This window comes from Lagenorhynchus albirostris, chromosome 4 (assembly GCF_949774975.1).
Source record: "Lagenorhynchus albirostris chromosome 4, mLagAlb1.1, whole genome shotgun sequence".
Classification (NCBI taxonomy): Eukaryota; Metazoa; Chordata; class Mammalia; order Artiodactyla; family Delphinidae; genus Lagenorhynchus; species Lagenorhynchus albirostris.
This window is the reverse complement of record NC_083098.1, coordinates 98992717-99281074: the sequence shown is the minus strand read 5'-3', so window position 1 is coordinate 99281074 and position 288358 is coordinate 98992717. Positions and strand designations below refer to the sequence as shown.

The 288358-nt window shown below is 38.9% G+C and overlaps 2 pseudogenes; both read left to right on the top strand.

Annotated features, from left to right (window-relative positions):
* The first annotated feature begins 94749 nt into the window (after positions 1-94749).
* On the top strand, positions 94750-244414 carry LOC132519110 (cytosolic beta-glucosidase-like; annotated as a pseudogene).
* LOC132520133 (U4 spliceosomal RNA) lies at positions 138349-138465 on the top strand (annotated as a pseudogene).
* Positions 244415-288358: the final 43944 nt, after the last annotated feature.

Sequence of the window (288358 nt, the reverse complement as noted above, 5' to 3'; positions counted from 1 at the left end):
TTTTCCTGAGGCTCTTCTCCTTGGCTTGCAGGCAAATGCCTTCTCATCGTGTCCTCCCATGGCCTTTCTTCTGTGCACACATATCCCTGATGTCTCTTGTGTGTGTCTAAATTTCTTCTTCTGATAGGAACATCATTTAGATTGGATTAAGGCCCACCTATGTGACCTCCTTTAACATTCATTACCTCTTTAAAGGCACTGTCTCTAAATACAGTCACATTCTGAGGAACTGGGGGTTAAGGCTTCAACTTATGAATTTTGATGGGACATAGTGCAGGCCAACAGTGTGGTATAATAGTATAATATCTCACATAATTTCCAGATTTTACAAGTTTAATTGTAGTTTATTTTGATGTATTCTTTTGTAACACTCTTAATTGGCAAATTTGAATGTATATAACATTAAAATAATAGATATTTGTATATATCTATTAATATATATAATATATCTATTTTTATTATGTATATCTCTTTGTGGCTTCTGAGTTCTACATTTGGTTTATTTGTAATTGAAATAAAAATACATATATATGTATATAATATAAGTAATATATATGTATATAATATATAATATTAAATTACACATGTATATAAATTAATTCTTACATCTTGAACTTAAGGCAAACAATATCCTGGGCAAAGTCTCAACACTCCATATTTACATGAATTAGCCTCTGTTAATCATATGCAATTCTAAGATGCAAGGTATATCCTTGAGTCTCCACCAGGAAAATTTGAAGATTTTTTTCAGGTTATATTAGTTATTTATTGTTGCATAACAAATTACCCCAAATCTTAGGGCTAAAGATGATAAACGTTTGTTATCTCCCACCTTAGCCGGGTAGTTTTGGCTCAGAGTCTTATGAGATTGCGGGAGAGATGTCAGCCAGATCTGCAGTCATCTGCATATCTGACAGGCTGGAGGATCCACTTCCATAACAGCTTTCTCAAGGAGCTCTTGGCTGGATGCCTCATCCTTTGCTAGCTGATGGCGGGAGGCCTAAGTTCCTGCCATGTGAACCCCTCTGTAGCTTGAGTGTCATCTCAGCATGTCAGTTAAAATACCCCAGAGAGAATGATTCAAGACAGAGAAGGTAGAAAGCCACATGCCTTTTACGACCTCGTCTTGGGAGTCACACAATATCACTTCCATCATGTTCTATTTGTTAGAAGTGAGTCACTAAGTCCAGCATTACTCAAGAGGAAGGGAATTAAGCTTCAAATTTTAAAGGAAGGAAAATCAAAGGATTTATGGACATATTTTAAAACTACTGCATGGTTACTGGGTCAAGATAGTACTAATTTGAAGGATCATCGGATTTATATACTGCAAACTTTGGTATGATAATCCAGAACATGAGGTATTAACATGGTTAAGAAATGTTATACATTATAAAATGAAAAAATATATATAGCCCCCGGAAAAGAGCACCAAGTCATGTTAGAAACAACATCAATTAACTAGGATGGTTGCTCTCAACCTTAAAATTTGAAATTTTAAGGCTGGAAAGATTTAAAAGTAAGTATAAAGCATATAAGAGAATCAGAGCAGGGCTTCCCTGGTGGTGCAGTGGTTGAGAGTCCGCCTGCCGATGCAGGGGACACGGGTTCGTGCCCCGGTCCGGGAAGATCCCACATGCCGCGGAGCGGTTGGGCCCGTGAGCCATGGCCGCTGAGCCTGCGCGTCCGGAGCCTGTGCTCCGCAGCTGGAGAGGCCACAACAGTGAGAGGCCCGCGTACCACAAAAAAAAAAAAAGAATCAGAGCAATGTGTTAATATTTTTCATTAAGAAAATAGCTGTGTATATTTGAAATTTCATACACTGTAATGTGTAGTAGTGGCCTATTATAGTCACAACACTTTATAATTTGAAATGTGTATTTAAGAACTAGATTTAGACATAATTTTTAGGTGAAATCTTACAGATAATTCTCAGCAATAAAACAGCTAAGAGAACTTAGGTTTATTGTATTTAAAAATTTAGTTCATTGGGTTTAGAAGAGCTTTTAGAATTGAATTCTTTTCCCTTAAATCAGGCAATTGAAGTTTTTAAAGAGCAGATGCTCAGGTGCCTTGATCTTGGACTTCACTGCCTAGAGAATTGTGAGAAATAAATGTTGTCTAAAGCCCCCAGCCTATAATATTTTTGTTTGAGCAGCCCAAACAGACTGACACTGAACAACCTGTAAAACAGACGCTGATATGTAAAATGCTTTCTGGATGTCTGAGGACAGCTTCCTCTACCTTTCAGACCTCTGGCTATTCCCACATAGTTTTTCCATGGCCTCCCAAACCTTCATTCATGTCCTAGTCCAGGCATTCAAGTCAGTGGCACCCACAGGCAGAAGTAAGACAATAGAAGAAGGAGAAAATGATTGGCCCAGGCCTGGCTTTTCTGATATAGCAGCTTCTCGCTGTGCATGCTACCCCACTTATACTGCATGTAATTCAGAGAAGCCAGACCAAGTATCATGCATGCAGAAGCCATTGGGAAGGTAGGATTCCTTATCTACCTGCAGACTGACTTGACTGACATATCCAGGTAGATCGGATACTCCTGTGTCCTAGTTATCATGTGCCTGTTCTCTGCATGGCCCCAAGCTTTTTCCTGTCAAAAGGCAAATGCCTTACTCTAGGGGAAAAGCTCCAAGAATACTTGCTGGAGAGTTTCTCCTAACATAGTCTAAAACCAAGATTCTCATTTTAAGGGCAAGTTTCCTGTAACTATGTACATAGGCCTAAAAGATCGTTTAAATGCTGTACCTCATACCATCCCAAGAACTCTGAAAAAGTAGAATTGAAAAACTATGATATTAAGAAATAATTGTCATTGGTTAAAAAATGGTTCCCCCAAAGATAGCAGGTCCTGATTCCTGGAACCCATAAATGTTACTTTATATGGCAAAGTCTTTGCAGATGTGACTATATGAAGAATGTTGAGGTGGGGAAAGAATCCTGGATTTTATAGGTGCACCCTAAATGCAATTACATGTATCCTTGGAAGAGGGAGGCAGAGGCAGATTTTACTACACACAGAGGAGAAAGCTGTGTGAGGACAGAGCAGAGAGGGAATTGAAGATGCTGGCCTTGAAAATTGGAGTCGTGTGATTCAAGACAAGGCGTACTGGCAGGTACCAGAAATTGAAAAGAGGCAAGAACAGATTCTCCCCTCTAGTTTTGGAGGGAGGAGGGCCCTGCAGACACTTTGGTTTTGGTCCAGTGAAACTGATTTCCGACTGCTGGCCTCCAGAACTGTGAGAGAATAAGTTCCTGCTGTAAGCCATTGTTTGTTGCAAATTTATGATAGCAACCATAAGAAACAAATAAAGTAACTTTGCAACAAAACAGGCTGTAGGAGGCCTGAAGTACTTCCAACTAACATGGTGAACATGGGAGATGTAATTCAAAGGACTATGTGGCTCAGAACATATAAAATTATCACCAGATGGGCCTCAGTACATATTCCCACTGTTTCCTTCCAATGCCCGATGGACAGGTTGTGGCCCCTGTCAAATATGCATTACCATTTCAAGTTTGTTTTCAGCATGAGAGTAGGTGGGGCAATACTGGACTCCATACTCACACATCTCTGCAGCCAAGGTCTATGTAAAGAAATTCCAGAGATACACCTGCCTTGCCCTGGGCCGGCGAGGCCCTATGAACCCTCAGAACTGGGTGGTGTAGCAGACCATGTTTCTGCACACATCAATCTCGTTGAAAGTCTGCTCTGTGTAATAAGCAAGAAAGCCATAGAAAATGAGGCAAATTATATTACAACCACCACCAAAACAGGGTGCAAATAAAAAAATAACTTCTACAATCTCCAAAGTTTAGGACAGAATAATCTTGCCCCTAACATTTTGGGACCCTGGACCTTTTCAGTCTAGATTATTTAAAACCAAAATACAAATAATAATAAGCATCAACATTTTAACTCAAAATTATTAAAGTTGAAATATATTCATTTTTGAAAATATAATTGTCATATTAAATACATTTACAAAAATAAAACTTCACATACCTTGTGTTCACTGTCCATCAAATTGCTATTGTAAAGGTTGTCAAGCTTCACACATTTGTGTCTCAAATTACATAATGCAATTTTGAGAGCACTTACTCAAAATTTTAATTACTATTACAAAATGTCCATCAGCTGTCATGTCCAATGTTGCAAATACTATGCTAATTAATTCCTAAGTACTTCCTGAAGCACATATTGGAACACTGATTGGAAATGGTACTTCGTTATGGGAGTTATTTATGGCATTCACGCTGAAAGCAAGGATCTGATAGATTATTTTGACTCCCTGAGTGGAAATCCTTCCTGCACACTGAAGCATTGTCTGTCTTCAACATCAGCGGTTTTACAACACAAATTTTCATCCCTATCCCTACCAGCAAGGACACAAAGGAAGAGGAATGGAAAAGTGTTTCCCTGGACCCTGAACAGTGTTATTCACAAGAGGGACTGTTTAGCATTTAGCAGCAGTAAGACTCTGGTCCTAAGTGATGCAGGAGCCCAAGTTCTCTTTCATTGTTTTAGGGGGTTAGAGTGTTTTGTGATTTAGAGCCATCTAAGCCATGAGAAGTAGGGCAAGAGTCCTTACTGCCCAGGCCTCAGGGCAATATGGGAAGGGAATTCCCAAAGTTTTCACTTCTTTGTTGCACACAGCTCTAACCTAGGAGAAAAAGAGGATGCCATGTGGTTACCCCAAATTTCAAAGACCTGCCTTTTGATGCAGCACCATTAACCTCAGAGCTACTTTATGAACTAGAAAACCACTGGAGACTTCATAACTTGTCTTTACCTTGCTTGCATTGGTAGTTTGCTGCTCCATACAGAAACCTTCCCTCCTACTGCATCTGACCACCCAGTTTCCTCAAGTTACATTTAAAATGATAGTGAGAAATGACAGTCCTTGGAAAGACATATTTACAGGTAAATAACTTATAGGAAAAAAAGAATATGTGGTAAAATATGCGGGTTTATACACTTCCAGAGTGGAGACTGACAGGGTTATCAGAACTCTCAGGCTCCGGACGCGCAGGCTCAGCGGCCATGGCTCACGGGCCCACCCACTCCGCGGCATGTGGGATCTTCCCGGACCGTGGCACGAACCCGTGTCCCCTGCATCGGCAGGCGGACTCTCAACCACTGCGCCACCAGGGAAGCCCCCAAAGAGATTCTTAATATTTTTCTCCCCTGGAAAAATCCTGTGACTTCTTTCAAATCTGTTAAAATAGTCCTTTTGAAGTCTGTTAATTTTTGAGGGTATGATTAACTTTCCCCTCTCCCGATAAGCATCAGTGTGTCTTAGGGACCCTCTCTCTTGCAGATCACAAGACAAATCCTGAAGAGGGTCTTGGACATACTCAAGTATAAAAAAGTTTATAATTTTAGTGTGTTAAAAGCTGGGAGGTGGTCCTGGATGAGCGCTTTCCTTCTTTTCTGCAATGCAGTTCTTGGAAATGGAACAAGTCAGTTGCATTTGTCTTAAAAGTTTACTTTATTTTACTTTAATTTTTAACAGCTTTATTGAGATATAATTCACAAATCATACAATTCATTCATTTAATGTGCAAAATTAAATGGTTTTTAGTATGCTCACAGAGTTGTGAAACCATCACCAGAATCAACTTTGGAACATTTTCATCTTCCCCAAAAGAAATCCCTTGCCCAATAGCAATCACTCCCCATTCCCTCCCAACCCACCTCCATCTCTACTTTCTGTCTATAGATTTTCCTATTCTAACATCTCATATAAATGGTATCATGCAATATGTGTCTTTGAGACTGATTCCTTTCACTTAATATGTTTTCAAGATTCCTCTGTGTTGTAGCATGAGTCAGTGTTCTATTTTTATTGCTGAATAGTATTCTGTTGTATAGATACATTTATTTCATTTATCCATTCATCAGTTGATGTAAATTTGCATTGTTTCCTTTTTTTTGCTCTTATGAATAATGCTGCCATAAACATTTGTGTACAGTTTTTGTATGGATATATTTAGGAATAGAATTTCTGGGTCAGATGGTATAACTCTTTGTTTAAGTTTTGAGGAAGGCCAAACCGCCACATTTTGAATTCCCATCAGCCATGTATGCAGGTTCCAAATTCTTCACCTCCTCTCCAACTCTTGTTATTGTCTTTCTTTTTTTATTATAGCCCTCCTAGTGGATATAAAATATCTCATTGTGGTTTTGATTTGCATTTTTCCTAATGGCCAATGATGTTGATTATCTTTTCATGTGCTAACTGGCCACTTGTATATCATATTTGGAAAAATATCTGTTCAGATCATTTGCCCATTTTTAATTTAGGTTTTTATTACTGCATTATTAGAGTCCTTTACTGCATGTAAGTCCTTTATCAGATATATGATTTGTAAATATTTCCTCTCATTTTGTAGGGTTATCTTTCACTTTCTTAATTTAACACTTACAGCACAAAATTTTACAATTTTAATAAAGTTTGTGTGATGGTTAATACTGTATCAACTTAACTGGGCCATGGTGGAGGGGTTGCCCAGATATTTGGTCAAACATTATTTTGGTGTATCTGTGAGAGTATTTTTGGACGACGTTAACATTAGCATTAGTAGACTGAGCAAAGCAGATTACCCTCTCTACTGTGAGTGGGCCACATCTATTCAGCTGAAGGCCTAAATAGAACGAAAAGGCTGACCCTCCTTTGAGTAAGAAGAACCCTTCTTGCCTGACCATTGGTGTTGGCACATTCATCTTTCCCTGTCTTTGGACTCAAACTGAAACATCATTGGTCTGGGGTCTCAGACCTACAAGCTGCTGGACTTGAACTTAAATCACCTCTTCTCCCGGCTGTCCAGTTTGCTGACTGTAGATCTTGGGATTTCTCAGTCTTCATAATTGCATGAGCCAATTCCTTTCTCTTTCTATATATGTATAGAAATCTCTTTCTATATGTATATGCATCCTGTTGGTTCTGTTTCTCCAGAGAACACAGTCTAATTTCTTTCTTTTTTCATTGCTTATGATTTTGATGTCATATCTAAGAAGGCTTTTCCTAACCCAAGCTCATGAAGATTTACTCCTACATTACATTCTAAGACTTTTATAGTTTTAGCTCTTACATTTAGGACTGTGCTCCATTTTGAATTAATTTTTGTGTATGGTGTGAGGAAGGGTTCCAACCTCATTCACTTATATGTGGATATCCAATTCATTGCCCATTGAATTGTCTTGGCACCCTTGTTAAAAATCAATTGACCATAAATATAGGTGTTTATTTATTTTGACTTTCTATTCAATTCCAAGAACATGTACATCCACTGTGACAGTATCACATTTTTTTTCTTTTTTTTTTGTGGTACGCGGGCCTCTCACTGTTGTGGCCTCTCCCGTTGCGGAGCACAGGCTCCGGACGCGCAGGCTAGCGGCCATGGCTCATGGGCCCAGCCACTCCGCGGCATGTGGGATCTTCCTGGACCAGGGCATGAACCTGTGTCCCCTGCATCGGCAGGCGGACTCTCAACCACTGCGCCATCAGGGAAGCCCTACATCTTCTTGATCACTATAGTTTTATAATAAGTTTTGAAAATGGGAATTGTGAGTGTGATCATTTAATCTTCCACCATTAAGTATGATGTTAGTTGTGATTTTATAGTAGGTGCCCATTATTTAGTTAAGGAAGTTACCTCCTATTCCTAGTTTGATTGTTCTTATTATGAGAAATTGTTGGTTTTTGTCAAATGACTTTTCTAGGTCTATGGAGATGATCATGTGGCTTTTGCCCTTTATTCTATTGATATGCTGTATTACATTAACTAATTTTTTAGATGTTACATCAAACTTGCATCCTGGGGCAAGTCTTGTTTCAAACTTCTGAGCCTGTGTTTTTTGACACTAAAATGCTGAAACCTATCAGGAATACCAATTACTGTAATAATGTGGTAGAACTTGTTCTATAATGCATTGATTGTTGAGGTTTTCCAGTCTGAAGGTAGGATATACTTTGATAATCCAACTGTGAATAAAGATTCACTTTCCTACTTCTGCTCTCATTCTGATTTTTTCATCCCTGGTATCAATGAGTCTTCAACCCAAATAAAAATATGATCAAAATTAGAAGTCCCAAAGTTAACAAGTGGAAATAACATAAAAGTTAGATATTGTAGTATAGTTTTCTAGGGCTATCATAACAAAATACCGCAAACCAAGGCTTAAATAACAGAAATTTATTGTCTCACAGTTCTGGAGGCTAGAATATTGAGATCAAGGTGTTGGCAGGGTTTGTTCCTTCTGCAGGCTTCGAGGAAGAATCTGTTCCATATCTGTCCTCTAGCTTCTGGTGGTTTGCTTGTCAATCAGGGTTCTTTAGCTTATAGGTACATCACTCTGATCTTTGTGTTGATGTTCATAGGGGTTCCTTGTGTGTGTGGTGTCTGTCTCCAAATTACCCCTTTTTATAAGGACACCAGTTATATTAGAATAGGGCTCATCCTAATGCCTTCATTTTACTTGATCACCTCTGTAAAGACCCCATCTTCAAATAAGGTTACATTCTGAGGATCTGTGCATTAGAACTTCAACATATAAATTTGGGGGGGGACACAATTGAATCCATAACAACTACCTTCTGAGAAGTGAATAAAATTGTTTTCTAAAGCTTTCATGTAGAGCCTTAAAATAGGTCCTAAAATAATAAATTTGAAAGTGACATCTCCATATTTTCAGTAGTTAATTCTTATTCATGGAATAAAGTTGAAATATGACTAATTCTTGTTATTTGAATTTTCTTGTTTGATGCTAGAAACATTCTAGATTAAAACTATCATATATTCTAAAACCCATTATTTTTATGAAGGTAAAGACTTTAATTATGGAATTCTAGGAGGTCAGGCATAGTAGCTGTGGCTTAATTAAATAAGCTTTTTTGGCATTAGGAAAGAAAAGGATGAAAAGAAAGTGGAAAAGTAGGAGAGAAGGAGAAGGAATAATAGCAGCAGATAGAGGAGAGAAAGAAGAGGAAGAGACAGCAACTCTGATATATTAATTCTTCCCTGGTGATATGACTGTCAGAGACAAATGGTATAGAATTACCATAGATTTTAAAGTTGGATTCAAAGAAAACTCTATTATTAAAGTCTGTGTTCTGCATGGATAAGGCTTTTAAAATGATATATATATTTTTTCTTTTTTAGATTTTAGGGTGCTGTCAGAAAGGAGTCAAATCTTTTGCATCTATTTCCAAGATTTACATATTCAGCTACATTGACATTTACCTAAATGTTTTATCTTCTTCACCCCATTAAACAAATTATATTTGAGCTTGCAAAGTAGAAATCCAAGTTTAGCAATAAAAGCATAAGCTAAGTAAATACCAAATAATGATGAGACAATTTGTTTGGGAATTTAAAAACTAGGACAATAGCTTAATATTCTAATTATGAACAATTATATAACTCAGAACATTTTATTGTTTCAATCATGTGTATGTAACCTAATTATATGAACTAATATGCTAAATAAGATTAATTGTGATTTATGGAACATTAATTTAAATGATTGTCCAAAGCATGACATTTTCCAAAGAGTCAATTTCTTTGTATAACTCTTTTAGGAAGGGAAAATGTGTTAGACTATGTAAATTTACTTAATTTTAGAATTGTATTTACTTGAAATGACTTTGAAATAATATATTCCCAAGCTTTGCTTTAAATAGATGCACTGAGGTTTGTGTGTTGTTGTTTTTTTTTTTCTTGTCATTTTTGGGCACTGGCATTACTTGTTCATAATAGAAAATCATACATTTATTTAGAAGAAAATCTCTATTGACAATGACATACTCAGAGGTTCACAAGGATCAGACTGTTAAGGTCAGCCCTTAGGGCATGCACATTTTGGAATGTATTAATGACTAATTTACAAATCAATGGGTAAAGTTAGGATATGTACAATACATATATTTAAAAATTATAAACAAAGTAAGATTGTTCCTGAAGATATTCCCCATACTTCTCAGATTTTTAGAAAATAAAATCTGAGGCTTCAGGGCAATAACTCAGGATAATAATAGGGTTATAAACCTTATTATAATTTTTTAAGCTTACAATTTGACTCAGATTTTCAGTGCAATAAATCTTGTAGACCATGAAATTAATTTTTCTTTCTTTCTTTTTTTTTTTCCTTCTTGTAGGCATGGAAGAGTGTCCACTTAGAAATTAGTGCTTCTTGCTAAAGAATGGAGGATGAAGGAAGACATAATGTTAGATGCGTATTAGTTAATTATTTTTTATTTTCACAAAAACATGTTGATGTAAATAGAGCAAGGATGCTTTTCTAGGTTATAGATTCTGAAGGATCCCCAATCCACTTTTAAGTTATTAGTGCATATATACTGCATGCTTATTGTCTTACATTTTATATGACTAAAATCAGCTACTCTAACATTGACATCTGAATTAGGGTACTTGTGTGTGTTTTCTATTAATTTCTGCTTTTTTTTTGAGAGTTATGTTTTATTCGACAGACATACTGAGGACTTCAAGCCCAGGAAGCAGCATCTCAAGTAACCCTGAGGAAACTGCTCCGAGGAGGCAAGGGGGGTGATCTAGGATATACAGGAGTTTTGCAACAAAGGGCAGGTAGTAGGACCAAAAGATTCCTGTTAATAAAAGAAAACTAGATATCACAAGTTTAGGAATTTAGTGCTTTTCTTTGTAGGGGAAGTTGCAAGAGTCTGGGCTCACTGAAATAATTCCTTTGATATATACCTCAGCTATCTGGGGCCAGTATCCTGTGTTTTCACATCCTGAGTTTCCTCAGGGCTCACCATTGGGAGTGGCTGCAGTCTGATGGTTGCCAGATGGCAGGTATTCTTTGTTTCCTTCCTGAGTTCCCTCAGGGCTCACCAGCTCACCAGCTCACCATTGGAGGGCTGCAATCACTGATGACTGTGACATCATTTGTTTACTGATATGGCAGGCAATATTTTATTTCTCAGTTCCTCCTCTTGGTCCAAAATTTGACCAATGTTTGGGAGATATTTCATGACCAAGTTTTGTCCCAGGGTGCAGGGAGGCTCTTCCCAGATCAGGCGAAAATTTTTGTTGATATCCCCACTCCAGGCGCTAGTTTCTGGATTAGACCCTTCTGATAATTAAGGATTCTCTGGATCCTCTGTCTTACTAGTCAATTATGATCCAGGAGATATTTTCTCTCGTTGCTTCTTCTCATACCTAGAATCACACTCTTACAATTATTCTATAAAAGTCATAAATGTGACCTATTTCCTCAAGATGTTTAGCCATCATCAATTTTGTTGGAGGTCTGGTTACACACTGGGTGCTGTAAGAGACAAGAGTCTTATAAAATAGGACGTAAGTAGTACCGCTAGTAACATTGACCTAGTAGTCATAGGGCAGTAGGGGGACACAAAGCATAAACAATTTGGAAACAAAGAACAAATTAAAACAATGATTAGTATAACTAGTTGTAATCTGGTTGCAATAAACCATCAAGTCCACAGGAGAGCCAGGTGCATTTGTTTTACCAAAGTGATTTACTCTGGCATCATGAACATGGCTTTCTAAGGTTCGATTTCCATCTGAAGATTTAGGGACTGTTATGGACTGTGTTGTGTCCATAAATCTGTAACCTTCAATGTGACTATATTTGGAGATAGAGACTTTAAAGAGATAATAAAGGTCAAATGAGTTCAAAAGAATGGGGCCCTAATTCAATATGACTTCTCTCTCTATAAGAAGAGAAAGAGACACCAGGTATACATGGGCACAGAATAAAAGCTATGTGAGAACATAGTAAGGAGATGGCCATCTGCAAGGCAAGGAGAGGTCTCAGAAGAAACCAAATCTGCTGACACTTTGTTCTTGAACTTCTAGCCTCCCTCAGAATGGTGAGGAATAAACTTCTGTTGTTTAAGCCACCTGGTCTGTAATGTTTTGTTATGGCAGCCTTAGCAAATGAATACCAGGATATTTGCAGAATGTGACCATAATGTGATTAGAAACATAGACTCCAGATGACTTATTGCCTGGGTTAAAATTACCACTTCAGTTCTTACTAACTATGTGAACTTAGGCAAGTTACTTAACCTGTCTATGCTGCTCCTTCATGTTCTGAAAAGTAAATGCAATGGTAATATCTATCTCATGTGGAGTTGTTTAAGAATATGAATGTTATTATAGAGAGAGAGATCAGAGTAATGCCTGGCACATAGTAAGCCCCATGCAAGCGTTCACTATTTTTTCTCTCCTTCTTTTCCTTCTCCTCTTCCTCTTCTTGTTCCCTTTCCTTCTTTGTTGTAAGGAACACAAATGTCCACAAATAAACTCAAGTAAAGGTGGGAGTTATTGTAAAAGCACAAATCCTATGGACACACACAAAAAAGTTTGATCAGTGTAGTAGGGAGAGACTCTAAGGAAAATTGCCATTCACCAAAGGCTTTCCCCAGTCTGTAAATTAACCTAGAATTCTCCTATCAGAGCGTAAAAACAAGCATTGAAAGGCCAAAATGAAGCACAACTCTTGTCAAAGAAGACAACAGAGTTCGCCCACTCAAAAATGTAACATTCAAAAGGTCCAGTATACAATAAAAAATCCCTAGGCATTCCAAGAAGCAAGAAAATGTAATTCATAAAAGTCAAAAAGTCAGTCAACAGCAATAAAAGCAGATATGACAGGATGGAGTTAGCAGACAACATTAAAACACTAATGTGATTAAGTTCAAGTATTTAAAGGAAAACATCAACATGAGAAAAGAAATAAAAGATTTAAAAATGAAAAATTTACACAGATGTAGGGAACAAATGTATGGACAACAAAGGAGGAGAGCGGGGAGGGGGGTCCTGGTGGTGGTGACATGAGGAATTGAGAGATTGGGATTGAAATATATACACTAATATGTATAAAATAGATAACTAATAAGAACTTGCTGTATAAAAAAATAAACAAAATTCAGAAATCAAACAAAAAATAAAATAAAAATGAAAAATTTAGAGACGAAAAGTAAAAATCTCTGAAATGAAAATCTCATTTGCCAATTTCTGTGGTATGAATACTCCCAGCCTAGCTAATTTCAAACTATCAACTTGGTGCTGCTGAATGCAGATTTGGGAAGAAATGCACACACTTGGCTCCTGCAAGCTGGCATAAGTCAGCTCCAAGCCCACTACTCTCCTTATCTGTAGAAATTCAAAGTAGATCGTGACAGGAATCTATTTTTTAGAGGAGACTGGCTCGTATTTTTGTTAGGTACCTGGGAATGTTCCCAGTTTCAGACCACTTTAATTTCTTAGCTTTTTTGGAACATGCAGGTAGTTTTGAATTGTAATCCCAAATCCATTTGAGGTCTGCTTCTGTTTACAGATTCTCAGAAGAAATATCTTCTTAGTATTTTCCTTCCTTCTCCTGGAGAATCGATGTTCTCGATCACCAATTTCCATTGTCATACCATGGCATTGTTGCTTCTTTTACCTGGAAAATATATTCAGTTTGTGAAATGGTTCACCTAATTTACGTGGAAATGATAGGCTGTAAAGGTTTTCTAAACAATTGACATTATACTACCCACATAAAGCCAATTAAAAGAAATTATTGTTTTAACCAACATGAACTTTTTTTTTTTTTTTTTTTTTTTGTGATACGCGGGCCTCTCACTGTTGTGGCCTCTCCCGTTGCGGAGCACAGGCTCCGGGCGCGCAGACTCAGTGGCCATGGCTCATGGGCCTAGCCGCTCTGCGGCATGTGGGATCTTCCCAGACCGGGGCACGAACCCGTGTCCCCTGCATCGGCAGGCGGGCTTTCAACCACTGCGCCACCAGGGAAACCCCCAACATGAATTTTTATTATTTTTTAGTTTTGCTGGTTTCAGTAAGCATAAAAACAGTCCATTCTGTAACAAATCTCCACAGTTGATATTTAATTTCCACCACATTGAAAAAGTTTGAACATTATGGGATGTTCCAATAAACATTTCAGAAAGATAGATTGTGCTTTAGTAAAAGAAATATAAATTAAGTCATTTCAGGAATAATTACTTATCTTTATTTTCATACAATTAGAACAACATTTGAGTACAGTGTTTCCCCACTTAAAGAATCATTTATTTTATTTTATTTTTAAATAATTAATTATTTTTAACATCTTTATTGGAGTATAACTGCTTTACAATGGTGTGTTAGTATCTGCTTTATAACATAGTGAATCAGCTATACCTATACATATATCTCCATATCTCCTCCCGCTGGCATCTCCCTCCCACCGTCACTATCCCACCCCTCTAGGTGGTCACAAAGCACCAAGCTGATCTCCCTGTGCAATGCGACTGCTTCCCACTAGCTATCTATTTTACATTTGGTAGTGTATATATGTGCATGCCACTCTCTCACTTCGTCCCAGGTTACCCTTCCCACTCCCTGTGTCCTCAAGTCCATACTCTATGTCTGCGTATTTATTCCGGTCCTGCCGAACCTTTTCTTTTTTTTTTTAGATCCCATATACATGTGTTAGCATACAGTATTTGTTTTTCTCTTTCTGACTTACTTCACCGTGTATGACAGACTCTAGGTCCATCCACCTGACTACAAATAACTCAGTTGTGTTTCTTTTTATGGCTGAGTAATATTCCATTCTACATATGTGCCACATCTTCTTTGCCCATTCATCTGTTGATGGACACTTAGGTTGCTTCCATGTCATGGCTATTGTAAATAGAGCTGCACTGAACATTGTGATACATGACTTCTTTTGAATTATGGTTTTCTCAGGGTGTATACCCAGTAGTGGGATTGCTGGGTCGTATGTTAGCTCTATTTTTAGTTTTTTAAGGAACCTCCATACTGTTCTCCATAGTGACTGTATCAATTTACATTCCCATCAACAGTGCAGGAGGGTTCCCTTCTCTCCACACCCTCTCCAGCATTTATTGTTTGTAGATTTTTTGATGATGGCCATTCTGACTGGTATGAGGTGATACCTCATTGTAGTTTTGATTTGCATTTCTCTAATGATTAGTGATGTTGAGCAACCTTTCATGTGTTTGTTGGCAATCTGTATATCTTCTTTGGAGAAATGTCTATTTAGGTCTTCTGCCCAATTTTGGATTGGGTTGTTTGTTTTTTTGATATTGAGCAGCGTGATCTGCTTGTAAATTTTGGAGACTAATTCTTTGTCAGTTGCTTCATTTGCAAATATTTTCTCCCAATCTGATGGTTGTCTTTTCATTTTGTTTATGTTTTCCTTTGCTGTGCAAAAGCTTTTAAGTTTCATTAGGTCCCATTTGTTTATTTTTGTTTTTACATCCATTTCTCTAGGAGGTGGGTCAAAAAGGATCTTCCTGTGATTTATGTCATAGAGTGTTCTGCTTGTGTTTTCCTCTAAGAGTTTTATAGTGTCTGGCCTTACATTTTGGTCTTTAATCCATTTTGAGTTTATTTTTGTGTATGGTGTTAGGGAGTGTTCTAACTTAATTCTTTTCCATGTAGCTGTCCAGTTTTCCCAGCACCACTTATTGAAGAGACTGTCTTTTCTCCATTGTATATTCTTGTCTCCTTTATCAAAAATAAGGTGACCATAGGTGCGTGGGTTTATCTCTGGGCTTTCTCTCTTGTTCCATTGACCTATGTTTCTGTTTTTGGGCCAATACCATATTGTCTTGATTACTGCAACTTTGTAGTATAGTTAGAAGTCAGGAGCCTGATTTCTCCAGCTGCGTTTTTCTTTCTCAATATTGCTTAACTCTTTGGGGTCTTTTGTATTTCCATACAAATTGTGAAATTTTTTGTTCTAGTTCTGTGAAAAATGCCATTTGTAGTTTGATAAGGATTGCACTGAATCTGTAGATTGCTTTGGGTAGTATAGTCATTTTCACAATGTTGATTCTTCCAATCCAAGAACGTGATATATCTCTCCAGCTGTGTGTATCATCTTTAATTTCTTTCATCAGTTTCTTATAGTTTTCTACATACAGGTCTTTTGTCTGCTTCAGTAGGTTTATTCCTAGGTATTTTATTCTTTTTGTTGCAATGGAAAATGGGTGTGTTTCCTTAATTTCTCTTTCAGATTTTTCATCATTAGTGTATAGGAATGCAAGAGATTTCTGTGCATTAATTTTGTATTCTTCTACTTTACCAAATTCATTGATTAGCTCTAGTAGTTTTCTGGTAGCATCTTTAGGATTCTCTATGTATAGTCATCTACGGTGACAATTTTACTTCTTCTTTTCTGATTTGGATCCCTTTTATTTCTTTTTCTTCTCTGATTACTGTGGCTAAAACTTTCAAAACTATATTGAATAATAGTGGTGAGAGTGGACATCCTTGTCTTCTTACTGACCTTAGAGGAAATGGTTTCAGTTTTTCACCATTGAGAATGATGTTGGCTCTGGGTTTGTCATATATGGCCTTGATTATGTTGAGGTAATTTCTCTCTATGCCTACTTTCTGGAGGGTTTTTTATCATAAATGGGTGTTGAATTTTGTTGAAAGCTTTTTCTGCATTTATTGAGATGATCAAATGGTTTTTCTCCTTCAACTTGTTAATATGCTGTATCACATTGATTGGTTTGCATATATTGAAGAATCCTTGCAGTTCTGGAATAAGCCTCACTTGATCATGATGTATGATCCTTTTAATGTGCTGTTGTATTGACTGCTAGTATTTTGTTCAGGGTTTTTGCATCTATGTTCATCAGTGATATTAGCCTGTACTTTTCTTTCTTTGTGACATCTTTGTCTGGTTTTGGTATCAGGGTGATTGTGGCCTCGTAGAATGAATTTGTCAGTGTTCCTAACTGTGCTATATTTTGGAAGAGTTTGAGAAGGATAGCTGTTAGCTATTCTCTAAATGTTTGATAGAATTCACCTGTGAAGCCATCTGGTCCTGGGCTTTTGTTTGTTGGAAGATTTTTAATCACAGTCTCAATTTCAGTGCTTGTGATTGGTCTGTTTATATTTTCTATTTTTCCTGGTTCAGTCTCAGAAGGTTGTGCTTTTCTAAGAATTTGTCCATTTCTTCCAGGTTGTCCATTTTATTGGCATGCTGTTGCTTGTAGTAATCTCTCATGATCCTTTGTATTTCTGCAGTGTCAGTTGTTACTTCTCCTTTTTAATTTCTAATTCTATTGATTTGAGTCTTCTCCCTTTTTTTCTTGATGAGTCTGGCTAATGGTTTATCAATTTTGTTTATCTTCTCAAAAAACAACCTTTTAATTTTACTGGTCTTTGTTATTGTTTCCTTCATTTCTTTTTCATTTATTTCTGGTCTGATCCTTATGATTTCTTTCCTTCTGCTAACTTTGGGGTTTTTTTGTTCTTCTTTCTCTAATTGCTTTAGGTGTAAGGTTAGGTTGTTTATTTGAGATGTTTCTTGTCTCTTGAGGTAGGATTGTATTGCTATAAACTTCCCTCTTAGAACTGCTTTTGCTGCAGCCCATAGTTTTTGGGTCATCGTGTTTTCATTGTCATTTGTTTCTAGGTATTTCTTGATTTCCTCTTTGAATTCTTCAGTGATCTCTTCGTTATTTAGTAATGTATTATTTAGCCTCCATGTATTTGTATTTTTTACAGATTTTTCCTGTAATTCATATCTAGTCTCATAGGGTTGTGGTCAAGAAAGATACTTGATACAATTTCAATTTTCTTAAATTTTCCAAGGCTTGATTTGTGACCCAAGATATGATCTATCCTGGAGAATGTTCCATGAACACTTGTGAAGAATGTATATTCTGTTGTTTTTGGATGGAATGTCCTATAAATATTAATTAAGTCCATCTTGTTTAATGTATCATTTAAAGCTTGTGTTTCAGTATTTATTTTCATTTTGGATGATCTGTCCATTGGTGAAAGTGGGGTGTGAAATTCCCCTACTATGAATGTGTTACTGTCGATTTCCCCTTTTATGGCTGTTAGCATTTGCCTTATGTATTGAGGTGCTCCTATGTTGGGTGCATAAATATTTACAATTGTTGTAATTTCTTCTTGGATTGATCCCTTGATCATTATGTAGTGTCCGTCTTTGTCTCTTGTAATAGTCTTTATTTTAAAGTCTATTTTGTTTGATATAAGAATTGCTACTCCAGCTTTCTTTTGATTTCCATTTGCATGGAATATCTTTTTCCATCCCCTCACTTTCAGTCTGTATGTGTCCCTAGGTCTGAAGTGGGTCTCTTGTAGACGGCATATGTACAGGTCTTGTTTCTGTATACATTCAGCCAGTCTATATCTTTTGGTTGGAGCATTTAATCCATTTACATTTAAGATAGTTATTGATATGTATGTTCCTATTACCATTTTCTTAATTGTTTTGGGTTTTTTATTGTAGGTCTTTTCCTTCTCTTGTGTTTCCCACCTAGAGAAGTGTCTTTAGCATTTCTTGTAAAGCTGGTTTGGTGGTGCTGAATTCTCTTAGCTTTTGCTTATCTGTAAAGGTTTTAATTTTTTGGTGGAATCTGAATGAGATTCTTGCTGGGTAGAGTAATCTTGGTCGTAGGTTTTTCCCTTTCATCACTTTAAATATGTCCTGCCACTTCCTTCTGCCTTGCAGAGTTTCTGCTGAATGATCAGCTGTTAACCTTATGGGGATTCCCTTTTATGTTACTTGTTGTTTTTCCCTTGCTGCTTTTAATATTTTTTCTTTGTACTTAATTTTTGATAATTTTATTAATATGTGTCTTGGCGTGTCTCTCCTTGGGTTTATCCTGTATGGGAGTCTCTGCACTTCTTGGACTTGATTATTTCCTTTCCCATATTAAGTAAGTTGTCGACTATAATCTCTTCAAATGTTTTTCAATGCCTTTCTTTTTCTCTTCTTCTTCTGGGACCCCTATAATTTGAATGTTGGTGTGTTTAATGTTGTCCCAGAGGTCCCTGAGACTGTCCTCAGTTCTTTTCATTTTTTTTTCTTTATCCTGGTCTGTGCTAGTTATTTCCCATATATTATCTTCCAGGTCACGTATCCGTTCTTCTGCCTCATTTATTCTGCTATTGATCCCTTCTAGAGGATTTTTAATTTCATTTATTATGTTTTCATCACTGTTTGTTTGCTCTTTGTTTCTTCTAGGTCCTTGTTAAACATTTCGTGTATTTTCTCCATTCTATTTCCAAGATCTTGGATCATGTTTACTATCACTACTCTGAATTGTTTTTCAGGTAGACTGTCTATTTCCTCTTTATTTGTTTGGTCTGATGGGTTTTAACCTTGCTCCTTCATCTTCTGTGTGTTTCTCTGTCTTCTCATTTTGCTTAACATACTGTGTTTGGGGTCTCTTTTTCACAGGCTGCAGGATCGTAGTTCCCATTGTTTTTGGTGTCTGCTTCCAGTGGGCAAGCTTGGTTCAGTGAGTGTTTTAAGCTTCCTGGTGGATGGGACTGGTGCCTGTGTCCTGGTGGATGAGGCTGGATCTTGTCTTTCTGGGCTGCAGGACCATGTCCAGTGGCATGTTTCAGGGTGTCTGTGACCTTATTATGATTTTAGGCAGCCTCTCTGCTAATGGGTGGGGTTGTGTTCCTGTCTTGCTACTTCTTTGTCATAGGGTGTCCAGCACTGTAGCTTGCTGGTCATTGAGTGGAGTTGGGTCTTAGTGTTGAGATGGAGATCTCTGGGAGAGCTTTTGCTGTTTGATATTACATGGAGCTGGGAGGTCTCTGGTGGACCAATGTCCTGAACTCAGCTCTCCCACCTCAGAGACAGAGGCCCAACACCTGGCCGGAGCACCAAGACCCTGTCAGCCACACTTTTGGGAAGTCTGAGGTCTTCTGCCATTGTTCAGTAGATGTTCTGTAGTTGTTCCACATGTAGATGTATTTCTGATGTATTTGTGGGGAGGAAGGTGATCTCCACGTCTTACTCCTCTGCCATCTTGAAGGTCTCTCCCCATCATTTACTTTAAAACTTAAGCAAGTTTACATAGTAGCTCTGAGTTCACTCATAGTTGTTCAGATGCTTGGACTGTTGCAGAGATTGTTAGCTGCCCACAAAAATCTGTCCCTCTCTTCATCCATAGTGGAAAGGCATGAATTTGTATTAATCTTTCTAATGGCATACCATTACTATTTGTTTTTTTATTCTTTTTTTTTTTTTTTTTTGCGGCACGCGGGCCTCTCACTGTTGTGGCCTCTCCCGTTGCGGAGCACAGGCTCTGGACATGCAGGCTCAGCGGCCATGGCTCACGGGCCCAGCCGCTGCGCAGAACGTGGGATCTTCCCGGACTAGGGGACGATCCCGTGTCCCCTGCATCGGCAGGCGGACTGCCAACCACACCATTACTATTTAAACTATTCATTTTCTTTATGCATTCACCTATCAGTGGACACTTAGGTTGTTTCTATATCTTGGCTATTGTGAGTCATGAGGCAATGAACATAGGAGTGCAGATATCTATATATCAGTGTATGTCTATCTATATACAACGGAATATTATTCAGCCTTAAAATAGAAGGAAATCCTGACAACTGCATCAACATGGATGAACCTGGAGAACATTACACTAACTGAAATGAGCCCAACACAGAAAGACAGGTACTTGCATAATCAGAGTTATATGTGACACCTAACATAGTCAGTTTCATGGAAGCAGAAAGTAGAATGGTGTTGGCTGGGAGTTAGGTGAAAGGGAAAATGGGGAGAAGTTGGTCAATGGTTACAAATTTTCATTATTTCAGGATGAATAAATTCTGGAGGTCTAATGTGTACAGCATGGTGAGAACAGTTATAGATACAGTTAACAGTACTGCATTGTGAACTTGAAGTTTCCTAACAGGTAGATGTTTCATATACTCACCACACCAAAAAAAAAAAAAAAAAAAAAAAAAAAAAAGAGAGAGAGAGAAAGTGAGAGAGAGAAAGAAAGACAAAGTAATGGTGAGGTGATGAATATTTTAATTGGTTTGGTTGTGATGAGTGTTTCACAATGTATACAGATCTCAAAACATTAAGTTGTACACCTAATTATATACAATCTCTATTTGTCAGTTTTACCTCCATAAAGATGAAAAAAAGAACTCATGCTGTTCTGTGGGGGAAATATGTCATTTTTAGTCCTGTGTACTGACATGACCCAGGAGCAAGGTCATTTTGTGATGTGCTCTAGTGCCAAGGAGCATGGGGCCTATTGGAAAAAAAGGTTGATTCCATGTCTGCACTGGAAGGTTTTGTGAGAGACTGGAGCATTTTGTTGTGCCAGAATGCTAGGAAGCCTTCGAAGATTAATGCTGTTATGTCAGAAGACCACAGGAACCAATTTAAAGTGTACTTGAGACAATTTGAGCATCAAAAGGAGGATAATGGCTGTGGTCAATTGACACACATTAAATCTGAAAAAAATGTTAATATATAATTTTGTACAAAGGAGAAAAGCTAACAAAATGTCGAGGCGTATTATGCAATCATGTTGCCATTGTTGACTAATTTATTATATTGTTAAAGAGGATAGGGACAAAAAATGTAATCGCTTCTGGTAAATGTATTTTCTGACTCAAAGGGAAGATGAGTAGAATGATACCATAAGTTGTGACCTTAAAGCAGACGTGAAATATTCAAATTAAATTGTGTATGTATACACTTATATTAGTAATACATAATACATAATTATGTAATATATGTTTTATATATATATATATTAGTATTTTAAAAAATTTTATGGTTCTAAGAATGAAAAAAATGCAAGAGCCGTCAGATCTAAAGGATTTAAAGTTCTGCTTCTCAGGATCACATCAAGTGCAAAGTCTCTAAGGTTAGAAGGAGAAAGACATTTACTTACTTTGAAGTTTACCAACTTGTGTGAAGGAACTGATGGTAGACTGAAGAATTAGGTCTTGTACATAACTTGAATCCCAGAGAGTGAGCTAACTGATCATCTTAGAATTATGAAATCACTGATGTAGCAAACAAAAATTGTATTCAGCAAATCACGTCAGAGTAGCAAATAACATCCTTCTAGCTTAAATCTCTTTTAGTAATGTCAGTGGTGGGGTATGATCACTGTTTTCCTTAGTGAAATAATGTTTTTTCAACTTGAGAAAATTTGGAATTAAGTGCAGAAATGTTTAAGAAAATCAGACTTTTAGGATTAGTATTTTCATGTTGAGACAGAAGCTGTGCCTATCTGATATTGCACATGCTAATAAAAAATGGGAGAATTTGGCCTAATGGAGTGACAATCTTTTAACTAATTTGAAATGGCTATTTAAATACTACAGTTTTATGATTTTAAGAAATAATCATGTACAGTAATATCTCATCTAAGATATTAGGTTCACTTTATAAGCTTTTAAAATTTAATAATAAGAATTATTTAACACTCAGGAAGTTTCGCTACCAGGGAAGCCCAGAAGTTTCTTCTTCTTGAATGAGCCAGTGTAGTATTTAAAAGGGGGAAGCTTGAGGTGATCCAGGTGAAAATGTTCTATCACAGAATATCATCCCTCTACATTGTCACCCATAGTGTCTTCCTTGACACCTAACTGCCTAACCTACAAATTGGAACCCTGAGTCTTAAAAGGCTACCTACACGCAACAGGTTACTTAGTCCTCCCTGTTCACAAGCTCTGGCTATACCCAGAGAAGCTTCCCAAGGTCTTATTCCCCACTCCTGTTCTCGTCCAGTTATTCCACTAAGGGACACACTTGGGCATAATAGAATAACAACAACAACAGACTGATCTGTTTTCTCAGAGTCCTACCTCATTGTGTGCTCTGCCCCATTTTTGCCTCTTATAATACCGATAAAACAAGGAAGCCAGTACACGTGCAACAAAGCATCCCATTGGGTGGGTGGGGGGGAGGTCCCTTACTTACTTAGAAAATGACTATGATTTTTCTATCCTGGGAGTTACAACCATGTCCTGCTTGTTCTATACATGCTCTTTGGAGGGACCAAAACTTTCCAAATAATATTAATATCAAAAATAGGGCTTCCCTGGTGGCGCAGTGGTTGAGAGTCCGCCTGCCGATGCAGGGGACGCAGGTTCGTGCCCCGGTCCGGGAAGATCCCACATGCCGCGGAGCGGCTGGGCCCGTGAGCCATGGCCGCTGAGCCTGCGCGTCTGGAGCCTGTGCTCAGCAACGGGAGAGACCACAACAGCGAGAGGCCCGCGTACTGCAAAAAAAAAAAAAAAATCTTGGGAGATTGGGATTGACATATATACACTAATAGGTATAAAATGGGTATCGAATAAGAACCTGCTATATAAAAAAAAATACAATTCTAAAATTCAAAAATAAAATAAAATAAAATAACTTGCTCTACAACATGGATGGACCTAGAGATCATCATACTGAGTGAAGTAAGTCAGACAGAAAAAGACAAATATCATATAATATCACTTACACATGGAACCTAAAAAATGGTAGAAATGAACTTACTGACAAAATAAAAATAGAGTCACAAATGTAGAAAACAAACTATGGTTACCAGGGGTGAAAGGGGGGAGGGATAAATTGGGAGATTGGGATTGACATATACACACTACTATATATAAAGTAGATAACTAATAAGGACCTACTGTATACCACAGAAAACTCTACTCAGTACTCTGTAATGGCCTATGTGGGAAAAGAATCTAAAAAAGAGTGGCTCTATGTATATGTATAACTGATTCACTTTTCTGTATACCTGAAACTAACACAACATTGTAAATCAACTATGCTTCAGTAATAATGAAAAGAAATAACTTGCTTTAGAAGTAGGTTTCTTGCTGGGGATTGTAGACTTAGATCGAGGTTCTCATCTTATAGGATACGATTTCCATATGTATGTGAAATCCTAAATACATCAATTATCAACATAATTTTCCCCTACCCTCAGTGCTCTGACAAAGTAGAGAAAGGAAACTGTCATGTTAAGGAAAGACCAAGTAACTTCTCAGTGAATGTGGGTGAAAGTGGCCTGCGAACTTCTAGTGATCAGGATGGAGGTGTGAGCTGCAATTCTGCCCTCTGGTGAACTCAGGTCACTGAAATCATCGGGAATGATGCATAAAGGTTCCAGCTCACATTCTGACTGTTTTTCTCTGAAGTGGAGATCGTTGAAGTGTCATTTACAAAGCCTTGTTCTGACTGTAATCCTGTTCTGCTTGTATGTGTGCTACCAGGTCAATCGTGTTCCACAGCAACACGGTCTTTCCAGTTGGAGACTGGATCTGTGCAAAGGAATTCTGGACTAAAAGTACCTTGCGCCTGGGTGGACTGTGCCCTGTGAAATTCTCCTGACCACCCCTATGGCTGAACCGTTCTTGGAATAACCCTTATGTATCCACACATCTCGCAAATCTCTCCAACACTGTAAACCAGAGAACTGTGAACTTGAAATCTTTGCTATGTCAGAATGACCACAAAAAACGAGGTGGGTTTCTTTAAATCACAGATACCACTTAAATTTGGAAAGTCCAGAAAAGGACTCCGAGTTTTTACCACTTTGTGTCGGCCTCAGACTTCAAATGGGAAAAGGCAAACATCTTGGAGCATTTGTCTCTGGCTGAGGGGAGTCCACAACAAATTCTCAACGATTTGGGAGATGATGGGCAAATAACCTCAGGACCACTGCTGTGAACTAGAAATCCACTTGGTTATTTTGTGGCCGCCAGTAGGAAAGCCCTCCTTCCCTGGCTCTACTGTGTTCACCATCCTCAAGGGGAATTTAGAGATAATGAACAATTACAAGCTTTGGAAAGGCAGATTTATAGCCTGATAAATGTCCAAGTAAAAACTGGCAGGTTTGTTTATCCCGAGAGGGGCATTTGATGTGGAACTCACCCCCTCCACAATCAACAGAAGTTCTTGCCACATGTTCTAAAAGTTAAAAACAACATCTCAGTTATCAAAGAAATCCTTGAGTTTATACATCTCTGCACAAATACTATAATCCCTAGAAAGCCTAAATATTTACCAGATGAATACTGTAAACACCTCTCAAAGTCCATCTTTTTCTCCCCTGCTGAATGTCAAAGTGTTTCATCTTCCCTGTCTGACTGGCAAGAGACCTTTCCTTTCCCTGCTGACCACAAGGCAATGTTCAAGGGGGTCTTCAGGCATAAGTGGAAACCTTTTTTATGCATTGAGCTATAGGCACGTGGTAGTCTTCAGCCACAGGGTGATGAGACCTCTTCTGCCTTCCAGTAATGTAATTCTTATAAGTAGCCACATCTTGTATTCAAATTCTGAGTCTGTGGTTTTCTTTTTAATAGCACTTGTCTACAACAATAGTTAATATCCCCTGTTTTCCATCTTCCCTCTATCGCCATCACACTTCCCTCTTGCTTATAGATTTCACCGCTCAAACTCTCCCTTTCCAACTCCTTCTCTTGTTATCTCTGGCTCACATAACATTTTTCTTCAACTTCCAGATTTCCCTCCTAGCCTTTGGTTATGGAAATCACCATGAAGTCCTTTCTATCTAACACCATGTCATCCCTTTCCCAGGTTGGTTTTAAACAAAATTCTCTGCTAAAGGGGCACACTTCTGACAGGTAAGTTTCCTTGTAGATCCCTGAGGATATGGAATGAAAGTTTTACTTCTAGTTTATCCTTATTTTAAGGATTTGGGATTCCAGCTTTGGGAGAGAGTATTTCCTATTATCTTCCTTACTTTGGGTGGTCCTGGGCCTAGTTTCCTATACCTGTAAGGCTGTGAAAAATGAAGAATTCATTTTCTAGGATTCAGTGAATGCTCTCCCATGTAAGGCTGGCTCAAGTTCCATTGCTCTCTGGGTGTCCACCTCTTTTTAGTTTTTGGTCGATGTGTTACTTACTTTCCATCTAGCCCTTTAATGCTTAGAAGATGATTTTAAAACCTGTTATCTTGAATTTTCAGCTGGTTTCAGAGGAAGCGTCAGTTAGTGACCCTTATTACTTACCTGACTGCCCAACCTGCCATATTACCAGAAAGAGTTCATGACAAGATTTTCTGAAGTTCAGCCAGACTCCTGTCCTCTAAGAAACCCACCTTGGTCATGATGTCTTTTTTTATTCATTGCTGCATTTGGTTTGCCATTGTTTGGTTTGGGGGTTTTGCATATGTGTTCATATGTCAGATTTTTCTATAATTTACTTTACTTGAATCATCCTTGCCTAGTATTTGTGTCAAGTATTTAGCCTCACAAAATGATTTGGGAATTGTTCCTACTTCTTCAATTCTTTCATAGAATTTGTGTAAGATTGAAATAAAAATTAGGTAGATGATTACTGTAAAACTGACATAGAGCTTCTTTGTGGACAGATCTTAAATGAGTGATTTTATTTATTGGTTTTAGGATCATTTAGGTTTTCTATTTCTTTTTCAGTCAGCTCTGGTAATTCAATATTTTCTAAAAGTTTGTCTTCTCGCTTAAGTTTTAAAATTTGTTGGTTAAGAGTTTTTACAACCTCATGATGTTTTCATCCATAATGCATCTGTGGTTGTTTTAAATTTCTAAAGTTATTTATTTGTCCTTTCTTTTTTTTTTTTTGTGGTACGTGGGCCTCTCACTGTTGTGGCCTCTCCCGTTGCAGAGCACAGGCTCCAGACGCGCAGGCTCAGCGGCCATGGCTCACGGGTCCAGCCGCTCCGTGGCATGTGGGATCTTCCTGTACCGGGGCACGAACCTGCATCCCCTGCATCGGCAGGTGGACTCTCAACCACTGCGCCACCAGGGAAGCCCTTTTTTGGTCTTCTTGTATCTTGTTTTCCAGAATTTGCCCCAACCAGTGGAATATTAGGCAGCTTTAAAAAAAGTGATGAGCACTTTATCCAGTAGGATACCCCTATCATTGATGCTGGAGGTGTGGAGACAGTGAAAGACCAGTGTTGGTTCCAGAACATCTTGTGGATTCCTCTCAGCCTCAAAGGTTCTTATATGTACTTATTTCCTGATTTCATGCTTATCTCCTCTTCTAGACTGCTGAACTTGCTGACTTTGGGCTATAACAACAGACACAGAAGGAACAGCCTCACTTAGATGGTCTAATCAGCTCCTTCAACTGTATAAGATAAAATCTCTGGAATAAATCATCTATCCATATACCTATATCTGTATCTGTATCTCTGTCTCTAACTCTATCTCTATCTCCCTCTAGTAATTCTGCTTCTTTGAACAAAACCTGAATGATACAGGCTGAAGTGTGTTTATATACATTTTTATATGAAGACACTGGATCTTAAGATGTTAAGTACCTTGTTCAAGGTTATATAAATAGTGAGTGGCAGAAAGAAGCAATATTTGATTTTGGTCTCTCTACCTCTGAAAACCACCGTCAGACTAATCTGTCTTAGGAAATACAGTGGGGCAATCACACATATGTGGAATATTAATTGATTGATGAATGTCACATTCCAAACAAGCAAGGTAATTAATCTAATTCAGCACTAGTGATTAGGTCTCATTAATACTATATTTAGTAAGTGAGCATCTAATTTCTTCTAAGAGACATAGATAAATGGGAGAAATTTTTAGAAGACCAACCAGAGAGGGATTTAGACGGAGGAAATGTTAATGAAATAATGCAGGCAATGAAGTAGACAGCAAAGAAGAGAAGTCCTGGTTGGAGCATAAGGGATAATAACACAGTTCGTAGAACTGGGCAGAGAAAAAATTTAAATCCCAGAACACTAACGAAGGATTTTTAAGAGGAGCAGGTTCCTTACACATCATCTGCCACTCTAGAGAGCTGCAAGATGTGCTACCATTCGCAAACTAGCAGTTGAACACTCAAGTGCCTTAAATTATTTCAAATAAGTAAAATGACCAGCCCAAAGACCTGGCCCCATCACTCCCTCATTTCATCAATTCTAAGATGCATTTTGTGTTTTTCATGTTTTTTATTATTTATTTATTTATTTTTGCGGTACGCGGGCCTCTCCCTGTTGTGGCCTCTCCCGTTGCGGAGCACAGGCTCCGGACGCGCAGACTCAGTGGCCATGGCTCACGGGCCCAGCCGCTCCGCGGCATGTGGGATCTTCCCGGACCGGGGCACGAACCCGCGTCCCCTGCATCGGCAGGCGGACTCTCAACCACTGCGCCACCAGGGAAGCCCGGTGCTGTACATTTTATAGAATAATTTCACTGCCCTAAACTCCTCTGTACTTCATCTGTTCATTCCTCTTTAACCCCTGGCAACCACTGAAACAGGAAACCATGAAATTCTTCCTTATGTTTTGACATCTCAGAAATTAGGACGTGTCTTATTTTAAATTGCACTCTACCTTTCTCAGTGGAATATAAAATAATGGTGCCTCTTGCAATTGGTGATCTCTTATAATATGTAAAGTATAGTAGTTTTGTGATTTGGGGCAAATTAAACTCTCTATGCCTCAACTTCCTTATCGCTCTTGTATAAGGCTGTTGTGAGGAGTAAAGGAGAAAACCATATGTGCTTAGAGCGGATTAATTATCTACTGTCACAATGATGCTGTGTACCAGACCAAACCAAAATTTGGTGGCTTAAAGCAATATCCCTTTATTATTTCGGCATGGTGGTTCTGTTGAGCTGGGCGCCTGGGGTCTCACTCCTGCGTCTGTGGCGAGCTGTAGGTGTGTTAGGAAATGTGCTGATCTTGGCTGGGCTCTCTCACATGTCTGGAGTGTTGACTAGGAGAACTCTCTGCATCATGTGTTCATTCATCTCCTGGCAGCTAACCTGGGCTTGTTCTGGTGGCGGCAGAGTTCCCAGAGCTAGCACAGAATGACGTCTGTCGCATTCTGTGGGACAAAGCATGTCACAAAACAAACCCAGATTCAGAGGCGGAGGAGATTGGTTCCACCTTGTGACAAGAAGAGCTGCAAAGTCATGTCACAGCGAGCATGGATATGCGGTGGGACTGGGAAATTGGGGCTGTTCTTGGAATCAATCTACGATAATCAGTGCCTGGCACACAGTGAGTGCTCAATAAATCTTACTTGCTACTATTCTTATCATCATTAATTAATGAGTTGAACTGGTTTAGTCCAACTTGGTTGAAAGAAAGAGCATGGGTCTACCTTGCAATGAGTGCTTAGATGCAGCCCAGTCTGCTGACATGCCCATTAGTTTCTCAAGAGCATGAGGTCTTAGAATATAAAAGATGGAAAGATATTCAAGTCCAATTACTCTCACTTCTTTATTTTATTGTGGAGAAAGATGAGCTCAAAGGAGGTGAAATTGTTCAAGAAGGCAGAGCAGAAGAGCTTGGACATCCAATTCCCATGTCAATGCTCTTTATCATAAAATGCTTCTTCCCTTCCAAGTATAATGGTGTGAAACTAAAAGTTCTATTTCTTTTAAAATCTACAGCAAATAAAACTTGAGATAAATATAAACTGTAATAAAATAAGCTTTTAAACATACAATCACAGATATATATTTGTTCTTTTTACCATTTTAAATGTAAGCTTTTAGTCTGTTAGAACTTGTAAGTTCTTTTTAATGATGTCTAAATATTGTATAAACATTAAAATAATTCTCAATTTTAAGACAGCTATGTATTTTGTATTTCAAATACATGCAATAAGTAGATTTTTTATTGGACTTCAATAAAAATGGCAGTATATGAAATTCAGATACACTTTTTTTTTTTTTTTTTTTTTTTTGCGGTACGTGGGCCTCTCACTGTTGTGGCCTCTCCCGCTGCGGAGCACAGGTTCCAGATGCGCAGGCTCAGTAGCCATGGCTCATGGGCCCAGCCGCTCCGCGGCATGTGGGATCTTCTTGGACCGGGGCACGAACCTGTGTCCCCTGCATCGGCAGGCGGACTCTCAACCACTGCGCCACCAGGGAAGCCCTCATATACACTTTTAATGGAGCAGGCAAGGATAAATTTTTGTTGGTTTAGAGTTAGAAACAATGAAATTAGCCATTTAGTATTTTAGTACTTAGTAAACCTGATTTACCATTTCAAAGAACAAAGTCTGTAAGTACACTTAAAATTATTGGACCTCAAAAACACCTTGAAAATACTTTTTGTTTAAAAATATATTGGTTTGAAATTCGCAAATCCAAGGTAACATGAAAATGCTCAGCAAAATGCATTTATTACTTTGTCTCCTAATAAAAACCACACACACTATACTTGTATTTGTGTGACTGTGTATATGTTATTTGCTCACATATACTCAAGTGTACATTTATTAGAGTTAATAGGAGAGCATTGGATTTGAATTCAGGAGACTTCTATGTGAAATTGGCAGTTATAAAGCCCTGGGTAGTCACATAAATTCCTTGTAGGGAGGAGCATATATTTTAAAGATTTCTGTGAAGGAGCTGTGTGGATACAGACAATCAGAAGTTCTTGTCTTTCTACAAGATGTGTTTTTTTTTTTGTCTTAATCTTAAAAAAAGTTTTAATTGTAGTAAAATACATATAATACAAAATTTATTATCTTAACTATTTTTAAATGCACTGCTCAGTGACATTAAGTGCATTCACTTTGCTGGGCTACCATCACCATGATCCATCCACAGAACTCCTGTCATCTTGCAAAACTGGGATTCTGTATCTATTAAACAATAATTCCTCATTCCCCTTTCCCGCGGGTCCTGACAACTACCATTTTGCCATCTCTATGAATCTGACTATTCTAGACTCCTCATAGAAATGGAGTCATACGGTATTTGTCCTTTTGTGACTGGATTATTTCTTTCAGCATAGTGTCCTCAGGTTCATCCATGTAGCATGTGCCAAAAATTCCATATTTCAAAGGGTGAATAATATTCTATTGCATGTATATATACTACATCTTGTTTATCTATCTGTGGACTCTTGGGTTGTCTCCACCTTTTGGCTGTTGAGAATAATGCTGCTCTAAACATGAGTGTACTCTACAAAATACTTTTGTCTGTGGCATATTAAAATTATTCAAGCTGATATTACTCTTAGTCAACATACCCATTTTTCAATTCATTATGATGAAACTTCCAATCCATTTTAGCGAATCTAGAAAGGCTTAGACATCTCTCCAAAACAACTGATTCCCCTGTAGGGAGGGCATAATAGTTTATAGAGCACAAATGCAGGCATTAAAAGAATACACTTTTAAAGAAAGAGATAACTATGTGTAAATGTTATCCTGAATGGTCACACTTGATGAAGAAAACTTCATGTAGTTCCTCCTCATTGTTGCTAGTATCAGGTTAATGCACTCATTCAAGATCTGTCCTGTCCTGATGAAAGTTCTCTTCCATTTGCTGTCCCTTCCCACACACTTCTCTTATCCTCTCAAGAACATGAGACACTTCTGGATGCTTTTTCATGCTCCCCAGAGCTGAAGAAATCTCAGTGGGTTGACTCAGGTCCTGTCTGCCCAGAAACAGCCTGCCATTGTTTCCAATGCTGCTTCCGATGCAGTCGCACACTGGTGCTGCCACTGGTTGTGGTGGTGACGTCTTTGTGTCACCACCAAAGTGTGCTGCACAGGCTGAGGTCCCTTTGTCCCGGGGTTCTCCCTAAACCCACCTGTGCTTTCTATCATGCTTCCTTTCTACCTCCCCAGCCTTGCTTGCCTCACTTCCTCAGAGACCAGCAGTTGACATTATTTTCTTCTCTCAGAAGGACACCCTCATCTACTTATCCAGATTGGATTCTGGTTCCTCCACTACCTATTTTCCAATCTAGTGTTAGACATATAGTTTATGACTCAGTTTCTTTGGAGTGCAACTTTCCATATGTAAAACCCAATTTTTGCAGGTATTTTGAGAGAGAGAGAGAGAAGAAAAAATCCTGGCACTCATAAATTAAAAGAATGTAATTTCAAGTGTATTGTTTAAACTATGAGGTTCAGGAGTGAATTCCGGAACTCCAAAGGCAGGATAACTCTTAGTTCCCTATATTCCAGGTAATTCCCACCCTCAGACAATGCATATGGTTGACTGAGCAGGGGCAGGGTCAAAGGGAAAAAGGAAAATGAACCCTAGGTTTTCACTAAGGCCAGGAAGACCCACAGACAGCCACATACAGGGAGGAGCAGAGATGGTGAGAAAGTGTGCAGCTTGGGGGATTTGAACTGGCTGACTGGGACTGGAGGCTGGAAGGCTGACTAATCCAACACTTGGACACAGCTCTTGTTTCTTCAGTGCAGTGAGGAAGGAAGAGGGAAGGAGAGCTGATGGGTGTGGGTGTAGAGGCGGAGGGAGGTTGACTAACATGCGTGCTAGCCTATGTCGACACACACTGGATAAGTTATCTGATTAATCCTCAGAACTCCACAAAGCAGTATGAAAGCTGATGTCCAATTTCAAAATAAGGAAAGAAAGGATCTTGGGTTAGAATCTTAAATCCCTAATTAAGGATTCTTATCTTGAAGCAACCTAAGTGTCCACTGACAGATGAATGGATAAAGATGATGTGATATATATATATATATGTGTGTGTGTATATATACACACACACACACACACACACACACACACAATGGAATATTACTCAGCCGTAAAAAAGAATGAAATAATGCCATCTGCAGCAACATGGGTGGACCTAGAGATTATCATACTAAGTGAAATAAGTCAGACAGAGAAAGTCAAATATCATATTATATGGCTTATATGTAGAATCTAAAAGAATGATACTAATGACTTTATTTACAAAACAGAAATAGACTCTCAGACGTAGAAAACAAACTTAATGGTTACCAAAGGGGAAGTGGGGGTGGAGGGATAAATTAGGAATTTGTGATTAACAGATACTCACTACTATATATAAAATAACCAACAAGGACCTACTGTATAGGACAGGGAACTATACTCAATATCTTGTAATAACTTATAATGGAAAAGAATCTGAAAGAGAATATATACATATACACATATATCTGAATTACTTTGCTGTACACCTGAAACTAACACAACATTGTAAATCAACTATATTTCAATAAAAATTAAAAAATAAAAGAAAAAAAGAATTCTTATCTTTTATACATAACAGGCAGTTCTAACACAGGGTTATTCAGGATCAAACCAAGAAGAAATTTGGATGCTCCTGATTCTTTAAAATGTATTTATGGCTTCATTCTATTTGCATCTCTATTTACCTACAGGATAAACCAAAAGATAGGAAGTGCTGGAGGAAAAGACTTGCAACCTTTATTTGGGGCCAGCTGGTGATCATCTGGTGTTACCTCATGGAGCTACAGCTCACCATGTGTTTCTGTGAAGCTGGAGACCAAAGTCTGGACTCTGGGTCCCAGCTCCTGCCCCTGTAGTCAGGGTGGACTCCCATCTGCCTCCTTCCTCCAGCTTCCTGGTCCACTGCAACCCTGCCTTGACAGAGGGTTTTAAGGATGGAATTGTTTTCTGGCCATTAGTTCAACAACCAACGTATGTTTGATATTTTAAGCTAATGTTTTTTATGGCTATCATATAAGGCAATTAACAGTAATGAAGTTAGAATATTTGTACACATAAACCTGTATATTCATACTCGTGCAAATATCTTTCTACTTTATAATTTTTACACATAATTTGTACTTGTTAAAAATATTTTCACAGTACCCTGGAAAAAGAAGTCGAGTCAGATGGTTGTATTAAAGTTGTGGGAGGAGTGACAGAGGGAAGAACAGTAAGGAATTTGAATCAAACCCCTCAGTTAAAAATCTAAGGTCACCAGCTTGGTGTGTTTGTCCACACTGGTGCCCAAAGACCATGTGTTCTGCTATTAGTCCTGTAATTTCCTAAGATACTATATATTGGCCCAGTGCTCCTTGAGCAAATTACTTAACCAGACTTTCTAAGTGGGTAAAATATAGATAAAATAGTCCCTAACAGGTAGGGTTGTTTGGAGCTTAAACAAGAAAATCTACATCAGTTGTTAAAATAGTACATGGTTTCATAAAATATGGGACATGAAGGGTGTGGATCCTGAGACTAGGATCCTGAGACTAGACTGTCTTCAAATTCTGCCCTCTGGAAAGACAATTTCTCATAGGAATTTACAATGATTAAATTAGCCAGTCTATGCAAAATGCTTAGAAAATGGCTAACCCATAGTAAATATTTAATAAATGTTAGCTACTACTATTCATACTATTAGCATTGTAATCTACCCCCAGGATGCTTTTGGATTGTTTTTGATACCTATAATCTCTATTATACCATCTACATACTGTTCATAAGGTTCCATTACCAGAAAGTCTTGTAACCTGCCCTGTACAGTGAAAAGATACAATTAGAGAATAAAAAATAATTAGAAGAATTCTTAGTACGCTCATATGTTAATTTCTCTTTATTTAGTTCATTACCTGCAATTAAAAGCATTTTAATCACGTCTCTCAGTTTCAAACTTCTCCTTTTGCATTTATGCAAATGCATAATGTCTGTTATTTCTAATAGATATTTGCATTATTTCATTATTTTTCCCTATTTAATTTATTAATGTTCTTCATGAAATTGGTTCATTTCATAGAAGGCTCCCCAGACTTTTATTAGTTGATGATTTCTTTGTTTTTGATAGTTGCTTTTTCATCCTTGGAGAAAGTTTCCTACACTATTAATGGGAGTCTAAACTGATCTTCTAACCTTCCTAGATGCCTAGAAACAAGCTTTTTGTAGAAGGATAGTGATTATAGAATCTTTCTCAATTTTGCTAGTCAGACACCTTGAAGAAATCAATTAGTAGGCAAATTATTAACTAATTGAGCATTTAGAATGTTCTTACTTTGGAAAAATCAATTAGGCCTTTGCCCTTAGTTTTCCAGCATTACTTCATTATTAATTGTTTTAAACAGCAGTTCATCAGCAATGGACCCAGATCAGCTGACAGTTGTTTTTTGTTTATATTCTGTGCTTAATTGATTAATACAACAAGCTGAAAACCTTTAACATCATTGATCATGTCACAGAAAGCTGAGTAATTGGCTGGCAAAATGCGATTTTTTAAAATTAATGATTCAATGGTTCAAAGGTTCAATTCAGCGGCAGATTGCAGTCAGCAAAAAGAGAAGATTTTCAGTATTTCTTCAAAATGGATGAGCTGAATGATAGGCCCACCTCATTCTCGGAACCAATACTATTTTTCTGTCTTTGTTAGTGATAATTTCTTGTTCTATATAAAGCCCAGGAGGTCACATTTATTATCTTAATGACATTATTTTATTACCACTGGGTAAACAGAGTTTTCAATTCAAATTTTGAAGAGATTGCCATTGTTGTCAGAGGTACAAAAAGAAGATAAATTTATAGAATGCAATTCCATGCTTTATAATCTTCAGGTGGGGGCAGTGTTGGGAAGCGGGTCTCAGTTCAGTAACCTACTCTTCTAGAAACACTTTCCTGAAACAAATCTCTGCAAACCTCTGGGTCTCTTTCTTCTGCTCCCATGGCTGCCTAGACATAGCTTTGTCCCTACAGTTATCATCATACTGGGTTTATTTGTATGGCTGCCTCACCAAAGAGACTACAAACCTTAAAGGTCATTGACTCAACTAAGTGTCTTTGTATCCTTAGTACTACAGTACTTCTGTTTTGGGTATAGAATTGGCACAGAATTGGTTGACCAAATGAAAGGAAAACACACACACACACACACACACACACACACACACATTCTTTCATTCAGTTAGAGAAATATATTTTGGTTATGTATATAAAATTCATTGTCATCATCATGAAATATCTTTCCTTGACATATAAAACCAAAGTCCCTGCATTTGCAAATTGTCCCCAACAATTCTCAGAGCTCAGCCAGGGTTTTAGGTCAAATGCTGAAAAACATTTTAATCCCCACCCTCTCTGTGTCTCCAAGCACTTGCTGAGCTAAAATTTGAAACCAGTATTCTCCAAAGTGTATTTGGTAGAAAAATACCCCTCAAGATATTTCTAACAAAAAGAAGACCTATGGTCAAATAAATTTGGTGAAACATAGCAAATTCATCTCTTTTGGAAATGTACAATAGGCATTAGAATGTGAAAGGTTCTGAGAAGCCCAATTACAACTTCGTAGAATCCAAGTTTTTTTGACTTTGAAACTTTTTTTTTGGAACATTCATTAACATCTCTGGGAACTAATAGTCTATAGAGTATGCTTTGAGAAATGCCACTCTAAACAATAACCTGAGTCAGAGAACGTGATTTTGGCTGTGCTTTATATGTGGGAAAAATGTGAGGAAAGTCAGGATCTCAGTGACAGCTCACAGGCATTGTACTGTGCTAGTGTGGCAACTTAAACAACTTTGTTTCACTTTCCATACATTTGTTGCTTTCCTTTCTAGTAATGGTTTTTCATTGCAGAAAACTCAGAAAACAGATAAAAGTAAAAAGGGGAAAGTCTTTATAGCTGTTTTGTTTAAAGGATTTCATGCTCAAGTAAATTTGGAAAACAGTATGGAGTTTCCTCAAAAAAACTAAAAATAGAACTACCATATGATCCAGCAATTCAACTTCTAGGTATTTATCTGAAAAAAATGAAAACACTAATTTGAAAAGAAATATGTAACCCTATGTTCATTGCAACCCTATTTATAATAGCCAAGCTATGGAAGCAACCTATATGAATATCTCACATATATATCTATATATATGTCTCATACATATAATGGAATATTACTCAACCATAAAAAAGAATGGAATTTTGCCATTTGCAGCAACATGGATGAAGCTGGAGGGTATTATGCTGAGTGAAATAAGTCAGAAACAGAAAAAGAAATACCATACAATTTCACTTATATATGGAAACTAAACAACAGAACAAAGGAACAAACAAAACAAAACAGAAACAGAGTCAGATACAGAGAACAAACTGGTGGTCAGCAGAGGGTCTGGAATGGGGGTGGGCAGACGAAATAGGTGAAGGGGATTATGAGGTATAAACTTCCAGCTATAAAATAAGTCATGGACTCCCCTGGTGGTGCAGTGGTTAAGAATCAACCTGCCAATGCAGGGGACATGGGTTCGAGCCCTGGTTTGGGAAGATCCCACATGCAGCAGAACAGCTAAGCCCATGCGACACAGGTACTGGGGCTGTGCTCTAGAGCCTGCAAGCCATAACTACTGAGCCCACATGCCACAACTACTGAAGCCCGTGCACCTAGAGCCCACGCTCCACAACAAGAGAAGCCACTGCAATGAGAAGCCTGTGCACCACAAAGAAGAGTAGCCCCCGCTCGCCACAACTAGAGAAAGCCCACGCACATCAACAAAGACCCAACAAATAAGTCTGAGGGGTGTAATGCACACTTAGGGAATACAGTCAATAACACTGTAACAACTTTGTATGGTGACAGATGGTAACTAGACTTTTTGTGGTGATCATTTCACAATGTATAAAAATATCAATTCACTATGTTGTACACCTGAAACTAATATAATATTGTATGTTAATCATAATTCAATAAAAACTATACTATACCTGAAAAAAATTTGGGAAACTTTGGCTTAAACAAAGTTGGACAGACTTTTCCTGCCTTCTCCGAGCCTTACTATGATCAGTAATATAAAAGTTGAACCTATTTACAGAATGGAAATAGGGTCACAGATGTAGAAAACAAACTTACGGTTACCTGGGGGAAGGGGGAGAGGGATAAATTGGGAGATTGGGATTGACATATACTTACTACTATAGGTAAAATGGATAACTAGTAAGAACCTACTGTATAGCACAGGGAATTCTACTCAATACTCTGTAATGACCTATATGGTAAAAGAATCTTAAAAAGAGTGGATATATGTATAACTTGTACACCTGAAACTAATACAACATTGTAAATAACTATACTCCAATAAAAATTAATTTTAAAAAAAGCTGGCTCTCCACTGGGGTTGTAGTGTACAGATCTTCCCAATTTGGACCACTAATTTTTAGGCATTTGCGGGGCTAGTGGTGGTTGGGATTCACTATAGATTATGAGGAGACATTTAGAAGGCCTTCAGTGATTGCTGCCTAGTGTCCCTCACTGGACGGAAGAGCATGCGCTCAGGAAGGTCATGGTCTCCAAGAGTTCCACAGTTACACTTGGAATCCATTTCTCAGATCCCCATAACAGCTGTCTTTATCCAAGGGCTCAGGGCACAAGGACCTAGAGAGATTAGAGCTAAAAAATAACAAAAATACAATTAATATGCATTTGGAAAACAATTGCTCAGGCAAACCAACACACACAGATCATGGATTCTGTCCAAAGCTTCATTTTCCAAACTGAGGAACAATAATATGCAGATTAACCCAGGTGAATTTCTAAACAGATTTTTGGCAGCCTATGATTAGATAAAGGAGCTCATGCATCCTGAATGCAATTTATGTAGTTAAAATTAAGCACCATCACAAAGGGAAGCACTTAACTTCAACCAGAACAAATTGTTACATTCATGGTATATTTTTCTCCATCCTTTTACTTTTAATCTGTATGCATCTCTATATTTTAAAGTGGGTTTCTTGTGGACAACGCAGAGTTGGGAAGTGTACAAATTGTTACTTAGCATTTTTCCTACTCACTTTTGTAATTCCAACTAACTTTCAAGTTTAAACATAATTTCATTCCAAACTGTTTATTAAATCTGAGTTTTAACTTAATTGTTGATTGTTCAGGAGGCTGGGGTTGTGGGAGTTTTTAATTTCTTAGAAACAAAATTGAGGAACCTATAAAGAAAATTAAATTACATAACCTTCTTATGTTCTCATGAATTCACAGTTAAGGAAAAATGCTGGTTTACATGTTACTGCAGTTTGTAGACGCAACAATTGCTGGTAAAATAAAATACAAAGAGATTCCTTAAACAAAAAAATTGTGCACATGATGAAAATATTTCATATTTAGAGGAGAGGAACTTTGTTTCAAAACACATTTAGTGAATAAATAAAAATCTGAACATACGATTTTGGAATGGAAAGAAAAGAGTGCCTCTTAAAATTACAAATTTAAAAGCAAATGAGTAGTAAAATTAAAAGGAATTATGGGAAAATGATAATAAATATTTTATTAAGATAATGCTGTTGTACATTGTAAGCATGGTAGTAAGGTATAAGTTTTCAAGAGAAAGGACATCTACGGTGAGAGATGGTAAAGAGGTTATTTTTTAAAACCTGATTTTGAAATAGGAATTATCATTTGCTAAGCACTCACTATACATAAGGCATTAGCTAAATATTTTATGTGAATTTTTCCACCGAGGACTGTCATCAACACGGAAAAAAAAATTTTCTTCGTTTTAGTTTAAACCTGAAACATGAAGTAAGAAGAAACAGCACAGTAAGGGGAATTAGGATTTAGCACAGTTAGTGACTGGCTCTCATCCATTTTGCCGCAAAATGATCACAGCATTACCATATCATACTGTATTTTTCCTTTTGCCATCAAAGAGAGAATCAGAATGCTGCATGTGATTCTCCTCAAGGAAGAATTTTCCTTGCCACTGTCATTCAAGACCTTTAATTCTTCATTTCTTAAAAAAGACACTTCATCACTTAGAGTTCCTTTCTTTATATCATCAATAAAGAACTGGAGAGATAAAGGCTTTTTTATCATGTGAAATTATAATAATTAAAATCATAATAATTCTTTCCATTCTCTACCTAATGCAGCCTGTATAAATGAAATTGGAAAGCATTTTGTGTATAAAATCCGTGTGAAGAATGCTACCTTCTGAGGACATAAATCCATACCCGGAGGGTGAAAAGGTCCAGGTGCAGTAGCTTCCAGTGAATGTAGTGGGCACGTGGGGAAGAGTATGTATATTTTGTGTTCTCTTTCTCGTTCTTAAATAAGGAAACAAAGAATTATAAAATTAAAAAAAGAAACTAACTCAAGTACAAAAAACAGCGACACTTTTATGCAGTTGTGTTTAATATATTATCTCTCAATATCATTGTAGTTTAGGGGGGTTCTTGCTCCATAGAACAAGAACCCAAAACTTGTGTATGTACATAAGCACACAGAGACAGGAAACTAAGTACACAAAAGAACCAGAATATAATTATAGATGCCCTTCATTTAAAACTCACATTTTATATTCATGTTTATGCAGGTGAGGTTCAAAAACACAAAAAAAGCCATTCAATTCAGAATTATGGTTTCCCCAGAAATTGCAGCATAATTCTAGCTCACATTTATTCATATTTTGATAAAACATATTACCATTTCCAAAACCTCTGGGTACCATAACATATTTAAAAATACCAGCATAATTACCAGGCTGAAAAAGAGTACTAACTAGGTATTTTCCCCATAGAAAACCATTTCATATACCTATTCAGAATTATATATGTAGTCAAGAATTTAATATTGTAAGTCTATAAAAGAATGAGTTATCCTTTCTTTGGGAGTCATAACTTTGGGTTTTAGACTCCTATCTAGTGAATATTTCAAACATGTCACCTCATTTATGTAATTTTGGTGTGGGTACTGAATATATAAGCTTTGACAATAAACTGACTCACCTTCATTTCCTTGAAACCAACACAGAAGTGTGTACCCATTTTAATATGTGTTGTGCTTTCTGCATACAAACGAAGCATTACTAAACAATTCCAACTGAATTTAAAAAAGAAATCAGCACAGTTCAATGTTTCCCTAATTCTCTGAGTCTGGGGAATATAAATAATCATTTTAATTTTCAGGTAGACACTGAGTTACACGGTAAATTATATCAAGACTAAGAAAATTCCATTTTTTAAAACTCACATATTTCTTTTATATGAAGAACCTGAGATATGAATGAACTCAAAATGGTATTTAAAGTTATGACTAAAATTAGCTGTAGCACCTAAAATAATTCTTACTATTTTAAGGAAAAAGCTCTTGAGGCCATTTGAAAAAAAAGTGTTATATTGAATAAGAGAAAGGCAGAGAGAAAAAGAGAGATAATTAATAGGATATATGAGAGTTGAATACCTAAATGAGAATATACAGATCTGCCAGAACCCTGTGCAGTCAGAATAATATTAATCAAATCTTACTGACTCTTAATTCGAATAATGAGGAAACATTCTTAGCCTGCTTGATCATGTTGGCATTTTAATTAAACTTTCTTGGATCCCAGAGAAAACAATAGTTTTTTTGTTGGAACTCTTTTAGTCTAACTGTTAATAAAAATACTTTTGAAGGCAGTAGCCAAGTAGTATAATTGGGGTCTTTATGTATAATAACAAGGCAGAAGGTGACGCCATTGATTCAAAACTTTTTTTTTTTTAAATTGTCTATAAATCTGTAACTACAAGAAACCTGAACAAAGAAACGTAGATTTAATTAGAACAAACTTCTCCCATTTTCAGAGATAATGTTATGGTTATTCTGCTATAGCGTGTACCTAATAGAACAGTTCTAGTTTAGAGGAATAAAGATTTTCAATAAATAAATAGTTGATAATTTAATATACTTATATAGCATACCTTGTGCCAAAGGCACCATTCTGAGTGCTTTAGAAATATTACCTCATTTAATCTTCATAACTACCTTATAATATAGGTACCATTTTTATTCCCATTTTAATGATGAGGACACAGAGGCACAGAAAGGTAAAGCACTTTGTCCCAGATTATATAGGTAACTAGCTGGAGAACTAGGATTTAAATTAGGCAATCTGACTTCAGAGTCTGTGTGCTCAACCCTTACACCTACATGCCTCTAACACTTTTCTAGATCCCTTTTGCAGGCTCTGTGATTCAGAGCTAGATAAATCTCATTTCATTTCATCCTCAGAGTAATTCTGTAAAGTAAGTATTATTATCCTCATATTACAGATGGGGAAAATGAGGTCCAAGAAAATTAAATAACTTGATCAAGTTTAAATTACTAAGAGGAAGGATATAAACTCATTTCTATCTGACTCAGAAGTATATGCTTTTCCCCAACGTTTTCTGATATCCTGAAGTGGTATTTAAAGATTCAGGAATTTAATTTACCCCCTTAAATTTTTAATTTTTTAATAAAATTAAACACTAAACATTTACTGAATCTCTATTAGGGACATATCTGGGTTTTATGGGGCCAGAACCTAATATAATTTTGGAGATCTGCTTTAGGATAAAGAATACAAATTCATACATGTAAAACTTAGATATGTAAGTAACTACTTATCATGAATGAGAAAAAAACCATCGCAAATGATTACACCATCATTCCTTCACGCAGTCTCTTACTCTGACCTTTGTACTGTCATGCTGGGTGAGTTTGCACAGTGGGTGAAAGGAGAATTTCTTCACTGGAAAGTTAGCAATAGCTTGATTGTAGATGATTGCAAATCATGTAATTATATCTCCCTAAATACAAACGAAAAGGATCCCAAGTCAGCTTTCCCTTAGCTAGATTAAAAAAAAATGCCCATAGCCATTTCAACATTATTTTGTGTTAACAAGTATATGTGCAACGGGAGAAGTCAAATTAGAGAGGTGGGACCCCACTTTTGCAAATTTCATGAAAGCACATGACCATGAGAATATGTTGCTAGGGCCTCTTCTAGGGCTTTGGAATGTACGTGTGCAAGTGAGAACTTCTGAAGCAAGCCTCCTAGGGGGGCCAGTGGCGCAATGGATAATGCGTCTAACTATAGAGCAGAAGCTTCTGAAGGAAGCTTGCTTAGTTTCACAGTAAATCCAGCATCTTCTGACATCACTCTGTTCTGGGCAACGTTCTGCCTCTCAAGAAGTGATGTCCTTGCCGGTGTAAAACAATACTATTAAGCCATCAGCATGAAAGTGTGGGCACAGTGGAGTAGGCATGTACATAGCAAGAGAGAGAAAACCGTTCCTCATTCTGTCAGATTATACAGTTCTGCAAAATTGGAGAAAATTCATAATGAGTTACACCTAAAATTGAGAAAGTAAGTCTTTGTTCTGTGCCTTTTCTCCCCTGTTCACAAAGAACATTAGTAGTTAGAATTTGATCTAGATTAAGACAGAAGAAAACAATATTCCAAGATTCTCTTGAAGCCTTCTAGAATTAAGAATGGTGAGCAAGGGTAGAGTGGAAGTTATTGTAAAGGTCCTAATTTCTATGCATAGGAAAAGTGTTGTGGAACAGAAATGCTCTGCATAATGGTGGAAAACATTATCTCCACTGTGGGCTGGCAAGGCTGTGGAGGTTCACTGACTCTGTAAGTAATTATTTTCCTTTATATATAATGATTTGTTGACTTGCTTTGGGGAATACAGAAAGCCATAAAGTGAAAAAAAAGTCCCCTTTTTCCCAGCCGCATTTCCTTCTTCCCTCAATATACGTTAGCACTGGTCAACCGTTACCCAGAAGACGGTAGGAAGAACCAAGAGGTATTATCTCCTGTCTAGAGTCATCAAAGAGAGCAAGACCTATCCTGTTAAAGCAAACATGAGGTTGTTGCACCAAGTGATTCTTGCAGTAGAGGACAGGTTTCTGGGCTCCAGGCATATGGGAACATTTATCTTTTCTCTCCTTACATGTACAGAACCCTGGGCATGAGTAAAAATGGAGACCAAAATACCATTATCTAGTTATTTGAAAGATATAAATCAAATAACAAATCATTAAATAAAATACATAGTATTTCCTACCTTGGAAAAATGGGCCTTCATGATGACAAAATGGAAAAAAATGTATGTAAAACTAGGAATTTCAGATGACTGAAAATTGGCAAACTGTATTAAAAATGACTGATTTTATTATTTTTGCAAGTGGCTGGACGTTCTGTTGATGGATCAAAGATTTAAGATTAAATAATGACATATAATTTGTAAAATATATTTATCTTATAAAATGTATTTTTCTTGTCTGCATTTCACTAATTATATTGTTGTAATCAAAATTATACATAATTTGTGTTCTCTTGGCAGTAATGGTCTAAAGTAACTTTCTCTTACTAAGTTAAGTATATAAGCCTCTAAAAAACTTCAGTCATATAATGAAACAGCTACTTCTTTTGTTGGCTTCTGTGTGTACATGAAAAAAAATTTTTCCTCTTAATCTATCTTTTGTCAGTTTAATTTGCAGTCCTCATACGCAGACCTAAGAGGGTTGAGGTAGAGTTTTTCCTCCTAGGTATGTGTTGCACCTTGTCAGTGCTAAGCACCAGTACCTGAATGACAGAGACACTTATTGTTTTAAATGAAGTAAAATTTGGATAATTTTTTTCTTAAAGTTAATATTTTTTTAATCCAAAACTCATTTTTTATTGTGCACATCTTAGTATAATAAAATGTAAGGTTTAGGTGTAAAATTAGATGACTTTTGACAAATGTGTACACTTATTTAACCACCATCTCATTCAAGATATTGAACATTCCACCACCACAGAATGTCTTTTCTGTCTCTTTTCTAGTCAATCCTTAGAAAAACCAGAGGCACCACTGTTCCAAATTCTAATGCTGTTGATTCGTTTTCTGTCTTTTAGTGCTTCATAAAAATGAAATCATATGGTGTGTGCTATTTTGTGTCTGACTTTTTTTGCTCGATGTAATATTTGTGAGGTTAAATCATTTTATTTTGTGTAGTTTGTAGTTGTTTTAATTGCTGAAAAAAATATTTAACATACATTTATTGTATTTATTTAACCTTTCTCTTGTTAATAAACATCTGGTTGTTTCAAGTTTGGGGTTATTGTGAATAAAGCTGCTGTAAACATTCCTATACTATTCATTGTATGGACATGTGATTTCATTTTTCTATGATAAATACCTAGGAGTGGAATTATTTGGTCGTAGGGTAGGAGTATAACTAACTTTATAAGAAACTTCCAAACTGTTTCCCAAAGTGATATCATTTTGGATGAGAGTTCCAATTGTTCCTCATCTTTGCTGACATTTGGAATTTTTATCTGTTTTATTTGGCCATTCTCTTGAGTGTAAATCAGTATTTTATTTTGTTTTTTTAATTAATTAATTTATTTTGTGGTACGAGGGCCTCTCACTGTTGTGGCCTCTCCCCTTGCGGAGCACAGGCTCCGGACGCGCAGACTCAGCGGCCATGGCTCACGGGCTCAGCCGCTCCGCGGCATGTGGGATCCTCCCGGACTGGGGCACGAACCTGTGTCGCCTGCATCGGCAGGCGGACTCTCAACCACTGTGCCACCAGGGAAGCCCTTTATTTCGGTTTTAATGTTTATTTCCTTGATGATAAATGACATTGAGTACTTTATCATGTGCTAACTGGCCATTTGTATGTCTTCTTTTGTGATGTGTTTGTTTAGGTTCTTGGCCCACTTAAGAACAACTGACTTAGGGACTTCCCTGGTGGTCCAGAGGTTAAGACTCTGAGCTTCCAGTGCAGTGGGTGCGGGTTCAATCCCTAGTTGGGCAACTATGATCCCTTGTGCCGTGCGGCCAAAAAATTAAAAAACAACAACAATTGAGTTAATTGTCTTTTATTCAATAATAATCTGTAGGAATTCTTAATACATTTTTTGTACACCAGGCCTTTGTCTGATACAGGTATTGTTCATATTTTCTCCCAGTCTCTGACTTGTCTTTTCATTTTAATGACATTTTATAATAAAGAGAACTTTTACATTCCACTTGACCCATGAGTTCTTTTAGGCATTGTTGTAAGGATGAGTTTATGCTGTGAAGGGCCCTTGAAAGCAGAGAGTCAGGTCAGCCATCCCTTTTGTCCAGGTCTAAGCCTGAACCGGCTCCCTTATTTATTGACAATTCACAAAAGAGACTCATCCTGCTGTTGGAGCGTCTCTAAACCCTATTCTTGCTGATAATGTGTTTTTCATACTAATAAAGGGCCACATATAATTTGTTTGGCCAGAATACGGCAGAGGAAGAAGGAAGGGTCTTTCTTGCTGTGGTAGTTCCATCTGGATATCCCATATACAGGCAGCCAAGGTATTTCAGCTCTGGTACCTGGAGTATCGTTTCTTTACAAAGACCTGCAGTATGTTTGGGGACCCCACACCTGAGTCCTTTTAATAAATAATTTCTTAGTTTCCTCTGGAGCTGTCCTCCCAGAAGGCTCAAGCCTGAGTAATCTGAGGGAGGCCTTGTTCTGTCCTCTCTAGCACCTTTTATTCTGAGCACATGAGCCAAATCCTCTGGTATGTCCTTCTTTAGTCAAAAAAGTTTCATGTAAATCACCTCCTGGAGACATGGCCACAGGTCCTTTGAAGCCTTTGGGCTTCTTTTATATTGATATCTGAGGTCAGAAGGTATGAGTTATGAAAATAAAGAGATAAGGATTAAAACAACAAAAACAACAAAATCCATGAACCATTCTACTTGCTTTCACACCAACCTCATTGCATTTTTTCTCATTTCTACACAGGTCATCATTTCTCCTGTCTCAAGACATTTGAACAATTCTTACTCCTGTTCTAAAAACTGCTCTCTCTTCTCTTTACTTGGCTATTCCAAACAAGCATCTTTAGTTTTTATTTTAATATATGTAACATTGACATCAATGCTGAGACATGGGCATAGAGCTTATAAGAAGTGGCATTTGTTTGGGGGGGACTTAATTATACTGTCTGTAATTGGCTCTTTACTTGTCTAGCAGTCTGACAAATCACTTGAGTCCAGATACTGATTTATGTTCATGAATAAACTTCCAAGCTAGCACCCTGTCGTGACTGAGCAAAGTCCCTGAATCAAGCTTCCACCATGGCAAAGGCACTCCTCTCTAATGGGCCCCAGGAAAATCCAGCTCCGCACCCTTTGCTATCACTTGTCTGGCTGTTGTGTGCACCTCTCCATGGAAACCCATAACTAGGACTATTCTAAGGTTTCTTCCATCTCCGAGGATGCCTGAAAGTCTCTGTATCTTTTTCATTCCTTAGAGGTTTAGGGTACTGTTATTTTCAGGTGCACAGTTAGCAGTTGAACAACTTATCTGGGCTGGTTCATGTTAAAATTTACCATTGTGAATAGAAAGGGACAACTGATATTAATAGAGCGCCTAATATAGGCATCCGCTCTCCAGGAGCTTTAGTTTCATTCACGGTAATGCTGATAGGACATTAAGTTTTGATGAGGAGAAAAGGGGTAGGAACATTGATAGTTTAAGTAGTGATTAAAAGTGTGAACTCTGGAGTCAGAAGATCAAGGTTCAAACCTTCGTCCCAAACATATAAGCTGCCTGATCATTGGCAAGCTGCTTCAAAACTCTAAGCCTCAGTTTTCTCAGCTCTAAAATGGGGATGATAATAGTATGTACATCTCAGGGTTGTTAGGTGATGTATGACTTAAAAGGTGAAAGGGCCCTAAGAATCATGCCTGACACATAATAAATATTAGCTATCATTATTATCGTTGATCTGCAGGCTAAGACCTTTGGGGCATGAAAGCTCTAGATTAGATGAGGGGAGGGCTGGAAAGTGGAAGGATGAGTTGGCAAGGTGAGACTCTATTGAATAATTTTGTATACCTGAAACGCTATCAGTTTGTGTGTGTGTGTGTGCATGTGCGTGTTTTGATGGGAGCTGAAGAGAGCAGAGAGGAAAGAAGGTGATCTGAAGTTTGGAGAAGGAAGGGAACAGTAAAGGAAGTCACCTATTTCCCTCCTATTATGTCTGGTTCTTTGATCCCTAATCCCTTTCTGGGGTTTTCTTAGGCAAAGATTCAGAAATTAACAAGCAGGAAGGATTGCAGACACCCATCTTTCTTTTTCTTTTCTTTTCCTTTCATTTCTTTTTTTTTTTGGCTGTGTCGTGCAGCTTGTGGGATCTTAGTTCCCTGACCAGAGATTGAACCTGGGCCCTCTGCAGTGAGAGCACGGAGTCCTAACCACTGGGCCGCCAGGGAATTCCCCGACACATCTCTCTGCTCCGCTTTCCTGAGAACTTCCAACACGCTGTCGCCCGGCCAGTCTGCACACACCTCCCCCACCCTCACTCTGACTTGGGTGCTGAGAATTCGAATATCTTGGATTGGGCCTTGGAAACCCTGCTGAAACAGCTCCCTAATTCTACCAGGATACTGTGGTCTCTGGGTGGACAAGAAGTAGCCTTCTTGCTTTTTGCTTCTCTTTACTGCATCTTAGCCCTGATCACAGGTAGGGGTGTACTTCCTCTGTATCCCCAACTTACAGTCATCAGAGCAGGAGTGGTTGTGTGGGCAGTTTGCAACACAGAGCAGAATTACAACCCTTTGACAGGAGAATAAGGTGGGAACATGCCTCATATCACAAACCAGAAGAGGCAAAGGGAAAACTCGCTGGGCAAAGCTAATGGCATGTTGTTGCTCATCTAAGCATCTCAGATATTTGGGAGAAAAGAACACATGTATGCAAGCTCCAACGTGCATAAAAGGAGATTCCATTCCTCATTAGCGATGTTTTCTAGCTTTAATCTCTCATTTCACCCTAGATTCCTTTATTCTTATAGTTCTTTCTAGCAACCAATTAATACTTTTTTCTGATAAATGTTCCTTTTTAAGAATAATCTGTCTTTGATGTTTAAGCTCAACATTCTTCTAACTTCTAAAAGAATAGAAGCTGTGTACGACTAAAGAGCTGGGGAGAAAAATACAACGTGTTTCCTACCTGGATCTTGAAATATCAGCTCCAACTAGTTGGATTTAAACACTTCTAATTTTTTCTTTTATTCATGACAGTCCCTCACAAAGTTAATCAGAATTTTAATGTATGTCCATACAGGGTAAAACAGAAAGGACAAAATTTGGAATCCACTTTCATACATGGTTTTGCCTAGAGAATGATGAACGTTTAGCTATACTCAGTGTTCTCCAGGAAAATTTAAATAGAAATATGAAAAGAGATCTGAGAGGACACAGAATAAATTTTTGTGTTGTGCTGATTAAAATTAGAGCATGTTGCCGGGCAAACAGTGGGCTATAATACGTCTAGAATTTAAACTAACTTATGGTTTTGTTAATTTTTGGAGACAGAGCTTGGTCTCACCATATTTCAGCCTAGAATTCAGAAAAGAATTGTTAAAATCGTTCCCAAATTAATTGTGAGATTTTCTGTCCTTTTCATGTTGAAGGAGTGTGCATTGCTTTGTTTGATTTTCTCTGCAGAGCATACACTGGCAGTCACTGAACTAGCCTGTATATTGAAGATGTTGGGTAAGATGCATAACTTCATTCTGTTCTCATTATGAGAATTTTAGTGGGTTTCATCATTAGAGATAATGATGACTCTGCCTAATTCACTACGGTATAGATTACAGAACAGGGTGGCATTCATTGTTTCATTTAATGATATGCTGCAGGAGTTATATCATAACTACTTTGTAAAAACCTGTGCTCCTACTTGCTTTTCATTAATATGCTTCTGGAATTAATTTTTGCAGTTTATACACACAGTCTAGACTTAGAAAATTGGAGTGAGACACGTTTGCTAGGCTGTGAGACAATCAGGATATGTCCCAGTGATCTTGGTACCGATGTGTTTAGTTTTTCCAGGACACTTGATCATTTGCATTTCATCAGAGACTTTGGATACGTACTTACAGGCGTTCTCTATGGACTCAAGAATAAAATCCTCCAATATTGGCTTGTTTAAGATGAGTCCCCTCTATGATCTGGCAGCTGTGAAGCTATTCACACATTTTAAAAACCTGATGCACATTTTAAAAACGTCACACATTTTAAAAACTTTATATATTTCAGAGTTAAAAAGGAAAAAAAACTAGACCTTATCTTCTCTTTCATTCCTTTGACTTTCCATTCTGTGGGCACAAATTAAATTCTGTTTTTACATCTTTAATGATACAAGCATTCAGGGCACTATGAAAAATAAAGGCCTTATTACTTCATAATATGTTTGGAATTGTGCATAACTACTTTGAGTTGATTAGATGGCTATAATAATTGCAGGACCATAGAGTAACTGAAATTAGAAATGGAAAATACCCATTGGGTATCATTATCCTTCTTCCTGTCGAGGCAAGACTGTTTTCTGACATGCTGTGTGTGTGTGTGTGTGTGTGTGTGCTTGAAAATTCTCTCTTAGCTACATAAATACACAATTTGATACACTTGTTTAGCAAAATTGTGACAGGAACTGAGCATCAAACCAAATAAGATAGAACTAATACAGTGTTGAATAAAAGGATAGAAAATAACCACAAAAGTAGCAGTAGCAGCAGGAGGGGTAGTAGTAAATATTTATAGAACACCAACTATAAGCCATCTCTAATATAAATATCAATCATTCCAATCAGATATTATCATTCCCATTTTATACATGAGGAGGTGGTATAAATAATACATGGGAGGGGTGCTGGTGGTGGTGTGATGAATTGGGCGATTGGGATTGACATGTATACACTGATGTGTATAAAATGGATGACTAATAAGAACCTGCTGTATAAAAAAAATAAATAAAATTAAATTAAAAAAAGAATTTACTGTATAACACGGGGAACAATATTTGATATTTTGTAATAACATATAGTGGAAAATAACCTGAAAAAAAATAGATATATATACCTGAATCACTTTACTGTACACCTAAAACTAACACAATATTGCAAATCATCTATACTTCAATAAAAATGTTCTTAAATTAAAAAAAACAACAAGAATACGTGATTTAAACAAGGTCAGATGATTTGCAAAAGATCTTACAGCTATAGGTAATGGAGCCCAGATTCAAACTCTGGTGACCCAGCCTGCAAGCTCTGTTCCTTCCCCCAACTATGGAAGTGAGGGGACAAGGGATGACTTTGGCAGCAATAGGCCTCCTGGGTAGGCCCACAACCTAACGCAGAACAGAAGGTGAGAAAAGAGTGTTGTCAGATGATGTCACCAAGATGGTGGAGTACGAGACCCCAGCCTTTGTCTTCCCACAAAGAACAATAATTAGACAGCTACCCATGAATGAAAGAGCTCTAGGAGAACTCTGGAGTCCACTTAAGAAACTTCAGTGTCACAATGGAGCAAAAAACCTGGGAATAGCCACACAAAAAGGGTAGGAAGAACAGTTTCATTTTGCCTGCATCATCCCATCCCCCAGATGGCACTGTCCAGTGCCAAGAGGGAACTTCCTGGACCAGGAGACTTCCCCTCATCAGGATGAGCTCCCACCTTCCCCAGTGTTTTGGGCACTGCCTGAAGGACCCACTTTTGTTTCACCTTCCTCAAAGACTGGCAGAGTGAGACATCTAGAGATGGTTAGGATCAAGGAAGAAGGTCAGAGGTTACCAGTATCAGTCACAGGGTTTGAGAAACTGCAGCTCCCAGTGGACTGCCCTGCAGAGGACTCCAGCAACCTTCACCACTGAGGACCTCAATAGCCCTTGTGGATCCTCTGCAAATTTCATCCCTGAGGACTCCATCATGGACTCCAGGGAACTGCTCCACAGAGGACTCCAGCAGCTTTACGCCACTGAGGAGAGCAATGGCCAGCAAAGCCACTGTGGATCCCCTGCAGATTTCATCCCCAAGGGCTGCATGGGTTTTTGCATTTGTGGACTTCAGCTACCTGAGTCCCTCCCTTTCCCCACCTCCCGCCAGAGCCCCCCCACAGCCAGCGCTGCCAGAGATGCCCTGGGCTCTGGGTCCTGGTATTCACTCTGCTGCGGGCAGCCAGCCTCCGCTCTGTAGCTGTGTGTGTGCACGATGCCAGTCCAGGTCCCCACAGCCAACCCTCACTGCCACTCGTGTGCCCGTGGCTAACCCTACAGCCACACAAGTGCACATCGGCAGCTCAGATCCCCACAACTGCTCATGAATCAGACTCTGGTCCTGACTCCTGACACAAGCCTTCACTGCCACATGCCTGCAGCCAGAGACTGGCATGCTATCGGCCCTGACTCCTGTCATGGGTACTCACCACTGTGCATGAGCTCAGATCTTGCCCCAAAGCTGCTTCTGAGCCCAGATCTGGCCCTGATTCTAGCCACTGACCTGCACTACCAGTAAAATTGTCTGTTTGCAGATGACATGACAAATGGCCATTAGGTATATGAAAAGATGCTCAACATGACTAATCGTCAGGGAGTAAAATATTAATAAACAGAAACTTCAGTTAAATAGAGTTAGAAGACCTGCAATAGGAAGAAGTAGAGCCCAATAGGAAAAAGAAATTCTCCTCTTCTTTCCTGGCAAGAACTCAGACGCTAAAAAGCCATGAACTCTATTTACTATAATAGTAATAGTAAATAGAGTATAGTATGCTATAGACTCCCAACTTCCTTTTCCTTTCTATAAAGTGTTCTCCTTCCCTTGCCATGTGGGAACTTGCATATGGCTTGCCATTGTTGCAGACCTCGAATTGCCATTCTCTGCTGATCTTGAATAAACCCATCTTTGCTGGAGAAATACCTGGTGGTCTATTTCTTTTAGGTCAACAAGGGACACGCAAATCAGAAGCATACTGAGACATCACCTCATACTTGTTAGGATGGCTATTAACAAAAAGTCAAAAGATAACAAGTGTTGGTGTGGACGTGAAGGAAAGGGAATCCTTGCGCATTGCTAGTGGGGATGTAAATTGGTACAGCCAATGGAAATTAGTATGGAGGTCCTGTAGAAAATTAAAAATAAGACTACCATATGATCCAGCAATCCCATTTCTGGGTGTATATCCAAAGGAAATAAAATCACAAAAAGATACTTGTCCTCCCATGTTCGTTGCAGCATCATTCATGGTAGACAAGAAACAGAAACAATCTAAGTGTCCATCCACAGATGAATGGATAAAGAAAATATCATGTGTATTTTGGTATTATTATTAAGGCATTATGCTAACTAAAGCAAGTCAGGCACAGAAAGAAAAATATTGCACGATTTCACTTATATGTGTAATCAAAAAAATGTTGAACTCACAGTAACAGAGAGTAGAACAGTGGTTATCAGAGGCTGGGTGGGAGGTGAAGGAAATGGGGGGTGGGGATGTTGGTCAAAGGCTACAAACTTTCAGTTATAAGTTAAATAAGTTCTGGAGACCTAATGTACAGCATGGTGATTATAGAGTTAATAATAATGCATAGTATACTTGAATTTGCTAAGAGTAGGTTTCAGGTCTTCACCCCTCACCCCTGCACACACACACAATGGTAACTACGGGAGGTGATGGATCTGTTAATTAGTTTGACTGTGGTAATTATTTCACAATGTATACCTATACCAAACATCACATCGTATACCGTAAATATATATACTTTTTATATGTCAAAAATAAATAAATAGAAATTAAAAAAATAAAGTGTATAGAGTGTAGTCTACTTAACAAAGACTTGTTCCTTGACCAAAGTTGAGTCGGGTTCCTCTGAGTCCTCTTTTGACTTGACTCTGACCTGGGGAATCTGTCCTGGGCCTGCTTAGTCCAGTTTTAGCAAGAATTCTCCTGGGTCAGTTTAGCAAAAGTCCTCTACCTTTGATAACTGATCAAATTTCTTATCCCCCATCCTCAATATCTTATTACCGTGGCTTGCCTTCCCCAAGGATCCTGTCAAGTTGGACTAGCCTTGATGTATCCGTCCACTGCCCTCCACCCTGCATATTGGGCTCTCTCTGCCTGGTCCTAGGTTGGAAGTAGGGGAAAAAGTAGGGAAGCTGTCAGTTATTATTCGAATCCTGACCACTTGGGGCTGACCATTACAGGTTTTTATTTTAGCTTCCTGGATTGTCACTGGAGATAACAATCTGACTTTCTGCAAGTCTGACTTACAGCAGGCTGGCTTCCTGGGCTGTTTATTGTAGATAAGGGGATTGATCTCCTGGGCAGGTTGCTGAAGGGTGTGGGTCAGAGTTCTATTTTTATACCTGGCCTGGCCATTATCTGTTGGTATATTCAGTCTCTCAGTGTTTAGGATTAAGGGAAAGGGAAGCAAAGGGTGGCTGTGAGGTGTAGACAGAGCTTGAATGTGTGGGCTGTGGAGTCTACACACACTAGCATGAAACCCTCTGGGTCTGGGATGAAGATAGGGGTGGAAAGAAAATGGGATCACACCACAGCTGGGAACTGGGAGCCAGGGTCAACAATCCCTACGGAACAGAATTTTAAGTCTTAGACTCGCCTTCCAGTAGTTACAAAGGAATATTTTTTTCATGGTGAGAGGGCAGAACATGTTTTATTTTCTTTAAGACTTTGTTAACGTTTCTTACAACTTCTAATATTCAGCCATGTCATATGTGGCCCTCCAATTTTACTCTTGTCCTTCACTCTGCAAATATAAGGAGTAGAACTGTGCACAAGTCCCAGGGTCTTTGGTAAAAATCCTGATATGGGGGCAGCCTCCCAGGTTACCAGTATCTGATCTCTTTTGTCATACCAGAGCACCATCGTCTGAATCAAAATGGTACCTTTAGGTCAGGGCCAGGTCCATAACTTGTGGGGGTCAAGTGCAAATGAAAATACAAGGTCTGTTTGAAAAAGCTAGAAAAAAATGTTAAAGGTGATAAAATAGGAAGTTTTTTCCTTTCTTCCACAGGCTTTCTCTTAAACCTTCATGGTGTTTTTTATTTTCCATATTTCATGTCTTCCTAAGTGAAGAAAAATCGAAATTTTAAATGATTAGCATAGATTTTGCCATTCATCTTTATAGTGTACAATATCAGTTTTAAATGTGACTTTAAGAGCAATTATCTAAGGTGTAGAATCACTAAAATGACATAACTTTTAAAAATTGAAGTATAGTTGCTTTATAATTTTGTGTTGGTTTCAGGTGAACAGCAAAGTGATTCAGTTATATATGTATATATATATATATATATATATATATATTCAGATTCTTTTCCATTGTAGGTTATTACTAGGTTTTGAATACAGTTCCCTGTGCCATACAGTAAATCCTTGTTGTTCATCTATTTTATATGTAATAGTGTGTATTTGTTAATCTCATACTCCTAATTTATCCCTCTCCCCGCCCTTTCCCCTTCGGTAATCATAAGTTTGTTTTCTATGTCTGTGAGTCTGTTTATGTTTTATAAATATGTTCATTTGTATTATTTTTTTTAGATTTTTTAGTGATATATAATATTTGTCTTTCTTTGTCTGACTTGCTTCACTTAGTATGATAATCTCTAGGTCCATCCATGTTGCTGCAAATGGCAATATTTCATTTTTTTATGGCTGAATAATATTCCATTGTTTATATATATCGCATCTTTTTTTATCCATTCATCTGTTGATAAACACGTAGGTTGCTTCCATGTCTCATAATTTATTTTATAGCTTGTACATGGATATTAACAAGGGAGGTGGACAATGAGAGGAAGAATATTGTTGATACCATGAGGTACTGTGTTGGCCAAAAAGTTCATTTGGGTTTTTCCGTAACATTTTATGGAAAACCCGAACGAACTTTTTGGCCAACCCAATAATTCGGTTTGAGAGTTCAGTTTATGAGTTCAGTGAAATACATACATGGGCTTTGAGTTAATTATGGAAGACTTTGCAGAAATCAGGGAATCCAGTAGGAACAGATAGTTCTAAATTTAGAAAATTTGGGCCATCAGTTAGTATGATGTCTTTTTTACCCAGTGGGATATGAACAGTAAGGGAATTTTAGTGAAATTAAATGTAAAATGAAAAAGTGGAATAATAATCACTTCTTTATATTTCTTTATAGATTCATCTCTAAAAACTTCATGCTAGGTATCACAGTTCGTTCTTGCTCACTTATTTAATATGTTTTGTGTGTGTGTGTGGCACGCGGGCCTCTCACTATTGTGGCCTCTCCTGTTGTGCAGCACAGGCTCCGGACACGCAGACTCAGCAGCCATGGCTCACAGTCGCTCCGCGGCATGTGGGATCTTCCCGGACCGGGGCACAAACCCGTGTCCCCTGCATCGGCAGGAGGACTCTCAACCACTGCGCCACCAGGGAAGCCCTAATATGCTTTTTTAATCTCTCTCTTTATGTTTTAACAGCTTTATCAAAGTACAATTTACATACCATAAAATTCACCCATTATAACTACAATTCCATAATTTTTAATAAATTTACAGAATTGTGCAACCATCAACACAATCTCACTTTTGAACATGTTCAGCAACACAAAGAGTTCCCCTCAATCTATTTGCACTGTCCAATTCAGTCCCAGGGAGCCATTGATCTGCTTTCTGTCTCTATGAATTTGCTTTTCTGGAAGTTCGATCGACATCATACAATATTCTAAGTCATTTGTGTCTGACATTTCACTAAGCATAATGTTTCTGAAGATCATTCATGTAGTATTATGTAAAAGTAATCCATTCCTTTTTGTTAGTGACTAGTGTTCCATTGTATGGCTATACCACATTTTGTTTATTTACCAGTTGATAGATATTTGGATTGTTTCCAGTTCTGGGCTATTATGAGTAATGCTACTATGGTCATTTACATCTTTGGGTGGACGTAAGTTTTCATTTCTCTCAAGTACGTACCTAGGGATGGAATTACTGGGTTGTATGGTAAGTCTATGTTTAACTTTTTAAAACACAGCCACGTTGGTTCCCAGAGTTTCCAGACTATTTTTCCACCAGCAAAGCACAGGAGATCCAGTTTTTTTCATATTCCGGCTAATATTTGGTACAGTCTTTTTTTATTATAGCCATTCTAGTTGCTATGTAGTAATAGTTCATGTAGTTTTAATTTCTCTTTCCCTGATGACTGCTGATGTTGAACATCTTTTCATGTGTTTATCAATCATGTGTATAGTCTTCTTTGTGTCTATTCAAATCTTTTGTCTATTTTTTTTTAGTTGGGTTACTTGGCACCTTATTGAGTTTCAAGAATCCGTTTTACATCCTGAATAAAAGCCCTTTGTCAGTTATGTGTTATGGATATTCTATCCCAGTCTGTGTGCTCCCTTTTCATTATCTAGCTGTATATTTTGAAGACCAAAATGTTTTAATTTTGGTGAAATTTGTGAAAAATATCCAGTGTATCAATTCTTTATTTTATAGATTCTACTTTTGGTGTCATATCTAAGAAATATATGTCTAGTCCAAAATCTCAAAGATTACCTTCTATGATTTCTCTAGAAGTTTTGTAGCTTTAACTCTGACATTTATGTCCATGATCGATTTTGAATTAATTTTTATATATAGTGTGAATATGAACCAAACTTTATATTGTTGGCATATGAGTATCCAGTTGTCTTGGCACTGTCCTTTCTCCATTGATTTGCCCTGAAATCTTTGTCCCCAGATCTCTTGACCATTAATGCGAGGGTTCAACTTCTTCTATATTACATTTAATCTCCTTTCTCCTACATTAGGAATTCTAGTTCTCAAGGACACAGAGGATGGCTGAATATCCCACAGTACACTTGTGTGTTATCCCCTATTATACGCAGTAGTTTCATAATAGCAATATTTTTCATTGAAATATAGTTGATGTACAATGTTATATAAGTTACAGATGTACCATATAGTGATTCACAATTTTTAAATGTTATACTCCATTTATAGTTATTACAAAATTTTGGCTATATTCCCTGTGTTGTACAATATATCCTTGTAGCTTATTTCATACATAATAGATTTTATTTCTTACATCCCTACCCCTCTATCGCCCCTACACTCTTCCCTCTCCCTACTGGTGACCACTAGTTTGTTCTTTATATCTGTGAGTCTGTTTCCTTCTTGTTATATTCACAAATAAGTTTGTTGTATTTTAGATTCCACATATAAGCAATATCATACCTCATTTATCTTCTCTGTCTGACTTATTTCACTTACCATAATAATATTAATAATAGCAATATTAATGCTACCAATGCCAGTATGATTTTCCATTCATTTGTTTTTTCAGATTTTAAAGTTATGTTTTTTCTTTTTTTAACATTTTTATTGGAGTATAATTGCTTTACAATGGTGTGTTAGTTTCTGCTTTATAACAAAGTGAATCAGTTATACATATATATATGTCCCCATATCTCTTCCCTCTTGCGTCTCCCTCCCTCCCACCCTCCCTATCCCACCCCTCTAGGTGGTCACAAAGCATCGAGCTGATCTCCCTGTGCTATGCAGCTGCTTCCCACTAGCTATCTACTTTACGTTTGGTAGTGTATATATGTCCATGCCACTCTCTCACTTTGTCACAGCTTACCCTTCCCCCGCCCCATATCCTCAAGTCCTTTCTCTGGTAGGTCTGTGTCTTTATTCTCGTCTTACCCCTAGGTTCTTCATGACATTTTTTTTCTTAGATTCCATAGATATGTGTTAGCATACGGTATTTGTCTTTCTCTTTCTGACTTACTTCACACTGTATGACAGACTCTAGGTCCATCCACCTCACTACAAATAACTCAATTTCATTTCTTTTTATGGCTGAGTAATATTCCATTGTATATATGTGCCACATCTTCTTTATCCATTCATCTGATGATGGGCACTTAGGTTGCTTCCATTCATTTTTAAAAGTGATGCACTGAAACACTGACTGGAAGCTCTGGAGCAAGGGTGGAGCATTCCAGTTATAGGCTCCACTTTGGTGTGATGTGGCTGCTCTGTTTCATTGAGAAACTCCACAAATTCCCTGTCTATTGATCTTTCTTCTTGGGTTTCAGTTTGCTCATAAAGGATTCTCCAATCTCCAGCCAAGAGGAAAAAGGGGCTGTACCATAAATACATTTCCATGTAGTCCTCCTTTTCAGTGCTGTGCCTCCTCCCTAATAAAGCCTCAGTTCTCCGAGTGTTATGTCTCTCTGGAATGTTTTCATAGAATAGCTGCAGAAAAAGAAGGATAAATCCTCTGCTGCTTAATTGGGTCTAACCGGAGGTGTGCTGGAGCCAGCGTGAATCAGCTCTCTAGAGGTGGTGTGCTCATCCCTTCCCAAGTCTGAGCTCGGTAACATTATATTAGTAGCTTGAAATTACCCATCATGGGAGTATTTACACCATGAAAATTGGTAAACAGGGCTTTGTGTGTGTGTGTGTGGTGGTGGGAGTGAACAGGGGCAAGTAGAGAGCTGGGTACTGCACACTGTTTGCTCTTGCTTCTTATTAGAAAACCTTTCAATAAACTCTCCAGTTTTCAGCCCTATCTGTAACGTCACTTTTAGATTTTGGAATTCCAAGGACTAAATCAGCTTGCTTCTGGGCTGGCTTCCACGTCTCTTGTTTTGTTAAGTCTGTTACAACTTGTCCATTTGCTTTCTATCTTCTTAAACTTTGTTGCTACTATCTCTTTTTCCATTCCTTTTGACCTTGTGAGTTTATCCCTACATTGTTATTTCATAGGATATTGAAAAGAAGCATGCATTGAGCACAAAGTAAATAAGTATTCACTTCACCATATTTAATTTTAAGTCCCCTTTAGTTTTAAATGTTCTCTTTGACTCTACACACATGCAAATACAAATGGGTACTGGGTCCCATCTTCTTTGCTCCCTCGGATCTACTCTGTAGATATTAGAAGTGGGTTTTAAAAAAGTCATTTTGTGTTTTACGGAAGGATACTGTGAAGAAAGATGTAATGAAATGGGCTTCTTATGTTTAAATGAACAAAACATAACACACTAAGGGACAGGATGTATTCCAAGATGTTAAATGTTAACTACCTCCGGGAGTGGGATTTTCTCTTCTTATTTTTGTTTCTCTATTCTTTCTCATGTATCTACAATAATTTTTCATTTATTTTAGAAATAAGAAAAAAAAAGTTATTTTAAGTTGACTAAAACCCACACACACATGCACGTAGACACACATTCAGAAGAAACTGACAAGTGTTAAGGTAGAATTATTGGGGGGTTTACTGAGCTCAGAAAGGCAGATGTAACATTAGAACATAATGTTATTCTAAGGTCTAATTCCAAGACATGTTGTGTATTTCTGGCCTGACCCTCATTCCTCACGCATACATACTTTTCGGGGTTTCTAAAAGTACAATATTATTACCTGAGTTGTGGTGGTAAGTGACAAGTTGCAAACTGTTGTCACTTTGAGTTTCACATTTCTCAGAGTAAATGGAGGAAACCATTATTTCTCTTCCTCATCAGGTGAAAATTCCATAAACATTGAGCACACATGTAATGTAACACAAAACCTTTCCATGTGTCAGTATAAACTCCTAGGGTGGCAATATCATTATCCCTTTTTCTGTAAAAGGGTGGGATTTTGAAACTCAGGACTTTGCTTTTTACTCTGAGGAAAATCAGGAAGAAAAAACCTGAAAGGGACCCTCTAGTTTCCTGCCAATTCCAATTTTCTAGTCTCTGTCCCTCCCAGGGATGCCCAGTGTTTTAATTGTAGTAGAATTTTCTAGGCATTTCCTACTGGCTGCAGCTCTGCTAGTGACCAACCTGACAGCTTTATTCTTACTTGTTAATGTTAAAAGCACATTTAGATTACATTTGGACTGACCAAGAATGAATAGCCACAGTCCATTTTGAGTGACAGTTTTCAAATGCTGCCAAAGATATAAAACCCAGACATGAAAACAGGTAGAATTTGCAGAGGTCAAGGAGTTTGGACCGATATGTCAGTTGTCCACAGAGGACCTGTCTCTGAGATCCCCCCAGGGCATCAGTCATTGACATCCTTTCTTGGCTACACTCCTGAGGCCAGAAATCAGACCATCAGCTACTGGGCAGCGCTGGCAGGAGGAAAAGTGTGTTTAGAGGAATCAGGACAGTTGGCCAAGGACTCCGCCATCCAGGAGTTTGACATATGGTAGGTTAAGAGTAATAAATCTCTTGTTTAAGTGAGAGGTGGTTAGAGTGTCTACTTTGTTCTCAGCAAATCTCTAAGGAGAGAAAAAATTATTTCACAGGATCAAAGGAATGGGACTAGATGCTACAATTAGGCTCCAAGTCCTGCGTGGGCCATCAAGGGACGAGGTAAGCAGGGAGCCTGTGTGATTCAAATGAGGACCTCCAGGCTCTGAAGAGACTCCAGATTTATTAGAATCGGAGCTGATATGGGCGTGCTTGGCCTTGGGCAGGCTGACAGTGCACACTTGTGTTGTGCTTGCTATGATTAAAGGTGATGTTAGTGTAAAGGCTCTGTGCTCTGTGCCAATGGGCAGCAGCCCTCTGCCATTCTGGTTTCTGAGGGTTCCCTTTAATGGCTCCCAACCTTAATCTTTTCTTTTTCCTCTGAGCTTTTAATTTTTCTCAAAAGTCAACATATATATTTATTTTATTTTATTTTTTTAATTTATTTTTTGCGGTACATGGGCCTCTCACTGCCGTGGCCTCTCCCGTTGCGGAGCACAGGCTCTGGACGCGCAGGCTCAGCGGCCATGGCTCACAGGTCCAGCCGCTCCGTGGCATGTGGGATCTTCCCGGACTGGGGCATGAATCCGTGTCCCCTGCATCGGCAGGCGGACTCTCAACCACTGCGCCACCAGGGAAGCCCCCTATATATATTTTTTAACATCTTTATTGGAGTATAATTGCTTTACAATGGTGTGTTAGTTTCTGCTTTATAACAAAGTGAATCAGCTATACATATACATATATCCTCATATCTCCTCCCTCTTGTGTCTCCCTCTCACCCTCCCTATCCCACCCCTCTAGGTGGGCACAAAGCACCCAGCTGATCTCCCTGTGCTATGCGGCTGCTTCCCACTAGCTATCTATTTTACATTTGGTAGTGTATATACGTCCATGCCACTCTCTCACTCTGTCCCAGCTTACACTTCCCCCTCCCCGTGTACTTAAGTCCATTCTCTACATCTGTGTCTTTATTCCTGTCCTGCCCCCACATTCACCAGAAGCATTTTTTTTTTAGATTCCATATATATGTGTTAACATATGGCATTTGTTTTTCTCTTTCTGACTTATTTCACTCTGTATGACAGACTCTAGGTCCATTCACCTCACTACAAATAACTCAATTTTGTTTCTTTTTATGGCTGAGTAATATTCCATTGTATATATGTGCTACATCTTCTTTATCCATTCATCTGTCGATGGACAGTTAGGTTGCTTCCATGTTCTGGCTATTGTAAATAGAGCTGCAATGAATATTGTGGTACATGACTCTTTTTGAATTATGGTTTTCTCAGGGTATATGCCCAGTAGTGGAATTGCTGGGTCGTATGGTAGTTCTAGTTTTAGTTTTTTAAGGAACCTCCATACTGTTCTCCATAGTGGCTGTAGCAATTTACATTCCCACCAACATTGCAAGAGGGTTCCCTTTTCTCCACATTCTCTCCAGCATTTACTGTTTGTAGATTTTTTGATGATGGCCATTCTGACCCATGGCCAGAGTGTGGGTGTGAGGTGATACCTCACTGTAGTATTTGATTTGCATTTATGTAATGATTAGTGATGTTGAGCAACCTTTCATGTGTTTCTTGGCAATCTGTATATCTTCTTTGGAGAAATGTCTATTTAGGTCTTCTGCCCATTTTTGGATTGGGTTGTTTGTGTTTGATATTGAGCTGCATGAGATGCTTGTAAATTTTGGAGATTAATCCTTTGTCAGTTGTTTCATTTGCAAATATTTTCTCCCATTCTGAGCGTTGTCTTTTAGTCTTGTTTATGGTTTCCTTTGCTGTGCAAAAGCTTTTAAGTTTCATTAGGTCCCATTTGTTTATTATTGTTTTTATTTCCATTTCTCTAGGAGGTGGGTCAAAAAGGATCTTGCTGTGATTTATGCCATAGAGTGTTCTGCCTATGTTTTCCTCTAAGAGTTTTGTAGTGTCTGTCCTTACATTTAGGTCTTTAATCATTTTGAGTTTATTTCAAAAGTCAATCTTGATCGAACTTCTTAATCAGGCTAGCTTCTCTTCTTTGAAATTACTTCCCTTTGACAATCTCTTAATAGTAACTAAGGCATCTATGCAGAAAATTAGAAATGTGTTGCCCATCCCATGCTCATCCCCCATTCAGTGAATGGGCACTGTTGGCTGGACCCCAAGGTTTTGAGAGAAGCAGAGGGATGCCTTCAAGAAAGAAGAAACCATATTATGTCACTATACCATTCTTGGAATCCATGTCTCCCTCCCCCTCCCTCCCACCACCATTTCTTCTTCTTCTTCTTCCTCTTCTTCTTCTTCTCCTTCTCCTTCTCCTCCTCCTCCTCCTCCTCTTCCCCCTCCCCCTCCTCCTCCTCCTCCTTCTTCTTCTTCTTCTTCTTCTTCTTCCTCTGCCTCCTCCTCTTTCTCTTCCCCTCCTTCTCCTTCTTCTTCTGAATTTATTAGCTGTTAGGCAAGGGGTTCTGTACTAGGCATTAGAAAGAGATAAAGAAATCAGAGAAATTTATTGTTTCTGTTCTAAAGAAATATTCAACCTGGTAGGAAAGCTACTAAGATATAGTAATGAAAGATTAAGGATTTGGAGTCAGAGGAGCTGAGTTCCAATCTTGCTCTTCTACTTCCTGGCTATAGGTCCTAGGGCAAATTATGTACCCTTAATAAACCTATGTTTCCTCAGCTGTGGGATGGAGTTAATAATAATAACACCTTTCTTATATGGTTGTTGTGTGAGGATTAAATGATAGAGAGTGGTGTCTGATACATATTAAGCACTTAAAAATGTTGGCTGTTTTTAGGGGAGGTAGGATGAATATACACATCATTTAAATAGTATAAAATTAACATTATATAAGTGAAAAATAATGAAAATGAAATAGCTACAAAGAATCAGTTATTTAAGAACATTTTCAGGAAGGCACCCAGTAGCGTACATTTTACGAAATAGGTAATTTACAGTTCAAAAATTCAAAACTAAATTGTGTCCTAAAAGCTCTTCTAGCAAGAGTCAAAAATAATAATATGGTGCTTCATTTGCTTGTTAACACTAAAACTCACTGTTACGTTTAATGCAGCAATATTTGAAGTGAGTGAAGAGACAAGTGTCCAAGATAATGTGGACTGGGAAAGACGTTAGAATCTACAGAAAGTGAAACATGTCAGAAGGTGACACCCTCTGTTAGCTGTCAGGACCATAAGCAAGATGCAGTCAGGAGATGATCCCATTGAAAATGTCTTTCCTATAAAACTTGGTGTTGAAATTGAATATGTGATATTGTAATACATAGAATACTGGGGAATAATGAAAAACAGTGGCTCAGAGTAAGAATATGCCATGTTTTCAGGCTTAAACTGAGAACCAATGGACTCTAATTCTAATGAGCAGCTCCTCTTTATTTCCTATTTAATTTAAAAATATAGTTCTGAATATTATGTACTCTTTGAAGGAAAGGAACATGCCTCGTACTTTGTCGTCTCTCCATGGAACCCAGCAAGGTGCTGAACACTTTGAAGTCCCAGAAGGACTCTTAGAAAAGAGTTAGGTAAAAAGGTCTTGCTTTACAAATGCCAAACTTGAGACCCTCAACAAATATCTTGGTTGACTGTAGAGACTGAGAAGGGTTTTTAGGGGGAAAAATATCCACAAGAATATATGAGGCAATATTTTTTGTTTTGACTCATAGGGAGATTGCTGATAGAGAATTTGATAGATTATTTCATTGCGTACAAAGAAATTTTGACTATTGGTCCAGATACATTTTTCAGCACATTTTGAAAAAAGATGGAATCTCTTTTATCTGCATTCTGGAGCTCAGTTCACAGGGACTGGAGTGAATGATGGAATCAAATTTCCTGCCCAAGCAAGGCTGAGAACAGGCTCTTGCAGCTGAAGTAATCTCATCAGGTCAATAGAATAATCATTAATATCTGTAGAGTATTTTACAGACTACTCATTTCTTCATTTAAGAAATGTTTATTTAGCATCTTCTATGTTCTGTATTTAGCTACTATATACTATATTTATTTGTAACAAGGAAATAATAACTGCATATGTTGAGAAGTCTCTATGTCCTATACTTTTTTCCCCAAGCTTCTTATTTATACTCATTGGATCCTTGCAACAGCCTTCCCACATAGGTAGTATTACCTGCATATTACAAGTAGTAAAATTGAGGCATAAAGAGATGAGGCATCTTGCTCTGTGACGCACAGCTCATAAGTAACAGAGCTGATATTTAAACCCAGGTGTGTGTTTGTCAGGCTCTAAGACACTTATGCTCCATGATAGCTACCTTCCTGGGGCTCGTGATACAGAAGGAACACCAATAAAAAAGCAATTGTGATGTATGATAGGAACTAACACAGAGTTATGTGAAAATATGTATGATTTATTTATTCTTTAAATGTGCATGTGCTTTATTCACAATGCTGCAAATTCTCATGACTTTGTAAGTTATTGTAGTAGTCGCTTCTGAACATTAATATTCTCTGTTTCAATCTCTTGCTCTATTTTTGGTGGAGGAAATGACTTTAGAGTAGGTTTAACTGACAATTAAAATTATCAGAGTAATAAGTGAGTGAGCTAGGATTCAAACACAGGGTTTTCCAGTGTCAAAAACTACCTTCTAGGGCTTCCCTGGTGGCGCAGTGGTTGAGAGTCCGCCTGCCGATGCAGGGGACGCGGGTTCGTGCCCCGGTCCGGGAAGATCCCACATGCCGCGGAGCGGCTGAGCCCGTGAGCCATGGCCGCTGAGTCTGCGCGTCCGGAGCCTGTGCTCCGCAAGGGGAGAGGCCACAACAGTGAGAGGCCCTTGTACCGCAAAAAAACAAACAAACAAACTACCTTCTACTGCTTTTTGAAGGGCTCGGAGTCTTTGGTGCTATGAGATGATAGGAAGGGTTTACTCAACCCTTCCTGGGGGAGTCCTGGCTGACAAAGTAGCTCTTGGACTAAGGTTTGCAGGATTAGAAGCCCAGTAAGTGAATGAGAGGGTGGAGGGCATCTCAGATTGTAGAGTCAGCATGTGCAAACTCTCCCAGGAGAGAAAACTAGAGCTGATTTGGGGAAGAGCCTGTCATTTGCTACAGCTGTTGACATGCAGTAGCTTTGATTTCCCACGACATCATAAATAAAGCACTAGCACAGTTCAGAGAAGCTAAGAAAGTAAGGTTGACTCTAGGAGAATTAGATAAGATCTCATAGGCGTGACATTTGAGCCTTGGAGGATGAGTAAGAATTGGACAGATGGAGATGGAGAGGAAAAAGCATTCCACGTGTCAGGAATAATATTAGAAAGGGAATAAATAAATATTCATTCTGTGAGCAGAAGTCATGACTAATCACTCAGTTTGACCAGACTTGGGGAAATAAGACTGAGAAGGATACTTTTCCAGATCCGGGAAAGCCTTGACTATGGGCACAGGAATTTTATTTTACTTGTAGAAATCACCAGAGGAGAGACATGAACACAACTGTGCTTTAAGATGTTGGAAGTTGATATAGAATTAATTTATAACACCCTTTAATAAAAGCCATTGTTGGAATAACTTGGTAAAAATTAACACTAAGACAAATAACCGAACTGAATTTTGTATCACCTGTTTTAGTTTATGACCTGTTTCAGCTAAGGATTCATTTGATCCTTAAGCAATTTTGGATGCAGGCAGATGAGGAACCTTGAAAAACAGAGATTTTAGGAGATGTTCCAAAACTCACCCTGTTCTTACAGAGTGCATTCAGATCTTCTGACACCAAGTTCCCTATCTTCTGAGTATTGTCATGGTAGGCATTGGCATTTTACATTTCTTTCTTTTCTTCTTTAGATCATCTTGTTCTTCCCACAAAGAAATTGATAAAAGTCTGCAATGTCTATTTCAGCATAAATGATAAAAGCTAATATTAATGATTATTTTATATATCAGGCACAATGATAAATGTTCTCTGTGAATGAGATAAATTAATCGTAACAACTATCCAAAGTAGGTAACTTTTCCATTCTATAGTTTGCCCCAAGTACTTGAAGCTATTAAGTGACAGAGTCTGGGTTTGAACTCATCGAGTAGGGCTTCTGTGTGTATTTTATCACTGTGCCTTACTATTTTTCCAAGGGCAAGAGTTTTTTGAGGGCTTGGTTAATATAAATGCAAAATAAGCAACACTTTAAAGACAACAGAATTATTTCCGGGCTTGACAGGATATATATAACAATACTTCGCAATAATAATCATAATATAAATCTATACAGTGATTTATTTGAAAGTAACAGTTCAGATTTATAGGTTTTCCAGGGGCTGTTGAGATGATCTTTGTAGCATTTTGATCCCTTTATGAGTACCTTCTAGCCAACCTAGAGTTGTGCACTGGTGAGAGTGAGAAGAAGGCAATGCTTTATAGGATCTATTCCGATTGGTCTTAGTGGTTGGTAGCAAGTGTCTTAAATTCATTCTTTATAAAATAAAGAAAGCAGAAATAATCCCTAAGAAACTTTCTGATTGTAGATAAAAGCATCCAGTATTCTCTCTTTATCTGCTTTCTCTTTACATCATTATATCAATAGGTACATCCACCCACTGATGTGATACCTGCCACGGGCATCAGATCCAGCTTGTTGAACTATTTTCCCAGAGTGACTTATATAATCATGAACAGGTCACAAATCATGAGATCTTAGGGTCTGGGCTTGTCTACTAATAGAAAATTAAATTTTGCTGATGGAATAATTTGAGCCACATCTGAGTAATCGTCTATCTAATTTACGGTTTTAAAAAGATAAAAGGAGGCATCAAGATGAGAAAGGGAATAACCAAGATGATTCATGGAAAATGAATTTGAAAATGTGTGGCAGAGCTTAGAAAGCTTGGAAAAGCAGTAGCTTTTTTTCCCCCTTTTCTTTTCTTTTTTTCTTCTTCTTCTTTTTTTTTTTCCTGCGGTACGCGTGCCTCTCAGTGTTGTGGCCTCTCCCGTTGCGGAGCACAGGCTCCGGACGCGCAGGCTCAGTGGCCATGGCTCACGGGCCCAACAGCTCCGCGGCATGTGGGATCTTCCCGGACCGGGGCACGAACCCGTATCCCCTGCATCGGCAGGCGGACTCTCAACCACTGTGCCACCAGGGAAGCCCTCTTTTCTTTTTTGTTAGCCAAAACTTGTCTCTTTCCTTCTAATCCTCCCTCCCCTACTTGCCTGCCTTATTCAAGAGAACTATCAACGTGCAAGTTCAGGTTCTTTGTAGATGTCAAGTCAGTGTGGACAGGGCCCAAGTACTCAATGAGCTTAAAATCTGCCTTTGGAAAGAGACTGCAAGCCTCTGTTATACATAGGAAGCAGTCTCTGGGAGGTAGAGTTTTTTATTTTTATTTATTTATTATTTTTTTTAGGAGATTTTATTTATATTTATTTATTTATTTTAAGCAGAGGTCTTCTTAGAAGCCCATATGATTTAAATTTATTTATTTATTTATTTATGGCTGTGTTGGGTCTTCGTTTCTGTGCGAGGGCGTTCTCTAGTTGCTGCAAGCAGGGGCCACTCTTCATCGCGGTGCGCGGGCCTCTCACTACCGCGGAGCACAGGCTCCAGAAGCGCAGGCTCAGTAGTTGTGGCTCACGAGCCCAGCTGCTCTGCGGCATGTGGGATCTTCCCAGACCAGGGCTCGAACCCATGTCCCCTGCATTGGCAGGCAGATTCTCAACCACTGTGCCACCAGGGAAGCCCTATTTATTTATTTTTATTGGCGTATAGTTGTTTTACAATGTTGTGTTAGTTTCTACTGTTCATCGAAGTGAAGCAGAGTTCCCTGTGCTTTACAGCAGGTTCTCATTATTTATCTATTTTATACATATTATTGTATACATGTTAGTCCCAATCTCCCAATTCATCCCACCCTGCCTTTCCCCCTTGGTGTCCATATGTTTATTCTTTACATCTGTATCTCTATTTCTGCCTTGCAAACCAGTTCATCTGTACCATTTTTCTAGATTCCACAAATATTTGTTAATATGCAGTATTTGTTTTTCCCTTTCTGGCTTACTTCACTTTGTATGACAGTCTCTAGGTCCATCCACATCTCTACAAATGACCCAATTTTGTTCCTTTTTATGGCTGAGTAATAAAAATAATAATTTTTTGGGCTGCGTTGGGTCTTCGTTGCTGTGCGTGGGCTTTCTCTAGTTGCGGCAAGCGGGGGTTACTCTTTGTTGTGGTGCTTGGGCTTCTCATTGTGGTGGCTTCTCTTGTTGCGGAACACGGGCTCCAGGTGCGCAGGCTTCAGTAGTTGCAGCATGCAGGCTCAGTAGTTGTGGTGCACGGGTTTAGTTGCTCTGTGGCATGTGGGACCTTCCTGGACCAGGGATTGAACCCGTGTCCCTTGCATTGGCAGGTGGATTCTTCTTTTTTGGCAAATGATTGCTGTCTCTTTTATTTTATTTTATTTTATTTAACTTCTTTATTGGAGTGCAATTGCTTTACAATGGTGTGTTAGTTTCTGCTTTATAACAAAGTGAATCAGTTATACATATACATATGTTCCCATATCTCTTCCCCCTTGCGTCTCCCTCCTTCCCACCCTCCCTATCCCACCCCTCTAGGTGGTCATAAAGCACCGAGCTGATCTCCCTGTGCTATGCGGTTGCTTCCCACTAGCTATCTATTTTATGTTTGGTAGTGTATATATGTCCATGCCACTCTCTCACTTTGTCACAGCTTGCCCTTCTTCCTCCCCATATCCTCAAGTCCATTCTCTAGTAGGTCTGCATCTTTATTCCCATCTTGCCCCTAGGTTCTTCATGACCTTTTTTTTTCTTAGATTCCATATATATGTGTTAGCATATGGTATTTGTTTTTCTCTTTCTAACTTACTTCACTCTGTATGACAGACTCTAGGTCCATCCACCTCACTACAAATAACTCAATTTCATTTCTTTTTATGGCTAATATTCCATTGTATATATGTGCCACATCTTCTTTAACCATTCATCTATTGATGGACACTTAGGTTGCTTCCATGTCCTGGCTACTGTAAATAGAGCTGCAATGAACATTTTGGTACATGACTCTTTTTGAATTATGGTTTCCTCAGGGTATATGCCCAGTAGTGGAATTGCTGGGTCATATGGTAGTTCTATTTTTAGTTTTTTAAGGAACCTCCATACTGTTCTCCATAGCGACTGTATCAGTTTACATTCCTACCAACAGTGCAAGAGTGTTCCCTTTTCTCCACACCCTCTCTAGCATTTATCTAGATTTTTTGATGATAGCCATTCTGACCGGTGTGGGATGATATCTCATTGTAGTTTTGATTTACATTTCTCTAATGATTAATGATGTTGAGCATTCTTTCATGTGTTTGTTGGCAGTCTGTATATCTTCTTTGGAGAAATGTCTGTTTAGGTCTTCTGCCAATTTTTGGATTGGGTTGTTTGTTTTTTTGATATTGAGCTGCATGAGCTGCTTGTAAATTTTGGAGATTAATCCTTTGTCAGTTGCTTCCTTTGCAAATATTTTCTCCCATTCTGAGGGTTGTCTTTTCGTCTTGTTTATGGTTTCCTTTGCTGTGCAAAAACTTTTAAGTTTCATTAGGTCCCATTTGTTTATTTTTGTTTTTATTTCCATTTCTCTAGGAGGTGGGTCAAAAAGGATCTTGCTGTGACTTATGTCATAGAGTGTTCTGCCTATGTTTTCCTCTAAGAGTTTGATAGGGTCTGGCCTTACATTTAGGTCTTTAATCCATTTTGAGTTTATTTTTGTATATGGTATTAGGGAGTGTTCTAATTTCATACTTTCACATGTAGGCAGGTAGGTTCTTAACCACTGCGCCACCAGGGAAGTCCCTGGGAGGTAGAGTTTTTTAAAATGAAGGTGTTAATAGTCCAGGAAGTCCGAAGCTCTAAAGGAAATGATCTCTGCAACAGCTGATATCTAATAAAAAGGGAGGATGGAAAATGTCACTGGAATTTTGATAAGAATTGCACTGAATCTGTAGATTGCTTTGGGTAATATGGACATTTTAATGATGTTAATTTTCCCAATCCATGAGCATCAAATATCATCTATTTGTGTCTTCTTCAGTTTCTTTTATTACTGTTGATGGGCATGTAAATTGGTGCAGCCACTATGGAAAACAGTACGGAGGTTCCTCACAAAGTTAAAAATAGGTCTACCATATGATCCAGCGATTCCTCTCCTGGGTATCAATCTGAAGAAAATAAAAACACTAATTTGAAAAGATATTTGCACTCCTATGTTTATTGCAGCATTATTTACAGTAGTCAAAATATGGAAACAACCTAAGTGTCCATTGATGAGTAAATGGATAAAGAAGATGTGATATTTATAAACAGTAGAATACTACTAGGTTATAAAAAAGACTGAAATCTTGCCATTTACTTCAACATGGATGGAGCTTGAGGGTATTATGCTCAGTGAAATAAGTCCGACAGAGAAAGAAAAATACCACATGATTTTACTTATATGTGGAATCTAAAAAACAAAAAAAACAAACAAAACCCAGACTCATAGATATAGAAAACAAATTGGTAGCTGCCAGAGGGAAGGGAATGGGGGTGGGGTGAAATGGGTAAAGGGGGTAGGTACAAGCTTCCAATTATAAAATAAATGTTGTGGGGATGTAAAGTGTAGCATGAGGAATATAGTCAATAATATTGTAATCACTTTGTATGGTGACAGATGGTAGGTAGACTTATTTGGTAATCATTTCACAATATCTACAAGTATTGGATCACTATGTTTACACCTGAAACTAATATAATATTGAATGTCAAATACATAAATATATACATACATATATAAGTGTATGTGTGTGTGTATATGTGTATATATATATACATATATAGATGTATATATGTATATAGATGGCTTTCTTGGGCTTTTGTCTCAGTGACTACTACACTGGAGATCAGGTAGAGTCCCCCCACTCCACATGGCTCTTTTTTTTCACCCATCAATATGAATTCACAATCCCACCCCAGGGGCTAAGCCTACTCCTTCCCAGCCACCATTTGCTTAGAAGAGACTGGATTTTCCCAAAATGAAAAATACTGAAATTTTAAGAATTCAGGTTCACAGAAAGAACAGGTATAGGCCTGAGGCTTGTCCTCTTGCCTAGGGGTGAAGAGCTAAAATCTTCACACATTCTTCACACATTGAAGATTAGCTTTGAGTGTCATGATTTGGGGCAAAGCCAATAGGTCTTACTGTCAAGGAAATCCACATGCCACTCTTCTTCAACTTTGAACTGAGCAAGTTGGGCAAGTTGCCAAGCCTTGATAAGCCTCCATTTCTTAATCTTTAGAAAGAGAATAAGACTTCTTGGTCTTCAGGATTGTTGTGAAGAGGAACTAAGTTTGCTTGGCAAAGTAGGTATAAGATGATGCCTGGTCTACACCTGTTGGTTTTCTTTACCCTTCCTCATAAATACCTCATTTCACTGTGAAGAATGGGAAGAGCTTTAAGACAGAGTGAAGTGGTTAAAGTTGCCATAGGTCTGGCATTGTGAACCCAAGTCCCATACATATTGCCAATAGTCATTGAAAGAATATCTCTGTTTTTCCAACCTCTCCTCCTTCCTCCAAACATCCGTAGTTTATTTGTGAACTTCTTGCACTTGTGTTAGGTGTTTGTGGAGAGAGAAACGAGGAGAAAGGTAAATGGTCAGTTCTTGGCTTGGAAAACCTACTGTACTCTCGTATCCAAAACTGACCTTGTAGTACAGCTTCTAGAATCAGGCTGTGTTTTGGAACATGAGTCCAAGCTGAAGGGGGAAACTCAAGTGCTAGAACCAATCAGATCTGACTGAGGGAACCATGACTTTTTCCCTCTCTGTCGAAGGCAAGCTATCTGGCTATCTTCAAACAAGTATTATTCTAGGGGCTTCCCTGGTGGCGCAGTGGTTGAGAGTCCGCCTGCTGTTGCAGGGAACACGGGTTCGTGCCCCGGTCCGGGAAGATCCCACATGCCGCGGAGCGGCTGGGCCCGCGAGCCATGGCGGCTGAGCCTGGCGTCCAGAGCCTGTTCTCCGCAACGGGAGAAGCCACAACAGTGAGAGGACTGCATACAGCAAAAAAAAAAAAAAAAAGAAAAAAAAAGTATTATTCTAATCTGCATAAATTTACCCAAGTATAGATTATTTTTTTCTCTTTATAGAATCATTTAAATCATGGAAAAAAAATTTTACGCATTATTTTTTTTTAAGCATAATGTTGGTCCAACAAAATGGAGTGCCAGAATTCTGGTTGCATGTTGACCCTGGCAAGAGCTATTTGTCCAAAATGTGCTGATCACTTGAAATCTCCCTCCTGGTTTGGAGACCCGGTTCCCCGTTTTCCAGTCAGGGTGCTACCACTTCATTTTGGGTGTGCTGAGATCTCATGAGTTTCCTTTATTCAGTGTGTGAAACGCAGTGCCAGGTATATATCAACACATATTTTCAGATTTGTTTCTCCCTTTGCCATTTTTACTTTTATACAAGGGAGAGAGAGGGAAATAGTAGAGGAGATGATTAAAAAAAAAATGCATGGAGTGAAGAAACTTTGGCCAGGAGTGGAATTTTCATGATCCTTTCAGTTATGGTTAGCTCTATGCCTTTTAGAAAGTGAAAAGACCAAGTAAAAAAAAATGCCTGTAAAAAGCTAAAAAAAAAAAAAAAAATTAAAGAAATTTTGGGAGAAGCTCCTCTAGTACAAGGGCTTTATGGTAGAAATGAGTTGTGCTTTCTAGAATAGTAATAAAACTGTATTTCCAAATGGAATGGAACTGCTGGAATGAGACAGGACTTGGAATGGAAACACCTGGACCCAAGTTCTTGCTTTGCTGATTTATAACAGTGCTTTTCCAGGCGAGTCTCTGGCCATCTTCTTCATTTATAAATGATTGCATCTACCTAAATGACCTTTAATATGATTTCCAACTCAGAAGACTCCATGATCCTAACTGAGGCTTCCTGTCCAAACTCCATGTATAGGGCCTTTTCAGTTCTCTGCTTTATGATTCTGAATGAAGGTCTCACTTCCACTTCACCACTTTCACCACTGTGTGGAAAGGGAGGAGAAAGGTCTGGAAAGGGACTCTGGGTTGTTAACTGCCATCTGGCACAAAGGACAGCTGTGCTACCAGAATTTCTTATTCCTAAAAAAATACTGATGTGTGGAAGTGGACAGAGAAAGACCACGGAGTAGAAGGACTGGAGCCTCTGGAATGTTTGCTTTATTTAGCCCCCAACTATTGGCAGCCAGCTGTGACATTATTACTCAGCGCATCTATGTTGCCATTCAAAACATTTGTTGCAAGTGCTCAAAAGCGAACAGAGGGCCTGTGTAGCTCTGTTTTCTCTCTCTCCTAAGGGGTGGGGAGGGATGCTTACACAACTTGCTTTGAAGAATATTAGTGGTTCGAGTCAGGGTCTGGTGATGGTCGGTAGAATTTCTCTAACTCCTCACGTGGTCTCATTTTAAGAAAAATGCTTTCCTCCTTCTGATATAGCGTATACCTATTGTCCATCAGAATCATAACTTCAACACCAAGACATAACTACATTTCGGAAAAAGATTTCGTAAGAAATAGATCAGTAAGAAGCCAAAGGGGGCTGGGGGGTAGGAGACACATACATCCACAAAGGAAAACAGACCTGGAGAAGTTAAGCAACCTTTGCGACATGTACAGATTCTTTATACTACACCACACTTCCTCCGGGGCTCAGTTAAATCTTTCAGAAGAGTGAAAGCACTGTTGACGCTCAAAAGCTAAAGTCAGGACTTGGGATAAGGCAGTGTTGTTCTCTAGTTCTGAGAGAAAAAAAGAATCACAGTGCACACCAGGAAAATAATTTTGGAAACTTAGTTAATTGCGAAGGTGATGCTGAGCCAGCTTGTGGCTGGGGACAAAGGAAATATTGTTCACTTCCCATAAATGATTTCCCATATGTAAAGTGAGGCTGGTCCTAGCAGGTGACTTCAGAGATGTGGAAACATTTAATCACATATGAATAAATCTTGCAAACACTTAAAAAAATGCAAACTGTAACCTTTAAAATAAAATCATGGCTGTCACATTTTGAGACTGAAAGCTCTAAAAGCAGAGCTTGTTTATAGCAACCACAAAGGCCAGGGACCTGTGGCTTTATTGGATTTCTCATCCCAAGAAAATATTTACACTTGGAGGAGATGATGTGTTTTTAACTATAAAAGCCATACGTAGAATATTTGTGGAAAATGTTGAAAATAAAAATGTTTTTTCCCTTCAGGCTGGCAAAATTGATAGTTCTGCTTAAGGCATTAAAAAGTAGGTAAAATAAAGAATTGTGTTCCTTTTATTTTTTTTATTTTTTATTTTTTTTCTGTACGCGGGCCTCTCACTGTTATGGCCTCTCCCGTGGCGGAGCACAGGCTCTGGACGCGCAGGCTCAGCGGCCATGGCTCACGGGCCCAGCTGCTCCGCGGCACCAGGGCACGAACCCGTGTCCCCTGCATCGGCAGGCGGACTCTCAACCACTGCGCCACCAGGGAAGCCCTGTGTTCCTTTTAAATGGGTGAAGTTTTAAAAGTCTTAGTGGGGAGGTGTTTGGCTGATTGCCATGAAGGAAAAAAGATCTCTGGGGAGCCTCCTTCTTTCTATTGCCACAAAATTCCAGTCACTAGAGTTATTGGAAGCTCAGATGCATGAGAGGGAGAGAAAAGAAAACCACAAGACAGAATGAGAAAAAAATAGCGTAGATATAGCTCAACAGACCATAGGCGAAATGGAATAAATGAACATTGTAGGGAAATAAAGGCAATTTGGGGGAATTTAACAATGTTTGCCATTCAATCATTGACAATCCAATTAAAAAAAAAACTACGGATTTAGGGATCCATTGGTTTGTGGAAAGAAAAACACCCCAGACAAAATATTTGTCTTTTGTATTAGCCATTATGCCATAAAATAAAGTTTTTATTTTAAGCGGAAGCCTCCAGGCTTCTAAATAACAGAGGCAGAAATAAAACAAAAGCTGCAAGCTGGAAAAAGTGATCCAGAAAAGGATGTGGCCACACAAGCTGGTATTTTGTCCTAACAAAAGTAATATCCAAATGCACTAAAATGGAGGGAACCAGACCTCTGCCTTAATATTCCCTATTGCTTCTCTCACTTTTATAATTTCTGAATGCCTCTCTAAAGAATATAAGGCCAACCCATGACAAAACTATATAAAGAACTTCTCAAACTGTATTGCTGGACTGACATTTAATTGTAGCAAATGTAGCAAATATTGCTTGGAATATAGACATGAATGATCCCAAGAATTCAGTGTTTTTTTGATTATACTGTTGTGAATTTAAAAAAATCACTGATATGATTATATATTTGCTTCTTTCTCTCCAGTTCCTGACACAGGGCTCCTAAAATCCTTGTAGTTTCCTATTCTAACGGGGTGACTCTTGGCGGGCTCCTGGGTGGGGTCTGGTCATGAGAAAGACGAAGCCATGATTAAAAGTTTGGAATTTTCACACACACACATCCCCCAACCCCTGGAGAGGGGAGAGGGCCTGGAAGTGGAGATAATAATCGATCATGCCGGTGTGATGAAGCCTCCATAAAAATCTCTACAGTATGGTGTTTGGAGAGCTTCCAGGTTGGTGAACATGTCCAAGCTGGGATGATGACACATCCAATTCCATGGGGACAAAAGGTCCTGCAATTGGAACCCTTCTGGACCTCACTCTATATATCTCTTCGTCTGGTGGTTCATCTCTATCCTTGATCATAGCCTTTATTATAGAGTACACTGATAAACATAAGTATTGTCTCTCTGAGTCTGTGAGCTGTTCTAACAAGCTATAGAACCCAAGAAGGCGGGTGTGGGAACCCCAATTTATAGCTGGTTGGTCAGAAGTACAGGTGACTATCTGGGATTTTTGACTGGCCTCTGAAATGTGGACCGCCTGTGGGACTGAGCATGTAACTCGTGGGGTCTGATGCCAAGTCTAGGTAGACTGTGTCAGGACTGGGTCAAATTGCCCGTTACCCAGCTGGCATCAGATGCTTGGTGGGTGTGGGAAAACCCTCACATCTGATGTCAGAAGTCTTGTGAGTGTGAGAGTAAAGGAAAACAGTGAGTTTTTCCTAGACAAATGAGATATTTATTTTCACAGTGTTTGTTGGACCACACTGGGACTTGATTGGAATAACAAATGGCAAAAGGCCACAAGTCCAGCAAAAGAGGGGGCACCTAAAGCTTCACGCTAATTGGAACGAGTTAGCGGGGGACATTTTTCCATATGCCCACGTGACTTCTGTTCCGGCTCAATTCCTTGGCCAAATGTGTGTAAACTAGAGCAGGTACTTGTAAAAGTGGGGGAATCCACTTCAGAGAGGTTGTGCTAATGAGAGAAGACATTCATTTACCTGTGTGAGCTGTGGAAAAATATTGCTCCTCTATACCTCATAATTGTACATTTTAACACTTTCTTTAAGTCTGGAGATGGGCCCCTCCCACCAGCCCCCCTCCTACTGCCAAGTTAAATGGACTGAGGAAATTAGCTTCCTTTAGCTGTTATATCTAAAAGAATCCCTGCCCAACCCAGTTTATGGCTGTCTTTATAGCTCTCTGAATGGCAAACTGCTACCTTTTTTTTTTTTTAACATTTTATTTTGAAATAGTTGTAGATCCATAGGCAGTTGCACAGAAATGTACAAGGAGGTCTTGTGCGCCCTTCACCAAGCATCCTGCAATGTTAATGTCTTACATAAGACATTATAGTACAATATTAAAACTAGGAAATTGATATTGTACAATTCCATTATCACCAGTGATACATATCTCATTGTGTGTATGTGTGCGTGTGACTCTATGCAGTAACCACCACCATTATTAGCTACTTTACCATCACCATAAGGGTCCCATCTATCTGCTGTCCCTTTATAGCCAGCATCTATCCCTAACCCCAGGCAGCCCCTAATCGGTTCTTCATTTTATAATTATGTTATTTCACAGAAGTGAACTAAGAGTGGAATTACATGCTATTCAGACTTCTACCTTGCATATATAACAATGTCTTACCCATGACAGTTTTTGATGGAGTGTCAGCTGCGGGCCTAGCACTTTTCTTATTGCTTCACATATATTGTCTCATTTAATGCTCACAATAGGGTTAAACTAAGAATGCTCACTCGTTTACAGATGGGAAAACTGTGTTCAGAGAGGTAAGTGCATCCAAGCTTACACACCTAGCAAACACTGTGCCGTACTCACATGGGGCCCACGGGTAGACACCCAAGCCCACATACCTCTGCTACTCACTGTTTTAAAAAAGAGAGATCACCTGTAGTTTTAAATACTCAATATTCCAATTTCCTTCCCAATAAAAATCATCAAAGGGAAAGATAATCAACATCTTCTTTATTGTCAAAGTACATGTCAGATAGAGGGAAAATTATTGTCTGGGCATGGGTTGAAAATGGATGAAAATAATGGCCTAAGAGCTACACAAATTTCGGGCCTTTGGATGCCACCTATAACATTTTTTCTGTAGCTTTGTAATACCTGCATTACTACTTACTTTACATGGACTTATCTTCTTTTTTTTTTTAAGTTAAAAATGTAGTTATAAAGAAAAACTTATATCATGGTGCTGTATGGAAAACTAGCATCATGTATTGTAAGTAAAATGTAACCAAAAAAATATATAATGAAAACATGGCAACTTTATTAAGTTTTAGCTCCCTCCATTTTTGGATTTCCTCCCTCAGTTTCTAGCCCCTCTTCTCCCTCAAGCTCCTTTCTCTCTGTCCCACTACACAGGAAGGACAGAGGTTTTCTGTTTGAATTCTCTTAAGCGTATCCTCAGGGTAAACATCTTGAAAAATGAATGGCACTCTGGTTCACTTCCCTTCTTTCATGTTTTGACTCTTTCCCAGTTGCTACCCACTCTTGCATCATCTTCAGTGCCTTTAAAAAGTTGTATTTGGTGTTAAGAGTTTGCGACTGAAATTTGCAAAAGGATAATTCTGACGCAAGCTACTCTGTCATGATCAGAAGCTAGAACTGTTTTATTATAGTTAGAAATAGATTTCTGTGTTTTTGTTTGTTTGCTGGTTTGTGTGCATAGTATCTATCTCTTCCATGAAACTCTAAGCACAGGAAATGAATGTTATAAAAAGAGGTCCTCAGGAAAAATTCTCATTTGTCACAAGCTCCTTCTTACTGACCTTAACTGTCTTGGCCTATTTTAATGGCTTCACCTTGATTTCAGGAGTAATATTAATAAATTGCTCATTCTTTATATCCATTTTGATTATTATATATGAAGGTTATAATGCAAGAAATCTTTAATCAGAATGCAACAACAGAGACTTCCCTGGTGGTCCAGTGGTAAAGAATCCACCTTCCAATGCACGGGACATGGGTTCTATCCCTCGTCAGGGAACTAAGATCCTACATGCCACAGGGCAACTAAGCTCTTGCACCACAACTACTGAGCTTGCGTGCCTCAAACTAGAGCCCACGCGCCCTAGAGCTCGTGCGCCGAAACTAGAGAGGGAAAGCCCACACGCCATGGTTAGAGAGAAGCCCGAGCGCCGCAACGAAATATCCTGCATGCCTCAACAAAGATCCCACATGCTGCAACTAAGACCCGACGCAGCCAAAAATAAATAAATAAATCTTAAAAAAAAAGAATGCAACAACATAAAACACCCATGAAATGAGGCTAGAATAGTAATCTTTTATAATCACTTAAAGTGAGCAAAGTATATTTGAGCTCTAAATGTTATGAACAGAAACATGAGTTGAAGGCTGGTGTTGTCCAAGGAAAGGGGATCCCAAATAGAAGGACTGTGGGTCCAGTATGGTGTTACTTTCTGGAAGACAGGGAGAAGGGCTTCCTGGTCAGAGGCTGAGATGCCCCACACCGTTAGTACTTCACAACGGCCGGGTGGATCTTTGCGCAAGCTACTCTAAGACCCAGAAGTTTCACAGACAACTTTTCAGGTGGAGTTCTCTGAGGAACAGCCTTACTGTCTGCTCCCTGAGCCTAAATCCTAAATCCACTTCAGCCAGTGGTCTCAGAGGGTTCCTTTCTCCCTTGGTGAGCTCACAGGCAAACAGAGCAGAAGTAGTATTGGTTATATTCTTTCTCCCTTCCTAACCATCTCCTTTCTCTACTCTGAATCTATAAGGAATTGAGGGGTGGGAAGGGGTGGCAATAATACGTTTAGGAAAACTACAGGTAACTCTCTACTTACTCTTTGATTCTTCCCTGAGTAACTCGGAGTAAAAATGGGATGCTTTTAAAACAAAGTTGGGGCGCTTTAATTAGTAGATTGGAAAATGATTCAAACCCTGACAGTATGTTCAGGGACTGACTTGTTGGGTTGGTTCACTTGTTTCCTCATAGGGTTTAGCATGGTGGCTGACTCATTGTAAATGCTGACTATTATTCATTTGGTAAATGAATCAATGAATTTAGGGACAAAATATACCAAATGAGCTTTGGTATATTATCTTAGCTTGCATGGTTAAGGCAACCCCTGTTCTCAGAAAAGTTATAAATCGATGGGGAAGTCAGGCAGCTAATAAAATACCATGAGTGTTATGATAAGAGGTACATAAGGTACAAGGGAACATGGGGCAGGGGGACCTAGCTTGTTTGGGGGAACGTGTCCTTAAAAAAGTAACTTTCAGCTGGCCAATCAAAGAGGAGTAAGAGTTAGCCCAGATAAAATGAGAAAAAGTTCCCAGCAGAGAAGGCACCATTTGCCAAGAATGAGCGTGGAGAAAGAGCTTGAAGCATGGTAGACTTGGAAAGCTGAAAAAGGCTAAAAGAGCTTATGTGAGGAACACTGGTGTGAATGTGCAGGGAAGGGAGGCGGCAACCAGGTCACACAGGCTTTGTATAGATCAACAAGTTTGAACTTCCGGGCAGAGGACAATCTCCGAACAATGTGTATTTTATTTATTTATTTATTTATTTATTTATTTATTTATTTATTTATTTATTTATTTATTTTGCGGTACGCGGGCCTCTCACTGTGGTGGCCTCTCCCGTTGCAGAGCACAGGCTCCGGACGCGCAGGCTCAGCGGCCATGGCTCACGGGCCCAGCTGCTCCGCGGCATGTGGGATCTTCCCGGACCGGGGCACGAACCTGTGTCCCCTGCATCGGCAGGCGGACTCTCAACCACTGCGCCACCAGGGAAGCCCAAATGTGTATTTTAGAAAGATGGCTCAGGCTGCAGTAGAATCTGTTGGTTGGGAGTCCATTTGGACGTTTCCAGACTTAAGAGGATTTCCACTGCCTTTGCATAGAGAAGAGGCCGCAGGGATTAAGGGAAATTGACATATGTAAGACATATCAATGAGTTAGAGTCAACAGTGTTTGGACGTGGGCTGCACGTGGCAGGAAGGAGAGGAAGACAAGAGAAAGGCTCAGGATGGTATCTAGGCCGTGCAGTGGTCTTGGATTGAGGATCTAAGAGAGAGGTCTGTGCAGGTTCTTCTAGACCGTCCATCCCATGCCACACAAAAGGCTGTGCTTGCTCTCCAACGTAGCTCATCTAAAATAATTTGATGATCACCAAAATTGTTCTCTTTCAATCTGATTTTCCATTTTATTTGGCTCAATTCCACTCTTTGATGCTTCCTTTCCAGATTGCGGGTCTCCAATGCATTGCTTTTTTCACTGTGGGAAGAAAATGCTTCTGAAGTCCCAAACCAATCCCCGAAGCAAGATGAACAATCAAAGACACTCTCAAATGCACAAACCCTCACGGGATTTAGGTGGATTAGCTACAGTTTAGTCCTGAGGCATATGACACACCTGTGCATTGCCACAAACAGTTTAGAAATAAAACCCATTCGTGACCTGCAGCAAGGCCTTCGAACCTGAATGTTCTCTTTCTGGTATTTAACACCTGGGCCAAAGCTGAGAGCACACACCTCCTTGAATTTTGCATCCTGGGCCCCTCACTTGCTTCATCCTAATTCCAGTTTTGTTTAACACGTCTCCAAATAGTTCATAGGAATGTAAGTGGAGTTTAGATCGTTTTGATGGAGGGGTGTTTTTAGGAGGATGATCTGAGTGGCTAAATCCATGTTGGTGGGATAACAATTCTGGTGAATTTAAATCATGTCAATGAGGTAGACAGAATCCCTGGCAGCTGCGCTATGAATATTGTCCCGAGAAGCGCTGCTATTAGAATCTGATACCACAGCTGTGAGCGTGAGCTGGAAGGCTCCCAAAAGGCTTTCTAAGGGCTCTGCCTCTACTGAGTGCTTTTTGTTCTTAGTGCTCTGAACTCAACGGTTGAGCTTTGAGTAGAGTATTGAGAGGTTCTTGTGATTACTTGTATGCCATTGTTAGTACTGGCCTGTCAGCACCTTGAAGGGCAGAGCATTTTCTGTTTGTTCTGAAAATTACTCAATAATAAATCCTTAATTATATAGCAGTATGGCTTTTTGAAATGTTGAGTGATGCACTGCTGTTGTTTTATGTTGCTTTCATGCTAAATCTTATGGTGTGTATGGCCTTCAATCAATAAATGCAAATGATGTAATGGAATCCCACTTGAGTCTGCCATTAGTTATCTCACAGATTGCAGGGCTGGTGATATGGACCAACATTCAAGACAGCTAGAAAAAAATATCCAAAAGTTTCTTTATTTGGAGGGGATTTATGATCTGTAGAGACACATGAATCATGTATGTATACACACATCCACTTTCATGTACCTAGGTCTATACTCACTCATACATATTTACATAAAACCACATGTGTGGATAAATAGACATAAACGTGCAAATATATATTATAGATATGGACACATATGCATATATATATCTCTATAGATACAGGTACACACACCTCAAATATATATGTGTACTGTATACGAATCTTTTGGTTGCAAGTAGCAGGAAACTTGACCCAAATAGACCTAAACCATAAAAGGAATTTATTTGTTCTCAAAGTTTTGGTTTCTTCCATCTTTCCTCCAGATCCTAAAGCTAGTCCTCTTCATATTTATGAAATGGCTGCCCAAACCTTCCACATTAGCAGGAAGAGCATGACTTTTTAGACAGTTTCTATGAAAGAGTGAGAAGCTTCTTTCTCAGAAACCCTAACATACATTTTCTCATGTCTCATTGGGTTTCAAGCCCAGCTCTGATCTAATCCCAGTAACTAATGAGATGAGATGTGAAAATGGCCTTAAATTAATCCCTGGAGCTTGTGGGTTATTGGGTGGGGTGCAGTGTCAGCATGTCCAGAAGCACAGAGTCTGCAGAGGGGAGAGGCAGATACCCAAAGGAAAGTCAGATTCGGTTACTAAGAGAATCCTGAGAGTTGACTGCATTCTAGATGGCCCAGATTAAGAAAGGCCTCAGCTGCTGGCTTCCACACATACATCACAGTTGTCAGAATCTTCACAGTTGAAGATTTCTTTTATAACTGATTTACTTTCTGGACTTCATGTTTTGACAGATTCTATCTGCTAAGAAACTGAGAGCATTGTTATAACTAACTCATTGTTGCATTTTCATGCATGAGAAACTGGTATTATTACCACAATGAGTTTACATAATTCAGCCTAAAGCAATAAAATGGATGTTTTAGATAGCCTGGGAGACCTGATAGGAAGTAAATATACAATTGCAATTAGAAATACTGAAATATTAAAAATAGCTTGATGAGTCTCAGGAGTCCAGGGCCTTGTTTGGGGTCACTTTTGTAAAATATACATCCTTAGGTCAGGGTTTGAGCAGATATTTCTTGGCAAAGGTAGAAAATCAAGATGAATAATTCTCTGCACACACAACTGAGGGTAGAATTGCCCTTTGGTGTGCCTCACCCGACCTGGCCCTCCTTCATTTCCTGTTTCACTTCCTTTTTCCTCTAGTGATAGGATATCACCAAGAGGCTCCCCTGCTGGAAAAGAGTATTTGGAAGTCACCAAACTTCTTCCTCTGGCTTTTTTGGTTTAAAGCATAGTCATTATTCGGTATTCAGAGAGTGTATTTATCAGCCAGTCCCCGATCTCAGTGATTTAGCAAAGTAAACATTTATTTCTCATTCACACCACAGTGCAAAGTGGGCTGCTTGTGGGGTAGGTACTGGGGTCTGCTCTACGCGTTGATATAGGGAACCAGGCCTCTTCTATCTAAGGAGTTCCTAGGACATCGGAGTTCTCCAGTGGCACCTTTAAATCCGATCTGTGGATGAAGGGCAATGATGACATATGGACAAAACACGGATGATTGTGTGGGCAGATTTCAGTGATCTAGCTTGGAAATGGTGCATATTCTTTCTGCCCACATTCCATTAACTGCAAAAGAGGTGACACATGTGGTCTAATTGTGTGCCCAGATGGAAAAGGAACCAGGATTTGGCTAACCCATGGCCATCTTTGCTGCAGATAGAAAAATGCTTATTTAGAACCTTACTTTTCTCCTGATACAGGTACACAGGAACATTGTGAATGCCAGGAGTTTTGAATCTTGGCATTTCAAATTGGGAGGGTCAAAGTCTTGACTGATGGAGCTGAATCCCTATTGAGTAACAGCTTGTATTGCAGTTAACAAAGAGTTTCTGCGAGATATATTTTTACCCCAGAGGGCACTGCATTTATAGTCTCTGTGCACTCCAGGACTTCTAGAGAGAGCGCACTAGTAGCCAAACCCATAAGGCAAGTAACATATCCATTTCCCTCCAGCTTGGAATGTGGTGGCTGTCCTGAATAGCAGGATTTGGTGTGCTGTTCTGAGGCAGCACCCTGGGAAGGTGGCAGGATCTCAAAGGGATTACTGTGTGGTTTTGAAAGGGAGTTGAACCTAAGGGCTCAGATTTATACCCTTAAAGTATTCCCATGCCTCAAAAGCAGAGAGTCAGTGGACTGGAAGGGACAATGGCAGGCGTGGAGACTGGATAGTGGACATGTTGGTATTAACCAGTAGGGACCAAAATTGGGAGGTGAGAGAATGGGGCCACTAGGCATTAAAAAAAATTTTGCTCTTCACAAGACCTTAATTATCTTGTATGGCCCTAAAATGGAGTGGAGGGGACTCAGTGACAAATAAAATTACCAGCCAGTTTTGCTAGATGAGGCCATGAAATCAGACTTCGTCTTCTTTTTTTTTTTTTTTTTTTTTTTTTGCGGTACGCGGGCCTCTCACTGTTGTGGCCTCTCCCGTTGCGGAGCACAGGCTCCGGATGCGCAGGCTCAGTGGCCATGGCTCACGGGCCCAGCCGCTCTGTGGCACGTGGGATCTTCCCGGACCGGGGCACGAACCCGTGTCCCCTGCATTGGCAGGCGGACTCTCAACCACTGTGCCGCCAGGGAAGCCCCAGACTTCTTTTTGTATAAAGAAAACAAAGAAATAATTTTTTTTTTCTTACTCAAGATGGGGGCTGCGAATTCATAGGTCTTACAGTCAGAAGGGCTTTAATGCAGGAGTGTTAGTGGAATGAGCTCTCTGTAAGGTGAGAATACAGAGAGACTGTGGGCAGCAACGGAAGCTACTAGAGAGAGTGTTGGGAGAGCTAGGGTTTCTTTGGGCCCCTCAAGACCCTTTTGGGGGCCCACACTTATACTAAGACAAGATTTGCCTTTTTCACTCTCATCTTTCTTTCCTCTATGAGTGTACAGTAGAGTTCTCCAGAGGCAATGAATCGAATGAAAAGTCGATACAAACATCCAGCTGTCTTCTCTTAAGCCAGGCATAAAAGAGATTTGCAAAAATGCAAAACACTCTACTCACTAAATATTCTTTGTTTATGATTATATGATTACTTTTCATAAAATATTTATGCTCACATGCTTTTTATTGCTGTTTTAAATGAAGTCATAAGTAAATATTCTTAAAATTTCAGTTTTAACTTCAAATAGAGTAAATAGTGATAAATACAACCTACTTTTTAAAAAGCTCTTTAGGGGTTTCAATTCTTTTTAAGAATGTAAAGAGGTCCTGACACCCAAATTCTTGAGAGTGCTAGACTGGAGAATTCCATCAGAGCTGAGAAAAATTAAATTCAGCCATTTGTGGTCTAATAATTTCAGAGAATGTGGAGAACTGAGAAAGTATAGTTTTTCTTTCTAGAGAAAAATCATTAGAAGAGCAGTTAGCTAGGGGTTATGGTGTAGATGGCCATTGGTGGGATAACTAAATTTTAATAACACTTCATCCAGCAATTTGTAAACCTAAAAAATTACAATACTGCCATCTAGTGTTCCATAATGAAAATATTTTAATATTTATTTATTTTTCATTCAACATATGATTGCTTCACAACTGAAAGACTATAAGGACTTTAATTTAATACCATGCCCTGTACTTTTTTAAACATCTTTATTGGAGTATAATTGCTTTACAATGGTGTGTTAGTTTCTGCTTTACAACAAGTGAATCAGTTATACCTATACATTAGTCTCCATATCTCTTCCCTCTTGCATCTCTCTCCCTCCCACCCTCCCTATTCCACCCATCTAGGCAGTCACAAAGCACCGAGCTGATCTCCCTGTGCTATGCGGCTGCTTCCCACTAGCTATCTATTTTACATTTGGTAGTGTATATATGACCATGCCACTCTCTCACTTTGTCCCAGCTTACCCTTCCCCCTCCCCATGTTCTCTAGTCCATTCTCTAGTAGGTCTGCGTCTTTTTTCCCATCTTGCCCCTAGGTTCTCCATGACCATTTATTTTTTTTAGATTCCATATATATGTGTTAGCATACGGTATTTGTTTTTCTCTTTCTGACTTACTTCACTCTGCATGACAGTCTCTAGGTCCATCCACCTCACTACAAACAACTCAGTTTCGTTCCTTTTTATGGCTGAGTAATATTCCATTGTATATATGTGCCACATCTTCTTTATCCATTCATCTGTTGGGGGACACTTAGGTTGCTTCCATGTCCTGGCTATTGTAAATAGAGCGGCAATGAAGATTTTGGTACATGACTCCTTTTGAATTATGGTTTTCTCAGGATATATGCCCAGTAGTGGGATTGCTGGGTTGTATGGTAGTTCTATTTTTAGTTTTTTAAGGAACGTCCATACTGTTCTCCTAGTGGCTGTATCAATTTATATTCCCACCAACAGTGCAAGACGGTTTCCTTTTCTCCACACCCTCTCCAGCATTTATTGTTTCTAGATTTTTTTGATGATGGCCATTCTGAGCAGTGTGAGATGATACCTCATTGTAGTTTTGATTTGCATTTCTCTAATGATTAATGATGGTGAGCATTCTTTCATGTGTGTGTTGGCAATCTGTATACCTTCCTTGGAGAAATTTCTATTTAGGTCTTCTGCCCATTTTTGGATTGGGTTGTTTGTTTTTTTAATATTGAGCTGCATAAGCTGCTTGTAAATTTTGGAGATTAATCCTTTGTCAGTTGCTTCATTTGCAAATATGTTTTCCCATTCTGAGGGTTGTGTTTTAGTCTTGTTTATGGATTCCTTTGCTGTGCAAAAGTTTAAATTTCATTAGGTCCCATTTGTTTATTTTTGTTTTTATTTCCATTTCTCTAGGAGGTGGGTCAAAAAGGATCTTGCTGTGACTTATGTCATAGAGTGTTCTGCCTATGTTTTCCTCTAAGAGTTTGTTGGTGTCTGGCCTTACATTTAGGTCTTTAATCCATTTTGAGTTTATTTTTGTGTATGGTGTTAGGGAGTGTTCTAATTTCATTCTTTTACATGTAGCTGTCTAGTTTTCCCAGCACCACTTATTGAAGAGGCTGTCTTTTCTCCACTGTATATTCTTACCACCTTTATCAAAAATAAGGTGACCATATGTGCATGGGTTTACCTCTGGGCTTTCTATCCTGTTCCATTGATCTATCTTTCTGTTTCTGTGCCAGTACCATACTGTCTTGATTACTGTAGCACTGTAGTATCGTCTGAAGTCAGGGAGCCTGACTTCTCCTGCTCCGTTTTTCTTTGTCAAGATTGCTTTGGCTATTCGGGGTCTTTTGTGTTTCCATACAGATTATGAAATTTTTTGTTCTAGTTCTGTGAAAAATGCCAGTGGTAGTCTGACAGGGATTGCACTGAATCTGTAGATTGCTTTGGGTTGTAGAGTCACTTTCACAATGTTGATTCTTCCAATCCAAGAACATGGTATATCTCTCCATCTATTTGTATAATCTTTTTTTTTTTTTTGCGTTACGTGGGCCTCTCACTGTTGTGGCCTCTCCCGTTTCAGAGCAACAGGCTCCGGACGTGCAGGCTCAGTGGCCATGGCTCACGGGTCCAGCTGCTCTGCGGCATGTGGGATCTTCCCGGACCAGGGCACGAACCCACGTCACCTGCATCGGCAGGCTGACTCTCAACCACTGCGCCATCAGGGAAGCCCTATTTGTATCATCTTTAATTTCTTTAATCAGTGTCATAATTTTCTGCACACAGGTCTTCTGTCTCCTTAGGTAGGTTTATTCCTAGATATTTTATTTTTTGTTGCAATGGTAAATGGGAGTGTTTTCTTAACTTCACTTTCAGATTTTTCATCATTAGTGTATAGGAATGCAAGAGATTTCTGTGCATTAATTATGTATCCTACTACTTTATCAAATTCATTGATTAGCTCTAGTAGGTTTCTGGTAGCATCTCTAGGATTCTCTGTGTATAGTATCATGTCATCTGCAAACAGTGACAGCTTTACTTTGTTTTTTTCCAATTTGGATTCCTGTTATTTCTTTTTCTTCTCTGATTGCTCTGGCCAAAACTTCCAAAACTATGTTGAATAATAGTGGTGAGAGTGTGCAACCTTGTCTTATTCCTGATCTTAGAGGAAATGGTTTCAGTTTTTCACCATTGAGCATGATGTTGGCTGTGGGTTTGTCATATATGGCCTTTATTATGATGAGGAAATTTCCCTCTATGCCTACTTTCTGAAGGGATTGTATCATAAATCGGTGTTGAATTTTGTTGAAAGCTTTTTCTGCATCTATTGAGATGATCATATAGTTTTTCTCCTTCAATTTGTTAATATGGCGTATCACGTTGATTGATTTGCGTATATTGAAGAATCCTTGCATTCCTGGGATAAACTCCACTTGATCATAGTGTATGATCCTTTTAATGTGCTGTTGGATTCTGTTTGCTAGTATTTTGTGGAGGACTTTTGCATCTATGTTCATCAGTGATATTGGCCTGTAGTTTTCTTTCTTTGGGACATCTTTGTCTGGTTTTGGTATCAGAGTGATGGTGGCCTCGTAGAATGTGTTTGGGAGTGTTCCTCCCTCTGTTATATTTTGGAAGAGTTTGAGAAGGATAGGTGTTAGTTATTCTCTAGATGTTTGATAGAATTCGCCTCTGAAGCCATCTGGTCCTGGGATTTTGTTTGTTGGAAGATTTTTTATCACAGTTTTAATTTCAATGCTTGTGATTGGTCTGTTCATATTTTCTATTTCTTCCTGGTTCAGTCTCAGAAGTTGTGCATTTCTAAGAATTTGTCCATTTCTTCCTGGTTGTCCATTTTATTGGCATAGAGTTGCTTGTAGTAATCTCTCATGATCCTTTCTATTTCCGGAGTGTCAGTTGTTACTTCTCCTTTTTCATTTCTATTTCTATTGATTTGAGTCTTCTCCCTTTTTTTCTCGATAAGTCTGGCTAATGGTTTATCAATTTTGCTTATCTTCTCAAAGAACTAGTTTTTAGTTTTATTGATCTTTGTTATCATTTCCTTCATTTCTTTTTCATTTATTTCTGATCTGATCTTTATGATTTCTTTCCTTCTGCTAACTTTGGGGATTTTTGGTTCTTCTTTCTCTAATTGCTTTAGGTGTAAGGTTAGGTTGTTTATTTGACATGTTTCTTGTCTCTTAAGGTAGGATTGTATTGCTATAAACTGCCTTCTTAGAACTGCTTTTGCTGCATCCCATATGTTTTGGGTGGTCGTGTTTTCATTGTCATTTGTTTCTAGGTGTTTTTTGATTTCCTCTTTGATTTCTTCAGTGATCTCTTGGTTATTAAGCAGTGTGTTGTTTAGACTCCATGTGTTTGTATTTCTTACAGATTTTTTCCTGTAATTGATATCTAGACTCATAGCGTTGTGGTCAGAAAAGATACTTGATATGATTTCAGTTTTCTTAAATTTACCAATGCTTGATTTGTGACCCAAGATATGATCTATCCTGGAGAATGTTCCATGAGCACTTGCGAAGAATGTGTATTCTGTTGCTTTTGGATGGAATGTCCTATAAATATCAATTAAGTCCATCTTGTTTAATGTATCATTTAAAGCTTGTGTTTCCTTATTTATTTTCAGTTTGGATGATCTGTCCATTGGTGACATTGGGGTGTTAAAGTCCCCTACTATGATTGTGTTACTGTCGATTTCCCCTTTTATGGCTGTTAGCATTTGCCTTATGTATTGAGGTACTCCTATGTTGGGTGCATAAACATTTACAATTGTTATATCTTCTTCCTGGATTGATCCCTTGATCATTATGTAGTGTCCTTCTTTGTCTCTTCTAATAGTCTTTATTTTAAAGTCTATTTTGTCTGATATGAAATTGCTACTCCAGCTTTTTTTTGATTTCCATTTGCATGGAGTATCTTTTTCCATCCCCTCACTTTCAGTCTGTATGTGTCCCTAGGTCTGAAGTGGGTCTCTTGTAGACAGCATATATGTTGGTCTTGTTTTTGTATCCATTCAGCCAATCTATGTCTTGTTTGGAGCATTTATTCCATTTACATTTAAGGTAATTATTGATCTGTATGTTCCTATTACCATTTTCTTAATTGTTTTGGGTTTGTTATTGGAGGTCTTTTCCTTCTCTTGTGTTTCCTGCCTAGAGAAGTTCCTTTAGCATTTGTTGTAAAGCTGGTTTGGTGGTGCTGAATTCTCTCAGCTTTTGCTTGTCTGTAAAGATTTTAATCTTTCTGTCAAATCTGAATGAGATCCTTGCTGGGTAGAGTAATCTTGGTTGTAGGTTTTTCTCCTTCATCACTTTAAATATGTCCTGCCAGTCCCTTCTGGCTTGCAGAGTTTCTACTGAAAGATCAGCTGTTAACCTTATGGGGATTCCCTGATGTGTTATTTGTTGTTTTTCCCTTGCTGCTTTTAGTATTTGTTCTTTGTATTTAATTTTTGATAGTTTGATTAATATGTGTCTTGGCATGTTTCTCCCTGGATTTATCCTGTAAGGGACTCTCTGTGCTTCCTGGACCTGATTAACTATTTCCTTTCCCATATTAGGGAAATTTTCAATTATAACCTCTTCAAATATTTTCTCAGTCCCTTTCTTTTTCTCTTCTTCTTCTGGGACCCCTATAATTTGAATGTTGGTGCGCTTAATGTTGTCCCAGAGGTCTCTGAGACTGTCCTCAATTATTTTGATTCTTTTTTCTTTATTTTGCTCTGCAGTAGTTATTTCCACTATTTTATCTTCCAGGTCACTTATCCATTCTTCTGCCTCAGTTATTCTGCTATTGATCCCTTCTAGAGAATTTTTAATTTCATTTATTGTGTTGTTCATCACTGTTTGTTTGCTCTTTGGTTCTTCTAGGTCCTTGTTAAACGTTTCTTGTATTTTCTCCATTCTTTTTCCAAGATTTTGGATCATTCTTACTGTCATTATTCTGAATTCATTTTCAGGTGGACTGCCTATTTCCTCTTCATTTGTTAGGTCTGGTGGGTTTTTGCCTTTCTCCTTCATCTGCTGTGTGTTTCTCTGTCTTCTCATTTTGCTTAACTTACTGTGTTTGGGGTCTCCTTTTCATAGGCTGCAGGTTCGTAGTTCCTGTTGTTTTTGGTGTTTGTCACCAGTGGCTAAGCTTGGTTCAGTGGGTTGTGTAGGCTTCCTGGTGGAGGGGACTAGTGCCTGTGTTTTGGTGGATGAGGCTGGATCTTGTCTTTCTGGTGGGCAGGTCCACGTTTGGTGGTGTGTTTTTGGGTGTCTGTGGCCTTATGATTTTAGGCAGCCTCTGTGCTTATGGATGGGGCTGTGTTCCTGTCTTGCTAGTTGTTTGGCATGGGGTGTCCAGCACTGTAGCTTGCTGGTCATTGAGTGGAGCTGGGTCTTGGCTTTGAGATGGAGATCTCTGGGAGATTTTTGCCGTTTGATATTACGTGGAGCTGGGAGGTCTCTTGCGGACCAGTGTCCTGAACTTTGCTCTCCCACCTCAGTGGTACAGCCCGGATGCCTGGCTGGAGCACCAACAGCCCGTCCTCCATACGGCTCAGAAGAAAAGGAAGGAAAAAAAGAAAGAAAGAAAGAGGAAGATAAAGTAAAATCAAATAAAGTTATTAAAATAAAAAATAATTATTAAGAAAAAATTGTTTTTAAGTAATAAACAAACAAAGAAAAAATCAGACAGAACCTTAGGACAAATGGTAAAAACAAAGCTATACAGACAAAATCACACACAGAAACATACACATACACACTCACAAAAAGAGAAAAAGGGGAAAAAAAATATATATCATTGCTCCCAAAGTCCACCTCCTCAATTTGGGATGATTCGTTGTCTATTCAGGAATTTCACAGACGCAGTTGATTGCGGAGATTTAATCTGCTGCTTCTGAGGCTGCTGGGAGAGATTTCCCTTTCTCTTCTTTGTTCGCACAGCTCCCGGGGTTCAGTTTGGGATTTGGCCCCGCCTCTGCGTGTAGGTTGCCTGAGGGCGTCTGTTCTTCGCTCAGGCAGGACGGGGTTAAAGGAGCCGCTGATTCAGGGCCTCCGGCTCACTGAGGCCGGGGCGGGGGGCGGGGCATGGAGGGCGGGGGGGCGGGGCATGGAGGGCGGGGGGGCGGGGCACGGAGGGCGGGGGGGCGGGGCACGGAGGGCGGGGCGGGCCTGCGGCAGCAGACGCCGCCATGACGTTGCAGCCGCCATGACGTTGCAGCAGCCTGAGGCGCGCTGTGCGTTCTCCCGGGGAAGTTCTCCCTGGATCCCGGGACCCTGGCAGTGGCGGGCTGCACAGGCACCCCTGAAGGGAGGTGTGGATAGTGACCTGTGCTCGCACACAGACTTCTTGGTGGCAGCGGCAGCAGCAGCAGCCTTAGCGTCTCATGCCCGTCTCTGGTGTCCGCGCTGATAGCCGCGGCTCTCGCCCGTCTCTGGAGCTCCTTTAAGCAGCGCTCTTAATCCCCTCTCCTCGTGCGCCAGGAAACAAAGAGGTAAGAAAAAGTCTCTTGCCTCTTCAGCAGCTCCAGACTTTTTCCCTGACTCCCTCCCGGCTAGCCGTGGTGCACTAACCCCTTCAGGCTGTGTTCACGCGCCAACCCCAGTCCGCTCCCTGCGCTCCGACCGAAGCCTGAGCCTCAGCTCCCAGCCCCGGCCCACCCCGGCGGGTGAGCAGAGAGGCCTCTCCGGCTGGTGAGTGCTGGTCGGCCCTGATCCTCTGTGCGGGAATCTCTCCGCTTTGCCCTCTGCACCCTGTTGCTGTGCTCTCCTCCGTGACTCTGAAACTTCTCCCCTCTGCCACCTGCAGTCTCCACCAGTGAAGGGTCTTCCTAGTGTGTGGAAACTTTTCCTCCTTCACAGCTCCCTCCCACTGGTACAGGTCGCGTCCCTATTCTTTTATCTCTGTTTTTTCTTTTGCCCTAGCCAGGGACGTGGGGAGTTTCTTGCCTTTTGGGAGGTCTGAGGTCTTCTGCCAGCGTTCAGTAGGTGTTCTGTAGGAGTTGTTCCACATGTAGATGTATTGCTGATGTATTTGTGGGGAGGAAGGTGATCTCCACGTCTTACTCTTCCGCCATCTTGAAGCTCCTCCGCCCTGTATTTTTAATGTTTATTTCACCAAACACATACCCTTTAAATATCTTCCCTCATTTCCTTTGATAGTTAACCTCTTCTTTCTTCTTAGGATTAGGATAACTGGAGAGGGTAGGATTTCAACCTAGTTATACCTCATTCCAATCTTGTGTTCCTGTCATTACACAGTGTAGGATGAATTACTGCTGTCTTAGGGGAACTGAATCAGTAACTCTCCTCACTTTGATTTTTCCTAACTCCTCTTTTCACAGGCATTAAAAAAAAACCTTAATTTTGGATCAATTTTAGATGTACAGAAACGTTGCAAAGATAGTACAGAGTATTCCCGTGTGTCCCTCTCCCAGCTTCCCCTATTGTCAACATCCTGCATGACTACAGTCCGCAGGCTGTGTGTCTGGCACAGTGGATGAGAAATTCCACATCAAGCATGTGACTGTGAAATTTCAGAAACAGAAGCTTGGGGAGCAGGGAGGGTGGGCTGGGGCACAAAACAGGTGACATATGAAAGAATAGGACTTGGATTGTCATCAGACTTCTCAGTTGCCACACTGGAAGCTAGAAAACCGTAAACCGATGCTTTCAAAATTCTGAATGAAAATTATTTCTGCCATAAAATCCCATAGTAGCCAAACTACATATCAAGTGTGACATTAGAATAAAGTTAATTGCAGAACTACAGGTTTCAAAAAACGTGCCTCCCATGCCCATTTTATCAGAAAGTTATTCAAGGATTTGTTTCTCTGAAAAGGGAAAGGAAAAAAGAGGGAGAAAGCCCAGGAGACTGGTGAGGGAAGTTAAAGACTACATAGCTCTGTGGCTGCCTAAGAAACAAACAGTGCAGAGTGGAGCAAGCAAACAGAGGTGTTTAAACATAGATTCATAGTCCTGTCAGACTGTCTGGGGATAAATTAGTGATAAGAATAGAGGAATTTAAATATAAAATCCAGACAGTTGAACCCTGGAGAAAATGAAAAGTTGCCTGTAAGCATGGTATACTACACAGCTCAGCTTTGAGCCATATGCAGTCAAATTCATGTAAATATCGAATATTTATTTAAACAGAAGAGGTAATCCAACCACATCGGGTCGATGGAGGAAGGGGAGAGAGAGAGAGCACACATGCTAGGATCTTCCACCCTTATATCCAGAAGTCAATAGTTATTATCTAAAATTGAAAAACAAATTAAGAGGCACCAATCTCAGCCTATTATTTGACAACAGGGGAATAAATAGCAGAAGAAACACTTGAAAATGGTGGCCTCTAGGGAGTGGGGATAAGGAATTGGGAGGAATTCACCAAGGGAAAGTTCTAGTAGGATCATGTGACTTTTAAAACAATGTCCATGTGTTTCATTAAAAGGGAAAAGATTAGATGAATGGGTACCCTGCCAAAGCAGGGACCTGGTCTGTCCCCAGGCTGGCCCAACTCTGTTAAAAATCGGGGAGTGTCTGGAGAAGAACAGTATAAATGGTCCCCCTGAACCAAGTGTCTTGGTTTCAAATCAAGGCTGTGGCCAGTCAAGTGGGATGCTTTAATCAGGTTCCCTTCTTGTTTGCATACTCGTTTGCATTCTGAGACTTCGGTCAGGGTGAGAGTTCACTTATGTTTGCACAGCTGCTGGGCTCCCCTGCCTGAAGGGTGCAGCTCTGTTGCCTGAATGTTCCGGTCGGCCGTCTTCTGAAAGCATGGATTTTCCTGCAGGATTTGGATGGGGGGCAGTCACCTCAGCTTATCAAGTGGAAGGTAGGAGAAGCTTCTTCCCCTTCTCCAGAGCTGGAATGGCTTACTTCTCATGGATTCTGTATGTCTGGGGAAGAAGGTTGGGTGAGGGGGCAAAAAGAAGAGAAGCAAAAGGACTGAAGAGCCCATAACTGCATAAATGAAACTATCCCTTTTCACATAGAAGACACTTGCTTCCCATGTCCCTTTCCTTAGGCACAAGGGTGGTGGTGACGAGGGGCTGAAGACCCCACTGCGGCTGTAATTTTGGTCTGTTCCAGCTCATCTGAGACATCTGTGTACACTGGACCAGCTGCTTTCATCACTGGTTTCTTGAACACATTTCCCATAACCTCCCTAAAAATGATAACAATTTCTCCTATTGGTTAGAAAAATATTGACTAAATACCTTCAAGGAGTCCAAGAGACATCACTGAAGGATGTTCTTCAGTTGGGAGAGGTTCCCTGTTCTATTTCAAGGCACCCCCATTTCCTGGGTGGCTGAGAATTAACTGTGAGATGGCAAAGTGCACTCAGAGTGGAGTTGGAGGTCTGAGTTCTGGTCTCCATCCTGCCAGGCATGAGCTTGTGAATCTGGTCTCCTCCTCTAGTCTCAGTTTCTTCCTATGAAAAATAGGAAGATTAGATTAGCTTTTTCCTATATATATTTTCCACCTAAGGAATTAGGGATTGTTAATAGCTATCATGGGAAAATATTTATTTGGTCAAATAAATGTGGAAACCCAGGGATAAATAAAGCTAAGAGAATTTCTGGCAGCATTTTCCTAGAACTGCTGTAGCAAATGACCATAAACTGGGAGGCTTAAACACAGAAATGTATTCTCTCGCACTTCGGGGGGCAAGAACTAGCCATCTGAAGATGTCATTAGCTAAGATAAGCTAAGCTCATACTGGAGTAGAGTGGGGCTTTAATCCAATATGACTGGTGTCCATATAAGAAGAGGGAAATTTGGACACAGCAACACTTGTGGAGAATGTCATGTGACAATAGAGGCAGAGACTCAAGTGATGCAGCTGTAAACCAAAGAACACCAAGGGCCGATGGCCACTCCCGCAAGCTAGAAGAGGCAAGGAAGGGTTCTAGCAAGAGTCTCAGAGGGAATATGACCCCGCTGAAACCTTGATTTTGGACTTCTAGGCTCTAGAAATGAGAGAGAATAAGTTTCTGTTGTTTAGGCCACCTCTTTTGTGGTACTTTATTATGGCAGCCCTAGAAAACAAATACATCAACAAAAACAAGTAAATTAATAAAAGATATAATTACTGCTTATGGTGAGTGCTAGGGTGATACCAGGTTTTGATTTAGGAGGATCTCTGTGAATTACTGTCATTTAATCTGAAACTTTAAGGACGAGAAGGAGGGAGCCATTTGAAGATGGTGAAAGGTTTTCTAGACAGAGTGCAGGTTGATCCTGGCATAATCCATGCTGCTTATGATGCTTATGATTCCCAGCCTCAGTTGCCATTTCCCAGACCTCCAGAAATGAGAATGAGGAATCTCTGCTATGATAATTGCAACAGCTGCCATGTGGAAGACATCTTCCACGGGGACTATGTATGTTATGACACATATGCTCTGTGATACAAAGCACTTTCAAAAGAATGTCTGGGGATGTACAGATTAATAGGGATTCCATGTCACTTTTTTTCTCTATGGTATCTTCTACATTTGTTCCCAGGTAATTTTCACTTGGTCAGGGTGGGTGACTTGATGAAGCTGGCCTTCTAGTAGTGAAAACAAGAAACAGGACGTTGGCTAGTTTCCTTCTCAGAAGAGAGGTCAGACAGAGCTGAGAGGGGGTTGCAGTGCACAGAATCAGGTTCTAGAAGGTCACAGCATGGAGACTAGGAAGCTGAGTTCTGGAGCCAGACTCGCTAGACTGGGGGTCCATCTCTACCTTTTTCTAACTCTGTATGACTTTGAGCAATTTACTCAACTTCTCTGTGCCTCCTTGTTGGTAGGATGGGGGTGATTATGGTATCTATAGTGCTGCTGTGAGGTTTAAATAAGATGACGTGTGTTAAACGCTTGATGCTCAGTAAGTGCTGAATGCATCGTATTTATCTTTAGGTGGGGGAGGGTCACAGATGGGCTACTGAGAATGAATCACTTTAGAACTCCACAGTGAACTTGGCTGAAGCACACAGTCAGTTATACAAGACAACACAGTGGGTTTCAGTTCCCAGCTCCCAGATCCTGCTCACTCAGCCCTGGGGATAAGATTACTGGTCCTTTCTGAGCTCCTCTCATCACAGGGTCTCCGCATTGCTGTACCTCTTCTGTCTGCACTGGGCTTGCTGCTGCCTTATCGCAAGGTCTTTATTTGTTGTCCCGAACCTGCTATTGTGCTGCTAGCTCTCTAACAACAGCTTTCAGAAGGGAAATTGATCTTCCCTTCTCTTTTTGTCAATGCACAGATGCCTTTTATATGTTTCCTTGGTTTTCTTACCTATCCTTTTGTGCTGGGTTTGAATCCTAGCTCAAGCACTTACTAGCTGAGTGACTTTGGGCAAATAACTTATTTAAGTCTCAGGTTCCTTATTTGTAAAACTAGGAAAACGGTCATGCCCACTCTGTAGGTTTGTTCTGGGGATTAAAGAGGTCAGCATATATGACTCGAGCACAAGAGTGCCTGGGTCATAATATCCACGAAATAACAATAACAACAACACTCCCGCTACTACTACTAGTAATAATAATAAGGATGATGATGTTATTCTTTCTCCTGGCTGGATTCTCTCCCACTGTCTGTACTGATAGGAGAGCTACATCATCTGCTCCATTTACTGGGAATGGTCCTTTCTTCTTTGCACCACAAGTAAGAATATACTCCCTTCTTGCTCATTCTTGTCCTGATCTTCCAGCAGCGCCTGGGAGAGTTACTGTTTAGCTACCCCTTCCACCACTGCGAGGATCACATATGCAGGACGTCAACATGTGGCTTTGTCAAATCAATGTGGCCCGGAATTTAAAAGCTGAAGTCACCTTGTCGCTTTTCGATTTTGAGAATCTTTGCACATTTGAGCTTCCCTGGCCTTTGAACGTCTACAGAGCCTTTGGAAGTCATGGACACTCAGCAGAACTGAGGATTGAGCGTGAATTGTATTTATACAGAAGAAATCTATCTCGGTGATTTGTTATAAAACATCACTATGTATCTTTCTCCAGAGATTTTCAAAACACATTGTCTGTGTAGGTATCTTTGTTTTCAGACATCCTCTCTGGAGCCCAGAGATATAGCTATAATACTCCACCCCCTCCCCACTCCCCTACAGACCCACGCCCACTCCCACACAGAAATAGAGATACTTGGGCTCTGTCACTTTTAATCAAAGGCACTCTCAGGGTCTTTTGCAGGTAGAGTGACCAGAAAATGCAGGACAGGCCTTCCGGTCACTGGGCCTCCTAATATACTGACTACTTGCTTGCATATTTCACCAGACCCATGGCTCTTCGTTCTTCCTGTGCATGTCTCTTGGGCCTTCATGCTGGCCACTTCCCTGACTGTGGTTTTTAAGAAGAGTTTAATGTAATGTTTATTACATTGGAGTTGGCTGTGTAGTGCCTTTTGGAGGAAAGCGCCGTATAAATCTAATAAATAAATAATAAACAAGTGATATAAACAGGAGGAAAATTATATGTTTTACGTGAGCTGTAAAGAATATTGTAAAACCTGTAAAAATGTATTTTAGATGAAGAGGCAGGGAAGAAAATGCAGATGATCATTATTCGTACAGAAGTGAGTTTCATGCAATATTTTAAAGTGCAGAAAAATTCCCATGATTTTTAACCCTTTATGAAACTGACTCTGCCTATGCTTTTGGCTGCAGGGAATGTGAGGCCCAAAACAGCAGGTAGCTCAGTGGCATTTTGTTTACTTCCTCAGTAGGCCACGGAGGGGCCATGAAAATAACATTTAGGACCTGATTCTATAGCTCTTATGAGCTTGTACCTCCCAGTGATTTCACGGAGGATCTCTTAAGGGGTGAATGTGCTCTACAAAATCCCACGAACCATCAGCAAAGTCCAGACTACTCTGTTAAGGCCTCCTGGTGTGATCTGAGTTTGTGGGTTTCTTTGTTTTCTTTGTCTTTTACTTTTTAAATTAAATTAAATTAATTTATTTTTTATGCAGCAGGTTCTTATTAGTTATCTATTTTACACATATTAGTGTATATATGTCAATCCGAATGTCCCAATTCATTCCTCCCCGCCCTTGGTGTCCATACATTTGTTCTCTACATCTTGTCTCTATTCCTGCCTTGCAAACTGGTTCATCTGTACCATTTTTCTAGATTCCACATATATGCGATAATATACGTTATTTGTTTTTCTCTTTCTGACTTACTTCATTCTGTATGACAGTCTCTAGGTCCATCCACATCTCTACAAATTACCCAATTTCGTTCCTTTTTATGGCTGAGTAATACTCCATTGTATATATGTACCACTTCTTCTTTATCCATTCGTCTGTTGATGGACACTTAGATTGCTATGACCTGGCTGTTGTAAATAGAGCTGCAATGAACATTGGGATGTATGTGCCTTTTGTTTTTTTTTTTTTACGGTATGCAGGCCTCTCACTGTTGTGGCCTCTCCCGTTGCGGAGCACAGGCTCTGGACACGCAGGCTCAGTGGCCATGGCTCATGGGCCTAGCCGCTCCGCGGCATGTGGGATCTTCCCGGACCGGGGCACAAACCCGTGTCCCCTGCATTGGCAGGCAGACTCTCAACCACTGCGCCACCAGGGAAGCCCCGTATGTGCCTTTTTTAATTATGGTTTTCTCAGGGTATATGCCCAGTAGTGAGATTGCTGGGTCATATGGTAATTCTATTTTTAGTTTTTTAAGGAACCTTCAGACTGTTCTCTATAGTGGCTGTATCAATTTACATTCCCACCAACAGTGCAAGAGGGTTCTCTTTGCTCCACACCCTCTCAGCATTTATTGTTTGTAGATTTTCTGATGATGCCCATTCTAACCTGTGTGAGGTGATTCCTCATTGTAGTTTTGATTTGTGTTTCTCTAATAAGTAGTGATGTTGAGCAGTAGTGATGTTGGCCTCTTGGCCATCTGTATGTCTTCTTTGGAGAAATGTCTGTTTAGATCTTCTGCCCATTTTTTGATTGGGTTGTTTGTTCCTTTAATATCGAGCTGCATGAACTGTTTATATATTTTGGAGATTAATATTTTGTCCCTTGATTCGTTTGCAAATATTTTCTCCCATTCTGGGGGTTGTCTTTTCATCTCGGTTATAGTTTCCTTTGCTATGCAAAAGCTTTTAAGTTTCATTAGGTCCCATCTGTTTATTTTTGTTGATATTTCCATTACTCTAGGAGGTGGGTCAAAAACGATCTTGCTGTGATTTATGTCAAAGAGTGTTCTTCCTATGTTTTCCTCTAAGAGTTTTATAGTGTCTGGCCTTACATTTAGGTCTTTAATCCATTTTGAGTTTATTTTTGTGTATGGTGTTAGGGAGTGTTCTAATTTCATTCTTTTACATGTAACTGTCCAGTTTTCCCAGCACCACTTATTGAAGAAACTGTCTTTTCTCCATTGTATATCCTTGCCTCCTTTGTCATAGATTAGTTGACCATAGGTGTGTGAGTTTATCTCTGGGCTTTCTAACCCGTTCCATTGATCAGTATGTTTGTTTTTGTGCCAGTACCATATTGTCTTAATTACTGTACCTTTGTAGTATATTCTGAAGTCAGGGAGTCTGATTCCTCCACCTCCATTTCTTTCCATCAAGGTTGCTTTGGCTATTTGGGGTCTTTTGTGTCTCCATACATATTTTAAGATATTTTGTTCTAGTTCTATAAAAAATGCCATTAGTAATTTGATAGGACTTGCATTGAATCTGTAGATTGCTTTGGGTATAGTCATTTTCAGAATATTGATTCTTCCAATCCTAGAACATGGTTTATCTCTGCATCTGTTTGTGTTGTCTTTGATTTCTTTCATCAGTGTCTTATAATTTTCTGAGTACAGGTCTTTTACCTCCTTAGGTAGGTTTATTCCTAGGTATTTTATTCTTTTTGTTGCAGTGGTGAATGGGATTGTTTCCTTAATTTCTCTTTCTGATCTTTCATTGTTAGTGTATAGGAATACAAGAGATTTGGGGGCATTAATTTGGTATCCTGTAACTTTACCAACTTCATTGATTAGGTCTAGTAGTTTTCTGGTGGCATCTTTAGGATTCTCTATTTATAGTATCATGTCATCTGCAAACAGTGACAGTTTTACTTCTTCTTTTCCAATTTGGCTTCCTTTTATTTCTTTTTCTTCTCTGATCGCCATGGCTAGGACTTCCAAAACTAGTTTGAATAATAGTGGTGAGAGTGGACACCCTTGTCTTGTTCCTGATCTTAGAGGAAATGATTTCAGTTTTTCACCATTGAGAATGATGTTTGCTGTGGGTTTGTCATATATGGCCTTTATTATGTTGAGGTAGGTTCCCTCTATGCCCACTTTCTGCAGAGTTTTTATCATAAATGGGTGTTGAATTTTGTCAAAAGTTTTTTCTGCATCTATTGAGATGATCATGTGGTTTTTTTTTTTTTTTTTTTGGCGGTACGCGGGCCTCTCACTGTTGTGGCCACTCCCTTTGCGGAGCACAGGCTCCAGACGCGCAGGCTCATTGGCCATGGCTCACGGGCCTAGCCGCTCCACAGCATGTGGGATCTTCTCAGACCGGGGCACGAACCCGTGTCCCCTGCATCGGCAGGCGGACTCTCAACCACTGTGCCACCAGGGAAGCCCCGATCATGTGGTTTTTATTCTTCAATTTGTTAATATGGTGTATCACATTGATTGATTGGCAGATATTGAAAAATCCTTGCATCCCTGGGATAAATTCAACTTGATCATGGTTTATGATCCTTTTAATGTGTTGTTGGATTCTGTTTGCTAGTATTCTATTGAGAATTTTTGCATCTGTATTCAGCAATGACATTCGTTGGTAATTTTCTTTATTTGTAGTATCTCTGTCTGATTTTGGTGTCAGGGTGATGGTGGTTTCATAGAATGAGTTTGGGAATGTTCCTCCCTCTGCAATTTTTTGGAGGAGTTTGAGAAGGATGAGTGTTAGCTCTTCTCTAAATGTTTGGTAGAATTCGCCTGTGAAGCCATCTGGTCCTGGACTTCTGTTTGTTGGAAGATTTTTAATCACAGTTTCAATTTCATTAACCTGTAATTTATCTGTTCATATTTTCTGTTTCTTCCTGGTTCAGTCTTGGAAGGTTATACCTTTCTAAAAATTTGTCCATTTCTTCCAGGTTGTCTATTTTATTGGCATAGAGTTGCTTGTAGTAGTCTCTTAGGATGCTTTTTATTTCTGCAGTGTCCATTGTAACTTCTCCTTTTTCATTTCTCATTTTATTGATTTGAGTCCTCTCCCTCTTTTTCTTGATGAGTCTGGCTACAGGTTTATCAATTTTTTTATCTTCTCAAAGAACCAGCTTTTAGTTTTATTGATCTTTGCTACTGTTTTCTTTCTTTCTATTTCATTTATTTCTGCTCTGATCTCTATGATTTCTTTCCTTCTGCTAACTTTGGGTTTTGTATGTTCTTCTTTCTCTAGTTCCTTTAGTTGTAAGGTTGGATAGTTTTTTTTTTTTAATATCTTTATAGGAGTATAATTGCTTTACATTGTTGTGTTAGTTTCTGCTGTATAACAAAGTGAATCAGCTATACGTATACATATATCCGCATATCCCCTCCCTTTTGTATCTCCCTCCCATCCTCCCTATCCCACCCTTCTAGGTGGTTACAAAGCACTGAGCTGATCTCCCTGTGCTATACGGCTGCTTCCCACTAGCTATTTTACATTTGGTAGTGTATATATGTCCATGCCACTCTCTCACTTCATCCCAGCTTACCCTGCCCCCTCCCCGTGTCCTCAAATCCATTCTCTACATCTGTGTCTTTATTCCTGTCCTGCCCCTAGGTTCATAAGAACCTTTTTTTTCTTAGATTCCATATATATGTCTTAGCATATTGTATTTGTATTTCTCTTTCTGACTTACTTCACTCTGTATGACAGATTCTACGTCCATCTACCTCACTACAAACAACTCAATTTTGTTTCTTTTTATGGCTGAGTAATATTCCATTGTATATATGTGCCACATCTTCTTTATCCATTCATCTGTTGATGGACACTTAGGTTGCTTCCATGTCCTGGTTATTGTAAATAGTGCTGCAATGTGTACATGACTCTTTTTGAATTATGGTTTTCTCAGGGTATATGCCCAGTAGTGGGATTGCTGGGTCATATGGTAGTTCTATTTTTAGGTTTTTAAGGAACCTCCATATTGTTCTCCATAGTGACTGTATCAATTTACATTCCCACCAACAGTGCAAGAGGGCTCCCTTTTCTCCATACCCTCTCCAGCATTTATTGTTTGTAGATTTTTTGATGATGGCCATTCTGACCAGTGTGAGGTGATACCTCATTGTAGTTTTGATTTGCGTTTCTCTAATGATTAGTGATGTTGAGCATCCTTTCATGCTTTTGTTGGCAATCTGTATATGTTCTTTGGAGAAATGTCTATTTGGGTCTTCTGCCCATTTTTGGGTTGGGTTTTTTTTTTTTTTGATATTGAGGTGCATGAGCTGCTTGTATATTTTGGAGATAAATCCTTTGTCAGTTGCTTCGTTTGCAAATATTTTCTCCCGTTCTGAAGTTTGTCTTTGACTTGTTTATGGTTACCTTTGCTGGGCAAAAGATTTTAAGTTTCATTAGGTCCTATTTGTTTATTTTTGTTTTTATTTCCATTTCTCTAGGAGGTGGGTCAAAAAGGATCTTGCTGTGATTCATGTCACAGAGTGTTCTGCCTATGTTTTCCTCTAACAGTTTTATAGCGTCTGCCTTACATTTAGGTCTTTAATCCATTTGGAGTTTATTTTTATGTATGGTGTTACGGAGTGTTCTAATTTCATTCTTTTACATGTAGCTGACCAGTATTCCCAGCACCACTTATTGAAGAGGCTGTCTTTTCTCCATTGTATATTCTTGCCTCCTTTATCAAAGATATGGTGACCATATGTGTTTTTCTCTGGGGTTTCTATTCTGTTCCACTGATCTATATTTCTGTTTTTGTGCCAGTACCGTTACTGTAGCTCTGTAGTGTAATCTGAAGTTAGGAGCCTGGTTCCTCCAACTTCATTTTACTTCCTCAATATTGCTTTGCCTACTTGGGGTCTTTTGTGTTTTCATACAAATTGTAAAATTTTTTGTTCTAGTTCTGTGAAAAAATGCCATTGTTAGTTTGATAGGGATTGCATTGAATCTGTAGATTGCTTTGGATAGTATAGTCATTTTCACAACGTTGATTCTTCCAACCCAGGAACATGGTATATCTCTCCATCTGTTTGTTTCATCTTTAATTTCTTTCATCAGTGTTTTATAGTTTCTGCATACAGGTCTTTTTTCTCCTTAGGTAGGTTTATTCCTAGGTATTTTAGTCTTTTTTTGCAATGATAAATGGAGTGTTTCTTTAATTTCTGTTTTAGATTTTTCATCATTAGTTTATAGGAATGCAAGAGTTTTCTGTGCCTTAACTTTGTATCTTGCTACTTTACCAAATTCATTGATTAGCTTTAGTAGTTTTCTGCTAGCATCTTTAGGATTCTCTATGTAGATTATCATGCCATCTGCAAACAGTCACAGTTTTACCTCTTTTCCGATTTGGTGATTCCTTTTATTTCTTTTTCTTCTCTTGTTTCTGTGGCCAAAACTTACAAAACTATGTTGAATAATACTGGTGAGAGTGGGAAACCCTGTGTTGTTCCTGATCTTAGTGGAAATGGTTTCAGTTTTTCACCATTGAGAATGGTGTTGGCTGTGGGTTTGTCATATATGGCCTTTTTATGTTGAGGTAAATTCCCTCTATGCCCACTTTCTGGAGAGTTTTTATCATAAATGGGTGGTGAATTTTGTCAAAAGCTTTTTCTGTGTGTATTGAGATTATCATATGGTTTTTATCCTTGAATTTGTTAATATGGTGTATCACAATGATTGATTTGCGTATATTGAAGAATCCTTGCATTCCTGGGATAAACCCCACTTGATCATGGTGTGTGATCCTTTTTATGTACTGCTGGATTCTATTTGCTAGTATTTTGTTGAGGATTTTTGCACCTATGTTCATCAGTGATATTGGTCTGTAGTTTTCCTTTTTCGTGACATCTTTTTCTGGTTTCGGTATCAGAGTGATGGTGGCCTCGTAGAATGAGTTTGGGAGTGTTCCTCCCTCTGCTCTATTTTGGAAGAGTTTGAGAAGGAATGGTGTTAGCTCTTCACTAAATGTTTGATAGATTTGGCCAGGGAATCCATTTGGCCCAGGGCTTTTATTTGTTGGAAGATTTTTAATCACAGTTTCACTTTCAGTGCTTGTGACTGGTCTTTTCATATTTTCTATTTCTTCCTTGTTCAGTCTTGGAAGGCTGTGCTTTTCTAAGAATTCGTCCATTTCTTCCAGGTTGTCCATTTTATTGGCATAGAGTTGCTTGTAGTAGTCTCTCGTGACCCTTTGTGGTTCTGAATTGTCAGTTTTTACTTCTCCTTTTTCATTTCTATATCTGTTGATTTGAGTTCTCTCCCTTTTTTTCTTGAGGAGTCTGGCTAATGGTTTATCAATTTTCTTTATCTTCTAAAGAGCCACCTTTTAGTTTTATTGATCTTTGCTCTCATTTCCTTCATTTCTTTTTCATTTATTTCTCATCTGATCTTTATGATTTCTTTCCTTCTGCTAACTTCGGGGTTTTTTGTTCTTCTTTCTCTAATTGGTTTAGATGTATGGTTAGGTTGTTTATTGGAGATTTTTCTTGTATCTTGAGGTAGGATTGTATTGTTATATACTCCCCTCTTAGAACTAGTTTTGCGGCATCCCATGGTTCTTGGGTCGTCATGTTTTCATTGTCAATTGTTTCTAGGTATTTTTGTATTTCCTCTTTGATTTCTTCAGTGATCTGTTGGTTTTTTAATAAGGTATTGTTTAGCCTCCATGTGTTTGTGTTTTTTACGTTTTTTCCCCTGTAATTCGTTTCTAATCTCATAGCCTTGTGGTTGGAAAAGATGCTTGATATGATTTCAATTTTCTTAAATTTACCAAGGCTTGGTTTTTGACCCAAGATGCGATCTATCCTGGGGAATGTTCCATGTGCACTTGAGAAGAAAGTGTAATCTGCTGTTTTTGGATGGAATGTCCTATAAATATCAATTAAATCTATCAGGTCTACTGTGTTATTTAAAGCTTGTGTTTCCTTATTAATTTTCTGTCTGGATGATCTGTCCATTGTTGTAAGTGAGGTGTTAAAGTCCCCACTATTATTGTGCTACTGGCGATTTCCTGTTTTATAGCTGTTAGCATTGGCCCTATGTATTGAGGTGCTCCTATTTTAGGTGCATATATATTTATAATTGTTATATCTTCTTCTTAGATTGATCCCTTTATCATTATGTAGTGTTTTTCCTTGTCTCTTGTAACATTTTTAATTTTAAAGTCTATTTTATCCGATATGACTGTTGCTACTCCAGCTTTCTTTTGATTTCCATTTGGATGGAATATATTTTTCCATCCTGTCACTTTCAGTCTGAATGTGTCCCTAGGTCTGAAGTGGGTCCTTGTAGACAGCATATATATGGATCTTGTTTTTATATCCATTCAGCAAGCTTGTGTCTTTTGGTTGGAGCATTTAATTCATTCACATTTAAGGTAATTATCAATATGTATGTTCCTATTACCATTTTCTTAATTGTTTTGGTAGTTCCTTTTCTTCTCTTGTGTTTCCCACTTAGAGAAGTTCCTTTAACATTTATTGTAGAGCTGGTTTGGTGGTGCTGAATTCTCTTAGCTTTTGCTTGTCTGTAGAACTTTTTTTTTCTCTGTCAAATCTGAATGAGATTCTTGCAGGGTAGATTAATCTTGGTTGTAGGTTTTTCCCTTTCATCACTTTAAATATGTCCTGCCACTCCCTTCTGTCTTCTATAGTTTCTGCTGAGAAATCAGCTGTTAACCTTATGGGAGTTCCCTTGTGTGTTATTTGTCATTTTTCCCCTGTTGCTGTTAATAATTTTTCTTTGTCTTTAATTTTTGTCAATTTGATTACTATTTGTCTCGGTATGCTTCTCCTTGAGTTTATCCTGCCTCGGACTCTGTGCTTCCTGGGTGGCTATTTCCTTTTCCCATGTGAGGGAAGTTTTTGACTATTGTCTCTTGAAATATTTTCTTGTGTCCTCTCTCTCTCTCTTCTACTTCTTTGACCCCCCCAATAATGCGAATGTTGGTGCATTTAATGTTGTCCCAGAGGTCTCTTAGGCTGTTTTCATTTCTTTTCCTTCTTTTAGATTTGGCTGGGGAATCCAGCCAAAAAGAATCCTTCTTTTTCCTTCTTTTTTCTTTATTCTGCTCCACGGCTGTGAATTCCACCATTCTGTCTTCCAGGTCACTTATCTGTTCTTCTGCCTCAGTAATTCTGCTATTGATTACTTCAAGGGCATTTTTCATTTCAGTCATTGTATTGTTCATCTCTGTTTTTTTGTTCTTTAATTCTTGTAGGTCTTTGTTAAACATTTCTTGCATTTTCTCAGTCTTTGCCTTGATTCTTTTTCCGAGGTCCTGGATCATCTTCACTATCATTATTCTGAATTCTTTTTCTGGAAGGTTGCCTATCTCCACTTCATTTAGTTGGTTTTGTGGGGTTTTATCTTGTTCCTTCATGTGGTACGTAGTCCTCTGCCTTTTCATTTTGTCTGTCTTTCTGTGAATGTGGTTTTCGTCCCACAGGCTGAAGGATTGTAGTTCTTCTTGCTTCTGCTGTCTGTGCTCTGGTGGATGAGGCTATCTAAGAGGCTTGTGCAAGCTTCCTGATGGGAGGGAATTGTGGTGGGTAGAACTGGGTGGTGCTCTTCTGGGCAGAACTCAGTAAAACTTTAATCTGCTTGTCTGCTGATGAGTGGGACTGGGTTCCCTCCCTGTTGGTTGTTTGGCCTGAGGTGACCCAGCACTGGAGCCTACCCAGCTCTTTGGTGGGGCTAATGACAGACTCTGGGAAGGCCCACACCAAGGAGTATTTCCCAGAACTTCTGCTGCCAGTGTCCTTGTCCCCACCATGAGCCACAGCTGCCCCCCGCCTCTGCAGGAGACCCTTCAACACTAGCAGGTAGGTCTGGTTCAGTCTCTCATGGGTTCACCGCTCCCTCCCCTGTGTCCTGATGTGCACACTACTTCGTGCGTGCCCTCCAAGAGTGGAGTCACCGCTTCCCCCTGTCCTGTTGAAGTCCCGCAGTCAAACCCCACTGGCCTTCAAAGTCTGATTCTCTAGGAATTCCTCCTCACTTTGCCGGACCCCCAGCTTGGGCAGCCTGACGTGGGGCTCAGAACTTTCACTCCAGTGGGTGGACCTCTGTGGTGTAATTGTCCTGCAGTTTGTGAGTCACACGTCCATCGGCCATGGGATTTGATTTTATTGTGATTGTGCCCCTCCTACTGTCTCACTGCAGCTTCTCCCTTGTCACTGGATGTGGAGCATCTTTTTTGGTGAGTTCCAGTGTCTTCCTGTCAATGATTGTTCAGCAGTTAGTTGTGTTTCCAGTGCTCTTACAAGAGGGAGTGAACGCATGTCCTTCTACTCTGCCATCTTGAACCCTAAGTTTGTGGTTTTTAAGGAGGCAAAGGCCTCAGTTTTATGAATGCTATTATCACCCCTGCATGCTGAGCTTTGATTTAACTTGGACTTTGACTTTATGTTGGCAGATATTGAGGCTGGCCTCAAACTTTAGCCATTTGTTTGTCTTGGTGTGTCAAAGATGGCATGCTATAGTTGAGAAGCTTGGGCTTACCTTTGCACTTACAAAAGTGGGAGAATAAACAAAGCAGCTGAATTCCTTCGTTTTAGGTACGGTTTGTAGTGATTCTATCCAGGCTGTTTCTTCCTGTACCTTTTAAAAACTGAACTGGTCCATTCAAACCTGAGCTAGAGACACTTTTTATCTACCTGCTATAGATGTCAGCACAAGCCCCATATTTCTTTAGATCACTTCCTGTTTGCTTTCTCTACTCAACCAATTTTGGCAGTGTGTCTTGGTTCCTAGTTCCTACTAAACTCTTTGGAGGAAACATTCCAGTCTGGGACTTAATCTCTTGGCTGCCCTTGGTAGTTTTCTAGAACGGAGCTCACCAGATTGGTCTGCCCTTTGTGTGGACCACCTAAGAAAGGAGTGGGAGCAGGCTTAAAAGCATGGTCATTTATTTCTTGATGTGTAAGGAAAACGGAAGAAGAAAGGTGAGACTTTATTCATGAAATTTCTCACAGATTAAAGTTGAGATGACAGAAAGGACCCTTATTTCTTTCCCCCAGTTTCAAATTTGAGATTCACAAAAACTCAAAGTTGCCCCCTTTTTTGAATGTACCATGAAATTATGTAGTCATCATTGAACGAGTATGGGCTTTGGCAGGGATGATATTCAGATATTCATCAGCTGATACACTGGCCAATCCAATGTTAACTGTAAACAATAGGTGTAGACTGGACTGGCATCTGCCTTACCTGAGAGTAGATGCCAGCCTTAAACAACTGGTATGGAACAGACCAGCATCAGCATCTTCATTGACCATTAAGAGTAGTAGCCAGCTGTCAACAACTGATTTGACTAGCCTGGCACCCACATTAACTAATCAGAGTGGGTGCCAGCTGTAATCAACCACTGGGGACACACTTCCATGAACTGACTGAATTTTAGCTTTAGGCTTATGAGTGGGACACAGCTGGAATATATCAGACTCTATTTGTGAACTACTAGAGAGTCAAATCACTTAATTTCTTCTAGCCTCAGATTTCTCACCTGCAAAATTCCTAATGCTCACCTCTTTTTTTGAAATTTCATTGGATAAGTGTTGGAGAGCTTTTTCTTATGTTTTGTACTTCTTTGGATCTGAGGTGATTTCCTCAACTTTTTCTTCCAGATTATTAATTTGGATGTTAGCTTTGTTCATTCTATTTTTCAGTCCCTCTATGGAATATTTAATTATGGCGATCATATTTTTAAGTTTTAGGAACACATTCTTATTCTTTGATTGCCTAATTTCCAGGAAGTCAATTTGATTTTTTGGATATAGTCACCCTCGAATCTTTTTAAGAATGCTAGTTAAAAAAATTAAGTCTTTTTTTTCTTTTTCTTTCTTTTTATATCAATTTGAAATCTTTGGATTATTTGTTTATTTGGATCCATATCTTTTATGCTATCTGTTTTTGTCAAATGGCTGGTGATCCTTGAATACCCGTTTATGTTTTTGAATGAAAGAATATGTTGATAGTAGTAACTGAGTTAGGCTTCCTTTGAAGTTAAGTAACTCTGTTGAACTGAAACAGTGCTGACCCTATAAGAAGCAGGGTTCTGTGTAAGTGGGTGGGGCCTGTTGACAGGCTTCTCATAATGGACTATGTGTATGAAGGAAGGGAGCCAAGATTTAGATCTCAATAATTGCCAGATAATGGGGTCTTTAAGAAGGAATGTTTTGTTTGCTTTTTATTTATTAATTTTTTAAACAACCTTTGAGAGACTACCACTTGTGTAGTTTAAAAAAAATTATTTATTTATTTATACTTATTTTTTCCAACATTTTACTTAGCATTTCTTTCTTTCTTATTTAAAAAAATTTGTTTTGTTTTGTTTTGGTTTTGTTTTTGTTTTTGTTTTTTTTTTTTTTGAGGTACACGGGCCTCTCACTGTTGTGGCCTCTCCTGTTGCGGAACACAGGCTCCGGACGCGCAGGCTCAACGGCCATGGCTCATGGGCCCAGCCGCTCCGCGGCATATGGGATCTTCCCGGACCGGGGCACGAACCCGTGTCCCCTGCATCAGCAGGTGGACTCTCAACCACTGTGCCACCAGGGAAGCCCTTTTAAAATTTTTATTGGAGTTTAGTTGCTTTACAATATTGTGTTAGTTTCTACTGCACAGTAAAGTGAATCAGCAGTATGTATATACATATCCCTCTCTTTTGGACTTCCTTCGCACTTAGGTCACCACAGAGCACTGAGTAGAGTTCCCTGTGCTATACAGTAGGTTCTCATTAGTTACCTATTTTATACCTAGTATCAATAGTGAGTGTATATATGTTAATCCCAATCTCCCAATTCGTGCCTGGTCTTAGTTGTGGCACGAGGGATCTTAGTTGTGGCATGTGGATTCTTAGTTGCAGCATGTGGGCTTCTCAGTTGTGGCATGCGGACTCTTTAGTTGTGGCATGTGAACTCTTAGTTGTGGCATGCATGTGGGATCTAGTTGCCTGACCAGGGATCGAACTCAGGCCCTCTGCATTGGGAACATGGAGTCTTATCCACTGGACCACCAGGGAAGTCCCTTGCTTTTTTTTTTTTTTTTTTTGCGGTACGCGGGCCTCTCACCGCTGTGGCCTCTCCCGCCGCAGAGCACAGGCTCCGGACGCGCAGGCTCAGCGGCCATGGCTCACGGGCCCAGCCGCTCCGCGGCATGCGGGACCCTCCCGGACCGGGGCACGAACCCGCGTCCCCTGCATCGGCAGGTGGACTCTCAACCACCGCGCCAGCAGGGAAGCCCGTCCCTTGCTTTTTAAAAGTGTTTTTGTTAAGTCTATTTCTTTTTCTTCAGTTTAATTGAGATATAATTGACATATAGCACCTTATAAGTTTAAAGTGTATAGCATAATGACTTGACATATATATTGTCAGTTGATTACCACAATAAGCTTAGTTAACATCCATTATCTCCTTTAGATACAAAAAGAAAAAAAGAAAACAGTTTTTTACTTTTGATGCAAAATGTTAGGATCTACTCTGTCAGCAACTTTCAAATATAGCATGCAACAGCTTTCGCTATAGTCATCATGTTTAATATTACATCCTCAGTACTTATTTATCTTATAAACTAAAAGTTTAAACCTTCTGACCACCTTCATTCAATTCCCCCTCCCCCCACCTCCCATCTCTGGAAGGCACAAATCTGATGTCTTTTTCTACGAATTCGGTTTTTCTGTTTTCTTAGATTCCATATGTGAGATCATACAGTATTTGTCTTTCTCTGTCTGTTTGCTTTTGACTTTTGTTTCCCATCTACACTACCCTTCAAGTTCACGTTTAGTTCTAGAGCTTATTCTACTTTTCTTCACTGTCTCAGTGCCCTTGATAGCAAGGGCTATCTTGTCCCGTCACATCTCTCACTTTTATTAATCATTTCTTGGAACTTCCACCTGGGGTGAAGGCAGCACTAACTGCTCTGTTTATCGGGGAGAGGAACCAGTCAGGCCAATAGTACATTAGATAATCCTTTAATTAATTACTGTGATGACTGCTCTGAGCCTGCTGTGCTCTCTGCAGTGGCTGACCTGCAGATTCTCTAGGGCAACCCCTCTGAATCCTTACCAGCCGTCTTCAGTGTGTGAGTATATGTTGCAAATCCTTTGCTTTAGTTTCTCAGGCAATTCAGCCCTAGTTTCTTTCCATTTGCCAGAAATACTTTAGTCAATGTGATATTCTTTGGGGGCTTTTTTGTTTTCAGCTCTGTTGTGGAACTTATTTTTAAAAAAATTTTTACTGTCATTTCAGTGGGGTTGTGAGAGGGAGAGGAATTAAGTATGTCCACTGTACTCCCCATCTTGAACTGGAAGTGCTTATTAATATGTGTTTATAAGTGCCTTATAAACCATGCAGTTTTATTCAAAGTTAACAAGTGAATTTCCCTGTCTTCTTCTTACCCTTATCCTCCTCTATCACTAACACATCCAACCTCTGGAAATTTTCTAGTCCTATGCTTTTTAGAAAGAGGATGAGATAACATGGAATTGATGGCATTTTAGACAATGTAACGAGAGAAAGTGAAATATTGAGACAGGGTGAGGAAAGCCATAGCGGAGGAGGGGTACTATGACCAAGAAAGGCCATATGTCGAGGTGCCTGCCTCTGGGGTCAGCTGCTCTAAGCCATTTGCACTTTTCATCATTTCTTACCTCCCTTTATCCTGGACACACAGATTCTCCATGTACCAAGTTTCCGGGTACCTCCACTGGCTTCGTGGGCAGTGCTGAAATGTATCTGCTGCCATCACTGTTGGTACCTGTGGATTATTTATTGATAACAGTCTGCCTGCTTGTGTATTCTTTTCTATAGGCCAAGTTCTAGGTACAGAATGGATACTTATCACATATGTTTAGGAAAAATATTTTTATTTGTACTATGGATGTATTAAAAAATAAGTGTAGAATATTTAAAATATACAAACAAGAAAAAAAAAAGCAAAATAAAAAATCAGCCAGAGAGGTATTTTCAGATTTTGAGTATGTACTTTTTCTATACATTCACAGACTTTCATGCACTTCTGTTCATCCTAATAGGTACGTTCTGTAAATGGTTTTGGTTCCTGTTATACCCTTACAAATATCCTGATAGGCTATAACACATCTGCCTCTTTTCTCCTCTTCTGGTGCCCTTTCTTCCTTCTCTATCTTTCTGTACACATGGATGTTACATAGAAAGCTAAATGTGAGTAAATATATGTATCTTTGAAAAATAAGAGATAATTTGCTGCATTTCAAACATTTGTTTGGAGTAGCGTTCTATATATTGTCCTACAAATCTGTACATAAATTATTTTGTCACCACTAAATTCATCAGTTAGGATGGAACATTTGTTTATTTGGATGAATGTGTGCCAACATTGTACTGAAAAAAAGGCATTATTTATGCTGTTCCTTCCTGGGCCTGCCCATCTGGTAGGGGTTGCTTTCCAGGTAAATTCACTGGTGCAAAGCTTAAGCGATTCTTCAGTAATTATTAGGTCATCACACAGTGTCCCAGACAGTATGGGACTCATGCTAGACCCTTCTTCTTAATCTCTCCTTTATTTAATCAATTATTTTTTGTTCTGTCTCCTCTGTACCTCTTGGTTACACCCCTCTTCCCCATTACTACTTCCTTTCTTTTAGTTCCAGAACTCACCGCCTCTTAAATTCTCCTTCCCTCCCCTCCCCTCTCCTCCAATCTCTTTGGCACACTGCTCCAGCATGGTCTTTTAAAATTCCGACCACACCATTCAATTTCTTGAGAGATAGCATGAGCTCTGAAATCAAACAGACTAGGTTTGAACCCCGACTCCACTGCTTACCAGTTGTGTGACCTTGGGAGATAGCTAAGCTTTGCATACCTTTTTTCATCATTTGTAAAATGGGAACAGTAAGGGTGTCTATCTCAGGGTTGGTGTAAATATTAAATGTGTTTATGAACATCGAATGCTTAGAACATTTGTACTGGGCACACTGTGTTCAATAAATTTTAACAATTATTTAAAATTTTTTATTATCCTCTTACCTTCTACAGAATTATTTCTGAACATCCTGCATGGCATAAAAAAAACCTTTTGTAATTTTACCTCTGACTACTTCCCCAGTTTTATCCCTTGTTTCTTCTTCATTTGTATCTTATTCTTTGACCAAAATGAAGCACAAGTAATTCTTTAAATGTGCCATGACCTTCATGTACTGTTGCACGCACTGTTCCCTCTGCTTGAGTGCATACCTGACTGCTGGCATGAGCAGAGACCAACAGAGGACACCGATCCAGGCTTCCTAACTTTCAGGCTGGATCTCTTCCTACTGCAGCATACTGCCTCTTTTATCATCATCCTTTATGCTACTCTTCTAAGTGTGTTATGTAAGCACGGTAGAGATAGTAAGGGGCTGGAAGTGGGGTGTGGCAAAGGAAACCCCCCAAAGAAGTTTTTAATACCTATGAACAATCTATTCTCTTATTAACTATTTGGAACAACATGGATAATATGTCTTTTACCTGGGGGCATTTGGACATAGCTCCATGCTTTTAAGGATGACTAATATCATGAGAGGTATTGATATGGATTGATATGGTATTAAGATGGATATTATAGGGCTTCCCTGGTGGCGCAGTGTTTGAGAGTCCGCCTGCCGATGCAGGGGACACGGGTTCGTGCCCCGGTCCGGGAGGATCCCGCATGCCGCGGAGCGGCTGGGCCCGTGAGCCATGGCCGCTGAGCCTGTGCGTCCAGAGACTGTGCTCTGCAACTGGAGAGGCCACAGCAGTGAAAGGCCTGCATATCGCAAAAAAAAAAAAAAAAAGTTTTAAAAAAGATGGATATTATAGCTAAGTGTTTGTATTTCAGATGGCAAGGGAGCAGCTGGGCCCCTGTTATTTTCCTTCGATTCTGCTATGTGGGCCTCTGCCTTGAGGTGCCCTAAACCAGCTGAGCAGTTCTGTATTGGCTTTGGATCTTTCTCAAGGTGCCTGCTCTTCCTTTCATTAGTGTGGATAAGCAGAGTTTGATTGTAAGGTATGCCCAGGCCAAAAAAAGGGCTTTTAAAATTGTCTGCTGTTTTATATTATCCAGGCCACTGATCCCCCTTCCTTACCATGGATAATTGAGAATGGACCAAGCTGAAGAGTGCCAAGCAGAACCAATTGACAAAATAAATGAGATTTTAAAAATCCTTTATGTTTTGATAATAGAAAAAAAAAACCAAGCTAGATATTCTTCTTTTTTAATCTAAAAGAGCCTATTTTATATTTTGTAACAGTAAATATATTTGGTTTAAAATTGATTCAAAATAGGAGAGTATTTCCTAGGATGCACTAGTTTAAAATGTATACTGACCACAGCATGTACTTAATGGAGGTAGGGGAAAAATTGAAAATATAGGCAAGAGGTTGGACAGTTCCAGATTCAATGTCAAATTCTCTTATAACCATGTTTATGTTTCAACTAGGTAGCAAGGAGTGGGTGGGAGTTACTTCAAATTCTGAAAATCTCTCTCTTGAAAGTGGAGGCTATAATTCTTTGACCCTAGTGAGCAATAACCATGTGGAGAAGGGCATTTCTTGAATGTTTGTGTAAGATTAACAGGATTCTGATTTCTGGAAATATATAATCTCACCTCCTTCTCATTTTCATCCTTTCCTTTTTCCCAGTGCATCCCTGCATACAGGGAGAAATGCATCTACATGTTACTTGACTGGGAATTTAGAGGACATGTTCTCAAAGGAACAATGTTGTAAATAGGGATTGGTGTCACTGAATGACTTTCAGGTGTACAATGAGATAAATAGGTTTGGGGAGTTGGCCTGGGAATTTGGAACATAATGTAAGAGGCAATGGTGAGTTTCTGGGCAGGTGACTCATAAACAAGATTTTTGAAACATTATCCATTTTTATGTTGGGAATTGCCTAGCTAAGGCTTAAAGTCTCCCACAGCTCCCGTGACTAATCATTTAAATACAGGCTTTGAGACTTGGGGAAAAGAGTGCATTATTTAAAGACAATAATCTTCCTTTGGAGTCATTGTAGTCCTTCATACAGACGCATACTTGGGGATCTTTGAAAGAGCAACATTTTCTCTTGATGGTCCATTCCTTCATATATCTTATAAATTATCATCCAGGTCTAGGTGGCAGGCGCAGGTTAAGGATGCATGACAGCCACTCTGCACCAGAGTGTACTAAGGCTAAGAGACTAAGGCTCTTTCGAAAGGTGAAATATTACAAAGTGGCTTTGGCCATTGCTTATTGTGCTTGTGTGAAGAACAAGACATGGGGATGGAGATGGTAAGGGCTCTAGTGTATCCTCTGGTTCTTTGTAGTGCCAAGAACTTGGCAAACGTAGGCACATAATACTTTCTTGTTGCCCAGTTGATTTGATGAAGGGAAAATGGAAGAGTTCTCAGCATAGAAACTATATAGCTGGGCCAAACATCCTCCAGGGTCATCTCAATACACTCTCCGTGGCTCAAAGAAAGACCAGGTACAACTATACTAAACCTATGATACAGTTGGCTTGTTGTTAGATGATGACTTTTCTCTTGTTAGAGATTTCTTTTCTCCAAGAAATAATTGGAGAGAAATTATGCAAGAACATTCAGAAAAGTTCTGTCTCCATGTTGTACCTGGAGACCTGGGTCCCCTGGCATGAATTAGTAATTAAAGTTAAATTGAATAGATATTTATTTGAATTATTACTATGTAGTTCTTCCCAATTAGATATTTGTTTACTGTGGGTACTAGAGTCTGGAGGTGTAAAAGGTAAATAGAATGATCATTTGAATCCAACATTCTAGTGAGATCGAGCATCATATAAATGACTATGATATCATGTGACAACTCTAGCAGTAGAAGAAACAAAATGATGTTGGAGCATAGGTGGGAAGAGTGGGGATTCAAGAATAAAACTGGGGAAGATGGTATGCCATCTAAATTGAGCTTTTAAGGGAAAGTTTGTTTTGTTTTGTTTTTCAGGGAAAGACATAAGGAAGGGCATATTAGCAGAGAAAACATTTTGAGTCAAGGATCAGAAGTATGAATGCTTATGTTATATTTGGGGAATAATATAGTCACATTTAGCAAAGTAGGTAAGGGGTTTAGAATTCTAATACTTTAGAATGTATTAGAATCACGTGGAGTTCTTGTTACAGTGTAGCTTTGGGGGCCTAGTACCAGGTTATATAATAGTGGTATTTACAGATGGGGCCCAGGAATTTACAGTTTTTAGTGAGTTCTCTGTGTGATAATGTTGTTCATGGCTCATGCCTTGAGAAATTCTGCCACAGGCTCTGTTTTCTGATAACAGGGTGAATGGTAGGACCTGAAGCCAGAGAGGTAGATAGGTCCATGTCTTGATGCACATAAAGTACCAGGCTAAGGAGTTGATGTTAGGATCATGTGCTCTAGGTTCTTGGGACCTACAAAATATTCTTAAGCACAGGGAGTATTATGATCAAGTCTGTATATTAGAAGAGTTTTGACTGCAGTGTGGAGGATGAACTGAAGGAAGGAGGCGTGGAATCAAAGGAATAGTTGTTAGGCTATTGCAAGAGATGAGGTAGATGATGATGAAGTCCTGAATTTGGATGGAGGGGACAGAATGGAGAAAAAGCAGAAAGAGACATCACTGAGGGACAACCAAAAGCATACGTTCATAAGTACAATGTAGGGCATGAAGGAAGTAGGAGGAAGACTAAAGTGACTCTTGTGATAACAGTTTAGGTAACTTTCTGGCTGATGATGCTGTGAATAGAAATAAAATACACTGGAGAAGGCTCAGGTTTGGAATTTGTCTGGAAGATATATAATAGGTTCAATTTGGATTTGAGAGTCCCTTAGTGTATTTAAAGGGAAATGCCTGGGAAGTCACTGGAGATTCATACTTCCATTTCAGATTCGATTTGCTCTTAGTTATCAGTGTGTAGCTGATAGTTCAAATCATAAAGGAAGAGAATTCTTGAAATAGGGTTATAGAGGGAAACAGAAAAGGAGCAGATTGCAAAGTCTGGATTATGTGCTGTAGAAGAATTTAAAAGACTCAGAAGAGCCCATAAGAATGTGACATTCTTCCAGAATATGAGGATGACTAGAGAGAACTTGAGGAAACTTCCAGTCCAGTGGTGTTAAAACATTTTTTTAATGCAGCAGAACTCGGTTTTCAAGGAAACTCTAGCTCAGGACTTTAATAAAGCAGATACAGATGGAGCATCTCTGGTTGAAGAGAAGAGTGGGAGAACATGTGCCTATCCACCCAGTGTTCCCTTCTTTACTGCTTCTTCCCCTCCTGTCAACTCCTGACTCCTCTCCAGGGAACATGGTTTTTAAAACATAGGTGTGCATCCTTTATTTTATAGAGGCTGGATGATGGATTACATGATCAATGTCATGAAACTCATTAGTGACTGAGGGGGAACACAATGTGATAAAACCCACAAGAAACACAGCAACAAAAGGGAACCAGCCCAGTGGTGAAGACAGTACATTGTTTCAAGGAATGGGGGGTTAACATTCTGAGTTATAATATTATGGGAAGGAGTTGCAGAGGTGGTAGATTTTAAGAGGCTAAGAAAACATTGAGGGGACTTCCCTGGTGGCACAGTGGTTAAGAATCCGCCTGTCAATGCAGGGGACACGGGTTCAAGCCCTGGTCCGGGAAGATCCCACATGCCTTGGAGCAACTAAGCCCATGTGCCACAACTACTGATCCTGCGGTCTAGAGCCCACGAGCCACAACCACTGAGCCCGCGTGCCACAACTGCTGAAGCCTGCATGCCTAGAGCCCGTGCTCCACAAGAGAAACCCCTGCTAGCCTCAACTAGAGAAAGCCCGTGTGCAGCAACGAAGACCCAATGCAGCCACAAATAAATAAATAAGTAAATATATTTTTTAAAAAAAGAAAGCATTCAGGGATTCAGTTTCTTTAGCTCTGCCCATTTAAGAGTCAGAGCTAAAGGTTTGTGCTGGGTTGGAGAAAGTTAGAAAGTGGGTCTTTCCAACTTCTACAAAACTGAGGAAGTTATCATAGACATTGCATTGCACTTATAGCCCAGACCCCATCCAAATTCCAGTAGAAGTGAAACTTTAATGATGGGATGAGAAGTGAAGGGCAGTAGTAGCTTTCCTTTCATGGAGGAGGGTCTTTGGGAGGACAACCTAGTTGGGGGGCGAAATCTTGATAACTTGCCTTAAAGTTCCATTTGCAAGGCAAGTATGCTTTTCTTATTAGAATGCATGTTTATTTAAGAAGACTCTTTTGGAAGGTTGCTGATGGAACACCCCTTTATACTGCCAACTGGCATATAGTAGAAACTATTTGTAGCAACTACAATCATTCTTTCACATGAAAACTCTAGAATACTCTGTATTCAGGGAGTTGTTTTGCAGTATCAGCTGAAATCTGCCAAGACTGAAGACTGACCCAGTGTTTCCTGGGGGACCTTGAGGAAAGTCAATTTGTTTATGAGTCAAAGGAAGCTCAAATTATTCTAAATGACACTTGCTGCTATCGGAAATTTCTGTTCTGGAATTAGCAAGCTGCTGCAAGTTCCAAGCTGCAGTCTTTTCTTAGAAAGACGCTTATGGGATATAAATCCTTGTAAGTGCATTTTATTGTACCAATTGTTTTGTTTAGAAAAAGCCTATTAGTTTGTTATTTAAAGCGGTCTATTTAATACTGTTAATAAATTCTAAAGTTGGAGACTGAGTATTGTTATTTTGGATGTTTTTATAGTTCTGATTGTCTAAGCTACTTGGCCTTGGCTCATTTGCTTGGCCTTTGTTTGTTTTAATGGCTTGGGAAAAATTCCCCACTACACAGAGTTGATACAGTGGCGCTACATATATGTGGTACAAATATGGAAAATATTTGAATATGTTAACTAACAGTATTTGAATGATTGGATCAGGTCTGTGTAACCAAAGTGAAGCAGACTAACTGAAAATTTTAGAGGAATCAGAAAGTTCAAGTAAAAATACAATTTCTTACAAAAAAAAGTTTAACTTATTACATTTATTATTTTGAGTATAATTATAACTGTGTAATAACTATCCAGAAAAAGGACTAGAAGATTGTACTGCAAAATAGTAATACAGAGAAGTGATATAATGTGCTAGTTACTGGCACCAGTGCTTCTACACTTCACTGGCTTAGGAAAAACAAGCATTCAAATTAGACTTTCACAAGCAATGTAGTCTTGTTTTTGTTACTTAACCTTTTAAGACTTACTTCCCTCAGGTGAGTAATATCTACCTTTTGGAGGTTATCGGGAAGAGTACATGAAATAATTCAGGCAATCTCTTAACACAGGGCCTGACTTTTTTTTTTTCTTTTTTTTTTTTTTTTGCGGTACGCGGGCCTCTAGCTGTTGTGGCCTCTCCTGTTGCGGAGCACAGGCTCCGGACACGCAGGCTCAGTGACCTTGGCTCACGGGCCCAGCCGCTCCGCGGCATGTGGGATCTTCCCGGACCGGGGCACGAACCCGTGTCCCCTGCATCGGCAGGCGGACTCTCAACCACTGCGCCACCAGGGAAGCCCAGGGCCTGACATTTTTTAAAGAACTCATTAAATGTTAGTCCTTATCATCATTGTTAGTCCTTATCATCATTCATCACCATCACCATCACCATCAGATGATGTGTTAGTCTGGGTCCTCCAAGAAGCAGATGCCAGGATGGTATCGAACATGCAAGAAATTTATGAGGGGAAACACCCATGAGAGAAACTGGAGTGGGAGCCAGGAGAGGCTGGGATGCAGGTCTGATGAGTGAAGGAGTAAGGGAAGGAAGAAAGAAGTTTGAGTGAAGCATTTAGACGTAAGTGAAGTTCAAAGAAATTTCACCAGGTCTTTGGGGAGTCCTTGATGCAAAGTCTCCTGTCAGAAGAGTCCCACATCTTCCAGGTCCAGGATTGTCATAACCTTGCCATGCTCATCATTGGCAGGGACCAACCCTGGGAAGTGGGCCTCAGTGCCAACTCCAGCACACGTGATGGATTTCAGGGCTCAGTAGCTGGGGCCCTCAGTCAATTACACTCCTTGGAGTTGCGGGTTTTCAAAACGTGCTATTATGGCAGTCACAGTTTTGAGTGATTTAAACAGTCTTCCCATTTTGGGGGTATTTTATTAATATTTTATATTTAACCTGCATTACTGTAACATTTGGTAGAAGAGGTAAAATAAAGAATTTAAAATATTTCCTTTTGCTTGGGTAACCTGAACTCTTTTAGACTTGCCCAAATCTCACAGTAATTCCAAGCTTTGACTTTGCTTGAATATTTTGGTACAGTTATGTTATTACTTCACCTGGATCTTTCCATGAAAAGTTTTATTTTTCTGCTTCAACTTTAATTTCTATTTAGAAAACTGATTTGATTAAAGAGTGAAAGTTGAAGTGTTTGTAACAGGATTCAATTAAAATAGGTCATTCTTGGGGCTCTGAAAATGGTAACTGGCCTTGAGCAAATTGGAAGAAAAGTTGTAAAATTCAATTGGATGCGTCACAACATTTAACATCTTTAAGGAGGACGTTTTGCCTAATAGATTCAATTTAGAAATATTTAGTGTAGGTCATCAGCTTAAGCACCTAAAAAAAATGTGTTTGTGTTTTTCTCCCTTTAGTTATAGCTAGACTCAGGACACCTGGACTCTATTAAATAAACAATTTGTGATGGGACCTTGAAGAAAGTCAATTAGTTTCTGTGACTTTACCGGTAGGTTAAAAAGGAGATTGTAATATTGGTGAATAATGTGCTTAGAGATGTTTGCCTAAAAGATGCTTTGTCATTGTAAAGTATTATTGAATATTTATGGTCTACCAGACTGAGCCAAATGGCCCAGAGGAAAAAGCAGTCAGATTTATGTAAACCTTGTTCAGTGTCCCAGATACTCCAGGATGGGTGCTCTATATATGAATGAATAAATAAATGGTATAAACATTATTTTAAATTTTGAAAGTACATCAGTAGTATCTGGGGTGTTAGTCAGTGTGCCTGACCTGTGACATTGAATGAAATGTCTTCCTCCAGGTAACTATTTCAATTTCATAACTATTTTTAAAGCCAGAGGAATTGATGCCAGTTACGTTTTCTCAGAATTTTGTGTCTGCAAATAAAGGTAAATTATATCTTTACCTAAAACCTACAAGCAACGATTGTCTCTCACCCACGGAGTTGCTCTGAGAATTCACAGACTGAAATTGCATATCTTATACTTCTTTTCTTTCCTTTCTTTTAAAAAGGGTTTGACTCACTGTCTGCACAGTATTGTCACTTTATTGTGATAAATCTGAGCCTTAAAGAAAAAAAAAAATTAGCCGTAAACACTGCCCAGGGACTTAATGGATCTTACTGAGCCACGCAATGCAGATGTATTGGGACATAAATAGGTAATAGGAGGTAATAGAGGCACAGAAGCAATTTATTTGGATTGGGTCACTGCTTAATCCAAATGGGTTCAGCACAGGAATTCATGAAGCGTGGCAGTGGGCCAAGAGGAACTTGCTGTGACATTTCAGACTCCCCTACCTCTTTTAATTAACCATTTCCAGTATAACAAAACTTAGATTACGTAAAGATTCAGTAAGACCCGTCAGTACCAAGTGTTGACCTATCTGTGGGGGATGGATGGTTCTGCTCGCCTAAGGCAACGGACTATGACTCAATTTTACCTCAAGTTGGGCTTTTAATTTCTATGATACATTGATTCTGAACCGCAGTTTTCTAAAAGACAAAAACCACAGCAGAGTTCCCTTATGACACAGCCTGTCATTAAATGCACTTGGAAATATTGCATGGATCTAAATATACGTTTGCAAGTTTAATGAGATATTTGAAAACATAAAAATCACATAGAAAGAGCTTGCTATCATGGGAATGACGGGAATAACAGCAATAGCAATAATAATGTGCCTTTTTAAAACAAATACTGCTTGCCACCATGCCAGATATTTAACACGTTTCCTATATAATCTTTCCCTTTTAAAAAATAAGGACAGAGTACAGCCCCAGCAGGCTTGGCCCCGGGCCGGGAGACCAGAGACCCGAGACCCGGCTTGAGCCAGGAACAAGCCATGCTGGTAGGAAAGAAGACCGCAACTCCTCAGGCAGCTGGACCCCATCTTGAGAGGATACACCTGTGACCTGAGGCTTCCTGCCAAAACTACTAGCCAAGACCGGGGTCTGGAGGAGGAAGTGGTTCTGGAGCTCTTGGGGCTGTGGACGTTCCTCAGCAAGGCTCGGCTTTGCCCCCTTAACTCCTTGACCTTGCTGAGGAAGAAAAGATGACCAGTTCCCAGGAACCTGTTACGTTCAAGGATGTGGCCGTGGACTTCACCAAGGAGGAGTGGGGGCAGCTGGACCCCGCACAAAGGGCCCTGTACAAAGAGGTGATGCTGGAGATCTATGGCAACCTGGTCTTAGTGGGAAAGAAACTTTATGACTGTGCCGAGTGTGGCAAGAGCTTCCGTCAGAGCACAGACCTTCACATCCACCAGAGAGTCCACACGAGAAAGAAACCTTTTGTGTGCGATACATGCGGCAAAGGCTTCAGTTATAACACGAATCTTTGTGTGCATCAGAGGGTCCACACAGGAGAGAAACCTTTTAAGTGCGAGGAGTGTGGCAAGGGCTTCCATCAGAGCCCCAACCTTCGCATCCACTGGAGAGTCCACACTGGAGCAAAACCGTACAGATGTGAGGAGTGTTGTGAGAGCTCCAGACAGAACGTAGACCTCCAAGAGCATCAGAGGGTCCACACAAGAGAAACCATTTCAATGTGAAACCCTTAAAGTACAAGCTTCCGTGCTCATCAGAAAGTCCACACAGGAGAGAAACCTGTAGGTGTGAGGAGTGTGGGAAGGATTTCGATCACAGTGAATCTTCACATTCTCCAGAGAATGAAACTGCAAACGTGATGGGTGTGTGATAAGGGTTTCTTCAGTTAGAGCTTAGATCTTCGAGTTTTATCTAAGAATTAATACAGGAGAAAACCCATTTATATGTGCTGAGTGTAGTAAGGGCTTTGGAAAGAGCACTAACCTTGAGTTCCATAAGTCCCCACAGGAGAGCAATGTTACAAATGTGCAAGTGTGGTAAAGGGTTTCTTTAGAACACAGAGCTTCTCTGCAGAGCGTCTATGCAGGGGAGAAACCATTGCTTTCAGTGTCTGTGGTTGGGGCTTCCGTTACAGCACAAACCTTCATGCACATCAGAGTCCATGCGCGGTAGAGACCCTGTGCGTGTGAGAAGCGAGTCAGGCCTTCACATCCATCTGACTCCACGTGGGAGAAAACCATGCAGGTGTAGGTGTGTGCATATCTCCCCCTTCCCCGGAGAGCCTGTTTCTACCACGATTCTGGCAGCTCCAAGAGAGGGCAGCTGCGTGTGCTTTGCTCGCCGTTGTGTCCCCAGCTCCTAGCACAGTGCCTGGCAGGAGTAGCCACCTAGTAAATATTTGTTGAATGAGAATCCATGTGGGAGAGAACCCCTGTTTGTGTGATAGTGGGGTAAGGACTTCAAGGTCAGCATGTTGAAGCCTTTTTAGAAAGTGTGTTCACAGTCAGATCATGGGTTTTGTCATGAGTTAATCCCTGCAGGAGAGAAATCCTGTGAGCCTGATGATTATACTAATGGACTTAGAGATAAATGATCAAATTATTAAATCGGTGTAGTAAATTTAAAAATACATGTCTTCAGAATCCACATCCCCAAAACTGTATCAGCTGTGAAAATACTTTAGTCAAAACTCATACATTAAAATGTGTATCTAGTCGGGAAAAAAAAATCCTGTGTATACCCTAATGAAGTTATGTGTCAGGCTCTGGACTGACCACCTCTGCATAAGGTGGACTCCACCAGAATCTGGTAGCAGTAGCTCTTCTTTTGTTTTATATTTCATCTCAAAGAGGTTTGTGTTAGACATAACCAAAGAGTTATCCAGGGCCAAGGATTAACAAGGTCTTCCTTTTGGGAGAGACGCCCCTTACCTGGCAAAGTGCCCTTCTAGGCTGGAAGCCTCCTGACTGAGTATCTCCCTGCCCATCGTATCATCAGGCTGCTGGGAGCTTTGCACCATGGATTGTAGAAATTCCCAGGTGAGGCATCTTCAGGGTAAGTGTCTATAGAAGAGATAGCTTAATAAAAAGGGGACTGGGTCAGGGTTTACAGAGGGGAGTTAGAGGAGAGGAAAGCAAGTCTGAAGTGGTAGGGAATGGTTAGAAGAAAAAGGAAAAGAACAGTGCTTGGGAGGTAGTTGGGGGGGGGTTCATGGGGGTGGGAAGCCCCAAGGCTTCTCCTAAGTCTCCAGCAAGTGTCTCGACCTCCAATACAGGGCTCTCCTTGGAGATCTATGCTAACCAGAGTGTGGTCTGTAGTGGGTAGAGATGGACCCCAGTGGCATCAGGGCCAGTTGGGGCCAGAGGTGGAAGAGCTGCTGTGAGGGGCCTTGGAAGGCAACTCTATGCCCCATCATTTCCCCACGTGGCCCAAGTCAGGCGGGACCATTATCCCTCCAATAGAAGGAAGGATCATATATGCAGGCAATAATAAGCTTGACCCCCTTCAGGAGGCATAAATTAACTAGAGAACAGCCTGGGGGTCTGGCAATGAAAAGGGAAGACCTGGACCAGTGGAGGTTATGAAAAGGTCAGTGACCCAGTGTCATCTCTAAATCTGGGTAGGGAACAGAGAAAGTTGGTCAACATTTCCACTGAGTCCTTCACCTAAGAGCAATGTGTTTTTCTGCATCCCCGCTAAACAGCCAAATATTTGGGGGTTAGAAAGGCTTTGGGGCTCTTTAGGAGGACTGCCAGTTGAGCTGTCCAGGGACCACTGGCCTAAGTTGGGAAAGGGGATGGTATCCCTGAGGACTGTGATGGCACCCAAATACCACTGAATGCAGGTATTAATAAAATTCTCGCAACACTGAGGTTTTATATTAGTTTCTTTTCCTTCTTCCTCCTTCTTTTTCCTCTCTGTCTCTTCCCTTTTATTTTCTTTCTCTGTGTTTTTAGATTTAAAAAATATTTTAAGTACAAAATATTTCAGACATACAGAAAAGTTCAGAAAATGTAACAGCTATTTTCTCAACTGAGGTTAAGTAGATGTTAAATTTTTTGCCATAAGAGCTTCAGGTTTTTGTTTTTTTTTTTTGGTATGGAAAAAAAATGCAACAGATACAACTAAAGCCTCATGCTCTATTCTCTCAACTCTGCTCAGAGGTAACCATTATGCTTTAGTTACTATGTGTTGTTCCTCTGTATGTTTTTGGTTTTTTTATTACCTGTATGTCCATGGTATCTTAAATTTTTACATAGGTAACATCATCTTGTATATTATCTTTTTGCAATTTGCTTGATTCACCAAACATTACAGTTTTGATATTTTTTTATGCTGATGTTTTAGAACAAAGTCATGGATTTTAACTTCTATCATGTTCTAAGCTATCAGACAGGTATTCTTTTCAATAGATTATTTGTATATCCCTGTGCCAGTAACACATTTTTGAGTAATCTAGCTTTATAGTAACTGTCCTAGCTATTTAAAACCCTTTATTCTTTCATATAAATTGTAGGATCAGCTTGCTAAAATTTTTGAAAAAATCTGTTGGATTGGGATTTTGGGAGTTTTGTTTCTTTTTCTCTCATTTCGTTCTTTCCATTGGATTATGTTCTCTTTATTCTCCCTTTATTTTCCTCTACAAGATTAGTATTTACATTTTATCTCCTTTTGTTTTATGTTAACTTGCATAACTGTTAAATTAAGCCCCTCCTTAACAAGATAGAACAGAACACTAACTCTACTCCTCCTCTCATGTTACATGTTATTGTTGTATCAATACATGGTTTTAATTTCATCATGTTTTTAACACACCCCAGATTTATCACTATTATTATATGTTGTAAATAGCCAACACAAGTTTGGATTAACTGAGACATTTACCAGTTTCCTACCACTGGTTCTTGCATTTCCTCCTTCCTTCTGAGTTCCATTTCCTCAGCCTCCCAGAGCAGTTGCAGCTTGTATCGTGGTTAAAAGCACCAACTCTGCAGTCAGCCTCCTGGGTTTGATATCTGGCTCTGTAGATCTCTAGCTCTGTGACCCTGGGCAGAGTACTTAATTTCTCTGTGCTTCAATTTCTCCATCTGTAAAAGAGAGATGATAGTATTATTTGCTTCATGGGGTTGTTATTAGGATCAAATGAATTAATATTTGTAGAATGATTAAAATAGTGCCAGGCACATACTAAGCCTTATAAAAGTATTTCTTATGTAAATAAAATAAATGAATCCTTCAGTAGTTTTTCAGCCAAAAAAAAAAAAATAAGGACAGAGATTCAAAGAAGTTAAGTTGTCCAGGGTGAACTAGTATGTAGGAGTTCTAGAATTTTTTTTTTAATTAGAGACAAAAAAATAAACCCACATTCCTGCTTAGGCAGATTGTAAGGAATTCTTGCCCATTAACTTGTGGGTTTGACATTCTATAGGTACTAATATCTGGATATGACCCACCTCTCTTCAGGTCTAGCTCTCTAAGTCTACCTATCCCCAGCTCTTCTCTCTTCTCCTGGGAAATGGGAACTAAGAAAGAAAGCCCAGAGTTGTGCCTCATTATCTGAAGCATTGTATGATTCATAAATATTTGCTGATATGGTCAAAAAAAGATGCAGCTGACTCTGAAGTTTGTGATTTTTTTACTCGTTACAAAAGGATGCCAAGAGAGACCTTCAAGATGGTGGAGGAGTAAGACGTGGAGATCACCTTCCTCCCCACAAATACATCAGAAATACATCTACATGTGGAACAGGAATGCAAAGTTTCTTCAATATACGCAAATCAATCACTGTGATACACCATTTTAACATATTGAAGGAGAAAAACCATATGATCATCTCAATAGATGCAGAAAAAGCTTTTGACAAAATTCAACACCCATTTATGATAAAAACCCTCCAGGAAGTAGGCATAGAGGGAATTTACCTCAACATAATAAAGGCCATATATGACAAACCCACAGCCAACATTGTTCTCAGTGGTGAAAAACAAACCATTTCCTCTAAGATCAGGAACAAGACAAGGTTGTCACTCTCACCACTATTATTCAACATAGTTTTGGAAGTTTTAGCCATAGCAATGAAAGAACAAGAAATAAAAGGAATCCAAATTGGAAAAGAAGAAGTCAAGCTGTCATTGTTTGTAGATGACGTGATACTATACATAGGATATCCTAAAGATGCTACCAGAAAAGTACTCAAGCTAATCAATGAATTTGGTAAAGTAGTGAGATACAAAATTAATGCACAGAAATCTCTTGCATTCCTATACACTAATGATGAAAAATCTGAAACAGAAATTAAGGAAACAATCCCATTTACCATTGCAACAAAAAGAATAAAATACCAAGGAATAAACCTACCTAAGGAGACAAAAGTCGTGTATGCAGAAAACTATAAGACACTGGTGAAAGAAATTAAAGATGATACAAACAGATGGAGAGATATACCATGTTCTTCAATTGGAAGAATCAACATTGTGAAAATGATTATACTACCTGAAGCCATCTACAGATTCATTGCAATCCTGATCAAACTACCAATGGCGTTTTTCACAGAACTAGAACAAAAAATTTCATAATTTGTATGGAAGCACAAAAGACCCCAAATAGCCAAAGCAATCTTGAGAAAGAAAAACGGAGCTGGAGGAATCAGGCTTCCTGACTTCAGACTATACTAGAAAGCTACAGTAATCAAGACAGTATGTTACTGGCACCAAAACAGAGGTATAGGTCAATGGAGCAGGATAGAAAACCCAGAGATAAACCCACACACATATGGTGACCTTATTTTTGATAAAGGAGGCAAGAATATACAATGGAGAAAAGGCAGCCTCTTCAATAAGTGGTGCTGGGAAAACTAGACAGCTACATGTAAAAGAATGAAATTAGATCACTCCCTAACACCATACACAAATATAAACTCAAAATGGATTAAGGACCTAAATGTAAGACCAGACACTATCAAACTCTTAGAGGTAAACATAGGCAGAACACTCTGTGACATAAATCACAGCAAGATCCTTTTTGACCCACCTCCTAGAGAAATGGAAATAAAAACAAAAGTAAACAAATGGGACCTAATGAATCTTAAAAGCTTTTGTGCAGCAAAGGAAACTATAAACAAAACGAAAAGACAACCATCAGATTGGGAGAAAATATTTGCAAATGAATCAACTGACAAAGGATTAATCTCCAAAATTTACAAGCAGCTCATGCAGCTCAATATCAAAAAAACAAACAGCCCAATCAAAAAATGGGCAGAAGACCTAAATAGACATTTCTCCATAGAAGATATATAGATTGCCAACAAACACAAGAAAGGATGCTCAACATCACTAATTATTAGATAAATGCAAATCAAAACTACAATGGGGTATCACCTCACACTGGTCAGAATGGCCATCATCAAAAAATCTACAAACAATAAATGCTGGAGAGGGTGTGGAGAAAAGGTAACCCTCTTGCACTGTTGGTGGGAATGTAAATTGATACAGTCACTATGGAGAACAGTATGGAGGTTCTTTAAAAACCTAAATATAGAACTACCATATGATCCAGCCATCCCTCTATTGGGCATATACCCTGAGGAAACCATAATTCAAAAAGAGTCATGTACCACAATGTTCACTGCAGCACTATTTACAATAGCCAGGACACTGAAGCAACCTAAGTGTCCATCGACAGATGAATGGATAAAGAAGATGTGGCACATATATAGAATGGAATATTACTCCACCATAAAAAGAAGCGAAACTGAGTTATTTGCAGTGAGGTGGGTGGACCTAGAGTCTGTCATACAGAGTGAAGTAAGTCAGAAAGAGAAAAACAAATACCGTATGCTAATATATATATATATGGAATCTAAAAAAAAAAAGCTTCTGAAGAAGCTAGGGCAGGACAGGAGTAAAGACGCAGACATAGAGAATGGACTTGAGGACATGTGGAGTGGGAAGGGTAAGCTGGGACGAAGTGAGAGAGTGGCATTGACATATATACACTACCAAATGTAAAATAGATAGCTAGTGGGAAGCAGCCGCATAGCACAGGGAGATCAGCTCTGTGCTTTGTGACCACCTAGAGGGGTGGGATAGGGAGGGTGGGAGGGAGGGAGACGCCAGAGGGAAGAGATATGGGGATATGTGTGTATGTATAGCTGATTCACTTTGTTGTAAAGCAGAAACTAACACACCATTGTAAAGCAATTATACTCCCATAAAATTTAAAAAAGAAAAAGAATATATATATATTTATATATATGTATAACCGAATCATTTTGCTGTATACCTGAAACTTACACAACATCATAAATCAACTATATTTCAATAAAAATTAAAAAAAAAAGATGCCATTAGCCCATTTTCATGAGTGCCAGGTTTAAATAGGTATTTAATAGCATATATCAAAATGGAATTAATTAAAATAAGACATTTGAATTTAACTGACATAATTGATTTACTAGGCCTAATTCTCGGAATATATTTAGGGAGCCCATTATTTTGCTTAGTTATGTTGGGCAATGAAAATCTGTAATTTGTGTTTGATAAGAAAATAATGAAAATCAAATGAGTGTTTATAAAATTCTTGGGTTGATTTGTTTCTAGAATTAGGCCAGAATTCCAGGAGTTGGGGTATTTTGCTTATCACATGATGCCACTGGGAAATAACAGATAAAGGCATGGTGCTCTTTGTAATTTTCATGCATCAGAGGCAGGTAAGAGTTAAAGGGTTTATTTAAGTCTTGCAAAGGGTGTTTCTTCTGGGCAACAGCAGTTGGAATGTAGGGCACTTTTTGCATTTTAAGCACTGTTTGATCCCTTGTCCCATAGTTATGTAATAAGAGAACTTTATTATTATTATTTTTGAAAGGGAAACAGAAAAAAGCCCGGTGGAAAAAAATGCTTGACTCTAGGGGAAGAGCTTTCATAGTGCCTTTTGTCCAGGAGCCATTGCCCCCTGCCCCAAAGTTCTGGAACAGGATGAATGTCCTTCTTACAGTACTGAGAGGCTAGATGATGCTGAAATACATCTCCGGAAAAGAGAACCAGCCCTGTAGTCATCAAGGAGGGCAGGGAGTCAAGGTGGGTTCCTAAAAGGACTATTTACTTTGAGATCTCTTCTTAGGAGAGAGTGTAGCCTGGAGTCATAGGTACAAATACTGTTTATCAACAACAACAATGAAACACTGCCTCCCAGCAAGTCAGTTTTAAATGCCTCAACTCCCATAAACATCCAAGAAATTTTCTCAACAACACTGCCAAAGAGGAAGACCCAGGTTTATTATCATCCTCATTTTGCAGATAAGGAAACTGAGGCACAGAAAGGTTGAGTGAATTCTCTAAGGTCACAAAGGTAGCGAGGTGTAGAGATAAAGTAACATAAAGAAAATATGAATGGAGAGACCATTGAGCGTAGTCAGAGCACAGTCTTGGATCAGTTACACCAGCTTACAATTTTAGGTTCACTACTTACCAGCTCTGTGATCTTCTTAAACTCAAGGAAACCTCAGATTCTTCATGGCTAAAAGGGGTAGAATCAGAAGGCAGAAAGCATGTGATGGGGTTCAGGACAAGTTCTCGCTCTCCCAAAACATGGCACTTTGGAAACTGAAGGAGTTTGAGAAAGTGGCAGAAACAGGAAGGTCTCTCTGATCCTCAGCCCCTGAAACAGGTCATAAAACATTCATGTGAGAGGTGTTCTCCCTATACCTGGAGGAAAGGCGCATTCTTATCTCAGAAGACAGAGGGACATTGAGAAGAATCTGAATAAGCAGGCCTTGCTAAGTTTCCCCCAAGTTAGCACATACTCCTTGACCTATCATATTCCTCCACAACTGTCTACTCTTCATCAAACCCAGCATAAAAGTACTCAGGTTTAACTATTTTGTCTGGTCTTCATTTCCTTGCGAAGTCTCCCATGTCATGTAAAACTTATATCACATAAAGTTTGCATGCTTTTCTCTTGTTAATCTGTCTTTGTCAGTTTAATTTTCAGGCCCAGCCAGGGACCCTTAGAGGGTCAAGGAAAATTTTTTACCCTACACATGTAAAGTGCTTAGCAAAGTGCCTACCCCCTGCTGAGGGCTTAATACATAATAGCTATTATCATCATCATGATGCTTTTTCCAGTATACCATTCCGTCCTCCCAAATGGGGCTCAGATTAGCATAGTGACAATCAGAGGCTGAAGCCAGCCTAGATGAATGCAATGCTCTGATGGATGAAAAGAAGAGGAGAGGTTTTCTTTCAAAGGCGAGAAAAGTGTCTTTCAGTAGATGGAGGAATTCTGTGCATAAGTGCCTGAATGCAAAGAGACTTAACTGAAAGATAAAAGAATAATTGCAGTAGAATAGTAGAGGCAAAAGTAGTTAAGACAAAAAGGACAAGTGTTAAACAGGACTACAGTAAATGAAGAGGGAGTCAGGAGTCTTTGTAGCTGAAGACATTATGATTATCAGAAAACAAAAAACACAAGTACAGGGTTGGAGCCCAGAAAGTCAAGTCCCAGAACCAGGATTAAATTTCCTCTCACTATTTATTCCTAGAAGAATTTATCACTTCCCTGAATTATTAAGTCAGTAATTAACTTATAATCATGTTCTGTTATACATTATATTTGTACAGTCCACGAGTACAACACTCAGGGCACGCTCATAAAAGTAACTTCCTAATTTTCCCCACTGTACCTTTACATTTACCTAGTGGGGGTAGTTCTTCCCTTCTCTTTAGAAGAAAACACAGGTAGGCTCTGTTTGTCTGGTGGCCTTAAGTCTTATTGTGTACTGGATATATTCTTTTTAAATTGAAGTATAGTTAATTTACAGTGTTGTGTTAGTTTCTGGTGTACAGTGAAGTGATTCAGTTCTACATATATATACATACTTTCTTTTTCATATTCTTTTCCATTACAGTTTACTACAAGATATTGAATATAGTTCCCTGTGCTCTACAGCAGGACCTTGTTGCTTATCTATTGTACTGGATATTTTCTATGTGTCCATTGGGATCCACTCTCCACCTTTCCCTGCTCTTGGCCCTGGGAGAAGACCTATATGGATGGCATTGTCCTTTGGCTTCAGTTTGGACTTGATCATCAGGAAGCATTAGCAGGAGATGGTAGAGTCTGGGTAGGAGGAGGGAGAAGACAAAGTATTTATTCTTCCTGTCCCCCCATCTACTGGATTGCAGTGGGTTGGCTCTGCTAAAGAACTCCTCTCCTGCCAGGCAGCCCTCAGCAAGCCACTACTCTCTGCAGGCTTTGGAAGCCCCTTCTGCCCCAGCACCTTCTGTGGTGCTGTTGACTTCCTGCTGCTGCAGGCCCGGAGGTTCTGCGCCATCCTTGTTGCTTTCCTCAGACGCTGCTCACACCATAGTAAAATGTCCCTGTATAAAACTCTCCTCAATTACCCAGTTTGAGTGCCATCTGTTTCCTGCTGGGACCCCGGCTGATACATATGGCCACTTCAGTTGCAACACATAGTCTCATTTTGGTATTTAGAATAATTAATCTATGAAACAGTTAAAACTCCAAATCGGATTTAAGGTTAAGTTCCTTTCTTAGCTCTATTGGAGGAGGGGGTGTGTTCATCTTCATTTTTTCCCTGCTTCTCTGATTTCCGATTGTTCATCAAAGCTTCTGACCTAGTTAAACCTGGTTGACCTGGTTGAAGGCAAGGTAATGAAAAGGAAAGTTCTTAGGTTGGCTTCACAACATCCGATTTTGACAGATATTTCGATGATTCTTTTTCTCGTGGACACATCTGTGGCTTCCAGAGACCTCCCCAGTATCTGAGTACCGGGCAGTATCTGAGTACCACAAATGCATATCTCCCCCAGCCCATCACTTTCTCTATTCAGCCTCAGCTCCCATCTGTTGAGGAAAAGTCTGTTCTATAGAAGCATTTAGCTGCATTAAAGATGTTTGTTTTCAGGTTTTTTCCGTTTCTTAAGATAATTTTAATAACACATTTTTCCTCAAAAACCATTCTGCTTTATTTTCTGTTTACTCCAAGATTTAGTTAGAATTTTAAATAAAATCCAAGTGGATAGATTGGCTTATTCTTTGGTTGTTAAAAATCTTCCTCCCTTCCTCACTTCCTTCCTTCTTTTCTTCTTTTTTGTTTAATTGTCAGAGAATGTAGCCTGCATGAGTTCTAATATTTGTGAATACTTCAAGCGTGTTTGAAAATAATTTTCTATTGCTGATTACCAATCTTTGTTTCTCTCGTTCATGTGTGTGTTTCATATGTATATATACACACACATACATATTTATCTATATGTGTAAAGTCATACATAGACTTCTATCCATAAGAGAATAAGCTTATAAACTATATTAACCAAATTCTTTCTTTCTTTTTCAATTTCTGAGAGAATTTCTCACTGTCTTAATTAAGTTTTCAATATATCCCAGCATTTGTAGCAGATTTTTTCTTGTATATTTCAAAACTCTGTTGTTAGATGCACAAAAGTTCATGATTACTCTATAGTTTTGGTGGGCTATAAGCTTTATTAATATGAGCTTATTATTCTTTGTTTTATTTGATGCTTTTTCCTTGTATTCATTTTTATATCATATTAATATTACTAAATCTACTTTATTTTTATCAGTACTTACATGTAAATTTTTTTTTCCTCTTAATCTTTACCTTTGGTGAAACAGGACTGTTTAATGGATTTATAATTTTTATGATTACCAATATGGTTCAACTTTTTTCTGCCATTTTATTATTTTATATCTTCTAATGTGATAGTTTCCTTTTGCTTTGTGCTCCCTCTCTTCTGTCCGTTTCCCCTTCTCATTGTATGTTTCTTTACTCTTTTTCCCATCTCCTGCAGTGTTTTCCAGTGGAGGTGCCACTGGCAGTTGTTCTGGCCATTCCTTGGTGTGTGTGGCTGTCCTGTACTTAGCAGGACCTCTTATTGGCCCCGCCACTAAATAGCAGCAGCATCCCAGTCACTGGCACAGTCAAAAGCACACGTGCATGTTTCCACATGCCTCCTTCCGTGGCATGCCCTCCTACCTGCAAACAGGTGCTGACTAGTTTGGGACCTAGGTCTACCATTTTCCTTCTCTTTATTATCTTTATTTTTCTAACTTAACTTTTAGTTTTATCTTAGTAACATACGTGCATAGTTTAAAAACTCAGATAGTACTGTGAGAGTTATAATACCCAACAACAATATGTCACTCCTCTCTGCTTCTTATTTATTTTCCTCAAAGCCAATGCTTTTGAGTCTTTTCACTTTTACTAGGATTTACTTTATGTTTCTAAAGAGCATGCCTATACAGCTATTATTTGATGTTCTAGTTGAAAATATAACATTGACTTCCTATTATGTCAGATTAGATTTTTTTTTTAGGCCTGCTTACAGTATCTGCTCATAAAGCGAACTTTCTCTTCTCCATTTTCTAATGTGAGTATTTGGGAATTAAACAAATTTTGTTTAAATTATCATTTAGTTTTTGCATCACAGTTTTGTGTAAATATTGTGTGCAAGTGAGCCTAACATCCTATGACTTTCTTTTCTTGTACGGTTTTTATTTTGGCCTGAGAGTCAATACTTTGTTGTTGTTGGCTTCCTGTTCTGTGATTCTTTCACTAATTCACCCCGACACTGTCTGCCAGAAATGTAAATTACTTCTTAACATGTTCAAACGTATCACATACTTCATCCGTTTCTTTTGTTTTTATTTTCTTGGAGACATCCTTCTGGAACCCTCCATCCTCCTGTGTTGTGATAGTGAAATGCGTTTCTACTTGGTATGGTGGTTTTTCTTATCACTTTTGGGGCCCTCATCCCTTCTGAATTAGGCACAGGGCACTGTTTCTAGATCAGGGAATCTTTGCTCTCCACAACCTCAAAGTTTCACATAGAATAGTTACGTCTAATATTCTTAATGAATGTTAGTTGTAAAAATATATAAATGTTTTCATTTGAAAATACATCAGGTCACAATTTTTGAATGGCAATTACTTGAATTTTTAACTGTCTCCTCTTTTTAAAAAAAATTAATTTATTTTCAGCTGCGTTGGGTCTTTGCTGCTGCGCGCAGGCGTTCTGTAGTTGCGGCGAGCGGGGGCTACTCTTCGTTGCCGTGCGTGGGCTTCTCATTGTGGTGGCTTCTCTTGTTGTGGAGCACGGGCTCTATGAGCGCGGACTTCAGTAGTTGTGGCACGTGGGCTCAGTAGTTGTGGCTTGCAGGCTCTGGAGCACAGGCCCAGTAGTTGTGGCTCACGGGCTTAGTTGCTCTGCGGCATGTGGGATCTTCCCGGACCAGGGCTAGAACCCATGTCCCCTGCACTGACAGGTGGATTCTTAGCCACTGTGCCACCAGGGAAGTCCTATATTTCCTCTTTCAAGTAAAGAATTTGCAATCACTTACAAACACGGAGACAGCTTTTCCACATTTCTGTGAAGCAATGACATAGCAAGCATCAATATTCCTATTTTATGTTAAGCATGCCACACAAAAAGCATTTTCCTAAGCACACACTGTTCCCATATGCCATTCTTGCTACTGGAGAAACAAAAATAAGTGAGTGACACCTAGACCCTGCCTTGACAGAGCTCAAAGTGCAAAGGAGGCAAAAGATGTTTTTAATGTTGACTCGACACTATGTGTTATTTGTCCAGTGTGTACCCTGAGGAGGGTGTGATCGTGAAGAGTTAGAGAATGCTCTTGAGAAGAGGTTGTAAAGTAATGTCATTTTGGGGTTTTGAAGGAAAAGTATATATACACACACACACACGTCAGACACTTATTTAGTTTTTGCTTGACGTGATTTCCTTTGTGCAGAGGACTGAGGTCTGTGTAGATCTATGTCCTCACAAACGGCATTGTCATGGAAAAAGTGAAAGTGACATGACACCATTTGTAATGACGGCTTCTAAACCAGGTAGCTGAGGACCCCGCAGACCCAATCATGCAGGTCCAGACACTGAATCTTCATCACAGGCAAGTTTGCAAATATGAGTTACAGTGCTTCCTACCTGTGTATTCTGGCCTCAAGAGCTGGCCACAGAAAGAAGAAAAAAGAGCAAATGGTCACTTTTTGTGTAAATTTTTAGTTAGTATTTATTGCATTGAGTCTAGAAGACTAGAAAACTAACACTTGCTGGACACATACTATCTGCCACACGCCCTGTAGACACTTTGGCTTTGGCTCAGTTGATCTTTATGAGAACCCTACAAAGTGGATATTATCCTCTCACTTCATATACAGAGAAGACAAGTAGAGATGGAGCTGAAACTCCTCTATGTCAGCTTTAGAGCCTGTGCTCTTTCCATAATCCTTTGCAGCCTTGGAAGTTTTTGATATTTTGATTTGTAGGTAATGTCAATAGTTTACATTTTTTTGTGGGAATCCTTTCTATGTCCTCATATGGTAAGAATTTCAGAGACAATTTTATTTTCTTCCAAATTACTAAAAAAGCAAAATACAGGAATTTGTCATTTTTGCCAAAAATATTGCAACAACCTGCTAACTGGTCTTTGGGCTTCTAGTGCCTTCTTTCTGCAATTCACCCCCACCATGGCCACCGAATTACACGTTTGCTTTTCTCTTATCAGAGCCACTGGTATAACTCCTACTCATCTTTCAGCACCTGCCTTAAAATGTTTTCTCGTGGGCAAGTCTACCTGCCTCCCAATGACGGAAGTAACTCGTGAGTGCTTGCTTCTTGGTTCTCCCGTAGTGCTTTTACATGATTTTAATATAGCTCTTATCTTAATGTAGTCTAAGACTTTATTTGTCTGATATCAACTAGACTGTGAGATCCTCAAAGGAAGGTAGATATTGCAGTTATTATCTGGGAAATGTGTAGAGGTGGAACGAAACATTAATTCACAAAGAAAGATTTCATTTTGTCTAAGACTCACCTAAGTTGTAAGTAATGAAGGAGTTTAAACTGTTGATGTCAGTAAGGGTAGGACTGGGGTATCATGTTTTGATAGTCCCAGTTATTAGCTATATGATATTGGAAAGTTACTCAATCTTTATACTTTTGTTCTTATTAGTAATAGTAGTACATCTTCTAAGGGTTGTCATGGGGGAAGCATGAGATGGCCGATGTAAGTTTTTGATATAGGAGTGATAGAAAGCCAAGGCTCAGTAAATGGCCCTTATTATGAACAATGAAATGTATTATAAGATTTGTTTGTTCAAAAAACAATAGCAGGCTTTGTGCAGTGGCAGTATCGTAGCCAATGATGTTTATCCGAGGCACGATTATTGCTAATTGAAAACTTTTCCCAAAAAACAATAGCAAAAAACATTTATAATTTCTGTGTAGAGAATCAAAAATAAAACTGATATCCACATACTCACCATATTTCTAGGACCCCCTCTTCAGTACTTTCTCCTACCCCTTTTCCCAGAGGTACCCACTAAGATGAGTTTTGCATTTATTCATTCCTTGCTTTTCTTTATGATTTTATCATGGGAGACTATATAGCTGAACAATTTCTTGTTTAGCTTTACATGTTTTGGACATTGCATAAATGGAAATACATTGTGTGTATTTTTTGCTTCTTCCCTCTCAATATTATATTTGGGAAATTTATGCATGGTGATACAGATGTGGTTCATTCATTCTTACCCCTGTATAGTCTTTCATTGTATGACTATTCCATAGTTTATTCATTCATTCATTGATTTGTTGTCCTGACAAAGGAAATTTGGGCTGTTTCCAGTGATGGTTTTTGTTGCTGCTTTGCAATCATGGTTATATATGTCTCCTGGTCTACATTTGTAGAAACAGGATATATGGTGGTATGTGAATTATGGGGTTTTGATATATGTGCTTCTTCAACTCTACTAGGTATTTCTGTATTGTTCTCCTACCAGGATTGTATAAACATTCTTGCTTTGCAACAATCTCTCTAATGCTTGATATTGCCCAACTTTTAAATTTGTGCCAACTGTGTGGTTGTAGAATAGTATCTCATTGTGGTTTTCATTTGCATTTCCCTGTTTTTTAATGATCTCCTATGTGTTTTTAAATGTTTACTAGCCATGTGTTTCTCATTCTGTGAAGGAACTATTCACATCTTTTGTCCATTTTTTTATAATCTTATTGGTCTTTTTAATTGAACTATCCAAATACAAATGTGGATCTGTCTTTGCAGTTCAATCAGTATTTGCTTCATGTATTCTGAATCTCTGTTATTAGGTGAATAAACATTTAGGAATGTAAATCCCCTGAATATATTGACCCCTTTTAATATTATTAAATGGCTTTCCTTATACCTGGTAATATTCTTGCTCTGAAATCTACCCTGGTATTAATATAGCTACTCCAGTTTTCTTTGATTAGTGTTAGCATGGTATATCTTTTTAATCCTGTCACTTTTAACCTTCTTTTGTCTTTATATTTAAAGTGGGTTTCTTATAGGCAGTATATAGCTGAGTTTGGTGTTTTAACCGATCTGATAATCTCTGCCTTTCAGTTGGGTTGTTTAGATTCATTCATCTTCAGTGATATTATTTATATGGTTGGGTTTAAATCTACCATCTTGCTATCTGTTATCTATTTGTTTCATCTGTCTTTATTCTCTTCCCCTCTTTTTATCTCTTTTTCAGATTATTTTTTATAATTCCATTATATATTCTTTTGGCTTTTAGCTATAACTCTTTTAATAATTTTTTAGCTATAAGTCTTGTTTGTTTTCTAATGCATGCATTAACTAGATATCACAATGTTTTACTATTGTTTGTGATTTAGTTTTTTCTGTTGACCACTATTATGCCTTCTTTACTTTTTAATTAATTAATTTTTTATTATTTTAGCCCTAGCATTTTTTTACATTTTTATTTATTTATTTTAACATCTTTATTGGAGTATAATTGCTTTACAATGTTGTGTTAGCTTCTGCTGTATAACAAAGTGAATCAGCTATACGTATACATATATCCCCATGTCCCCTCCCTCTTGCGTCTCCCTCCCACCCTCCCTATTCCACCCCTCTAGGTGGTCACAAAGCACTGAGCTGATCTCCCTGTGCTATGCAGCTGCTTCCCACTAGCTATCTGTTTCACATTTGGTAGTGTATATATGTCAGTGCTACTCTCTCACTTCGTCCCAGCTTACCTTTCCCCCTCCCCGTGTCCTCAAGTCCATTCTCTATGTCTGCGTCTTTATTCCTGTCCTGCCCCTAGGTTCATCAGAACCATTTCTTTTTTTTTTTAGATTTCATATACGTGTGTTAGCATGCCCTAGCATTTAAGAAAAAAATTTTTTTGGCTTTGTCACACAGCACGCGGGATCTTAGTTCCTGGACCAGGGATTGAATACATGCCCCTTGTAGTGGAAGTGTGAAGTCTTAACCACCGGACCACCAGGGAAGTCCCTATTATGCCGTCTTTGCTTTTAAGCTATTCTGATGTTCCTTTTCAGATTTTTGAAAGAAAAAGCTAATGTTCTTTAGTTATTGAATTCTAACATTATTGGTCAGAGATTGCCATCTCTATTTCTCCAGCTTTTTGAAATTTATGGCGACTTTATTTATGGACCAATTTGTGCTCAGCTTTCATGATGTTTTTGTTTGAATGAAAACAACGTATATTTTTCAATTGTAGCATTCATTATTGTGCAATGTCATATATATCAATTAGGTCAAGTTTGTTAATAAATGCTATACTTATTCTCTCTTGTTTCAGCTGCTGAGAGAGGTTTTAGTATCAAGGTTATTCTAACCATGTGAAATGAGTTGAGGAATTCTTTCTTTCTTACTTTTTGGAATAATTCATGAAAGAGTAGAGTTTATTGGTTTTGTTCTTTAAATGTTTGCTAGAACTTTGGTTGATTAAAACCCAAGGTGGAGTTTGGGGTTATGGAGATGGATTTGTCAACTTTACATTTCAGTTGTGTCAATTTTGCTTCACATGTTTTGAAACCAGATTCTTAGATGCATACATATTTAAAACAGCATTGTTACTATGTGGTGACCCACCTTATCTCTAGTGCTTTTTTTTCCCTCCTTGAAGTCCTTTGCTTTTTTGGGGGGTGGATATCTTTCTCTATATTTTGACTTTCAATATTTTTATATTCTTATGTCTTAGGTGTGTTGGTTAACAGTATATCACTGAATTTAAAAAATATACATAGTCTGACAATCTCTGTCTTCTATCTGGGGAGTATAGCCCATTGACATATTGTTATAAGTGATTATATATCTTGTCATACCATCTTATTTTATGCTTTTATTTTTCTTATTTCTTTGTTTACTTTTTATTGTTTTCCTGCCCTCTTTTAAATGTATTTAGTTTTCCTCATTTAGCATAATGGTTAAGAGCATGGGCTCTGGAATTCAACTGTCTGAGTTAGAATCTCAGCTTTAGTACAAACTGATCTAGGCAAATTAATTTAACCTCTTCATTTCTCAATTTCCTTACCCAAAAATGGGGATAATAATTGCAGTTACTCATAATATTGTTGCAAAGCATCAATATAAAATGCTTAGAACAGAGCCTGGCACAGACTTGCTATATATGTGTTGGACTTGTCTTTAAAAAGAAATTACATTTTTTTCTTTAAGTGCTTACCCTAGAAATTTTAACCTGAGTATAAAATATAACAAAGTAAAATGTTAATCAATATCGTTAGTCCCCTTCTAGACAGTATATGAATCTGAGAACACTTTAACTCTGATTTCTTACCTTGGTGCTTTCATATATATATATATATATTTTTTTTTGGGTGGGGGGCCCAGCATTTTAGTTCTATCTAGTTATTCTTTTTAATTCTCACAAAACAGACATTTTATTATTGTTTTATACTTTAATAGCTTGTTTAGATTATCCACATATTTAATGTCTATTTTCTATGCCATCTTTTCTAATGTTTAATATAATTTCTTAAGTTCATCTTCATGCTAACTAAAGTTAATATAGCAAAATAATTTAAAGTGTCAAAACAAGACTTTCAGAAACCATCAATCCCTTGTTCTCTTCCATGTTCCTCTCTCTAGAGGAAGTCCCTTTTAATTCTTTTGGTTAATCCTTTTGGCATTGACTTCTATATCTTAAATATCATGCTTATATTACTAGTTTTTGAGTTTTTTTTCCTGTTGTAGGCATAATCTATTGACTTCTCCCTGTGAAAGATGAAGATTTACCCATTTGTCCACTTTTTCTCCCTCTCCCTTCCCACTTTCACCACCCCCATGCACAATTAGAATGGGAATAATTGCTAAGTTGTTACAAAGTTTCAGTTTTGCACAATGAAAAGAGTTCTGGAGATAGATGGTGATGATCGCCCAGCAATGTGAATGCACTTAATGCCACATAACTGTACCCTTAAACATGGTTGAGGTGGTAAGCTTTGTGTGATGTGTATTTTACCCCAATTAGAAATATTCTTGTCAGCTAGAGGGTATACTGAAATGTGTGTAGATTAAATGAAGAAGCGTGGGTGGGATAAAGATGAAACAAGGTTGGCAAAAGTTGGAAACTGCTGAAGCTGAACCAGGGGTACATGGGGCTTCACTGTACTATTGTGCATGTTGACAATTCTCTAGTAAATTTTTAAAATTTGAAAAAAATCAAACTAAATATTCTAGTAGCATAATATTCTTGAAGAAATATTTCCCATAGCTATGGGAAATAGGCTGGTTTCCCATGGACTGGTTACTCCTTGGGTTTGCTGCACAGCTACATCATTCCACAGACTTCTTCTGCTAGATTCCTCATTTCCTGGATCCTGGATCTTTCTCTTTCTTGTTTTACATCATTGTTTTGGAGAAATTTATCCTCCAGTAATATCCAATGAGAGGAAAAAGTTCTCCCAGTATCCTGTGAGAGCTCGTATGTCTGCTAAAATCTTTTTCCATTCTCACACTTAATTATTGGTTTGAGAGCTGAGTTGTGGTTACAAATATCGAGGAGTAATTTCTCTCCCACAGGCTAGCTGCTTTGTTGTCTCTTTCTTAGGCAGAGCCTGTTGTTTATTCTGGCACTGTATGTGAATTCCTTGCATCATCAGACTTATGTGAGCATCTTACCACAGGCTTCCCATTTTGGTGAGTGTTAGACTTTGTCTCTTTTCTCCCTTGTCCCACAGGCCATTAAAATGCAAGCTCACATCATCTGGGCTTCTCAGATGCTCTCAGGACAAAAGCCTATATCGCTACTCACTTATGCTTCTGAATTACCTCTCACTTTGATTTTGGGTTCCCTAACATCCTGCCAGATCGATGGCACATTTAACAATACATTTCTCATATTCCATCCGGCAATCGTAGTTGTTTGAAGGATAGCTCAGGGTATGTAGTCTGCCTGGAAACGGTAGTCTTGTTCCTCATAAAGAACAATGAACTTTTAATAAGTGGACATAATTACATCTTGAGAAGATCCCTAATGAGAAAATGAGTTATTAATATCATTCATTCAGGAAAATTTACATTCAAGTACTAATGAGTACTGGCCACTATATACATTTTTTTATTTTTTTAAAGGCCACTGTATATTTTTAAATCAAAATTTCACTTATAATGGTTACTTTGCAATTCATATTCTAGTTCTCATAGAAACAATGTTGTTTACATATGCTTCATCTAGTATACATCTAGAATGTATACTACTACTACTCTACATAAGTACGTTTTCCTGCTAAATGACATTTACCTCTTGAAATTGTCAAAACTTGTTTTAAGCACTTCAGATGGACTGTTTTCCAAAATGTGTAGGTCATGTTATGCATTTCTTAGGCTTCATAAATTGAGTAGCACGGGCATCAGTTGACTCTTCCTTCATTAGTCAGTCATTATTACTAAAAGCAGTGTGGTCCAATGGAAGGATTTGGACTTCAACATCAGACAGATCTGGAGACGCATCTTGGTTCTACGTCTTACTAAGAGTGTGATCTTAGGCAAGTCACAATCAGTGATGTGGCGAAGCCAGCTTGTACTGGCTCACCAGTGCCTACTGTTAAGTTTTCAGCAATTTTATGAGCTGATTCTTAAACACAGCCAGCATTAAAAATTCAATTACATAAACTTATAAGTAAATAATTTATATTAAAAAGGGGTAATAAATACTCAAAATCCTTACTTCCTCAATATTTTACTACGTTTATTATTAGCTATGCCCTTGAAGCTGTTTAGATTTCTTGTATCTGTGTAGAAGAAATACTATATAATGATGTGCCACTGCTCATCTTTTTGCAACTCTGCCTTCAGTGCTGTCACATTGGTTGCTTGAAATTGGGCATGTGTAAGTATTTATACCACAGATATTGGCAAGTGCTACAAGTCAACATTTGATGTATTGTTTTGTTGGTTGTCTGGACCTAAGAAAGTTATAGAAAAAATATTAATAATACAGAGTAAATGATTGTGTGTCATGTCTGTAACTGTTACATTGTGAGTAGGACAAAAAATTCAAGGAAATAGTCTTCCGCTGTTTGAAAACTATTATCCAATTCAGCAAAGAAGCTGCGCATGTCACTAATGAACAAGTGAAATTCTGGTACATCTTTGTTATTTTCCTTTCATTGTGCTTGTTAATTTAAGCAAAGATATCAGTCAACAGTCTGATACAGGACTACTCACACTTGTCAGATTGTACGTTGCGGTTTGGCTCCCGATATAAGAGTTTGGCAAAAATCTAAACAAGCATAGTATGAGAATCAATTGGCTATAAGGAATTTCCAGTAAAGAGCATTGCATATTATTGCTTGGAGATGGTGTATTACACATCCTTTATATCAGTAAAATTTATAATAAACATATATACATATAGGTACATACATTTTTAACATATAGCCACTTGTTGATATTTACCAATACACTATGCCTAAACTCTCTGAGATTAAGATTCTTCATTTATTGTAAATCTATTAACCCAAACTATAAGCACCATGCGTGGCCAAAATTGCATTTTAATATTCATACCTATTTCATTCTAAGATTGAACACCAGTATTCTTTTTCTTCCTCCCTCTAAACCTTATATACAGACATAACTTGAGAGCCATTGGGATGTATAAAACTTTTTGCCTCTATTTGACATGGCTCCAGAGTACAATTTATTTATTTATTTATTTATTTATTTATTTATTTGAGGTACACGGGCCTCTCACTGCTGTGGCCGCTCCCGTCGCAGAGCACAGGCTCCAGACGCGCAGGCTCAGCAGCCATGGCTCACGGGCCCAGGCGCTCCGTGGCATGTGGGATCCTCCCGGACCGGGGCACGAACCCGCGTCCCCTGCATCGGCAGGCGGACTCTCAACCACTGCACCACCAGGGAAGCCCCCAGAGTACAATTTTTAATATTCATGATTTCTTTGTATAGATCTTTAGTACCCTACCTTGATATCAACTGTCGTTTTTGCTTTTGTCAGAGCTCCTTCTTTTAGCAGCCTCTCCTGTCTCCTCATGGTTCTCTCCCATAAATTATAGCCCAGGTTGTCTTTTTGTTGATCTGGAGACTACATCTAATCCTATTAGAATCGTGCAAAAAATATGAGTAAGTAAATGCTAAATGAGGATCTACCAAACTTTTCTATAATTGCTTTAGTCTATTTACTCTAGCTGTGACTTCCTTTCTTACATGAAAGTCATTATGAACTATTTTAGGTATATAAAAAGGATTGTGGATAATGTAATCAACAGCCTCTCATATACCTGTTAGCCAGCTTAAGGAGTGAAACATAAGAGATGCAAAGGGCCCTCAGGCTCCTCCTTGTTTCCGTTTCCCTCCGTTTTCTACCCAAAGGCAGCCACCAGCCTGAATTGATCATCCCCAGGCATGCTGTTGTATGTTTACCTCATAGGTGTATGTTCAGAAAATCCATGATTTGTTTTACATATTTTGCATAAAACATGATAAAAGTACTGCATATATTCTTTTTAAAATTAATAACCTTTATATTTTAGAGCAATTTTAGATTTATAGAAAAATTGAGCAGAAAGTACAGAGTTCTCATATATCCCATTCCTCCAATTTCCCCTACCGTTAACATCTAGCATTAGTGTGGGACGTTGGTTACAAATGATGGGCGAATATTGATGCATTAGTATTAAATAAAGTTCATAGTTTATGGGTTTTGACAAATGTGTAATGTCATGTATCCACTATTACAGTATCATACAGAATACAGTCCACCCATGAACAAGTCAGGGTTAGGGGAGCAGACCCACAGCACAGTGGAAAATCCATATACAGTTTTAGTAGTTTCACTTCCTTAAAAATCTCCTGTGCTCCCCGTATTCATTCCTGTGTACATTCTTTTGAATCTTGATTTGTTGTTGTTTAATATTATAGTTTTGAGGATGTCTTAGTCCATTTGGACTGATCTAACAAAATACCATAAACTAGGGGCTTTATAAGCAACAAACGTTTATTCTTCACAGTTCTGGATGCTGGATGTTGGGGATTAGGGTGCCAGCATGGCCGGGTGAGGGCCCTCTTCCACGTTACGGACTTCTTGTATCCTCACGGGGCAGAAGGAGCTAGGGAACATGGTGGGGTCTCCTTTTAGGAGCACTAATCTCATTCAGGAGGGCTCCACTCTCATGACTTAAGCACCTCCCAAAGGCCGCACTTCCTAATACCATCACATTGGGTGTTAGGATTTCAGCCTCTGGATTTGAGGGGACACAGACATTCAGACCAGAGAAGAGGGGTATCCATGCTCTGATTCATTCACTTTAATAGCTGATTAGTGTTTCCTCTCTATGGATATACCCAAAATTAATGATCTGTTCTACTGTTGATAGGAAATAGGTTGTTTCCAGGATTTTGTTATTACAGAAAACTCTGCCTCAATAATCTCATATAATCTCTTTGTGAAAAGACATGAGCGTTCCTCTAACGTATGCCCTTAGAAGTAGAATTAGGGAGTCATGAGATTTTTAACATTACCCCTTTATACCATAAAATGGATTCTAACTACCATTTTAAACAAAATTTCTATGTGAATAGGGATTTCAAATCTAGTGTAATTTTTTACCTTCTGTCCCTTTAATATGTGACACTCTCTCTTACCTCTGGGCTTATTCTGACCCTGGCTCCTCTTTTTTTAAATTTTCCCCCCACTCCCACCTCTGAGAAATTCACCTTGATGAGTCAACATTTCCTTTAGATTTCAGCCTAGAAGCCATTTCTCTAAGAGACTTCGGACTCCTGCCCACATCTGGATAAACGCCCCTCCCTGGATTTCATGCAATGGTCCTTCCGTTAGCTGTTTTATAATTGCGTGTAAGTTCTCCAAGGACCCGAAGCACAGCAGAGTTCACCATGATAGCCACTGTGCTTAGCACAGAGCCTGACACATTGCATTTGCTGAATTAAGGGAGGTATGAAGGAATGAACGTAGGATACCAATATCATCCCAACAATGGCAAAAACTAACCTCCTCTCCACAGTAGTTGACTAGACCATCTCAGGCTCCATGGTCAGATGACAGGAGGATAGGGTTCAGGTGTCAGGAGTCAAAGATAAGGTCCCGAGACTGCTTTGTGCACAACAAGGACAAGGCATGTCAGTCATGGCCAGGAGAAATGTTCACAAGGAGGAGATGTTTTCAATTCAGACACTCATAAGCTGAGCCCTGCCTCTGTCTACCAGCTGGGAGATCTTCAGATAATGAACCGTGAAAGCCTGCTATGCCACAGCATTATGCAACAATTTTTCATTTGCCACCAGTCAGCTTCAGGGATCAAGGACAGCTGAACACATAACCCACTCATGCATGTTATTTTAAAGGCATATTTTAAAGTTACCAATATGATACATTGAGTTAATGAGGGATGTTCTTTGGGTGACAAATATTTACATTCCACATATGCCTCTTGATGTCAAGAGTGTAACTGTTTCATTTTCTTCTTTTTCTCAGGAGGCTGGGATACAGATGGAAAAGGCCCTTGTGTCTGGGACACATTCACCCATCAGGGAAGAGACGGAGTTTTCAAGAACCAGACTGGCGATGTAGCTTGTGGCAGCTACACTCTGTGGGAGGAAGATTTGAAATGTATCAAACAGCTTGGATTGACTCATTACTGCTTCTCTCTTTCCTGGTCACGTCTGTTACCTGATGGGACGACAGGTTTCATCAACCAGAAAGGCAAGTGTTTCTTAAAAATAGAAGGTTGCAGCTTTAATTCAAGGTTATTGCTACAGCCTGGCATAATTAATCCAGGATTCTATTCTGCAGTGTTGCTTTGAAATTGCAAGTTTTTAGAGTGATTATAGGATAAATTTTTTGAAATGGGTTTGCATTAGCTTTCTCAGGACTATTATGGCTTCCCTCAACTGGAGATCTTTGTTGGGAGGGGTGGAAATAGATGGGCAGGAAGGGGGTTGGAATAAGTGTTTTATTTATGCAAGAGGTTATTTGGCTGTTGACCTGAAGGTGAATTTCCAGAAGTTGTGTATAAACAATTTTCAGTTGTGTTATGCTGTGATGAGTCATGAAGAGCCCTGCGGAACTTGAGAAGATTCTGAGCATTTCAATTGAAGCTGAATTAGTGGAGCTAATTAACTAACACAGAGGTTAGCACCGGAGCCCCTGGAATCTGTTTACTTGGGATGAAGTGCCAGCGACGTCACACTATCTATGTAAGCATCTCCTGGGCATGGCTTGGTGCCTCAGTTTCCCCATGAGTAGAAAGGGATACTGTAATAGCTCCTACTTTAGAGTGTTGTTGGAAGATTAAATGAAATAATCTTTTAAAGTGCTTTACACAGTAGTAGCTGGTATAGCGTAAAAGCATTCAGTGTTAGTTATTATTCATATTATGCCTTGTAATGAAAAAGACTACTGTCCTTATTTATAAGGCATTTTACATACATTTTCTCTAAACCCCACAAATCAGTGAGGAAGATATAAGTATCACATTTTACAGAGGTGCATGTTCAAATCCAGATATTTTGTAAATTTGTATTTTTTGGTGGATCTGGAATTTAAGCCTAAGGTCTGGCTAGCTCCTTCCACACAACAGGGCTGGCAGACTATGACCTGAGGCCAAACTTGGCCTGATTCCTATTTTGTTTAAATAAAGTTTTATTGCAATACAACTGTGCCCGTTCATTACGTATAGTTGGTTGCTTTCCCAATGTAATGGTAGAATTGAATAGTTGGGGCAAAGACCGTACAGCATGCAAAGCCTGAAATGTTTACTATGTGGTCCTTTATAGGAAAAGCTTTGTAACCCCTGCATCACAATTTAAAGACTTCTTAATAAAGAACTGTTATGGCTCCTTTGTTCTGGAAAAGATTTCACATTACTCCCAGGGTTGGGACTAGGTGAGGCAAGGAGGGACCTAACGTGGAAAATTTGAGAGGCATGTATTTTCAGCATCTCACAGCTGCAAGGTTGTGCATGAAGTCACCTGCTTGCCTTGCTACACCTCCAGCCCAAAGGGCCGGCATAGATATTGAGGGGTTCTTTTTGAGTAAGTTATCTGATATCCTACGTAGTAAGAACAACCTGTGATAACAGTTCCTAGGTGGACTTGTGCACTTGCACTGTAAGGTGGGGAAATCTCTGCATTGTGAAATGGAACCACAATTTATGCACTCACCCGTAGCACATGGCCTTAAAGTAGCCTCCCCCAGATAAGGACAATGCGAGATTAGCAGGTTCATGACTTGATTCTAAAGACATTAGCCTCTTTTTTTAACCACTCTTCTTCGAAGGTCTACTTTCTTGGCATCACCTGCCAGTTTTATTTTTTGACTTTTAACAGTAGGTAATTTGTTATTCAGTTTAAAAGTTAACTCATAATTTCCCACCATTCTAATCCATCATCTGTACCCTCTCTTTTCTCTGGCACCATCATAACCCTCAAGGATTAAAAACTAAGAGTAATCTCTGAATCTTCTCATTTCTTTGCTTCTTACATCTAATTGGTTGCCAAATATCCATTCTTCTTATGCCTTTTTAACTTCTCCCCTTCTTGCCTTCTTCTCTGTCCCTGCCCTGGTTTAGATGTTTTTGATATACCCTTGATGGTTATACCTACTTTCACTCTCTTTCTTTGTCCTTTAATCCTTCATACAAAATGCCACCACAGCAATTTTCTGAAAGCTTGGCCCAAGTCATGGTGGCTTGCATCATCTCCTGCTAAAGCAAAGCAAGATAAAAAATTCTTTTTTGTCATTTAAACTCCTTCATATATCATTCCAGTTTTTGACTTAGTCTTAATTCACCTCTGAAGCATTCTAGGCTGAATCACCCATGCATGTGGTCCATGCAATTCCTCCACGCAAGGCCCTAAGCACATAACCCATTACTTACTAAACATGCTATGTGATTTTCCACCTTTGTAGAAATTTTCCTAAGCTCTTCCTCCTGCCTGGATTGGCCTTTTACAAAAACTCCCGACTATACCCGCTGAATGTTTATTCTACTGTTAAGGGCTAGCACAAATGTTTCCTCTTCTTTAGAGTCTTTCCCTATTCCAAGACAAAAGAAATCTTAAAAAAAAAATTCCCATAGCACATTGAAAAACTCTTAGGGTCTTTCTTCCACTCTTTGCTCTTGGCATTATTAATTCCCCTGCTAGACTGTGAGCACTTTGAGTTTAATTCAACCCAACAAACATATATTAAGTGTCTACTGTGTGTCAGGGACTCTGTCTACATACTCATAATGAAGAAAAGAGAATCCCTGGAATTTTTTACAGGATAAAAAGGAGATGATTCTGCCTTGTTCACCCCTGTGGCCTAGAACAGTGTCTTGCAGGGATGAATTCAGTAAACACTTAACTGAATTTAATTAAATTAGTTCAATAATAACCATACAGATCACTCTAAGGGCAGTAATGGTTGCCTTTTATTGAGCATGTAGTATGTGCAACTCACTATGCCAAGCACTGCACCTGCTTTTGCAAATTTAATGCTCCGAACAGCCCTGTGAAAGAGGGCCCTCCCTAAACAGAGGGAATCATGGTAATCTGGGGTGTAAGGCTGGGCATAAATTTGCCAAGATGACAAATTTAGTTAGAGCCTAGGTCTGTCTGAGGTCAAAAAGTAGGATCCAGAGACATTTACAACCTTACCAAACCACTAGTATTCTTTGTGCTACAATTTCCCTGTTGGTAACATGAGGTGGAAGCACTGAATTACTAAAACTCCTTCCACTGTTCTAGCCTATGATTCTAGCAGTTTGGAGTTTTTAACTGAGCTTCCATTTGGATGGTAAACAACATAAAAATTAAAAAAGAAAACACCACCAACTTGTAATATAGGTCCGTAATCCCTTATGTGAAGTTCTAAAATCCAAAAGGTTCTGAATATTGAATCCATTTTAGTAAGTTTAGGTTTAGTAAGTTAGTAAGCTTTCTAAAACAGATTTAGCAGCAAAAGCTGACCTGAGTTGATGGGAAAGTTTTTTATCATCTCAGTTCATTTTGCTTGGTGAGATTATTTATCTATTTTACTGCAGAAATATTAAGGGATACTGACCCACACCCACTGGGGGTGTTAAACTTAATACGTAATATGGACTCTTGTTTCTTTTCTAAAAATCCTCAAATTCTGAACACATGGCTGCCAAGATTTTCATATAAAGGATTGTGGACCTGTACCAATATGCCAACATATCCAGTTATTTAACACCAACTTAAGATACACAGGAGTTCCTGGAGCTCACTGTAGATCAGGAATGCAAGAGCAGGGCAGCAGAAAAGCTAGAGGGTAGTGGTGGTGGTGGCTGGAGTCACTGGGGTCACCTGGACAACGTGAAGGATTCACTTGTGCAATTCTCACGTGGGGATCACGTGCTCCCAGCACTAAGCTTTTCATGTTTGGCACCAGCTTTTGTAAAGCCCATAGCTGATTAACATTACAGACTTTTCTGTGAACAAAAGGGCAATGGAAGTGCTTCCAGTAGGCAGAATTTCAATAAGTGGTTGCTCATTCTTGTGCAGTGATCTGTTGAAGCAATTGGAACTGTTTTAGATCAGAAAGGCCATCATTTGTTTTCTCTGTTTAAACATTTTCTCAAAGAGCATGTAAAGAATTAGAGAACCCTTGTCACTATCTTTTCCAAGAAACTCCTGTTTTTGTATTTGACTCCCTATTTTAAAGCTTGATGAGAGGACATTTAGAAACTTGTAAGTAAAATCCTGTGTTCCCAAGCTGGAAGAATATTTTACAAAATGTCACTGTTACACCGTCTTTCTCTTTCAAATGTCAAGGTTTTGAGGTTTAACAAGAAGAGATTGAGCTGGCAACTGAAATCACATTTTTCTATATTTCTCAACTGTTCAAGTGCATTTTCATATCTGCTGCAAATGTAAGTTTCAGGTGATTAGCAAAAGACCCAAGTATTGGAAATAAAAAGGAAAAGGAATGGTTATGCAGAATTTCTTTTGCACTTTAAGATTTAAAATATGAGCACAGTTAGCAGGAATGGTAGTTAAGTAAATAACTAAAGAAACATTTATTAATCTCCTACTCTAAGGTGGGCAGTGAGGTAGGCTGAATAATGGCCCCTCAAAGTGTCCATGTCTTAATTCTTAGAAACTGTGAATATATTATCTTACATGGTAAAAGGGACTTTACAGATGTGATTAAGTTAAGGATCTTTAGATGGGAAGATTATCCTGGATTATCTGGATGGTACCACTGTAATCACACAGATGCTTAAAAAAGGGAGGAAAGAGGATCAGAGCCAGAGAGAGAAGATATAAGGACTGAAGCAGAGGTCAGACAGGAGACAAGGTGTTTCAGTGCTGGCTTTGATGATGGAAGAAGGGGCCACGAGCCTCTAGAAGCTGGAAAAGGCAAGGAAATGGATTCTTCTTGAGAGCCTTCAGGAGGAATACAGCTCTGCTGACATCTTGATTTTAGCTCAGTGAGAACCATTTTGGACATCTGATGCCCAGAACTGTAAGATAATAACTCGGTGTTGGTTTAGGCCATTACATTTGTGGTAATTTATTACCGCAGCAATAGGAAACTAACACAATCAGTTTGTCAAGAGAAGATAGGTCAGTGAAAGAAATGGGTGGTGTGGGTCTAGCAAGGAGTGAACCTAGAGAGTTATGTGTTTGACACATGGTGGGCACTTGGTCAAAATTAATTCTATGTTAAGACATTTACAGTTTGACTAGAAGAGTTCCAGTGTAGTTATTTTCTGGACTGAGACATCATCTTTGCAAGTTTCAGCCACATCCTCTTCTAAGCAAATTTCCCCATTTCTTTGTTCTACATAATCCTGCTCTGCTCTTGGCCGCAGCTGACTGGATGAGGGAAAGACTTATTTTCCTGTGACATATAATTTGTTTAACTTCATTAAAAAAGATAATCCTGCTCAACTGCCTTCCTCTCTCAGGGATGTTTGGAATTGAGGAGCTGAGAGGCTGAGTTGGTGGGTGGTAGGCACTAGGGTTATGAGGTGTCATTGGCAGATGGGATGGCCATTTTGAGACCATAGCAAATTGGATGCACAAAGGAAGCTGGTTCTTTGAGCAGGAAGTTGGGATGGGAGACATCAGTCTTTCCTGAGAGGCAAGATTTTTCTCAGCTCCCAGCTTTAATTCCTTTAAGTTCCAGTGTGATTTTTTTCCTGTCATTGGGTATCTGACATCACTCATTTCAAATAATGCCCACTGCATCACATACTAACCAGCCTTCTACCTCCAATGTCACCTTTACATTTGAGTTAATGTGAGTGGGCTTCTTTTCCCTATTTCCAAAAGACCTTTAACTTAAATATGCTTCATATTTTCAAAGATCAAATAAGAAGTGGGTTTAATTAAAACAGAGACAATGATAGTAACTATGAAAGAAGGCTGTGGAGATTTTAATACTGAAAATAACCCGGCCCTAAATATCCAGATGCAGAACAGGGTCCAAATGACCTCTCAGGGTTTCATGCTCCCTAGATTAGTAACAGATGATCATTTAAAAATACATGTTTGTGCATAGAATTAGTTACCCTGAATTGTGTGAGTCTGATAAAGCTAAAGCACTCTCTATTGTTCTCATTTAAAGCTTAAACACTCCTGAGGTGGCACTATTAATATTCCTCTTTTACAGATGAGGAAACGTGGGTGTAGGGAGGCCACATGATTTGTCCACAATCCCTTGACTGAATTGTCTGACTCCAGAGCTCTGCTCTTAAAAGCCTCACTCCACTGCCTCATGGGAAAGTTTCATTACAACACCGAATAAACTGTACAAACCAGAAGTAAAGTGCTCGGTTCCGGGATGATAAATATTAAGTATGCAATGCTTTGTTGCTCTGCCATGTTGACGAGTAAAACAAAGTTTTACTTAAAAACTTTTAACTTCAATTCAATTGCAGATCATCATGTTGTTTGAATTACATTGATTGCCATCATTAATGATAGTGCCGTATCTAATGATACTTATAAATCATTGATTATTCCAGAAATTAAAAATAAAAAACCCTGATATTATGAATCAGCTCCAAAGTGGTGATTATTAAGGCTAGGGAAACAGTATCACCATGTTTCTGGATCTGAAACATTTGTGTGAGAAGGGGAATGTTGTAGTGGGAACAGCTCAGTCTTTGTAGTGAGACAGACTGGCTTCAAATGTTGGCTGTGTCATCTGACAACATTGTCGCTTTATGTCCGGTACTCACTCTCTGAATCTCAGTTTTTTCATATGTTTATTGAGACTAAAAATGCCCACCTCTTGTGCTTAGTGCGGGGATTAAACGAAATATGTGATGTTATGTACATATAGTATGAATGCAAAACATTAAAGCTGATATTATTTTTATATTCAAAGCCAGTGGAAGGCGTTGGCTATAAAAACCTTATTTAACACAGTCCAGTACCAAGATGGTCCCATCATACAAATCTTTGGATATTCCATTTTACAAGTGAGGAAATGTGGGCTTGCAGAGGCCCAGAGATGGGATGGCAGAGTGCTCTTTTAGTGAGAGAGGAAAGAAAAGCTTTATAAACTTTGGTGGGTATACTAGTTTTCCTTGGCTGCTGCAACAAATTATTACAAGCTTACTTGCTTAAAACAATACAAACTTATCACCTTAGAGTTATGTAGGTCAGAAGTCTGACACAGGTCTCTCCTGGATGAAACCACAGTGCTTAACAGGGCTGCAATTCTTTTTCAAAGATCTAAGGGAGAGTCTGCTTCTTGGCTCATTTAGTTTGTTGGTAGAATTCAGTTTCTTGTGGTTGTAGGACTGAAGTCTCCATTTCTCTGATGACTGTGAGCTGAGGATCATTTTCAGCTTCTAGAGGCTACCTGCATTCTTGGCTGGTAGCTCCCTTCTTCCATCTTCAAAGCCATCAATAGTAGGTTGAGTCCCTCTCATGCTGCCATCTCTTGTGCCTCTTCTTCTGTTGCTGCATCTCTTCGATCCACTCTTCTGCCATCCTCTTTCACTTCTAAGGACTCATGCAGCTAGATTAGGCCCACTTGAACAATCTAGAGAAATCTTCCCATCTCAAGATCCTTAACCTGAATTACATCTGCAAAGTCCCTTTGCAGTAACATAAAAAGTAAAGTAACATATTCACATATTCTATGGATTACTGCATGGACATCTGGTGGGGCTGGGGTGGGGGTGGTAGCTTATTATGTCCACCCAGAGAGTAATGGCATACAAAAGGGGCTTCCAAGTATGGAGTTGTTATGCACGATTCACATTATGTTCATGCTTGCAAAATAAGTGAGCTGTTGTTAAAAATTACCCGCTCTTACAGACAGATAGGCAGACAACACATGACCTTGCATAATTTGGCTTCTGCTTACCCTGCTTACCTCTCACTATTCTTATTGCTCTTCTGCTGAGCTATACACCCTCCTTATGGTGAACTTGCAGTTCCCAGAAGAGAATGAATGCACAAACAAACAAAAACCAGGCCATACATGACAATAGAACTCTGATCCACAAGAGAAGCTCAGGAAGCCAAACGACACCCACTGCAGCAGTTGGCCTAGAATAGTCAGAATGTGGTCAACAACTGCCAGCTTCTCTATTTTTTGCTCCTCTGTCCCCTACTTTGAACTTAGAACCAACCGGAAAAAGCCAAATATGCTTCCCAAACCAATTGCCTGGGATGCCCTTGTTCTAGTTAGCCTACCTCCAGCCTCCCTGTGCCAACAACCTTCAATCAAAAGTACCTGAATCCTCCCCCCATTTTTTTTTTTTTTAATAATAAAGCTTTCCTGCTTCCCTGATAGCCTTTAATTATCTGCCAAATGCAGGTGATAATGGCTGACTCCTTGCTACAGCAAGCTTGGAATAAGTAAGCTGCTCACATTTGGGTGGGCTTTGTTTATTTCCATTCCTCCTTTGGACTTTTGCACATTTGTTTCCCTTTCTTCTCTTCCTGGATCACTCCTCCTTGCCTTATGTGGGTCATTTATTTTCATCTTTTGAAAATCAGCTTAGATGTCACTCATGACAATAATAATCATTATTAGGATGATAGCTAACTATGCCAAGAACTGTTCTAAGCATATTCGGTTTATCAACTCATTAAATTCTCACAACAATTATTGAAATACATTTCTATTATTGTCCACATTTTACAGACAAGGAAAGATAATTCAGAGAGATAAAGTAACTTGCCCGAGGTCACCAAACTAGTGGGTGAAGGCCTTGGGATAGAACTTAGGTAGCCTGTCACCATAGTTCACTTTTTAAACCATTATGCTACATTGCTTTCAGAATGTATTTCCAGATGCCCTCAGTTTGGGATAAGGACTCCTTATCATATGTTTAAATAGCATTCTGTACTTTATTTTTAATAATAACATTGTATGATAATTGCTTATGAATTTGTCTGTAGTCCCGACTAAAATTTAAGTTTTCTTTGGACAAGGACAATGTTTATCTTACGTTTGTAAGTCCAGCATATAGTAGTTTCTCTATAAATATGTATTTGAGGAATGAATAAATTAATGATTGAATGAGTGAAACACATGCAAAAATCTAAATTATTATATTTAAAATTGGTAGATAATAAGTTAAAAAAAAGAGAGATAAAGGGACCCTGCTTCTTTGCAAACTTTGAATGCAATACAGTTCTACATATGAATTTAGTTATATTCACAACCTCTCAAAACAGGACAGCTTCTCTTTTCTTTGCTTAGTTTCCCTCCATACTCTTAGACATACAGTCACATGAAGAACTAATATCAGCCTTTCCTCAGAAAGTCTCTTCCAAGTTGACAGTCATTGTTAGGTTAGACCCAACATCTTCTTGGCATTGGTTTCTAAGGCAGAACATGTCCAACTTAATAACATTCTTCTGAATTCTGCCACATCCAAAAACTCTCTCTCTCACACAGGCAGTGCTGGGAGAATCAGCTGAGAGCCAAGGGTAGCTGTGTATTCCCATGGACTATGTCAGAAATTTAGAGCAAACTCCCCAACTGAGCATTTCTTAATGTGCCACGTCCCTGGCTCACTGCCCTTGTAACCCACACTCTGGGACCGATGCTGAGCCCTTGTGCATGATCAGTGGGTCTCTCTTCCTAGACTTGTGAGACTGATGGGTCTGGAGAAGCACTAAGGCAGCCATTGGCTCCAATTTCTTTACTTATATTGAATACTTTTGAAATCTGTTCATTCATTCAACAACTATTTATTGAATCTCTACTAAATTTATTGAATCTCTACTAAATGTCCCAGGATTTGGGGGATCCAGAGATAAATTAGATAGATAAGGCCCTTATTATCAGGGGGCTTGTATTCAAGTGGAGTTGATCTATATACAAACAAGCAAATAAAATAATTTCTTTTGTTTTAATATGAACATATAAATTTATAATTTTTAATTGAAGTAGATTTACAGTGTTTTGTTAGGTACACAGCAAAGTGATTCAGTTATACATATATATCTATTTTTTCAGATTAATTTCCCTTATAGGTTAGGATAAAATATTGAGTATAGTTCTCTGTGCTTCACGGTAGGTCTTTGTTGGTTATCTGTTTTATATATAGTAGTGTGTATATGTTAATCCCAAACTCCTAATTTATCCTTCCCCCTACAAATAAAATAATATTAATAAGCATGCCAATAACACAAAGTTAAGTGCTACCGACTTGCCCAAGTGAATCCCTTTCAAAACATACATCTTCCACAATCGTGTTGCCCCATCACATTTCCCTCTCTGATCAGCCAGTCTTCCTTGGACTTCTTCATGTTTCCTCCCAGCCTTTAATTGATTATAGGTAGAAAGTAATGAACCTTATTTTGGTTTAAAGTTATTTAGGATATTATTATTCCTGATCCTCTCCCAATCCTTATTTACTGTCAATGTACTAAAAATAACTTTTCTTATGCTTTTATTTTTCTCCTAGGAATTGACTATTACAACAAGATCATTGATGATTTGTTAACAAATGGGGTCACACCCATAGTGACCCTCTATCACTTTGATTTGCCTCAGGCCTTGGAAGACCAAGGAGGTTGGTTGTCAGAGGCAATCGTTGAACCCTTCGACAAATATGCCCGGTTTTGCTTCAGTACATTTGGGGATCGAGTCAAGCAGTGGATCACTATAAATGAGCCTAATATTTTTGCCCTGCTGGCATATGAGTTTGGTGCATTTCCTCTTGGTGTGCCTTACGTTGGAACTAAAGTTTTATCAGGCAGCTCATAATTTGATTAAAGCTCATGCCAGATCCTGGCACAGCTATGAATCCTTATTCTGATAAGAGCAGAAAGGTATGGTGTCTCTCTCAATTTTTGCTGGCTGGGTGGAACCAGCAGATCCCAACTCAGTGTCTGACCAGGAAGCAGCTAAAAGAGCCATGGCTTTCCAGTTGGATTTCTTTGCTAAGCCCATATTTACTGACGGCGATTATCCTGAAGTTGTCAAGTCACAGGTTGCCCTCATGAGTAAAAAGCAAGTTTATCCATCGTCCAGGCTTCCAGAATTTACAGAAGAGAATAAAGTGATCAAAGGCACTGCTGATTTCTTTGCTGTGCAGAATTATACGACTTGCTGAGTCAGGTACCAGGAGAATAAGAAAGGAGAACTGGGTTTACTCCAGGATGCAGAAGTTGAAGTTTTTCCAGACCCATCTTGTACGAGTTTGGATTGGGTCTATGTGGTGCCATGGGGAATACGTAAACTACTGAAATACATTAAGGTAAATGCACCTTTTGTTTGCGTCCATGTGTATTCAAACATGGGAAGATGGGCAGACGGGCATATTTCTGTGTGTATAAGAACCCGAACAAAGAATGATTTAGGCAATAGCATATACATTTGTTGGCCGGGGAAGAGATGATTAGGATTTAAGTCGATGGAGGTTAACTAGCTGATAAAGGGCTTCAAAGCTACTATTAAACTTAGGATTAAATTAAATCCTAAATTAAATTAAATTCAGTTGTGGCTACAGTAGCTTGGACATATTTTTCAGGCTGGGGTCACAACTGGAATTACTAAAAGGGATAATAAGGGTTGAAATAGCTGGATCCTTCTTGGGTCTCTGTTACACTGGATGGCATCCAGGTAGCTGAAATTAAAAATTTTAAGTTATCAGTTTTTAGGATCCCTGCTGTGTGGGGGGATAGAGGCTGTAGCTGCTGGGAGGGACCAAGGGGTTAAGGAGAAATGACAATCAGCAGATGCTGATGGAAGAAAGATACTTCTGTCTTCTCATTATAACAAAAGTCATTTGACTGTCTTCATGGATATTTGCACAGTTTTTCTTTTCCATTGTTAGTTATAAAAGGTCAGCACGCAGAACATTAAGTTAATAGGGTCAGTGCAATTTGATGAAAACTAGTTTTGGGGTTGTAGTTTAGAGAAGGTAGAGGGGAATGCACCTGATATAATGAGCTTTTTTTTTTTTTTTAAACATCTGTTTGGAATAAAACTTCTGCTTTCTTGTTCCAGGATATGTATAATAACCCTGTAATTTACATCACAGAGAATGGGTTTCCCCAGGGTGACCCGACATCTTTTGATGATGCTCAACGCTAGGAGTATTTCAGACAGACGTTTCAGGAACTGTTCAAAGGTACCATTTGAAATGATGAAAGATCAATTGTGCAAGCTTAATATAATTTTCCCATGTGCCTATTTGCATTCAGGAAAGACCAATGATTTTGAAAGCTGAAATTCATGTAAATCAGTGTAAAGCCATGTAATTAAGAGAGAGGGGAGAAAAAAAAAAGTATTTAGGAAAGAGGAAGGTGAGGATTTTGGTCTAGCTTCAACCTGCTGAAATTTAAGCAAGTAAAAAGCGACTGTCTTCAGCATTTTGTGACCCCTGGGTGAAGGTGACATGAAGAGAAGGAGTGGTGACTGTTGGGAGAGAACCTTAGTTATTACAAAAAGATCAGCTGTGACCAACTAGAGCATGTTTATTTGCATATTTTAATATCCTAACTACCAAGAAATGAATTGACAGAATTCTTAAAGGACCAAAATTAAGTATTTGTTCAATAAACTTTAAAGTGGTATGCATCTTCTATCAATGCATGTTTCATTTAAACTCTTACCAAGCAGCAGGAACAGTTTTTTTTTGTCATATAGAATCTGTGAATTTTGTTTCAAGACAATATTATTATTCTGGTATCTCCTTTTCCCTGATGGGATTCCTTTCATATTTGAAAACAAATGTGAAGGAATAATCTTTAACTGGTAGCACACATTTCTACCCCAGTTAATTTCTCCCTTTTAGCTACCACTTGGAACACTGTTGCTTCGTAAATTTAATTTCTCCTCCCTATAAAGGAATAATATCATAGCAACAAAATTCAATGCAAAATTAGATTTTCAATTTCCTTTTTTTAACCATGATAGGCACAGTTATTTCTCATCATTCTGTTTGAGAGGTCCTGGAATGATTCTTTCCAAAATAAATCAGTAACATACTGGAATCAGCCAGAAGGAATTCTGGAAAGTGACATAAAGTGGTTTCTTCCCCAAACCTAAAATATATTGACTCAGTTCCTCACCTGGGCCTGGAGTTTATTGACAGAGGGCAATTGGACTCCTACAGATTGATCCAAGCAAAATCATTCTTTTGTGTTACAGACAAAACGGATTCATCCTCTGTGTGGGAATTCCCCATCTGATAAGAAAAGGAAATCTCTCGGTTTCTGAGATTCTCCCCACTTCTCCCTATAAATGACCCTATTCATAGTTAATACACTGATGTTCCCAGCTTCACCCCACCAGACAAGTAGGCTAGTTACCATCATCAGATTTATGCATGCCATAGGGAACACAAACGACTTGTCCAAGATTGTTCTGTGCATGTTAGGGAAAAGAGAGAAAAAATTGAAATTGGCTTTCTTTATTCCCAGCTCTGTTTAGTGCTAACATAAGGACATTTCATTGCTCTCTGAAATTGTTTCAAGTACTTTATACAGTCCCTTAGATCTTTAAGACCCTCAAACTAAGATAACTTAAAGATAGAAAAGTTACTGAAGGCAAGAGTAGAAAATGTGAGAAGATTTGGTTTGTGAACGACAGGAGAGAATAATAGGGTTAGGAACAAAATCCTGTTTTTGAACTTGTTGAATTTCTATTGTACTTTTGAATTGATGTAAAAAGTATCACGTACTTAAACCATTAATTTTTCATAGCATCTACAATCTCTTCTGATTCTTAACATTAGATAATTTATATTCATTGTAATTAACACAAAATATTGTATTTATTTTGATTTTTAAAAAATATGTAGCCTTTCAAAATGTGCAGAAATGTACACATTGACCAAAAACCCTATATTAAGTGTATATTCTGGACTGGGTATAGCGATAGCTATTTTTCGTATGTTGTTGTAGTGGACAACAGTTTTTTCATCTGCAGTGAAACTCTCTTTTCTAGTAATGAATCTGTTTTTTTCTATGAAATACCCACCTCCCCGCATCCTTAGACTCACCATACCAAGGGCCATGGAAGTAGAATAAAATACTGCTGTTTGTCAATAGATAATTGATTGGTCTAGATATAGGCACATGACATGAGCTGGGCCAATCCCAGTTCTGCCCTAGGATTTAAAACTTGGCCCAATCAGTTTGTCTGTCTCAGCTTGGATTGACCTTGGCAGGCCATTGGTGGCTATGCCTTGCCATGTAAAGCTTAGGGGTAGTGAGAAGGTGAGCTGCAGGTGCCCCAAGGGAAATGGAGACAAGAAACGGGGAGAGATTCAGGAGGGCACTTGCACCTCTAATTCCACTTTTTCTTCAGAGCCAGTTGCATGCGTGTTCTTGAGAAACATTACTTTTACTTACAACTAAGTGCTCTTTCTGCTTCATCTGCTTCTGACTGGATTTCTATCACTTGGAACAAAGAAAGTCTTAATTGATGCCATCATCTCATTTTATTTTCAAAACAGTGAGATGAGGTCATTGCTCCTAATTTACAGATGAGCAAACTGAGTTTCAAAGAAGCTAAGTCATTTGCTCAAGATCACAAAGTTACTAAGTAGTATTTACTAGAACAAGGCAGAATGTGTATATTATTATTACTACTACTGTTGGTGTTGGGCTTTCTGACTCAGAGTGCTTGCTTGTCCCACCACACTTCTCCAAACTTTTCCTCACCTTTGGTGCCCTGGGCTTGCACAGATTCTTTGAAAGTGCTTCATGCTGCTTCTGCAACAGCCAACAGGTCCTACGACCTTGGACAAAACTCAGACACCCTGTATCCTGCCTGTTGTCAGAGGCACAGAGCTGAAGTTACTGATCGATTTCCTGAGACTCTTCCAAGGTAGCGCTGATGATCTTGGTTAGTGAGAACCTTACTAGTAAGAAGCACCTTGTGTGCAATTAAAAATAATAACGGACCGAGGAAGACATTTGTGCGAAGCGCTGCAGGTGGGAGCCCTCCAGAACCCAGGGAGTCCATAGATGGACTATGGCTTTGTGATTCCCATGAAAAAAGCCCTCCCTCCAACATCACCCATCAAGACAGGCACATAATGACACCATAGTTGGATCAATGGCAGTCTTACTAATCTCTTCAGGTAAAATCCCACAACAATTAATTGAGCAGTAAAAAGAAAGCTAATGTTTCTGTTTCCTTTTGGGAAAGAAAAAAAAAAAAGAGGAAAAATGTCATTTCAAGAAAAAAAAATCAGCTAACACCTTTTTAATCATTGCATTATTCAAATGCCTTTAAATAGATTGTGTTTTAATTAATGCAGATATAGATGAGAGAAAAGCAACACAGTGGAGACAAAAACACTGTAAATAACATAGAACTAGGCTTGCATTCCAGTTCCAGTTATTCAAGGACGGGCAAAAGGTTCAAACTCCCAAACTCTCAGTTTGTTCAGCAATAAAAATGGGATAACACTTTCCCTGGCAGAGTTGTTGAAAAGATTTTATTTAATAAGCTATTGTGTTAAAAACCCCAAGCAATTGTCTGGCACATGGTAGGCCCTCAACAGATGGTATAATTATTATTATTACAAAATGTGCATTTTTAAGAACATATTTATCACCCCAAGTTATTTTCCTTATTATTTAAAAAATAGAATACCAAGACATTAAAAAAAAATTCCATCCTCCCTCAAGTCTCTAAGTTATGGCAGAACATTCCCCCATGTCTGCAATTTTCTCCATCATTCTTTTTGGGAAACCTCTGAATGAGTGTTGTAACATTGGCCCTCTGGCTATTTATGATTGAACCCTGTGGAGAACAAAGCAGCCAGGACCTCCCTCCATTTGTTATTCCTTTGGAGAGGTTGCCAGATTAGGTGAAAAATCAAACCATTGTAGCAGAAACAACTGTCAATCAACTGGGTACCTGGAATTGTTCTGCCACAGGAAGTTTTGGAAAAGCTCAGGGAGCAGTGATCTTCAAAGAGTTAGGCTTTTCTCACATGATATGAATCTTTATTATATACATAAAATTTACACCAGTCCTTGCTGCTCTGGAGCCAGCAGGCAAGTTTAAGTTCATATGTAATCACACACAAAGGGATACCTCAATAATCTGAATGTTGATGAGCAGGTGAGAAAGTGTGAGAAATCAGGGGAAGTTATTCTCAATGGGCGATACTTGACCCATGACCTAAACTCTCCTAAAAGGGGATTCCAGTTGGGTTCAACCTGCTCCTCACACCTACCGAATATATGCCTGTTCTTGGCTTGGTTCCCAATCTTTCCTCAACTGGAATGTCATGGTCTTTGCCTTCTTCCTGGCCCAGTCCTGTTTGCGGTAGATCGACTAGCTTGAAGTCAGGCAAGACATGGGTTTGAAATTTAGTTCTTCCACTTACAAGTTCAGGAATTTGGGGAAAAGTCTTAAGCAAACAATACTTCAGCCATCTAATTTTTAAAATGGGGATAATAAGAACATCTATCTTCTAAAACATGGTGAAAAATGAACAAGATAATGCATATCAAGCCTACATACAGAGTCTGGTACATTAAGAAAGATTCCATAATGATGGTTAATTTTGGGGGGCATCTCTGAGCCCTCTGAGAGTTGGAGCTGTGTCTTTTTTATAGTTATATCTTCAGCCCAGAGTACCGTTTCTGTCATGTAGTAGCTTTCTACACGTGTTTGTTGAATTTGGTTGTGTCTATCAGAGAAGAGTTAGTCAATGGATAATGAGAAATAAATGATGAAATGATTGGGAACTGTATTTTCTTTCCCTAAAGAAATATACCCCACACAGGAAAAAAAATGCAGCCTTCTGGAAAGTTTCTGAGCCAGCCCAACTTTCCAGTGAGATCCATGCCTGAGTTAGCACAGTAGTAGATGATTGCAGAGAAGATTTGTTAATGACCAGCTTTAGGCTTTTAATGACAAAACCCCTCAGCAAGATGTCATCAAATTTATTGAAGACTTCACTGAAAGTGTTGAAGCTGATGCATTGTAACAAGAAGGTTATAAATCTTGCAGCTTGGGTATACCACCAAGACAGGATGCTGAGCGCAGAATCACCCTGCTGTTGTCTGTCAGCATTCTCCCTCCCTCACTTCCCATGGAGAACCAGGAAAGGAGAAATACATCCATTTCCAAAAGTGGTGCAGACCTGGCAGCCACCTGCCTATGCCAGTTTCAGACCACAGAGGCCCATTTAACTGGATAAAATGTGTTAAGCACCTGTGTTTTTCTAAATGTGCATTAAAAAAGTCCTAAGAATTAGGGGAAGATCTCAAAGTTTGACTCATTGACCTTTTGGAAAAATGAACGTATTAAAAATCCATTGCAAGCTCAGAATAGAGACTCAGTTACTTGAATATAGAGTGTCACTCCATGTCTATTGTTTTATTGCTTCTCAAAGTAAACCTTTGTCAACCTAGCCCTATGGAGCAGTTCATCTCATAGCTCACAGAGAATTCACAGCTTTGGGAATGTGTGGGGTGGAATGTTGGATGCACTTAATACTTTTGCTCCTGGCTGGACTGGATGGAGCTAGCGAAGAGGAGTCAAGATCGGAATAGAGAAGGAAGAATGAGATTCGAAGGCCGTGCACAAGAATTGTTTGTGTGTGCTAGTGTACGGACTTGTAGCATTTGAAAAGTCATAAAGAAAACAATTTCCAATATATCTGTATCCCACCAACCTACATACTCGGACCACACATAAACTCAGGCAGCCAAAGATTACAGAGTAAACCTTAAGCAGAGATATGCCAGATGACCTTCCCCTATTGCTTCTCCCCTACTTCTCCCCAAAGTTCAGTAGCATACTTACCTTTGTCTTCCATTCTCCCGTATGAAGGGTGGCAGAGTAGAAAGTCTGAAGGGTCTGAAGAGTGAAGACTAAGTCCTGGGTTCTGGTGGTGTGCACTTGGGGAAGTTCTCATTGGGACTCTGAATGTCAACCTCCTCACCTGTTAAATGGGACAGATGCTAATTGCCATCCTGCCTAACCCAAAGTCAGTTGTGAAAATAAAGTAATTTATGTGTATGTATGTCCTGAGCACCTTAAAATGTTAGATATTATTCTCATATTTGATATAGTTACTTTACACCTTTAAGGACATCATCACTCTGGCCAAAAATACATAATCTGGACCTTAGTGTTCTCCACTGCAAAGGAAAGTGTTCGGTGCCCATTATCCAGATCCTGTCAACATTTACAATTCTCATATTCTATGGTTTTTATTTTCCTGCACGTTTCTGAAGGGCTATGACAGTGGGATCAGATTAGGGGTTTGAGAGAACGTGTTCTATGACCAAGTGACTGGTGTGGTGCTTGGCAAAGCTCAGAATCAAACACACACACACACACACACACACACACACACACTGCTGTTGTTGAACTACTTCGCCAGACTTATCCAGGTGAGGCCCATACTGATGTGATCAGGAACATACACCATTTATCAGGCACACCCTCTTAGAAACACAGAACCTGGTGCATCTGCTTCCTGGGAACAGGTTTCATGGAGTTGCCCATTTGACAAGCAGCTCAATCACACATCTGCCCTTGTGCTTCCTGATTAGAAACCATTCTTTATCTTATATTTCCATAGCATTCTAATACATATGCTCTGCCCCCACAGATGGACATTCCCTTGGGCTTCTTTTTAATTCAGTTCCAACTGTTTTGAGGGGATAATTACTTAAGGTTCTCCACCACATCAGACCCAGTGAATTTTAATACTACTATACAGCCTTTAAAAAATTTATTTAGATGATTCCAAACTCATCCTCCATTTTTAGAACAATCTGTCCAGTAGTTTTTGTGTTGATGTAGCAGCAAACAGAAGTGCAGTTGTATTTTTATAACTGTAAAAGAGACCTGTAAAATAATCAAAGTATAATTTATCTGAAGAAAATCTATTTTTCCAGTATAAAGAGTAGACTCAATAGAATCTTGAAAAAGGGGCAAAAATAAGGATTTGATAATGCTTTTTCAAATGAAGTATAATTGAGATATAACATTGTATAAGTTTAAGGTGTACAACATGTTGATTTGATACATCTATATATTATGATATATATTATAATATCACCATCTTAGTGTTAGCTAAAACCTCTAATACGTTACAGAGTTATTATTTCCTTTTTTTTTTTGGCAGTAGGAACAATTAAGATCTAGTCTCTTACAACTTTGCAGTTTATAATACAGTATTGCTGACTATAATCACTATACTGTGCATTAGCTCTCCAGAACTTACCTATTTATCTATTAGTTCATAGTTTGTACCCTTAAACAATGTCTCCCTCCACCCCCAGCCTCTGGTAACCACCATTATACTCTCTGTTTTTACAAGTTTGGCTTTTTTAGATTCCACATATAAGTGATTTTATACAATATTTGTATTTTTCTGTCTGACTTTTCACTTTGCGTTATGCCCTCAAGTTCCATCCATGTTGTTGCAAATGGCAGGATTACTTTTCCTTCTTCTCATGGCAGAATAATAGTCCACTGTGTGTTTGTGTGTGTGTGTGTGTGTGTGTGTGTGTGTGTGTGTGTATGTATGTATATATCAAAACTTCATTATTATACATTCATCTGTAGATCTGTTGATCATTTGTTGATGGACACTTAGGTTGTTTCCATATCTTGGTTATTGTCAATAATGCTGCAATAAACATAGGAGTTCATATATCTCTTGTCTATCATCAAGAAGACTAGAGATAATTATTGGCAAGGATGTGGGGATAAAAGAACTCTTGTACACTGTTGGTAGGAATGTAAATTGATTCAGCCACCAGGGAAAACAGTATGGAGGTTCCTGAAAAAATTAAAAATAGAACTACTATATGATACAGCAAAATCCACTTCTGGGTATATATCCAAAGGAAATGGAAACAGGAGTTTGAAGAGTTGATGACTTTTTTCACCTGTTTGGGGAGAGAGCAATACTGGAATATTCAGGTGTTGAGAGGGCTATTGGAATTGAGAGAAGGTGAACATCTCAGGTTTTCCCCAGGTGAAGTTGTCCTCAATTGTCTGTCTACATAAGCTCTTATTTTCTGATCTCCAAAATAACCTGATTACCACCTGGCCTCTCAGTTATCTAAGAACCTGCTTTGGAACAAGGCTAGTAGAATTTCTCTTAGTGTGATTGGCAGGGATTGCCTGGATAACTGTGTTAAGATGGATTCTGTTGGACAGCTGTGGGCTCTTGGAAAGAAGAGGGAGAAGTGGATGGCCAGGTGTTAGTCATTCCTACTCAGGAAACTTTTGGAGTTTTCCAAATCTTGGAAAAGATATTCCCCACTATAAATTATTACATTGACATTATGTCTTATAAATCAAAGTGTTGTGAGTTCATCAGTGGAGATTAGCTCTGGGTGCACTAAGAAAATGAGTGTCTGGATTTGCAGTGTTGCTAATTAGACCTTAAGCAGTGTTAATCTCACCAGTTCTATGGCCTTCCCCTCTGTGGTCTTATCTTACCTATTTATAACTTTGATATTACTTATGCTGGACAATTGCTCTACAGTGACATAAATATTGTTTCTGCCAGCTTTCCCAAGCTTGTCATTGAGTAAATTCCTGGTTAACTACACCCTATATTGTTTTTTCAATATTGAGCCTGACACTGTATACAAGAAAATCAACAATATTATGAATAAAACATTAAACATTGGTGCCATAAACTGATTCATGAGACCCTCGTACAACTGCAGCCCTGTCACAATTGAATACTTGTTGAATAAGCCAACTGAATAGATGGAACTTGGGAAACACTTTGGTTTTTGAAGACAATGCCCATTATAATCCTTGAAAGGAAGGGAAAAAACCATTTTTAGGAGAAAATGGAAGTTATTAAAAGGTATAAGCATTCACAGACAAAAGCAGTGTGTAGTAAGATTTTATGCACCATTTTTTTACAGACAAAATTCTAACCAGGATACAGTTTTGGGGTTTTTAGTTCTATACTCAGCATTCAGTAAGTGCTAAGTAAATGTTTAATGAGTGACTAGGAGATTGAATCTACATTAGCAGGAAAACTGAATTACTCTCCAGAATTTCAATGAATATTAGATTTATACCATCATTTTGCTTTTTAAAAGAATTTAAATAAATGATAGATTGTTTTTACTATTATGAGAACAATTTACATGCATCAAGATTAGGCATGAGTGCTAATTGTACCCTTTTGACATTAAACTTGGGTGTGTTGTGACAATAATTGAAATCTATGCTAAAGTTTTTTAACCTTTCTATAAATGCACTTAACCTCTCTGTGCCTCAGTTTCTTCATTTGAAGAATAAAAGGCTTAAACTAGCTATTCTTTTGGGATCCTTCCAGTTTAAGAATTATGTGACCCTCTAGATATTCTTTCTTGGCAGGTATGTCAAGGATCATATTTTATTAGAACTCTTGGTAATTTCTTAGGCTATTTAAAAAAAATTAAGTCTAAGGAATTATAATTAATAGTCTTTTTAAAAGAACTTTCTTCATTCTTCTCATCCAGCTACTTAATTTGAAATGTGAACACTTTTTTTATCTGGGCATAAAATTAGACCTTGCTCTCCAATGAACTGATTCTATTGATATTGATTCAGTTTCCAGGTAACATTTTCTTGACCTTCAGTCTGGGTGTTTCCTCCTTTATTCATTTGTATTGAAAATGAACCTCACTTTTCTTCCCCTGAGAAAGTTATCCCTTGAGTTCAGAAACAGAAGGGTCACCTCAGCTTCAAGTTTTACAAAGTTACTGTGGAGAGTGTAAAATCTCAGAGAGGAAATTGAATGAACAAATCAGTTCAAAGCATTAGAGGAAAATTCTCAATTGAACAACTCCACGGCAGTTACAATCATGAGCAGTGAAATCACCTTTCAAAACAGGATCATGGCAAGCACCACCTAATCTATCAAGTTTTAAGACAGTTAAGTATGATTTTCAAGCTTTGCCATAAATGCATAATTTAATTCAGTTAGGCAGTGCAGTAATTTTAACTTTCTTTAAATTTAACTTGAGCATGAAACTTTTGTCTCTGGGCAAGATCCTGAATTAGAAGGGAGGATCAGATTTCAGAATTACCTTCCCGCAATAATTCTGGGGAGAGACTTCATATATGGGAAGTCTGTTTTTTTATTCTGAATTTTTGAGCAGAGAGATAACTCTAATCAGGGCTCCTTTGACCCCAAGTTACTGTTTAGGTAGCATTTTCTTCAATACAATGAAAATATCAGCATGGTGCTAGAGATGAAAATAGTTCCTTTTAAGGCTTCTTAAGGCTTATCTGGAAATGCTACATGCAGCAAGAAGGCCAGTCTCTTTGATGAGGGTCATCTCAGAAGTGCAGCATCTTCTTGGTGTGAATGAGATTAGCTAATGAAACAGTATCATGGCCGGAGATGATTCCATGCCTTTCTAAAGTTTAGCCACTTTCCCTCCTTGTTTGTGATATTCCATTATAGGAATCACTGTCTGCTTTGAGATAAGTGAAACCATTATGTGTGGGGGAAGAAGAGGCATTGGAGCCTTGAAGAATGTTAATTGGTGCTTGTGAATACAGGTGAACAAGAAGCCATAAATGTCTCAGGTGAAATTGTGACTGAGCTTGGGACTAAAAAGTAGATGATGGGAGAAGGAATGTACCACACCTGTTTATGAAATAACTTTTTTTCTCCCCTAACAAGTTGAATTCATTTCTTCTATAGATGTAAATCCAGCCTAAAGTCTTAAATAATTTTAAATGACCATGTTCTTTTACAAGGCAATTCAAATATTGGGTTGGCCAAAAAGCTCGTTTGTGTTTTTTTGTAAGATGTTATGGAAAAACCTAACAAACTTTTTGGCCAACCCAATGTATTTTATAGTTAAAGATAAGTGTATTAACACAAAAATTAGATCACTGAATAAAATATGAGTAAATGAATGTATATTAAGTATATACATTTATTGGTAAATCATTTTGTTATGTGGCTGAGGCTGTGCTAATTTAGTCTCTTAAAATATTTTCTTCCGAAGATGTTCAGGCTATATTCTTCATCCTTTGAATGAGCAGTTGGCCTTTTATTAAAAAAAAAAAAAAAAAAAAACTTGCAAAAATATTTCATGCCCAGAGTTTGCTGCCCTCGTGAATACATGGTAGCAATCTCAAGAATGGCTGAGAAAAATTCTTCAGCGTGTCTGGAAAAACAGAGTATGGGGCTTCCCTGGTGGCGCAGTGGTTGAGAGTCTGCCTGCCGATGCAGGGGACACGGGTTCGTGCCCCGGTCCGGGAGGATACCACATGCTGTGGAGCGGCTGGGCCCGTGAGCCATGGCCGCTGAGCCTGCGTGTCTGGAGCCTGTGCTCCGCAACGGGAGAGGCCACAATAGTGAGAGACCCATGTACCGCAAAAAAGAAAAGAAAAGAAAAAAAAACAAAGAGTATGACCCACTGATTGTGCTTAAGTTTTATACAGACAGGCAGAAAATTTTATGAATACTTTTATATAACAAGAATTTGCTTGTTTGACATAGTGAAAAAACATATTCCTTAAAGACACAGTTCTGCCCTCAAAATCTGGCTCTGACACCCTGTCTTGTTTTGTAACCTTGGACAAGTTATCCTAACTTTATGAGTCTCAGTTCATCATCTGTGAAATGTTATTTTTGGTGGGGATTAATGATATACTTCATATCCTAGAAAAATGCTTGGCACGTAAGTCCCCCAAATGATAACAAATGCAGTGAATTCTTTGTTACCCAGCATCTGTTACCCAGGATTTTAGAAAAACTGTGACTTCCTGCACAGTCATCAAGCACTGATAATTTATATTTCTCTTGATGACCCTGAAATTCATTCTGAATAATTAGAGAAAGATTAAATTATAATCAGTTTAGTTTCAGTGTTAAGTGTATTTTAATATTCTCATTCTTTAAAAATTTGTAATCCTTCTGCATGTGGTAAAAATTAACAGAAAATATTTGATTAGCTGGAGCACTCCATTTCCTGACTATCTGACTAATAAAGAGTTTATTGTGTATTGCTGGAACCCAAACTCTGCCCTGTGGATCAACTGGGCATTTGCTGTGTGGGTTCACTTCACACAGCCTTATATCCATTCTCAGAGTCAATGTGTTGACTTTATTGCCTGGTGGAAATTCTAGAATTAACCATTAAATATTCTCAAACAATAGTCTGAGTCTACACAAGGCCCTTTGCGTATTTTTGATCACAAGGTCATAATACTGGTCATCCTGTCTGATGTTGTGCAGATGAGTAACTAAATCTTCTAGCCCTGATCCTTGTCCGTTCTTTTCCTATGGATTTCTAGAGATGGACATCTCAACCGACATTAGTACCCAATCTATCTTGGTGTTTCATCAACCTTTAGTTTTATCCAATCGTGTTTTAGACATTTTCACCAGGCTTTTTAGGCTACATAACCTTCTAGATGAAAACTTCACTGTGCACTTAATCATTTTTGTGGTTCTTCTTTGAATTATCCACGTTTCTCCCATTTGTCTGGTCCCCCACATAGTGTCACATTCTGCTTTAAAAGATGGCTTAACAACTGACTTGTGTTAGAAATAGTCTTTAAAAATGTATCGATGTATAGTTTCTTTGTGATCTCAGTAAGATGGATTTTCAGGCAAGCAGATTGATTTTGGAAGTTTAATTGATCACCGTAAGACATAGTATTCATCCGTCCTTCTCTGTCTGGCCTCATGCTGCCTTCCTTTAACTCTCTGCCTTGCCCTGAAATCCCCCTTCCAACCAACAGTCTTCTCTTCCGTAATATCCGTCACGTCCCAGCTGACATTCCCAGTACTTAGGGAATACAGTGGTGGCTGCAGAAGGAGGGTGATGGTTTCCTTTAAATGGGGAGCAAGGACAGGTAGCTGGTGAAGAGTTAATTTTGCTTTCCGAGATCAGGTGACTGTTGGTCCTGGTACGAAGCCAGGATTTGTGAGGATACTCCTGTCAAAATACGGGGTCTTCCTTGGCAATGTCTGGGTGCGTGCTAGGTGAAGACAGGAGCCTGGGTGACTAGCCAGAAAGCAATAGTTAGCACTCTAACCCTGTGCTGTCTCTGAGACTAAACACACTAGGTAACCATAGATCAGTTGATAAGGTAAGCTACCTATTACTACTACTGTGTGTAATTTCACCCCAAAGTGATTTTTTTTCCTCCTTATATAGACATATATTAAAACCAATAACTCAACGGTAATGTTATCACTGTTTCTCTAGGCACAACAAACCTATATTTGTTTGACTATTGCAAACATGTTTCATGTTTGACAAACCATACTTACATTATAGGCCTATGCAGAATCTTCTGAGAACCATAATTTTGAACTTTGGTATATTAGAATTGTCAATTGCAGTCAATTGACCATTGTCCAAAAAAATGGTCAATTTTTACTGAGGAGGCTTCTTTAAGAAAATGTGACATTTTCCTAGTTATGGAATCAGAGCTCCTTGGCAGAACAAATGAATTTATGTTAACATAAAATGTTAAAACTTAAGAATGTTCACAAAATTGAAGTTAAAATCTCTTCACTGGTTTTTTGTACCAATACATGCCAGAAATGTCATATTGAATATTTGTATTGGCCAGTCGTTGAGGAAGGTTTATATGAAGTTTCTTATTCTTTAACTTAAATTTTTTTGTTGAGATATAATTGACATATAACATTATATTAGTTTCAAGTGTACAATATAATAATTCAATATTTGTATATATGTTGTGAAATGATTCCCCAAATAAGTCTAAGTTGTGTTTTAACTCTTGATATTCCTAATGCTGGATTCTCTTATAAATTTGGGTAATTGCATTCAATCTAAGTCATTTATTGCTTTCCTTTTATTTAAGAGAGATCTGCTTCTTTGAAAAATCATCTTCTTTTTGTATTTCTAGTTTTAAAAATATTTTTTGAATAATACAAACACTGTTAAATCTCTCTTATTCAGAATAATGGTAGGGAGAACAGTTAAATGCCAGTTTAACTTGTTGAGAGGTATTAATTTTTGTCAGTTATCGAAGATGGGCCATTTGATTATATATTCAGGTTCCTGATGGAAAGAAATACAAGCTAGTAAGCCAGAACCAGGAGGGAAAGGGAGAATACAAATGTTCTGACAATAGATGTTGACAGAAAACTTGAAAACTGGCACGTAGCTTCCTGGCAAAGGGATTCATCATTCATTACAGCAGTAGTATTCAGACTGTGTGCTGTGGAGCCTTGGGTTCCATGGAGATATCTCTGGGGACTCTGTTAGATTGTATCGAGAGAAAGTGAGAAATTAGGGCTCTGGGGCACATCAGTTTTCATTGGTTGTATATATCAGAAATCCATAAAAATTTTCATTTGAAAAGAAGACTCTGTTGCTAAAAAAGGAAAAATTGGATACCCACTGACTAATAGGGAACTAATTATCAGAGGGGAAAAAACATAGTAGTAGATTGGTTAAAGAGGGTGGAGTAGAAGGTCATGTGCTCACTCCCTCCTGCGAGAGCACCGGAATCACAGCTACCTGCTTAGCAATCATCTATAGGAAGACACTGGAACTCACTAGGAAAGATACCCCACATCTAAAGACAAAAGAGAAGCTGCAATGAGATGGTAGGAGGGGCGCAATCACAATAAAATCAAATCCCGTAACCACTGGGTGGGTGACTCACAAACTGGAGGACAATTATACCACAGAAGTCCACCCACTGGAGTGAAGGTTCTGAGCCCCACATAAGGCTTCCCAACCTGGGGGTCTGGCAATGGGAGGAGGAATTCCCAGAGAATCAGACCTTGAAGCCTAGCAGGATTTGATTGCAGGACTTTGACAGGACTGGGGGAAGCGGAGACTCCACTCTTGGAGGGCACACACAAAGTAGTGTGTGCATCGGGACCCAGGGGAAGGACCAGTGACCCCATGGGAAACTGAACCAGACCTACCTGCTAGTGTTGGAGGGTCTCCTGCAGAGGCAGGGGGTGGCTGTGGCCCACTGTGGGGACAAGGACACTGGCAGCAGGAGATCTGGGAAGTACTCCTTGGCATGAGCCCTCCCAGAAGCTGCCATTACCCCACGAAAGACCCTGCAGCCTCCAGTGCTGGCTCACCTCAGGCCAGACAACCAACAGGGAGGGAACTCAGACCCATCCATTAGCAGACAAGTGGATTAAAGTTTTACTGAGCTCTGCCCACCAGAGCAACACCCAGCTCTACCCACCACCAGTCCCTCCCATCAAGACGCTTGCACAAACCTCTTAGATAGCCTCACCCACCAGAGGACAGACAGCAGAAGCAAGAAGAACTACAATCCTGCAGCTGGTGGAACGAAGACCATATTCACAGAAAGACAGACAAAATGAAAAGGCAGAGGACTATGTACATGATGAAGGAACAGCATAAAACCCCTGAAAAACAATTAAATGAAGTGGAGACAGGCAACCTTCCAGAAAAAGAATTCAGAATAATGATAGTGAAGATGATCCAGGACCTCGGAAAAGAATGGAGGCAAAGATCAAGAAGATGCAAGAAATGTTTAACAAAGACCTAGAAGAATTAAAGAACAAACACCAAGAAGAATTAAAGAACGAGCAAACAGAGATGAACAATACAATGACTGAAATGAAAAATACACTAGAAGGAATCAATAGCAGAATAACTGAGGCAGAAGAATGGATAAGTGACCTGGAAGACAGAATGGTGGAATTCACTGCTGCAGAACAGAATAAAGAAAAAAGAATGAAAAGAAATGCAGACAGCCTAAGAGACCTCTGGGACAACATTGAATGCAACAACATTCGCATTATAGGGGTCCCAGAAGGAGACAAGAGAAAGGACCCAAGAAAATATTTGAAGAGATTATAGTTGAAAACTTCCCTAACATGGGAAAGGAAACAGCTACCCAAGTCCAGGAAGTGCAGAGAGTCCCAGGCAGGATAAACCCAAGGAGAAACACGCTGAGACAGATAGTAATCAAATTGACAAAAATTAAAGACAAAGAAAAATTATTAAAAGCAACAAGGGAAAAATGAAAACATACAAGGGAACTCCCATAAGGTTCTCAGCAGAAACTCTACAAGCCAGAAGAGAGTGGCATGATATATTTAAAGTGATGAAAGAGAAGAACCTACAACCAAGATTACCCGACAAGAATCTCATTCAGATTCAATGGAGAAATCAAAAGCTTTACAGACAAGCAAAAGCTAAGAGAATTCACCACCACCAAACCAGCTCTACAACAAATGCTAAAGGAACTTCTCTAAATGGAAAACACAAGAGAAGAAAAGGAGCTACAAAAACAAACCCAAAACAATTAAGAAAATGGTAATAGGAACATACATATCAATAATTACCTTATATGTGAATGGACTAAATGCTCCAAGCAAAAGACACAGGCTTACTGAATGGATACAAAACAAGACCTATATATATGCTGTGTACAAGAGACCAACTTCAGACCAAGGGACACATACAGACTGAAAATGAGGGGATGGAAAAAGATATTCCATGCAAATGGAAATAAAAAAAAAGCTGGAGTAGCAATACTCATATCAAATAAAATAGACTTTAAAATAAAAACGTTACAAGAGACAAGGAAGGACACTACGTAATAACCAAGAAGAAGATATAACAATTATGAATATATATGTACCCAACATAGTTGCACTTCAATACATAAGGCAAATGCTAACAGCTGTACAAAAGGAAATCAACAGTAACACAGTAATAGTGGGGGACTTTAACACCTCAGTTACACCAATGAACAGATCATCCAGACAGAAAATGAATAAGGAAATACAAGCCTTAAATGACACAATAGACCAGATAGATTTAATTGATATTTATAGGACATTCCATCTGAAAACAGCAGATTACACTTTCTTCTTAAGTGTGCATGAAACATTCTCCAGGATAGCTCACATCTGGGGTCACAAGTCAAGCCTCAGTAAATTTAAGAAGACTGAAATCGTATCAAGCATCTTTTCCAACCACAAAGCTATGAGATTAGAAATCAATTACAGGGCAAAAATGTAAACAGCACAAACACATGGAGGCTTAACAATACGTTACTAAATAGCCAGGAGATCCCTGAAGAAATCAAAGAGGAAATCAGAAAATACCTAGAGACAAATGACAATGAAAACAGGATGATCCAAAACCTATGGGATGCAGCAAAAGCAGTTCTATAAAGGAAGTTTATAGCAGTACAATCCTACCTCAAGAAACAAGAAAAATCCCAAATAAACAATCTGACCTTACACCCTTAGGGAACTAGAGAAAGAAGAATAAACAAACCCCAAAATTAGTAGAAGGAAGGAAATCATAGAGATCAGAGCAGAAATAAATAGAAACACAGAAAACAATAGCAAAGATCAATAAAACTAAAAGCTGGTTCTTTGAGAAGATAAACAAAATTGATAAACCTGTAGCCAGACTCATCAAGAAAAAGAGGGAGAGGACTCAAATCAATAATTTTAGAAATGAAAAGGAAATTACAACGGACACCACAAAAAATACAAAGAATCCAAAGAGACTACTATAAGCAACTCTATGCCAATAAAATGGACAACCTGGAAGAAATGGACAAATTCTTAGAAAGGTATAACCTTCCAAGACTGAACCAGGAAGAAATAGAAAATATGAAATGACAAATCACAAGTCATGGAATTGAAACTGTGATGAAAAATCTTCCAACAAACAAAATTCCAGGACCAGATGGCTTCACAGGTGAATTCTATCAAACATTTAGAGAAGAGCTAACAACCATCCTTCTCTTCCAAAAACTGCAGAGGAAGGAACACTCCCAAACTCATTCTACAAGGCCACCATCACCCTGAGACCAAAACCAGACAGAGATATTACAAAAAAAGAAAACTACAGGCCAATATCACTGATGAATATAGATGCAAAAATCCTCAACAAAATGCTAGCAAACAGAATCCAACAACACATTAAAAGCATCATACACTATGATCAAGTGAGATTTATCCCAGGCATGCAAGGATTCTTCAATATATGCAAATCAATCAGTGTGATGCACCATGTTTACAAACTGAAGAATACAAACCATATGATAATCTCAATAGATGCAGAAAAAGCTTTTGACAAAATTCAACACCGATTTATGACAACAACTCTCCAGAAAGTGGGCATAAGGGTAACCTGTCTCAACGTAATAAAGGCCATATATGACAAACCCACAGCAAACATCAGTCTCAATGGTGAAAAACGGAAAGCATTTTCTCTAAGATCAGGAACAAGACAAGGATGTCCACTCTTATCACTATTATTCAACATAGTTTTGGAAGTCCTAGCCACGGTAATCAGAGAAGAAAAAGAAATAAAATTAATACAAATTGGAAAGGAAGAAGTAAAACTGTCACTGTTTGCAGATGACATGATACTATACATAGGGAATCCTAAAGATGCCACCAGAAAACCACTAGAGTTAATCAATGAATTTGGTAAAGTTACAGGATACCAAATTAATGCACAGAAACCTCTTGCATTCCTATACACTAGCAATGAAAGATCAGAAAGAGAAATTAAGGAAACAATCCCATTCACCACTGCAACAAAAAGAATAAAATACCCAGGAATAAACCTACCTAAGGAGGTAAAAGACCTGTACTCAGAAAGCTATAAGACACTGATGAAAGAAATCAAAGATGACAAAAACAGATGGAGAGATATACCATGTTCTTGGATTGGAAGAATCAATACTCTGAAAACGACTGTACTACCCAAAGTAATCTACAGATTGAATGCAACCCCTATTAAATTACCAATGGCATTTTTTTACAGGCACAAAGGAGCCCAAATAGCCAAAGCAATCTTGAGGGGAAAAAATGGAGGTGGCGGAATCAGAGTCCCTGCTTTCAGATTATAGTACAAAGCTATAGTAATCAAAACAGTATGGTACTGGCACAAAAACAGAAACATAGATCAATGGAACAGGATAGAAAGCCCAGAGATAAATCCACGCACCTATGCTCACCTAATCTATGACATAGGAGGCAAGAATATACAGTGGAGAAAAGACAGCCTCTTCAATAAGTGGTGCTGGGAAAACTGGATAGCCACTTGTAAAAGAATGAAATTAGAACAGTCCCTAACACCATACACAAAAATAAACTCCAAATGAATTAAAGATTTAAATGTAAGACCAGACACTATAAAACTCTTAGAGGAAAACATAGGAAGAACACTCTTTGACATAAATCACAAAGAGATCTTTTTTGACCCACCTCCTAGAGTAATGGAATGAAACAAAAATAAACAAATGGGACCTAATGAAACTTAAAACCTTTTGCACAGCAAAGAGACCTATAACCAAGATGAAAAGACAACCCTCACAATATGAGAAAATACTTGCAAATGAATCAACAAAGGATTAATCTCCAAAATATATAAACAACTCATGCAGCTCAATATTAAAAAAAACAAACAACCCATTCCAAAAATGGGCAGAAGACCTAAATAGACATTTCTCCAAAGAGATACAGATGGCCAAGAGGCACATGAAAAGCTGCTCAACGTCACTACTTATTAGAGCAATGCAATCAAAACTACAATGAGGTATCACCTCACACCAGTTTGGATGGGCATCATCAGAAAATCTACAAACAACAAATGCTGGAGAGGGTGTGCATAAAAGGGAACCCTCTTGCACTGTTGGTGGGAATGTAAATTGGTACAGTCACTATGGAGAACAGTATAGAGGTTCCTTAAAAAACTAAAAATAGACTTGGAGCTTAAGAGGGCGGAAGACTAAGGCGCGGAGATCACCTTCCTCCCCACAAATACATCAGAAATACATCTACATGTGGAACAACTCCTACAGAACACCTACTGAACGCTGGCAGAAGACCTCAGACCTCCCAAAAGGCAAGAAACTCCCCACGTACCTGAGTAGGGCAAAAGGAAAAAGAAAAAACAGAGACAAAAGAATAGGGACGGGACCTGCACCTCTGGGAGAGAGCTGAGAAGAAGAAAAGGTTTCCACACACTAGGAAGCTCCTTCACTGGTGGAGACAGGGGGTGGGCAGGGAGGAAGCTTCAGAGGCACAGAGGAGAGTGCAGCAACAGGGGTGGAGAGGGCAAAGCGGAGAGGTTCCCACATAGAGGATCAGTGCCAACCAGCACTCACCAGCTTGAGAGGCTTGTCTGCTCACCCGGCGGGACGGGCTGGGGCTGGGAGCTGAGGCTCGGGCTTCGGTCGGATCGCAGGGAGAGGACTGATGGCATGAACACAGCCTAAAGGGGTTAGTGCACCACGGCTAGCCGGGAGGGAGTCCGGGAAAAGTCTGGAGCTGCCGAAGAGGCAAGAGACTTTTTCTTACCTCTTTGTTTCCTGGTGCGCGAGGAGAGGGGATTAAGAGCACTGCTTAAAGGAGCTCCACAGACTAGTGTGAGCCGCGGTTGTCAGCGCAGACCCCAGAGACGGCATGGGACGCCAAAGCTGCTGCTGCAGCCGCAAAGAAGCCTGTGTGTGAGCACAGGTCACTATCCACACCTGCCCACCAGAAGGCTGTGCGGTCTGCCACTGCCAGGGTCCCGTGATCCAGGGACAACTTCCCCAGGAGAACGCATGGCGCGCCTCAGGCTGGTGCAACGTCATGCGGGCCTCTGCCGCTGCAGGCTCGCCCCGCATCCATACCCCTCCCTCCCCCTGGTCTGAGTGAGCAAGAGACCCCAAATCAGCTGCTCCCTTACCCCGTCCTGTCTGAGCAAAGAACAGATGCCCTCAGGCGACCTACATGCAGAGATGGTCCAAATCCAAAGCTGGACCCTGGGAGCTGTGCGAACAAAGAGAAAAGGAAATCTCTCCCAGCAGCCTCAGGAGTGGTGGTTTAAGTCTCCACAGTCAACTTGATGTACCCTGCATCTGTGGAATAACTGAATAGACGACTAATCATCCCAAATTGAGGAGGTGGACTTTGGGAGCAGCGATATATATATATTTTTCCCTTTATCTCTTTTTGTGAGTGTGTATGCATATGCTTCTGTGTGTGATTTTTTTCTGTATAGCTTTGCCTTTACCATTTGTCCTAGGGTTCTGTCTGTTTTTTGTTTTTTTTTACTTAAAAATATATTTTTCTTAATAATTATTATTTTTTTATTTTAATGACTTTGTTTTATTTTATTTTACTTTATTTTATCTTCTTCTTTCTTTCTTCCTTTTTTTTCTCCCTTTTATTCTGAGCTGTGTGGAAGACAGGCTCTTGGTGCTCCAGCCAGGCATCAGGGCTGTACCACTGAGGTGGGAGAGCAAAGTTCAGGACCCTGGTGCACAAGAGACCTCCTAGCTCCATGTAATATCAAACGGTTAAAATCTCCCAGAGATCTCCATCTCAACACCAAAACCCAGCTCCACTCAACGACCAGCAAGCTACAGTGCAGGACACCCTATGCCAAACAACTAGCAAGACAGGAACACAGCCCTACCCATTAGCAGAGAGACTGCCTAAAACCATAATAAGGCCACAGGCATCCCAAAACACACCACCAGACGTGGACCTGCCCACCAGAAAGACAAGATCCAGCCTCATCCACCAAAACACAGGCACTAGTCCCCTCCACCAGGAATCCTATACAACCCACTAAACCAACCTTAGCCACTGGGGACAGACACCAAAACAACGGAAACTACAAACCTGCAGCCTGCAAAAAGGAGACCCCAAACACAGTAAGTTAAGCAAAATGAGAAGACAGAGAAAGACACAGCAGATGAAGGAGCAAGGCAAAAACGCACCAGACCTAACAAATGAAGAGGAAATACACAGTGTACCTGAAAAAGAATTCAGAATAATGATAGTAAAGATGATCCAAAATCTTGGAAAAAGAATGGAGAAAATACAAGAAACGTTTAACAAGGACCTAGAAGAACTAAAGAGCAAACAAACAGTGATGAAGAACACAATAAATGAAATTAAAAATTCTCTAGAAGGGATCAATAGCAGAATAACTGAGGCAGAAGAACAGATAAGCGACCTGGAGGATAAAACAGAAGAAATAACTACTGCAGAGCAGAATAAAGAAAAAAAAATGAAAAGAATTGAGGACAGTCTCAGAGACCTCTGGGACAACATTAAATGCACCAACATTCGAATTATAGGGGTCCCAGAAGAAGAACAGAATAAGAAAGGGACTGAGAAAATATTTCATGAGATTATAGTTGAAAATTTCCCTAATATGGGAAACGAGATAGTCAATCAAGTCCTGGAAGGAGAGAGAGTCCCATACAGGATAAATCCAAGGAGAAACATGCCAAGACACATATTAATCAAACTATCAAAATTTAAATACAAAGAACAAATATTAAAAGCAACAAGGGAAAAACAACAAATAACACATAAGGGAATCCCCATAAGGTTAACAGCTGATCTTTTAGCAGAAACTCTGCAAGCCAGAAGGGAGTGGCAGGACATATTTAAAGTGATGAAGAGGAAAAACCTACAACCAGGATTACTGTACCCAGCAAGGATCTCATTCAGATTTGACGGAGAAATTAAAAGTTTACAGACAAGCAAAAGCTAAGAGAATTCGGCACCACCAAACCAGCTTTACAACAAATGCTAAAGGAACTTCTCTAGGCTGGAAACACAGGAGATGGAAAAGACCTACAATAATAAACCCAAAACAATTAAGAAAATGGTAATAGGAATATACATATCGATAATTACCTTAAATGTAAATGCATTAAATGCTCCAACCAAAAGACATAGACTTGCTGAATGGATACAAAAATCAAGACACGTATATAGGCTGTCCACAAGATGCCCACTGCAGACCTAGGGACACATACAGACTGAAAGTGAGGGTATGGAAAAAGATATTCCACACAAAAGGAAATCAAAAGAAAGCTGGAGTAGGAATTCTCATATCAGACAAAATAGACTTTAAAACAAAGACTATTACAAGAGACAAAGCAGGACACTACATAATGATCAAGGGATCAATCCAAGAAGAAGATATACCAATTGTAAATATTTATGCACCCAACATAGGAGCATCTCAATACATAAGGCAAATACTAACAGCCATAAAATGGAAATTGACAGTAACACAATCATAGTAGGTGACTTTAACAACCCACTTTCACCAATGGACAGATCATCCAAAATGAAAATAAATAAGGAAACACAAGCTTTAAATTATACATTAAAAAAGATGGACTTAATTGATATTTAAGGGCATTCCATCCAAAACCAACAGAATACACATTCTTTTCAAGTGCTCATGGAACATTCTCCAGGGTAGATCATATCTTGGGTCACAAATCAAGCCTTGGTGAATTTAAGAAAATTGAAATCGTATCGAGTATCTTTCTGACCACAACGCTATGAGACTAGATATCAATTACAGGAAAAAATGTGTAAGAAATACAAATACATGGAGGCTAAACAGCACACTACTTAGTAACCAAGAGATCACTGAAGAAATCAAAGAGGAAATCAAAAAATACCTAGTAACAAATGACAATGAACACACAACAACCCAAAACCTATGGGATGCAGCAAAAGCAGTTCTAAGAGGGAAGTTTATAGCTTTACAAGCCTACCTTAAGAAACAAGAAACATCTCAAATAATCTAAACTTACACCTAAAGCAATTAGAGAAAGAAGAACAAAAAACCTCCCAAATTTAGCAGAAGGAAAGAAATCATAAAGATCAGATCAGAAATAAATGAAAAAGAAATGAAGGAATTGATAGCAAAGATCAGTAAAACTAAAAGCTGGTTCTTTGAGAAGATAAACAAAATTGATATACCATTAGCCAGACTTATCAAGAAAAAAGGGAGAAGACTCAATAGAATTAGAAATGAAAAAGGAGGAGTAACAACTGAAACTGCAGAAATACAAAGGGTCATGAGAGATTACAAGAAACTATATGCCAATAAAACGGACAACCTGGAAGAAATGGACAAATTCTTAGAAATGCACAACCTTCCGAGACTGAACCAGGAAGAAATAGAAAATATGAGCAGACCAATCACCAGCACTGAAATTGAAACTGTGATTAAAAATCTTCCAACAAACAAAAGCCCAGGACCAGATGGCTTCACAGGCAAGTTCTATCAAACATTTGGAGAAGAGCTAACAGCTATCCGTCTCAAACTCTTCCAAAATGTAGCAGAGGGAGGAACACTCCCAAACTCATTCTACGAGGCCACCATCACTCTGATACCAAATCCGGACAAAGATGTCCCAAAGAAAGAAACCTACAGGCCACTATCACTGATGAACATAGATGCAAAAATCCTCAACAAAATACTAGCAAACAGAATCCAACAGCACATTAAAAGGATCATACATCATGATCAAGTGGGGTTTATCCTGGGAATGCAAGGATTCTTCAATATACTCAAATTAATCAACGTGATATACCATATTAACAAATTGAAGGAGAAAAACCATATGATCATCTCAATAGATGCAGAGAAAGCTTTCGACAAAATTTAACACCCATTTATGATAAACACCCTGCAGAAAGTAGACATAGAGGGAACTTTCTTCAACATAATAAAGGCCATATATGACAAACCCACAACAAACATCGTCCTCAATGGTGAAACACTGAAACCATTTCCAGGAATAAGACAAGGTTGCCCACTCTCACCACTATTATTCAACATAGTTTTGGAAGTTTTAGCCACAGCAATCAGAGAAGAAAAAGAATTAAAAGGAATAAAAATTGGAAAAGCAGTAAAACTGTCACCATTTGCAGATAACATGATACTATACATAGAGAACCCTAAAGATGCTACCAGAAAACTACTACAGCTAATTAAGGAATTTGGTAAAGTACCAGGAGACAAAATTAATGCACAGAAATCTCTTGCATTCCTATACACTAATGATGAAAAATCTGAAAGTGAAATTAAGAAAACACTCCCATTTACCACTGCAACAAAAAGAATAAAATATCTAGGAATAAACCTACCTAAGGAGACAAAAGACCTGTATTCAGAAAATTTTAAGACACTGATGAAAGAAATTAAAGATGATACAAATAGATGGAGAGATATACCAAGCTTTTTGATTGGAAGAATCAACAATGTGAAAATGACTCTACTACCCAAAGCAATCTACAGATTCAATGCAGTCTCTAACAAACTACCACCGGCGTTTTTCACAGTACTAGAACAAAAAATTTCACAATTCGTATGGAAACACAAAAGACCCCGAAGAGCCAAAGCAATCTTGAGAAAGAAAAATGGAACTGGTGGAATCAGGCTCCTGGTCTTCAGACTATACTACAAAGGTACAGTAATCAAGACAGTATAGTACTGGCAGAAAAACAGAAATATAGGTCAATGGAACAGGATAGAGAGCCCAGAGATAAACCCATGCATATATGGTCACCTTATCTTTGATAATGGAGACAAGAATATACAGTGGAGAAAAGACAGCCTCTTTAATAAGTGGTGCTGGGAAAACTGGACAGGTACATGTAAAAGTATGAGATTAGATCACTCCCTAACACCATACACAAAAATAAACTCAAAATGGATTAAAGAACTAAATGTAAGGCCAGACACCATCAAACTCTTAGAGGAAAACCTAGGCAGAACACTCTAGGACATAAATCACAGCAATATCCTTTCTGACCCACCTCCTAGAGAAATGGAAATAAAAACAAAAATAAACAAATGGGACCTAATGAAACTGCAAAGCTTTTGCACAGCAAAGGAAACCATAAACAAGACGAAAAGACAACCGTCAGAGTGGGAGAAAATATTTGCAAAGGAAGCAACTGACAAAGGTTTAATCTCCAAAACATACAAGCAGCTCATGGAGCTCAATATCAAAAAAACAAACAACCCAATCCAAAAATGGGCAGAAGACCTAAATAGACATTTCTCCAAAGAAGATATACAGATTGCCAACAAACACATGAAAGCATGCTCAACATCATTAATCATTAGAGAAATGCAAATCAAAACTACAATGAGATATCATCTCACACCAATCAGAATGGCCATCATCAAAAAATCTACAAACAGTGAATGCTGGAGAGGGTGTGGAGAAAAGGGAACACTCTTGCACTATTGGTGGGAATGTAAATTGATAGAGCCACTATGGAGAATAGTATGGAGGTTCCTTAAAAAAGTAAATAACTACCATACGACCCAGCAATCCCACTACTGGGCATATACCCTGAGAAAACCTTAATTCAAAAGTGTCATGTAAGAAAATGTTCATTGCAGCTCTATTTACAATAGCCAGGATGTGGAAGCAACCTACTGTCCATCAACAGATGAATGGATAAAGAAGTTGTGGCACGTATATACAATGGAATATTACTCAGCCATAAAGAGGAACGCCTCTGAGTTATTTGTAGTGAGGTTGATGGACCTAGAGGCTGTCATACAGAATGAAGTAAGTCTGAAAGAGAAAAACAAATACTGTATGGTAACACATATATATGTAATCCAAAAAAAGATAAAATAAATGGTCAGAAGAACCTAGGGGCAAGATGGGAATAAAGATGCAGACCTACTAGAGAATGGACTTGAGGATATGGGGAGGGGGAAGTGTAAGCTGGCACAAAGTGAGAGAGGGGCATGGACTTATGTACACTACCATACGTAAAATAGATAGCTAGTGGGAAGCAGCCGCATAGCGCAGGGAGATCAGCTCAGTGCTTTGTGATTACCTAGAAGGGTGGGATAGGGAGGGTGGGAGGGAGGGAGATGCAAGAGGGAAGAGATATGGGGACATATATATATGTATAACTGATTCACTTTGTTATAAAGCAAAATGTAACACACCAATTAGAAACTAACACAGAAACTAACACACAGCAGTCATACTCTAATCAAGATGTTTTTTTAAAAAAAAACTAAAAATAGAATTACCATATGACCCAGCAGTTCACTCTTGGGCATACCCAGAGAAAACCATAATTCAAAAAGACACATGCACCCAGTGTTCATTGCAGCACTGTTTACAATAGCCAGGTCATGGAGGCAACCTAAATGCCCATGGACAGACAAATGAATAAAGAAGTTGTGGTACATATATACAGTGCAGTATTACTCAGCCATAAAAGGGAACGAAATTGGGTCATTTGTAGAGATGTGGATGGAGCTAGAGACTGTCATACAGAGTGAAGTAATTCAGAAAGAGGAAAACAAATATTGTATATTAATGCATATATGTGGAATCTAGAAAAATGATACAGATGAACCGGTTTGCAAGGCAGAAATAGAGACACAGATATTGAGAACAAATGTATGGACACCAAGCATGGAAAGCAGTGCGGACGGTGGTGGTGGGGGAATGAATTGGGAGATTGGGATTGACATATATACACTAATATGCATAAAATAGATAACTAATAATAACTTTCTGTATAAAAATAAGATAAAATAAAAATTCGACACCCTCCCAGAAAAAACCCCAAAACAACAGGAATAACAACAACAACAAAAAATAGTAGCTCCTTTGCGGAAATGAGGCTTCACTTCTTTTCTCTTTCACTTAAAAAAATATTTCAAATATACAGAAAAAACACTAATATACATATAACTATGACCCAGATTTAACAAATGTTAATGTTTTTCCCCATATATTCTACTCTAAAAAAAGAAATAAAATGTGATTGACCCAGGTGAAACCGTTTTGTGCCCTTCCCAAATCTCCTGTCTTCCATCCCTTACCTGGGATAACCCTGCTTCTGAAGATGATGGGTATCAGCTTGTGCACTAGATGTACATTTTGCTACAAAATGCATGGACCTATTTGTACATTGTTTTGTGCATCTTAGTATTTATATAAATGGTGTCACAGTAGACATAGCTGTTTTCAACATTACATTGTTTAAAATTTATCCATGTCAATACTTTTAGCTTGAATTCATTTTTTAAAATGGCCCTATGATAGTCTGATGTGTAACCAGACAACATTTATGTATCCATTTGCTTGCTGACAGACCTTTGGGGTCCAAATGATGGATTTTTTTTTTCACTTTTACAAACAGTGGTGCAGTGAATGTCCTTGAGTAGCTCATATGTTTAAAAGACATTTCCTACATGGGAGTTTAGGAAGCAGCCCCATGGTTAGCCCACATGGTATCTTTGTACCATTTAGAATAAGGCTCCCTTTCCTCAAAACGTTTTCTGGAAAATAGTCACAAAGACTAAACAAATCTACAATGGCTTTATGTCAAGGGTGTTCTCTAGAGTTGTGCAAAGTACAACGTGTGTAAACATAAGCAGCAGTCCTTTATGTAGGGGACGCTATAGGTGTGAACATCTGTAGGATGTGTAGAGTTTGGGTGAGTTAGTGTGCTTAAGAGTTTACAACTGGAATCTAAATAGAAGATTTGTGCTTTGTATTTCCTCAAGGTCTTTCTAGCTAAAGGTGGGGACTGGGGAAAATTGCACCTTCTTTGGAGATACTGTGTTGCAAATGGAGAACACAAGGAAGATGTCAGAGCCTTTCGCTTTTTCCAGGTCACATAGGACCGGTGGCCAGGACAAATGATAATGTGTGGCGGCGTTATGCGTATCTCCCCCTTTCTAGAATATTGCCCTCAAGCCTCTTCAGTGTAAACACATATACAGTGCAGGCTTTTACCAGGCTTCAGCTGCTAACTCAGCAGTGTGCTACTAAGGCAGGCAAGTTGTGCAGGAAAGGTGTTTTCTGCCTTTGCTCTGGGAAAGGAAGTTTGAAGTGTATCAGGCTGAGGTACCAAGCTGTGAACCTCCCACTGCGGCTGGTGCTACAAGTATCAATACCCTGAAATGCGTTAATCTAAAGTTCCTTTGGTCCTCACTAGGTGGCTTTGCCTGGGGAGGGAAACAACCCCACAACAGGCAGTACGATGTTCTCTATTATTGATGGGAGTTTAGTAGGGGAGGAATTCCGCCCAGCTTTGGATATCCTGAAAGCGTATTATTCGCTTTACAAAGTCCTTGTAGTTAGATGTTGCTACAAAACAGTCTAACAGGAAACTTCGAGGTGCCTAAAGCTTCTCTCTTCTTCTTTTTTTCTTTTAGCAATAAAGTATTTTTAAATTAAATGTATGTACATTGTTTTACAGACATAATACTATTGCATGCTTATTAGACTACACTATAGTATGAACATATTTTTTTCCCACAACTTTATTGGAGTATAACTGCTTTACAGTGTTGTGTTTCTGCTGTACAACAAAGTGAATCAGCTATCCGTATACATATATCCCCATAACCTCTCCCTCTTGAGCCTCCCTTCCACACTTCCTATCCCATCCCTCTAGGTCGTTACAAAGCATCGAGCTGATCTCCTTGTGCTATGCAGCAGCTTCCCACTAGCCTTCCATTTTACATTTGGTAGTGTGTGTATGTCAATGCCACTTTCTCACTTCATCCCAGCGTCCCCTTCCCACCCTGTGCCCTCAAGTCCGTTCTCTACATCTGCATCTTTATTCCTGCCCTGCCACTGGGTTGATCAGTACCGCTTTTTAAAATTCCATATATATGTGTTAGCATACGGTATTTGTTTTTCTCTTTCTGACTTACTTCACTCTGTACGACAGATTCTAGGTCCACCCACCTCACTTCCTGACCCTGCCCCATGCAACATTTTAACCAATGATTTGGGTAAAGAGTTGAGGGAATGCATTTCAAATTTGCGGATGACAAAATTTGCAGATGACAAAAATCTCATTAGGAGTGAGCAAAAACACGCTTGCTGCTCCTTTTATGATGGTTTGCTCCTTTTCATCAGCTAGGTCTTGGCTTAAATTTCACCTTCTCACAGAGGTTTTCCCTGTGCATCTGGCCTCCATTTCCAATCAATTTTTACCTGTTTTCTTTACCTGAAATTGTACTTCTTAGTTGTTTACTAGTTTCCTAACACATCTTCATAGACCATAAGCTTGATGAGAGAAGGGACAGGGCTTCCCTGCTCATTTCTGGCAACCTAGGACATAGAATAGTTCCTGGCACATAATAGGAAGTTAATAAATTTCTGTTGATTGAAAGAAAGTTGGGGGAACCATCAAAGAATGTTAGGCAATAAAATGACATGATCACATTCCTGGTTTAGAAATGAAACTTGGTAGGAGTCAATCTGGAAGCTTGATAGAAATTGTTGAATATACTCCATGTATACTAAACATACATGTTTTAGTCATTTAAAATTTTCATTCACAGTGTCACATCTCCTGATTATAAGATGTAATAGCCTCACTCTCAGTTTATATCTGGAATATTATCTTCTATCTGTGGCACCATTAAGCATTAATGTTAATATTGACAATCTAAATCATACCCAGAAGAGAATGCCCAGGATAATCTCATATAGGGAGAGGCCTGTTAATTTTTGTTAAAATTGTGTAAGAGCTATCACATAAAAGACTAAAAAGACTCATTTTGTGCTGTTGGAGAGGGCAGAGGTCAGGCCAGCAGGGGCCCATTACATGAAAGCAAGTTTCGATTCAACATAAGACAGGGCTTTCTAACAATTAGTGGGACTGAGTAAGTGAACGGATGTCCTCAGGAGTTCATTAGATACCTGTCAATAGATGGCATGAAAACAGATGCCAGATGCCCATCTGTCAAAGATATTCAGAGGATGTCTGCCCCATGTGGGATGGTCATTCCACAAGTGTGTGTAATCACCTAATATTTATTGAGTCCCCATGGTGTGCCTGTTTCTGTGGGGAATGCAGAAATATATAAGGCACAGCTGCTGTCTAGATGTGATCACCTTCCAATCCTGAATTCTGTGAATCTCAGGGAGTTTTAGCCAAGGCCCTGATGTCATTCTTACAAATTCCACATTAGAGCAGTCCAAAGTTATGAGGTCTCGAAACACCACCAACCTACCAGTAATACTTAAACTTATGCCCAACAGGGAAGAACACGGTTCGGAGAACCACTTCATATAGGCAAGTCCTACTATTGTCCCTGAATTTAAGCTCTCACTTTGCTGGTTTTTCTTTTTAAAAAATTGACATCTATGTTGCATATAACATCATGTAAATTTAATGTATACAACACATTGATTTGAAACATTTATATATTGTACTACAGTTGCCAGGGTAGCAATAATTAGCACCCTCTATCAACTCACATAACTATTTCTTCTTAGTTTTTGGAAAAATTAAGATCTAGTACTTTTTCTTTCATGACATGGACGATTATAGCATATGAAAAGTGAGTTTCTTTCCTTTGGTTCACATCTCTTCTGGTCTTTAAAGTTAATATGAATCCCGAGCTCAGGATGACGTGTGTTGGTTTTATTTAATCAAACTCTGTCAGGATAGATATTTTTGCATTAGAATTGGATCTCAGGAATTCTCATTGATGGTAAAAACATGAATTATAAAGCAGAGAGTTCATGGAATTATAAGTAAGCACACTTAATTCTTTAAAGTCAAGTCTGCCTCAATCAATCACAACGTGTTTGACTTGGAAACCTCCTTCAGGGCACTAGAGAACATTAATAAATAAATGTCTGGATGGAACAGTTTTGGGGGCTTATGTTTGGATATCACATTAACAACCTAACATTTTGGTCTGAATACTCTGTGCTGTGCCAAAGACCTGACCTTGGCTGTTGCATGGATCTGGCCTTTCTGTCTTTCACACACTTCAGAAAGGAGTGTTAGAATCTGATTAACATATTTCCTGCAGTGACTGGTCCACATGCTATCACAGTGACCTAAGAGATGAACATACTTCCTTAGGCTACTTATAACGTTGGGAGCCACTTTGACACTGAGTAGATTACAGCCTCAGATCTTTAATGTTTGCTTACCTTACTGTGTTAGTAAATATGCAAGATACCTGGGAAGGCTTTAAAAATATTCCTTTGCCATATAGTCTGGGGACCTAGTTATTTCCTCTACTGGAGAGTGTCCCTTTGTGTGTGTCTCTTTTCCATTTTTTGACCTTGAAATTAATCCAGTTTAAAATTATGTTTTCCCAGTGTAGTTTAGATTAATGTGCTATGAGTAATGGATATAGTACAGAGGGAGTGTGTGATGGAGACAACTTTCCCAAGCCTTTGCTTTGGAGTGGCTAAGAATGATCAGCCAATGGGGCCTAAAGCTTCCATTTAGGATGATATGCAAGTATTTTTAAAGGATCTTAGCTGGAAAAGTAAAAAATTTGGGAAATTAAAAATATTAAAATAGAAGTTTGCATATTCTGACATTACTTTTTATTACTCTATTTTTTGCTATATACAGAGCAAACATTTGGAGCACTGCTTCTGAATCTCAGCTGCACACTGGAATAGCCTGGGGAGATTTCAAAAATAGTGAGTTCTACCTGGTTCCCCCCCCCCCCACCCCAGTGATTATACTTTATTTTTTTCCCATTTTTTGAGATATAATTGACTTATAACATTGTGTAATTTTAAGGTGTACAAGGTGATGTTTAGATACACATGTATATCGTAAAATGATTACCACAATAGAGTTACTTAACAGTTCAATCACCTCATATAATTGCCTTTTTTTGTGTTTTGGTGAGAACATTTAAGATCTACTGTCCTAGCAACTTTCAAATATACAATACAGTGTTATTAACTATAGTCACCATGCTGTACATTAAATCCCCAGGACTTATTCATCTTATAACTGGAAGTTTGTGCCCTTTGACCAAACTTCCATCCCCTCCCTCCCTGCCCCTGGCAACTATCATTCTATTTCTATTTCTGAGTTAGGCTTTTTTTAGATTCCACATATAAGTGAGATCTTGACAATATTTGTCTTTCTCCCTCTGACTTATTTCACTTAGCATAATGCCTTCAAGGTCCATCCATGTTGTTGCAAATGGCAGGATTTTCTTCTTTCTCATGGCTGAATAATATTATAATATATATTATATGTATATGTATAATATATATGTATATTTATATAACAGTGTATGTATATATATATTCTTTCTATATATATAGTGTATTATATACACATATGCACATATATATGAGATCTATATCTATATCACATCTTCTTTATCCATTCATTTGTAGACAGACGCTTAGGTTGTTTCAATTTCTAGGCTATTGTGAATAGTGCTGCAATACACAGCAGAAACAGAGAGTCTAATTTAAATGCAGGGGGTGTGGCCTGGACATTAGGGATTTTACAGATTCCCCGGAGATTCTAATGTGCAGATAATGCTAAGAATCACTGATTTAGGGGCTTTGATCTCCTTATATTAAAGAGAAATCTAAAAATTTCCATGGTATTATTTGTGGAGCATCATTTGCATAGAACATAGACTCTCTGTGGATCTGAGAGTTGAAAAAGACCTAGTTTCTAAGAGATACTTCAGACCAGTGTTCTCATTTATGCTGAGCTATTGTGAAGTGGTAGGATCTTTCTGAAAATTACTCAGGAATGAGTTTTATCCAGGTGTAATGTTTTCAGAGCATTTCTGACATCTGTTTGAGAGTGCATTTCCGTTGCACTTGCACACGAGTAGCAATGTGTATGCTTCTAAAACTCTCCTTCTGCTCTTTCTTTTTCAAATTAAAAGTTTGATCCATTTTCTTCTGGATGTTACTGTTGTGGAAGCGAAGTTTGTAAATTGATTTGTGTTTCGTTGTAGATGATTAAGCATCTGCATGGATGCTTATGAGAATAGCTGTTTTTTCTTGAGGTATGTAACCCACGATTCCTGTCTTTTCACTAATGTAGCCTGCCAATAAGCCATTTGCAATAAAAGTTTCAGGTTTTTCTTAAGCTCTCAAAAATTTTATGCTATTGTATCTTTGAGAGTTAGGTCTGTCTTATCTGTACCATAGCCTCTAATTGAGATTCTAATTTTTACAGATAGAGTGTCAGCATTTCTGAATCTGTTCTCCATGTCTTTTATTTTTTCCCTTATAGTTAAATCTTCTTGCCCTTCGGTGAAATTTGGGCAGATTTCCAGTTGTGTCTTCCACCATACTAATTCAATTTTTGACTATGCCTGGTTATCTGATTTCCACCACCCTGGTGATTTTTGATTCAGTAATTTATTTTCTCCATGTGTTCTTCAGTAATTTAGTTTTTCCATGTGTTCTTTCCAGATCTCATGACTACTTACTTTAGTTTCATAGATACAATAAACCCTCATATAATTTTGAGACAAAAGGACAGATGTGTTTTAAACATGTGTACTTTTCTTGCAATAAGTCTCTTTTAGAGTAAAGCATTTTCTATAGTTTTTAGGGGTAGTTCTTTTCTTATGAAAGGCAATAACTTTTCAAGGGCCTAATTGTTTTCCTCCTCATTTAGGTGGAATTCAGGCTGTGATCGTCCTGCTGGGGTGTTATCTTCCACAAGGGTGTTCTGTATTTACTTCTTGTCCACATCCATCTACCCTCTGTTCTTCCTTCAGTCTGGTGCCATTTGCCCTCTCTCTCCAGCAGACAAGCCAGAAAACTTACATTTTTTTTTTTTTGGCAAATGGAGCAAATCCTGTATGGTTTCCAGAATTAATGCAGGTTTTACCTATTGTGTATTTTAGAATGTTTATAGGAATATGGAAATTGGGAGAATTAGGTGCTCATACTGACAGCTTATATAAAATCATGATAAATCATTGGAAAATATTTTTTTGATCCAGCTTCTGTTTATGTCCTTAAAATATAATTCTAGATGGAAAATTACTGTCAAAAAGTATGAACTTTTAAAAGTGTTTAAATATATATTTTCAAATTGATTTGCAGAAATTAATTTTTTCTTAATACTTATTAGGATACCCATTTTGCCACATCTTCACCAATAGTAGATATTGTCTTTAAAATGCACACATACACACAACATACAATTTGATAATTTGAAATGTTTACATTTGCATGTATGTCTCTCTTGTTTTCATTTACATTTATTTAATTTTAGAGAAGATAATGTTTTATTTATTTATTAGTTATCTGAAATTCTTCTGTAAGGCTTCTGTTCAAGTCCTCTAAACATTCTATTGTGGTTTTCATGTTCAGCATATGTTTCAAGAAAATACCAGCCATTATAATAGCTGATTGTCATTTCCCCTAGCAGTCTCCAGAAAGTATGTAGAGAATGATGATTTTAAAATATGTGGTAAAGTCTTCAATTTTCTTTATATTTTTTTTAACATTGAATCCATTCTTTATCGTCTTAGATGCAGTTTTACACATATTTTAAAGCTCAAAATGAGATTTTAAGATGTAATTATATTAATGATATCATATGAAAGTGTCCAAAAGAGGATAAAGTGAGGGAGAGAGAGGAGGAGAGGGAGAGTTTCCCCTGTGGGAAGTGACACTCTAGTTCCATGAAGTATAGTTTAAAAACCAAAGTTTAGAACTTTTCCTTTTCTGTTTATGCTAATCAGACACTTTGGTATCATTTTACTGTAACTTCATTTGCCTTCACTGTCAGCAAATCAAGTGACATATCCCCCTAGCTGCTTACTGCTGCAGGGATACCTACATTATGGATGCCTGTCATAAATTTAGTGATGATGATGGAGAAAAACATGCTGCTTGTGACATCCTGATTAAACCCAAAGTTAATTTTGTGATTCCTTAAATCTAGGCCACACTTTAGTTTAATCTCACAGACATATCTCATACTGAAGGCAAACAGATATATTGCATTATCTTTTTCCGGCTGTTTATGATTTACGCCCTTTCTGGGTGAAAGTATGTTCATATGATTTTGCTATTGTGATACATTGAAGGTGTGATATTACAAACTAGGATTTGGAGCAAAAAAGACTATGAAAATTAAAGTTTCTGTTAACATGCAAGATGCTTTTTTAGTTGTTACTGAACTTTTTAGTCCACAGTCAAGATCTCTGTATAAAAGTTGTAAAAGTCCTTCAGTTTTCTGGAAAATGACAATTTTCCAAACCTCATTTTTATATCCCTTGCTTATTTTACGACAAGGCCTTTATTTTTTGATGTGCCTTGTTCTTTACCGTTCTGTGTTTACTGCTATTCTTTCACCATTAATAGTCTTTCTACTTCAAAATGGGCAAACTGTAAGGTTTGATGCTCAATTCAGCCCGGCTTGAAATAGCTTTGTGTAAATAAGAGAACTGTGTTATATGCTGTTCAATCTTAAGGAATAAAAATGACTTTCACTTGACTGAAAAGAAGCATCATGTTTTAAAAATACAGGCTTTGAGAGCTGAGAGGAACCATGGAAATCGTCGAGTCCATCCTTCTTGTTTCATGGATTAAAAGCGATTGTGCTAGGGCTTCCCTGGTGGCGCGGTGGTTGAGATTACGCCTGCTGATGCAGGGGACGCGGGTTCGTGCCCCGGTCCGGGAAGATCCCCCGTGCCGCGTAGCGGCTGGGCCCGTGAGCCATGGCCGCTGAGCCTGCGCGTCCGGAGCCTGTGCTCCGCAACGGGAGAGGCCACAACAGTGAGAGGCTCACAGTCCCAGCCGCTCCGCGGCCTGTGGGATGGCTCACAGTCCCAGCCGCTCCGCGGCCTGTGGGATCTTCCCGGACCGGGGCACAAACCCATGTCTCCTGCATCGGTGGGCGGACTCTCAACCACTGCGCCACCAGGGAAGCCCCATCAGAGATTTTAAAAATAGCTAATTTACTTTGGCTACTTGCTTTCATATAGGAATAGACAGGGCTTAAAACAAAATTAACATATACAATTAGATTAGTAACAAAAGTGAAAAGCTAAAGGAAGGTAACTCTTTAGGAATCTAAGCTGGGCTAGGAAACCAATCAATATAATCACAAGGAAGATGGCAGAGCACTTGTGCTGAATTCACAGGAGTTTTGCCCTGATCAGTTCCTTTCTTTTCTAGATTTCATGATCTCTAGGCACCATATGTTTTACTTCTATTTTATTGTCTGTAGTTTCTCTCTCCAGTCTGATACACTATTCTAATTCCCTGGCCTTTCATTTTGCTAAATTTTTAGTTAGTTAGCTCATCCTATAATATAGGTGACGCATCACTAAACTCTCCACTTTTCATGACCGCTATGTAGTTTCTTCTTGGGCAGCTCTGCCTGAATGTGGTTTGAGCCCAGCATGGCTGGCTTAGAGTGAAAGGCATGAATATACCAAAACATTGGTCTAGCAAAGCTCCTGTGATTGAGCATTATGTTTACTGCTGAGTCACCTATCAGCCAGGACGAAAAGAAAAATACCGTGGGCAGCATTGTTTTCTTCACCCAGTGGAAGGGTGCATGTGAGTTCTTCAAGAAGCTAAATAGTATTATCTCCTGATAACAAAATAAATAACACTTGACAGTCTGTGACTTTATCAGTAACTTACTGTGTGGTATGTAAGAATTAGAACTCACGTTTAATTGACAATGTATTGAGATTGAGATTTCACTTGATCTATGTTGAAATTTTATATGAAATCTTAGGATCATTGTAGTAAGGAAATGGAGGACATAAGAGCAGTTATAATTTGGTTACAAAGTAATCAGAGTATTTCACCTTTGAAATGCAGTCAAATTTCTACACTGAGGACATAGACTGGGATTGGCTATACTTTCAAATTTAATTCACACAAGAATAACTATGAATTCAAATGATGTTGTAGAAACACGGTTTTTGGTGGATATGGTGATAACCTTGATGGTCTTTGGGGACCGTTGTGCTGCAATGGAAAAAACCCTAGACTTAAACCAAGAATCTTCAGTTTTGTTTTTGCCAAAAATGTGTGGCCATATACAAGTCATTTGATTTCTTTGAGATTCTTTGTGAAATGAGAACTCATTACAGCTCTTAAATTCTGTAGGGTGTTTTGCCTTTTGGCTGCTTTGTATAAGGTGGCCGCAAAAAACCAACCTACAAAACTGTCTCATATTTCTAATTAGAGCAGAGGCTAATCCTTTGCGATGAAGTCGACCTTGCTGATGACCCTGCATTGCTATTGTAGCTTGAAAGGCATGAACAAAAGGAAGGAGACCCACAGAATCCAGCCAGATAGTTGAACAAGGCCCTTTGGAGGACGGCCATAGCCATGCTCTTCAGCTTTGCTTGTTCAGAAACTAAAGTGTCAGCATTTCCAGAGTATAGCAGTTTCTCATGGAATAGACTTGTAGCTAACAACTTGCAAGATACCGATATATAAACCAAAGTGTCGATTTATTAATTTATGACTTGAAATACAACTGTTGAGGACATAAGGTATTTGTGTCAATTAGTTAACACATTCTCTTTCTGGAAAAAAGCTATAAGTGAAACATAGGAAGAGTTTAAAATGTAGCTAGATGGTCATGCCAGGGCAGGGACTAACAGCCTCATCATCTTTTAGCCTAATGCATTCACCTCTATTATAATAATATTCCTACATAGGGGCACAAAAATTGTACTTGTTGCCCAGGGCACCAATCCCTGGATGTGCTGGACACATATTGATAAATTCTGCCCAACTTCCTATGTTTTTATGGCTAAACTTCTCTTTTCTCTTGCTCCATTCTGTCTTTAGATGTAGCCACACCTTCATTATGGCTTTGATCAGCCCTGTTCTGTTCCAGCATGGGGGCAAGGGGGAACTGTGTTGCTCAAGAGAATTTCTGCAGCTGTCTTTGCTCATCCATGTTTACCCAGTGGTGCTCTTCTAACTCACTGAGCACTGGGTACGCTTTTTGTTCCCCCTGTGTTCTGCCAACATCATACTGTGTGCTTCTCCCTACTATATATTTTGGCAGTAACAAGAGGAATTCTCTCCAGGATCTGCATTCCCATGGCATGAGATATCTCCAGGCCTAAATGCTAGGGGAGGGGACAGGAAAATGAGATGGGAGGGGGTGATGGGAAGGATGAGGGGAGTGGCTACTGCCAAAGCCAGAAAATTTGGCTTTGCTTTGCCCTTGCTGGGCTCCAGCCCTGGAGGACGAACGCTTGGTACTTAGCAACATAGTCATATCGGACTCTCTTTTTGCAGTCCTTGAATATTTTCCCCCCTCAGGGAAAACTGGATTCTCAAGAGTAAAATGAATTATCTACTTGGCTAATTAGCTAGGATGTAACAGAATTCTCGGGAGGATCATCCCATCTGAGAATTTCTATAATGTATGCTTGTTTTTGCAGAGTCGATCTCTTCTTGTTTGGTAGCCTGCCTGTCCGATAGATAGCTCATGCCTCACAGAGAAGGCAAAATTGTCATGTAGGCAAAACCTCTTTCTCTTTCCTTCACCTTTCTGCCTTCCTGTTCTTGCTCTGCCTTGTAAATTCTGATGCTCACGGCTGACCTAAGGCACTGGGTCCTCTCGGTCTGACCTGGTTCTTGCATTTGCTTGCTCTACCAATTTCCTGTTGTAGGAGATGAAATGCACCCCCTTTATCCCACAACCCCCCAAACTCCCACACAGACTACCCCCCCCCCCGCACACTCTTCTTCTTCCCTTGTACCAGGCTTGTACTGACAACCAGTGAAAGCACCAGTATCCTGCTTAAGTATTAAAAACTTGAAATGGTTTTACACCTTACCCTTTCCCAGTGGACATATGTTACTTCTTCTGACATTGTCCCACATTTCCCCTGAGCAAATGAAATGGTCCCCATTTCAACCCCCTAATTTTGGCAAGAATGGTTCCACCCTAGCTTCAGAGACGAGCCCTAGTTAGTTCAAGTCAGTAAGAGAATCTTTTTCCCGAGACACTCTTGACTGGAGCATGGAAAGGGATGTTACCCAAACAGCTAAAGGGATGCAGGAAGATATTGGTTGGCGTTTCTACAAAGGTGGTTCCTATCGCTTCCATTGGAGCAGTTAAAGGAGACGCTTGGTCTTTCTCATGTGGTGTGAGAAAGGGAAGTCTGAAATTCTGGCTGTTGTGTTACATTCACAAGAGGAGAGCCTGGAGCTTTGGGAGCACTGAGAGAATCCTGAAACCGAAGCAGATATCATGGATGTCAGAATAGACAGATGGAGAGAACCCGGATCCTTGGAGCATGCAGATAAATATTTTGGAGAGTAGATTGGAATTCTCTCATTTGCTGTTACCCAGTCTCTCCTAAAAAGCCACGCCCACATTTGTATGAAGGGAACCATGCTGACTTCCCAGAATTGTTTGGCAGTTAAATGAGACAATGTACTAAGGGTGTGCACTGGCGTGGGGCTGTGAGCTGTGCCTAATGCATGGCTCATTCAGAAAGCAGCATTTTCTGTGGTCATCATATCATAATATACACATATATAAAATCATAACACTGTACATCTTAAAATTACACAATGTTCTATGTCAATTATATCTTAGTAAAGCTGGGAAAAAATGGCAGTTCCTTCTCTCCTCACAAACAGCTAGAGACAGTCTAATTGAGTGATTAAGGGTTTGGAATTAGAGTAAGACAGCCTGGCTTCAAATTCTGGTCTCTTCTGGTCTCTTCAGACTTTGGGGATTCATGGGCAAAGGCATGGTAATGAAACCGTCTGTTCCTCAGTTTCTTCATCTGTAAAATGGGGGTAATAATAGCATGTACTTCATGGGGTTCCTGAGAGGACTGATGAGGTAAAGCAGGGGCAGGGGGACCAGAGATCCTGGGAGCAGAGGGTAGGGGTGGAGGTCAAGGGCTGGTTGCAGCATACATCTCATTGAGTAGGGGTCTTGTGAGGGTTGGCTTGGAGATGAGAGTGGAAACAGTCCTTCCATTTGGGAAGAAGCTCCCATGCAGAGGGAAGATCCAGCATAGAATTTCTGAGCTGGGATCTGGCCTGGCATGGCCCAGGGACAGCAAGGGGGCCAACGTGGCTGGAATGACATGGCTGAGGGGAAAGAAGTCACTGAGGGAGAGAGGAAACCTCTGTGAACAGATCCTGTAGGACAGGGTAGACCTTTAATGGCATTGACTTCTTCTTTGATACTTTGATGGAAATAGGAGTACTTGTAAGGTTCTGGGCAAAGGATGGAGAGAATTTAATGTGTGTTCTCAGTGGGTCCCTGACTACTCTATCAGGGAGAGATTTGGGTAGAGTATTACTCTGCTAGGGCTGCCATAGTAAAATACCACTGGGTGGCTGAAACAATAGAATTTTATTTTCTTACATTTCTGGAGGCTAGAAGTCCAAGATCAAGGCGCCAACAGGTTGGTTTCTGGTCAGGCCTCTCACCTTGGCTTACATAGCTGCCTTCTTGCTGTGTCCTCACATGGCTTTTCTTCTGTGTGGATGGGGAAGAAAGAGAGAGATCTCTGCTGTCTCTTCCTCTTTTTATAAGGACACTAGTTTGATTAGATCAGGGCCCCACCCTTATGACTTCATTTAAGCTTAATTACCTCCTTAAAGCCCATTCTCCAAATACAGTCACATTGGAAGTTAAAGCTTCAACATATGAATTTGGGGGGGTGGGGTGGGGATGTGGTTCAAAATCTAGTTCATAACTAATATGATGGTTAATTTTATGTGTCAACTTGGCTAGGCTGTAGTGGCCGGATGTTTGATAAAACACCAGTCTAGATGTTGAAGTGAAGGTATTTTTTCAGTAGTTATTAACATTTATATCAGTAAACTTTGAGTGAAGCAGATTACCCTCTATAATGTATGGATGGGCTTCATTCAATCAGTTGAGGAAATTAAAAGAAAAAGGCTGAGGTTCCCTGAAGAAGAAGGAATTCTGTGTCCAGACTGCCTTTGGACTCAAGCTGCAACATCAGCTCTAGCCTGCCCTGAAGACTTTGTACTTGTCAGTCCCCACAAGAAAGTGAGCCAGTTCCTCAAAATCTGCCTCTCTACAACCAACTGCCCCCCAACCCCCACCACTCCATCCTACAGGATCTGTTTCTCTGGAGTGCTCTAATACAGGTAGCAGGGCTGCGATTAGGGGCACAAGTCAGACAGCTGTTGTAGTGGTTCATCTAGACCAGGGTCAAGTGAGATATCTTACAACACTATACTGAGTTAATATGTATGATTTCTTATGTATAATAATATTATATCTAGATTTGGATTAAATTATCATAATATGTAATATTATATAAATATAATATTGCGGTATGCATATCATATTATAGTCTGGGATATTTACATCTGCTATATAAGATATTTTATAATATTCATACTATATTCTACAAAAGAACTAGGATCCCAACATGAGAAAAACAATGGCCCATTTTAAGGAGGATGGCATGTACAGGCTTACAGATATTTTGTTTTGAACCTTATCCCTTCTGGGAGGTTTTAAAGTAGACTATGCTTATAGCTGAAACTTATGCACTGAGCTCATGGTAGGTGCTCAATACGTATCACATAATACATAAATGATGGGAGCAGATGCTTGTTAGAAATGAACCTCTGGGGGCCTTCATGGTGCTGAGAGCTGCCGGTGATGTCTCTTTGGCCCATTGCCTGTGGCGTCTTAGGGGTGGGTGGGGGACCTGGTCTATTTTATAGTTACTAGTTCCCCATGGTGCACCATTCAACCACTGTCTAATCCCTGTATTCATGGCAAGTTTATTCTTCAAGTAAATGTGTTTCAAAAGCCTCATAGCTTAATCATTTTAAGGCAGGGGACAGAATCTCAGCTCTACTATTCTTACCAGTGAGAATTTGGACAAGTAGCTTCTCCTCTTTAAGACTGAATTTCCTCATTTTTAAAGTGGGGATGACATAGAGACAGAATGCAGATTGGTGATTTCCAGGGGCTGGAGGAGGGACGGAGGGGGAGAAACTGCTTAATGGATATGGAGCTTCCCTTTAGGGTGATGAAAATATTTTGAGACTAGACAGAGGTGGTGGTTGTACAACATTGTAAATGTACTAAATGCTTTTTCACTTTAAAATGGTTAATTTTTGTGCCACTTGCAGAGACATGGATGGACCTAGAGACTGTCATACAGAGTGAAGTAAGTCAGAAAGAGAAAAACAAATATTGTATAATATCGCTCATATGTGGGATCTAGAAAAAATGGTACAGATGAACTCATTTGCAAAGCAGAAATAGAGACACAGATATAGAGAACAAACTTATGGCTACCAAGTGGAGAAGGGGGGTGGAATGAATTGGGAGATTGGGATTGACATATATACACTACTATGTCTAAAATAGATAAATAATGAGAACCTACTGTATAGCACAGGGAACTCTACTGAAAACTCTGTGGTGACCTAAATGGGAAGGAAATCCAAAAAGGAGGGGATATATGTATACGTATGGCTGATTCACTTTTCTGTACAGCAGAAACTAACACAACATTGTAAAGCAACTATACTCCAATAAAAAGTAATAAAAAAATTTTAAACTGGTTAATTTTGTGTTATGTGAATCTCACTTCAATAGAAAAAAATGGACATGAAAGTAGTACACCCCTCATAGGGTTATAATGAAACTATGGACATTAAATACTTAGCGCAACAGCTAATACTCAGCACGTGGTAACCAATCGAAGAATGTCAGTCTGCTTCCTCCTCCTTTTCTTCTCTATCATCATTGTTGTCTTCATTGTCATAGCCATTCTAGAACCAGTTCCTTCTCAGATAAAAATGCTAATTTGTGTCAGGTCACCCGAAGGGGAATGCTGGGAGATAAGGCTAAAAGTTTAGGCTATCTAATCTTGTGCCAACCTGAGGTATCCAGAATGTATTTAATAGGCGGTGGGTAGCCACAGAAGATGCTTGAGCTGGACAGTGAAATGAGTCAGACTGTGCTTTGAATCAATCAGCCTGGGAGCCACATGTATAGTGGTTTAGAAGGATGAGGCTGAAAGAGGGGACACAGTTAGCAGGTTACTCTCAACAGGGTCCTTAGATTTCACACCCTTATTTCCTCCTCAGCCACCTTGGATTTGGCTGGCTACATAGCAAACACTTAATAAATACTTGTAAATTAGTTATTTTATACTTGTTTAATGCCTTCCTTTGAAGTGCTTCCACTGGAGATTACTTCTACAAATCACATAATGCAAGATAAAATACCCCATATATCTGTCAGTTTTCTCTAAGACTGTTTTCTAAGTATTATATGTGCACGGTTCATGGACTGGGTGTTCAGTTGCTGGAAAAATAGAAATCACCCCATTAGTCATGCCTCTGCAAATTTCACATTTTATATTCCAGGTTTTGTGGTGGGTGATATTTAAAGCCTTATTTTTTGCTGGCTATTGTATCACTACAACTGTATATAGCTTGTAGACACTTTGTGATCTCAGATCTAAGGAAAATGATGATGTTCCATATGTTGTCACTTTGAGGGAAGCACAAAAAGACCTTAAAGTGAGAAACACAGCTTAATTAGCATGTTGGTGATTTATATTACCCAGAGTGAAATCTCCACCGGCACAAAAAGAAAGATCAAAACAAAAGGCATCTTCTGGATTTTAAATTTTTTTTGGTCTTACTCAGAATCCACAACCTTATTTCCATGACCCTAATCAGCAAAACCCACAACGTAACATCATTGTCTCAAAGTTTTCACATTTCACAATACCGGGCAAATGTACACAGCTGCTTATTGATTAAACTCGGAGGACTAATGTCCCTATGTCATTTATGAGCAAGTTTATACCTTGATGCATGTAATGCAAAGACTTTTAAACATCATAGAGTTTTAGAACCTAAGGGATGGCCAAAATTTTATTTCTTTTTCTTTTTTAAATTAATTTTTATTGGAGTATATTTGCTTTACAATGTTGTGTTAGTTTCTGCTGTACAGAAAAGTGAATCAGCCATACGTATACATATATCCCCTCCTTTTTGGATTTCCTTCCCATTTAGGTCACCACAGAGTTTTCAGTAGAGTTCCCTGTGCTATACAGTAGGTTCTCATTATTTATCTATTTTAGACATAGTAGTGTATATATGTCAATCCCAATCTCCCAATTCATTCCACCCCCCTTCTCCACTTGGTAGCCATAAGTTTGTTCTCTATATCTGTGTCTCTATTTCTGCTTTGCAAATGAGTTCATCTGTACCATTTTTTCTAGATCCCACATATGAGCGATATTATACAATATTTGTTTTTCTTTTTCTGACTTACTTCACTCTGTATGATTCTCTAGGTCCATCCACGACTCTGCAAAATTTTCTAATGGTACCTTTACTATATATTGGTTGAGAAAATCCTACTAAAAATGTAGAAAATTATTTTTATGCTGATTTATATTTTATTTGGTTCATTATCTATGTATATTATAAAAATATTTGTATATCACTGAATTAGACTGGATAAATAATTCAATGTATAGACTATGTCCATCAGATACATCTCTTTCAGTTACAAATAACAGAAACTGGTTTCAGTTACAAAAAACTTAATAGAAATAAGGGAGTTTATTTGCTCAATTTGCTGAAATGTCCAAGGATAGTTTTTAAAATTAATTGGACTTAGAGGCTTAACATTCTCCATCTCTTGGTTCTACTTTTTTCTGGTGAATTTTCTTCAACTCCCAGTCTCTCTCCTTGTGGTGGGTGCTAGCAGATACAGTCTTGCATCAGTGGATACATGTGTATGTATGGTTGAGTCCCTTTGCTGTGCACCTGAAATTATTGCAACATTGTTAATTGGCTATACACCAATACAAAATAAAAAGTAAAGAAAAAATAAAGATCAAAGGGAAGATTCCTGCTTTGATTCTTTCCTTGGACTTGGGTGTTTTCTTTACATGCATGTTATGACCAAGGCAAAACTGAAACCTGAAGGTTCAAGGAAAACCAGCCCTATTTGTATCACCAGAAAAACCATTGCCATTGAGAAGTTACACAGGACAGAAGCCGTGTGGCTGACAGGGTCTTGGTGCTCTGGCCAGTGTCAGGCCTGAGCCTCTGAGGTGGGAGAGCCGAGTTCAGGACATTGGACCACCAGAGACCTCCTGGTCCCATATAATGTCAATCAGTGAGAGCTCTCCCAGAGATCTCCATCTCAGTGCTAAGACCCAGCTCCACTCAACGAACAGCAAGCTCCAGTGCTAGACACCCCATGCCAAACAACTAGCAAGACAGGAACACAAACCCACCCATTAGCAGAGAGACTTCCTAAAATCATAATAAGTTCACAGACACCCCAAAACACACCACCGGATGCTCTCCTGTCCACCAGAAAGACAAGATCCAGCCTCATCCACCAGAACATAGGCACCAGTCCCAGGAAGCCTACACAAGCCACTGAACCAAACTTACCCACTGGGGGCAGACACCAAAAACAATGGGAACTACGAAACTGCAGCCTGCAAAAGGAGACCCCAAACACAGTAAGTTAAGCAAAATGAGAAGACAGAGAAATATGCAGCAGATGAAGAAGCAAAGTAAAAACCCACAAGACCAAATAAATGAAGAGGAAATAGGCAGTCTACCTGAAAAAGAATTCAGAGTAATGATAGTAAAGATGATTCAAAATCTGGGAAATACAATGGAGAAAATACAAGAAACGTTTAACAAGAACCTAGAAGAACTAAAGAGCAAACAAACAGTGATGAACAACACAATAAATGAAATAAAAAATTCTCTAGAAGCAATCAATAGCAGAATAACTGAAGCAGAAGAACGGATTAGTGACCTGGAAGATAAAATAGTGGAAATAACTACCACAGAGGAGAATAAAGAGAAAAGAATGAAAAGAATTGAGTACAGTCCCGGAGACCTCTGGGACAACATTAAATGCACAAACATTCGAATTATAGGGGTCCCAGAAGAAGAAGAGAAAAAGAAAGGGACTGAGAAAATATTTGAAGAGATTATAGTTGAAAACTTCCATAATATGGGAAAGGAAATAGTCAATCAAGTCCAGGAAGTGCAGAGAGCCCCATACAGGATAAATCCAAGCAGAAACACACCAAGACACATAAAAATCAAACTATCAAATATTAAATACAAAGAAAAAATATTAAAAGCAGCAAGAGAAAAGCAACAAATAACATATTAGGGAATCCCCATAAGGTTAACAGCTGATCTTCCAGCAGAAACTCTGCAAGCCAGAAGGGACTGGCAGGACATTAATTTAAAATGAAGAAAAGGGAAAAACTACAAACAAGATTACTCTACCCAACAAGGATCTCATTCAGATTTGATGGAGAAATTAAAACCTTTACAGACAAACAAAAGCTAAGAGAATTTAGCACCACCAAACCAGCTTTACAACAAATGCTAAAGAAACTTCTCCAGGCGGAAACACAAGAGAAGGAAAAGACCTATAATAACAAACACAAAACAATTAAGAAAATGGTAATAGGAACATACATATCGCTAGCTACCTTAAATGTAAATGCATTAAATACTCCAACCAAAAGACATAGACTGGCTGAATGGATACAAAAATAAGACCTGTATATATATTCTGTATACAAGAGTCCCACTTCAGACCTAGGGACACATACAGACTGAAAGTGAGGGGATGAGAAAAGATATTCCATGCAAATGGAAATGAAAAGAAAGCTGGAGTAGCAATTCTCATATCAGACAAAATAGACTTTAAAATAAAGACTATTAAAAGAGACATAGAAGGACACTACATAATGATCAAAGGATCAATCCAAGAAGAAGATATAATAATTATAAATATTTATGCACCCAACATAGGAGCACCTCAATACATAGGGCAAATGCTAACAGCCATAAAAGGGGAAATTGACAGTAACACAATCATAGTAGGTGACTTTAACCCCCCACTTTCAGCAACGGACAGATTATCCAAAATGAAAATAAATAGGGAAACACAAGTATTAAATGATACATTAAATAGGATGGACTTAATTGATATTTATAGGACATTCCATCCCAAAACAACAATTCACTTTCTTCTGAAGTGCTCATGGTACATTCTCAAGGATAGATCATATCTTGGGTCATAAATCAAGCCTTGGTTAATTTAAGAAATTGAAATCATGTCAAGTATCCTTTCCTACCACAACACTATGAGACTAGATATCAGTTACAGGAAAAAGACTGTAAAAAATACAAGCACATGGAGGCTAAAGAGTACACTAATAAATAACCAAGAGATCACTGAAGAAATCAAAGAGGATATCAAAAATTACTTAGAAACAAATGCCAGTGAAAACACGATGACCCAAAACCTATGGGATGCAGCAAAGGCAGTTCCAAGAGGGAAAGTTATAGCAGTACAATCCTATCTCAAGAAACAAAAAAACTCTCAAAGAAATAATCTAACCTTACACCTAAAGCAATCAGAGAAAGAAGAACAAGAAACCCCCCAAAGTTAGCAGAAGTAAAGAAATCATAAAAATTAGATCAGAAATAAATGAAAAAGAAATGAAGGAAACAATAGCAAAGATCAATAAAACTACAAGGTGATTCTTTGAGACGATAAACAAAATTCATAAACCTTTAGCCAGACTCATCAAGAAAGAAAGGGAAAAGACTCAAGTCAACAGAATTGGAAATGAAAAAGGAGAAGTAACAACTGACACTGCAGAAATACAAGGATCATGAGATATTACTACAAGCAACTATATGGCAATAAATGGACAACCTGGAAGAAATGGACAAATTCTTAGAAAAGCACAACCTTTCAAGAATGAACCAGGAAGAAATAGAAAATATGAACAGACCTTTCACAAGCACTGAAATTGAAACTGTGATTACAAATCTTCCAACAAACAAAAGCCCGGGAACAGATGGATTCACAGGTGACTTCTATCAAACATTCAGAGAAGAGCTAACACCTATCCTTCTCAACTCTTCCAAAATATAGCAGAGGGAGGAATACTCCCAAATTCATACTACAAGGCCACCATCACCCTGATACAAAAACCAGACAAAGATGTCACACAAAAAGAAAACTATAAGCCAATATCACTAATGAACATAGATGCAAAAATCCTCCACAAAATACCAGCAAACAGAATCTGACAGCACATTAAAAGGATCATACACCATGATCAAGTGGGGTTTAACCCAGGAATGCAAGGATTCTTCAATATATGCAAATCAATCAATGTGATACACCATATTAATAAATTGAAGGAGAAAACCATATGATAATCTCAGTAGATGCAGAAAATGCTTTTGACAAAATTCAGCACCCATTTATGATAAAAACTCTCCAGAAAGTAGGCATAGAGGGAACCTACCTCAACATAATGAAGGCCATATCTGACAAACCCACAGCCAACATCATTCTCCGTGGTGAAAAAATGAAACCATTTCCACTAAGATCCAGAACAAGGCAAGGTTGCCCACTCTCACCACTCTTATTCAACATAGTTTTGGAAGTTTTAGCCACAGCAATCAGAGAAGAAGAAGAAATAAAAGGAATCCAAATTGGAAAAGAAGAAGTAAAACTGTCACTGTTTGCAGATGACATGGTCCTATACACAGAGAATCTTAAAGATGCTACCAGAAAACTACTAGAGCTAATCAGTAAAGTAGCAGGATACAAAGTTAATGTACAGAAATCTCTTGCATTCCCATACACTATTGATGAAAAATCTGAAAGAGAAATTAAGGAAACAATCCCATTTACCATTGCAGCACAAAGAATAAAATACCTAGGAATACACCTACCTAAGGAGAGAAAAGACCTGTATGTAGGAAACTCTAAGACACCAATGAAATAAATTAAAAATAATACAAACAGATGGAGAGATATACCATGTTCTTGGATTGGAAAAATCAACATTGTGAAAATGACTATACTACCCAAAGCAATCTACAGATTCAGTGCAATCCCTATCAAACTACCAATGGCAGGTTTCACAAAACTAGAACAAAAAATTTCACAATTTGTATGGAAACACAAAGATCCCGAATAACTGAAGCAAACTTGTGAAAGAAAAAACGGAGCTGGAGGAATCATGTGCCCTGACTTCAAACTATACTAGAAAGCTACAGTAATCAAGACAGTATGGTACTGGCAGAAAAACAGAAATATAGATCAATGGAATAGTATAGAAAGCCCAGAGATAAACCCACACACATATGGTCACCTTATGTTTGTTAAAGGAGGCTAGAATACACAATGGGGAAAAGACACCCTCTTCAATAAGTGGTGCTGGGAAAACTGGACAGCTACATGTAAAAGAATGAAATTAAAACACTCCCTAACACCATACACAAAAATAAACTCAAAATGGATTAAAGACCTAAATGTAAGGCCAGACACTATCAAACTCTTAGAGGAAAACATAGGCAGAACACTCTATGACATAAATCACAGCAAGATCCTTTTTGAGCCAACTCCTAGAGAAATGGAAATAATAACAAAAATAAACAAATGGGACCTAATGAAACTTAAAATCTTTTGCGCAGCAAAGGAAACCATAAACAAGTCAAAAAGACAACCATCAGAATGGGAGAAAATATTTGCAAAAGGAGCAACTGACAAAGGATTTATCTCCAAAACATACAAGCAGCTCATGTAGCACAATATCAAAAAACAAAAAACCCAATCCAAGAATGGTCAGAAGACCCAAATAGACATTTCTCCAGAGAAGATATACAGATTGCCAACAATAAGTTCTGGAGAGGGTGTGGAGGAAAAGGAACCCTCCTGCACTGTTGGTGGGAATGTAAATTGATACCGCTACTATGGAGAACGGTATGGAGGTTCCTTAAAAAACTAAGAATAGAACTGCCATATGACCCAGCAATCCCAGTCTTGGGCATATACCTGGCGAAAACCATAATTCAAAAAGAGTCATGTACCACAGTGTTCACTGCAGCACTATTTACAATAGCCAGGATATGGAAGCAACCTAAGTGTCCATCAACAGATGAATGGAGAAAGAAGGTGTGGCACAAATATACAATGGAATGTTACTCAGTGATAAAAAGAAATGAAATTGAGTTATTTGTTGTGATGGATGGACCTAGAGTGTGTCATACAGAGTGAAGTAAGTCAGAAAGAGAACAACAAATACTGTATGCTGACAGATATATATGGATTCTAAAAAAAAAAAAAAAAGGTTCTGAAGAACTTAGGGGCAGGACAGGAATAAATATGCAGACCTAGAGAATGGACTTGAGGACACGGGGAGGGCGAAGGGTAAGCTGGATGAAGTGAGAGAGTGGCATGGACATATATACACTACCAAATGTAAAACAGATAGCTAGTGGGAAGCAGCCACATAGCACAGGGTGATCAGCTCGGTAAGCTTTATGACCACCTAGAGGGGTGGGTTAGGGAGGGCGGCAGGGAGATGCAAGAGGGAGGAGATATGGGGATATATGTATATGTATAGCTGATTCACTCTGTTATAAAGCAGAAACTTACACACCATTGTAAAGCAATTATACTCCAATAAAGATATTAAAAAAAAATATGTAGGCTAGAAGAACTAACCTAGCTTAGTCTAGGATACTCATCTGCAGGTAGAAATGTTGTATATAGTAGAAATATTCATAAAATTTTAATACCTGCTACAACAGTGTCAGCATTCTAAATGTAAGTACTTTTTGGATTTTGCCTTATTTTCATAGCTATCATTAAAAAGGAAAATACTATATAAATCATATTTTAATTATAAATTTCATATTCTATTATATCCTGTAATAGACACATCAACTTATTCTAATTAAAACCTTTTGGAGGAAAAAAAAGATCAAATAGAAGAGAATGACATCCTCCCATTTCTCTAACCAATGCTTGGCTTAGCTCTGATTATTCAACTTGAATCAGGAGTTCATCTTTGGGCCAACATCATTATGACTTCAGTTTGGATAAAGGTTGACTGACCAGAAATAAATCTTGTGTCCAGACCTGGATCTAGGGGATGGAGCCAGTCCCATCCAAACATGTGCACTGAGTATGGAGAGTATGATTCTTCCAGAAAAACTGAGGTGTTCTTACTAGTGGTTGGTGGGAGGTAGATGCAAGGTAGGCAAAACGAACCAATGCCTGTGAGACATTCACAGTGGATTCCAGGCTACCTTGCAGTAAAAACAGGATGGGAGGTAAGAAGTATTAGGAGGAACTCTCCCCAAAGGACTGTAAATGCACAGATTAGGAACTGTGTATTTCTATACGCGAACTCTTTAATGAGGATATCATCTCTGCAAAAGGAAGTGACTTGTCCATAGAATCACAGTTCAAAAGGTAGAGGCAGGGTCACATCATTCTAATGCTCTACTTACAGACCAGGCTATTTCTTGTTAATCATACACATGATTAAAAAAATAGTCAATTTTTGAAAGTGATATTTTTGCCTAATTTCAAAACTTTGGAAAATCCAAGAGCAAGTGAATATGACTTCATGAGAAAACTATTAAACTTTTCTGTGTTGAATTTAATTCTGTAAAAGGACAATATATGTATAAGCTCTATTTAATCAGTCTCTTGTTATGGAATTTTTAAAGTAGAAAATTTTCACTGGGTGTTTTCACAATTTAAACCATATGTGTTTGCAAATTCCTCAATGAGTTATCACCAGAATTACATTATTACCACATAAATGGCAACAGTTTTAGGTAAGGGACTTTTTAGGCTTTCTTAGAGCCCTTTAGTCTACTTTCCTTTATCAACTAGTTTTCACTCTTCTTTGTGGCAGTTTCCCCAAGATACCTCTTATGGGTGCTCACGGGAGAGCTGTTGTCATACTTGCCCTACACAGTCACCTGGCCCAGGAGACCTGGTCCAGTCTTGATGTCTTCCTGCCAGCTTCAGTAGAGACCATGGGCAGGCCACTCACCCCATGAACTCTTGCTGCAGGGTCCCCTCATTTAACGAATAGCCCTTTTGGAAGTGCTTAAATTCCTCTATCTTCTGGCATCTGGTCGACCCATAAGAACTTTGTATATCTTTGCCTTGGTAAACTGTGGCAGATGCAGGATGCTCTCCAACCATTGCCCATCTTACCTCTGCCATCCTACTCTTGCCTTTAGTCCTGAGCAAAGGAATGCTCACCAGTCCCTGACTTAGAAGGGGTGGGGGAGGACATTTGGATCCCATCAGTATTACAGAAGGGGATGATGGAGAGGTCCCAGAAGAAAGGATGTTTGCTGCTCTATGACCTGTAATAAGATGACCTCTTTCCTTTCCTGGTTCTACTGGGTTGGGTGGGTTGGGTTGGTAATGATTGTGGTGGTGGGTGATGAACTGAGGTCTTGAATGAAGCAAGTTCCGTGGGGAAGGGGCTGCCACTGCTTACAGGCGTTCTTTAAACTGCTCTGCCCTTGCTTCCTAGTGGTCACTTCTTTGCTCAAAACAATCTGATGACTTTCCGTCTCACTTGGAATTAGATCCCAATTCCTTGCTGTGGCCTCCAAGACCCTACCTGATGGTCCTCATTTCCTCTTTCCCTCTTGCTCTACCACTCTTCCTCTGATCATTCAAATCTAGTCTGGCCTTCTTGTTCCTTGTACATGTCAAAAATGTTTTCACCTGAGAGCCCTGAACTTGCTGTTTCCTTAGCCTGGAATGCTCATATTGTATACTCTCAGATTTGCTCCCTTTCTTTTGTAAATCTTGTCTCAAATATCATTGACCATTCTATATAAAATAGCATCTTCTGACAGTCTCAGCTCTTACCTGATTTCTTTTTCTTTGTATCACCTATCACCAGCTCATGTATACATGCCTGTACTTGTTTATTGACAGCCCTTTCCCAGGGACTTTTTCTGCTAGGTCCATTTTTCTACCCCTTCAGTCAGGGCAGTACCTGATACTTGGTAGCTCTCAGTAAATATTTGTTGACTTAATAAGTGAATGCCTGATGAATTAATTAAAATATATAAAGTAAAACTGAGACAAAACAAAGAAACTTACTTTGATGTTTCAGCTTACTGGTTTTAACTAAATGCAAATTTCAAATCCCCAGCTAAAAAGCCAACTCTCTGTCTTAATTTTGACACAATAGTTTTGACTGTTTCCATTTTCGTGAAGAATAACTAGGTACCTGCACAAATGCTGAGAAGTCCTGTGGGCATTTGGCACTGTAGGTTCATTTCTTCTTCGCCAGTGGGGAAAGTTTTTGCATTCCATATTTTCACTCCCACACTCTGATGTAATGGAAGCTACAAGACCAGACTAGGTAATCAGTAAGGTCTCTTTCTGCTCTAAAATGTACACCTTATGCCTTTCTTTCCTTTCTGTATGCACTTTTGAGCAGCCATTGTTACTTCGCTCATGACTTACAGGTGAGGTTATTGTCGTCCATGATTTGGATGACTGGTCCTGACTCTGTCTTTCAAATGTGAGCTAATGGTGGCTGCAGAGGATGCTAATTTAGGAGGATGATTCAGGTAGTGTGGATGATGCAGTTATTGTTCAGAGTAGGGCTCTGCTTGGGGCTATCAGTTTCTATCTGTAGAGCTATGTGGAGTGTAGGGTTTTGAAGGCCATTAAAAATGGCTTCTTTCCCTTTAGCCAAATAGATTTGCTGAAGTGATTTTACAGTTTCTGAAGCTGTTGACAAGAAACAAGGGGAAAGCTTTTTCTATAAACATTTCTCACCAGAATATTCAACTCTCATTCTTGGTATAGGATTTTAGTCCCACTTTTGCCTAAAATCAATACAGTTAAATTTTTCTGGGTCTAGTAGGATATTGTGTGTGTGTTTGTGTGTGTGTGTTGTTTTTATTTTTTTCTCCTTTTAATTCATGTAGCTGGGAGAAAAAGGATTTTGTGGCTAGACTGACAGAATGTTTGTATTGTGCACATTCCCAGCAAAGAGAAGAAAAGAATGTAAAACAAAGGCCCCAACTTGGAAAGAGAAAGTTTGTTTAGAATGGGAATTAACCTGTCTTGAACATGATGAATGCCATACTTTTCAAAGGTTTGTTACAGAATTGATTTCTTTCTCTATGTTTCTGGTGGTTTAATTTGATTGGTATAGCAAAATACTGCTATTTGATGTGAGAGAAGTTATTTTTAATGCACAGGACTGTAGGTGTAAATTTTATTTGTGTTAATAATGTTAAATAAACTGCATTTATGTGTTGGGTTTATTTCTGGCTACTGAGCTACTACATAATTTGATTGTCCAGTGTTCAGACATGGATTTAAATCTTTACACAGCTGGGAATTAGCAGGTTACATTGTATTTGCTTCTGCTTGTGGAATCAGGAAAATGACCACACTGAAGAAAGGAAGCTTTTCAGGGTTTTCTTCTCTTTTTTAAAGCACAAAATTATTTCCATAGAAACTTGATAATTTAACTCTTTACCTAAGTCTGTTTGAATGACAGGTCTGCAGGTATCCAGTTCTGACTTTTCCATTCAGCAGCTACCTATGTTTATCAAAAGATGTGACATGGTTTTTCTTCTTTTTCCTTTAAACAAATCAATATATTATTTTTATGCTTTTAAGGAGATTAAATTAAAAACATAAAAGAGATTGAATAGCAATAATTGGCTTTTACAACATTATGAGGTTATTATGTTCAATACTTACCTTGACAATTAAAATTTTCAATAAGTAATCATCAAGTACTCAAACCCATAAAATGTTTACCGGGTTAATGTTGTTTCAATAATACGATACATACTGTTTTCATCTATACTAAAATAGACTTCAGATTTTTCAGACAATAAACTTATTTGATCAGGTTTGCACAGCTTCAATGACAATTACAGTTAATTCATGCAGAACTTCAATTTGCTTTTTATTTTATTTTAATTTTCGGTCACGCGGAGCAGCTTGCAGGATCTTAGTCTTCCAACCAGGGATCAAACCCGCGCCCACAGCAGTGAAAGAGTGGAGTCCTAACCACTGGACCACCAGGGAATTTCCTCAATTTGCTTTTTAGAGACTCTTCTACTTCTTAGGCTAAACTGTTGACCAACTCCAGTGGCATTAAGATCATGAAGGCTTTTGCATTGATCTACTTTAACTTTCGTATGATATCCTCAGAAAATAAACTACCTGTGGCTCAGGAGAAGTATAAGTTCTTGCCTTGGCTTACTTTATTACCATTTCATTCTATGGGTCTGATTATATGTATATCTAACTTGACAGCACAACATGAATAGAGGTTAAATTGATTGGAATCTTTCAATCTGAAAGAATTAAATATTCTTGATAATAAAGCAAACAAACCAATATTCACTCTAGCTGATTTTCATCAGGAATGACAGAAATTTACTCAAGAACATCAATCAGCAAACAGATATCTGTTGAGTGTTTAGAAGGTATGGGTGGACATGAAGGTACATGGAACCTGTCCTCAAGGAGCATAAAATCAGATTGATAAGATAATTAATGCTTAGGTATAAGGAAAGTCACTTAGCAACACAGTGATACAAACTAATAATAAACTATATCTTAATTGCCGAATGAGGGGTGTAGCAGACATCACAGATGCCCTTAGTAAGTTTACTTACTCAAACCTGAGTAATCAGGGAATTCCCTGGAGGTCCAGTGGTTAGGACTTTGTGCTTCTACTGCAGGGGGCCCAGGTTTGATCCTTGGTCAGGGAGCTAAGATCCTGCAAGCCACACGGTGTGCTCCCACTTCCCAAAGACTTAAAAAAAACAACAACTGAGTAATCAAACTGGAGTAAGTTTATTCTCCCTTCTCTCACTTTTAATACTGTATTCTTTGGAATAAGGTGGGTTTTTCCACACAGATAATCAAGGGCAGTAAATAAAACCAGCTAACATTTACTGAATTGTTCTTATGTGCTGTGCACAGGGACATTACCACATTTGAGAGCTCCAAATCACTGAAATAGGTCCTATGATCCTCATTTTACAGATGGGGAAACTGAGGCCAGAATAACTTGCTGAAGTCTGCACAGCTGGGCCAGAGCTGGGACTTAAATCCAGGCAGCCCAGGCTGAGAGCTTGTGGCTGCACCACTACACCATCTGCCTCTCCAGGACACCTGATTCCAGGTGCACCAAGGGAGGAATCTGGCTACAGAGAACTAGCTTCTCGCTGCAAGTTTACTTTCACAGCACTCCAATTAATCCACAGAAAGTTCACTTACTAAATGGGCTCTGAGTAATTAGCTAATGGTGAGCAGTGTTCTCCAGAGGGCTGTTTCCATAACCTGTCGCATCGGGCAATCAAGCCTGTGGTTGTTAATCCCACTCCAGGAGAGCCCAGGCCTGCACACCAAAGTTGCTGGAAAATGGTTCCATATTGAAAACACAAACTGGATCCACAGTGCCTGGCTCTAGCTTTCAGAAGGCAACAGCCCAGCAAGGAGGGCCTGGATATCTGTGCTGGTAAACTCAAGAAACTGAGGATAGAGTGGGGGAAATGGCTGTCAACTTTCATATATGGGTTAAAACCATGAGGGCTTGTGTTTGGATTTTTCCCTAGTTCACAGGCTTTGAAAGAACCATGGCTTCTGTTGAGGAACACAAAGATGTGTCAAGGCACTGACTTACGGCAGTGTGGTTGTGTTTGCTGTGGCACTAGACCCTCCCCACAGGGGAGATGGCAACAGGTAGATTCTTTGCCCCAACGGATACCACTTATTGCTGGCACCTCTTTGTGCCTCATTTGCTTCAGCTATAAAATGGACCAACAATAATACCTGTTGGGTAGAATTGTCATGGGGATTAAATGAATTGAAAAATACGAAGTTCAGGGCTTCCCTGGTGGCACAGTGGTTGAGAGTCTGCCTGCCGATGCAGGGGACATGGGTTCGTACCTCGGTCCGGGAAGATCCCACATGCCGCGGAGCGGCTGGGCCCGTGAGCCATGGCCGCTGAGCCTGCGCGTCCGGAGCCTGTGCTCCGCAATGGGAGAGGCCAGAACAGTGAGAGGCCCGCATACCGCAAAAAAAAAAAAAAAAAAAAAAAAAAAAAACACGAAGTTCTCAGAAGAGGGACTGGGTATTCAACACACACTTGCTATTGTCATTATTATTTTACTACTATTATTACATGTATTTTGTAGTGGAAAGAAAATGAGATTTAGAAAGGGTTCAAGTTCTGATTCTTCTGTCTGCTATTTTGTGGGAGCTTGGACAAGTCACTTGATCTCTCTATTCAGGGCTCTTGTCCGAGATGAGGATAACACCAGCCTCATAGGGTTGTTTAAAGAAATAATAAAACATTATCTATCAATTTCATTTGTATACTGTAAAGCCTCATGTGCATTATCATTTTAAATTCTCCAAACCTGATTATTCTCTTTCTTATTAACCCAGTTGACACAGCTATAAAACTGGGAGTCATATTAAACCCTTCCTTTCAATGAGTTGGCTGTAAGATTTGATTCTTCTCTTAATATCTTTAGTATCTGGCCCCTCCCTCCTATCCACTGCAATTTCCTCAAATATAGGGTTTTAGCATCCTCCTAACTGGCCTCCCAGACTCCATTCTTCGGTCTGTTACCAGAATGATTGTCCTAAAGTGCAAATTCATTCTTCCCATTTTCCTACTTAAAACTCCCTAGTGGTTTCTCATTGCCTTCAGCATAAAATTCCAATTTATTAGCATGGTGAGCAAGCTCTCTCATGACATGGCTTTTACACACTTTTTACACATTCCCCCAAGATCACTCTTGCCCTTTTGCCTTTATCGATGCCTTGTGTCACATCAAATTAGGTATAGTTCCCCAGAACATGTCTTTTTCTTGTGCTTTCTGGCCTTTTCCTTCCCATTATCTTCTTACCTGCCCTTCAAGATTATTCATTCTAGCATCAGCTACTTTAAAGAGCCTTTTCTGACATCCCTTTTCCCCGATGCCCTGAGTTAACAGTTCCTCTTCTGTGCCCCCATGATGCCCAGTGTTTGCGCTGATTGCTTGTATCCCAACTATCCCTTTATGTATCTCTCTTCCTTATAAGAAAGATGAACGCTTGAGGATTAGGATCTCATCCAAGTTGTTTTTGTATTCCCAGTGGCTTGGGAATAAAAACAATAAATGTTGATTAAGTGGAAGAATAAATATTTTGCTCAATGAGAATAAGATGATGAGGTTACCCTTCAAGAATCATCTCCAAGTTGCAAATCCACTCCACTCTACAAGAGATTTACAAAGGAGATCATCTTTGACATGTATTGTCAGATGCATGATCTTGGGCAAATGGCACAGCATCCCTAAGTCATTTTTCTCATCTTGTAAAGGGGGAATAATGAGTATCTACCTTACAGTACTGTTGGAAAGAGCAAATTAAATATGCATATAAAACTCTTAAAAGGTGCTTGGTATCCAGTAAACACACAGTAAACATGAATTGCTACTATCTTATTAGTTCCAAATGGAAGTGAATTCACCCCATCCTTCATTCAAGAAAGTTGCTCTTGGAGGTGGTCAATGAAAGTTTGGGTGGAAGAGGTGGTCTGTAGGTTTTCTTGACCTCAGTGAAGTAGCTCATAAAAGAGTGGATTTATTATCATCCAAATAAAGAAAAAAATCATCAAGAAAAACAATGGAGTTCAAAGACTTGTAGAGTTCTGGCATAAGCAAGAGAAAAACAAAGCTCTGTTGACCCCATTCTCTCCTGGTTTGATAATTTTCTTTGCCATACAGTTCACAGTAAAATAAAAGGGTTTCTATTCCCATGCATATTCTCTACACTTTCTGTGATTCTGCTGATGCCGCTTAGGAATATTTTTGTTTTTTTTAATACTCAAAACCAGAAAAGCTTAACTGATACATGAGAGACAGAGAGGTCAAATGAAGAGACATTGGTTGGACTGGCCCAAGCCAGTCGCATGCTCAGTGTCAGGCACCTGTCCAGAATTCCTTTGATACTTCGTCTGCTATGGTCACCTACATGGCTGTGATCAGCAGTCTTTCAAAGCGTGAAGTAAAATAGAGAAAAAAATGGCTATTTTCTACTTCCTAAGCAGGGGCGTGAATGTTCATGAAGATGAATCAGGAAGAGGACAAGAGAGAATCTTGGGAAGAACATGGCAGAGAGCTGGGTTTTAATCTTTCCTCTGTTACCTGTTCTCTTATTACCTTGCACATGTCTACTTTCTCTGCAATTCATTTTCTGGGTTCATATAATGGACAGAATAGCATCAGTCTTTAAGAATTGTTGTGAACAGCATGGTTTTTAGCAATAAATCATAGCTGTTCCTTTTCCTTTGTGCCTGGACAGTATCAGGTGTCATCTTTGATAATCCTCTGTTCTTCTCCTTGAGTCTGAAAAGGCTTGAAACCTAATGCCCTGGCTATATATTTGTGAATCATTGCTGAGAGCCTGGAGATAACAACAGTATAGGGACACTGTTAATTGTTGGTCCTTCCTCCTTCCCTCTTTCCCTCCTTTCCTGTTGCATCTTCTCTTCCTCTTTGCCTCCTCTCTCCTTTATTCCCCTCCTCTCTCCCTTCTTCCCTCCATCTTTCTCTCTTTTTTGCCCTCTATCCACTTGTCAAATAACAACCACTGGTTAAAGAAGCTCATCTTCTTGCAGTTACTGATGGCATCATCATACCTCTAGGAAGCTAGTTACTTTTTTCATATGACTCCAGGTCTACCATGTAATCCCAGAGTCAAAATGTTTATATCATCTACCATCGTTAGCTTTACATTCTTTATTTTAAAGTCTGTATGATATAATCCTTCTAGGATACAAATCCTTAGGCCCCATGTGTTCAAATGGAATAAGATATGATCTTAGCAGTCAAGACTCAATCACTCTAACACTGCATAATGATTAGGCTAAGCGCCTTACATAAAATCCATTCCTAAAATCCTAAAATGTCTCACTGTGTACTATTTTGGGGTAGACTATTAGTTTCATGTAGACTTTTAGTTTGGAAAGAACCCTAGAGAGATTCTAATGCCATATAGACCTATAAAGATCACCCATTCCAAACCCATCATTAGACCATATGAGCAATCTCAGACACACACGTCTTATTCATGCATAGGTTAATTAGAGGCAGAGATAGAAACAGGACTCTGGGCCTCAAACTGTTATCACCTTGCTGGTGGCCTTGGGAGAGGCCATTAAAATTGACACATGGACAAAGTTCCAATCTTCACTTACTTGGTAGCTAGTGAACTCATAGTTATCTTTCAAGTTTTGATTCAAATGCCTGTTCCTCTGGAAAGCTGTTTGTGAACTTCCCAGGAGAGCTAAGTCACCTCCTCTTTCTGCCACCAGTGTCTCTTCGTATTCTCCAACCAGTTCTCTTTGGACCTGTCTTCCCAATGAGACCATCACCTCCTGAGGGCAGAAACTATATGCTATCCATCTCTGAATCACCACACCCTGCCTGGAGTCTGGCACATAATAGCTGCTCCGTGGGTATTTGTTGAGTGAATAATGAACAAATTTGACTTTTCAAATATTTGGATCAGTTGTGGAGTCACAGGGCTCACTTGTGAAGGGAAACTGTTCCTGCCCCCTCTGCTCTGGCCATTGCTGATGAATGAAGCCCTACCTCAATTCATGTCAAATGCTCTCCTGTCTTTGAGGGGCTGCATGATTAAACTGCTGCTTTTATTTTCGGGCAGACTGGAGGGTTCGATAGGCAATAATGTTGGAGTCCCTAGAATTTAGGAAGAGATATATTTCATGGCCCTCACTCTGAGGTCTGTAAGAAGTTTTATTTTCTGAATAAGTATTGATTGCAGCTTAAAAATACTGCAAACCTATTTAATTAAAAGAATGAGAGAAGTCATTCGTGGGCAGTGCATGGGTGGGTGTAAGAGAAGACAAATTCTTCAGGTTCCTGGATTTTATAATTGTACTTGCTTAGGAAGCTTATTAAAGCCTTGCAGGTGCAGTGTTTCATCACAGAGTAGTGAACCTTTGAAAGATATGCATAATAAACAGAGTTTGAAATATGCTTTTATTCCAGGCCATATGGTCCTGTCTGGAGCTTTCCTGGATCTTTGGGTCAGTTCATTGTTGAAAGATGGGCTTGCAAGCACCTACCTCTCGGAGCAGCTGTCAGAGGCCTATCAGAACGAATATGCTTTTGCATGATTATTTATTTTATGTGGCTCTCTGAAACAAGCCCAGCCTTGCTCAGGAGCTGAAATGTGCTGAGCAAAGTCTCCTCCCCGAACAGCTTGTGGCCACATCACCAAGCAGTGTCCTTCTTTGTCCTTAAAAAACAGACGAGTGAGACTTATACGATAGGCCAGGACAGGCAGTCTGGGTGAGGTGTACCCACCTGGGCTTGAACTTGGTGCCAGCAATATGAAACCGTACACGGTAGCATTTTAAAGACGTGCCACTGCTCTTTCTTCCCAACTCTCTGTTGCTCACTTTCCTGTATCCCTCGACTCTACGCAATTACAGTGGCCGCCGAACGCAAGCACTTGTGTTTTTGTGGTATTATTGTGGTGTGGAGAATGCTAACACTTGCTTTCTCTCCCTTTGTCATTAACAAAAGGAGGCTTTAACTCCTCTGAGAATGGCTTTTTAAGGGGTATTTAATGTAATTTATTCAACATTTATCGTATAGGTATGGAAATACTAGTAACTGACAAGAGACATGGTCCTGAAGACAAGTGACCACAGAAAAATATCCCAGCAACCAGAATGTGCAGTGAGTTGATCATATTGGAAGGAGATATTTCTTTCTCTTTATTTGGACAAGGTGAATTTGGAGTTGAATTTTGTCATCTTGGCCAAGTAAATAATCTTACCTTCTTGAGAATGACCTTTTCTCTACTCTCATCTTGCTAACATTATGTTTGGTATTCCGTATCTATTTGTAGTTATTCACTCATTTAAGTGAATTATCCTTCACCAGCCACTGTGCTAAGTTTTGGGAATATAAGATCCATGTGCTTCCTGCCCTCATGGAGCTTAGAGTCTGGAGAAGAGGACAGGCACTGAACAAATAGTTAATTCCATGTCTTATTCATGTTACAAAAGGGAAGATAACAGTGTTGAGTGAATGCACATAACAGAGAAACTGTATGGGGTCTTTGAGCTTCTGTTTCATCTTGAGGGCAAGGTCTGCATTAGGTTCCATACCACCTCACCCCCCCCAAATGAGAATCACTATGCCTAAAACAATAACTTGTATATAGTAGATGCTATGTAGTATAAAGTATTTTGTGGATATAAGGGAGGAATTAAAGAAAGAAACTAAGAATGAAGTACTAACACTAGTCCATTTATTCAGAATACAGTTGGACAAATTACAATTCTAGAGCCCTAAATTAGTTTTAGAGCAAAACTACACATTTTTCTTTTGCTCTCACGTGCAGCTATACCATTTTTTATTTACCCATGGTGCCTATTTTTCCACCTCTAGAGCCCTAGAATATAGAACTTAGCCTTTCACCTGTGTATAGAAATACAGGACTCTGATATTTCTATCTGGGTAACCAGCTACTTTTTTTGAGGGCTCTTCTTAGGTCACTGTAGTTATTAGAGATACGCTAGTTCTATATACAAGTAGATCAACATTCTTATGATCTAAAAAATAATAGCTATTCCGAAGTGTGTACCTCAGGCCTAGGAATAAGATCGTTTGATGAGAGATGTTTTCTTCTGAAGCTCTACTATGATACCCTAGGGGCTTCTGGGACCAAGGAGCCACCACTCAAGCTTAGTCTGTGTCCAGGAGAGTGTAGTGACATTGCCCAAGAGCACTGAGCACTTACAGTGATAATTCTCAAGAAGGGGAAGACACTCAAGAAGACCACCCCAGAAATACAGCCAAGGGCCAAATAAAGGGTTCCTTGAGAGATACTGGTAATCAGAGGTGAAGTGTGGTAGCAGCAGCTGAGACAGCAGAGAAGCTTTTGGGACATGTCAGAGGAGAGAGGCCAGTGGAAAGTGATGGGGAGTCTTAGGTCTGAATGGGTAGAGAGTTGGAATAGCCAGGTTGGGAATGGAAGCGGAGGCTGGTTTCCCGTGGGACAGGAACATCCAGCAGTGCAGTAGCAGGGATTCAGGTGCTGGATGGGGACTTGGAATCAATGGCATTGACATCTTGGCTGTTCAGCCTGAAGATAATATGATTCTGATACCCAGATGGGAATAGTGAGACCAGAGTCCTATTAAGATTATATTAAGATGACTCCCTTCCTCCCTTTTTCCCTTCCTCCCTCCATTCCTTCCTTCCTTCCTCCCTCCCTCCCTCCCTTCCTTCCTTCCTTCCTTCCTTTCTTCCTTTCTTCCTTCCTTCCTCTCTCTTCCTCCTATATCTTTTTCCCTTCCTCATTTCCCTTTCTCCTTCATTCCTTCAACAAGTACTTATTTAGCATCTTCTATGTGTTAAGTACTATTCTCAGGGTTAGGAATATTGAAAAGAATAGACAGACAAGGTCCCTTTTTTTCTCATGGGATTTTCAGTCTTCCAGGTAGGATCAATAATAAAAAATAAGTACATGAACAAGGCAATTTCACTTAATAATAGGGCCACAAAGAAAAGAGTACAGGATGAGACAGAATGAGGTAGTTGGGAATATAAATAGAGGCATCAAAAAAGACCTCTTATGGAGGTAAACTTGAATCAAGACCTGAATGGAAATAAGCAGCCATGAGGTAAAGACATAGAGGAGTGATTCAAGCAGAAGGGAAGTCTGTGTAAAGGCTGTAAAATGGAAAACAGCTCAGTACATTTTAGGAAGCGAAAGAAGCCCAGCGTGCCTAGAGAATGGCCAGTGGAGAGCAGGAAGGAGAGGACGTGGGAGAGCTGTGCAGAAGCCTGATCATGTAGGACCTTAATGGTCAGATAAGGATTTAAAATGTTGCACTAAGTGAAATAGGAAACCATTAAGTGGGGGAGTTAGAAAAGGACATAAGGTAAATTGGTTTTTCGAAGATTTATACTTTCTGGCTACATTGTTTGCAAGAGTTGTGGCAGGAAGACTAGTCGGGAAGCTATTGTGGTGGTGTAGAGGGATCAAGAGATGGGTGGGGGGAGAGCCTGTTACAGATGGGCAGGCGAAGAGGATATGGAAAAGGGAGAAGCAGGCATGACGTCTAGGCATTTGGTATGAAGAACTGAGTGATGCCATTTTTTGAGATTCGAAAATAGAGTGGGGGCAGGTTTGAGGAATGGGTTATACATCAAGAGTTCTATTTTATATACGTTAAATTTTATTTATTTATTTTAAAATTTTAAAATTAAATTTACAGTTCACCTTGTTGTGCAACCGTGATCTCCATCTATCTCCAGAACTTTTTCATATTCCCGTTGTACCTATTAAACTCCCCATCACTCCTCCCCACCATCCCTTGTAACTATTATTCTACTTTTTGCCTTTGTGAATTTGACATTCTAAGTGCTTTATATAAGTGAAATCATACAGTATGTGTCTTCTAAGTTTGGCTTGTTTTACTTAGCCTGTCTTCAACATTCATCCATGTTGTAGAATGTATCAAAATTTTAGTTTTTAAAAATACTGAATAATATTCCATTGTAGGTATATACCACATCTTGTTTATCCATTCATCCAGTGATGGACATTTGCATTGTTTCCATCATTTGACTATTGTGAACAATGCTGCTTTAAACATCAGTGCACAAATACACCTGTTAAATTTTAAATGTCATTTAGATCACAAGAGCAGAAGTAAAGTCATAAATTATATATAGATTTTGCAGGTAAGAGAGATGCTAGAGCTAGAGATATAAATTTTGGTGTCATCATATAGTCTTTGACCAGAGGATCCATGAACCAAATTAGGTTGTGGCCCCAATTCTTTTTAGACGTCTAATGAGCTAAGCTGAGCCACATGACATAGTTTTTGTCTAAGTAGAGGTGGGTTAGAGTTAGTCTAAAACCCAGTTTTACAATAGGCTGGAAAGGCCATAATTTCCCCTAAATTCGTCTGAGCATCTCTGAACTTATCCTTCTAATAGGATAAAAATAAGAACACACCGCTGTTCCACGCCCTTGGAAATGGAAGCAGTGCAACAGACAGCAGGAGAGAGTGCGTCCCCAGTGCTCCCTGCCCCCTCTCCCCACCCCACAAGCCTGCCTCTGTCCTGGGCCTAAGCAAGTCCAGAAGCTCTGTTTTCAAGTAGCAAAAAGAGAAACTTTGAACAAAATCTGAACATTGGCCAAGTGTGCTCCAGGGGGGAAGAATCTGTGCCATCTGACCACTCTGACTTTAAGGTGCATGAAGGAGAGACCCCTGCTCGTGCAGGCTATAACTCCATAAGGTGATCCCCTTTAAAACTCTCACCCCAGGGCTTCCCTGGTGGTGCAGTGGTTGAGAATCTGCCTGCTAATGCAGGGGACACGGGTTCGAGCCCTGGTCTGGGAAGATCCCACATGCCGCGGAGCAACTAGGCCTGTGAGCCACAACTACTGAGCCTGCGCGTCTGGAGCCTGTGCTCCACAACAAGAGAGGCCGCGACAGTGAGAGGCCCGCACACTGCGATGAAGAGTGGCCCCTGCTTGCCACAACTAGAGAAAGCCCTCGCACAGAAACGAAGACCCAACACAGCCAAAAATAAAAATAAATAAATTAAGAGAAGGCTCAACATTAAAAAAAACCCAAAAAACTCTCACCCCAGAAAAACTTGGACCAATTACTGAATAATCCTCTTCCTCAATGGTGCTAGTTTTTTGGTTTTGATCTTGAATTTTCCCTGGAGAGATATAAGAGGATTATAAAAGGGGTGGAGGAGACTTGAGAATTTTCCTTACACTACAAGCACTAGACTTTTGCTCTTAAGGAGTCAGTGCTACAGGTGTCACCCCCAGCTTTATGCTCTCCACATGTTTTTTATGCTCTGGCCATGTGATTCCCATAGTGGCTTTGACCCTTGCATGTCACCCACAGTCCTAGATGTGCAATCTTTCTTGATTTGCAATGTTTCCATGGTATTCTTATAGAAGGATCATGGACTTTGGAGTCAGACAGTTTTAGTATTCATTTCCAAATTCTCCCCTTTTAGTTGTGTGACTTTGGTCAGATTACATCCACAGAGAGTGTCACCTATGGTTGTATCAGGTCAAGGACATGGGGCATTTCTGGCCCTCCTCATCAATCTCTCTTTCCAGCTTATCTTTAAATGTTGGCATAGCATGAGGCTTGTACCAAGTCTTGGTTTCTTATTCTCTAAATTCTATTCAACAGCCATTATTTCAATTACCAGCTTTACATGATGACTCCAAAATTTACATTTCCATGTCAGAACCTACTTTGAGCTCTTTAATTTGTCTGTCCAGCTACCTGTTGAACTTTTCATTTAGAGGTCAAAAAAGCACCTTAATGTCATCATAACTGAAGCTTGATTCATTATCTTCCCTGCCTTTTCTCCAAAACTTGTCTATGCCCAATATTTCCTAACTTAGAGACTGACAATACTATCCATTAAATTGTGCTAACTATATCACCTTAGCTCCTTCACCACTAATCTCCAATAAATTGTTCAGTCCTGTTGATTTTATCTGAGTATCTATTGAATCCATCTGATTCTTTGTCTTCACTTATGCCAACCCAGACCAAGCTCCTATCATCTCCCTCATGGTTTACTGCAATCACTCCTAAATGCTCTCTTGGATTCCACTCAAGTCTATTCTCCACAGAGGTCACAGTTCTCTTCTAAAAATGCAAATTAGCTAAACTCACTCCCTTGCTTAACTCCTTCCATGACTTTTCATTGCTGTTGAGATAAAGATTAAAATCTTTATAAGGCCCTGTATGTCTCAGTCCCTGCCTCCTGGAGTGCATGTTCTCTCTCTCTCTAATTATTTTTTCCCTACAGCTTTTTTGAGATACAGTGACATACAACATTGTGTAACTTTAAAGTATACAACATGTTGATTTGACACACTTATGTATTGTGATATAATTCCCACCGTAGCATCAGCTAAACCCTCCATCACCTTACATAATTATTATTTCTTTTTTGTGACAAGAACACTTAAGATCTACTCTCTTAGCAGCTTTCAATCTCATAAGACAGTATTGTTAACTGACATTACCATACTGTACGTTGGATCCTGCAAACTTATTCATTTTATAACTGAAACTTTGTACCCTTTGAGCAATGTCTCCCTATTTCCCCCACTCCCCAGCCCTTGGTAACCACCATTCCAGTCTCCGTTTCAGTGAGTTCCTGATAATTCTTTATGATCCATTGATCATATTCTTTAAATTCCTTAAATGTGCTGTGAACTTTCACATGCCTGATCTTTGACATATGTTGTTTATTTTTCTTGGATTTTCTTATTCTTTTTCATTTAGTGAAGTGGACATCTGTCAGGTTTTCTGACCGCTTAGCACTTGTTGAATACACTTGCTACATTTGAGGAATAGCCAGTCTTAAGAGCTGTGTCTAGTCAAGGTAGAGAATGACATTCCCCAGGTTTCTTTGGAGCAGGGGCATGCACATGTGATCTAGTCTCCACCAATCAGACTGACTCATGTGAGAATTTAATCTGAAAGTAAACAGCTTGAAGAAGGCAGAACCTATCACGTGCTGGTGAGGATAGCAACAGAGGCATCCAGCTCTTGAGAATGACAGTGGTTATAAAGTCTAGTTTCTGGTGCAGAAGTAGTTGAGATGCTTATGGCTGCGTGGCTGCAAGAAAGTTGGGTTTTGACAGCAACACGAACTATGGGACTTAATGCCCGTTAGGTCATTAGCAGTTAAGGAAGTTTCTTCCACCCACTAGTTCCATGGTATGCTTTTGGGCACTATTTCTGAAAGCTTCGTTTGAGCCAAGTTTTCCACCTTGACACCTTTTTTGCTTCATCTGTCAAGGTCAGCTTCTGTTACTTACAAGTAAGAAAGAACCCTGGCTGGTAGCATTCAATAACTCCAACTAATCCTTGAGCTCTGAGCTCTAGTTCACTCTAGGAGACTGTTCCATCTTCCCTGTTCTCCAACCCTTGCTGACTTAGATAGATCTTCCACTACAACATGTTGTCAAGACTCAATATAGTAGTTCTATTTTTAGTTTTCTGAGAAATCTCCGTATTGTTTTCTGCAGTGGCTGCACTAATTTACATTCCCGCCAACAGTGTAAAAGGGTTCCCTTTTCTCCACAGTCTTGCTACCATATGACCCAGCAATTCTACTCCTGGGTATATATCCGAAAGAGACAAAAACACTAATTTGAAAAGATACATGCACCCCAATGTTCATAGAAGCATTATTTACAATTTCCAAAGAACTGCCAAAGTATGGAAGCAACCTAAGTGTCCATCAACAGATGAATGGATAAAGAAGATGTGGGGGGTGTGTGTGTGTATATATATATATATATACATATATACACATATACAAGGGAATACTACTAAGTCAATAAAAAAGAACAAAATTTTGCCATTTGCAGCAACATGGATAGACTTGGAGGGCGTATGCTAAGTGAAATAAGACAAAGACAAATTTTGTATGATGTCACTTACATGTGGAATCTAAAAATTACAACAAACTAGTGAATATAACAAAAAAAGAAGCAGACTCATAGATATAGAGAACAAACTTGTGGTTACCAATGGGGGGGAGGGGCAATATAGGGGTGGAAGAGTGGGAGGTACAAATGATTGGGTATAAGACAGGCTACAAGGATGTATTGTACAACATGGGGAATATAGCCAATATTTTGTAATAACTGTAAATGGAAAGTAACCTTTAAAAAGTGTATAAAATTTTTTAAAAATTGAAAAAGAATTGGAGTCGAAAGTAACCTTTAAAAAGTGTGTAAAAATTTTTAAAAATTAAAAAAAAACTTGGAGTTGTAAACAAAACAAACAAACAAACAAACAAATGACTCAGTATAGTGTCCTGGCTTGGCATGCAGGCTCTGCTGGTATCCTGCCTGAGTTCCAGTCTCAACCTTCCTACTGACCTGATATTTGCTCTCTGTGATCCCTTCCCTTCTCTGTAAAATGGAGACAATGGTAATATCCATCTAACTCACAGGTTTACTGTAAAGATTAAATGAATTAATGCATACATGAAACCCTTAAAGTGGTACCTGAGTACTCAGTAAATGTTAGCTAATATGCTGTTCTTACCCACAGTTCCCATGTCTTTCTTTTCATAATGTTTTTCACCGATTGTAATTAAAGGCTCACAGGGTGGTAATTTGATTAAGATATGTCTTCCATATAAGCTGTTAAGCTCTTCAAAAGGAGAGGCCACTTATTTTGCTCACCCTTATAGTCCCAATTCCTAGCACAATATATATTTATTGAATAAGTGTAGGATGGATGTAGGATCCCAGAAACCTTAAGTTATGCCATTCCCAGCTCGAGTGCCCCAGGGCAGGAAGGCTTCAGCAACACTTGGTGTTCTTGGCAGCCTCATCCTAAGATCCTTGTCTTTAGTAATTTATTTTTCATGACCCACAACTGACCCTTTCTGACTGAGCACAAACCCTGCCCCAGATGCTGCACTTTCCCTTGATGCCCTGATTTCTCTGGTTCTCAGCACTGAGCACTTTGTGCTGACTCTACACCCTCTGAAAGCTGTTTGGAGCCAGATGGGAGGAAGAGAAAAAACAGATTTCATTCATTGCCCTTCCAGACTCTGAGAGAAATAACAAGAACAACAGTACCAACAAGCAGTGTATACTGAGTGTTTACTATAAACTAGGCATTATTCATAGAGCTTTATATGTATTAATTTATATAATATCCCCAACAATCCTAGGAAGAAGATGCTATTGCCCCCATTTTATAGAAGGAAAAAGTAAATCTCGGAAGGAAAGAAAGGAAGGAAGGAGAGAGAAAAGGAGGGAATGGGGCAAGGAAGGAAGATTTTCTGGTAGAAGACAGATTTATTTGCTGAGAACTTTGGTTCTAATAAGAACTTCCCACTGTAGCAGAAGTAACCATAAAAATAATATTGATGTAGAAATTATAGAAGATGACAATGAATGTGTACCTATCCTCCAATCAGCTTTATAATTAAATAAAAATACGATTTTATATGATATCTTTCATCTGCTATTTACAGCTTCCACCCCCCCTTCCCCCAATCTAATGTAAGTAATAGGAATGATGCAGATAATTAAGAAAACTTTACAGCTCATTTCTGGTTAATTGTCATTTTCCTATAAAATATTTATACATTAGCCTTTGCTTTTCAAAGACTCTTTTCAGAGAGTCATAGTTTTTGCTTCTGGGTGTTCCCATGTGCCAGCGGGGCCTCCTGCTTCGGGATTATTTGGGCATTTTCGCAGATGCGGTCCAGCCACTGATATTCACCTGGAGTTGTTAGGGGGTAGGCTTATTGTGCATTTTCTATGTTTAGATCTTCCTGATGTTGTTTTATTTTATTTTTTTGAAAGAAAGGGGAAACAGCAGGCGTGCCAGTTCTCTTTTAGGAACCCTTATACAGCTGAAGCTGTCCTCCAGTTGTAGTGCTCTTGTGCACTTGCATCAGACTCAGAGAGACACAATTTCTCAGTTCGTATGTGGGGCAATGGCCAGAAAATCGACTTCAAACTGTGTCCCGGGAAGGCTTTCTCTCTCCAGCTTTGCAGGCCTTGAGAGAGATTTGTATAAGCACTCAGCCTATTCTGGTGGGTGGTTTGGGACTTGGAGCCCGGTTGGCATCCACACCAAAGGATCTGGTGGGTCTCTTTCCTGTGGCTACTGTAACAAATTACCACAAACTTGGTGGCTTAAACAGCAGAAATTGACTCTCTCAGAGTTCTGGAGACCAGAAGTCTGAAATGAAGGCTTATCAGTAGGATTGGTTCCCTTTGGAGGCTCCGAGGGAGAATCTGTTCCATGCCCCCCTACCAGCTTCTGGTGGCTGCCTTGGCATTCCTTGGCTTGTAGGCAGATCACTCCAGTCTCTACCTTTGTCCTCACATTGCCTTCTTCCTTGTATATCTTCTCCCCTTCTCTTATCTTGTAAGGACACTTGTCATTGGATTTAGGACTCACCATTATGCAGGATGATCTCATCTTGAGCTCCTTCACTTACATTTGCAAAGGCCCTTTTTCCAAATAAGGACACATTCACCGGTTTTGGATGGACAAATCTTTTAGAGGAGCCTCCAATCAAGCCATTACACATGGTGAACTGAGAGGATTTCTCATGATCTACTGGGATAAGGGTGGGCTTCGACTAAGCAGTGGGATGAAAAGGCATTTTGACACTCCTGAGCATGCAGCATCTTTTCCTTAGTGTCTTGTGGTCCTCATGCCTGAAAGGTGCTGTGACTTGGCCTGCACATAGCTGTGTCTCTGCACAGAGCTCCTCTAGCTATGACTATTGAGGAAAGGGGCTGATGGTGATTCTCTAACACTTATAAGCCTCCAGAGGGATGCCTCTGGGGTTGCAAGCTGTGTTCAAAAAATCGTAGTTGACCATCAGAATTTATCCTAGGCTTATCAGCCTCAAACTTGATTAAGTATAAAAATCACTCAGGGATTTTATTGAAAATAGAAATTCTCAGTTCTCAACCTGTATTAGTTTGCTAAGCACTGCCGTAACACAGTGCCGTAGACTGGGTGGCTTGAACAACAGAAAGGCATTTTCTCACAGTTCTGGAAGCTGGAAGTCCAAGATTGAGTTATCAGCAGGTTTGACTTCTCCTGAGGTCTCTGGCTTTCAGACAAGCACTTTCTCACCGTGTCCTCACTGGTTTTTCCTCTGTGCCCATGCACCCCTAGTGACTCTCTTCTTATGAAGACACCAGTCATATTGGATTAGGGCCCACCCTAATGACCTCATTTTAACTTAATCACCTCTTTAAAGACTTTATGTCCAAATAAGGTCATGTGCTGAGGTACTAGGGGTTGGGACTTCAACATGTGGATTTATGGGGGACATAATTTAGCCCATAACCCACAACCCAAGAGACTCTGATTTTAGTGGGTTTGGGATGAGGCTAACAAACTTTTTTAAAGCCATGCCCCAAGATCTAACTGGTTTAGGTGGTCAGAGTCAACATTTTGAGAAAATTCCTTGGTGGACTGGTAATCATTTTGACATTTGTTTTGGCTCCATGTCTTTATATTGTCTTGCTTTTTTCCATATGCAGCAACAAATTAATGCAAAAAGAAGATACTCCATGAGCCTCTGTGAACACTCCCCAAGACCTCTCCCCAACTCTGGTGTCTGTCTGAGACCTGTTCCCATTCCAGTTCAATAACCTTGAATCGGAGGTGGTTTTGCATCCTGTCTTTTGGACTTGTTATGACATTGACTTAGCCACATAGTATTTAAGGTTTCGACTCAGACCCACTCTCCTAGTTTTTTCCACATCTCGGAAAGGATTTGCTGCTCGAGAAGTAAATCTCAGGATGCACCTGCTCAACTAACATCACACGAGTTTGAGAGCTTGGACATCAGAAACTCAGGGCTTTACGGGGGTCTTAGAACTGCTTCTCAGGGCTCAGGGAAGAAGGAAGCCAGGCAATGACTTGGAGATGTCACCCTGGAGCAAAGAAAGGAGTCTGTCAACTGATGTAAAGAGCCCTGCCTTCAGATTTATACAGTCTGTAGCTGTCCCTTTGTCTTTACAGTCACCTTTCTCAGACTGAATATTGTCCCTGTGACTCCCTTTTCCCTTTTACACTGTTGCAGATGTTCATTAAACCCAATTTCTACTTTATCAAAATGTTTGGGATGGGGGAGAGGGCACATCAAAGTGTATTTTTACTTTGGCTTCTATATTCTTCTAAGGGGTGGCCAGAGGAAAGGAACAGAAACTCACCATGGGCTAGGTATTGTGCTGGGGTCCACACTATCCTGTTTCGTCTTTACAACAGTCCTAGGAGTAAGAATTAGTGTCTCCACTGTACTCAGGAGAAATGAGAGGCCCCTTCAGCTAGTGACTGCTGGACCTGGGGTGCAAACCCAATCTTGCAGAGGTTTCTTTTTCAAAAGATATTCCAAGTTGGTCTCTATGATGTAAACATAATGAACATGGTTATCTTATAGTCTGTCTGACAATTCTAATAACTGAGATCATTCTGGGTTTGTTTCTTTTTGTCTGTTGATTCTGGTGATTTTTTTTATGTCATTATTTTCCAGCAGTCTGTATGGTCATACATGTGCCGATGATTATACTTTAAAATGTTTGTAATAATAATTTGAGGTTTAGAATATAGGTATCTCCCTTTAGAAAGAATTTGAATGTGTATCTTCCCAGTATCTGGGTACTGTTAGTCTGGGGTCACCTCAATCCAAGATCCAGACTTAACATTTTCTGAACCACCATGTGACTTAAGACTTTACAGTGACTGGTTTGCTTCTGGCTCACACTTACACTCAGGGTTTAGTCTTTTGGGATCTTAGTTTTCTGAGTGTGGGGTCTCATAGTAGATTTCTTTGACACTTATTCTCACCCCAGAAAATAGAAAAAGTTTCTGATTTCCTAAGACTGGAAAATTCCATCAGGCAAAAGTAGCTGCCATGCCCACGAATCTCAGTTCCCACTTCCTGCTTTGGCCTGTTAATTCCCTATGAAATTAACAGCTTTCCATTGTTTTGAAAATATGTTTAAAAAATTTTAGTCAGCATGTTTACTTATTTTCATTACTTGATTGAATAGTGTAATCTGCCATTACCTGAACACAGAAATCTAGGGGCTTATAATTTCCTTTTTTTAACATCTTTATTGGAGTATAATTGCTTGGCAAGGTTGTGTTAGTTTCTGCTGTATAACAAAGTGAATCAGCTATATGAATATATATATATCCCCATATCCCCTCCCTCTTGTGTCTCCCTCCCACCCTCCCTATCCCACCCCTCTAGGTGATCACAAAGCACCGAGCTGATCTCCCTGTGCTATGCAGCTGCTTCCCACTAGCTATCTATTTTACATTTGGTAGTGTATATATGTCCATGCCACTCTCTCACCTCGTCCAGCTTACCCTTCCCCCTCCCCATGTCCTCAAGTCCATTCTCTACGTCTGCCTCTTTATTTCTGTCCTACCCCTAGGTTCTTCAGAACCATTTTTTTTCTTTTAGATTCCATATATATATGTTGGCGTATGGTATTTGTTTTTCTCTTTCAGACTTACTTCACTCTGTATGACAGATTCTAGGTCCATCCACCTCACCACAAAAAACTCAATTTCGTTTCTTTTTATGGCTGAGTAATATTCCATTGTATATATGTGCCACATCTTCTTTATCCATTCATCTCTCGATGGACACTTAGGTTGCTTCAGTGTCCTGGCTATTGTAAATAGTGCTGCAATGAACATTGTGGTAGATGACTCTTTGAATTATGGTTTTCTTTGGGTATATGTCCAGTAGTGGGATTGCTGGATCCTATGGTAGTTCTACTTTTAGTTTTTTCAGGAACCTACATACTGTTCTCCATAGTGGCTGTATCAATTTACATTCCCACCAACAGTGCAGGAGGTTACCCTATTCTCCACACCCTCTCCAGCATTTATTCTTTGTAGACTTTTTGATGATGGCCATTTTGACCAGTGTGAGGTGATACCTCTTGTAGTTTTGATTTGCATTTCTCTAATGATTAGTGATGCTGAGCATCCTTTCATGTGTCTGTTGGCAATCTGTGTATCTTCTTTGGAGAAATGTCTACTTAGGTCCTCTGCCCACTATTGGATTGGTTGTTTGTTTTATTGATATTGAGCTGCATGAGCTGCTTGTATATTTTGGAGATAAATCGTTTGTCAGTTGCTTCATTTGCAAATATTTTCTCCCATTACGAGGGTTGTCTTTTCATCTTGTTTATGGTTTCCTTTGCTGGGCAAAAGCTTTTAAGTTTCATTAGGTCCCATTTGTTTATTTTTATTTCCATTTCTCTAGGAGGTGGGTCAAAAGGGATCTTGCTGTGATTTATGTCACAGAGTCTTCTGCCTATGTTTTCCTCTAAGAGTTTTATACTGTCTGGTCTTACATTTAGGTCTTTAATCCATTTTGAGTTTATTTTTGTATGTGGTGTTAGGGAGTGTTTTAATTTCATTCTTTTACATGTAGCTGTGCAGTTTTCCCAGCACCACTTATTGAAGAGTCTGTCTTTTCTTCATTGTATATTCTTGCCTCCTTTAACAAAGATAAGGTGACCATATGTGTGTGGGTTTATCTCTGGGCTTTCTATCCTGTTCCATTGATCTATATTTCTGTTTTTGTGCCAGCACCATACTGTCTTGATTACTGTAGCTTTGTAGTAAAGTCTGAAGTCAGGGTGCCTGATTGCTCCAGCTCTGTTTTTCTTTCTCAAGATTGCTTTAGCTATTTGGGGTCTTTTGTGTTTCCACAAATTGTGAAATGTTTTGTTCTAGTTTTGTGAAAACTGCCATTAGTAGTTTGATAGGGATTGCATTGAATCTGTAGATTTCTTTGGGTAGTATAGTCATTTTCACAATGTTGATTCTTCCAATCCAAGAACGTTGTATACCTCTTCATCTGTTTGTATCATCTTTAATTTCTTTCATCAGTGTCTTATAGTTTTCTGCAAACAGGTCTTTTTTCTCCTTAGGTAGGTTTATTCCTAGATATTTTATTCTTTTTTGTTTCAATGGTAAATGGGATTGTTTCCTAATTTCTCTTTCAGATTTTTCATCATTAGTGTATAGGAATGCAAGAGATTTCTGTGCATTAGTTTTGTGTCCTGCTCCTCTGCTAATTTCATTGATTAGCTCTAGTAGTTTTCTGGTAGCATCTTTAGGATTCTCTATGTATAGTATCACGTCATCTGCAAACAGTGACAGCTTTACTTCTTCTTTTCCAATTTGGATTCCTTTTATTTCTTTTTCTTCTCTGATTGCTGTGGCTAAAACTTCCAAAACAATGTTGAATAATAGTGGTGAGAGTGTAAAACCTTGTCTTGTTCCTGATCTTAGTAGAAATGCTTTCAATTTTTCACCTTTGAGAATGATGTTGGCTGTGGGTTTGTCATATATGGCCTTTATTATGGTGAGGTAGTTTCCCTCTCTGCCCACTTTCTGGAGAGTTTTTAGCATAAATGGGTGTTGAATTTTGTCAAAAGGTTTTACTGCATCTATTGAGATGATCATATGGTTTTTCTCCTTCAATTTGTTAATGTGCTGTATTATATTGATTTGCATGTATTGAAGAATCCTTGCATTCCTGGGGTAAACCACTAGATCATGGTGTGTGATCGTTTAATGTGCTGTTGGATTCTTTTTGCTCATATTTTGTTCAGGATTTTTGCATGTATGTTCATCAGTGATATTGGACTGTAACTTTTTTTTTGCGGTATCTTTGTCTGGTTTTGGTGTCAGGGTGATGGTAGCCTTGTAGAATGAGTTTGGGAGTGTTCCTCTGTCTACTATATTTTGGAAGAGTTTGAGAAAGATAGGTGTTAGCTCTTCTCTAAATGTTTGACAGAATTCACCTGTGAAGCCATCTGGTCCTGGACTTTTGTTTGTTGGAAGATTTTTTTTTTTTTTCGTTATGCGGGCCTCTCACTGTTGTGGCCTCTCCCGTTGCCGAGCACAGGCTCCGGACGCGCAGGCTCAGCAGCCATGGCTCATGGGCCCAGCCACTCCACAGCATGTGGGATCCTCCCGGACCGGGGCATGAATCCGTGTCCCCTGCATCGGCAGGCGGACTCTCCACCACTGCGCCACCAGGAAAGCCCCGCTGAAAGATTTTTAATCACAGTTTCCTTTTCAGTGATTGGTCTGTTAATATTTTCTATTTCTTCCTGGTTCAGTTTCAGAAGGTTGTGCTTTTCTACGAATTTGTCCATTTCTTCCAGGTTGTCCATTTTATTGGCATATAATTGCTTGTAGTAGTCTCTCATGATCCTTTGTGTTTCTGCAGTGTCAGTTGTTACTTCTCCTTTTTCATTTCTAATTCTGTTGATTTGAGTCTTCTCCCTTTTTTTCTTGATGAGTCTGGCTAATGGTTTATCAAGTTTGTTTATCTTCTTAAAGAACCAGCTTGTAGTTTTATTGATCTTTGTTTTTGTTTCCTTCATTTGTTTTTCATTTATTTCTGATCTGATTTTTATGACTTCTTTCCTTCTGCTAACTTTGGGATTTTTTTGTTCTTCTTTCTCTAATTGCTTAAGATGTAAGGTTAGGTTGTTTATTTGAGATTTGCTTGTTTTTTGAGGTAGGATTGTATTGCTATAAACTTCCCTCTTAGAACTGCCTTTGCTGCATCCCATAGGTTTTGGGTCATTGTGTTTTCATTCTCATTTGTTTCTAGGTATTTTTTGATTTCCTCTTTGATTTCTTCAGTGATCTCTTAGTTATTTAGTAGTGTATTGTTTAGTCCCCATATGTTTGTATTTTTTACAGTTGTTTTCCTGTATTTGATATCTCGTCTCATATTGTTGTGGTCAGAAAAAATACTTGATACAATTTCAGTTTTCTTAAATTTACCAAGGTTTGATTTGTGACCCAGGATACGAGCTATCCTGGAGAATATTCCATGAGCACTTGAGAAGAATGTGTATTCTGTTGTTGTTAGATGGAATGTCCTATAAATATCAATTAAGTCCATCTTGTTTAATGTGTCATTTAAATCTTATTATAATTTTATTAAAATAATAAAATTATTTTAATTTTGGATGATCTGTCCATTAGTGAAAATGGGGTGTTAAAATCCCCTACTATTATTGTGTTACTGTCGATTTCCCCTTTCATGGCTGTTAGCATTTGCCTTATGTATTGAGGTGCTCCTATGTTGGGTGCAAAAATATTTATAATTGTTATATCTTCTTCTTGGATTGATCCTTTGATCATTATGTAGTGTCCTCTTTGTCTCTTGTAATAGTCTTTATTTTGAAATTTATCTTGTCTGATATGAGAATTGCTAATCCAGCTTTCTTTTAATTTCCATTTACATGGAATATCTTTTTCCATCCCCTCACTTTCAGTCTGTATGTGTCCCTAGGTCTGAATTGGGTCTCCTGTAGACAGCATATGTACAGGTCTTTTTTTTGTAACCATTTGGCCAGTCTATGTCTTTTGGTTGGAGCGTTTAATGCATTTACATTTAAGGTAGCTATCTATATGTATTTTCCTATTACCATTTCTTAATTGTTTTGGGTTTGTTATTGTAGGTCTTTTCCTTCTCTTGTGTTTCCTGCCTAGAGAAATTTCTTTAGCATTTATTGTAAAGCTGGTTTGGTGGTGCTTAATTCTCTTAAGTTTTGCTTGTCTGTAAAGATTTTAGTTTCTCTGCCAAATCTGAATGAGATCCTTTGTGGGTAGAGTAATCTTGGTGGTAGGTTTTTCCCTTTTATCACTTTAAATATGTCTTGCCACTCCTTTCTGGCTTGCAGAGTTTCTGCTGAAAGATTAGCTGTTAACCTTATGCTGATTCCGTTGTATGTTATTTGTTGCTTTTCCCTTGCTGCTTTTAATATTTATTCTTTGTATTCAATTTTTGATAGTTTGATTAATATATATTTTGGCATGTTTCTCCTTGGATTTATCCTTTATGGGACTCTCTGCACTTCCTGGACTTGATTGACTATTTCCTTTCCCATGTTAGGGAAGCTTTTGACTATAACCTCTTCAAATATTTTCTCAGACACTTTCTTTTTCTCTTCCTCTTCTGGGACCCTTATAATTTGAATGTTGGTGTGTTTAATGTTGTCCCAGAGGTCTCTGAGACTGTCCTCAATTCTTTTCATTCTTTTTTCTTTATTCTGCTCTGTGGTAGTTATTTCCACTATTTTATCTTCCAGGTCACTTATCCATTCTGCTACCTCAGATATTCTACTATTGAGTCCTTCTAGAGAATTTTTAATTTCAATAATTGTGTTCTTCATCATTGTTTGTTTGCTCTTTAGTTCTTCTAGGTCCTTGTTAACCGTTTCTTTATTTTCTTCATTGTGTTTCTGAGATTTTGGATCATCTTTACTATCATTACTCTGAATTCTTTTTCAGGTAGACTGCCTATTTCCTCTTCATTTGTTTGATGTGGTGGGTTTTTACCTTGTTCCTTCATCTGCTACATATTTCTTTGTCTTCTCATTTTGTTGAACTTATTGTGTTTGGGGTCTCCTTTTTCCAGGCTGCACATTCGTAGTTCCCATTTTTTTTTTTTGTCTGCCCCCTGTGGGTGAAGTTGATTCGCTGGCTTGTGTAGCCTTCCTGGTGGAGAGGACTGGTGCCTGTGTTCTGGTGGTTGGGGCCTGGATCTTGTCTTACTGGTGGGCAGGGCCATGTCCAGTGGTGTGTTTTGGGGGTGTCTTTGAACTTAGTATGATTTTAGGCAGTCTCTCTGCTAATGGGTGGGATTGTGTTCCTGTCTTGCTAGTTGTTCGGCATGGGGCGTCCAGCACTGGAGCTTCTTGTTGGTTGGGTGGATCTGGGTCTTACCATTGAGACGAAGATCTCTGGCAGAGCTCTTGCTGATTGATATTACTTGGGGCCCGGAGGTCTCTGATGGTACAAAGTCTGGAACTTGGCTCTCCCACCTCAGAGGCTCAGGCCTGATACCAGGCCAGAGCACCAAGACCTTGTCAGCCACACAGCTCTTATGCTGTAACCTCAGAGCCAGAACAGTACCCAGCACATAGGAGACAGTTAATGAACATTTGTTCAATGAATAAGTGAACTGTCTTGGTAAATATCTGCAGTGACCTGAACTTGAAGGCCTGACTGTTGCCTTTCTCTGGATGAGAAGTTTAGATTTATTCTCTTGGGCACAAAACAGTTGAACCTAAAATGGTCTGATGAAAACATGTTTCTACTCAACCAAGAAATGCCTTTAAAAGGAGCAGCACAGAGATGTCTCAGGAGGAAAGTAGTCTCGCAGTCAGGTCACTCCCAGGCCCTGCCTGGTGTCCAACTCACCCCCAGGGTCATAACTTAAGGGCCTATAATTTTTCTTCTTATCCATTCTTGGTGCTTTATCTCTCTCTCTCTCTCTCTCTCTCTCTCTCTCTCTTTTTTTTTTGTGAGGTGCTGCCTTTTACACTGTCCTGGGCCTTTCCACTGTTTCGTGTCCTGGCAGCTTGGGTCTGTGGATTAGTGGTATGTTTTATAGCTTCATAGTTATGTCACATTCATGGATGTCTTACATACGTTCTAGGCAATCTTGAAAACACAGATTATCTATGTTTATAAACTGTGTGGAAATAAATCCCACTGATGCTGAGTGCCCGATTTCTAGCCCTTTCTAACATGATAGACAGAGGCATAATCACGATACCTCGTTAAGTCAGTAAATTGAGAGGAATTTGCCCAATACCATGAAATAAGGTGTTTCTGAAATGTGTGTGTTCATATGTGTGTGTGTAGTAAAGAATTTGGTTTTGCCCAAAGCATGGATTGGCCTTTGCCCTTAGCTTCTGGGAGAAAAAAATCTATTACAACCTGATGAATGTCCTTGTTTAGGGTGAGTGCCAGTCACATTAGGAAGACCAATCATGTGACTGAGTGAGGGACTCTGGGTCACACGGTGTCACTTGACCTGGGGATTGAGACATCCACATGGGCAATCAATCAGTCATGCCAATGTAACAAAGTCCCTATAAAAACTGGACACCGAAGCTCACGTGACCTTCTCTGGTTGGCGATACTCTGTGTGTGTTGTCACATGTCAACACCAGGAGGACAACTTGTCCTGACTCCTAGGGAAAAAGACAATGTAAACTTTATGTTTGAAGATATCAATTTCTGACCTATGTGTCTTTTCCTTTGGCTTATATTATTATGTATCCTTTGCTGTAATACACCATAACTGTGACTATAAGAGGTTTCTGTGAGTTCTGAGAGTTCTTCTAGCAAATTATTGAAACTGAGCATGGTTTTGGGAACCCCTTGAACTTGAAGTTGGTGTCAGCAGTGAGAACAGTCTAGTGAAGGACTGTTTCCTCAACCTTTTCAGTTTGGCCAACACAGGGCAGTAAGTGTATGTGTACATGCATAAGTATGTGTGTGTGTATGTGTGTGTGTATAGTACAACACTGGCATAGATTTCTTATAATGAGAACAGCTGAAGGCTATAATATATTAACAAATCTTAGATATTTTTCTCCTTGCATCTTTAAATTCAACCTGCTGACTGTGAGATCTTTCCTACTGGCCTTTTATTCCAAAACCAAACTCTGACCCCGGTATGGGTATCGTATTCATCCCCGTGTACTTTGTACCCATCTGCAGTTCCTGTCAGTCTGGGTTTACTTTGCCTGCAACTCTGCTTAAAGAAAGAGAGTGAATTCACAGAAATGTTTTTTCCCTACTAAGATTTGGGACCCCATAAATCATGGTGACAAGAAATATGATGATGGTCTCTTTCTGTTCTTGAGGAGGTAGGAACAGGAGAAGCATTCAGGTTCCGATACGGTTTTGTAATTTTTACCAGTGGTAGCACCATCAGAAGGATTCCAGCAGGCTAGCTCTTCAGCCCTAACCAGGTAATTCTCTACTTGAGTGTTCCTGCAATGAAAATGCAGAGACATCCACCAGTGTCACTCAGGCCGTTTAGTACCTGCTGCGGAACTCCTGGCAGTTAACAGTGAAATTGTCAGGATTTCCTTTTTGCTCCCTTCCAAGCAGGCAGGGCATTGTTTTTATCTCCTGGTTTAGCACATGAATCAATCTTTTTGTACATGATTGGTGGCACTGTGCATGTTTTCAGAAACTGTCTGGCTTTATACCTGGCAGACTGCCTTGTTGAGAAGTAGTTCTGCAAGTGAGAAAGAAGATATGCAGATTTTCACATGTCCCCACATTGAATTATAAGGCAGTCAAAAAAGATTGCCATTTTATGGCCTGGTATTTGGTTTTAGTCATTTTCATTCTTAGATATATTCCTTCCAGAAATTAAATTTAAAAAGATTATTTAAAAATATTTGTATTTTGCAGATTGTGGTTGACAAGAGAGGGGAGGAGACATGTGACAAGGTGGTCAAGTGGGAGGAGAAGGCATACCTAGTAAGTGGTTTAACTCTTGTAAAGCTTGATGTGCTTGAATGGTATATATTTCATTTTCCAATAATACTTTATTTAAAAAGAGTCAATCCAGGTTGGTTTAATTCCTGCCTTGAGGCCATTCACAGGGCATTCTCTAAGTAAAGCACTTTGTATGCCTCCATGCACAAAGGTAGAGGGGTTATGCATCAATTAACCTGTCAGAAAACCTTTGTCAATGGACTATCCATAGTAAAAAAAAATAATAATTCCATTTTTCTATAGAATATCCATACTAATAAAAAACATTCCATTTGTCTATGGACTATCCATAGTTAAAAAAAATTCTAAGATTTGGCAATCAACACATGTGTAATAGTATATGGGTATAGTAATTTTGAGAGACCTGAAAAATGCAGATTTATAACAGAAAAAATTAAAAAGTGGATCTTGGTTTGCTGAAGCTAGAAGAGTCATTTACGTTGAAAGAAAGCCCCAGTAAAATTAAAATTTGATTTATTATATAAATGTTCATTTTCACCTAACTTATTTAGGATTATGTCTACCTTATAAAGAAAACTTGCCTTTGAATTTAATTTCTGCACCATGAAACAGAGTTAAGTACATCCCATAGATAAGGTTTACTTGCTATGGTTTTATAAAAAGAAAATGCTCAATGCAAAGATTCACACAACCTAAAGGTTTTGCCAAACTGAAAATGCTAATTAAAAAATGAGCTCAATTCCCTGACTAAAAGAAAGAAATCAGTGTAAAACTACTTAAAGAATTCTCCACACTTTGGTGTCTTAATATGGAGTCCACGGATGGTGTCTGGGGCATCCACAGATGAAATTATATAGAATATTGTGTTTGTGCATATGTATGTGCATTTGGAGGGGAGGTGGTCTAGTGCTTTGTCTCTTAGGGCTTAAGCACTACTCTGAGTTTAGATGTGGGGCAGAGAAGATGCTGTGGCATTTCTGTGCCTACTCAGTCTAGGATAAAGGCACAGCCAGAACCCTGTGCTGCTCCTTTTCATTTTGGAGATTCTATTTCCAGAATTATAAGATATACCTCAGTTTGGTCACAAAGTAAGTACTGGGTCTTCCTCAGCTGTGCTGCTATCACTTTTTTCTAATTTACCAATGGGCTTTCTAGATTATCTTGAAGTTGTATTTAGAATCTGGGTAGTATTTTTACTGAATACATTTCTAAGGTATTAGGGAGAAACTCTGTGTGTGTGTGTTTCTTCGTGTCTGAAGAATAGTAGGTGTTGAAAAGATGTGTACTGAGTAAAAGACAATGAATAAAATGAATGTCAAAATGAATGAATAACCAAATATTTAGAATTGTGTAATTTAACTTCTTTTTTTAGTGTCATAATTTATTTATTCATTTATTTACAATTTTAATAAAAATTAATTGGGGCCTATTATATTCTTGGACCTTGGATGAAATTCAGAGATTAAAGAGCTCCTCAATCTAAAGAAGGGGGGGGACAACAAATAAAAAGGCATGTAAATTAACTTCTTGAATGAAGCCCTTGCTTGGTTAAAACAGGAAATTTAAAAAGGGGATTGAGGGGCTTCCCTGGTGGCACAGTGGTTGAGAGTTCGCCTGCCGATGCAGGCGACACAGGTTCATGCCCCGGTCCAGGAAGATCCCTCATGCCGTGGAGCGGCTAGGCCAGTGAGCCATGGCCGCTGAGCCTGCACGTTCGGAGCCTGTGCTCCGCAACGGGAGAGGCCACAACAGTGAGAGGCCCGCATACCGCAAAATAAAATAAAATAAAATAAATAAAAAGGGGATTGAGACAAGGCTTTTTCTGTTCCCACTGTGATCCTCTGCAGGAGAAAGACACCCATCCACACTGGTCATCAATGATTTTGTGTTCTCATAAAACCTTTGGGGAAATGGTAATTTTTTGTTTTTGTAATTTTAGCTATCCAACTTGATAAAGTCAGTCTTCAAATATATTGTGCTTGGTCTTTTCTGGATAACTTGAGTGGACGCATGGGTGCAGCAGCCGGTTTGGTCTCTTCCACGTTGATTTTGAAGATCCAGCAAGACCCCGAGTGCCTCACATGTCAGCCAAGGAGTATGCTAAGATTATCTGAAACAATGGCCTAGAGGGACCTCTGTAGGAAGGGTGGCTGGGCAATTTCACCTGGAGAAGGGGCCTCTGCTCTCGGAAAGGAAATCTGCTTTGCTAGATCCTTCAGACATCCTCAAGTTGCCTTTGTAATAAATAGATCCTACCAGCTGATCCTTGATCATGAAGTCTGAATATATAATGTCTGGGGATGTATTTAATGATGACTTTTACTCTATTTGTATTTGATCAATGAAGCTTTTTAAAAAAATAGAATAGAAAACCACTGCAATTGATTTTTATATTAAGAAATCAGATGGACTTGGAAACTTCGATTTAAGTCCTTAGAATTTTTCTAGAAAAAATAATGCAAAATTTATAAACACAGTGTGCTCATGATTTGCAACTCTAACAGCAGAACACTTATTATAAAAATACTTGTTTATGAGCCTATTTTTTTCTATTTACATAAGCTATTTTTGCTTTTGTAGGTCCATTGGCATGTGTTCCATAACTTTCTACTACTTAATCTAGTATAAAAATCAAAATTAAAAGTTAGTCCCACTGTATCGTTATGAATTCTGTTCACCAAAGGGATTAACTGATAACCTAGTTAATAAAATGGATTGGTTGATATCTTTGGCACATAGTTTACCTATGCATGAACAAGTACGTCTTTCTCTTGCCTGATAAACTTTTGGAAAATAAGAAAGTAGTAAAACAAACCAGAATGTGAATGGCAAAAAAGAGTATTTGAGCACTGATGTTTAACAGAAATTGGATTCCTACTCTATAACCACACCAGATTAAAAGCAAAAGAATGAGCAGGGCATGGTGTCTACTTTTGGATATTTTTTAAAACTAAGGATCTGGGGCTTCCCTGGTGGCGCAGTGGTTAAGAATCTGCCTGCCAATGCAGGGGACATGGGTTCAAGCCCTGGTCCAGGAAGATCCCACATGCCGCGGAGCAACTAAGCCCATGCCCCACAACTACTGAGACTGCGTTCTAGAGCCCACAAGCCACAACTACTGAAGCCCGTGTGCCACAACTACTGAAGCCCACGTGCCTAGAGCCTGTGCTCCACAGTAAGAGAAGCCACCGCAATGAGAAGCCCGCGCACTGCAGCAAAGAGTAGCCCCTGCTCTCAGCAACTAGAGAAAGCCCGCGTGCATCAGCGAAGACCCAATGCAGCCAAAAATTAAATAAAATGATAAATAAATAAATTTATATAAAAAAATTAAGGATCCGTCAGAACATTGATGACAGCCAATAAATAAATACATGAGTTAATTGACTTACATGAGTGTAAGCAAAGGAGGGGAGGATTTCTTACCTCGGTGGTTGAAATGCCTGAGGTGTATGTGAGGTTGCTTGGCCTTGGACATTTTACTCAGCTTCCTCAGTGGGGGTCAGTAAGATATAGGGCTCCCTCTGGACTTCCTGTCTTCACTCCATCACATCTTCCACATATGTGGACTTTGTGCCCTCACATCCATATTTAAGTAATATTTACTAAACTTTCATGTGTGTATCCGGCTTGAAGAGAAGAGGTAAGTATTATCACCCCATTTTTCAGACTGAGAAACTGAGGCTGCACTGATGTGCATCTTCCTCAAGTCACATCAATGCTTGTTTACTGGACCTGGCACCTCCTTGGCATCAGCTCTGTTATGGCCAGCACAGTGTAGATTGTGGTGTCATCGAAGTCTTCTCTGCATTTTTTAAAAAGTAAAAAAGAAACAAGTGTGTGGAGTTACTTTATGCAGGAAGACATAGGGAAGGTGGTTTTCTATATTCTCCTTCTGCTTGCCTGAGGACATGGAACATACTTTGCCATTCTCTTAAGGCTTTGGCCCCGAGCGGATGCTCTGCCATTTTTAAAAAACACTGTGGTCAGTTTCTGGATTGTTTTCATGTTCATAATCAGGGAATTATTTACAGCAAAGTACATTCTCTCAGTAACTTTGGACAGGGTGAGAAAGAAACTGTCATAGTAGTTCAATAAACGTGGATGCACTGGGGAAAATTATATTAAAATTAAAATGGTATACATAGGAATTTCTATTACATCTTTGCCACTCGTCTGTTATTTTCGTTGTTTAATGAAACATTATCTCACAATTTGTGTTCATTTTAAAAGCACATTTCCAAATCTTTTTTCATTCTTCTCCTATCCAGCCTGTCTTTTTCATTTTTACCATGCATCTTATTTACAGTTTATGTGCCCTCCTTGTATTATCTTGCAAAACAACTGAGTTTTCCTTTTAATTAGGATGTTGCTTTGAATACTACTTATCCTGCAGCGCATATTTACAAGTTTTACAACAATACAAATGAGCATTGTATTTTTGTTACCAAAACTAGAAAATTAATATTCTTGCTGTAAATAAAACGATCTGTCATATCTGGTTTACCAAGTGAAACAAACAATCTAGCATCAGTGGCTTGGCTGCCTCACAGTGCTGTGGCCTCCGCAGATCTCTGCTGCATTTGAAAGGCCTGCTCTTTGTCCCAAGAGATGGATCAAACCAAAGGTGCTTCTCTAATTAGCCCTGTAAATTAAAATTGCCGTAGGTGGGGGACCTTCAAGATGGCAGAGGAGTAAGACGTGGAGATCACCTTCCTCCCCACAAATACATCAGAAATACATCTACATGTGGAACAACTCCTACAGAACACCTACTGAACGCTGGCAGAAGACCTCAGACTTCCCAAAAGGCAAGAAAATACCCACATACCTGAGTAGCGGAAAAGAAAAAAGGAAAAACAGAGACAAAAGAATAGGGACAGAATCTGCACCTCTGGGAGGGAGCTGTGAAGAAGGAAAAGTTTCCACACACTAGGAAGACCTTTCACTGGCAGAGACGGGGGGTGGGGGGGGAAGCTTTGGAGCCACGGAAGAGAGCACAGCAATAGGGGTGCAGAGGGCAAAGCGGAGAGATTCCTGCACAGAGCATTGGTGCCAACTAGCACTCACCAGCCTGAGAGGCTTGTCTGCTCACCCACCAGGACAGGTGGGGGCTGAGAGCTGAGACTCAGGCTTCGGAGTACGAATCCCAGGGAGAGGACAGGGGTTGGCTGCATGAACACAGCCTGAAGGGAGCTAGTGCACCACAGCTAGCCTGGAGGGAGTCCAGGAAAATGTCTGGACCTGCCTGAGAGGCAAGAGACTGTTGTTTCAAGGCGCACAAGGAGAGGGGATTCCTTCCCTGTCTGCCCACAGAAGGCAGAGCACCGCCTAAATGAGCTCCAGAGACGGGCGTGAGCCACAGCTATCAGCTTGGACACCAGAGACAGTCATGAAACGTTAATGCAGCTACTGCAGCCACCAAGAATCCTGTGTGCAAGCATAGGTCACTATCCACACCCCACCACCACCTGCCACCAAATGGAGCTGGTGTAGCCCGCCACTGCCAGGGTCCTGTGATCCAGGGACTACTTCCCTCGGAGAACACACGGTGTGCCTCAGGCTGTTGCAGTGTTATGTTGGTCTCTGCTGCTGCAGGCTCGCCCCGCATTCCAATTAGGACTACCGTACCCTTCCCTCCCCTGGGCATGAGTGAGCAAGAGCCCCCTAATCAGCTGCTGCTTTAACCCCCTATTTTCTGGGCGGGGAACAGATGCCTAAGGGTGACCTACATGCAGAGGTGGGGCCAAAACCAAAGCCAAACCCCAGGAGCTCTAAGAACAAAGAAGAGAAAGGGAAATTTCTCCCAGCAGCCTCAGGAGCAGTGGATTAAATTCCCACAATCAACTTGATGTACCCTGCATCTGTGGAATACCTGAACAGACAACGAATCATCCCAAAATTGAGGCGGTGGACTTTAGGAGCAACTGTAGAATAGGGTTTGCTGTCTGTGAATGATTTGTTTCTGATTTTTATGTTTATCTTAGTATAGCTTTTAGCGCTTCTTATCACTGGTGGATTTGTTTATTGGTTTGGTTGCTCTCTTTTATTATTTGTTATTATTAATTAAAAATTGTTTTATTTAAATAAATTTTAATTTATTATTTTCCAGTCTTTTTTTCTCGCTCTTCTTCTGAGCCATGTGGCTGACAGGGTTTTGGTGCTCTGGCCTGGTGTCAGGCCTGAGCTTCTGAGGTGGGAGAGCTGAGTTCAGGACATTGGACCACCAGAGACCTCACAGCACAAAGTAATATCAATTGGCGGAGCTCTGCCAGAGATCTCCATCTCAATGCTAAGACCCAGATCCACCCAACCAACAGCAAGCTCCAGTGCTGGATGCCCCATGCCAAACAACTAGCAAGACAGGGACATGACCCCACCCATTAGCAGAGAGGCTGCCTAAAATCATACTAAGTTCACAGACACCCCCAAAACACAAAGCTGGACACAGTCCTGCCCACCCCAAAGACAAGATCCAGCACCTACCCACCAGAACACAGGCACTAGTCCCCTCCACCAGCAAGGCTACACAAGTCACTGAATCAACCTTATCCACTGGGGGCAGACACCAAAAACAACGGGAACTATGAACTGCTAGCATGTAAAAAGGAGATCCCAAACACAGTAAGTTTAACAAAATGAGAAGACAGAGAAATATGTAGCAGATGAAGGAGCAGGGTAAAAACCCACCAGAACAAACAAATGAAGAGGAAATAGGCAGTCTACCTGAAAAAGAATTCTGAGTAATGATAGTAAAGATGATCCAAAATCTCAGAAATACAATGGAGAAAATACAAGAAATGTTTAACAAGGACCTAAAAGAACTAAAGAGCAAACAAACAATGATGAAGAACACAATAAATGAAATTTAAAATTCTCTAGGACTCAATAGCAGAATAACTGTGGCAGAAGACTGGAAAAGTGACCTGGAAGATAAAATAGTGGAAATAACTACCACAGAGCAGAATAAAGAAAAAAGAATGAAAAGAATTGAGGACAGTCTCAGAGACCTCTGGGACAACATTAAACACACCAACATTCAAATTATAGGGGTCCCAGAAGAAGAAGAGAAAAAGAAAGGGTCTGAGAAAATATTTGAAGAGATTATAGTCAAAAGCTTCCCTAACATGGGAAAGGAAATAATCAAGTCCAGGAAGTTCAGAGAGTCCCATAAAGGATAAATCCAAGGAGAAACACACCAAGACACATACTAATCAAACTATCAAAAATTGAATACAAAGAATAAATATTAAAAGCAGCAAGGGAAAAGCAACAAATAACATAGAAGGGAATCCCCATAAGGTTAACAGCTGATCTTTCAGCAGAAACTCTGCAAGCCAGAAAGGAGTGGCAGGACATATTTAAAGTGATGAAAGGGAAAAAACTACAACCAAGATTACTCTACCCAGCAAGGAGCTAATTCAGATTTGATGGAGAAATTAAAATATTTAAGGACAAGTAAAAGTTAAGAGAATTAAGCACCAGCAAACCAGCTTTACAACAAATGCTAAAGGAACTTCTCTAGACAGGAAACACAAGAGAAGGAAAAGACCTACAATAACAAACTCAAAACAATTAAGAAAATGGTAATAGGAACATACATATCGATAATTACCGTAAGTAACTACCTTAAGTAAATGGATTAAATGCTCCAACCAAAAGACATAGACTGCCTGAATGAATACAAAAACAAGACCCGTACATATGGTGTCTACAAGAGACCCACATCAGACCTAGGGACACATACAGACTGAAAGTGAGGGGATGGAAAAAGATAGTCCATGCAAATGGAAATCAAAAGAAAGCTGGAGTAGCAATTCTCATATCAGACAAAATAGACTTTAAAATAAAGACTATTACAAAAGACAAAGAAGGACAGTACATAATGATCAAGGGATCAATCCAAGAAGAAAATATAACAATTATAAATGTTTTTGCACCCAACATAGGAGCACCTCAATACATAAGGCAAATGCTAACAGCCATAAACAGGGAAAGCAACAGTAACAAAATCATATAGGGGACTTTAACAATCCACTTTCACCAGTGGACAGATCATCCAAAATGAAAATAAGGAAACAGAAGCTTTAAATAACACATTAAATAAGATGGACTTATTTGATATTTATAGGACATTCCATCCAAAAACAACAGAATACATTTTCTTCTCAAGTGCTCATGGACCATTCTCCCGGATAGATTATATCTTGGGTCACAAATCAAGCCTTTGTAAATTTAAGAAGTTGAAATCATATCAAGTATCTTTTCCAACCACAATGCTATGAGACTAGATATCAATTAAGGGAAAAAAACTGTAAAAAATACAAACACATGGACGCTAAGCAGTACACTACTAAATAACCAAGAGATCACTGGAGAAATCAGAGAGGAAATCAAAAAATACCTAGAAACAAATGACAATGAAAACACGATGACCCCAAACCTATGGGATACAGCAAAAGGAGTTCTAAGAGGGAAGTTTATAGAAATACAATCCAACCTTAAGAAACAAGAAAAGTCTCAAATAAACAAACTAATCTTACACCTAAAGCAACTAGAGAAAGAGGAACAACCCCCCCCAATTAGCAAAAGGAAAGAAATCACAAAGATCAGATCAGAAATAAGTGAAAAAGAAATGAACAAAATGATAACAAAGATCAATAAAACTAAAAGCTGGTTCTTTGAGAAGATAAACAAAATTGATAAACTATTAGCCAAACTCATCGAGAAAAAGAGGGAGAAGACTCTAATCAATAAAATTAGAAATGATAAAGAACAAGTTACAACAGACACCACAGAAATACAAAGCATCCTAAGAGACTACTACAAGCAACTCTATGCCAATGAAATGGACAACCTGGAAGAAATGGACAAATTCTTAGAAAAGCACAACCTTCCAAGACTGAACCAGGAAGAAATAGAAAATATAAACAGACCAATCACAAGCACTGAAATTGAAACTGTGATTAAAAATCTTCCAACAAACAAAAGCCCAGGACCAGATGGCTTCACAGGCGAATTCTATCAAACATTTAGAGAAGAGCTAACACCTATCCTTCTTAAACTCTTCCAAAACATAGCAGACGGAGGAACACTCCCAAACTCATTCTACAAGACCACCATCACCCTGATACCAACAACAGACAAAGATGCCACAAAGAAAGAAAACTACAGGCCAATATCACTGATGAATAGAGATGCAAAAGTCCTGAACAAGATACTAGCAAACAGAATCCAACAGCACATTAAAAGGATCACACACATGATCAAGTGGGGTTTATTCCAGGAATGCAAGGATTCTTCAGTATATGCAAATCAATCAATGTGATAAACCATATTAAAAAATTGAAGGAGAAAACCCATATGATCATCTCAATAGATGCAGAAAAAGCGTTCGACAAAATTCAACACCTACTTATGATAAACACAGTCCAAAACTAGGCATAGACGGAACCTACCTCAACATAATAAAGGCCAAATATGACAAAACCCACAGCCAACATCATTCTCAATGGTAAAAAATTGAAAACATTTCCTCTAAGATCAGGAACAAGACAAGGTTGCCCGCCCTCACCACTATTATTCAACATAGTTTTGGAAGTTTTAGCCATAGCAATCAGAGAAGAAAAAGAATTAAAAGGAATCAAAATTGGAAAAGCAGTAAAACTGTCACCATTTGCAGATGACATGATACTATACATACAGAATCCTAAAGATGCTACCAGAAAACTACTAGAGCTAATTAGTGAATTTGGTAGAGTAGCAGGATACAAAATTAATGCCCAGAAATCTCTTGCAGTCCTATACACTAATGATGAAAAATCTGAAAGAGAAATGAAGGGAACAATCCTATTTACCATTGCAACAAAAAGAAAATACATAGGAATAAACCTACCTGAGGAGACAAAAAACCTATATGCAGGAAACTGTAAGACATCAATGAAAGAAATTAAAGATGGTACAAACAGATAGAGAGATATACCATGTTCTTGGATTGGAAAAATCAACATTGTGAAAATGACTCTATTGCCCAAAGCAATCTACAGATTCAGTGTAATCCGTGTCAAACTACCAATGGCATTTTTCACAGAACTAGAGCAAAAAGTTTTAAAATTTGTATGGATACACCAAAGACCCCGAATGGCGAAAACAAACTTGAGAAAGAAAAATAAAGCTGGGAGAATCAGGTGCCCTGATTTCAGACTATACTACAAACCTACAGTAATCAAGACAGTATGGTACTGACACAAAAACAGAAATATAGATCAATGGAACAGGATAGAAATCCCAGAGATAAACCCACACACATATGGTCACCTTATCTTTGTTAAAGGAGGCAAGAATATACAGTGGAGAAAAGACAGCCTCTTCAATAATTGGTGCTGGGAAAACTGGACAGCTACATGTAAAAGAATGAAATTAGAACACTCCCTAACACCATATACAAAAATAAACTCAAAATGGATTAAAGACCTAAATGTAAGACCAGACACTATAAAACTCTTAGAGGAAAACATAGGCAGAACACTCTATGACATAAATCACAGCAAGATCCTTTTTGACCCACCTGCTAGAGAAATGGAAATAAAAAGAAAAATAAATAAATGGGACTTAATGAAACTTAAAAGCTTTTGCCCAGCAAAGGAAACCATAAACAAGATTAAAAGGCAACCCTGGTAATGGGAGAAAATAGCTGCAAACGAAGTAACTGACAAACGATTAATCTCCAAAATATACAAGCAGCTCATGCAGCTCAATATCAAAAAAACAAACAACCCAGTCCAAAAATGGGCAGAAGACCTAAATAGACATTTCTCCAAAGAAGATATACAGATTGCCAGCAAACACATGAAAGAATGCTCAGCATCAGTAATCATTAGGGAAATGCAAATCAAAACTAAAATGGGGTATCACCTCACACCAGTCAGAATGGCCATCATCAAAAAATCTACAAACAATAAATGCTGGAGAGGGTGTGGAGAATAGGAAACCCTCCTGCACTGTTGGTGGGAATGTAAATTGATACAGCCACTATGGAGAACAGTATGGAGGTTCCTTAAAAAACTTAAAGTAGAACTAACATATGACCCAGCAATCCCACTACTGGGCATATACCCTGAGAAAACCATAATTTAAAAAGAGTCATGTACCACAATATTCATTGCAGCACTATTTACAATAGCCAGGACATGGAAGCAACCCAAGTGTCCATCGACAGATGAATGGGTAAAGAAGATGTGGCACATGTATACAATGGATTACTCAGGCATAAAAACAAATGAAATGGAGTTATTTGTAGTGGGGTGGATGGACCTGTAGTCTGTCATACAGAGTGAAGTAAGTCAGAAAGAGAAAAACAAATACTATATGCTAACAAATATGGAATCTAAAGAAAAAAAGAAATTGTTCTGATGAACCTATGGGCAAGACAGTAATAAAGACGCAGATGTAGAGAATGGATTTGAGGACACAGGGAGTGGGAAGGGTAAGCTGGACGTGGTGAGAGAGTGGCATGGACATATATACACTACCAAATGTGAAATAGATAGCTAGTGGGTAGCCTCTGCATAGCAGAGGGAGATCAGCTCAGTGCTTTGTGACCACCTAGAGTGGTGGGATAAGGAGGGTGGGAGGGAGACGCAAGAGGGAGGGGAAATGGGGATATATGTATACATATAGCTGATTCACTTTTTTATAGAGCTGAAAGTAACACAACAGTTTACAGCAATTATACTCCAATAATGATGTTAAAAAATAAATAAATTAATTAATTTAAAAAGTGTCCAAACAAAGAACACAAAATTGCCATAAGTTAAGGTGAGGAAAAAAAAGTCCACCAGCCAAAACCCTATGAGCCCTTGTAGTATTTTAATTCATCTTATTTTTAATTGCTTTTTTTAGCATTTGAGCACAGAATTGATTTGCTATTGCCTGTCAAAGAAACAGAACTTGTATTCTTTAAATGGAAAAACAGGAGTTGTTAATTATACTTAAAAATCCATATACACTGTACTTAGTTGTCTTGAAGGTCATCTGAGGCTTGTATAGCACATGTTTTATGTCTGTTTTATCTAAGAAGAAACTTGGATATCACAATGATGGATTGGATCTACTTGTATTTCTCTCTACCTTCCTTCCTTGATTTTTTAAAAAAAATGGCATTGTGAACACATGTTGTTAACATCCTGGGGATCACTTTTAAAGAATTTTTTTTGATAGTTTTCATTTTAGGGTAAGTCATTTCTGAATTGCTAAAAACATGCAGAAAGTAATAGTAGTCCCTTTTCAGTTTGATGTATAGGACTTTCGTAACTCCTGCAAACAACACCAGGACATGTCCCCTTAAGTCCTTTATTGAATGAGCAGTACAGTTTCTCATTAAGAAACCCGTAAACTAAGACACTGGCAACGCTGGTATTTGGCAGTGGAGTGCCAGTCAGGCTTTTGTGGTCTGGGAATTTTTATTCGGCCTGTAGTTTTTAATTATTTTTATGAACGAGAGAGTAATGAATACATTTGTAATATATTGAAAAAATTCCCCAGCACTGGCTGACCAAAAAGTAGATTTATATGATAATCCCCAAACATCAATTCTATTGTTTGGAGCAAGGCAGAAAGAAAATAGAAGATTGAGCTTCATTATTGAAAGAGCAGAATAAATCAAAACTGATGGAATTAATACTGTTTAATTACTAGCAATACTCCTACCTGGAGAACACATATTCATCACTGATCATGATATTTTAGGCTCCAGTTGTCCTGGGAGGGATATAGTACAGAGCACAAAGCATGATGAGCCTTAAAGAATGAAATCAGAAGACATTTTGACATGGAGACACTTTATGGTGGGCTTTAGAATTATGGCTTACAGCAGCAGGAAGGGAGAAGAAACCTTATAGACTGTGGCAGTAGGTGAGATGGGGAGATGGTGGAAGCACTGGGTTAGATTCCCAATGGTGAGAGTTAATGAGTGTCTCTTGTGGAGAGTAAATGGAGCCCATTGTCCCAGGATTTCCCAGGGTCTCTAAGTGTCACCTGACCCACGACTGTCTTATGTGATTTTGCCTGAGTGATGGTATTGGTACCTGTTTCGAGGCCAATATAGTGTAATCATTAAGAGCCAATTCACCCGCATTTAAATCCTGACTCTGACGTGTACTAGCCAAGTGACATTAAGTACCTTACTGGGTGTCCCTGAGCCTCAGTTTCCCTATCTGTAACACGGGCTCCTCATAAGGCTGTTGTGAAAGTTAAACAAGCCGATCGATGTCACATGTTCAGAGAGGTTGGGCACAATGAGTGTGAGCCATTATGTTTAACTTTCATACTTGTTCACTCCCTCTGGTTCCTGCAGAGTTTTCTGCTCTGGGAACTTGTGATTCACCGTCTCTCCAATATTTTGTGGCAACACTTTCCCCTGTTACCTTAATTGTCTGATGGATCTAAGAAGAATTGTTAATTTTCAGTTTGTTTGACTTTCTTCTTGTCCTTAGGATGGGAGCAATGACTTGCAAGCTCCTTACATATTGGACTGGAAACCAGTCAACATATTGGAATGGCAAGCCAGTTGCCATTATTTTTATAATTATTAGAAGTGAAGGTTTCTAGCAGCCTAATCAGTACATATTTATTAAACTAAACTGTGCAGTACATTGTAGAGATGCGGTACTGCAGACAAGACAGTTCCTCTCTAAAAGAAGCTCATGGTCTGGTTTGGGAACTAGGAGAGGGACATGAAATGATAAATGATGCTGGGTGAATTTTCCAGATGCTAAGAGCAGAGAGAGCTCTCTGCTAGATGGCGTGGTCGGATATGACTCCATGGGCAAGGAAAATAACGTAATATAAAAATAATATAATATAAATATTACATGTAAAAATACAGAGGTGGAAAGCATAAAGCTTTTTGGAGGTGGGAGGCAGGGTCTACTCCAGCTCTCCTTAGGGGAGAGGATGGGCAGGTTGGGACCAGAATGTGGAGAGTCTCTGATGTTCTTTAAAGACTTTCTGGTTTCCTTTTAGAGCAAGGCTAAAGATTTCTGGACAGGATGGTGATGATTTAAAAGCAACATATTGAAAGATGGCACAGAACTGGGGATGTAGCAACCAGATAGAAAGCTTCTTTGCAGAAGAATACAGTTGATGTGTTAAGGGCCCTGGTTAAGGTGGGAAGTGCATAAATGAACAGTTAATGTATAAATATAATTAATGTATCAAAAGTACTCAGGAACTGAAATGCAACATGGTCCCTTGGATTGAGTCCTGGAACAGAAAAAAAGGACATTAGTGGAAAACCCTAGAAATCCAAATAGAGTCTTCAGTTTAATTAATAGTACTTTACCATTGTTAACTTCTTAGTTTTGATAAATATTCCATGGTTATGTAAGAAGTTAACATTAGGGGAAGCTGGGTGAAGAATATAAAATTCTCTGGACTCTCTTTGCAACTCTTTTGTAAATCTGAAATTATTCCCTCACACCCCCACCCCCGCCAAAAGTTTTAAAATTGTACGTGGGAAGAGTTAATATATTCAGAGTATATATTAGCTATAGAAATATAAGCAACGTATATGGAGATGATGGAGATAAAAGATAAGAAAGAAAGAACCACTGTTAATGTCTTGATATTTCCTTTTATCTCTCTCTCTGGGTTGTGGTATGAAAATTTTTTCCTTCTTTATAATTTGTTCCTAAATTTTCTTCCTTAGCTTCTGTTTTCTTTTATTATTAGAACTTTTTTTTTTTTTTTTTTTTTGCGGTACGTGGCCCTCTCACTGTTGTGGCCTCCCCCGCTGCGGAGCACAGGCTCCGGATGCACAGGCTCAGCGGCCACAGCTTACGGGCCCAGCCACTCCGTGGCATGTGGGATCCTCCCAGACCGGGGCACGAACCCATGTCCCCTGCATCGGTAGGTGGACTCTCAACCACTGCGCCACCAGGGAAGCCCTATTAGAACATATTTTTAAAGACAAATGTCAGCGGTCAGATGATTCACTGGGTGTTGGAGTAATGGACATAGATAAGCCAGTGATGGCTCTGTAAGGAAACAGTGATACAAGTGACAGAAATTGACAGGTATACACTTCACTCCTTCTAGGTGATACTTTAAACACATCATGGCAACAACTGTTCTTTAAGTACTTGTTACACTTTCTAGATACTTATAAACCAGTTGTTACCACTAGGCTATACTCATCAATTTATTATATCTCTGTCACACATATGTTTTTTGTTTGCCCTTCTCGATGGCAAACAACTTTGAGGTCTTATCTTAACATTTCTAGTACGGAGCATGATATCTGGCATAGCTAAGCAACTTATAAATGTGTATTAAATCAGTGATGTAATGGATGTTAGGCAAATTCTTATTTGCAATGGAAACTTAAGATGTAGATTAACTCCTTTAATCCTTTACTATGATGCAAATTCTACAACTGTTATCCTCATTTTGCAGATGAATAAACTGAGGCAGAAAAAAGGTAAGTAACTTGCCTGAACCACAGAGCTAGTAAGTAGTGGAGCCAGTGTTGCAACCAGTCTGTTTCCAAACATCAAAATGCTACTTCATATTTTTAATGATAAAGTTGTGGCAGAATCAAGCCTGGCACCGGGGCTTTTGGCTCCCAGTTATTTTCAATGACACACGATTTAGCCAAACCACAACATTTCAGTATAAGATCTTCTGTGTCTCTGAAGCTTTAGTTGATTTTCTATATTTCACGGCCAGTCATTTCACAAAGTAGTAGATGTGTAGCTTCTTTCTTTCCTAAGACTTCCATTGTTTATACCAAACATTATGTTCTTTGTTTCTGCACTCATGCAGGCTGTTTTGTTTTTGAATCTCTTTTAATAAATTAGTTACTCTTCCCAGCAATGGCACTGACCAAACTAAAATTATTCCCACGATAAAACTGTTGCATTTCCAGTTGCCAGTTGAGCAGATGTGTTAAGCGCATGGATAACACCAGCTAACCCAGGGTTTGATCACAGCCCTAGCGTTTATGGAACACACGCCCTCAAGTGACTAAATCCGACCTCTGATTTTTCTTTCCCTCATCTGTAAAGTGAGAATTAAAATAAAACTACCTACTTTATAGGACTATAGTGAGAATTTAAATGAGGTGGTACACATAAGATAACTTAGGACACCCTCCACTAAGTGGCAATTACAATGTCCATTAAGTGGTAGCTATTATTATTTTTTTCTATTAATATTAGTGCAGACTCGAAAGTTAGGGAAATAATTTCAGGCAGTCACCTCTTGCTACATGCCTACTTTGCTTCCTTATCCCTTCCATGTGTACTAGAGCAGTGATTCAGTGAAGGGCATCCATTGGCAGCTCCAAGAAAGCAAAAGCTCATCCTTCTGGCAGAGGAGGGTTATCCTTCCCTGGGCTAGAGTTCCAATCCAGTGCTCAATTCCTCCATTACTTTACCAGGTCCATCCTGCCCAGGGGATGGAGGGCTGCCTTCCAGAAGAGTAAATTGCCTTCCTAAAGCTGCTGGCTGCTGAATGATGATTTGGGAACTGTCCTGCTTCAAATATAATTCTGTGTTGGGCTCCAGGGGCCTCTTGTGGGTTCAGGTCACACATCAGGCAGAACCGAAAACATTTGATTTACCACTTGCGTAGCAACAAAGAAGACTGGTGTAGAAATCACACTTGTTTTTTTTTTCTCTCTCTCTTCTTTTCCTCCCCGTAAATGATAATACACGGTTCTTACTATTTTAATAGACTGTGAATGGAAGATGGAACTAGTGAAAGGGTTTGGCTGAGAATAAATTTTTTTTCTCTTCTCTGTGTTTCATTTTTACAGTAGAATGGGCTCTGAAAATCTTCCAGATTCTCTTACTTCTGATCACACTGTCTATTATAATTCTGCCCGATGGCAAACTTCTTATTGACTCTAAATTACCTTTAATCCTGTTAAGATCACTTTTTATTGAAAGGCATGCATTGTGTTGACATTGACGGGAGTCCAGAAGCCAAGATGCCCAGCCAGAGGAAAATAAACTCTTGAAGTTTTCTAATGCTTGTCATTTTCATGCTGGGCCCAGCTGTGTAGCTTCTTGGAGGATGTAGCGGGTTGGGGTGTTTCGTGCAGATAATGGTGGGCTCCTGGGTGGTGTGGAAAACTTTCCAGCACAAGGAAATAATCTTTTGAACCCAGTGGACTGAAAAACCAAAGGCCATCCTGAGCTAAGATAGTATAGTTCTATGAGTGAAAAGCCCTTGCATGGGGAAATTGCCTGTGCTAAAATCTGTGCACAAATTAAAATAACAGGGCTAAGGGGGAAACTATCTCTATAAAAGGCTTTTTGACTAGTGGATAATAATATCCTTGTCACATTAGGACCTGGGGACCTAAAGATATAGGAGCTTATTTATACAGCATATGGGCCTTCCCTACTAAACTTTAGACTGTGCAATACAGCCATTCTTGGGTGCTTATCTGATGAGTTTGAACGCTGTGCCAAAGCATACTTTTGTTCTTATCAAGAAAAAGGAGAAAAACAAGGTCTGAATATCATTGCTGTGTGTTTACACCTTATAAGGTTGATGTCATCTAAAAGCCCCATTTTGGCTAAATGTTTTGCATGTGTAAGTTCCCTGTAATTTGCATGGGGTTTTTTTGGCAACAAGTACTGTTAACATTGCTGTTTTGATATGGCTTGTAAAATTTATTTAAATGCACACCTCGGTTTGGAATAGCTTCATTAGTAAGGGATGAATTGGGGGAAAAAAAAAAACGCTGTCAGCACAAATGCTGTTCATTTTCTAGGGTGACAGAAATCAAAAGTGCCAAGGACTGTAACAGCTGAATAGCTAACTTCATGTATCCCAGCACTATCTGCACGGTGGGCCCTCCTCACTGATTGGACGGCAGCTGCAAATTTAATTCCATGACAAAGACAGTGTGAGCAACGGGCTGTCACGTATTTGAAAATTGTGCCATGCAAGTAAATACCCAGTTCATAATTCTATAAAAGGATGAGGGCAACATTTATTCTGGAATTAAGCAATAGTGAACCAGATAATTCTTTGAGCTCTAACAATGGACTAGAGTGTCTAGTACCAGTACACCTTTTCTGTAAACTATAGCAGAATTAAGATAGTAACCAACTGGTTTTATTTCCTTCCTCTCTTCGGCCTTCTTTCTCTCTCTTCTGCCTCCTTACCCCCCTCTTTTCCTTTCCTCCTCCTTTTCTCCCTGTCACTTTATTTTTTCTACCTCATTGTCGTCCTCCTGCTCTGTCCTACTCACTCATTCACTCACCCACTTGCTCACTCACTCATTCTTGTATCCTTTCATCAGATATTTATTAAGAACCTATTTTACCTCATTGTAGGACTACATTGTGACCAAGACAGATACAGCTTTGGTCCTCATGAAACTTACAGTTTATGTGGAAATGGTGTGGGATTTTCCAAAGGAAGACCAACACATGCTTAGGGCACCAGCCAAGGAGCTGCCTTCTGGCACTCTTTTAAAAATTAAGCTTGGCATATGATATTTGGAGCAAAGCATCAAAGCAGTCATGATGGGAAGTGAAACCTTGCTGGACATCTTAAATTTATTTGAAAGTTTTGATTTTTTTTTCTTAATTTCAAAATCCATATGGTGTTGGAGTAGACACCATTATCCTGTCAGAGCTTAGGGCCTCTAAAAGTCTTAATTGAGAACATGTGGGGAACAAGTAATTAGACAGTGACATTGAACAAGTAATTAGAAGTGTGATAAGGGCTGTAAAGGAGAAGCACAGAGTCCTATGGAGCATGTGACAGGGGGGCCTAACCTCCCTTCTTTTTTCTTGATGAAATCCAAGGCATGCACATTTCAAACTACAGTGGAATAAAGCCCTTGAAAGAGTTTATGTTTACAGTGCCCCTGAAGTGGGCAAGGGGTGGGGAGAAGTAATCACTCTTTCTGACTGCCTATGAATTGGATAAAAACACAGTTCTGGGCAGACTGAGAAAGAGTTGAAGACCCTTGAAAAATAATTTGCATAGCTAGGTTAAATATTTTTTTACTTTGACAAAATCGAATAGTTGGACGATCTTGACCTCAAGAGATAAAAATAATTTTCTTTATCTCCAAATGGTGGGGAATAAGGGGAAGGGAAGCTACAAATAATGGCCATGTCACCTGCATTGTGTGGATAAGCTTTAAACATTCTTCTCCTCGTGGCTTTGAGGTGTTCTAGAGGCTTAATATAAAAACTATTGATATAGGGACTATTTCCTGGGATGGCTTTCTGATTACTATAAGTACGAGCATATTGCTTGATCCTTAAGAAGTTTGATGGAAAATTATACGGCAATCATAGTAATATGTGGGCTACAATGTTTAGCAAATGCCAGTGGTTCTCAAACATGAGTGGGCATTAGTATCACCTACAGGTCTTGTTAAAACATGGATTGCTGTACCCATTCCTGAATTTCTGATTCAGCACGTCTAGAGAAAGCCCTGAGAATTTGCATTTCTCAAGAGTTGCCAGATGCTGACCACTCTGAGAGGCCTTAGTATATTCCAGTGAGTCAACTAACATTAACGGTGGCAAGGTAGGTGGCAAGAGCACTGGCCTAAGAATCAGAAGATGCAAGTAGAGCTTCCAGTGCTACTGTTTAAATGCCTTGATCATCTTAGTCTTGCCGTTGAACTGCTCTAAGTTTCTTCCCTCATTATAGAATGCGTGTTCTTATAACAAGGTTGTTACAAATCAAATTATATATCTGAAAGCATTTTGTAAACTGAACAAAAACCCTCTGAGATTTAAAACTTTTTCTCAGATCTCATCATGATCGTCCATCTCTAGCTAGTGTGTCTGATGAACAGATGCCCAAAGATTGGGGAAGGCTTCCCAGAGGGAGGAGAGACCAAATCTCTGACCTCCAGTAATCTTGGTGGCATGATGCACGCAGTGCAGACTATTGATAGGCCACAAATCAGACTTTACAGAAAAACTGGGTGAGAACAATTCTATGGTGTTTTGGCACTCTGTCATTTTTTGGGGGGGGAATCAGAGCTGCCATTTTTCTCAGTTGGTTCCAATTCTGGGTGGATGGATGAAGCCTTTTGGCCAAGAGGGGCTATACCTACTTCAAGAGTAATAGAGTGTCAGCAAAGAATGCTATAGTTTAAGGATTTACTGCTGTAAAAAAAGAAACAAACAGACAAAAAAGCCAGAAAACAGGCAACACGATATCTTGGCTGCATGAACAACTCATTCCTATTAGTTGAGGAACGCTACGTGTCATTTTTATTTTCTGGTGTATTTCCCCACTGTACAGTTCCTATTATTCAAATTTATTAAGGCTTAAAAAATTTAGACCTTAAACGAAAAAGCTTTCTGTCCCCATAAGCTAAAATTGAGGCCCTGTATTATATTGATTGTCAGCTTCCTAAGATTCTTTATCTCTAGTCTTAGCTGAGCTCTACCAGTGTGAGCTGTTCCAGGAGAAATAGATGACTCTGAGCTCTGGTGAAAATTTGAACATCAACGTGTCCTCAAAGCATACCTATGAGATGTACTGGGAGCACAGCAAAATTGAGAATCCCCTCCATGGGGTATCCAGAAATCCTTTATTTGGCCGTTAAACTGTTCATAGAACTTATCACTTTCAAGTGGTGACAGAAAATCATTGAGAAAGGTCTTTCCTGTCCAGCAATGACAAAGAAAACATCCCTGAGTATCAGTTGTCCTAGTGGTGGTTGTTCTGAGCCCTGGGCACATGCAGAGCAGCTTGCCAGGCAGTCCTGAAGGTTTTACTTGAAATATGGTTTTTCCCTCAAGTGTTGGGGGTACACGTTTACTTGTGTTTTAATAATTATGGGTGGAAGATTTCCTGTAGGAGGCTGAATAGTCTTACTATAACATTTCTAAAGGAGAATAATAGAGGAGGGAAGAAATCATACTAAAAAGAGGCCAGGACTGAAGGACTACTAGCAGGAGATCATTGAGGGTACTTCTTAGTTCTCATAAGAGTGAAACATCAGCGGCTGAAAGATGCAAGTCCAAGTTAACAGTCTGGACTCCAGAGACAGACAGCGTTGAATTCCTTGCTCCACACTTTCTAGCTCTCTGAACTTGGTTGGACAAATTAGCTTTTCAGAACCCCTGTTTCCCCAAGTACAAAATTAGCTTAAAAATATTTCCTTCCTTACAGAAGTATGGTGAACGTTAGATGAGAGAATGTCTATTAATCTCACCTAGATTGCATGTTTCTTTAGGGAAAAGAATAAGGACTTTATACATTCATTTTAAAAATATTGTATTGAGCAACTACTATATGCTGGGCAGTGGAGACATCTTTCTTCAGTATGTTACCGCATCCCATTGTGATTAATTTCATGCTCACAATGCAGTTAACACTTAAGTATACTTCCTGAAATAATTGAATGAAAGTTTCCTATTTTACTCTTTTAAAATATGACCTAGTGTGGGTCAACTCTTTATTCACCTCTCACATCCTCCTTAAAATACGTGGGACTTTTAATTTGGACACCCTATTATTGAAAAGATGGAATGGTAAAATGTCTTCCCAGGTCTCCCATGTCACAGTTTTTCCTGGGGACATGCGTGACTAAAACTTAACACAAGGGAAGTTTTATTTTATACGGGATAAAATATATGCAAAAGACCATGACTATGTTACTATCATAGTTTGCATTCTTGAAGTTTGGATCTAATTTTTGATTTAGGCATTTTGCCCCCAATGAAATATTGTATGTTATAATGTAGCAGCTAATAAGATCTGATACAGTGACTTTAGATTGAGTTTCATTAAAAAAATAAGAGCATAAAATGTCTTCCTAATAGTCTTAATTAGGGAAAATGGAAGATCATAGTATTTCTATATTAATGCACCAACTTAGATAATTGGGATAATATGAAACGTGTAGCGAGAAAAATAGGAAGTTTGGAAGCCAAGGGAAAAATAACCCACTACTTTCCAGTTTCTAGTATTTTTGGTTTGGGACCAAGGAAGCTCACCAGATGTCAAACACAACGTCTTAAAGTAATTATTCTCTTTCATGTGTACAAGTCAGTATTCTCCTACTGCAGCCCTGTTTTGTAGTGACTACTTCCCTGGGAAAGGCATTGTTCCCAACTCGTTGCTTCATAACAACTACCACTCATCTCCTGATTAGGGCATTGTATGAAAACAGTACATTCATCACAGGGTTCTCACTAATCTCTCTCCTTTCATCCAGAGCCTTCCAGTTTTTCAGAGAACTCTGCCTTTGCATTTTTAATTGAATGCTCCTAAAGTTGATATTCATGAATTCTGCTTGCCTGAAATCTCTGTTCCTACCTCACTATGAAGGTCTTATCTGTCTCTTTTATATTTCAGTCTGGTTGGGGAGTGAAATTAGTGTTGGTTTCCTAATTGGAAGCTACATGGGGCATCCACATGATGATAACTGTATACAGAACTCAGTCTACCCAGCACTCTGAAACAGAAGGTCGCCATTTTGTAAAACCAGAGAAAATGCTACCAGGCATTTTACAGAATTGTGAATCAGGATAGAATGGACACTAATTGCTTCTCCCACAGCTGTTAACATTCCTCTTCAGTGGCCAAGTAACCCTTAAGACAGAACAAACTCTCTTAGACGTCTGAAAATTTCCTACAAACTGAAGTACAGGTTTCCAAGGTGACATCTGTGATGAGTTGTCCATTGATTAACATGAATGAAGAGCTAACATTTCTGAACAAATAAAATATTTTAGACAGAATGAACTGATTCTACTGAAAGGATAAAGTGATCAAATAAAATTCTATGTCTATAATTTTGGGGAGTGTTTGTGTTATTATGTTACTTTACGCAGTGTTCTGCAAAGTAGGCATGAAAAGTGAGCATGTCAAGGGATGGATAAACCAATCCAACAGGGTCCATACCCATAACGAGTTATTAAAACTTCCTTCTATATTTATTTTTATCTAAAAATTAAGAAAAAATGTAAGCCTTACTAGTATTTAAAGTAAAAATTTGCAGTAGGAGATGTTTATAATTCATAGGTAAATGTACATATATTGGGACTACATGCCCTGAAAATTTTTACTAATGGGAGTATATGTTAGTTATCTATTGCTGGATAACAATCATCCCAGAACATAACATCTTAAAAGAGCAAACATTTATTATCTCAGTTTTTATGGGTCAGGAATCTGGATGTAATTTAGCTGGCTGCCTCTAGCTCAAGGTCTCTTTATGAATTTGAAATAGAGCTGTTGACCAGGACTGTGGTCACATGTGAAGGCTGAACTAGAGGAGATTGTTTTAAGTTCACTCACCTGATTATTGGTAAAATTCAGTTCCTTTCAGACCGTTGGCCTGAAGGCCTTAGTCCTTCGCTGGCTGTTAGCTGGAGACCTTTCTACTTTCCGTGCCTTTTTATAAAGTAGCTAAGCAATATGGCAGCTGGCTTTCCTTAGAGCAGTTGAATGAGAGAGGGAGAGATAGTATCCAAGTCAGAAGCCAAAGTCTTTCACAACTTAAAAGTGGCATTCCATCAATTTTGCCATATTCTATTCAGGGAAATAGAATAGAAACAAGTCTGTTCAATAGAATAGAATAGAATAGAATAGAATAGAATAGAATAGAATAGAATAGAATAGAAGTGAGTTGCTAAATCTAGCTTATTCTCAAGGGGAGGGGATTATACAAGGACTTAAATACAAGGAGGTAGGGATTTTTGGAAACTACCTTAGAGACTGCTTGCCACAGAGGGCATGATCAAAAATTCTGGAGACAATTTTTTTTACAGCACAGGTCTGTAGACTCTTTTGTAAAAGTCAAGATTGTAAATATTTTAGGTTGGGTGGGCCATATATGATCACTACTGCATATTCTTCTTTTTAGTCTTTAAAAAATTTTAAAAATATTCTTAGCTTGAGGACCATACAAAAATAGGCCACAGGGCAGATTTTTCCTTCCAACCATTGTTTGCTAACACGTGCTCTAGTAGACTGTGAGGTAGATTTCAGCTCAAAATTCTAAAGATTTCCGACGATTAAGGCTAACCAATAACGGAACGTTTGCTCAAAAAATTGGATGAATCACTTATTGAATTGTTTAGGCAGAGTTACAAAATTGTCTCTCACTGGTTTAAGAGTGGTGAGGTTGGGGGGTAAAGCAAGGAAAATGGACCAGTTGAGCCCTTACCAAAGTCAGACATTAGTTTCACAATAAAAAAGCCCCTGGATGAATAAGGTTGGAAATGCTATGTGCTCTATCTGATTTTGAGAGAAATACAAAATTTTAGCTCATCAAAGTCTCTGGGAAGTAAAGAAACTTGTTTGATTCTGTTTCCTTTGAAATTATTTGACAAAGGAATCTCCCACCCCATTTAATTTTAATAACACCTAATACTTTTATTTCATGGAACAAACCTAGATTTGTTCCATAAGATTCAATGACATATATGATCTCTTCCAATTTTTTAAATTTAATGTTTAATTTTTTCTTTATTTTTTATTGAAGTATAGTTGATACACAATATTACGTAAGTTACAGGAATGCAATATAGTGATACACAATCTTTATAGGTTATATTCAATTTATAGTTCTTATAAAATATTGGCTATTATAAATAAACATAGTTTATTTTATACCTAATAGTTTGTACTTCTTGATCCCCAACCCTCACATAGCTCCTCCCCCCTTCCCTCTCCCCACTGGCAACCACTAGCTTGTTCTCTATATCTATGAGTCTGCTTTTTTTTTATATTTACTATTTTGTTGTATTTTTTAGATTCTACACACAAGTGATATCACACAATGTTAGTCTTTATCTGTCTGACTTATGTCACTTAGCATAATATTCTCCAAGTCCATCCATGTTGCTGCAAGTGGCAAAATTTCATTCATTTTTTTTGTAGCTGAGTAGTATTCCATTGAATACATATACCACAGCTTCTTTATCCATTCGTCTGTTGATGGACACTTAGGTTGCTTCCATATATTCCTCCAACTTTTTTAGTTCATGATTCTATACATTGTAAGATAATATTTGGTTCTCTTAGCTTATAGTTTTATGTATATCTGCTTCCCTAAAAGGTTTAGTTCAATTTAACATTTATCAACTACTTATATCAGGCCAGGCCCTCTTGGCAGGCATGGAAAGGTAAAGGTAATACAGCTCTTGTCCTCAAAAAACACGTTAATTTATTCTAACCTCTGAACTTTACCACAATGCTTTTCACACAGATGGTACTTAGGAGAGGTTTGCTGAATGAATAAAAATTGAAAAACAGTGCCTTTTGAGTCATTTGGGATTATGGACAGATAGAAGAACTCAATAAATGTATATAAAATGAATCAATGAATTCTGGACGAAAAGTAACAATGCGTTCAGTCATCCTGAAGTTGCCATACATCTGCCAAATATGTTCCTGAGCAATCAAACTAAGCTCATCACCATTATAAATTGAGAAGCTTAAACTAAACTTGTACCCCAGAAATTTGGATTCATATTAGAATCTGCCACTTTAAAAATAACCCTTGCAGATTCAGTTGATGTCTTTCCACTAGATGGTTTGATACGACTGTGGCTTTCATCTTTGTATAATAGAGTATTATCTGGTTACAACACATAATTCAATTAACATTATCCTTTAAATTTCTCCATCCTTTGTTGAAATGCTTAAATTTATTCCTCTTTTATCCTTACCTCTCCTTTTTCAATCTTAGAAACTACTGTCATTAATCTGTATCTTTTGAGGTTATCATTTCACTTTAGCTAAGAACCATTTCATTCTTATCATCCACAGTGCATCATTTGGGCTGTTCTTCTCTATCCTGCGTATTGCCATCAATATTCCATCCTTATATATTTTTAATCTCAGCCAAGAATGTTGCATCATCTTCAATTCTGGTCAGATAAAATAAATGTTCCATTGGATATGTAAACGATCCTCTAAGCCAGATGAATTAGGTGGTTTTGCTTTTAGTGCTGAAAAAAGATCTTTATCTTTAAATCAGACATTAGGGAAACAAACGAAATGTTACTTGCTTGCATATTTTTAAATGCTAATTTTTTTCACTTCCCCATGAAGAAAAAAATGGCATTTGCGACTCAGGATTTGCTCTGGAAAATGAAGTCTTTTCATTTATTTACACAAAAGGAGGAACAGGAACACTTAGGGAAACTTTTATTCCTCGTCTGTCTCTCCAGCTGTCAGGTTGTAACAGCACTGGCCTCTGCTTACCAGGGCTGGAAGCAAATGGATGCCCCCCAAATTAGCCTGGGAAATCAAATTCCAGAATGTTTTAACTGGAAGGAATCTAAAATGATACCTGGTCCAACTTTCTGTTTTTATAGTTGAGGACACTGGGGCTAAAGGAAATTAAATGAATTATTAAAGGCCACACAGCTCTCAAGACTAGACTGGAGACTAGGTTTTCTGGCTCCCAGCTCAGGGCTCTTTCTACGTGTCAAAAACCAAGCTCTGCACACTGAATAAAACAAAGGAAAAAGATGAGTTTATTGCAAAGCTTTCCATCGGCGAGCCAGGAAACTCAAGACGATGGGAGCAATGAGTTCCAAGTTGCTCACAGACTAGGGGATTTTTATGCAGTAAACGTAGAAGTCATTTAGTTTTTGGTTTTTTTTTCAGATTATTGGTTGCCTAGAGGTCTTCTTCCCTATTGGATTAGGGACTCTTGAGTTGGGAGAACAAGGAAGTCTGGAGATAGCATGAACACACATGGCATTTGGGGAGTGGCTGTCTTGCTCTGCTGATTTCTGAGAAGAGTTGTAAGTTCCTGTATGGTTAGGTTAAGGTTCCATTATGCTCCTGCACTGACCATCTCCATTCTGTCTCTGACATAAGTGACTCCACTAATTTGGCTGTACATACTTCATCATATCATGGTACGTTCTCTTCATCAGCTTTGCTGAATATTTAAGTGAAGACTTCATGAGCAAATCAGAGTCGTTAACAACAGATGCTCACTGGGACCCCCAAGTGGAATAGCAAAGCAAAATAGGCCTTAAAATAATATAATAAATGGAATTTTGACTTACAACTAGGTAATCTATGGTGGAGGAAGAAATATGAGCATGGGAGTTATTAGTGGGTGGGTCTCCCTTAGTGTTGAAATGACTAGTTGCATCAAGAGAGAATAAAGTCCACAGAGAGGGAAAGCATACATGAGAGGTGAAATGTTTGGGAGGTTTAGATCCTCTGATGCTCCTCTCCAGAGGCCTAATCTGTATTTCATTTTCATCGCATTTTACAAAGAGATTTAAGATGTTCTGAATGTTTAAAGAAACAAAACAAGTGGTTTGGATGTTGATATATCTGAAGGGTACCTTCCTTTGTTATCTTTAAATTTATTTATTAAAGATTCAAAAGAAACTTCAGACAATTAATGGGATACAAAACAAAATCTATGATGATCAGCAATAGAAAATCAATAGAAATCATTCTGATATCAAAAGGTAAATTGTAACTAAAAATTCAGATGATAACCAAAGCAGTAACTTCCATTATGATTAGGTGTCCATCAAATCTACATCCTCTGTTTATGATTTTGGACAATGGACTAGCTCCTGGTATCTTATATTTCAAACTTTGTTTCTTCCTCCAAACCTACATAATTCCAGTTATGGGAGCCTGAGTTCATATTGTGATTTGGCCCCTTTCCCTGCATCTTTATGTCAGGTGGCAGGTTAACTCCAATTCCTGGTGGTAGAAGTTCCTTAAAGCCATCCCTACATCCCTGTGGCTATCAATAACTTAGCTATACATGAAAGTGACTGTGAATACAACTATGTAAACCCATCCTCCTAAACCCAGACAAAGTGTGTCCCAAAGCAACTTTCCCATTTACCAAGAAAAGAAGAGACCCGGGGAGCCAAATGACATGACTTTGCTCACTCGCTGGTCTGTATGCTACTAGGGTTAGAACCCACGTCTCTGGCTCCCAGTCTGGTGGCATTTTCCCTACTTCATTCTTGGATGCCTGGGTTTTCCTGAGCTTCTCACTACACTTCCCCCTGGGAGCTGGGGAAAGGAGGACCTTAGGAATCTCCCCAGTTTTCCAAGGGGATGATTGTCAACGTTTCCTAAAAACAAATATTTCATTAGACTCTTCAAATGGAGGATTTTCAATGTATTCCCATAACTTGATGGTACAGTTGCAGAGAAATCCCTCTTTATGGAAACACATTTTTTTACAGTCTGGTCCCTGCCTAGCTCACCAGTGTTCTTTCTGGCCCTTCTCCTAGGTGCACTACAAGTTTTCTTTGTTTAGGAATTTATGCTGTCCTCTGTTTTTTTTTTTTCTGTTTTTCTCCTTGCTTTTATTACTGTGTGTCTCTGTGTGAAATGCCCTTCTGATTTTTTTTCCTGTCTGGCTAATTATTTCTAGGTTCAGCTTGGGATATAGAGGAAAAAGTCATATATCTCTCACCAATTTTTCAGTTTCCACCAGTCCCTGAAACAAATTGTATGCAGCACCATGTACCTAAAAATTACCTTCAAATACGGCAAATGGTTGCATTAAAATATCACCTCTTAGCCCTAAGTGGGGACTATACAAATATTTCACAGACAATGTCTGTAGTTAGTAGGCAATACAGTGCAAGCCAGCTCTTGTTTTTAAATATTATGCCCAGAAGAGATGAAATTTTATAAACAGATGGATTCTTTTTGCTTGATTCACTAACGTTTTACAATTAACTAATTAACAGGTTTATTGCCAAAATCAGCAACAAAAAGTGTTCAGGAGCTTTGACCAAAGCAGTACTTTGCAATTATATAGATACCAAGACAATCTGCATGATAGTTTGAGGCTAAATGTTGCTCAAATCAGGATTTCACCTGCTGTTTTCAAATAAAAGTTGACAAATACAAAAATGAACCCTGCAGATTTCCACACTCCTTTCATATACACCAGTCTCTGCCTTAATTAATAATAATTACAGGTAACACAAACTATAGTTGTAAGGCCTAAATGTACCCAGATTGCTTTCAAGTGTGCAAAACTGCTTAACAAACACAGTTCTGCAGAACGATTAGAAACCTTTTTTACGCGACGTCCATCTGCTCTCCTCTAGCTGGCAGGACCTTATTTGACCTATTCAACTTTATCTCCTACTGTTCCTCAACCACCAGCTGGGTCAGTCTCCTGTCCTGTGAGTCATCACTGCACTGCTCCTCAGATTCTACCCCTCATCCCTCTCCAGCACATCCCAAGTTTCAGCTGTTTAAATCCTTGTGTTTCCTTGAATATGCCACACTCCGTATTTTGCTTTGGCGTGAGCTATTTTTCTGCCTTGCCTACCTTCTGGGCTCCTTTGTGATTTAGTTTGGGCATCACCTCTTTTGGGATGTATTCCCTGATCAACTCCCTATTTCTGACTCCAGAAGAGGGAATTAGATTTAGGAGGGGAAGGAGGGCCAGTTATGTTCTCTTTTCTTGGTGTCCCTTCACTGAACTGTAAGCAATCTGCAGTAAGGGAATACGTTTTTGATTTTAAAAATAATTTTAGGTTCAATAAATATCTATGGAAGAAGGAAAGAAAGAAAAGAGGAAAGAGAGAGGGAGGGAGGGCAGAAGAAAGGGCAGGAGGAAGGGAAGTTAGGAAGGAAGGAAGGAAGGAAGGAAGGAAGGAAGGAAGGAAGGAAGGAAAAAGACAATGCCATGTTTTTGCTTATTCCTAGGCACTGTTTTCAGAGTATTCCCTCTGTCTGGAATTTCTCAGTTTATCTCTCATAATCGCCATGGAAGTTTCTGTTTGTATCATACCACTCATTCTTACATTTTCATAAGCCTTGTTTTATTCCTTTATTTTTTCTGGCATGAAAAAAATCTGCTTCATCTATTAGGTTATAAGCTTCTTAATGGTGGCAGAAATGGAACCTCAGTATTCAAAGGAACATAGTGGAATATGACCTATTCTAAGTCCTTTCCCATTGTGAGAATCCCATTGGTCATAGTTCTGGTACTTCTGAAAATTCCCCTGAAGCTTTTCTGGTGCCTAGCCCTTGATAAACACTCTCTGTGCATGATTGATCAATGAAACATTCTTTGTGCTTAATAAGATTAAATACCACTCTTATTATTTTATTGATTTATTAAATTAATTGCTTTTATATTTATACCCTGCCATGTTCCCCAAAACACATGTGATTGGATAAGAAGCAGTTATGATCTCTTAACCTTATGGTGTAACTTGAGCAGTGAGTTAAAGTACAGCATATGTGCCTTTATGGCCTGATTTTCTAGGCTCAGTTCAGCTGACACTTCCTCCTAGAAGCCTTCCCTGACTTCTCCACCATGAGGTAGGTAGTCCTCCTGTGTACTTCCAAAGCACCACTGTGTATAAATTCATCACAGCACTTAGCCTTTGCTATTATCTGTCTCCTGATTTTACCTGCCTCCCTCACTAGGTGTCTACCACCTGGAAGGCAGTGGCAGCATCTTCTTTATCCTTATGTGGCCACTAACACAGGGCCTAAGGCATGGCATTCCTCTCCCAATCCAGCAACTGTTATGCTACAGGAGATCTCCTCTTTAGAGAAACAAGCCTGCATACATACTCCCCTACAGAAAAACCTCTGAGGACTCATTTTCTGTAGGAGCAACTACAAGCTCTTTAGTTTGGAATAGATGTCTTTTATTATATGGCCCATTCTACCTCCCAGTCTCATCTCTATCCTCATCCTCTGAACTTTTCAGGGCTTACGTGTCCATTTACCCCTGCATTACCTTACATTTTAAATGGAAATAAACAATCTTTCTTTCCATTGATCTCTTCCAGCTGAATATTTCTCTTCTTGGAAATGCCCTGTCCTTCCTTAAAGATTCAGCTCAAACATCACCAACTCCTTGGTATTCTGAAAGCACTTTGACCCAACATACCACATAGCCATCATTTAAATAACATTTCAATAAGCACCTACTAAGAGAGAACAGGAAACCAGGGACTCACTATGTGAGCATGGAGTCTCTTGACTTGTTTGCTTCACTCACCTGACTAGGCAGGAATTCTGATTGTTTTGTCTTTGTACTTCTAACGAAACAGTGTTTGGCTAATGATGACAGTTTGGATGAATTCACTTTTGGGCATTTCTTGGTTGTTGATTCATTATCTACCTAAAGTCAATATTGTGTTTTAACAACTAGTCATGCTACAGATCATTTATGAAAATGTAAATGACTATAGGTAGAACTTCCATGAATGATTTTTTTTTTCAGAGCACTACATTAGAAAACTCTCTGTATTTATTCTAGAAACTGAAGACATCTTAATGCTACCATCTCCCTAATCTGTTCATTTGGAATTCCATTCTTTCACTTTTGTGCATTCCTGTAGTTAATTTTTGCCTTAATGTTGTCTTTGACATTGTATTAGATATAATGCTTTAATTTTTTAGTACAATGTATGGAGAATTAGGTATACAACTTCTCTACTGATAATGGTAATACTGATAACAGCAGTTTTAGTGTTCAAACTCCTTGCATATTTTATTAAAATGTATACTATTATTTCATCCCAGTTACTTCAGGGAGCTGAGCAGAGACTATTCAAGCAACTTTATAAGAAACACAAACCTTATAAACTATCATCGTTTTTTGTTGAACAGTAACCTGTTGCTGTGCTTTTCATGGAGGAGGAAATGCACTATAGAAAGATACAGCCCATTAAGAAGTGAAATTCAGTAGGCACACAATATGCAATTAACGCATACAGAGTCCTACTGAAACAAGCATCACAGTCAGTTAAATCCACATCCAAGATCCAGAGCAGTCTCCAAGAAACCAAACCAAGAGCACTGAGTTCTACTAGGTTTTCTCTCCTCCTCTCTCCTCCCCTGGGAGAGCACATTTAAATAGTTGTATTTACCCAGAGTGAAATCACTCTTATCTGATCTCTGCTTAATCAAATTGCTGGATTAATGCTTTTCTGGATTGATTTATTGCTTTAATTGACACTCTCCGTTCCTTCTCTAAAATATATGTGCTGACAATTCATACCGACTAACACTCCTGGCACTTTGAATACTCAGTTAGCAGTCCACGTTTTTTTTAAGTATATTTTTTTGATGAAATATATCACACATGGAAAAGAGTATTTAAAACATTTATGATTCCTTTAAAAGAGAATAATAAGGTAAATACCTGAGTGCCCACCCTCTAGCTTAAAAATAGAAACGTTTATGCCCCTCCCTCATGGCCTCCCCCCTCCTGAACTCTCCACATGGTAATCACTGCCTTGAATTTTCTCTAAATTACTCTCTAAATTTCCTTTATGATTTTATATGTACACATGAAAATATATTGTCTTATTTTTATCTATCTGTAAGTAAAATAATATGATGTGTCTATGTCTATATCTGTCTTCTGTGACATACTTATTTGGCTAAGTCTTATTTTCTTTTCTTTGTTTTATTTTTTCCCTTTATATGGTTGATGTTATGTGCTCAGTGTATTATTTTTTGTTACTCAAACACTTTAACAGGTTTATTTAACCACCACCACCAATCACCACCACTTCATTGTCCTACGAGATATTCAAGGACCTTAAATACTTTAACCTTGATCACCCCTCTTTCCAATTTAAGTCTTAATATTATGTATTTTAATTCTCCTTTATTTTCCACAACAACTAAAATTTCTTATAGTTATTTTGAACAATGTTGATTTAAATTCACCCACACTTCCTATTTTTTTCTTATCATTCTATCTCAGATACTCTGTGATTGTTTTCCTTCCGTTTAAAGTCATCCCATAGACTTTACTCTAGGGAGAAGCTGGGTTGAGCTTCTCATATATTATCTGTCTAAATATGTCTTTACCCTTTTTCTTGAACAATAGTTAAACTTTTTTCTCATAACATCGAGAGTATTATTCCATTACTATCTGGCTTTCATTGTTGTTATTGAAAAGTCATAAATTGGTCTAATATCCATTTCTTTGTGGGCAATTTGTCTTTTAAGATCTTCTCTTTTTTGGTGATCTTCAGTATTATGATGATGATTAAGGTGTCTATTTCTTTTAATTTAATCTTCTTGGGATTTATTATAATACCTAGACCTGAATATTGGTGTCTTTAAATAGTTCTGGAAAATTCTCAACAATTTTTGAACATTACCTTTTCTGTATTCTCTATTATCTCTGTGGCAGAGGCAAAGCTTTGAACATTCAGGCATAGAATAATATTAGCTTGTCTAGCTGTCTTTCAGTTAGAGTTGAAAGAGATGGAGTTATGGCCAGTGGAATGTGGGTGGAAGGGATGCTGGTTCCACTCAAGTTTGGCAGATATACAAGTGGTGCATCTGGTTATCATTTTGTGTGACCAGAGGAGGGACAACCTCAGGATAAAATATATATGGATTCATGGGAAGATGTGAATGTCCTGAACAGGTGATCAGACATCTGAAAGGAAAAAAAATAGAAGTCTCATGACAAGGTGATCTGGCATAGAGGCATGTAGGTGAATACACGGGAATAGATGCTAAGTGTGAAAATCTTTATAAGACGTAAATGTCCATAAGAGAGCATCTTCCATGAAAGAGGTACTGACTGGGCTGGTTGTCATTGGCCACCATCTGTCCTTGGCCACCCATTGCTGGTGTGATGGGCACGTGAATGAGATATCCATGGTGACAGAGATGGAGGCCATGAATGGCCTCAACAACATGGGCTTACACTCATCAAGGCTGATAGTGGCCACTGCTGAATGATCAATTGATTGATAATAGATATCAATGATGAGACCCTGATACAGCACCACTCTTTGAATAAACCAATAGCCAAGTGATCGCAAGTTGACTGCATTGGGTTCCTTCTACCATTGAAGGTCTAGTGATTGAGTCTTACAGGAATAAATATATATTCCATGTATGTGTTCTCTTTTTCCTGCCTTCAGGGGCTCAACAAAATAGATAGCTAGTGGGAAGCAGCCGCATAGCACAGGGAGATCAGCTCGGTACTTTGTGACCACCTAGAGGGGTGGGATGGGGTGGATGGGAGGGAGGTTCAAGAGGGAGAGGATATATATATACGTATAGCTGATTCGCTTTGTTGTACAGCAGAAACTAACACAACATTGTAAGGCAATTATAATCCAATAAAGATGAAAAAAAAAACCTATCAACAGATAAAATGATCCAGGATGACATCACATTATAGGTTTGGCCACTTCACTCATTATTCCAAATAGCCTTAAAATATCTGCCATTAAATTGAGAGAGAGAGGTATGTGGGACAAAAAAACAAAGAAATAAATCATATCTGAAAATGATGTCTCAGGGTACTTCTGATATCATTATGGGCATGTGCAACTGACTGAAAGCAGATAGATCAGAAACTTAATTTTTTAGAAAACCTATATTGACAAAGAAACTATTAGCCTGGATTTTTAAAAAGCATATGACTTTTACAATTTAAACCAACTTTTGGGTTCCAACCTTTCATAAACAGAAAATCAGCTGTGAAATCTGTGCAGACCACAAGAGTGATTGACTCCCAAAGCCCACTTTAGATGTGGCAAATGATAGTAAGTAAAAAGCAATAATTTACAGTGTGACACCACAGGGCATAAGACCAATGGAAAAAGATTTTAAAATAGGAAAATTAGGGCTTAATCAAGGAAAATCTCCTTTGAATAAGGAGCATGCACTATGCCTGCCCAGTGGATTTTAGTGAAATATTATGTTATCTTATATTATATCTTTCATTCATTTCCTTTCAGAATGGAAATATTTATTGCAATTTTTTCCCTTTCATCATTGTTGATTTGATAGGATAGAGCATAATGATGACTTTTAATTCACAGATCTCATGAAAAGAGAGCCCATGTTTGAAGAGACTAATATGATTATTAAAATCTTTGGATTTTGAGCTGAGAGCAGTAACTAGATGGGACTTTGGGTTGGGATTGAGTGTGTTCTATGTGTGGGTGGAAGAATGGAATGGTTTCATGACTGAAGGGCAAACAGAGGCGGAGCTAATGCTGTGCAGTCACCTTATCATTTTTGATTATTCTTTGACCCTCCAGCTTTCTCTTCTCCTTTGGCAGAAACTGTGGGGACCACTCATTGAGATGGAAGATCCACAGTATCTCTGGGGCTCTTCAGGGGAGAATATTTCCCTGAACAGTTGACTGATTCATACTGGACTTTAAGTGAGTGAGAAATACACTAGTTTTGTTAAGCCACTAAAACTTGGGGCTTACTTTGTTGCTATGTCATAGACTAGCCTATTTTGACTAATACCTTCTCTTTCTGGACTACCAATTAGGTTTATCCTGGACATTTTCCCTCTATTCTTTATGACTCTTACCCCCTTTTATGTTTCCAATGTTTTCTCTCTGGGATGCATTCTAGATAACTTATTTGGGTCTTTCAGCTCATTAGCACTCTTGTCTGTTGTCTCCAATTTGCTGTTTAATTTACCCATTCTATGTTTAATTTTAATTAATTCATTTTTCATGTCTAGGAGTGTAATTTAGGTCTTTCCAAATCTATTTAGTTGCTCTTTAGAGTCTCTTTCCTCTGTTTTACTTTCAAGCTTCTCTTTTATTTCTTTAAACATATTGAATTTGTATATTTTATACTCTGCATCTGATATTGCAGTTACTGAGGACTTTCAATACTGATTTGCCATCTCATTGTTTCTTCTGGCTATCACTTTTGTGTTTTGTGATTTTTGGCTGTGGTCTGCTCATTTTCCTTGGCACTTTATGAAAGTTTATTGAGGCCAAGCCTGTAGTTGGATTCCTCCAAACTACATTTGTGTTTGTTTAGGATATTTGGTAGCATTACTAACACAGGATCACTCTACTTGTTTGGAATTTTTAAAATTATTATTCAGATGGTAGCATGGATTTGGATTGTAAACTTCTATAATGATTGCCTATTGGTAACAAATTCTCAAATGAGATTTTTTCTCTCTCGACTCAGCATAGAATCAATAAATGCAATGAACTGATAAATGCAATTTTCCTTGTGTCTCTTTTTACCTTGAGTAAGCAGTCCTTGGAAGCTGAGCCTAGTGGAGTTTGTCTTCACAGATCCCATCCTTGGGCAAATCCTAGATTTTCACTCCAGTCCCCTTACCTTTTACAGCATCAGAGCAGAGCTCAGGAACTCCAGAGTTTACTAGAAACCTCTACATATAATTTGATTTTAGTATCTTTTATCTTTCAAGGTTCCTGTTTCTACTTTTTCTTTGACCTCTGTGAAGGACTTCCTTTTACGCTGACTCAGCAGTTCTTTCTAGAAGATTGAATATATATGTTTTATCCAACAATTTAGCTGTGCCAGTCAAGAAGGTTGTTCAGAAAGATCTAGTTTGCCATACTGCTAGAAACAGAAGTCATTATAGGCCACCCCCTAGGACTACACTCATGCACATGCACCTCTACCAGTCAGGTTGTATGCTTAGCAAAATTAGAGATGTCTGTTACCAAACTGCCTTACTACATATGTGTTTTAGTATAAGTAATTAATTTATAGAAATATTATCCTAACTGATTAAATAATTGAGTAAGAAAACTTTTGTCTATTATGGAATAATAATAGCAAGTCTCCATAAAGATGAGTTGTTTAAAAACAGCATTAAATTAAAACTGGGAAAAATAACAGTAATAGATTTGGAAAAATTTAGAAGACTCTAGAAGGATTCTGTACTCAGATTATTTTGCAAGTGTCTTTAAGTTCTTGTTCCACTTTAGCAAAACCGAAATGGAAATTAATGCTGTATTATAGGTATGGTTTATGCAAGAAAGATGGCTGGGAAGCCAACTGAGAGAATTTTACTTGAGTAGAAGTTATTAGATTCACATGCAAAAGTTAGCAGATAAAAATATTTTAGGTAGGTATGCATCATTTTTTGTAATTCGTATATCTAACGCGTTTTTTCAACAAACCCGTCCTGACTGTGGAAGGAAAAGAGCTGTTAGTAATCTTAAACCCATATATGTGTATTAGTTAACACACTTGATAATAGACTATGTGTACAGCAAAGATTTTTGGAGGTTTTTGTTTTTGTTCTCTAACTTTATTGAGGTATAATTGACAAATAAAATTGTAATATACTTAAAGTATACAATGTGATTCTTGATATATGTATACCTTGTGAAAAGATTACCTCAATCAAATTAATTAACACATTCATCACAGAAGTATTTGTTTCCTTGTAGTTCTAGAAATAGAAGGATGGGTTACATCTCAGCATTGCCCAGCAAATAACTTTTTTTTCAAGAGAATATTTTTACTATTTCAATGTGGGGGAAGTCTTCAACTCCACTAATAATAAAATATGCAGCTAAAAACAATTATTAAATAAAAACAATTCACAAATCTTATTGTCAAAATTGAAGATGATAACACCCAATTTTGGTGAGCAGAAAAGTTACTTTTTTTTCCAGTTCTGTTGAGGTATAATTGATAATATTCATATATTTAAGGTGAATGATGTAATTATTTGATATACATATACATTGTGCGATGATGCCACAATCATTTTAATTAACATGTCCATCACCTCACATAGTTACCTTTTACGTGTTTGAGTGTTGAGAACACAAAAGACTCTCAGCAAATTTCATTACACTCTTAGCAAATTTCAGGTATCATTTTTTAAAAAAAATTTTATTTATTTATATTTGGCTGTGTTGGGTCTTCGTTTCTGTGCGAGGGCTTTCTCCAGTTGCGGCGAGTGGGGGCCACTCTTCATCGCGGTGCGCAGGCCTCTCACTATCACGGCCTCTCGTTGCGGAGCACAGGCTCCAGACATGCAGGCTCAGTAGTTGTGGCTCATGGGCCCAGCTGCTCTGTGGCATGTGGGATCCTCCCAGACCAGGGCTCGAACCTGCGTCCCCTGCATTGGCAGGCAGATTCTCAACCACTGTGCCACCAGGGAAGCCCTCAGGTATCATTAACTTTGGTCACCATGCAACAAACAACTTTTAAGTGCATGTTTCATATACTTCATTCTTGAAAAAGTTGTTGGAACAGTTTCTCTTTAATCAGGACTTTTTTTTTGGTTACTGCTTTTTACCTTCTTCATAGTTCCTATCTTCTAGAGTCTTTTCTTCATTTTCAGACTCTGGTCTCAGGCCTCTCTTTTCACAGTGAAATGTGACACTGATCTATTTTATGTAACAAAATACAATTCTCATTCTCAGAGGAATTTTGCCTTTGACTTTAAAAAAGCATTAACTTTTCTTCTTTATGATTTTTATTGGTTTTCTACTTTGTGCCATTGAATTTGTTAGGCTATTCCATACATGATCTTATTTGAAGTCACATAACAACTCTGTCAGGAAGGTATTATAATTTTCATTTCACAGATAAGAAATAGAGATCCAGAGAAGCTAACTTGCCCAAGGCCATAAACTAGAAGTGGTAGAATTCAGTTTTAAAACCAGGGTTGCCTGATTCTTATGCTCAGGTTTTCTTATTATAGTATCACATTACCATCTACCCCCTTTGATATCACTTGAGCTTAATCCAGTACGTCTAGCTCTAAACCATGAGCATTGTTTACTTTCTTTCATAGCCAAACTAAATGCAGTCCAAACAATCTATTTGTCTTAATCTAAAATGAGAGGATTTTGAACTAGTTTTTGCCCTTTCCAGTCAAACCATCCTCTAGGATGACTTTATTTCAGACATTTAGTTTCCTCCTCAGCATGATCACTAGACTATTATCTCCAAGATGACATTTTCTATCTTTTTCATCTTTGGATCTTCAGTATTTTCTAATGCACCCAGCATGTAGTAGGCACCATATTTATTCAATTTGAGAGTTCCCTCTTGTTCCAACTCAAATCTTCCCTCTGAATTGCTTTCCAACGTCATTACCCAAATGGCCATCTTGTAGGGGGATTTGGCTTATGCTGTAGGGTATGTCTAACCCAGAGCTTCACAAAATTCTGAAAAGTATTGCTCTTCCATAAGAGACAGTTTCCAAAAGAGGAAATACTATAAATAAAAGAAATGCAAATTAGAGTACAAAATCTATTCAACTCCCAAATTATCAAAAATACAAGTAAAGATAGTATCCAGTGTTGGCAATGTTGCAATGAAAGAACAAGTTCATATATTGTTAGTGGGACTATAAAATGGTACAGTCTTTTCCAGAAAGAAATTGGCCAATATGATCTAAAACCGAAAGAAAAAAAGATTCTTAGCTTTGACTCACTAATTCCATTTCTTAAATGAGGAAAAAGCTTTACATGTGAAGATGTTCTACATAGCTTTATTTGTAAGATTAAAAGCAACGAACCACCTAAACATTCAGAAATATTAAAAGTATTACCTAGCTATAGTAATTTATATTAGTAGAATACTATACAACCATTAAATTTGTCTTCAATAATTTATAATAATGTATAAAAATTCTATTTTTATTAGGCTGATTTCCTATGAAACAGAATCTGAGATGAAGGCTTTGTGCAGGTAGGATCTTTAGGATGGGATTCCATGGAACAGGTTTACAGAACACAGGAGAGGGAAACAGGGAGAAACAAAATGAGGATGTGTTTTCATGTTGTCCATGGCTGATGAACTCAAACCCATCAGGATCTTCAGAGAGGTTTACGAAATATATCTCAGAACCATCTTCCTCAGGGATGAAAAGAGGATTTATCCACTGGCTCCTGGCTGTCATTGGTCAAGCATGGCTTATGGGCACACCTCCAGGTTATGCATAGGCTTCCCATGAGTCTCCCTGTCTGGGGAATGAGAGATGCCTTCAGGCTGGAAGCAAAAGTCTGTGGGAGGCATTCTCTAGCTGCATCAGAGCCTGCGGGTATGGATAAGTGGAGAGATTGGAGGGATTGTGTAGTGACGTACAAGATGTGCTTATTACACTGTTGCAGTGTTGGGAGAGAAATATGAGACCTAAAGTTACATGCTCAATAGGATCTCAATGAATTGGTGCATTCACTAATCTATTGGGTACCCAAGAGGTCCCAGGTTCTGTGAAAGGAAAGGCTAGGACACAACTTTCCCTTTCGGAAGCGTACTTTCCAGGGCAGAAGGAGCATTTGGGGACAGGGGTGTGGTGCCAGACAATAAACAAATAAATAAGCAAAGTCATTAAAGGTTGTGATTAGGTAGAGGTTAGAAATGAAGAGGCATAAAACAAATAGACAATGCAATTATGCCTATAAAAAGAACTCAGTAAAAATTTACATCAAAATCTTATCAGTGATGGTCCCTGAGTAGTAGAACTTATTCCGTGACATCTCTGTATTTTCCAAATTTTCTATAACAGGCATAGATTTCTCTCGATAAGGAGAAAAACCACAGTAAAGTTATTATTAAAAATTATTAAAAGAGAATGAAGTCACTCCCCATTACCTGGCTGGCACCTGGAAGCGACTCCGTATCCCAGTCTGTACTTGGTCTCTCTTCTGCATGGCTTTGGGCTTTGGCTTCCCTTTCTAGTTATTTTTCGCAGGCTTTCTGAACTTTCACATAGGGGAAACAGATGTATGGGTCTGTGAGGGTGAGTATGTGTGTAAATGAAAAGAAAATCCCTGAAAACAAGGACATTTCCAAAATTACCATACCCTTAACAAGAACTTGGTGAGGCAGTGCTCCTGAAATATACCCCAGTCGCTACTTGTTAACACGGCCAACCATCCATGAAGTTGATTCTTTTTTTGGGTTTTAGCGTCTGAGCATTTAAATGAATGGTTTGGGAGCAAAGTCTATTACTGTATGCAGGATAGCCAGCGATTGTTTAAATTCAGGATAAACTATGGGTAGACTTAGGTTTTCAATTTTCAAGGTGCCCACTTAGCACTGCAATGGGCAACTCAAAATTGCATTCCTTCTCCCCATTACAAGGTGTTGCCAGAAACACAAATCTATAAGGGGCTGTGCCGCTTACCATCTGCTTGATACTCAGGGTCTCCAAATGGCCTCAAAAGGTGGTGGCTGTTTGCAGCGCTCAGACTTTTGAATTGCATTAAGTACCTGTCTGAATTTTCTCTTTGGCTGACCTCTAAAGAATGGCAGAGGAGACCGATGCAGACGTCAAGTGCCCAGCAAAGGCACCTTCTGGGACAGTCTTGCTCCCGTCCCGGATGCCAGTGTGACCAATTCAGCAATTGTGTCTTTCCCCAGGATAAAATGAATATTGTGTCAGTGAAGCTAGAATCAGAGAGTGATGATCTGAGAATCAGTGAGAAGGAAGATGCTGACCTTGGAGAGGTTTAAGAATGCCTTACGAATAGCTATCTGGAACATAATTAAAGGCATTTTTAACATCATAAGCCTTGAAGAATGCGAACCATCACGACTGCACACTGGGGAGTAAAAGATATTGCTTTTATAGCTGCAGAGCTTATGGTCAGAAGTGATAGGAAATATTAGAAATGTGACAATTTTATAATAATTTTATTCTTGCTTATTGTGATAATTTTCATTTGAAGCTTTTTACCTTTGAATATCTTGAATTACATTAAGCCTTCCTCACTCCGTCCTTGTCCTGTAATATTAGAAGCTGAGGTTTTCATCTGAGGAATTACAGTAAATGTTACAGGCACAAGCAAACAGATAATGGTGTTTATGATGCCTGTTATTTGAAGAATTAAAAGTTCTGAGTGAATTTGTCTCCCAGTTAATAAAAGCAATAGAGCCCTGAGTGAAATATTGCCTCTCCTTTCTTTTTATAGTGTCACTATCTCTTCTTGTATCCTGTTCCTTCTCTTAGCTGCTTTTTACTTTGGGTGTGAGAGGGGGAGGCAGGATGCTTTCTTTCAAATAATTTACTCTGCTCGCTTTCTTTTTTCTTTGTCTATATTTTTCTTTCAAATACCATATGCATTTTCTTTACTGAATAAATAATAAGAATATGAAAAACTCGGGTTAGAATTAGTGCTAGAGGTCATCTGGTTTAAATATTTCCATTTCTTAGACAAGGAAACAGAATCAAAAGGCTCAGTAGCAGCAGAGCTAGGACTACCATCTAGGTCTCCTGACTCCACAAAAACAATGGCTAGCATTCACTGAGTGTTGGCTAGAGGGCAGGAAGGCTCTAAGCATTCACATGCATTAACTCTTTTGTGTGTGTGTTCCAATAAAACTTTATTTATAAAAAAACAGGTAGTGAGCCAGATTTCAGCTGTGGGTGGTAGTTTGACAACCCCTAATTCTTTTAAGCTTCAGAGTGTCTGTATGAGATAGGTCCTGCTATTATTGTCACCTCCATTTTACAGAAGGGTAAACTGAGGCACAGAATGACTAGGCAACTTACCCAAAGCTGAATACTGAATGGGTGCCTCCATCTGAAGAAACCAAGCTGTTTGACCTGAACTTACATACTCTGCTGCACACAGTGTCTGAAAATCTTCTCCATATTCTTTCCCTTCCCTTCTTTTCCTGGGATACTTTCTTGGAGTGAAAGTATATGGGTTAGCATGTAGAATCTCACACACAAGTATGTACTATGGACTTATCTGGATGATGATTTTTAAAAATTTGTTCTCTTTCTATGGTGGGCAATGCTGTTTAGCACTGTGCTTCGTCTTTTGTGGGGAATCCAAGAGAAGCAGCTGATAAGGCTCTTGCCTTTGAGAAGGTTAAAATTTAGTTCTGAAGTCAAAGAAATTAAAATCAGATTTAAATTTACTGAGCACTTACTACATACCAGTCCAAAATCATCTTTAACTTATGATCAAGTCAAAATTCAAAAGGCTGTTCATTAGCTTATTTGTTCAGAACTCCCAGGATACCCGACAAGCAATCTCTCAGCATATTTCTGTCAAGTTTTGTAGAAGAACTGTGATTATTTGACAGCTCTGATTTTTAAAACCCTCTTAAACATTTTCTCCAAATATGCTTGCATTTTCATTTTTTGTCAAAAATAAGTTGATAACATGATAACTGCTTCAGACATGCCATTAATTAATGAAAGACTTGATCCCCACATCTCAGGGGACCGTGTCCAACCATCTATTGATGGCCAGCAGATTGCTTCACTTTTGCCTGAGTGAAAATCTTTGCTACTATGAAAATTTGTAAATTGACTGTTCGTAAATGAGGGGATTTCTGGATTATACATTACAAGTGATACGAAGATTACAAAAATATTTGAAACAGAAGTTCTGTGTTTGAGGAATAGAGAATCCAGTTGAGATGAGGCACGACTGCATTTCTGAGATCTCTCCTGATTATTCTATGAATTCATACAAGGGTTAGCTTACTTTCTCGTAAGTGTAGTCATTCACGATCTGTCAGTAGGTGAGCGGGCAAATATCGGATGTTATGGCTGTGAGCCACGTGATCGCAGGGGAAGAATTGCCTGCCTAGGTGTCAGGCAGAAGAACGTGTTTGAACTGAAACCTAAAAGTTGGTTAAGATTTAGAAATGTGGGCAGGAGTGAAGAAACAGATTGACAATTCCATTTTGACATCAGAACCAATTATGGAGTGAATCACAGCCGGAAGGAACTTGGTCTCCCCTTCTGCTGCCCCTGCCCTATCCCTCTGTTCTGGCTGCGAGGAAGCAGTTGTTAATATGATTGGTCAGGTGAAAGTGCTCCTTAGGGCCATAACATTGTTACAGGCAGGCTTCCAGTTCTTACAGGTGGGAATGGCTTAGTTCCTTCTCCCTTGCGATATCTCTTCATATAATAAGCAGTTCTAGGCAGAGCCTGCCATTCTAGAGAACCATGGTTAATTATTTTTCAGTCTCTCTCAGCGTAGGATGTGGTAGGTGACTCAGGCCAGGGCCCGCACTCTGTATTTACTCCTCATTCACTGACTCTTTCTCTCTTCTCTGTATCCTGGCGCCTGTCTTCCATTCCCCTCCACACAGATTTGACTTTGTATAATTGCCTCAGAAGTTAGATTTGCAGGAAGAGGGAGGGAATCTTAGGCCCTTCTTAGGTCTCTAGACAAAAACAAACTTGCTCCAATTCTGCCACGTAACAGAGTAAAATGGTAGGAGGCTCTTGCACTGCTATTAATTTAGTGGTTCTTTTATTCTAAATGTCCTGCTTCTATATTTTGCATAGATCTCTCTTGGGAACCCTATGGGGAGATAAGGATATTTGTTAGGGTAAGATTTGAGGTGTCTTAAGTTCTTGGCTATCAAATCTTTACTCTTATTCCCTAACATTAATATAAGTGTTTATCCTGGAAGAGGACACCTCAAGTTGATCTTTGTTGTACCAATAGATATAAAACTATCAGATGACTTGATTATAGCAGTTTGTGGTAGTCTTAAAATAATTATCATGTTCTTTACATTCTATTTCTTATAGATTTGATAGTTTATTTGCTAAGTGATGGAGATCGGATGCTTTAATAGCTCTGATTCTGTCAGTCACTGGGCTGGTGTGTGTGTGTGTGTGTGTGTGTGTGTGTGTGTGTGTACACACATATACAAACCTCATGCTGGTCCACATGGTAATGCCATGTTGATTTTTCTGATGTCTAATTATTTCAGTTTTAAAGGAATCCACTTTAGGCCAACTTCATAATTATTTACAAAGACTAAAATTGTATAACTCAACTTTGGAATAGTAGATGCCAACCAAGGAGCATCTAGATCATGTTTCTCAAATTATGGTTTGTGGTTTAGTCTACCTGCATAGGAACCACCTGGGACTCATGTCAAATATGCAGATTCATTGACTTTAGCCCAGATCTACACAATACACAGTTTGGGATAAGATACAAGAATATATATTTTTAATATGCCCCTTAATATGATTATTATGACTACACGGGTTTGAGAACCAATGATTCTAGGCTATGTTTGTGTTGAGACTATACATATAGAAGTCTAGATATAGCCAAGGCATGAGATTCTGCACAGCTGGCTAAACCACAGACCTGGCTCCACCCTCGAGCCATGCTCCGTGATGAGGAATCCGTCTAGTCTCATTGGACAATTCTTTCTACAAGCTTCTTCATCGCATGTATAGTAGCTTCTACCATATCTGCAATCTGACCATTTGTTTGAGGGTGATGGGATGTAAGAGTGACAGTTTTAATAAAGTCTCCAAACATTAATTCCTTAAACTCAGCAGATTTAAAGGCAAGCTCACAATCTGTAGGAGAATGTGTAGCAATTTATGCATTGCAAGTAACTGGCAGAGTGCAAAACTGCAGCAAATATTTAAGCAAATTAGAAGAACTTTGAGACTTTTTGATAAGTCCCAGAATGGCCCTGGTAAGTCAATCTAAATTCTTGACCAATGTCTCATTTCCCAAGGAGTGGTTGGTATGTTTGACAGGAAAATTCCGGATATGTTTTAGTTTTTCACTGTGTTTTCTGTCACCATTATCAGAATTGATTTGAAGCCATAGCTAAAAGCTAAGCCAATACTTTATGTAGTCTGGCCAAGGTAATAAGATGTCTGTTTTCTGCAATGTTGATTCTTGAGCATATTGAAAATTGATTCACAGTGCCTTATATCATCCAGCTTTATTTTTATTCATACTCAAATGCAGTGCTTTGGAAGGTAACACGCAGATGACCAGCAATTTTCAGAAAGCATGCTTTATTAAATGATATAATGTGTATCAAGCATTCAATGCAGAGCCTGATGCATGGTAGAATTGAATGAAAAAATAGTTACAGAATTTTTTTTTTAAGTGATTAACCCTACTCTATTTCCTCTACAATACAAGGGGACAGCTCAGCAAGAAGGTAGGGTATAAATAAGCACATTTGGAGAAGAATTTCAGCAGTAACCTGCCCACGTGAAAATTACAGAAAGCAAAGAAGCATTCCTATAAAGATTGACGCCTAACAGTACTGCTACCCTACTTCTTCCTTTCCTGCAGAGCCCACCTTCCAAAGCTTATAGAGCCTAAAGTATCAGTTCCTTGCTTGCCTGGCCTCCCTTGCTGCTAGGGCATTGGCATGTGTCCCAATCCTGACCAACGGGACCTGAGACCAAACCTGATAAGGACACTTGTCGAAGACTTTCCCTCCTGATGGAAGAGAAAGACAAACAGGGAGTACATCTTTCCCCATTTTTCTTGCTTTACATATTTTTGTGTGTGAGGATATGATGTTGGTGGTGTGGCTGCTATCTTTACACCATGAGGACAGGTGCAAGAGCATCACAGAGAAGATGACACAGAGTCCTG